General features: G+C 39.2%; 4 protein-coding genes across 6 annotated transcripts; 2 read left to right on the forward strand and 2 right to left on the reverse strand.

The window, feature by feature from the left end:
- Positions 1–20,921: 20,921 nt before the first annotated feature.
- On the forward strand, positions 20,922–29,215 carry PATL2 (PAT1 homolog 2; the record flags this gene model as incomplete). Its single annotated transcript, XM_081228938.1, has 14 exons — positions 20,922–20,960; positions 21,280–21,370; positions 21,976–22,196; positions 23,612–23,754; positions 24,228–24,326; positions 24,556–24,697; positions 25,959–26,079; positions 26,177–26,274; positions 26,488–26,541; positions 26,642–26,769; positions 26,909–27,068; positions 27,586–27,726; positions 28,398–28,495; positions 29,062–29,215. The coding sequence occupies 14 exons, from the start codon at positions 20,922–20,924 to the stop codon at positions 29,213–29,215; spliced, it is 1,689 nt and encodes a 562-aa protein (XP_081085064.1).
- A 3,452-nt stretch (positions 29,216–32,667) lies between these two features.
- On the forward strand, positions 32,668–108,179 carry SPG11 (SPG11 vesicle trafficking associated, spatacsin). The gene is made up of 40 exons (XM_081229614.1): positions 32,668–32,940; positions 35,292–35,476; positions 36,340–36,564; positions 38,001–38,202; positions 41,510–41,647; positions 41,833–42,281; positions 43,586–43,731; positions 48,627–48,759; positions 51,069–51,224; positions 51,636–51,811; positions 53,631–53,807; positions 54,681–54,752; positions 55,042–55,169; positions 55,489–55,670; positions 56,401–56,614; positions 60,274–60,477; positions 62,012–62,118; positions 63,921–64,066; positions 65,244–65,405; positions 67,726–67,792; positions 71,961–72,126; positions 73,301–73,506; positions 73,759–73,867; positions 74,788–74,947; positions 75,321–75,593; positions 76,229–76,429; positions 77,185–77,292; positions 89,962–90,124; positions 92,307–92,521; positions 92,974–93,724; positions 99,047–99,186; positions 99,925–100,123; positions 100,548–100,685; positions 102,614–102,747; positions 103,527–103,634; positions 105,212–105,380; positions 105,818–105,906; positions 106,056–106,211; positions 106,933–107,084; positions 107,554–108,179. The coding sequence occupies exons 1-40, from the start codon at positions 32,711–32,713 to the stop codon at positions 107,732–107,734; spliced, it is 7,317 nt and encodes a 2,438-aa protein (XP_081085740.1). The 5' UTR covers positions 32,668–32,710; the 3' UTR covers positions 107,735–108,179.
- A 636-nt stretch (positions 108,180–108,815) lies between these two features.
- On the reverse strand, positions 108,816–130,671 carry EIF3J (eukaryotic translation initiation factor 3 subunit J). Of its 2 annotated transcripts, none has more exons than XM_081229616.1 (8): positions 130,533–130,671; positions 130,343–130,446; positions 119,652–119,709; positions 119,055–119,143; positions 114,953–115,067; positions 111,996–112,157; positions 110,240–110,313; positions 108,816–109,896 (listed from the first exon to the last, which is right to left on the reverse strand). In XM_081229616.1, the coding sequence occupies exons 1-8, from the start codon at positions 130,567–130,569 to the stop codon at positions 109,765–109,767; spliced, it is 771 nt and encodes a 256-aa protein (XP_081085742.1). In that variant the 5' UTR covers positions 130,570–130,671; the 3' UTR covers positions 108,816–109,764. The 2 variants fall into 2 exon arrangements, with proteins under 2 accessions (XP_081085742.1, XP_081085741.1); XM_081229615.1 differs by having other exon boundaries at positions 119,055–119,146.
- Positions 130,672–142,587: 11,916 nt separating this feature from the next.
- CTDSPL2 (CTD small phosphatase like 2) lies at positions 142,588–214,051 on the reverse strand. 2 transcript variants are annotated; one of them, XM_081229618.1, is made up of 13 exons: positions 213,867–214,051; positions 195,204–195,413; positions 178,081–178,219; positions 176,402–176,548; positions 169,693–169,908; positions 165,582–165,660; positions 165,172–165,283; positions 162,086–162,172; positions 151,605–151,667; positions 151,421–151,500; positions 148,053–148,179; positions 146,475–146,570; positions 142,588–145,819 (listed from the first exon to the last, which is right to left on the reverse strand). In XM_081229618.1, the coding sequence occupies exons 2-13, from the start codon at positions 195,387–195,389 to the stop codon at positions 145,754–145,756; spliced, it is 1,398 nt and encodes a 465-aa protein (XP_081085744.1). In that variant the 5' UTR covers positions 195,390–195,413; positions 213,867–214,051; the 3' UTR covers positions 142,588–145,753. The 2 variants fall into 2 exon arrangements, with proteins under 2 accessions (XP_081085744.1, XP_081085743.1); XM_081229617.1 differs by having other exon boundaries at positions 176,402–176,551; positions 213,867–214,050.
- Between the last annotated feature and the right edge of the window lie 8,001 nt (positions 214,052–222,052).

Consider the following 222,052-nt stretch of genomic DNA (forward strand, 5'->3'; position numbering starts at 1 on the left):
TCAGAGAACCGTCCACAGTGAAGGAGGACCTTCTTGCTTCCTGAGTCCCTTCAGGGAAAACCCTGTGCGGAGAAAGTCTGGCCTGTATCTTGCCTCTGTAGTTTAGGTAATTTTCTTTGTTTTGTTGATTTGTGGGGAAATGACCCCTGATAGTAAAAGGTAAAAGCAGTAACTGCTTAGAGCGTTAGACTTTTGAAGAACATCATTCCCTTCGAATTACCACACTAGAATGGTGCTTGGCATGGAGTAAATACTTGGTAAACTGACTGAATGAGTGAATGGATGGATGGATGGAAGGATGGATGGATGAACCTACGAATGAAGGAACGAACGAACATGCGAGGGAATACGTGAGTAAACATTAGGATGTAGGAATTACCCCGTTACATTTTTATGGATAGGAAAACAAAGGCTAAGTGTTAGGTTTCAGCTGGGCCTGATTCATTTGTCATTCGTGCTTCAGACACTGGGAAGATAGAGGACTGGGCAATTTTAGTGAGAAATTGGGTTGCATCTGCTGTGGGCCCAGCCAAAGAAGTTAGGCCTACTGACTCTAAGAGCGTGTCAGTGTTAGACTCCTTAAGGAAACCTCCACTCCAGAGATACCATAAAAAGATGCTGACATCACCTGGTGGCTGAGTCCAGGGATCTTTTCTGAGTGGAACACTCAGAAGAGGGAGTGAACCATGGGACGGGGAGGGGCAGAGATCTTGGAAATCACCCTAGTTTGCACTTGAAGGGAGTTGGGTGGTGCTTCCCCAAAGAGCACAACAAATGTCATCTGGATTTCTTTTACATGTTTTTAGACGTTTCAGCTATCCCTGCTGTGGTGGTTGTGTCTAAACTAGAAAAAGGATATTCTCTGCAGACCTAATGAAAGGAGATAATGGCACAGAGAGAGCCCCAGGGAGCACAGAGGGAGTGTTCAGTAATGATTAAGAAGTGTATGATTATTGATGCTAGTTACCTATTTTTTCTACCAGCTCTCTATAACTCTCTTGAAATGAAAGAATAATGGTTAGGCATAAAGTTATGAGTAAAGACACTCCTGCCCCTCCCTTTTGTTTGTTTGTTGTTAACTCATTTAAGGGTCTTAACGCCTGGAATGTTAGTGTTGAATTGTTTTCTAGTGCCTTGGGAGTATAGGAAGAGACAGGGCTAGTGGTCACCTCTATATTCCTTGTTTACCACATCACAGACAAATACTGGAGTACTTAAAATTCTTTTTTTTTTTTTTTAAAGTTTATTTATTTATTTTTTTAATTAGTTTCTGCTTTATAACAAAGTGAATCAGTCATACATATACATCTGTTCCCACATCCCTTCCCTCATGCATCTCCCTCCCTCCCACCCTCCCCATCCCACCCCTCCAGGCGGTCACAAAGCACCGAGCTGATCTCCCTGTGCTTTGCGGCTGCTTCCCACTATCTATCTACCTTACGTTTGGTAGTGTATACACGTCCATGCCTCTCTTTCGCCTTGTCACAGCCCACCCTTCCCCCTCCCCATATCCTCAAGTCCATTCTCAAGTAGGTCTGCGTCTTCATTCCCGTTTTGCCCCTAGGTTCTTCATGACATTTTTTTTTTTAAATTCCGTATATATGTGTTAGCATACGGTATTTGTCTTTCTCTTTCTGACTAACTTCACTCTGTATGACAGACTCTAGGTCTATCCACCTCATTACAAATAGCTCAGTTTCGTTTCTTTTTATGGCTGAGTAATATTCCATTGTATATATGTGCCACATCTTCTTTATCCATTCATCCGATGATGGACACTTAGGTTGTTTCCAGCTCCGGGCTATTGTGAATAGAGCTGCAATGAACATTTTGGTACATGTCTCTTTTTGAATTATGGTTTTCTCAGGGTATATGCCCAGTAGTGGGATTGCTGGGTCATATGGTAGTTCTATTTGTAGTTTTTTAAGGAACCTCCATACCGTTCTCCATAGTGGCTGTACCAATTCACATTCCCACCAGCAGTGCAAGAGTGTTCCCTTTTCTCCACACCCTCTCCAGCATTTATTGTTTCTAGATTTCTTGATGATGGCCATTCTGACTGGTGTGAGATGATATCTCACTGTAGTTTTGATTTGCATTTCTCTAATGATTAATGATGTTGAGCATTCTTTCATGTGTTTGTTGGCAGTCTGTATATCTTCTTTGGAGAAATGCCTATTTAAGTCTTCTGTCCATTTTTGGATTGGGTTGTCTGTTTTTTTGCTATTGAGCTGCATGAGCTGTTTATAAATTTTGGAGATTAATCCTTTGTCAGTTGCTTCATTTGCAAATATTTTCTCCCATTCTGAGGGTTGTCTTTTGGTCTTCTTTATGGTTTCCTTTGCTGTGCAAAAGCTTTGAAGTTTCATTAGGTCCCATTTGTTTATCTTTGTTTTTATTTCCATTTCTCTAGGAGGTGGGTCCAAAAGGATCTTGCTGTGATTTATGTCATAGAGTGTTCTACCTATGTTTTCCTCTAAGAGTTTGATAGTTTCTGGCCTTACATTTAAGTCTTTAATCCATTTTGAGCTTATTTTTGTGTATGGTGCTAGGGAATGATCTAATCTCAAACTTTTACATGTCCCTGTCCAGTTTTCCCAGCACCACTTATTGAAGAGGCTGTCCTTTCTCCACTGTACATTCCTGCCTCCTTTATCAAAGATAAGTTGGCCATATGTGCGTGGGTTTATCTCTGGGCTTTCTATCCTGATCCACTGATCTATCTTTCTGTTTTTATGCCAGTACCAGACTGTCTTAATTACTGTAGCTTTGTAGTATAGTCTGAAGTCAGGGAGCCTGATTCCTCCAGCTCCGTTTTTCGTTCTCAAGATTGCTTTAGCTATTCGGGGCCTTTTGTTTTTCCAAACAAATTTTGAAATTTTTTGTTCTAGTTCTGTGAAAAATGCCATTGGTAGTTTGATAGGGATTGCATTGAATCTGTAGATTGCTTTCGGTAGTAGAGTCATTTTCACAATATTGATTCTTCCAATCCAGGAGCATGGTATATCTCTCCATCTATTTGTATCATCTTTAATTTCTTTCATCAGTGTCTTATAGTTTTCTGCATACAGGTCTTTTGTCTCCTTAGGTAGGTTTATTCCTAGATATTTTATTCTTTTTGTTGCGATGGTAAATGGGAGTGTTTTCTTGATTTCATTTTCAGATTTTTCATCATTAGTGTACAGGAATGCCAGAGATTTCTGTACATTAATTTTATATCCTGCTACTTTACCAAATTCATTGATTAGCTCTAGTAGTTTTTCGGTAGCATCTTTAGGATTCTCTATGTATAGTATCATGTCATCTGCAAACAGTGACAGCTTTACTTCTTCTTTTCCAATTTGGATTCCTTTTATTTCCTTTTCTTCTCTGATTGCTGTGGCTAAAACTTCCAAAACTATGTTGAATAAGAGTGGTGAGAGTGGGCAGCCTTGTCTTGTTCCTGATCTTAGTGGAAATGGTTTCAGTTTTTCACCATTGAGGACAATGTTGGCTGTGGGTTTGTCATATATGGCCTTTATTATGTTGAGGAAAGATCCCTCTATACCTACTTTCTGCAGGGTTTTTATCATAAATGGGTGTTGAATTTTGTCGAAAGCTTTCTCTGCATCTATTGAGATGATCATATGGTTTTTCTCCTTCAACTTGTTAATATGGTGTATTACATTGATTGATTTGCATATATTGAAGAATCCTTGCATTCCTGGGATAAACCCCACTTGATCATGGTGTATGATCCTTTTAATGTGCTCTTGGATTCTGTTTGCTAGTATTTTGTTGAGGATTTTTGCATCTATGTTCATCAGTGATATTGGCCTGTAGTTTTCTTTCTTTGTGACATCCTTGCCTGGTTTTGGTATCAAGGTGATGTCGGCCTCGTAGAATGAGTTTGGGAGTGTTCCTCCCTCTGCTATATTTTGGAAGAGTTTGAGAAGGATAGGTGTTAGCTCTTCTCTAAATGTTTGATAGAATTCACCTGTGAAGCCATCTGGTCCTGGGCTTTTGTTTGATGGAAGATTTTTAATCACAGTTTCAATTTCAGTGCTTGTGATTGGTCTATTCATATTTTCTATTTCTTCCTGAGTCAGTCTTGGCAGGTTGTGCATTTCTAAGAATGTGTCCATTTCTTCCAGGTTGTCCATTTTATTGGAATAGAGTTGCTTATAGTAATCTCTCATAATCTTTTGTATTTCTGCAGTGTCAGTTGTTACTTCTCCTTTTTCATTTCTAATTCTATTGATTTGAGTCTTCTCCCTTTTTTTCTTGATGAGTCTGGCTAATGGTTTGTCAATTTTGTTTATCTTCTCAAAGAACCAGCTTTTAGTTTGGTTGATCTTTGCTATCGTTTCCTTCATTTCTTTTTCATTTATTTCTGATCTGATCTTTATGATTTCTTTCCTTCTGCTAGCTTTGGGGTATTTTTGTTCTTCTTTCTCTAATTGCTTTAGGTGCAGGGTCAGGTTGTTTACTCGAAATGCTTCCTGTTTCTTAAGGTGGGATTGTATTGCTATAAACTTCCCCCTTAGAACTGCTTTTGCTGCGTCCCATAGGTTTTGGGTCGTCGTGTCTCCATTGTCATTTGTTTCTAGGTATTTTTTAATTTCCTCTTTGATTTCTTCAGTGATCACTTCGTTATTGAGTAGTGTATTGTTTAGCCTCCATGTGTTTGTATTTTTTACACATCTTTTCCTGTAATTGATGTCTAGTCTCATAGCATTGTGGTCGGAGAAGATACTTGATACAATTTCAATTTTCTTAAAATTACCGAGGCTTGATTTGTGACCCAAGATATGATCTATCCTGGAGAATGTTCCATGAGCACTTGAGAAAAATGTGTATTCTGTTGTTTTTGGATGGAATGTCCTATAAATATCAACTAAGTCCATCTCGTTTAATGTATCATTTAAAGCTTGTGTTTCCTTATTTATTTTCATTTTGGATGATCTGTCCATTGGTGAAAATGGGGTGTTAAAGTCCCCTACTATGATTGTGTTACTGTCGATTTCCCCTTTTATGGCTGTTAGTATTTGCCTTATGTATTGAGGTGCTCCTATGTTGGGTGCATAAATATTTACAATTGTTATATCTTCTTCTTGGATCGATCCCTTTATCGTTATGTAGTGTCCTTCCTTGTCTCTTCTAATAGTCTTTATTTTAAAGTCTATTTTGTCTGATATAAGAATTGCCACTCCAGCTTTCTTTTGATTTCCATTTGCATGGAATATCTTTTTCCATCCCTTTACTTTCAATCTGTATGTGTCTCTAGGTCTGAAGTGTGTCTCTTGTAGACAGCATATATATGGGTCTTGTTTTTGTATCCATTCAGCCACTCTGTGTCTTTTGGTGGGAGCATTTAGTCCATTTACATTTAAGGTAATTATTGATATGTATGTTCCTATTCCCATTTCCTTAATTGCTTTGGGTTCGTTATTGTAGGTATATTCCTTCTGTTGTGTTTCTTGCCTAGAGAAGTTCCTTTAGCATTTGTTGTAAAGCTGGTTTGGTGGTGCTGAACTCTCTCAGCTTTTGCTTGTCTGTAAAGGTTTTAATTTCTCCATCAAATCTGAATGAGATCCTTGCTGGGTAGAGTAATCTAGGTTGCAGGTTTCTCTCCTTCATCACTTTAATTATGTCCTGCCACTCCCTTCTGGCTTGTAGGGTTTCTGCTGAGAGATCAGCTGTTAACCTGATGGGGATTCCCTTGTGTGTTATTTGTTGTTTTTGCCTTGCTGCTTTTAATATGATTTCTTTGTGTTTAATTTTTGACAGTTTGATTAATATGTGTCTTGGTGTATTTCTCCTTGGATTTATTCTGTATGGGACTCTCTGTGCCTCCTGGACTTGATTAACTATTTCCTTTCCCATATTGGGGAAGTTTTCAACTATAATCTCTTCAAATATTTTCTCAGTCCCTTTCTTTTTCTCTTCTTCTTCTGGAACCCCTATAATTCGAATGTTGGTGCGTTTAATGTTGTCCCAGAGACCTCTGAGACTCTCCTCTGTTCTTTTCATTCTTTTTTCTTTATTTTGCTCTGCATCAGTTATTTCCACTATTTTATCTTCCACCTCACTTATCCGTTCTTCTGCCTCAGTTATTCTGCTATTGATCCCATCTAGAGTATTTTTCATTTCATTTATTGTGTTTTTAATCGATGCTTGATTCATCTTTAGTTCTTCTAGGTCCTTGTTAACTGTTTCTTGCATGTTGTCTATTCTATTTCCAAGATTATGGATCATGGAAATAGAATCTTGGATCAGCTTTACTATCATTATTCTGAATTCTTTTTCAGGTAGACTGCCTATTACCTCTTCATTTGTTAGGTCTGGTAGGTGTTTATCTTGCTCCTTCACCTGCTGTGTGTTTTTCTGCCTTCTCATTTTGCTTATGTTACTGTGTTTGGGGTCTCCTTTTTGCCGGCTGCAGATTCGTAGTTCCCGTTGTTTTTGGTGTCTGACCCCAGTGGCTAAGGTTGTTTCAGTAGGTTGGGTAGGCTTCCTGGTGGGGGGGACTAATTCCTGTGCTCTGGTGGTTGAGGCTCGATCTTGTCTTTCTGGTGGACAGGTCCACGTCTGGTGGTGTGTTTTGGGGTGCCTATGGCCTTATTATGTTTTTAGGTAGCCTCTCTGCTAATGGGTGGGGTTGTGTTCCTGCCTTGCTAGTTGCTTGGCATAGGGTGACCCGCACTGTAGCTTGCTGGTCGTTGACTGAAGCTGGGTGCTGGTGTTGGGATGGAGATCTCTGGGAGATTTTCGCTGCTTGATATTATGTGGAGCTGGGAGGTCTCTTGTGGACCCGTGTCCTGAAGTTGGCTCTCCCACTTCAGAGGCACAGCACTGGCTCCTGGCTGCAGCACCAAGAGCCTTTCATCCACCCGGCTCAGAGTAACAGGGAGAAAAAGTAGAAAGAAAGAATTGGTAGAAGAAAGAAAGAGAGAGGGAAAGAAAGGAAGAAGGGAAGAAAGGAAGGAAGGAAGGAAGGAAGAAAGAAAGGAGGGAGGGAGGGAGGAAGGATGGAAAGAAAGAAGGAAAGAAAGGAGGGAGGGAGGGAGGAAGGAAAGGAAGAAAGACAGGAGGGAGGGAGGAAGGAAAGAAAAAGAAAGTGGAAAGAAGAAGGGTGGGAGGGAGGAAAGAAAAAGAAAGAAGGAAAGGAGGAGCGGAGGGAGGGAGGGAGGAAGGGAGAGTAGGAAAAAAAGAAAGAGCAGGTAAAGTAAAATAGAATAAAGTATGAAATATAGTAGCGTTATTAAAATTAGAAAGTAATTATTGAAAAAAAAAAAAAAACCGGACCGATAGAACCCTGAGACATATGGTGGAAGCAAAGCTATACAGAGAGAATCTTACACAGAAGATTACACATACACATTCACAAAAAGAGAGCAGGGGGAAAAATCAAAAATCTTGCTCTCCAAGTCCACCTCCTCAATTTGGGATAATTCGTTGTAAAAAGAGGAAAAGGGCGAGAAGTCTGAAATCTTGCTCTCTAAGTCCACCTCCTTAATTTGGAATAATTCGTTGTAAAAAGAGGAAAAGGGGGGAAAGTCTTAAATCTTGTCCTCAAAGTCCACTTCCTCAATTTGGGATGATTCGCTGTCCATTCATGCACTCCACAGACGCAGGGCACATCAAATGGACCGTGGAGCTTTAATCCGCTGCCTCCGAGGCTGCACAGAGAGATTTCCCTGCCTCTGCTCTCACAGCTCCCGGGTCTCAGCCTTGGACCTGGCCCCGCCTCTGCGCGTAGGTCGCCGGAGGGCGTCCGTTCTTCGCTCAGACAGGACGGGTTTAAAGGAGCCGCTGATTCGGGGGCTCTGGCTCACTCAGGCAGAGGGGAGGGAGGGGCGCGCAGTGTGGGGCGGGCCTGCGGCGGCAGAGGCCGGCGTGACGTTGCAGCAGCCCGTGGCGCTCCGTGCGCTTTCCCGGGAAAGCCGTCCCCGGGTCTCGGGGACCCCGGCAGTGGCGGGGTGCACAGGCCCCCCGGAAGGCGGGGCGGACAGTGACCCGCGCTCGCACACAGGCCCCGCGGCGGCGGCAGCAGCGGCGGCGGCGGGCTGCGGCGGGCGGCGGCGGGCGGCGGCGGCCCACGCCCGTCTCCGAGGTCCGTGCCTCACCCAGGGCTCGTGCCTGTCTCCGGCGCTTCCCCGAGCAGCCCTCTTAATGCCCTCTCCTCGCGCACCAGGAAACAAAAGGGAAAAAAGTCTCTTGCCTCTTCAGCAGCTCCAGACCCTTTCCCCGGACTCCCTCCGGGCTAGCCGTGGTGCACTAACCCCTTCAGGCTCTCTTCCTGCCGCCAGCCCCAGTCCTCTCCCTGCGCTCCGACTGAAAGCCGATACCCGAGCCTCAGCTCCCAGCCCCGCCCGCCACGGCGGCCGAGCAGACAAGCCTCTCGGGCTGGTGTGTGCCTGAGGGCACCGGTCCTCTGTGCCAGAATCTCTCCGCTTTGCCCTCCGCACCCCTGTTGCTGTGCTCTCCTCCGCTACTCCGAAGCTTTCCCCCTCCGCCACCTACAGTCTCCGCCCGCGAAGGGGCTTGTAGTGTGTAGAAACCTTCCCCCCTTCACGGCTCCCTCCCACTGGTGCAGGTCCCGTCCCTATCCTATTGTCTCTGTTTATTCTTTTTTTCTTTTGCCCTACCCAGGTATGTGGGGAGCTTCTTGCCTTTTGGGGGGTCTGAGGTCTTCTGTCAGCGTTCAGTAGGTGTTCTGTAGGAGTTGTTCCACGTGTAGATGAATTTCTGATGTATCTGTGGGGAGGAAGGTGATCTCCGCGTCTTACTCTTCCGCCATCTTCCTCCGGGGTCCTTAAAATTCTTAAAAGATAGAATCTGATCTATTCACTTGGAAAACAAGTTTTAAAAACACTTAAAAAAAACAGTGAAGACAGAGAAAATTATATTTTTTCTTTTCTTTTTTTTTTTTTTTAAAGGAGACCACTGTTTGCCTACGAGGGCAAACTTCTGGAAATGTACAAACATGGCCTCTTAACAGTGTTATCTCCCATTAGTGGGATGAATGACAGAATTTTTTTTTTTTGCCTAATGACTTTTCTAAAAAAATTTTTTACAATAAATGTTATTCATAATAGTAAATATTTTCTGAATGTGGAAGAACTGGGACTTCATACACTCTTGTTGGGAATGGGAAATGGTACAACTACTTTGGATAACAGTTTCACAGTTTTTAAAAAAGTTAAACATATGCTGTCCATATGACCCAACCACTCCACTCTAGGTATTTACCCAAGAGAAAATGAAAGTGTATTTTCATGATGAGGACTTGTACAAAACTGTTCAAAGCAGCTTTATTGGTAACAGCCAGAAATTGGAAACAATCCAAACTTCCATCAACAGGCGAATGGATGAACAAACTGTGACAGCTATCCATACGATGGAATACTATCAGCAATAAACAAGGCATGGAGGCTTCCCTGGTGGCGCAGTGGTTGAGGATCTGCCTGCCAATGCAGGGGACACGGGTTCGAGCCCTGGTCTGGAAAGATCCCACATGCCGTGGAGCAACTAGGCCCGTGAGCCACAACTACTGAGCCTGCGCGTCTGGAGCCTGTGCTCTGCAACAAGAGAGGCTGCGACAGTGAGAGGCCCCCACACTGCGATGAAGAGTGGCCCCCGCGCACCGCAACTAGAGAAAGCCCTCGCACAGAAACAAAGACCCAACACAACCAAAAATAAATTAATAAATAAGAAAAAAATCATTGGATAGACAAGGCATGAACTATTGGTAAACAGAATAATGGATGAAATAATGAGGCTGAAGGAAAAAAGCAAGACAAAAAAAGAGTACGTGCTGTATGATTCTTTTTATTTAAAACTCTAGAAAAAGCAGGCTAATCTATGTAAAAGATGGTTGATTTCCAGAGGGTGGAGGGAGCATCAGGAGCCTAAGGACACTTTATCCATTATCTTGAGTATGATGATGGTTTCTCAAGTGTATACATGTAGTAGAACTTATTAAAGTGTATACTTTAAGTGTAATTTATCATATGTCAATTATACATCAGTAAAGCTCCTTTTATTATTATTTTTTTTTTGGAGGGGGGGTACGCGGGCCTCTCACTGTTATGGCCTCTCCCGTTGTGGCGCACAGGCTCCGGACGCTCAGGCTCAGCAGCCATGGCTCACGGGCCCAGCCGCTCCGCGGCATGTGGGATCTTCCCCAACCGGGGCATGAACCCATGTCCCCTGCATCAGCAGGTGGACTCTCAACCACCGCGCCACCAGGGAAGCCCAGTAAAGCTCCTTTAAAAAGAAAATAACCTAATAAGACTCTGCGCTTCCAGTGCAGGGGGCATGGGTTCAATCCCTGGGCAGGGAAGTTCCACATGCCGTGTGGTGCAGCCAAAAACAAAAACAAACAAACAAACAAACAAAACCTAAAAGCACAGGTACCTGTATCTTTGTTAGGCCAAGGAAGAATGAAGTCCTTTAACAGAAAGAAAAAGAAGGATATTGAAGTGGGGAGAAAATAGGAATAGGTTAAATCTCAAATGAGTTGGGTTGCACCTCAGTGAATCTCAGTCAGCACTTTTCTGAGGTGAATTCATCAAACAGCCAGAAAATCCAGGCCCCCTGGAAGGAGAGGAACAAGCACATGTAGGACATTTGTGCCTGAGTTCTTTTAAATGTTATGTCACTAATCAAAGTGTGGTACAGGCATCACAACATCAGCAACACCTAGAAGCTCTTAGAAATGGAGACACTCAGACCCATCCTAGACCTACTAAATCATAGCCTGCATTTTAACAACATCCCAGGTGATTTGTATACACATTAAAGTTTGTGAAGCTGCTGACCCAAACTACACAACAATCCAGAAGGTAGGTCTTACTTTCTTTTACAGATAAAGAGACAGTTTCAGAGAATTAAGATGCTTGTCCACGTTAGCTCTGAGCTATGATTCAAATGCTGGTCCATGGGATTCGAAAGGCCTCATAATGTCCACTTGACAACCACTTCTGAGAAAGGGTTCACGGGAAACCGTTCATTGGGTGGCTTGGATCAGGGCAATGATTAAAAGCATATGAGAAGGTGCAGAGAAGCAGGAACAAGTAACACAATGTATGGTAGTTTTTATTTAACTCACATTTGTTTTTGTCTGCCCACAAAAATAATATATGCATGTGGTAGAAAATTGGAACAATCAAAAAACTATAGGGAATTCCCTGATGGTCCAGTGGTTAGGACTCCAAGCTTCCACTGCAGGGGCCCTGGGGTTTGATCCCTGGTTGGGGAACTAAGATCCTACAAGCTGCACAGCGTGACCAAAATAAATAAATTAATTAAAAATAAATAAAAATAAATAAAAAATAAGAAAAACTATAGAGAGGAAAATTAAAACCACAGTGACCCTCCAACCCAGAGAGAACTATCATTAAATGGTTTAATTTAATGAGTCTGAAGGTGGTTGCCTGCTCAGAAGTCCATCCTGAAAGTATGTCTTTATGTGTGTAACTGAGTCACTTTGCTGTGCAGCTGAGATTGACACAGCGTTGTAAATCAGCTATACTTCAATTAGAAAAATAGCATTAACAAAAAAGTCAATCCTGGTTAGATCTGTTTTGGGGCTGGCAATCCTCAGTCTTCTGTGTTAAATCCCATTGAATACAGCCAATGTCAGTTGAGTGCAGGCTTTGTGGCAAATGGATATACTGTAAGGATAAATCAGAAGATGCCAGACTGCCAACCAGGAGAATCCAATCTAGAGTTCAAATCAGCCCAATAATTAATTTATTAGCAGCCACCTAAGGTGTTCATGCCGCCTGAATTCTCAGATTTGTGCTGTTACAAATCAGGCAACAGACCCAAAGGAAATGGGACACAGAGGGGAGCTGTTTTGTTTCCTGATAGTTACGAAGTCAGACGCCATACAAAGGAGGGAAAAAACCTCACAAGATCCCGGGAAGGCAAGTACTCTTCACACTAATTGAGGGAGAGTATGTGGGAAGCCTAAAGTTGAGACAGGTGAAGTATCTCGTTGGTGAGGGGTATCTCTGCTTCACAGGCTTGTGTGTAACCACCACGCTCTTTCAATTGCCAGGGTGATTTTATTGGGAAAACCACACAGACTTGGTATAAAATAAATCAAGCAGCACAGAACTATAAACAGTAGTAACTACAGTGTTTCAAACACTTTTTTTTTTTTTTTTTGCGGTATGCGGGCCTCTCACTGTTGTGGCCTCACCCGTTGGGGAGCACAGGCTCCGGATGCGCAGGCTCAGCGGCCATGGCTCACAGGCCCAGCCGCTTCGCGGCATGTGGGATCTTCCCAGACGGGGGCACGAACCTGTGTCCCCTGCAACGGCAGGCAGACTCTCAACCACTGCGCCACCAGGGAAGCCCAAGCACTTTTTATTTTTAATTACAATTCTGATAATGAATGTATGTCTGTTGCAAAAATACAAACAGTCAGGGGTCTACTGAGTGAAAGTGAAAGTTGCCTTCCTGTGTCTCTTCCCATCTCACTGTCCTCTCCTCAGGAAACGTTGTTAAGCTTTATATATTGTATATAGTTTAGAAGGTGAGGAATTTTAAAATTATAACTACAGAGACTGCTATTATTATGTGTTAAGAACTCAGTGCCCACTAAAAGCATAAAGGGAGTTAGAGGTAGCATCCGTCCTCAGCTTGGATGGAGAGAGGGTTAGGGAAATGCTGAAGCCAAGACCCCGTGACACTGTGGGGACAACAGGACAATCTCAGGAGCCACGGATTGGGCACGGTCCCTGGGGAATGCTACGCCCAGTGACTAAGTTACTGGCACAGCCTCCTTTCATGGGTGTTTTCCTCTCATAGGTCCTTGGGTTTGCATTTCAGAACCTACTTAAAACTGCAGAATTCCTACTTGGATTTTCTATCCTGCCTTGGATTCTATTCAGCACTATTAAAAATGAAGACTCTCCTTCAAATGCCCTTTTTCCCTTTTGGCAAATTCCTGTAAGCCTCGCCTTCTCACTTTCCACATTGCTTGGCTGACACTTGCCTCTGGCCAGTTACAGTGTGTGGTCCTTTCTGGCTGTCCCCTGCTATGTTGAGCCTGCATCAGATCCTTTCCTCTCTACTCTCTGGTGTCTTGGACCTTTCAAACTCTTCTTCTAAAAGAGGACTGTGAAGAAACCAGTGCCTTGAGAGTTGAGTCGGTGAGGTGGGCTCTACCATCTCCCCGAAGAAGCCAGGCTATGAATGGTGGGGTGCGGCTCAGAGAGAATTCATTCAGCATTTATTGGGGACAAGGGAGATTCCACAAAATTTGGATCATTCTATAAATACTTACTGAACTTGCTTATTTCCATTTCATAATATATCATCGATACTATCCATGTCGTTATGTACAGAGCTGCCTACTTATCGTTAACAATATTATACTTTTCTCCTTACCATACCTTGTGGTAGGGAGAGTAATGCCTCCCCCCCTCCCCACAAAAAAGATGTTCATAGCCTAATTCCTGGAACCTGTGAATATTGTACCTTATATGGCATAAAGGGCTTTGCAGGTGTGATTAAGGTTAGGGGCCTTGAGATGGGGAGATTATCAGAGATGATTGGGGTCAACCCAGTGTAACCACATCGGACTTAACAGCAGAGAACTTTGGGACTTCCCTGGTGGTCCAGTGGTTAGGACTCTGAGCTTCCACTGCAGGGAGCACCAGTTTGATCCATGGTTGGGGAACTAGGATCCTGCGTGCCCCGCTGAGTGGCAAAAAAAAAAAAAAAAAAAAAAAAAAGCTGGGAACTTTCCTGACTGTGGTCAGAGGAAGATGTGACTACAGAAGTACGATCAGAGAGATGCAGCATGCTGGTTTTGCAGATGAAGAAGGGACCATGAGTCAAGGAATGTAGGCAACTTCTAGAAGGTGGGAAAGGTAAGGACGTGGAATCTCCCATAGTCTGCAGAAAGGAAAGCAGCCCTGCCTTAACTTTAAGCCCAGGAGACTTGTGTTGGACTTCTGACTTACAGAACTGTAGGATGATAAATTGTGTTGTTTTAATCCATCAGGTTTGTGGTATTTATAACAGCAGCAAGAAAAAAAGAAACAAACCCCATTTTTACTGCTCCAGAATCATACAGTTTTAGGCCTTGGTTGCCAGGAGCCTAGCTCAGTGTAAATATTTGCCTTTTCAATGTTGTCTTTACCAGTCGGTTAACCAGATCTGGCCACACAGCTCATTTTGGGTACTCTCGTGTGAGGGAGGGCTATCATCAGCTCAACAGCTGAGGGGGAAGGAGTTCTGCTGTAGCCTGGCTTGGTCAGGAGCCTTGGTCCTCCCCCTCCTACCACTGCCCTGACTGAGCTGGGTCAGCCCCAGTGATGTGGGCCCAGCTGGCCCTGACCTTTCTGGACTATTTCTCCGACACCACACACCCAGTGGGCCAAACTACTCCTGCTGTACCTGCTGTTGCCAGTGCTGAGCAGGGAAGGAGAGTAAGAAGAGGAGCCCTCTAGTCGCCAGGACAAAAGTACCCCAGAGCTTTGGCTTCTTTCTTCTTAGCCTGGCCCCAGCCTATCCACCAGGCCTCAGTGTTCACAGCAATCATTCAGGTTCTGCAAACCTTTACTGTCACCTTGCTAGGTGCTGGGCACTGGGCTCATTTGGGGAAATTATTTTCTCAAGGAGGAAATGTTTAAGATGTTTCACATGTTTACTTGTTATTTGTTTTTCTTCTGTGAATTTCCTGTTCATAGTCTGTCAGCCAAAGTCCCTGATCACTCGGGACAGACACTGCCTGATGTAGCAGAGAAGGAGTTTATTTAAAGAATATTGTGGGACTTCCCTGGTGAATCAGGGGTTAAGAATCTGCCCACCCGTGCAAGGAACACGGGTCGGGAAGATCCCACATGCCGCGGAGCAACTAAGGCCGTGCACTGCAACTACTGAGCCTGCGCTCTAGAGCCCATGAGCCACAACTACTGAACCTGCATATCATCACTACTGAAGCCCGTGCTCTGCAACAAGAGAAGCTACCTCAATGAAAAGCCCACACACCGCAACAAAGAGTCGTCCCCGCTCTACGCAACTAGAGAAATCCCGCGGGCTGCAATGAAGACCCAACACAGCCAAAAATAAATTAATGAACTAATTTTAAAAAATAAAAAAATAAGAATATTGCTAAGCAAAATGTTATCAACTGCTAAGTAAAGGATACACAGAGGTTAATTTTATTATTCTCTCAACTTTTTGTAGGACTGAAAATTTTCAAAATAAAACACTAGGAGGAAGAGGGTACTGAGGACACAGAGGCCCACAAGTGTTCAGAAAGTGATTGCAGCCCAACCTGGATCTCTCCCGTTCTCTGACCATGTTCCCAGCTCTGAGGACCATTGACACCGCTATCTGGAGGTTCTCAGACAACTTGGATGAGTCCACCTCTTCCAACAGGATGGGTGACAAGAGCCAGCCTTCTCCTGAGCTAGCCTCAGCTCTTCTGTACAGTGACTTTCACCTCAATGGAGATCAACTACCACGTTTCAGATAAAGCAGGAAAAGATATTGATTTTCATCTTGCCTCTCCAGGAATGAAAACCTCAGTTTATGAACAGAGAAAATCAGGTAGAGTACACATGGTGGACACTAAGGTTGGTGACCCTACATTCAGCACCATTTCTGAAAGGTGACTTCCTCTGAGTTAATCCTGGATAATATGGGGGAACAGGACCAAGCATAGGAGGAAATATATTATAGGCACGGATGAGTTGGATATGAAACCAAAAGACATCCTGGAACCATCATCAGCATCAAATCAGGGGTAGGCAAATGTAGTCATATCCACATTCTGCTTAGAGCATTTAAAGCTCATGATCAAAATTTACAAGGAAGCAACTTTGGTAGAGTTGTATTCTGATCCATGAACAATTTAATGGTCATGGTAGTAGTGTCAGCCATTCAGGTTTTATGCTAATCCATCTTTTTGAAAGTAAGCAGGAAAGTTGAACTTAATACTCCCAACTATTTAACATGAAAAAAAAAAGATGCTGAAAAATGCAATGAACTGTCACTGTCACTGTCATTAACAGTCTCTTCCAACTTGTTTTCAGGCAGTCTTATGTGTAAAACAAATATAATTTAAATGTGAAAGGAAAATCTTCACTTTTGTCTGTTTATGTAATCTTATTTATTCAATTGTAATTCATTCAATTTTGTGTAACAGAAATATTTTAGAGCTTAGGTATAATTCAATGAAACCCTAAACTGCACTTTCCTAAGGTGAAAAAAATTTCCAGATATTATAGCTGATTTAAATGAATGAACATTGAGACTTCCCTGGTGACGTAGTGGATAAGTCTCCATGCTCCCGATGCAGGGGGCCTGGGTTCGATCCCTAGTCAGGGAACTAGATCCCACATGCATGCTGCAACTAAGAGTTTGCATGCCGCAACTAAGGAGCCCACCTGCCGCAATTAAGACCCAGCTCAACCAAATAAATATTTTTAAAAAATAAAATAAATGAATGAACATTGAAATGAAGAAAGTAAAAATTTTAATAAATAAACAAACAGACATTGAGACTAAATGCAGCACCCAACAATCTCTTTTTAAAAGTTTCTCTTAACCAGGAGTTTCTTTATAGATGTGACAATTACAGATTAATCACAGAAATTGAATTACCTGATTATAGATAGAATATAGGTTTGGAAAACAAAGTCTCAACTTTTCCTTGTGTACATATGCACCTGTCCTATAATGTAAATAGAAGCATAGTTTTGTGAAACAATATCATTTTTGAGATTTTTATAACCAAATATTGTAATTCAACTTAAAATATCGGTTAAAAACTAGTAGTTTTATATCCTTAGCCTATATTCCTCAAAGGTCATGGCTTTGGACTAAATATCTGTGTCCCCCCCGCAAATTCATATGTTGAAATCCTCTCCCCCAAGGTGATGGTATTAAGAGGAGGGGGCCTCTGGGAGGTGGTTATGTCATGAGGGTGGAGCCCTCATGAATCGGATCAGTACCCTTATAAAAGAAACCCCAGAGAGTTCCCTTGCCCGTCCCTCTTACCTTGTGTGGATACAGTGAGAAGGCACCATCTGTGAACCAGAAAGTGGGTTCTCACCAGACACCAAATCTGCTGGCACCTTGATCTTGAACTTCTAGCCTCCCAGAACTGTGAGAAATAAGTTTCTGTTGTTTATAAGCTACCCAGTCTCTGGTATTTGGTTATAGTGGCTCAAATGGATTAAGACACATTTCGATAATTAATTAAAATACAAAGTCATATTTATTTAAATCAGGACAAATTTTCCTTTTGAAGAAGTGAGGACATGGTAAAAGATTTCTCAGTCTCCACAGGATGCAATGTTCTGTTACAAGATATTCAGCACATAATTAAGGATAAGATTTTAAAAGTAAATGTGAGAGAAAATAGCTGTCTTATTTTTATATTATCCATCAACAGTGTTATGTTAATTTTGACATGGGTGCTGATAGGATAATATTGATTACCAGCAGTTGTGAAGGAAATATGGATAAAAGGATCTGGGTTTAACATAAATATCTCTTTTTCTGAGTCCTCAAAATTCAGAAACATTACAGAGAATCTTCACCTAGAAGTCCTTTTAAATAATTTTTAAAGGTAAATATAAGATTACCAGATCAGAATAAAGTTCTTTTGACTTTGTTTATGGCTCTTTGTTTATGGCTTTATTTTTTGACACTCAGAAGCTGGGCATTTTTATGTAGGCAAATTTATCAGTCACCCTTCATGGCTTATGGTTTGGGGTCATGGTTAGAAGGGCCTTCTCTACTCACTCCACATTTAAAAAGAAATTTTTACACTATTTTCTTTGTATATTTTTGAGGTTTAATTTTTTTTTAATATTTAAAACTTTGCTCCATAAGAATTTACTTTGGTCTTCAGGTTCTGGTAACCACTCCATTCTCTTGCCTAAAGTGATTACTACCAACTGTAACTAGTCCCAGGGGACTGTACTATTCCTTACGATTGGACTATATTTTTTCTATGTATTTATAAATATCCTTTTATTAACATTCTATCTTAATAAATTTAGTTTTATTAAAATTATCCAATTTCAGTGTCCTATTTATCCCTGCAGAAACCCTGACTTATGTGTGATGTTTTGAAAAGACTAATGAAATATATAGACTCTGGGAAGAAGATAAAAGGAGGGAATAATATATAAATAATGTTAGAAGTTAAAAGGGGGACAAAGTACAGGTATAGCATGGCTTTGAAAGATACTCTTATACTATGAACGACTTTATGCCAATAAATTTGAAAACTTATAAGGAATGGACAACTTCCTAGAAGATATATAATTGAACAAAATAGCTTCAAGAAGAAATTGAAAACCAGAATAGACTGACAACCATTAAAGAAACTGAAATAATGGATTAAAAATCTCCCCATAAAAGTGGAAGAGTTCTTAGGTGTTTTATTCAGCAAATGTAAACATTTCCTTTTTAAAATATTTATTTATTTAGTTAGTTGCGTGGGGTCTTAGTTGTGTCAAACGGGCTCAGTTGCGGCTCGCCAGCTCCTTAATTGCGGCATGCAGGCTCTTTAGTTGTGGCATGTGAACTCTCAGTTGCGGCATGCATGTGTGATCTAGTTCCCTGACCAGGAATTGAACCCAGGCCCCCTGCATTGGGAGCACAGGGTCTTACCCACTGTGCCACCAGGGAAGTCCCAACCTTTGTAATGTATCTTTTTTTTAAACTGAATTATAGTTGATTTATAATGTTGTGTTAATTTCTTCTGAACAGCAAAGGGATTCAGTTCTATACACACACACACACATTTTTTTAATATTATTTTCCATTATGGTTTATCACAGGATACTGCATATAGTTCCCTGTGCGATACAGTTCTAATATATCTTTTATCTGATCCAAAAGTCCTGTTAAGCTGTCTATACTTCTTATTCTATTATGGGAAGTTCTAAGAGTCCACGGGTAGCATTGCCTCATTCACTGCCTATGCCTCAAGGCTAGCACAGGTTTGGCTTAAACTTAACACAAACTATGGCAGAAAGCTACAAAATCTAAAGGATCAGTAGACATATAAGACTTCAAAAGGGGAAGGGACTTTTACAAAAGGCTCTAGGTCCCAAGTGAAACTTCAAACAGGCAAGAGGGGGCTGTAATCTTGCAGACTACCCCTAGTCCACATGCTCTGGTACTAGTTGGTACAAGGAAGTGCCTTCAGAATGAAGTTCTGGGGCTTCCCTGGTGGTGCAGTGGTTGAGAGTCCGCCTGCCAATGCAGGAGACACGGGTTCGTGCCCCGGTCCGGGAAGATCCCACATGCCACGGAGCGGCTGGGCCCGTGAGCCATGGCCGCTGAGCCTGCGCGTCCGGAGCCTGTGCTTCGCAGCAGGAGAGGCCACAGCAGTGAGAGGCCCATGTACCGCCAAAAAAAATAATAAAAAAATAAAAATAAAAAAAATTAAGTTCTGCATACAGCAAGTGAATCTCCCCCAACACCTGGTCTCTATAACAACCAGATAAATCACTTCTGGAACCCTGAAAGTCACCATTTGGCCCTTTAAAAAAAAATTAATTTATTAATTTATTTTTATTTTTGGCTGTTTTGGGTCTTCTTTGCTGCGCACAGGATTTCTCTAGTTGCGGCGAGCGGGGGCTACTCTTCGTTGCGGTGCCGCAGGCTTCTCACTGCAGTGGCTTCTATTGTTGCAGAGTACAGGCTCTAGGCACGCAGGCTTCAGTAGCTGTAGCATACGGGCACAGTAGTTGTGGCTCACAGGCTGTAAAGCGCAGGCTCAGTAGTTGTGGCGCACAGGCTTAGTTGCTCCCTGGCATGTAGGATCTTCTCAGACCAGGGCTCGAACCCGTGTCTCCTGCATTGGCAGACAGATTCTTAACCACTGTGCCACCAGGGAAGCCCACCATTTGGCCCTTTTGATAATACCAGGGTAAATGATTAGGGAGTTATTGAGAGGAACAGCTGAATAGCATTACCAAAAAGGCCTGAACCCAATTAGGTATTTGAAAATAATTTCAATAACTTTCAAGCTATTTAAATTTTTTCCCTCACCCATATGGTTCTACCTACAGCAAAACTTTTGAAAAGAATATTTTTCTTTAGAGGCACCAAGAATCATGGCCCTATAACCATGACAATAGGGCCCTAACTTGCATTTTTAATGTAGAGAATTAGCTTCATTTTTAATTTTATGCAGAAGTTCTGTAAAGCCTGTGTGCTTCAGCTGAACACAGGATGTGGGCACAGAACCCAGAATCACTGAGGCGCAGATGGGTCTCAGGTTTTGCTACCAGCAGTCCTGAGGTGCTTGTTTTTGTTGTTGTTTCCTTTTGTTTTTAGTCCTGAGCTTCTAAACCAGTTTTCCATTTACAGCAGCCAAGAAGATATGGGATTATCTGTGTAACTCATGCAAAAGTGTTTTTACCTCGAAGATCTGGCTTCTGTATTCACAGGGGTCCCTCCTCAGTAGGAGTGCTTAATAGACTCAAGCTCAAGCAGACTCAAGGACGCGGTGAAGGGCAAGCATCACCAGGTGGACAGTAGGGATCCATAAGCACCCTGCTGTGAAGCACTGAGAACTTGGCTGCTCAGTAATTGCCTCAAGATCCACCCAGGGATTTCCTATCCAATTTAATGGAGCAAAGCTTAGGGATTGAAGAGAACAGAACCTTACAAAATTCCTATTAAGGGTGTAGAAAACAGGGACCCTCTTTTTAAATATCTGCTCCCAAATAGCAATCCCAATAAACTGTACTCACAACCATGGATGGATAAAAAATGTACTTTAGTTCTCTTGCCCTTTCAAGGGTTTTCTTTCTCATGAGTTTGTGTTCTGACATTTCTACCAGGATGCAGTGGTTGGGGATGCTGGCCCTTTAACAGGGGAGCAGGGGAGGGGCTGGGAATCTTAAAGACAGGGGCAGTGAGCCTGCCTGGCCCAGGCCGCCATGGCTAAGCTAAGCAGAAAGAACAGCCACGGTCCTGGGGTGGGTGTCGCTACCCAGGCAGCTGTGAGCCCCCTCCCTGTGCACAGACCGAGGATGGTGGTGACTGTGTGGAAGTGCTTCTCCTCCAATTCCTAGCCCTGCTCCTCTTCTCTGTCCCTTTGCAGGACAGCTCCCTAGAGCTGGGCTAGTGAGGTCAGAGGGTGGAGGTTTAGGGCAGTCTGAGAGCCCAGGGTCCTCCTTCTTGAGATCTGGGTCAAAACTTTTCTGACAACCTTGCTGGGGGGGGGAGACCTTGGCTGTTTGGGTGCCACGCCATCCTTACCCAGGACAGGGTCTCTGGGTCTCTTCGTTTTCTCAGGTTTACCTTCCAGAGGCTGACAGTGCTCTCTTGCCAGAGGAAACAGCCATGGAGCAAGTCTGCCAGCCCAAAGAGATGAAATGCCTTCAAGGTAGTATTACCAAGTGGTCTGTGGTATCTGATAAAAGGCCCAGGAGTGCATCAGTTTGATGGTCTGGTTCAGTGGATAGACATGGGTTTGGATGTCCAGAATTGCTGGGAGTGATTCCCAGCGACATCATGACGGTGACTGAGATAACTTTTATGGGCCCTGTATTTTCCTCACCTCCAGAGAAAAATGATCAATACCGGCCTTGTATGGTTGTTGTGAGAATTCAGTGAACAGATAGATGTAAAATCCCTGGCCCACTGGGGTTAAATTGTCATGAGTCAGGGCAGCTGGAACTTGGTTGATTAAAGAGGCACAGAAAGGGCTGTTAGAGGGGGCGAGCAGGTGGAGAAGCCTGTGGTGGGACTAATGAGGCAATGGAAGAGGGGATGAAGGAAGTGAAAGTGATTGGCACCTGCCAGGTTCTGTTTGCTCTAGTGGGGATGGTTAGAGGCGCCCTGGGGTAGTGAGGCTGAGTTGAACTCCTAGAACAAGAGAAGATGTTTGAAGATGGTGCTGGAGATGGCTTGTGAACAGAAGTGCTACAGAGAAGCATCCTCTCTAGACCAGACCCTTCACAGCTGAACCCCTGTCTACTTCCTCCTCAGGCACCCACTTAAACCAAAGCCCAGGCAAGTCCTGTGACCCCTTGGCTCTTAAGGAAGCGCTGGTGTGTGCCTCCCAGTTGGAGGAAGAGGAACAAAATGAAGAAGAGAGGGAGGAGGAGCTGGACCCAGATTTAGCCCCTGACCTGGAGGAGGAGGAAGAGGAGGAGGAAGAAAATGATCTCGGGGATCCAGCTGTCCTCAGCGCTGTCCGTAACATCCAGGTACCATAGCAGGAAGACGTGGGGGAGGGTTGTCCTGAGCTGTCTGCATCTCACAGGCTGTTGCTACACATCTCTCTCCTCTTCTTCACCCCTTTCTAGGTGGGCTGACACTTTCTATTTCAGGCTTGAACCCCAGTAAAGACTGTCTCCTTCCTTCCCTCCTTCCTTCTGTCTCCTCCTTGGTTTCTGATGCTGCCCTCACCTGAATCCAGGTCCTAGCAGGGCTGTGCATCACCTAGAGATGCTGGCCCTGCTCCTGGTGGTGAAAGTGAGTCATCTTTGACCCTGGGCCCCTGTGTCTTTCCAGTCCCTCCCTGGTCTTTATTCCCTTGGATTCCCCCAGCAGGTGGAGAGACCCAAAGGAGTCCCATGTAGAAATGAAGTTACTCAGACCCTGCTTCAGCTTAACTCCTAAGATGCCAGTTTGGCTTCCCTTCAGTGGAAGGAGAGGGGTCCTGATCGTATTGACTCTGAAACTGAGGGAGAGCCAGGCTGCCACTGTCCTGGGTATTGGAAATGGTTGGTCCTGCTGCTCCCCTCCCCCCATTAACACAGGTGAATGTAGATGATGCCACAGGGGCTCACTCCAGCCTGGCGTTTCCTCCCTCTCATTCCAGAAGGGTCTTCTCAGCTCCCCTGGAATCAAGGCCCCTGGTGTGCTGGGGATGTCGCCTGCTTCCTTGCACTTTCTGTGGCAGGTGAGTCACTCCAGTCTCCCTCCTGTGAGAAATAGGCTGGGTGTTGAGAAGCAGGATGCCGCCTGTGCCTTATTTCCGTTATGTTCACTGTGCCCTTGACCTTGCTCTGGAGATGCAGCGCCCAAAGTGAAGTGTGGGTAGGAAGGGGGAAACGCCCCTTATGCGGGGTAGCTTGGTAAACAACAGAGGTGGTACTGGGACAACTGGCCTTCCTATGAAAAGGACAAACTATTCCATCTTACAGAATATAAGTAGCACTGAGCCTAGTGCTAGAAAGAGCATATGGTCTGGGGTAGAGCAATTGCCAGAAATCCAGCAGGGAGAAGAGAAGGGAATTGCAGACTGAGGAGGGCTTCAGAGGTGTCTGAAAAGAGCCAAGCATGGCCCCAATGGCTAAAGACAAGATCTGAGTGAACGCTCAGAGAGGAAAGGGCAGGGAGTTGACTCACACACAGTGGGGAAAGCACAGGCCTCCACATTGTCGGGGACCGTGGAGTTGCTCCCTAGGAGGCGACAAACCTGTTGGAAACAAGAACGGGATCCACAGTCTGGTGTCCTCACAACTGGCTCGAGGGGCCCCAAGATGGCAAAACGTTGAGTGAGGTTATTGAAGGAAAAGGCAGGTGAGACCATAGAGGCAGAAAGGCAGTCAACAGCAAAAGCAGGATTCTGTTGGTGGAGATGCCCTTCTCCCAGACCCTGAAATTCCTCTCCCAGACCCTGGACTACCTGGCACCACTTCCTTTCCGGCCTGCCTTTCCCAGCACCAGCACTGCAGCCCCGCACTTCGGACCTCGACTGCTCTCGCCAGACCCATCTGTCCTCTGCAGCCCGTCGACCTCGTGGCCCCTTAGGCTCAGGTACTGGTTCAGAGTGCCCAGTGTCCCAGGGTCCAGGACAGGCTGAGCTCTTCTCCAGAAGTCTCAGGAGGTAGTGGCTGAGGAGGCATGGCTGCCCTCTACACAGATAATACTTAGAGAAACTCACTAAGAGAAGGATGTGGTAGAGTGCAATTCCTTCCCCTCACAGGTAAGGAAATGGAGGCCCAGGGACTATCTGAGGTCAGCCAGCATAGCAGAACTGAGAGTAGGACTCAGAAGTCCTGACAACCAGGCCAAATGGTTTTATATTGTGTCAGGATTTCCTGTAGCCAAGTTTCAGGGAAAACCATATCCTGGAGGGGAGGTAAGCCCTGCTGAGCTAGGATAGTGAAGCTTCATGTGGCTGACACTTGGGCAGGGTCATAAGCAGGTAGGGTCCCTTAGATGTCTGGCTGAGGTTCCCAGAGGCTAAACAAATGGGGGCGGGGGGCTGAGAGCTTGCTCCCACCCAGCCCAACTTTCTTTCTACGTCTTCCCAGTCATCTGACCCAGCTCCACCCTCAGCACCAGCGGATCTTGAAGCAACAGCAGCAGCATGGTCGACCACCAAGGTAAAACCGAGAGGAGAAGCAGGATCAAGGGGGGCCCCCTGCATGCTGGGGTTTCCCTTGTGACAGGGCACCTCCCCCAAAGCCCCACCAGTTAAGCCTCTCACACCCCGGCCCAACTCTGCACTCTGCTGTGCTCCCCTGACATCCCGCTCTGAGCGCTCCACTCCTTGGGGGAGTTCTCTGCGGCAGGGGTGGGTAGGTCTAAAGGGACACTCCTCCTGGCTTGAAGTCCCCCAGCCAAGAAGCCTTGGTCTCAGCAGCCAGACCCCTATGCGAACCTCATGACCCGAAAAGAGAAGGACTGGGTGGTAAAAGTGCAGATGGTTCAGCTGCAGAGTGAGAACCCCCGCCTGGATGACTATTACTACCAGGTGAGCCCCAGGGGCTCTGCCCAGCCTCTGACCTTGGTGTCAAATGGGCCTGACTCCGTGGGTCCTCTGAGATTCTCCCTTCCCCTCACAGTGACCACGTCCCTTCAGGTGGGAGGAACGATTGCTAAAGGATGGGGGTCATATTTCTACACTTGACATCCAAACTCCTTCCCCTTCTCCTAAATTTCAGCCACATGGGATTAGTTATGATTCCCCAAACACACTCTGAGGTTTCTGTCTCTGTCCTTTGCCGAGAATTTCTCCTATTCAGTCGGTAAATGAGGACTCTTTCATCTTTGTACACTTTGGTTTCTCTCGGAAATGACTTGTTATAAACATTCATCTACTTTTTACTTTCTAAGATCTAGAACACAGGGAACTTTTATAAGTAATGGGATTCAATTTCTTGAACTGAACTGGCAGACTTTTGGACTCCTTTCTGTCTGATTCCTGTCTGCCCTTTGTCCATGAGTTTTGGGTTGTCTAAGTTGTATTTCAATTTCTCTTCACCCTCCATGAGACCCCTACTGAGGTTTCCACCTTTATCTCCTTCCTATGGACATTAATTTCTTCCTTTACTTCCCACCAGCTTCAAAACCCTCTGCCTTCTGCCAGGATTGCTTGAATGTGATCATCTTCCACTCTTGACTTTTAGACATTGCTCCTCAGTGAAGGAGCTGTATTTAAATCCTCATTTGTCTCTCAGTCAATGGCTTTATTTTATTTCTGGATTTCACAGTCTTCCTTAAGATATTAGAGCTGCTGCACAAATCCTCATAAGCGTAGAACTGGCCTAGAGGCCAACTGAAATAGTGTTCTCTCTGTACTTCAAGCTGCTGATTGTTCTTCGTACCATCAGATAACTCTGATTTTGGAGAGCACAGGTAGGATCATCAAATTAAAATGGGGAGGGGGAAGGATAGCGGTGTCCCATGTGTAACCTGGAATAAAGATTGCAGGAAGGTTGCAGACCCTGGGACACGTTTGCTTCCTGGCTCTCTGCTGCCTTGCTCTCTGCCTTTCTATCAGATCTGGTGGTGGTACTAGCTCTTCAAGTCCTTAGGATGGGACCCTAAAACAGGTGGCATGAGGCCTAGGGTGCTTTATGATGCATTATAGTGGCTACTATAAGGCCTTAAGGTGCCAGGAGCATTTCTGGAATGAATGCTGTAGGCAAGGGTATATTAAGAGGTTGCATTGCAGAGCCCTAACTCTAAGTTCAGCCAATGAGTATACATTTGACTAATCCATGGACTCTCAGGAATATTATCAGAAACTAGAGAAGAAGCAGGCAGATGAGGAGCTGCTTGGGCGAAGGAGCAGGTTTGAGTCCTTCAAGCTGGTCACGCCTTACATTCAGAAGGCGGAGGCTTATGAGTCAGGTAGGACCAGGGCTGACCTGCTGGGTTGGGGTGGACAGCCGGGTGGACACAGGTGGAAAGCAGAGGGGCACATGTCTGTCTGACTCCTTCCACGCAGTGGTTCGAATTGAGGGTTCCCTGGGCCAGGTAGCTGTATCAACGTGCTTTAGCCCTCGCCGAGCTATTGATGCTGTGCCCCATGGAACTCAAGAGCAGGTAGGAGCATTATCTTCCTACACCCTTTTTCTCTCCCCTGTTTTGAAGAAAGGTCTGGAACACTCTCATGCTTGAGTTCAGGTTGTGACCTAAGAATGAGGAACAAGAGTGATCGGACTTTGTGGTCTAGCCTTTCCAGATCACGTTCTAGCTCACCTAGGCTTGGGCTGCTGCTGTGGAGGTGTGGCTGACAGCCAGGGACTCTTTCTCTAGGAGACAGGAGCTGCAAGCAGTCAGAGGCTTCAGGTGTTGTACCGGATTGAGAAGGTGAGACATCAGCCTTAGCAGTGAATTCCTTACCTCCCTTGAGAACAGGATATACTCACATTGACCCCTTCTTCCTCTCTCCCCACCCTCACATTCCCAGCTGTTCCTTCAGCTACTAGAGATAGAGGAGGGCCAGAAGGATGGGCCCGCACAGCCCTGTGAGCAGCAGAGCAGCCAGCTTGAGAAGCTCTTCCAGGCCTTAAAGATCCAGGAACAGAATAATCTGGAGTGAGTGTGGGAGGGTCACACCTCAGCCCAGGAAGGGATGGCTCAGCAAAGACAGTGGCTTAGCTTCTGCCTCTCCTTTCTGGCCTGTGGCCCTTTGCTCTATGCAGATCCATGCAATGCTCTCCTATGTCACCTGTAGGGAGGCAGCGGATGGCTTCCTGCAGGTGCTCTCCGTGAGGAAGGGAAAAGCCCTAGTGGCCCGGCTGCTCCCCTTTCTGCCCCGAGATCGAACTGTCAGCCTTCTTCTGGCCATCACCCGCCATCTGCCCCTCCTTGTCAAGAGGGATGTGGCTGATCAGGTACTGTGGCATCGAGTGGAGGAGAGGACGGTTTTGTGGATGGGTTAGGAATGTTTATTCCTCCTCCTCTTCCCCTTCTTCCTCCACCTCTTCCTCCTTCAATCCCCTCCCCCAGAGAAGCCAGAGAAGGTGCTGGGCAGTGAGGAGTGTTGACCCTGCTACCCTCAGGTTGAGGGGGTTACAGAACAAACTACCACAGGAACAGCTGATCATCTTCAGGCAAATGAAGAAAGGAAGACCCACAGGCCTATGGTTACACAGGTGTGAATGTGCTCTGGAGGTTAAGAAGCTCAGGGCTCCCTGATAAGTGGTGAGCCCCATAGCTACTTTGCTTAGGGAAGGCATCCTAGACAAGTGGGTATTGAAGGACCAGTGTTATGGATGGAGACACCTGAGTGGTGATAGGCCTGGTAGGTCTGACCTGACCAGAAGGGGCCAGAGGCAGGTGAGCAAGGAAAGAGACCGGAGGTGAAGTTGTCGAGGAGTCAGAGAGAGGCCCTTACTGACCTTCTTGCAGGCCCTGCAAACGTTATTCGAACCTCTGGGCAAATGTATCAGCCACTTGACCTTCCATGAACTCCTCCAAGGACTTCAGGGACTCATGCTGCAACCACCTGGCTCCTCAGAGCGGCCAGTCACCGTGGTGCTGCAGAACCAGGTAACACGTGTGGGAGGCTTTTGTCTTTCCACAGGTGACTCCAGGTGCTATCTGGAATGGACCCAGGGTGGGGCTGCTTTTTTTTTTTTAACAAACTCCCTGATGGTGGTGCCGCTATCACCTCTAGATCAGAAGTCACCAAACATTTTTGATAGTGAATCCCTTTTACCAAAAAAATGCTGAACTATACCACGTGTGTGTTTATAAATCACGTACGTGGAACACTATACTTACCTTAGGTACATAATAAATACAAGATGAGACTCTAGATGTGAAAGATCTCATATCTTCTAATAACCTAGTGGATTACCTTGTGAACCCCTCTGAAGATCTTCGCCTAAAGGAATGCCTCTTAAAATGGGCTCCACAGCCTACCCGCGTCAGATTCCTGGGTCTGTTCCTGATCTACGGTCTCTGATTCTGGGGGTGGAGCCCACAAGTGTGCATTTAATCAACTCCCCAGAGGAATCTTTTGGAATATTCAGAGCAGTGGTTTCCTTGGAAAGGGCTCAGAGTTCTTGGCCAGCCAGTATAAAACTTAATGGGCTTATGGGTGTTGGACTCCATTTGTACCTGTGAACTTGCCCTTTTAGTTGGGAGATAGCAGAGCCAGGGAAGCACTGAATGCCTAGGGTAAACTCATTTTACTCTGGATATTTTATCACTTGCAGTTTGGAATATCTTTGCTCTATGCCCTGCTAAGTCATGGGGAACAGCTGATATCCCTGGATTCTTCCCTAGAGGAACCCAGCAGTGACCACACAGCTTGGTAAGATCATAAAAGCCTTGTAAATACTATTTCAGTACCCCTGGGATGTATAGGCTGAGCCAGATGAGATGTTTCCTGAGTGGTTTATTCAAGCACCAGGGAGGAGGTTGGACAGAGAAACAGAGGTGTAGCTGTTCTGCCCTTTTTTTTTTTCCTCTGTAGTGCCCTAGAGCATTGTCCCCCATGGAAGGCAGTGTAAGATAGACTCTAAAGCTTGTCCCTTTAATTACTCACAGACCTAGGTGTGAATTCTGCTTCTGTCACTTATCAGGAACATAACATTGGGGCACATTATTTTACTTTCCTTAGCCTGTTTCCTCATCTATAAACTAGGGATTTAAGGATAAGGGTACTAACCAGTTAGAGATCTAAAGATTAAATGAGATGGAAGATATGTAAAGCACTAAACGTTGCCTGGCACATACCAAATGTGCACATGTTCTCTCTTAGTTGCTGGAGGTACAGAGGGTGATAGTGGTGGTAGAAAGATAATAAAAAACCCGGACCCTGAGCCTATTTCCTGCATGCATACAAAGATGCTGATGTATTACTTCTCTGCCCTCCAGGACAGACATGGTAGTTCTCACTGCCTGGGAGATAGCTCAAATGCCCACAGCCTCTCTGGCAGAACCCCTGGCCTTCCCCAGCAACCTTCTTCCTCTGTTCTGTCACCATGTGGACAAACAATTGGTACAGCAGCTGGAGGCTAGGATGGAGTGACTGTGGAAACAAGGTAATAGCCCCCTGTTCAAGCCCAGACTAGGTTCTGTCACTTCTCTACTACATTTATTTGTTTATTTATTTACTTACTTACTTATTTATGGCTGTGTTGGGTCTTCGTTTCTGTGCAAGGGCTTTCTCTAGTTGCGGCGAGCAGGGGCCACTCTTCATCGCGGTACGCGGGCCTCTCAGTGTCGCGGCCTCTCTTGTTGCGGAGCACAGGCTCCAGAGGCGCAGGCTGAGTAGTTGTGGCTCACGGGCCTAGTTGTTCCGCGGCATGTGGGATCTTCCCAGACCAGGGCTCGAACCCATGTCCCCTGCATTGGCAGGCAGATTCTCAACCATTGCGCCACCAGGGAAGCCCTCTACTACTTTTAAACCAAGAGTATGGAAGATAACTTGCTTTTAGAAGTATTTCTAAACATTGGTACTTACTGAGTAACCAGTCTGCTCCAAGTTAGGGTCGTGGGGCCTGTTTCTTCAGCCAAACCTTTCCATTTATTCCCAGGAACTTTGATTATTTATCATGCTAAGCTATCTGAGAGTAAGAACTAGTTTAAGAAGATGAACTTTTCATTAAAGAAGTATTTGAGGGACAACTCAAATGTAAATAAGATGTAAACACACAAACAACATGTCGGTCATCTCTCAGAACTTACCATCTGCTGGAAAGAGACATATTAATCACATCACACAATATTTTAAAGGGAAGTTGTTTGGAGTTAACACCTCTTCTCTTTGTAGGTTTGCCTTGATCTACTGATCAGGTTGTTCCGGAATACGTATATGTGGGAAGAGTTTAATGATCAGACATTAGTTGTGTATGGGTTTTGCCTAAAGCGATCCAGAGAGTCTGAAGACAGTTGTATGCCTTGATATATTGGTGAACCCTGCCCAAAACCTTTTCTTATGCTTCAAAAACCATGAACTATGTGCCTAAAAAGGCATGGCAAAATGAGGTATAATTAAAAAGATAATAGAATGAAGTGTGGCAGTTTGTTTGTAAGTTAAGAAAATGGCTTTCATTGTACCTCCTATGTGTGAAGCTTCAAGTGTCCTTAATGTAAGGGACAAGCCCTTGTTATGTCTAACAATAGACTGACCTTGGAAACTGTTCCACTGTTGCCATTTTTTATAAGTAGTCCTAGCTGAGCTAAGAGCATTTTATATAAATATCTCCTTTGAGATATGGGATGTTTGGTTTACTTTGACAAACAAGGTCATGCACTCATCAAAAAACACAAGAGTCCCTTTTATGAACCAGGTACCATTTTAGGTGGTTGAGAAACAGTGGTGACCAAGGAAAAGCCCCTGCTCTTCTGAAGCTTACATTCTGATTGGACAGGGACTGACAGAAGACATCAAATGGTGATAAATACCATGGTGAAAACAAAATTGGGGGATGAGTGACTGGAGTGGAATGGAAGGCCTGTCAGTAGAGGTTACAATTAATCTGGAATCAATGACATGTATTCCATGCAGAGGCACTAGTGAGTACAAAGCCCCCAAAGTGAGAATGAACTTGGTGTGTTTCAGGAAAAGAAAGAAGGACAGTGTGGCTGAAGTATACAGGTAAGGGGGGGAGGGTGATAAGGTAGGAGAGAGGTAAGCAGAGTACACATCTGTAAGCCACGATTATTTTTTAAAGTCTGGATTTTTAACTGCTGGGAAGTCAGAATTTTAAACAACGAAGTGACATGACGTGATTTTGTTTTGGGAAGATCACTCTGACTGCTGATTGTTAGGGGAACAGGATAGAAAGCAGAGAAAAAAATGTTCAGAAGTTTTTTTTTCCAAAGCTGGGGCAAGAATTGAAGAGCTTTAGGGACAGAAAGAGAAGAAGTTTGGAAAAGGTTTTGGAGTTGACAGACATTGCTGATGGGCTGGATAAGGGTGGTGGTGAAGAATCCAGGATGACTCCCAGGCAGAGTGAATGGTGGGTGCCCTAGACTAATGTGGGGAAAACATGAGGAAAAATGCGTTGGGAAGGGTTATAATCAACATTTTAGACACTTTAATATGTTCTGCTAGAAATCCAAGTAGATACATCAAGTAGGTAAAGAGCAGTCTGGAGGTGAAGGAAAAGGTCAGGGATAAAGACACAAAAGTGGGAGTATCAGCACACAGATGTATTACAAGTTAGGAGTGAGGAAGAGATGATGTAGAAAGAAAAGCCAACATAGGGGACTGAGGAGGAGTTATCTGAAAAAAATAGGTTGAAAATTACAGAAGTGGTACTACCAAAGTTGGAAAGAAAGTACTTTAAGAAAGGAGTGTGTGGGCTTCCCTGGTGGCTCAGTGGTTAAGAATCCACCTGCTCAAGGCAGGGGACCTGGGTTCGAGCTCTGGTCCAGGAAGATCCCACACGCAGCAGAGCAGCTAAGCCCATGGGCCACAACTACGGAGCCTGCGCTCTAGAGCCCGCAAGCCACAGCTACTGAGCCCGTGTGCCACAACTACTGAAGCCCGCACGCCTACAGCCGGTGCTCCACAGCAAGAGAAGCCACTGCAGTTAGAAGACCCGGCTCACCGCAACTAACGAAAGCCCACGCGCGGCAACAAAGACCCATGCAACCAAAAATTTATTTTTTAAAAAAGAGTGTGGAATGAGGAGACGTGACGGAGGTGGGAGGCACTGACTGCAGAAAGAGTCAATTTGGAATCTTCTGAAAGGGGAGCAGAGCAATTGGACAGTAGATAGTAATCTGTGTAGGTTAAGGAACGATTTTCTTTTAAAGAGTGATATTACAGCATGCCTGCATGATAATGAAAGCACTGCAATAAAGTGGCGGGGGCGGGGAAGGGAAGTCCTACAACAGGAGGAGGATGGGAATCAAAGCACAGACAAAGGAGGTGACCTTTGATAGCTGTGTGACCCCATCTGATTGTGGAAAAGAATGTGTTAAGAAAGGCACTGCAGTCCTTTAGGAGACCATTCCAAAATGCGTACTCCCCACCTCTTCTCGCCCCGTCTGCTGCCGATCTTGGATTATACCTCTCAGAGGAAAGAGTAGTAGGAAACAGCAACTCTACCACTTCCACCCACCCTGTTCCCCTGGCTGTTACAATGGATATTATTTGATGTCAGCATCAAGTCAGCTCCCTCATCATGGATCGGTCAAATACCAAGGACGTTGCACCACTCAGGGCCTGTAAGCAAAAATAACAGCCCAATAAAAAACGAAGAGTGGCAGGCACAGGCCTCCAATAGATAGGAGGCAGCAAGGGTAAGAAAGCAAAGGGTAATGCCACAGAGTGAGAACAGCTGCTACAGCCACCTTAAGCCGCTAATGGAGGCCCTCAACTCTCAGCAAACAGTGGGCTCGAAACAAAGGCAGATGCGGCTTTGCTGGAGTGGGTGGTGCGGAGAACGTAACCGGGCAGTCTACGTCAGCGCATATCTCCCCGCGGGAGTCATCTGAGAGAGGGTCGGCTACACTGCGCACGCGCAGGACGCAGCGCGTCGCAGGGACCGGAAGGACCGGTGCGCGCGGGATGGCTGCAGACAAGGGGGCTGGAAGCGCTGAAGCTGTGGAGCGGGTTCTACCCGTGTTGTTGGTGCCGGTCCCCGCCGAGGCAACAGGGCGGCTGGGATCCCGGGCGCAGTTGCACAGGGAGCAGGAGGTTCTGGGGAGCCTGACGGCTGCAGGCAGCCTTCATGTGCTTCCCTTGGCGCCCGGCGGCCGGGGCGGGGGCGGCTGCCGCCTGGAAGGCCCTTTTCGGCAGTAAGTGCTGTGGCTGGGCCTGGCCTTGTGGAGGAGGTCCGCAGCCTTAGCTTGGCTGGCGCCTCTGCTCCCTTCCTACCTTGGAGGTAGCGGGAGAGGGATGACGGTGGAGGGCAACGCCTCAGAGGCAGGCCCGGTTCCTTCTCGGAACATTTTCCTCGGTTTGTCGCGTCCCTGCACCCATTCTTTCCCGTTCCGGGTTGGTGGAGACAGTATCCAGATCCTCTCCGGACGTGGACAACCTGTAATGAATCCCAGCTTGGACGCTTTTTAAATTCATTTAACACAGGTTGATTAATCGTCACTGTGCCGTGCCCCACGCCCATTTTCTTTAGTTAAATCTGTTAAAGACCAGCTGGGGGCATCATCTCTCATTTGAATCATCCTGTTACCTTTTACTTATCTCTGATACAAATAGCTGTTTCCTTCACATTTGGGCCTCCCCTCCCCTCCACCCCCCTTCAAGGACAGAGCCTGCGTTTTCTACTCACTCAACAAATACTTACGCGCTTTCTGTTCGTTACCTAGGAGCAGTGCCTAAAAGGTGTAATAAGACAGTTCTTACATGTGAGGTTGTATGGTTGGGAAGACAGAAAAGAAACAATTTCAATCATGTATTACTTTACACATATGTAACTCTTACAGCTTACATCATTAAGTTTGAGAGTGCCTTCCGACGCTTTGGACTCTTTAATAACAAAACATTTTAGAAATGTTAACGATTTTGAGTAGCCACAGAGGAGTTCTGGAATATCCAGGTCCTATAAAAGTGCCTCACAGTAGACATTCGTTTCTTCAGTCACTGAATGTTTTAACCTGTTTTATGTTTGTCGTCTTTATTCCTGATCTCTAGTTGCTAGGAAAAGGAATCCCTCCTTACCAAAAGTTAGTTGATTCAACAGTATTAAGTACCTATGAACATAGCCATATAAGGAAAGGAATGAGGCAGAGAGAGAACCTCACAAGATAGGCAAAACAGACATAAAATAATGGGGGCTTTTGTAAGCTATTGCATGAAATTAGTGGGGGAGGATCAAGAAGGACTACTTTTTAGTTTTTTTCGTTGAATTGAATTAATTCAGTTAAAATAATTAGTAGGGTAAAAATAAGGACAAGTTTATAGTGTACAGAATTTGCTTCCTCCTTTTCTCAAAGTATGTATGGTCCTTTGTATATTGTTGAAATCACTGTACATTTTGTATTATGTTCACTGAAAATTCTCTTTCCACGTGGCAGTATAGTCCCATGTGCTAATGATGTTACTGGTTTCACAGTATTCAGCCTTTTAAATATATCTTAATTTGTTTAACCTTTTCCATATTTGACATCAGATTTCAGTGTGAACAGTCAGGAGTTGGCTGTTTATGAAACATTATTCTAGGTATAAAGACAGAAATATAAAATGTCAGTGTTTTTTTCTAATAATAACATAGTAGCACCAAGTCCACTGTTTTTAGGTATAAAACTTACTACTTCTGTAGAAAAAAAGCTTTTTTTAAAAGATGAAACTTTATCAGCATGGTAACCTCGTCTCATTCCATTGCATTGTTTTCAGAATTGGGGCTCTTATTTTTCTCTTTTAATGTAACTTAATTTTATTATTTAATTTGAAGCTGTAGCATCATTAGCCTCTTTCCATCCTTGTTAATCATGTTGGTATGTTGACTTTACACTGCTTTAAATGTTCTATAACTGCACTTAAAATTGAAAATTTAGTTCCTCAGTTGCACTATCCACATTTCAAGTGCTCAGTAGCCACATGAGGTTGTTGGCTACTGTATTGGACTTTGCAGATGTGTAGAACACTTGCATCTCATGGAAAGTTTCGTTGGACAGAGCTATTGTATAATATGCCAGTTTAGAGTCTTCAAAGTCTATAAATGCAAATAATCACTTTCTTTTAAGTTATTGAAAGCATTTATGTTAGCCAAAACATATTTTGTTAATTGTGATATGTCTATTATAATATGTCTAGTATAAATAATAGACATATTTGGTTGTTGAAACATATCCTTGATCATGACAGTTCCTTTAAATATACCATCAGTCCAGATTTAGGATGAAGGAAAAAAGCAGCCACCATTTCTTGCTCTTTGCCCCCTTTTCACAAATGACTCCTATATTCTTGTGTTGCCCTGAAGGGGGCTGAGGGGAAAGAAGTGAGAAAGGGGAAGGAGATGGGGGAAGGGGCTGGAAGTTCTAGAGCAGTTTACATTCCCTTGGGTTGTATATAGACGTAATGCTATTAGGTGAACCAAAGAGTTGTTCTCTACTTCTTCTGTCGTACCTTCACCGTTGTGGGTATTATTATGGATATAGAATATAATAAATAGTCTAAACTTTTTCCTTAGGTTTGTATGGGAGGACTCTCATAACAGTGGGACACCAACAGACAAGCCCAGACTGCTTGCTCTTAGTGAAAATAATGAACTGCTCATCTGTGAATTTAATTTGAAAGATGGAAGATGTGATGCAACCATTTCATATAGCTATACTGAGGAGACATTGCAAAAGCTCGTTGAAGATCAAATTATCAGTAAGTATTTGCAGGTGGTCTTTTAGCATGTTTGAATTTGTGTATTACTATGTAATTTTATGTATTTCAGGAAAAGTTCTTATAGAGGTGAAGTCAGGGAGAGATATTTGCCCTGTCCAGTATAGTAGGCGCTAGCCACGTGAGGCTATAAGCCCTTAATGTGCTTAATATCAATTAATATGTCCTTTAAATGTCAAATATTGATACATTCCAGATTTGAAGACTTGGTACTAAAAAAGTAAAATATCTCACTAATAGTTTTTGTATTACATGTTGATAATGATATTTTAAATATGAGGTAAATAATAAATAATAAAATTAGTTTCACCTGTTTTCTTTTTTCAGTGCAGCTACTAGAAAATTTAAAATTACATGTGTGGCTCACTTTTGTGACTGACATTATATTTCTATTGGATAATGTGCTGATCTACACTGGTTACAGACCTGTTTGCTATGTCCCATCCTGAGGGCTGCAGGGAGCAGAAATCAAAGCCCTCAAGCTTCTATTTTTAAGGCAGTTACATTCTCGCTACCCTGATTATAAGGTTCCTTCTTTTCCTTTTAAAAAAAGAGTCTGTGATTGTTCTTATTTGGTCTCATGGGTAAGTAGGTTTTTTTGATCATCTTGTGTGTTGTCACACTCTGGCTGTAAACAGAAGGCACAGAGACGTTGTAGGCCATCTTTATTCAGTTCCTTACTTACCTTCCACTTGCTTAGGTGAGTTTGACCAATAATTGTCTGGAGTTGGACTAAGTTAAATGCTGATTCTTTTTTGTTTTACATGTTTGTGTTAACAGAATCAAATTTACCAGTTGTAAAATTGTGACCAGTGAGTTTGACGTAATATCCTTTTGTTTTATAGGTATTTCCTTATTATCTTTGAGAATTCTGTCATTTCACAGTAACACAGCATTATTGTTCATCAATGAATATATCATCCTGCACATTATATTTCCTGAAAGAGATGCTGAGATTAGGGTACTCAACTGTTTCACATTATCCTTGCCTGCACAGGCAGTGGACAGGATTATTGACACACAGCTCTGCAGAGGAATTCTTTTTGTTTTGAGTCGTTTAGGCTGGATCTGTATCCTTGTTGGTAAAGATGTTGATGTGTGGGGGAGGAGAATACCTTGAAAAATGAGCCTTCTTATAGGCTTTTAGTTTTAGGGACTGGGCTGTAGGTAAAAAGATTAATTTTTCAGTAAAACTTTCAGGGAAAAAGATCTTCATGAACTTAAAATACTCAACTACATTACTTTATATTCCATTCAAATATTTTTCAGTTTATAAATCATAATCATCCTGTCCAACTTATTTATGTTGTTTTAAAATTGTATATGTTCTGCATTACCCATTTATTTAAAATATACTTATTAAATATCTACTTTGTGCTTGTTCCAGGAGAGATTTAGATGACTGCTTATGATATGATACACACATTTTCATATATGAATATTACCTATCTCTTATCATCTCTGATGATGATTCCATCATATTAGGGAATCAAATGGTTTACATAACTGTTTGAAATTTGTTTTTGGAAAACTATCACAGATTTTTTGTCTTTAGCAGATTCATAGGTCACCAGCAAAATTATTTTGAAGATTATTTGAAGAACGACCCGTTATGTGTTTTTGGAACTTTCATTTTGCATTAAAGGAGTAATTTTTCTATTTTACATGTGTTAAAATTTATTTTGTAAAAAATGTTATAGAATATTGGATTAACTTCATTTTTGCTGCCAGGTTACAGAACTGAGCTGTCCAACGTGGTAGGCAGTAGGCATATGTGGCTGTTGAACACTTGAAATTTTTTGGCTAGTGTGACTGAGGAACTGAATTCTTAATTGTATTTAATTACTTTAGACTTAAAGTCTGATACTTGGTTCAGTTATTGGAGAACTTTTGAGTATGTTTGGAACAACTCAGGCTGTTCCAAGTTCTTAAATATAAATTTTTGAAGTCTAAATACAGACCAGATATTTCCAATGAAAATTTAATTGTCCAAATTGAGATGTGCTATAAGTATAAAATAACTAGGTTTGAACATTTATGTGAAAAAGATGTAAACTATCTCAATTTTTTTACATTGATTACATATAGAGATAATATTTTGGATATACTAGGTTAAATGAAATATATTCTTAAAATTAGGTTCACTGGTTTCTTTTTACTTTTTTAATAAGGCTGCTAGGAAATTTACAGTGACAAATGTGCCTCGCGTTCTTTCTTTTGGACAGCACTGTTGTAGAACACTAGTGGAAAATATTATTGTTGTCTCAGGGCCTGGCACAGAGTGGAGATTCAGCAAGTATTGTTGAGTGAACTCTCTATCAGGTTGTTTATTGGGTCCCCAACTTCATAGTCACCTGGTTAATATGATGGGATTTTTAGTGTCCATCTTCCTTCTATTATTATTCCTACAAGGTTGGAGCAGTGAAGTCTATAACTCTATTTCGTCCTGTGTTTTAAATGGTTAGGCATACTTAAGACTGACATTTTCTTTAACTCTAACTCAAAGACATTTTTGACACTGTGGATGGTAGACACGTAGCTCATGTGGATTTGGCACTCCCTCAAGAAGATACGTATAATGAGCAGCAACAAGAGCCAGCCAAGAGTTCTTCCTTTACTTCATTGAAAGTGTCTCAAGACCTAGATGTTGTAGTGATTGTCAGCTCCTCCAACACTGCAATTGCTCTTAACTTAAATTTGTATTTCAGGTATGTAGATTACTTCCTTCTCTGATTTCAGGTAAATAATTAGAGCCATAAGAGGTTAAAAATGTACTTGTTAGCTTCTTTTTTTTCTTTTAACCAGTTTTTTTCCTCCATTTGCTTGATCACGTTCTAGCTACTACCTAATGAGCTTGTTACTATATAAAAATATGTACAAGTGACCACTGGCTACCTTTTTATTTCTGGATACATATCCAAGTTTGATTTTGATTTATGTTTATTATTATATATGGCTTATATCATCATACATGAAAAGTAACCAAGCACAATTTTAAAAGCCCTTAGCTATTATACATTATCTACTCACTTCTTCTCAATACTAGAGTAGAAGAAAAATGGGATTTACCCTGTGTTAGAATTGTATCTTATGTGGGTTAGGGTCCTGGCTGCCTAGGGGATCACTTTTCACTTAAGGACTTTGACAAGATGTATTAACTGTGCTTTCTCCATTTTAGGATTTCCTCAGGTGTTTCCTTTTGAGGGCCCACACACTTCCTAAATATATTAGTGAAAATTGAGTATTTCTTTGCGTAGCTTTTTGATTGAGAAATTCTAATTGCTTCTGATTTTATAATGTTTGAAAGGAATATATGTGTGTATGTGAATGTGCATACACACACACACACACACCGCGCACCCTGTTTATTGAAACTTGCAAGTAGGGTAATCCACATTTATGACTTTCAGTATTAAGGGACATTTCAAACCATTAGGATTTTTGATCCTAACTTAATATGAATGAAATAAACATATCGTTGAGTAATTGGGAATGCACTTTGATGGGTTTATTGCTCATTGTCTGGATTACAAAAAAGGGTTAATTTCATCTTCACATATCAGCCAGAACTTCTTACTACTGTGATTTTTTCATTTGTTTTCAATGGCCTTTTAATACTTTTTTTTTTTTTAATCTTTGAGCAGGGATGATTATCACATTTTCAGACTGTGTGCTTGTGTATCAGTAGGCCATTTTCACTGACTAAAATATATCCTGTATGTGTAGAGTTACCTTCTAATCAGCTTCCTTGGAAAATAATTTGACAGGTGAGGGGGGAAGGAACGCCCACTCAGCTACTCTGATCCTTGAGTGTAGGGTTCTGTTCCTCTGGATGTTTTGGCAACACCCCAAGAGAAGAACACTGAAGTGGGCACCAGGCACATCCCTTTGAACAGATTTCATTGAACTCAGCCACTGTAACATCAGCCAGTGAAGAGCTGCTGTTCTGTTCCCTATAGTCAATTTAGGGATCTATCCTGTCCAACTAAATGAGTGATCTCTATTTGTTAATTATTTACATGAGTGCTCTTTAATTAGTATAATTTCTTGAGGAAGTTGACTGCATGTTTATTTTCTAAGTGTACTCTGAGATCTAACTGTTTTTTACCATTCCTGCCTCCTGACCCTAGTTGTTCTTTCCTGCCGTACAAAAAGTCAGCCACCCCTTTTCATTTTTTTTTTTTGTGGTACACGGGCCTCTCAACTGCCGTGGCCTCTCCCGTTGCAGAGCACAGGCTCCGGACACGCAGGCTCAGCGGCCATGGCTCACGGGCCCAGCCGCTCCGCGGCACGTGGGATCTTCCCGGACCGGGGCACGAACCCGTAGTCCCTGAATCGGCAGGCGGACTCTCAACCACTGCGCCACCAGGGAAGCGCCCCCTTTTCATTTTATCAAGTCCTGTTCGTGCTTTGAGATCCACCTCTTTAATGAAGTCATTCCTTACTAAAATCCCTTCCACTTGTAAATTTCTACTCATTTTATAATTTTTCTCTCCTTTGAACTTCTGTAGCACTTTTGCTTTGAACTACAGTTTAGCACTTAATTGTGTATAGTCTTGTATTATTTCTCTAATTTTTTGTGTTTCCTACAGAGTTTGTAAGCTCCATGTAAGCTCCTCATGGTTTGTTCATTCAACTCGCTGTCAATGACTTTTTCTTCCAGTTTACCTTAGCTGTCCATTCCCATAGTCATACCCTGGGCTTTGTCATTATATGAAACAGCTCCTCCCCCAAATCACTCTTCTACACATCCCACTCTGAGCACAACTTGCCAAACTGTACAGCTTGCTTACTCAAGTACCCCCACTTCTCTCGTCTGACCTCACTGGAATTTCTAATATGCTGACTTCCCAAGTGAAGACAGGGGCCCCCTCTGTCTTCACTGCCCTCCCTTTACAGCATAGATTCTGTGACCTGTCATTTCAGTCACTTTCTTGAATGAGCCCTTAACTCTTGCTCCTGCCCTGTGGTAGCACTTGATCTGACAAATCTTTTTTTTTAATTCTCTTCTCATTCCCTGCACTCAAGCAACTGAGCACTTGTGAGAAAACCACAGAGGAAAATTGATACCACTATAAGTTCACATTCACTGCCTTCTGTGGTCTCTCATGTTGCCTGGAAATTTTACAATGATTTTTTATGAGTCCATTCTTTTTTTTTTTTTTTTTTTGGCGGTATGCGGGCCTCTCACTGTTGTGGCCTCTCCCCTTGCGGAGCACAGGCTCCAGACGCACAGGCTCAGCGGCCATGGCTCACGGGCCCAGCCGCTCCGCGGCATGTGGGATCTTCCCAGACCAGGGCACAAACCCATGTCCCCTGCATTGGCAGGCGGACTCTCAACCACTGCGCCACCAGGGAAGCCCAAGGGTCAATTTTTTTTTTTAATTGACATTATATTAGTTTCATATACACAACATATATGTGTGTATATTGTGAAATGGTCACCACAGTCAATCTAGTTGACATCTATCTTCACACATAGTTACAGATGCGTCAACTTTTTAAGGTTGACTTTATCAATCTGCCTTAAGCAATGGAGGTGAGGAGTCTGGGTCAGGGAAACATTTTCTATACTGTTTCTACTCTGTAACACCTCCATCCCATACCCCCTTCCATTTAAAATATATATATATATATTTATTTTATTTTTGGCTGCGTTTGGGTCTTAGTTGCAGCGTGCAGGCTTCTCTCTAGTTGTGGCGCACAGGCTCCAGCACACGTAGGCTCTGTAGTTGTGGTGCGCAGGCTCCAGAGCGCATGGGCTCTGTAGTTGCAGCACGCAGCCTCTCTAGTTGTGGCGTGCGGGCTTAGTCGCCCCGCAATATGTGGGATCTTAGTTCCCTGACCAGGGATCAAACCCGCATCCCCTGCATTGGAAGGTGGATTCTTAACTACTGGACCACCAGGGAAGTTCCCCCCACCCCCACCGCCCTCCCATTTTTAACAGGAACAATAATAACACAGATTTTGTTTGATCATCATTTTTTTACTATGACTGTTGTTTTAAAAACATAGGCAATACCCAGGACACCTACTATGTGAAAGAACACTAGAAGACATTCCTATTGAAGGCCCTAAGGGGATAGATGAAGATGATCCTGTTAATTCTGACTACAACATGAAACTGACCAAGTTTTCCTTCCAAGTTGATCGGTACAGAAACCTCCTTTTTGGATTTACTTTATTATTTCCATTTTTTGTCATGCTGACACTGTACCTTTTCACTAAAAGTCTACAGAGGTAGACACTTTTATTTTCCTAAGTGCATCTTTGCTTGGTTTACTGCTTTACTTTGTGCCTTTCACTGTCACAGATGTAAGTTCTGCCCTATCTTCCAGGTCTTGGAAAGCCCAGCTGTCATCACTGAATGAAACAATAAAGAACTCCAAACTGGAAGGTACCTGTTGTGCTCCGTGGTTCCAGGATATTTTGCATTTGGAGCCCCCTGAATCTGGTAACCACAGTACCAGTGTGCCAAACTGGGCCTTCACTCCACAGGATGTAATGTGCAGCCAGTATAATTTTCCACAGAAAGGTCCTGCCAAGACCAGTGATTCAGGAAGATCATGGAAAAGAATACACATCAGTGAACAGGAGGAACCCCTTGAGCTCACATGTATGTCTGTGACAGGCTTCACTGTGCTGTTTACTTGGGCAGTTGAAAGGAGGGGCTGTACCATTGTCCTGTGGGATTTGGAGACCCAGAGCATGCAGTGTTTTTCGCTGGGCAAGAAGTGTATTCCTGTAGACAGTGGTGGACACCAGCAACTGTGCCTTGTTTTGACAGGTGAGAATGTCTTGTATCAGGTTGAAATCCATGCTGAGAGGTGCTCTCTTATCTATTTTACTTCTGCTGCCCGGGTGGTGGTGGTGCCTACTCCTCTAAGCCTAGGCCTTGATGGAGAAAATTTGGTTTTACTCTCAGTAATGTTGTCTCATGTGTTTGATTTTTAATTAAGGTTATTTCTGCTCAGCTAAATGCTAGGACTGAGTCAGGAAGAGTTTAAGAGTAAGAAAGGTTGGTTTTAACCCAGCGAGTCATTCATGGCACTTCAGTCTGTACAGGCAAAGGATGCAAGCTGTTAGCTCGTGGGCCATGCATGAACTCAGATTCATTTTGTTTGGCCTACACTACCTAGGCTTTTTTTTTTTTTTTTTTTTTTTTTTTTTTGTGGTACACGGGCCTCTCACTGTTGTGGCCTCTCCCATTGCGGAGCACAGGCTCCGGACACGCAGGCTCAGCGACCATGGCTCACGGGCCCAGCTGCTCTGCGGCATGTGGGATCTTCCCGGACCTGGGCACGAGCTCGTGTCCCCTGCATCTGCCGGCGGACTCTCAACCACTGTGCCACCAGGGAAGCCCTACCTAGGCTTTTTAAAAAAGATTTTATTTATTATAAACATGTAAAATTAGAGGGTTTCACACAAAATCTGGAATTTCAGTTGTTACTGAAAAATTAAAAGATCTGCCACACTGCCCCTCATCCCTCATAGTAATTTATGGATTGGAGCCAAATTTCAGTGCTCTTAGATGGGTTAGTTTCTTTCAGGTTAGGTTTTCTTGCACTTCTTCTCCCCACCTGTTTGGTCCCATAGGCATTTGGGTTTGGTGTGTCAGATACACATTGATTCAGCATTTATGCCATAACCTATAAAGCTACTGAGTGTTCTCATTGAACTAACCATGTGTTTCTTCTTCAGTATCTCAATTTTGGTAATCATGTATTTCTTTGTGTCAAGAGCATGCTATTAATTGTTTTATTTGAGTAAACCAGAAATGTGACATCTCGGTAAATAGTTAAAGGTTCCAGGTATTGATTGTGCAATACAGTACAATGTAGAAAAGAGAGGTTCAATGTTACTTCATAGGATGCATTGTTCTTATGAGCATTTGCCTTGCAGTTACTGTTGTAAAAAATAACATTCTTTGAAAAGTTATGATGAATTTATTACCTAAGGTCATTAGTTACTAGTACCCAATAAATCTATTTGTAATTACAGTGCTGAAGTATTGAGTAATTAGAAATTCCTGTCATAATCCTAAAACCTAACTCCTAATAATTTATTAAAGCTAACTTTTTTTTCTTATAGAAGATGGACTCTCTCTGATTTTGTTTGGTTTGACTCAAGAGGAAGTTTTAAATAGGCTAATGATCCATGGAAGTGCCAGCACTGTGGACTCTCTTTGCCATCTCAATGGCTGGGGGAGGTGCTCCATCCCCATACATGCGCTGGAGGTAACAGAATTAACTGTCTGTAGAACTTTGCTTGGTTATTTTCTGTTACCTACCCTTATTTGACTAACAATTTCGGAGATTCATTTAACCTAGCAGCAAAGGATCTGTAGCCTCTACCCATCCATTTGCTTAGTTTTGGCTGTTTTGTTACCCTTATTTTGCTTAGCAGTTTACCCTTTTTGGCTTTAAAAGATAAAAGATTATAATAAACACTATTTAAGAAAAAAAAGTTACAAGAGTTGGAGGCAACAATAAGCTGATGAGAATAAATGAAGTGGAAACAAGCTGTGGAAAGCTCGAGCAGGAGTGATCTCTTATTCCTACTCTATAGCCCCTAATCCTCTAATCCAGCTGTGGTAGTGACATACCTGAATTTATGTAGCATTTTATAGTTCACAAACACTCTTTTTTATGCATTCTCTAAATTGTGCTAAAATAACCACATGGGACGAGTTGGGTAGTTTTTATTCATTTCATTTTACAGATGAAAAATGTAAGGCTCAGAAGGGTTGAGTGAGTGGCCCATAGCCATACTAATAAGGCAGGGTCTAGGATCAAAATCAGGGCACTTTCTACTGTACCACACAGCCCAGCAAGGTCAAAAACTGGAAGTTAATAATGTTATGTACCGGACTGTTTTTTTAGTGGCAGCTTTATTGAGATATAATGTACATACCATAAAATTCACCTCTCTAATGTACAATTCAGTGGTTTTTAGTATATTCAGAGTTATACAACCATCCTGTCTAATTCCATAACATTTTCATCACCCCAAAGAGAAACAGCATACCCATTAGCAGTCACTCCCAATTCCTCACAAACCCTAATTTCCAAACACTTAAATCTCGTTTCTGTCTCTGGATTTGCCTATTCTGACAATTTCATATAAATGGAATTATAAAAAATGTGGCCTTTCATGACTGGCTTCTTTCATTTGGCATGTTTTCAAGGCTCATCCATGTAGCATGTGTCAATACTTCATTCGTTTTTATGGCTGAATAACATTCCATTATGTGGATAAAGCAGATATTTTTTATCCATTCATCAGTCGATGGACATTTAGGTGGTTTTTCCTTTTTGGCTGTTAGGAATTATCCTGCTATGAAAGGTGGTGTACTAGTTTTTGTGTCGTCATGTGTGTTTATTTCTCTTGGGTATACACCTGGCAGTGGAATTATGAAGTCATTTAACTTTCTGAAGAACCACCAAACTGTTTTCACAGTTTCACAGTGGTTACACTATTTTACATTCCCACCAGCAATGTATGGGAGTTCCTGTAGCTCTCCATTCTCACCAAAACTTGTTATTGTCCAATTTTTTAAAAAATAAATTTATTTATTTTATTTATGGCTATGTTGGGTCTTCGTTGTGGCACGCGGGCTTTTCGTTGTGGTGGCTTCTCTTGTTACGGAGCATGGGCTCTAGGCGTGCAGGCTTCAGTAGTTGTGGCTCACGGGCTCTAGAACGTAGGCTCAGTAGTGTGGCGCACGGGCTTAGTTGCTCTGCGGCATGTGGGATCCTCCCGGACCAGGGCTCGAACCTGTGTCCCTTGCATTGGCAGGCGGACTCTCAACCACTGAGCCACCAGGGAAGTCCCTATTGTCCAATTTTTTATTATCATAGCCATCCTACTAGCTGTGAAGTCAAAGTGAAGTGGTATCTTATTGTGGTTTTGACTTGCATTTCCTAATGACTGTGTGTTGAACATGTTTTCAAATGCTTATTGGCCATGTGTGTATCTCTTTGGAGAAATGTCTGCTTAAATCCTTTGTTCATTTTGTAATTGAGTTATTTGTTTTTATTTTTGAATTCTGAGAGTTCTTTCTGTATTCTAGACCTTTACGAGATATATGATTTGTAAATATTTTCTCCTGTTCTGTGGGTTGTCTTTTCACCTTCTTGATGGTGTCCTTTGAAACACAAAAGTTTTTAATTTGGGGTTTTTTGTTTTTTGTTTTTTTGGTCACCTGGGCTTTTGGTGTCATATCTAAGAAACGAGTGCCTATTCTGAGGTCATGAAGATTTACTCTTATAAGAGTTTTATAGGTTTAGCTCTTACGTTTAGGTCTTTGATGCATTTTGATTAATTTTTATGTATGGTCAGTGGAAGGCACCCAACCTCATTCTTTTGCATGTGGATATTCAGTAGTCCAGCACCATTTGTTGAAAAACTTACCTTTATATACTACAAAATATTTATTGTAGAAAATTTGAGAATGGGAGAAAAAAGAAAATTAGTCTCTTATAAATCTATTATTCAGAAGGAATAGTGTTTACTCTTAGGTTATTTCCTATAGTTATTTTTCCTAAATATTAATGTTAATAGTCAGATGCTAGCTCATTAATTTTCTTATCTATAGATAAATACTGTTTATTATTTCCATTTTATAGGTGAGGGAACACAGAGAGGTTGTGAATTCTAATACAGATATACTTGGACACTAAGCAGTAGCACCAGGGTTTAAACCCAGGCAGTGTGACTGTAAAGCCTCTGTCTTTATACATAGTGTGTCCATGTAGTGAGTTTAATTAGGATGATGTGGGATTACAGCATTGTTTTGGCCTTAGTCTCCCCCCACATACAGACGAGTGAATTTGTTGAGACTCAGGTATAGCCTAGTAAGTACTCAGTTTCATAAATGTTCCATGTGTGTGAAAATTGAATGTGCATTTTTCAGTTGTCACAATGGTACTTCAGTCAGAAGTAGTTAGAATTTTCATACTTTCCTCAGTTTCTCTTAGCCTCTCTTAACTCATGTCTTTGGATAGTTCCTTTATATCACTCTTTCAGCTCGTTACTTCTCTTTTCAGCTATATCTAATCTGGTATTAAATACATCCACTGAGTAGTTTCAATTTTTATTTTTTTAATTTCTAGAATTACTATTTGTTCATCATTTTTTAATGTGTTATTTTGAAATTTTTCAAATTTATAGAAAAATTATAAAAATCGTAAAATGAGCATCCATTTACCTCTTTCCCATTTACCGACTGTTAACATTTTGCCATTTGTTTTAACTGTATGTGTACTTATTTTTGCTGAACTATTTGAAAGTTGCAAACTTTGTAACTTTTCATTCTAAGTACTTTAACATATATCTCCTGAGAGCAATAATATTCTTATTTAACCATACATAATATAGTTTTTCCTTTCACTACCTAGTGCAAAGGCATGGCTTGTTTATGGTCTCCCTCTGGTGGAGTAATTTTTCTAGTTCATCTTCTTTTGGAGATTTTCACTGTGCATAGACCCTAGGTTTATCCTCTCTTTTCTTCCTTCACACATAACTTTCACCAATACCTCTCACCTAGCCTGCCTGGCCTAGCACCCAGAACTTCAGCCCATTGATTCTCAGTGTGGTCCCCAGACCAGCAGCATCACCATCTCCTGCAGATTTATTAGAAATGTAAATTTTCAGGCCCCACCCCAGACTTAGGGAATCAGAATCTCTGGGGAATGGGCTCAGCAATCCACATTTTAACAAGCTCTCCAGGTGATTCTTAGGCACAGTGCTTTAGGCTAGGCATGGGAAACTTATTTTGTCAAGGACCAGAGAATAAATAGTTTAGGCTTTCCAGGAAGATTTCTGTTACAAATACTCAGATATGCCATTATAGCCATTGACAATAGGTAAATGAACGGATGTGGCCGTGTTCCCATAAAACTTCATTTACAAAGACAGACAGGAATTGAATTTGGTTGGTGGGCCCTGTTTTTCAGCCCCTGCTTTATTTAGGTCATCAGAGATTTGTTTGTACTCTCTGAGGATTTTTCTCTTTCTTTCCAGTTCAACTGAGCCTTTAAAAGTATACTTTATAAACACACACATGTAATTGACCCTTGAACAACATGGGTTTGAGCTGCGCAGGTCCGCTTGTATGATGACTTTTTTCAATAGTGAGTGCTACAGTACTGCACAATCCAAGGCTGGTTGAATACATGGATGTGGAACCTCTGATTCAGAGTGATGACTGTAGAGTTATACATGGGTTTTCCACTGCATGGGAGCGTCAGCGTCCCTAACTCCTGAGTTGTTCAAGGGTCAACTGTATATATATTTTTAAATCTGTGATTTTTACGTGTTCTTTATAGAAAACTTTCCTCAGATGCCTACTTTAGAAATGGGAGTCTGTACTTAGCCTGCTTTTTCAGTTTAACTTTTTATCATACTGCTTTAACATTTTAATTCAAATAGACGATAACTGTGAGGGTGATCCCTGAGTACCTAGCTTTGAATGGTGTTAGAATTACAGAATTGTAGAACTAAAGCAGAACTGATGTTCAGAAAGGTTACAGAGACTTGCCCCAAGTCACATGGTCATTGTCAGAATCCTCACTAGAACTCAGGTACTCTTGCAAGATAAAGATAGCCTTGTGGGGACTTCCCTGGTGGTCCAGTGGTAAAGAACCTGGCTTCCAATGCAGAGGACGCGGATTCGATCCCTGGTCAGGGAACTAAGATCCCACATGCTGCGGGGCAACTAAGCCCGCACGCCACAACTACTGAACTCACGCGCCTCAACTAGAGAGCCTGCGTGCCACAAACTAGAGAGCCCACGTGCTCTGGAACCTGCACACCACAGCTACAGAGCCCACGTGCCCTGGAGCCTGCACATCACAACTAGAGAGAGAAAACCCGCATGCCCCAACTAGATGAAAGATCCTGCATGCCTCAACGAAGATCCCGCGTGCTGCAACTAAAGGCCTGACACAGCCATAAATAAATAAGTAAATAAGTAAATAAATAAATACATACATACATACATACATACATACATACATACATACATACATAAATAGCCTGTGTCTCTTTGTGTTAGTACATTAAGTTGTAAAGTTTAAAAAATCTGTATCCCAATTTTTTTTCCTATTGTAATTTTTTTCTCCCACCTCAGGCAGGAATAGAAAATCGTCAACTGGACACAGTAGATTTCTTTTTGAAGAGCAAGGAAAATCTTTTGAGTCCATCCTCAAAATCTTCTGTACCTGATCAGTTTGATCACTTTCCATCCCATTTATATTTAAAACGTAAGTAGAGTAGAGACTTCTACATTTGTATTTATCATTTTTCCTTTTTAATCACTTTCAAATTATTGTTTTGTTTTCTGATGACTTATTTATTTGCCAGGAGTCAGTCATAACATTTTATTTACTTTCTGGAATCTTGAGATAGTTGTGAGAATCTATAAATGTTCTTATCATATGTGTTGATTATTCATATCCTGTACTGTGCTTTGTATCTTTGGTATGCAAAGAAGAGATGATCTTTCAAATTCAGGAGAATTTTATTCAAAAGAGAATAAACTTCATTTGCAAAAATTTCCAGCGCTTGCAGTTGTCTGAGATATTGATGTATAGTGGCAGTGCAGCTGGCTGAGTTGGGGACTGGGACTTGTTATAAGACTTTTCAGCCTGACTCTTCTGGTTTTTTGCTACATTAGCAACACTTCATTTCAAGACTTTGGCTTTCATTTTTAATAAACGAGAGCTCTGCTTTTCTTCTTGGACCAGGTTGTCATGCAAATCCTCTCTTTAGAGGGACAGGGTAATAAAGTGTGTTTTCCCTTGTACATAAAGTTTTATAATCTGCTTTTTTTTTTCACTTGATAATATGTTACAGACATCTTTCTTGATAATGATAGATATACCTATTATTTATGGTGGCATAGAATTTCATTGTATGGGCTGTACCATAATTTACCCAACCAAACTCCTATTACACATTTAGGTTGATTCTAATTTTTACTATTATTGGCAATGTGCTATAAATGCTGTGTGTTTGTGTAATTTCACATATGTACAATTATTGGGATTAATTTCTAGATGTGGAATTCACAGGTCAAAGAGACACACAATTTACATTCTTAAATTTTTTTATAAATTATCCTCCAGAAAAGTTTCACCAATTTGTACTCTTAAGTGGAGAAAATGTCAACCTACTTTTTCTATCAGTTTAACGTTAGTCCTTACTGACAATGTGGATTAGAAATTTTCTTTTTTAAAAACATTCTCTTTTGTTTTGCGTGCAGAGTTTGGTCTCCTCCCTCTTGAATTGCTAACTTTTTTTTTTTTTTTTTTTTTTTTTTTTTTTTTTCTTTTTGCGGTATGCGGGCCTCTCACTGTTGTGGCCTCTCCCGTTGCGGAGCACAGGCTCCGGATGCGCAGGCCCAGCGGCCATGGCTCACGGGCCCAGCCGCTCCGCGGCATATGGGATCCTCCCAGACCGGGGCACGAACCCGTATCCCCTGCATCGGCAGGCGGACTCTCAACCACTGCGCCACCAGGGAGGCCCAAATTGCTAACTTTTTAATGCTCCATTGTTTTTTTTAAGTCTGCTTGAATTTATAGAGAAAGGCCTGGTTTGTGGTGTTGAGGGGGATTCCATCAATGATTATATGGTCATCACTCACTTCTGCTGTTGGGTGGTCAGTGATTACTCCTTACTCCACTCTCAGCTGCACTGCTTTTCCTTAAAGGGTGGGGATGGATCTGGAAACAAGAAGCATAGGACTAACTTTACCTGCTTTCTCAGGGTAAAATCCATGTTTCCCATCATTCTCACACAGGTACAATTCTAGAGGTGGGGCCAATGCTAAGATAGACAGGAATCATTTTATTTATTTGAAGCTGGCAAATAAGAGGATTCAGGGGCCTTGCTTTCACCTGTGTGTTTAAGAGAATGGTTTTGGAATCAGACATGCTTAAATTCAAATTCTCTCTGTGCCACTTACTTTCAAATTAGCTTGGACAAGTTATTTATCCTCTCTAAACCTCAGTTTCCTCATCTGTGGAAAGGGGGCTATAACACCTACCTCTCAGGTTGTTAAATGGAATAAATGAGATAACATTTATAAAACACCAAGTACAGTATTTAAAATACAGTAGTTGGTCAGCAAAATTGTAGTTACTAGTAGTACCAGTAAATGATGACTAGTAGTAAGTAGAGTAGCTAAAGTTTGCAAGTAATGAGTCTTCATGAAAGTTTTGTGAGCTTTTGGAGAATGACATTAGTCTTTGTCTTTTTTTTTTTTTTTTGTGGTACGCGGGCCTCCCACTGCTATGGCCTCTCCCGCCGCGGAGCACAGGCTCCGGACGCGCAGGCCCAGCGGCCACGGCCCACGGGCCCAGCTGCTCCGCGGCACGCGGGATCCTCCCGGACCGGGGCACGAACCCCCGTCCCCTGCATCGGCAGGCGGACCCTCAACCACTGAGCCACCAGGGAAGCCCTAGTCTTTGTCTTATGTTTTAAGTTATGGCAGCATGGTATTTCTGGATAGGTTAATTTTACTGGGAGTATCCTGGTGTTCTTCATGTTCCTTTCTTTGGTTTTTCCTCAGATGTGGAAGAGCTGACACCAGCATTGGATTTACTTTGCTCAGCAATTAGAGAAAATGATTCTGAAACTCAGAGCAAACACTTTTCGGAACAATTGCTTAATCTTACACTGTCTTTCCTTAACAAACAAATAAAGGAGCTTTTTATTCACAATGAAGGTAAGAACAGCAGCAAAGAAGGGGATAATTAGTCCATTCTTATGTCAGGACAGAGATATAAGTGGTCCTATTGCGTGAGAGAGCATAAGCCGGGGAGTGCCATTTGCTTAGGTTGGGTAAAGTCAGTGTGTAACTGAGTGAGTGAATGGGGTTTTAATACTGGGAAATTTGGCAGAAAGAACTAATCATTGTGAAGAGGGTGAAAAGGGTTATATTAAAACATGGACGTACTTGTAAATAGGAGAAAGCCCAGAGATTTTTTGTTTGACATGAAAACGCTGAGTTTGAATTTTGCCATTTTGTAAACTTCTTTATAATTATAATAGCTCATGGTTTATTCTGTCTGCGTGCACACGCACACACACACACACATTTATGTATATGAAATTGGCACATTGGTGTTTTCCATAGGGCTAGATGAACATCTACAGAAAGGAGTGAACATTTTGACCAGCTACATTAATGAACTTCGAACCTTCATGATAAAGTTTCCTTGGAAGCTAACAGATGCTATAGATGAATATGATGTAAATGAAAATGTCCCCAAAGTAAAGGAGAGCAATATATGGGAGAAGCTCAGCGTTGAGGTAAATATGAGTAATTATCACTTCTTTTATTTGCCAGATTTAGAGGATCTGAGAAAACGATAGAAGAAACAGAATTTAGAATCTGTACACTTGTGATTCAGAATCTTTGGCAAGGGTTTTAGGTTTTATAGATTTTTGGATCTCTGGGCACAACTTCAAATTTATGTCTACAAGTTTCATTTATTTAATTCAGAACACAGATAAGCTCCCTCTTTATGCCAGATCTGCCCATTTGGATCCAGGGACAAACATCCAACCCCCAACTCATTGTGAACTGTCACTCCTTCAATGTCTAGGGCCTGGCACTTTGGACTTATGCATTCTGCCTGACCCTTGAATAAATCAAATTGCTGCTGTTGATTCTATCTTAGGAAAATTTTGTTTTATGACATTATTGCTTAGAAGTATATTCGAGTCTTATCTCAGATTCTAGTTAAGATATTTTGTAAATTAAGTTTCCTGTATTTATCAACTTGCCTTTCCTTTTATAGTATAAGTTAATACAGCCAAACTCTGATTCTTTTTTCTGACTAGGGACTGGAAGAATTCCTCTAACCTCTTGGAGAGTGTTGGCATTGGAAAGACAAAGGCCAGAATAGCTTAACCCAGAGGATCAGAATTGATAGGGTTTGAAAGTTGATAAGGTTGAGATGCTGCCAGGTTCACAAGACTGCTCTTCTTGGGGTGGAAGGGTAGGGAAGTACCTGCTGTGACTGCATTTTCTGTCTCTTAATCATTCTCTAGCCAAAAATTACTTGATTTTCTTTCCACTCTTTTGGGCTTCCCTCTTCGCAGCTCCTTCGCAGGTTTCATGTACTGTTTTCCCCTCTTTTAATGTGCTCCATGGCTTCATCCATGGTCTTCTGCTCTTTTTACTCATAATCATTGATTTCTAATTTGAGGGGAGGGACCTCCCTGGCGGTCCAGTGAATAAGACTCTGCGCTTCCACTGCAGGGGGCACGGGTTCCATCCCTGGTAGGGGAGCTAAGATCCCACATGCCACAGGGTGCAGCCAAAAGATTAAAAAAATTAAATTAAAATCTAATTTTAGGGGAGGTTACAGTCCACTTTGATGAAAGCAGTGGACGCTGTCTCCAAAAACATGCATATGAATGCATGTTCTTTTTAAAATATATATATATCTTCCTAAAATATATATATGATTGTATCACCCTTGCTTTTAAGATCCTTCCGTGGCTCTGCATAAGTTTCAGGATAAAATCCATCTCACACACACAATGCCCTTTACGATGGAGCCTTTGCTTTTCTTTCAAGTCTTGCCTGCTACTCTCTTCAGCTTTTTGTCCAGTTATATTAAGTAATTTGGAGTTCTCTGAATGTTTGATACTGTTTCTTGCCTTTATGCCTCTGCATATAATATTCTCTCTTTTTGGAACACATGTTCTTTTTTCAATAAACGTGTGTAACACATACTTGTCTTTAAAACTTTTACTTCATCAGTCATCTCTACTAGGAAACCTTTTCTTTTTTTTTTTCATCTCTCTTATTTAGATGTTCCTTTTCTGGACCCTCCTCTCTGGAACCCTGGGATACCTATATCATCACCCTTATCATACAGTACTATAATCAGGGCTTTATTTGCATTTCTTCTACTAGTCTAAAACCTCCTAGAGAGCAGAGTCCATCTTTTGGTCAATTCATGTCCCGTGTGCAAAGCCCCAAATCTAGTAGAAGGTTTTCAGTAAAAGTCCCTTATTGAGGTACTCAGTAAATGTATAAGTCCCATGTTGATAATCATAATAAGGTAATAAAAAGGAACTCAAAAACAAATATTTTTCTTCCTTCCTTCTTTCCTAGGAAGTTATTGCCAATGCCATTTTAAACAACAAAATACCAGAGGCACAAACTTTCTTCAGGATTAACAGTCATTCTGCTCAAAGACTCGAGGAGTTGATTAGAATAGGCCTAGATTTGGTCTTTGACAATTTGAAAAAGAATAATATAAAGGAAGCCTCTGAGCTTTTGAAGAATATGGTAAGTGGCATAATCTGTTTGATCATAAAGTCTCTAATGTAAGAGAAGTTCTCTTATGTATTTAATATAATTTCTGGTTGATAGAAAAATTGATTTGTATTCATAGATGTGTCACAAACTAAGAAATTTGTGTAACTTTTACTAGGAAATTATGACAGTAATACTGGGAAACATTCTTTAGTACTAAGAACTTTCTTGAAGAAATTTTTGATTGGAATTTCCATCATTTGTTCTCTGTTAGATTTGGTACTTTGGTTAGAAGGAGACAGTGTTTCTCATAAAAGGTTTCACACATGTCAGAGCATGCACAGGACCTCATTATTTGTTGGGGGACATTCTTTATTGTCTGTGTGACCTCTTATATCTCCATTTGAACTTTCCAATGGCTTTTACCTTTACTTTGTGTTCCATGGTTTTACTTCATTTGAGAAGGGAATGTCCTAGAGGTGGGGTTCCTGGACAAAGCTGAGATCTGGGCCTCATCTGCGTGGTTGAGGTCTTGCCCATGGTAACTTTCTGGAAGTTCAGAGGAGTGAAATTATGTAAAGGTTGTTATTTACACAGACTTTTGTCTTCAAGTGAATCATCATAACAGATAACTGTAATTTTGGTACTATGGTAGCCTGGCATTACCCTAAATTGTTCTATGTGCTGCCTTTCTTCTGGCAAACAAAGTGCCTTAAGGACTTTAGGGATAGGAAGTAAATATGCATGATAAATGTAGAAGATGAATGTTTACAAGAGCTGAAAAGTTGTGGAATTCTAACAAGGCATATGTCTATAATAGAGTACTTCTGTATTTAACATATATTTATGTTCAAAATAGCTCCATTACAAATTGTAAGTTTTCTTGATTTTCTGTGTTTACTTCAGGGCTTTAATGTAAAAGACCAGTTGCTCAAGATATGCTTCTATACAAGTGATAAAAACGTACGGGACTTTTTGGTAGGTAAAGGTGAGACTAAGTAGTTTACATTTTCTAGTAAATGTTGGTGAAACTTCAAAACGAATTATTTTAATATTCAACTAATACCCAGTAAGTAAAAATATGACAACTCTTTTGTCTTTTTAAATGATCATTTTGCATTTGTGGTAAAGGAAAACTTGTGTGAATACATACATTGCCTCAAAAATTCAAAACACAATTCTTAAATGATATTTAATATCATGACATTTGTTTTGCAAATGTTCTTGATTTTTGTGAGGTCACTGCTTTAATTACTTTTTATTCAAGGTTGAAACTTTAAAAGAAAAAAATTATTTTTCTGAAAAAGAAAAAAGAACTATAGACTTCGTGCATCAAGTTGAGAAGTTTTATTCAGGACATTTCCAAGAAAATATGCAGATCCAGTCTTTTCCCAGGTAGTCTCATTAGCCCCCTTTTTATAACATGGGAAGAATATTGTAGACAAGACTTAGCTTATAACTGTTAGCATGGACTTTTTATGTGGAACTGAGCTTACATTCCTTATTAAGATAAAACTTGTATCATCTAGAAGGGACTTAGGAATTCCCTGTCATTTCAATATGTGCATAATCAGATATATATTTTTAAGATAATAAATACAAAATTAAGAGTATTGAATTTTGTTTTCCCCAAAAGAGTAGAACTTCTTGAGCAGAGAAGAAGGAATGATGCTTTTTCCTCCAAAATTAAAAAAATTTCATATTGCTCTTTTAGGTATTCAATAAAGGAACAGGATTTTTTCAAGCACAAGTCTGTTTTGGACTCATTCCTGAAATATGATCATAAAGATACAGATAAACTTAACAAGCAAGATCACAGAATTGTGTTAACTTGGGCTCAGTGGTGGAATCAACTAACACAAGAATCCATCCTTCTCCCCAGGATAAGTCCAGAAGGCAAGTGTGAAAGAGCCTAAAATCTGAACATAGTGAATGAGGATTAAATTAGGCATTGGTATTTGAATATTTTGGTGTGTCCTCATTTTAGAATTCCTTTTGGGGAAAAAATATATTCAGTTACTTTAAAATGCAAGTCATTACATTGAGCCCTTTTTCTTGAGGTTTTTGTAAGGGATTTATAATGTAATAGTGAAAGAGAAAAGTCACGTTGTTCAGTGAATTGAGATTTCAAGGCTAAGAGTTCTCTTCCCCGCCTCAGAGTGACATTCTTTGATTTTCCAAATAGTCTTTGGTTTCTTCTTATTTAAACTGAGGATCTGTATCATACCAGGGCTCTGGGGAATAACTAACACTGGCAAACAGTGGTAATTCATAGGGTGTCAAATTCGTGTTTATTATTATAGCCAGAGTTTTTATTTATATTAAGGAAAAGAAAAGGGAAAAAGAGGGCTGAAAAGGTAAATGAAACAGAAAATTCCCAAGTTTCATTTAACCACTGTAGTAATGAGAAGAAACATTTAGCTCTTCCTCCAGCTGATATATTGATTATAAAATGAACGACACCACAAAAGAGGAAAATAGTAAAAGAAGCAGAGGGCCTGAATAATTCATCTGTTATATAGATATTTGTCCAGATCATCATATTTATTCAATTAGTGTTGAGCTTTGTGTCAGTAATCATCATTCATTGCTATTTTAAAATGTATTTTTTTTGTTCTTAATGTAGAATATAAATCATATTCTCCCGAAGCCCTCTGGAGATACCTCACAGCTCGCCATGATTGGTTCAGCATTATCTTGTGGATTGGAGAATTTCAGACCCGGAATAGTCATGCCTCACTTCAGCAGAACAAATGGCCCCCTCTGACTGTTGACGTTGTTGATCAGAATACTCGCTGCAACAACTACATGAGGAATGAAATTTTAGATACGCTGGCCAGGTACTGTAAACTATGGGGATGTGTAAAAGGAAGAACAATAAAATACAGTGGTGCAACTTTTCCTCTGAACTGCCATAAATCTAATATGACATTGTTTCATAATATTGATATTTTAAAATTGAAAGGGCATTATTGTATATTGAGGTTTTAAAATCACATGCATTTAACATTAGGTAGTGAATAGGCTCTCAAATTCTAGATGAAGATTCTCCCCAAAACACTGTATATGCTTTGGGGTAGAAATGGTACGCTCTCCATGGGGGTACAAGGACCAAGTGACAAGAGCTTGAGATGAGGATACCTTAGTATCCTATAATGTTTCCCACTCTTCTCAGTACTGTCACTGCACCCGTGCGCCATGTATGGCCTTGAACTAAAGAGGACTGCTCAATTAAGAAAATAGTGAGGGGAAGTATCACTTGAAGTGATAACTGAAGACTTTAAACTTTTTTTAAAAAATTAATTTATTTATTTGTTTATTTTTGGCTGCGTTGGGTCTTAGTTTCTGTGCGAGGGCTCTCTCTAGTTGCAGCAAGCGGGGGCCACTCTTCGTTGCGGTGCACGGGCCTCTCACTATCGCGGCCTCTCCTGTTGTGGAGTACAGGCTCCAGACGTGCAGGCTCAGTAGTTGTGGCTCACGGGCCCAGTTGCTCCGCGGCATGTGGGATCTTCCCAGACCAGGGCTCGAACCCATGTCCCCTGCATCGGCAGGCAGATTCTCAGCCACTGCGCCACCAGGGATGCCCAAGAATTTAAACTTTTAATTCATTTCTAAAAATAATTGTTAGCTTGAACCATGTGAACTTGCCGTTTGTAGAGGTGAAAAATGGTTGAATATCAGCAATTTCATAGAGCTCAACCTATCTCCCTAAGCTGTCAAAATAATATGAGACTTAACATATTTGTTAATTTTTAAGTTTCTTAAAATTATTTCCCATGTATTCTTTTATATTTATACTTATTGGGGAAGTATAACTGTACTGTCCTACCCAACTTAAAGATGTGGAGAGGGAGATCTAAAGAAGTTAAGAGCTTTGCCTAATCCAGTTACTTACAGGCTTCAATCATTTTACCCCTGACTTTCTAGTCACTGTTCTTTTCATTGCACTAAATCCTTTTCTTCTTGTTTGCTGAAAGTAGACTTTTGTATAACTTGTATGCTTATCAAATATTTTGCTTCATACTTGGTTGTTTATAAAGATGATATATATGTGTTTTAACATGAATTATGACAATAATGAATTAGTGAGATCTACTATATTAACAGATGAAAGGGAAAAAATCATACCACCTGATAGATACAGAAAAGCATTTGATAAAATTCAACATCTATTTATAATAAAACCTATTAGCAAACTAGGAATAGCTGCAAACTTCCTTAACTTTAAAGAGGTGTTAACAAAAAATCTTCCAACTAATATTATACTTAATGGTGAAACATCACAAGCATTCTCTTTAGATTTGGAACAAGACAAACCTGCTATCAATTCTTCCCAAGTTGCTCTTTAGATATAGTGCAATCTCAATAAAAATCCCAGCAATGGATTTGACAAGCTGATTATAAATATTTATATGGAAATTCAGAGGGTCAAGAACAACCCTGAAAAAGAAGAACTTGCCTTACCAGATATTAAAACTTACTCTAAAGCTATAGCAATTAAGACAGAAGAGTGAGCATAGAAACAGACTTTTTTTAAAAAAATTATTTTTATTTATTTATTTTTGGCTGCATTGGGTCTTCGTTGCTGCGCACGGGCTTTCTCTAGTTGCAGTGAGCAGGGGCTGCTCTTCGTTGCAGTGTGCGGGCTTCTCATTGCGGTGGCTTGTCTTGTTGCAGAGCACAGGCTCTAGGTGTGCGAGCTTCAGTAGTTGTGGCATGTGGGCTCAGTAGTTGTGGCTCATGGGCTCTAGAGTGCAGGCTCAGTAGTTGTGGTGCATGGGCTTAGTTGCTCCGTGGCATGTGGGATCTTCCCAGACCGGGGATCGAACCCGTGTCCCCTGCATTGGCAGGCAGACTCTTAACCACTGTGCCACTGGGGAAGCCCTGAAACAGACTTATATATGTATGCTCACCTTATATATGACAGAGGTGGCACTGCAGAACAGTCTTTTTGGAGGAAAGAATAGTCTTTTCAACAAATGGGGTTGGGATAACTAGATAGCTATATGGGGGAAATGAAATTGGACCCTCTGCCTTATATCATGCATAAAATCAATTCCAGGTAGATTTTAAAACCTAAATGTAAAATGTACAAATTATAATGCTTTTAGAAGGTAGGGAAGAATATCTTCATGACCTTGGGAGTAGGGAGTGCTTTCTAAAAGGCCTGACGGGGCAAAGGAAGACAACAGTTACTGAGACCAAGGGAGCTGCCTGGCAGGAGTTGTGTCTCTTAGTGGAGAATGTCAGCCAGCCTGCTGCCACCTCACACAGAGAGCGCCAAGGTATCCCCATCCTCCCTTTTACTTTAGTTCTTATCTCCCGATGGGAGTCTCCCATAGGAGACGAAACCAAAACAGAAACCTGAGGGCACAGGAGTCTTCTAGAGCAACCCATACAGGTGAGCCTCCAGGGACGCAGAGCAGGAGAGTAGAGCTTGGATCTGGAGGGGAAAGATACCAGCACACATAGACATTTCACAAAAGAGGAAACACAAATGGCCAATAAACATATGAGAAGATGTTCTTCCTCATTTGTAATCATGGAAGTGGAAATTTATTTTACCAAAAATCTAGGAACAATGACCATCAAAGTTAGAGCAGATAAGTAAAATGTAGTATAATCATACAGTGGAACACTATACAACAATGAAAACTAAAAAACTATAGCCATAGGTATCAACATGGATAAATCACACAATGCTGAGCAGAAGAAACAAGACAACAATATATCTAAGATGTTCCCTTCTTACATAAAGTTTGAAATAGGCAAAACCAAACCTTATATTATTTGGGGTTACACACATGGGTGGTAAAACTATATGGGTGAATAAAAGTAAAGGAATAGTTATCATGAAAGTCAGGATAGTGGTTACCTCTGAGGGCAAAGCACATGTAAAGGGGGAGGAATACAGAAAGGACTTCTAGGTACAGTGTTCTGTAATCTGGGTGGTGGCTATGCAGTGCTTCTCTAAACTCCACATAATATGTTCTCTATACTCCTTTAATGGTATGTATGATGTATTTAACAGTAAACTTATAAAAAATATTTAAATGCAAATTTCTGTTCTTTAATGGTTGGTCTATTTAAATTATTCTGCTTTAATTTCTTAATGATTTTGTTTGGATATTTTGGTGAGTTCCTCAGTGTGTAAAGCATCTAGCTTCAAGAGTTAACCACTGTTGCCACACTGGGCTGTACAGTTTCAGTAAAAACAAAGTAATGAAGGTAGCTTAGTTTAGGTTTTTGAAATATTTATATTTAATATAACTCGAGACTGTCATTACTACATTAAAATACTACAGTGGTGCAGAAACCTTTATTGGAAACTAGCAAAATATGTGTGTCAGAACATATTTATGGGGTAAGAATTGGCAGTATTAATTTGTAAATACTTACTTTTAACTAGTTGAGACTATTTAACAATGGAAATGATTTGGTCTGCTCTGAATATAGCAACTTTTTAACTTGCCATCTTTTATTTAAACCTGCCCAATAGGAATGGAATTTTTCTTACATCTGAACTAGAAGACTTTGAACTCTTTCTCAAAAGACTGAACCGTATTGGGGGCGTGATGCAAGATACCCTCCCTGTTCAAAACTATAGGTCCAAAGATGGTTGGGATTTCCATTGTCACTTCATTCTCTATTGTTTGGAACACAGTCTGCAGTATCTTCTTTATGTCTTTCTTGACTATTACAAGTGAGTACTAAGAATTAACTTGTCCTTGAGCAGGCCTTCACGTTCCGTCTTTCCATACTACTTCTGAATGTAACTTTTAGGAAAATATTAAGCATTCTCGTGAGGAATACTGATCTTTTTTTTTTTTGCGGTACGTGGGCCTCTCACTGTTGTGGCCTCTCCCGTTGCAGAGCACAGGCTCTGGACGCGCAGGCTCAGCGGCCATGCCTCACGGGCCCAGCCGCTCCGCTGCATGTGGGATCCTCCCAGACTGGGGCACAAACCCGCGTCCCCTGCATCGGCAGGCAGACTCTCAACCACTGCGCCACCAGGGAAGCCCAATACTGATCTTTTTGAAGTAGTTCCTCCCACTCTAACATTTGGTACATCTTTTAGTTCAATACCACATTCAACTGAATGCTTATTATGTGTTTTTTGGTGATGTTAATTCTGTAACATCTCTGTTAACCTTTTAAATAACTAGAAATTAGAAAGAAATGCTTTACAAGTTTAAAAGAGGGAGGATTCTAAAGGTTAACTTGGACTTCTTTAATATTTTCATTAACAAACAAATGTTAAAAACTTTGAATTCATCGCCACTGCAAGGTATCTTAGAAATGCTCTGAAATTTATATTTAGATAGACAGATATCAATATATATTGATGTCTAAGGTCAACCTGCGGAATTTTATCTGTGGCCAGTGTTAATTGCTATTGGTCAGTAATAATAAAAATAGTAGTCTCTAACATATGAGTGCTTACAGTGTTCTTGACACTAGGCTTAGTACTTTACATGCATTATCTCATTTAATCTTCAGAAAACCCTGTGAGGTGGTTACTTACTCCTCCATTTCACAGATGAGGAAACTGAAGCTTTGAGAGAGACTAAGTGCCCTATTTAAGGTGTACAGCTAGTAATTGGTAAAGCTAGATTTAATTATACTTATGTTTGATTCCAGAACCCACATTCATGTGCTAAGGAGAACATTTTTATTTTATTTTGTGTAGTAAAGACTAGGAAGTCAAGCAAAGGGTATATTTCTTGTTCATATCATTAAGACTTACTTGAACACAGAAATGTTTTCCTCAAAGCTACTGGCAAGTGAAAGTTTAAAAGCTGTATTTTTAGAGGACCTGTTACGAGCCTTAACTGCTTAGTCCCAGCTTATCTTGTAGTTATGTAAAGGTTTTCAAAAACCTCTTAAGTTTGAAAAAGCTAAAGAGCTTTTGTTGTTAAAAAAAAAAAAAACCAATACAGCGTATCTTCAAGTGCAAAGATATCTGGTAATCTTATACAAAGTTGGTAAAATTTCATCACAATAGGAGATATGTTTTAAGTGATATTATCCCTGTCTCTAAAATTCTCTATTTCCAGATCATAAGGCATATGTAAAACACAACACAAGACTGGGATTATATTGTGTTATATTTACTTTTTAATTACAAAGTTCTTTTTTTTTTATGCTAGTTATCACCTGAGCAAACATGGTTGTAATTGCCTGTCTTATCCTCTATGTTAATCAGATAGTTTTTTTGTTTTTTGTTTTATATACAGACTTAGTCCTCCAAATTGTCCCTTCTTGGAAAAAAAAGAATTACATGAAGCTCACCCTTGGTTTGAATTTTTAGTTCAGTGTCGACAAGTTTCCAGTAATTTAACAGGTATGGGTGTATTGTATTAAATAACAAAACTTGCTTTGGATAAATAACTGGTCTGTTGAATGGAATTTAAATTGCGAACTCTTTGAATAAACTGTCTAGCTGTAGACAAATATTTGACCATAATCTAGACTCAAGCTTTATTTAAAAAGCAAAAGACCAAAAATGTTAGCCTCTTGACAGTGAAGAAAACCAGACTCGGAGCAGATAGCATGTGTAGTTATGTTGGATATCTCTTATCCTACCAGTTCATCACAGGTTCCTGCTCTTTGGTAGACTGAGACCCTGTTTCCATGAGGAGGTCTGTCTTCCAAATGGCTGCCCTGAATCTTTCAGTAAGGAACTCCAATTGGAGTGAAAGTAAATCCGTAGTATATGTGGGATTGTTGTGTCTTCTCTAGTGGAGCCAATGATGGAGAGCCTTGCTCTGGTTATAATCAGGTAGAAAAACCCTGTGACCCCTGAGGGCTTAGTGGGTGTTATTCTAGAGGTTCAGGAAAGGGGACAGGCCAAGCCACAACATAGGCAAGGAATGTCAACAGCCAATCTTTCACTTTTATGTAATGCCTGGTTTCTTTCCTAATGAATAATTTTTTTCATAATGTGGGTTGAGGTTTTTTTGGTTTTGTTTTATTTTTCTGGAGATCATAAAGTAACATGTTTCATTGTTAAAAAATAATAATAAAAAAAGGAAGCCACAGACAACTGTCAAGATAACACCTCAGTAGGTAGATAGCTTAAGTGAACAGGAAGATAACTATCCATAGGGAACTCTTGATATATTTTAATATATTTTGTTCTGGTTATTTTCTCTATACTTTTTTTAAACCTAGTCAATATTGTTTTTCATTCATCCAACAAATATTTATTTATCCCCTACCTTGTGACGGTGTGTAAGTGCTAGGGATATAACCAGAAACATCTATGTATTTGTATATTGTGTTTTTTCATATAGTAATTATAACATAAGAATTTTCCTATGTTCTTAGAGACAATGACCATTTTATGTCTACATAATATTTCATTGTATAGAAATACTCTTATTTAATTTACTATGCTCTCATTTTTTGACATTAAGGCTGTTTTCAATTTTTCCTATTATAAATAATAATCTTGAGTATATTTGAACATAAAATTTTTGTGCTTGTTTCAGATTATTTCCTTAGTACAGATAGGTTCCTGGATATAAAATTCCTGGGTCTGGGGTTATATGCATTTTGAAGGTTCTTGATATAAGGCTAGATTGCTTTCCAGGAGGGTTACACCATTCTTTTCTGTAAGTCCCAGCTTCTATGCACACTGACCAGCTCTGTGCTTGAGGATGAATCTTTTTAAAAATCATTGCTGATTTGATAGGTGATATATGGCATCTAATTACTATTTTAATTTGCATTTCTTTATTGCTAATGATTTATATATTTTTATGTGTCAGACATTTATATTTCCTTGTTTGTAAAATGGTTATTTCTTTTGTCCATTTATCTTTTACAGTCAGTATTTTGGGCTTTTGTATTGATATGAGCTCTTTGTTGAAGGCATTAATTGTTAGGTTGTCATCTGTTATTGATTTTTCCCCTTGTTCATTACTACCTTTCAATTTTCTTTGTTTGAATGGAAGTTTTTATTTTTATGTGGACCAATCTTTCTTTTTTTCCCTTTGTGACGTTTTCCCATTGCTCTTAAACTTAGAAAATCCTTCTTACTGTGGATAGAGTTAAAAATTAATTTTCTTTCTCAGAATTATGTAATCCTTAGTTTAGTATTTCTCTCTCTCAAGGAGAAAAATGTACTCTCTTATATTTCAGATCCCAAACTGATCTTCCAGGCTAGCCTTGCAAATGCTCAGATACTGATTCCCAGCAACCAGGCCAGTGTAAGCAGTATGCTATTAGAAGGACATACCCTCCTGGCCCTTGCTACCACAATGTATGCCCCTGGGGGCGTCAGCCAGGTATGGACAGCACTTTGACCTGTTATGGCAAAATAGGACTGATTTTAAATTTAGAAGAAATATTGGTGGATTTTCTAGGTCTCAGTTGATATTAAAATATAACCACTTACAAGTATTTCATTAGATTAAAGAGCATAAAACAAGGGTGAATTTTTAAACTTTATATCATATCCTCTTAAGTTGAAAGGAGACTGCTATAGTCAGCCCTCCATATTCGGGGGTTCTGCATCCACAGATATGGAGGGCTGACTGTACTACAGCATTTTATATGAGGGACTTGAACATCCTCGGATTTTGGCATCTGGGGGGGTCTTGGAACCAATCCCCTGTGGATACCAAGGGGCGACTGAATGTTGTATAGCGATTTTTTTCCCGTTTATTTGTTCTCTAATACTCCAGGTTTGTTTTCAGGATAGAATCAAGATCTAATTGCTCCTTGGAGTAAGTATACTTTAAATCTGTGACTTGGGAATTATTCTCTGTTATTTGACCTCTTTGGGAGTTAAAAAGGAAATCATAATTTTTAGCTACCCTTAAAAACTCTTTTGAGTAATCCAGTGAAAAGTTGCCCGTCTCTGCTTTTTTGAAAGTATAGTGTGGCTGGTTAGAGGGAACTTAAGAATTCTGTTAAACATCTAATCTGCAACAGTTTGTTACTGATGCTAGCTTAATTTAATACCACCTCTTTTAGATTGTTGCAGTATACCTTAACTTCATGGTTATTTATTCTTCCTGTTTTTGATCACCTGTCAGAAATCAGTCAGAATAACTTGAGACCTGAGAGGAAAGGACCTAAGAGTCATCTAGTCTAGTAGGTTTTTTTCTTGTAAAATATTCACTATTTAATATCTGAAATTTTTAAATATTGTAGTAGAGCCTTTTTTCAAACAGCTTTTCCTTATGCAGTTTGAAAACCACTGATCTAGCTGAACTTTCTAATTCTGTAGATGGGGAAACTGAAGCCTGCCTGATATTAAATATCTAGACCAAGGTCATACAGCTAGTTTGTCTTAAAACCAGAACTAGAACTATTGGCTACTGACTCCTTGTCCAGTGCTGTTTTCACTACCACCTATTATATCAAGCTAATCTTGTTTCACAGGCTACTTATGAAAAAAGGACTTAACTTTGGAGAAGAGAAAAACATTATTCTATACCATGTTATCTTTTTATTTAGGTTGTTCAGAAGGAAGAAAATGAGAACTGTGTGAAGAAAGTAGATCCCCAGCTACTGAAGATGGCATTAACTCCTTACCCCAAGCTTAAAACTGCTCTCTTCCCACAGTACACTGCCCCTAGTGTCCTGCCACCAGATATTACACTCTACCACCTGATTCAGGTACAGTATTTAGGAGTATCAGTCAGCGTTCAGCCAGGAAAACAGGAACCACTCTGGGTCTTCCAAATGGAGGACATTTAATATAGGGAATTACTTACACAGAATGATAGCAAAATGGAGAAACCAAATGTGTGATGATGAGACAACCCAAAAATTAACAAAGAAGGAAGCAGTCAACACCCCCTAAGGCTGCAAGAAAGTGGTGTTGTCTGAACCCAACAGCTGGAGCCTCTCTGGGAGCTAAAATCACAACCGGACTACCTACTGGGAGCTGGGACAAGAGGGTAGGGCTGGAACCATGCAGGAGATGCCCTAGAAAACAAAGAAGGGGAAAATATCTTGGTTTCTCCCCTCTTGCCACCTTTAATCTCCCATGTTTTCTCTCATGACTAAACCTATCTGGTAGCCAGAAGGCAAATGAGTTTGGGAAATGCACTTCTCTGCAATTCAGGGCAGAACATGGGAAAGGTAGAAATGGATCTGAGAGCAGACAGATAGTTGGCCAGCATACTTGTCTGCTACTTTCACTGAAAGCGGCTTCATTCTACCACTGATAATTTCTGTCTCTTCTCAGTGAATAGGGCTGTTTATTTAAGTCACCTTTAGGACAAAGACCTCTTTAAGAACGTGAGAGACTTCCCTGGTGGTCCAGTGGTTAAGAATCCGCCTTCCAATGCAGGAGATGCGGGTTTGATCCCTGGTCAGGGAACTAAGATCCCACATGCCACACGGTCAGCTAAGCCTGCGTCACGCAACTACAGAGCCCGTGCGCCTCAAGTAGAGAGAAGCCCCAACTAGAGAGCCCACGTGCCCAACCAAGACCTGATGCTGCCAAAAACAATAAATTAAAAAAAAAATGTGAGAGAGCTATGAACCCTCTATCCAGAAAAGTTGCACATAATTTTGCTTCTATTTCAGAGGAATTCACAGATTCCCTGAAACCTATCCAGGGATCCTCAATTAAGGACACCTTCTTTTGCTCATTTCTCATCTCAAAAGGCTTTTGCTTTTTTTTCCTGGGTACAAATATTCCTACAGTGTCTTCAGTTCAATCTAAACTCTATAATCCTATGAAGGTACAAAACCTCTCTTACTCTAATGTAAAATTTTATAGGGTACAGACTGGTGCTACTTAAAAATGTGGTCCCCAGGCAGGTGCCAGTCCATGAACTGCTTGTTGCTGGTATGTGTCAGCAGGGCTGGGTTTTTTTTTTTTTGGTTTGTTTGTTTGTTTTGTTTTTATGTAGCAAGACTTTCTCAAAGAAGGAAGCAGTAAGCTAGATTTATATTTATCACAAGCTTCTTATCTCATTGCAGATCAGCACTTTGAGTAACATTGGTATATAAACTAGATATAAGTAGATTATATAAAAACATAGTTTTACTACCTAAAGTGGATTCAATCAGCCTAAAACATAAGAGGTTTCAGGTTGTTCTTTGTTCTGTTTTCAGGTTGACTGATGCAATTATTTAGTCCTGTTATTTTAGGAAGAGTATTCCTTCCTTAATAGACCACAAGATTCTTCTCCCTTAATTTAAAATTAAAGCTGCTTTGGAATTCCATGGCAGTCCAGTGGTTAGGACTTGGCACTTTCACTGCCATGGCCCAGGTTCAATCCCTGGTCTGGGAACTAAGAATTAATAAGTCAATACATACATACATGCATACATAAATACATAAATAAAATTAAAGCTGCTCTTTTCTTAGCCATCCAGATCTTGGCCTAAGAGTTCTCTTGTCTCATATCCCTCCCACCATCTATTTACTGTCTTTGCTAAACCTTTGGCCTACAGATTTCAAAACACCCAGCGCTCCTTGCTCTCAAACCTTTTCTGACTGACCTGATCTTAGTTGGCTGTTTTTTCTTTGCTGTTGTTATTGATGGTTTGGTCATCACATTCCTTTAACCCTTGATCTAGTTGTCTCACTCTTTCCTGACCTGCCTCAGCACACCTTGTTGTATTTACGTGGTAACATTTTCTAACCTCTTAGTCCTCTTGCCTTTTGATTCCAAAGGACTTGTAAAGCCATTTTTACATTATAATTGATGCTGGTTCTACCAAAAGAGAGTATACTTTGCAGACATAGTTTGAAGTGCGTAGAGTCTTCAAAAGGAACCTAGCCAGTTCTATTTTTATTAATGTAGAAAAATGTCTCATATGCTTGTGTTCAAAGAATTTATGTCTAGAAAGATAAAAGTTTTTAATTGCCCTGAAGAAGGGAAGCAGACTGCCTGTGAAGCTCTTTCATATGATTTTGTTTACTTCACTTTAGAATCAATTAACTTTTAACTCTGATTTGACTCTTCCCCTTTTTCAGTCATTATTGCCCTTTGATCCTAGCAGATTGTTTGGCTGGCAGTCTGCCAACACACTGACTATAGGAGGTAAGTCATTATGGATTCTTCTTGCTTTAGAAGCATTTCAGCAGTGTTGACAGAAGTTCATTTATGTAAAGCCAACCTAGTTTCCCCCCTGCTTTCTATTTTAAAAATAAAGGCACATTCCACTGGAAAACATTTTCTTTTTTTTTAATCGAAATATCGTTGATTTACAGTATTATGTTAGTTTCAGGTGTACAGCACAGTGATTCAGTTGTATATATATTCTTTCTCTGATTCTTTTCCCTTATAGGTTATTACAAAACATTGAATATAGTGCCCTGTGCTATACAGTAGGTCATTGTTGGTTATCCGTTTTATATATAATAGTGTGTATATTGTTAATCCCAACCTCCTAACTTATCCCTCCCCACCCTTTCCCCTTTGATAACCATAAGTTTGTTTTCTGTGTCTGTGAGTCTCTTTCTGTCTTGTAAATAAGTTCATTTGTATCATTTGTTTAGATTCCACATATAAGCTATATCATATGATATTTGTCTTTGTCTGACTTATTTCACTTAGTATGATAATCCCTAGGTCCATCCCTGTTGCTGCAGATGGCATTATTTCATTCTTTTTTATGGCTCAATATATATATATATATATATATATCACATTTTCTTTATTCATTTATCTGCTGATGGACACCTAGGTTGCTTCCATGTCTTGGCTATTGTAAATAGTGATGCAGTGAACTTTGGGGTGCTTGTATCTTTTCTGATTATAGTTTTCTCCGGATATATGCCCAGGAGTGGGATTGCTGGATCTTTTTTTTTTCCCCACTTATATTTATCCTTTATTCTCATAAATAATATCAAGACACTCTCTATGTTGAATCAGCTATGGAGAATATTAAAAAACAAACACAAAGCTGTCACTGGATGTATGATGCCCTTCCTTAGATTGGCTTTTACATTCTGAAACATATATAGAAGAGTGTATATAATGTAAATGTATGGTAAAAATAATAAAATGAACAGCAGTATACCCTCCACCCGGCCTTTTTTTTTTTTTTTTTTTTTTAATTTGTGGTATAGTTGATTTACAATGTTGTGTTAGTTTTGGGTGTACAGCAAAGTAAATCTATTATACATATACATATATCCACTCTTCCTTAGATTATTTTCCCACATAGGCCATTACAGAGTATTGAGTGGAGTTCCCTGTGCTATACAGTAGGTCCTTATTAGTTATCTATTTTATATATAGTAGTGAGTATATGTCAATCCCAATCTTATGATTTATCCCTCCCCCCCTCCCCTGCCAGTTACCCCCTGGTAACCATAAGTTTGTTTTCTACATCTGTAACTCTATTTCTGTTTTGTAGATAAGTTCACTTTTACCCTTTTTTTAAGATTCTACATTTAAGCAATATCATATGATATTTGTCTTTCTCTGTCTGACTTACTTCACTCAGTATGACAATCTCTGGGTCCATCCATGTTGCTGCAAATGGCATTATTTCATTCTTTTTTATGGCTGAGTAATATTCCATTATATATATATGTACCACATCTTCTTTATCCAGTCCTCTGTTGATGGACATTTAGGTTGCTTCCATGTCCTGGCTATTGTAAATAGTGCTGCAGTGACCATTGGGGGTGCATGTATCTTTCTGAATTATGGCTTTCTCTGGATATATGCCCAGGAGTGGGATTGCTGGATCATATGGTAGCTCTATTTTTAGTTTTTTAAGGAACCTCCATACTGTTTTCCATAGTGGCTGTACTAATTTACATTCTCCCCAACAGTGTAGAAGGGTTCCTTTTTCTCCACACCCTCTCCAGCATTTATTATTTTTAGACTTTTTATGATGGCCATTCTGACCATAGTAAGGTGATACCTCATGGTAGTTTTGATGGAAAACATCTTCTAGGAAGCTGAATTGAAAACATACTGTGAGTTAAAAGTCATTGTATGAGGTCACTATTGCTTTACCTGCTGGGGAATGTAATATAGACCTTCTGCTTAAATTTCTCCCTTTCCAAAAATCCTTGTTCACTTGCACTATAGTATTATAAAGGTTAAGAGCATAGGTGTTGGCATTAGACAAAACCTGGCTCTACCATGTAATAGCTGTATGACCTTGGGCAACTGATTTAACTTCTCTTCAGTTTTCTATAAAATAAGGTAAGTGACAGTGTCCACCTCACATGTTACATGAGAATGAAAGGAGACAAGGCATTTAAAAAGCTCTTGCAGTTCCTAACACATGGTAAGCACCAGATGCGCACACACTGCCATCCTCTCTAGACCATAAAACTTCCCCTGATTTTTTTTTGTGCTGTTCTTAAACTCTGCTTTTTCTATTTCTTTTTTACTTATTCATTTTGAATTAGCCTTTAATATCATATTACCTGTGGTGCCTCTGCCTATATTACTCTAAAGGAGGCTTCAAATTAGTACTTTTCACATAATATATACCTTGTAATATATACCCTGTAAATATTTATTGACTTATGTAAAAGTGCATTTTCTAATGTGTCAGTTTTATAAGTTCAAATTTCAATATATTGAATTTACCTAGTGCCTAGTGCAGTGCCGGGCCTATAATAGATATTCAATCGATATTTGTTCAGTGCAGGATAAAGTAGTGCTTATTGCATTTTCAAGTGCAAATACTCATTCTAATCTCAGTGTGGTTACTGGAGAGTAGACAGAATCCCCTGTACTGTTCTAATGGCTCCAACTCCATCAGTTAGCCAGAGTCCTGAGGCCCTGGTGGAGATGGAGCACTCTCCTGGGTACACAGAGGAAGTTGAAGGCATGTTCCCTGCCTGATTTTTAGACGTTTAAAACATATTTGAGGAAATAAAGCACAAATTAAATGAAACAATTATCATGAAGACATAATATGGATTTTTAAAATTGGAGAGTTGTATTTAATTAGAATGTTGACTTCTTTTATCATATGGTTTTACCACTGAAAGTAGCCACAAGGCAACTGCGTGGTGATTTGGCTTCAGCAGGCCAGAGAAAAATTTCTCTTCAGGTAGAATTTTCTCTTATACAAAATCTCCATACTAGCCACCAAACCACTAAAAAATCAGGGTCTTATTTGAATAAAAACTCAAATTTGTTCATTCAGCTTTATATGAACTCAGCAAATATTGAATGAATGAATGGCTTTATATGTAATTGTAAGTTACCAGAGTCACTCTGATCTTACAAAGAATACGGATAAGGTGTGTGACAGTTTTTTAATCTCAAAGGAGGTATACTTTTAAGTAATAGCTTTGTAAGATGACAGACTCCTCTAAAGTCTTCAAGTCCTGTTGTTTTAATAAGAGCTAAGTCACAATATAAAAAGCCCTTGGAATTCCATGGGAGGGATACAACTTTATTTCAGAAATAAGCTTTGAACTTTGAAAATAAGAGCAGATGCACTGTTAACAGTTCAAAATGTTGTTTTGTCTCATTTTTTTAATAGGTAGTAAGCAGTTAAGAAGCAGTTAACTGTTCCTATCAAGCCCTAACTTTATTTCATACCAACTTTTCACATCCAAGTATCTTTTGACTTCATATTTTTCTAAAAAGATTAAAAAAAATTTTTTTCTGCTTTTTTCGTGGGCACAGAGGAACTTTGAACTACTCTGCTGGTCTTGGAAAGTTGGTACCATGATGTAGATAATAAGGTGCTCTATGAATCCAAAGTCAGAAATTACAGGTAGTGATAAGAAAAGTTTATTAGGAGGGTATTAATATGGAGAAAAGGATGTTCTTCTCAAAGTATTTGTTGGAGAAAGGTACAGTGAGTTGGCCTTGGTGCATAGAGGATTCGTATAAATATGAGCTGCATGAATGAATTAAAACGCTACACTTGCAAATCATTAGCAGAGATTTTGTAGTTAAAGGGTTATTGCCGCTGTGAACTTAATGGATCATCAGATACAAAATTAAAGCATCTAAAATAACAAGTTCAGTAGGGGAAAAGCATACTTTATAAGTTTTTATGCAGCTTCTCAGGTACACATTTTTGTATAAAATGAGGGCTACCTCCACACATTAAAATAAAATTATTACATCTTGGTGGTTCAAAGTGATACACAGTGGTACAAAATGATTATAGCAACCAGTTTTCTTTTACCATTGCAGAGTAAAGTTTTCCACATGCAGATCTCAAATTAATCATGGTGAGGTACAGAGGATTAATACTGCTTCACTTTCCCCCCAGATGCAGCGAGTCAGCTCCCACATTTCTCTAGCCCTGACCTGGTTAATAAATATGCTATAGTAGAACGTCTGAATTTTGCTTATTATTTATATCATGGACGACCGTCGTTTGCGTTTGGTACTTTTCTGGTTCAGGAATTAACGAAGAGCAAGACCCCCAAGCAGCTGTGAGTATTTAAAACATAATTTGTACTCTTAATAAAAGGCATATCTGTGTACTTTTACACATGCATATAAATGCATATAAAAAACCTATTGGAAACATACCACAGTTAGTAATTATATTTGACTGGGGAATTATGTATATATGTATTTTTTCATTTGTGCTTTTCTGTATATCCCAGGTTTTTGGCATTTTAGCTTGTCTTACTTTTGTGTTTTTTGTTTGTTTGTATTTCGGCCCGCGCCACGCAGCTTGCGGGATCTTAGTTCCCCCCACCAGGGATTGAACGCATGCCCCCTGCAGTGGAAGCATGGAGTCCTAACCACTGGACCGCCAGGGAATTCCCTTACTTCTGTTAATAGGAAAAAAGATTAAAATATATTTTAAATAAGATAATAAATATATCTGAAAACAATGTTTTTAAATAATGATCCAGGAGCTTGCCAAATGTTAGCAATTATTATAAAGAGGGAATTCTATAGTGAGATGTGAATTCTGTATTTAAGATCTTGGTCTTTTATAATTCACTTTTATAAAGCACAGAATTGGGAGGAGTATTTGATATAATCAGCAGCTAAATACAGATTTATTTTATTTATTGTTTTATAGTTAACAAAATAATGCATCTTTATGTTAAAATATTTAAGTAGGTCAGAAGGGTGAAAAATGAAAGAAGAAAGTCCCTCATTCTCTCATCTTCATTCTACATGGTATATAAACATGGTTAATTTCTTGTGCATCTTTCCTCGAAATTTTTCTATTCATGTAAAAGTACATATGTGAGTCGTTTAAAATAAAATGTATGTGCTTTATGATGTCAAATTTTAGGTGGCATTAATTTTCTTGGTAGTTTGTGTACATACTCAAAATTAATAAGATCATAAGGTGGCAGTCTTTCATAAGTTCTATTCCATGTTCCCTGAATAAAGTTGGAAGCAAAAATAATTTGGACTATGAGTAGGCATTTTAGGAGGAGGTAAAATATAAGGGGATAGGGGGCTATGGAGCCAGAAGGCGACTAAAATCTACCAAGAACCTAAATGAAAAAGGGAAGGGGGAGGAAGTCAAAAATCGCATGCATCTGATGCTCCAAGTATCACTGATGTAATTCAATCTGCTTTTCCTGGTGAGAAAAAATTTTCACGTGCTCATGTGATTTTGATTCCTTTCTTTTTCAGGATCCAGCAAGTAGGCAATGAAGCCTATGTTTTAGGGCTCTCCTCCTTCCACATACCTTCAATAGGAGCTGCCTGTGTTTGTTTCTTAGAACTGCTTGGCCTCGACAGCCTCAAGCTCAGAGTTGATATGAAAGTGGCCAATATAATTTTGAGCTACACGTGTAGAAATGAAGATGCTCAGTACAACTTTATCAGAGAGTCTCTAGGTACAGCACGTTTATGTCATTTGTTGAGAGGACAAGGGACTAATAGGTCTAAGGCATTGAATTGTGAGTGGTTGGGGAGGAAACAGTTATCTTCTGTTTCATCCTTTTTCTGCAGAATTTTTGCACTTTATGTCACTTTATTGGGCCCTTTAATGGGTTTCTGAAATGTCTCTGGGCCACACTCTTCAAACAGAACTGCCCAGTTCCCGACCTTTTCTCTTGACCATATTTTGTTGTTTATATTTCTTATAGCTGAAAAACTATCTAAACTGGCTATGGGTGAAAAGTCAACCATAGAAGAATTGCTTGTTCTCTTAGAAGAAGGTATATGGGACAGCATTCAGCAGCAGGAAATAAAGAGGTTTGTGAGTTGCGATCCCAGCCTCTTTTCTAGCAAGCTTTATTGTTCCAGTCTGTGTTTGCCTAGTCTTTCTTCCAACACATGTTTTCACCAGACCTTATCTTCTTACTAGACCTTATTATCTTCTTACTCATCGAGCACAAAACAGATTTCAATTGCATCTTGCCATCAGTAAAAGAAGGGTGAAGATAATGATTCCCTCTTTACAGGTAGAGTTTCCAAGAGGTGGAGAAGAGCTTTGTCTCCTCTACTGTGCTGCTGGTCTGAGAAGTCTCTTAAGTGTTACATGTTGAAATCATTTCAGAAAGAGCGGGATAGATCTCACAAAATTTGACTCTAAGTGATGTCCTTGAGTTTTTTCTTGCTAATATATGTGAGTTGATAATGGAAGGTGAGGTGACCGTCTGTCCACAAAAGCCCCTCTCCTTATACATTTATGTCATCTTTCCTCTGTGCTATTCTCCACTGGGGCTGACCCGCTACCCTGACCCTGGGAATGCACCATTCTCATGTACCTCCTGTCACTGACTGTTCTCAGCAGGTACCCTCCCCTTAGCAAGAAAGCCCAGGCACCTGTCAGGGCTCTGATACTCTAAAGTGAATCATGCAAGAGAATTAAGCACTCAGACAATTTCTTGAGTGACTATTTTTCTCAATTCTCCTAAAGATGGTGCATAGCTGGTTTGATTGATACTTGGTTGATAAAAAAGAGGAATGAATTTTGCCAGTATGCTAAGAAAGTTATTGTACATTATGGGTGAAAGAGTCCTTTTTTTCCCAAAGCAGTCTAATAAGTATTTGGTATTTGTTGAAAGGCTTTTTAGAGAATATACTGTAGTTTATTTTTTACTAAGTTTCCAGTTTAAAGCTACATTTAACAAGTTTTTCCTCTTACCCCCCACCCCCACTCCCAATTATAGGTTATCCAGTGAATCCAGCAGCCAGTGGGCATTAGTGGTACAATTCTGCAGGCTCCACAATCTGAAACTGAGCACATCTTACCTTAGAGAATGTGCCAAAGCAAATGATTGGTTACAGTTTATTATTCACAGCCAACTCCATAATTACCACCCAGAGGAGGTAAGCCACCGATTGTTGCCAGTTATTCAAGAAGAGAAATTGGAACACTTCTCAGAAGACAGTGTTCTTTCTGTTGTATATACATAGGCTTTTGTTTGCTATGATACTATTATTTTTACTAAGATTTCAGTGGGTTGGCTTCAGAGCACTAGTCATTACTACTAAAGAGCTGAAGGAAGAGTTTTTGTGACTCCAGATTGAATATGGAAACTCACTCAAACAACAATTATATAAAATTATATGGTCACCTCTGACGCAGTTCAGGGTGAGAAAGAAAAATTTTGCCTATGCTTTTCTCCAACATTTTCAGCTCCAGCTGAAATTGGAAGTTGGTTGTCTTTTTTGATCATCAATCATCTAATATGTTTTCTAGGTGAAATCTCTTCTCCAGTATTTCAGCCCTGTTCTTCAAGACCACTTAAGACTGGCTTTTGAGAACTTGCCCTCAGTGTCCAAGTCTAGAATGGACAGTGATCAAGTCTGCAACAAGTCCCCGCAGGAACTCCAAAGAAACAAAGTAGAGACGACTGATTTCTTTGAAATTCTGCTTCAGTGCTCAGAGGTGCCAAACTCCTGGTGCTGGCTCCTGGCAGAAGCAGTGAAACAACAGGCCCCAATCCTTAGTGTCCTGGCCTCATGTGTCCAGGTGAGAATCTTGAGAAGCCTACATTAGGGGCTCAGAGGGCAGTAGAAAAAGTGGGAAGAGACAGGGAAGGCTGATAATCAGAGAGAATATGAGGTGATGACAGTGAGGCCCTAGCATGTGTTTCCAAGGTAACTGCCACTTTTTGTGCTTCCCCAGCTTAGGCTTCAGGCCATCTAGTGCATTTCCTTGTGCCTTAATGTTCAGTAACTTAAGTGATCAGAGCCTTGGCTTCCGGTTGGCAGTCATAGAGAAGGATGCTTTGGTGGACCGACCACCTCTGTGTCTTGAGCAGGGAAGGAGGGATGCTCCGAACAGTCCCTTGATCAGCAGTTCTGTAGAGGACAGTCTTGTTTTCTTATACTTAGTACTTCCCTGACCTCCACATATATCCCCTCGGTTTCTTGGCCTTTTGACCTACTATACTCTGCAGGACAGTTTATAACAGTCCCTTGGTTGTTCACTAGAGTTTGTTTCATGTTTGAAGGATTTTCAAGTCATTTTAACCAATTTAGTGAGGTGACTTGTTCTAAACAGGAAATATCCATCTGTAGTTGTAGCATTGCTGGAAGCTTCTGCAGTCAAGTAATCCATGTGCAGTCATTATCTTATTTTGAAAAGTTCTTATCCACTGGCAGGACGCCAGTGCTGTTCCTTGCCTCTGTGTTTGGATCATCACTTCTGTGGAGCACAGTGTTGCAGCTGAAGCAATGGGACACATTCAGGGCTCAATAGAGGGCCATACCTGGGACCTTGAGGACCTCTCAGTCATCTGGAGGACATTATTAACACGGCAGAAGAGCAAAACTCTCATCAGAGGTTTCCAGCTTTTCTTTAAGGTAGTGTTAGTTCATTTCTTTCCTCAGTTTAAAAGGGTTACTTCAGAATATCCCCCGTTGGCTTTTAAAGTTATTCCTATTTCTGGGATTTTTTTTTTAAGCCAACAACAGATAACGATATTAGATCTATCATTTATTTAGCAAAGTGCTTTATATATATTATTTTAGTCGATTCTAACAATAATCCTATAGAAAGTAATATTTTAGAAGAATGTTATGAAGTGATATTATCCTCATTTTACAGAGTGAGATACTAAGGCTCACAGAACTTAAGTAAGATGGCCAGGGTCTCAGAGTACTTTAGTAAGTGGTTTACTTACGGTTCAGACCCATAATCTCTAATTCTAGAACTCCTATCCTCTGACCAAAAAGCTCCCATCAGGGTGATGGAAATGTATGGATTAATGCCACAAACAAGCAGTAGGTTAACAGATCAGTGGAGTCCATTACCCAGGAGTGTATGTAGAGGTGTCTTAGCAGCATCTAATGGAACATCTGCTCATGTGTAGTGGACCAAGTATAGACTGGAGTATGGACTGTTGAGTAGGTGTACCTGGCCTGAGTATCTTTTTTCCAAAAGGAAATATAAATTTAATTTCCTTTCTTTTTAATATATATGATTTCATTCTACTACAAAGCTGTTATTAATAGTTTTGTTTTTTACTTTAACCTCTCTTATATTGGCATTACTCATTGAGAATATAGTATTGATTAAGTTTCAGGATTTTTAACTTCATTCAAACTCTTCTTCAAAGGAGTCCCCATTACTCTTTATGATGGAGATGTATGAACTGTGTATGTTCTTCAAGAATTATGAGGACGCCAAAGCTAAACTTCTGGAGTTCCAGAAGAGCCTTGAAACTGTAAGTTGGAATTATAGTGCTCTTTCTCGCTGATCTGAAATTGGCTAAAGTGGCCTCTTGTCTGCTCGTAGTCAGGATGCGGCAGCAGTTGAATAGCTGTTACCTGGCATAATGCAAACTGAATCATTTGTACTGTTCCAGAGATGGAGAGGCAGGACAGGAGTTGCAGGGACCTTGCTTACAGCACATCAGTTGCCATGGATGACAGAGAGGTTTCATCCAGTGTGCTAATGAACTCTGATCAGTATCCTGATGCTGCAGCCAAGCTCAGTGGGAAAGGGAATAATGGTATCCACTGTGGATGCTACAGAGGAGTGTGGTGGTACATGGGCCATGTTTCGCCAATCCAAATAACTCCAAGAGCATTGAGAGTGAAGGGTGTTTAATACTGCTTTATTCACTGTGACAAAAAATAATGGTTTTTTTCATCAACACTCCTTATGGTTTCTGTCCAAATGATTCTGAGCCTTATGGTCAATTTCAGGCTTTACCTGTTCTGATGCTTGTTTCAGACCTATTTACATGTGGAGCTAATTAACCCTATGGAAGAAAGAGGAAGCTGTAAAAAAGGAAAATATGCCTTAGTCCTGCTTGGGGTTTCAGCACTTTTGCCCTCTCTATCCCAAAAAAGCTTTATGATAAATGAGACAAAACCATATACTGATTTTACCCAACAAATACATCACAGTGGAACCTGTGTATATGATTTTCCTCTCAATCACATTCATCTTAACTGTAATGAAGATTTTAAAGTTTTATTGTTTGAAAATACTGAATCAGTTATTCAAATATGCCTGAAGTTCCTAAATCACAGAAAATAGGGAGATTCATTTCCTTCATCTGTCACTCTCCATGGTAGAGCCATACAGTATCTTCTTTTTTTTAATTATTTTAAAAAATTGTGATAAAATACATATAACATTTACCATCTTAACCTATTTATTTTCTTAAAGAAGCAGGCGTCTTTTTAAATTTTAATTTATTTTATTTATTTATTTTTGGCTGCATTGGGTCTTCGTTGCTGCACACGGGCTTTCTCTAGGTGCGGCGAGTGGGGGCTACTCTTCCTTGTGGTGCACAGGCTTCTCATTGCGGTGGCTTCTCTTGTTGCAGAGCATGGGCTGTAGGCTCGTGGGCTTCAGAAGTTGTGGCATGTGGGCTCAGTAGTTGTGGCTCGTGGGCTCTAGAGCGCAGGCTCAGTAGTTGTGGCACACGGGCTTAGTTGCTCAGCAGCATGTGGGATCTTCCTGGGCCAGGGCTCAAACCCGTTTTCCCTTGCATTGGCAGGCAGATTCTTAATCACTGCACCACCAGGGAAGCCCTATACCATCTTAACCATTTTTAAGTACATAGTTCAGTGGTATTAACTACATTCACATTGTTGTGCAACCATCAGCAGCACCATCCATCCCCATAGCTCTCTTTTCTTTTTTTTCCCCCATAACTCTCTTTTCATCTTGTAAAGCTGAAATTCTATAGCCATTAAACAATAATTCTCCACTCTCCCCTCCCACTAGCCCCTGTCAATCACCATTCTACTTTCTGTCTTTATGATTTTGACTAAATACCTCACAGAAGTGGAATCATACGTATTTTTCTTCTTGTGACTGGTTTATTTCACTTAACATAATGTCCTCAAGATTCGTCCATGTTGTAACATGTGTCAGAATTTCCTCCCTTTTTAGTGCTGAATAATATTCCATTGTATTTATATATCACATTTTGCCTATCCATTCATCCATCAATGGACATTTGGGTTGCTTCTATTTTTTAGTTTTTGCAAATAATACTGCTATGAACATTGTGTACGAATATATATAGACCTTGCTTTCAGTTTGTTTGGGTATCTACCTAGAAGTGAAATTGCTGGATGACATGGTAATTCTATTTCTGATATTTTGAGGAACTGCCATACTGTTTTCCTTAGCAGCTATACTATTCCCACTAACAGTACACAGGCTTCCAGTTTTCCACATCCTCTTCAACACTTGTTTTCTGTTTTTTTTTTTTTTGCGGTACGCGGGCCTCTCACTGTTGTGGCCTCTCCCATTGCGGAGCACAGACTCCAGAGGCGCAGGCTCAGCGGCCATGGCTCACGGGCCCAGCCGCTCCGTGGCATGTGGGATCTTCCTGGACTGGGGCACGAACCCGTGTCCCCTGCATCGGCAGGCGGACTCTCAACCACTGCGCCACCAGGGAAGCCCTGTTTTCTGTATTTTTGATAGTAGTCATCCTAATGGGTGTGAGATGGTATCTAATTGTATTTTTGATTTGCATTTCCCTAATGATTAGTGATGTTGAGCATCTTTTCATGTGCTTATTGGCCATTTGTATATCTTTTTTGGAGAAATGTCTATTCAAGTCCTTTGCCCATTTTTGAATTGAGTTGCTTGTTTTTTTGTTGTTGAATTTTAGGAATTCTCTATATATTCTGGATATTAATCCCATGTCATACATATGATTTGTAAATATTTTCTCCCATTCTGTGGGTTGCCTTTTTACTCTGTTGATGGTGTCCTTTGATGCACAAAATTGTTTAAATTTTCATGAAGTCCAATTTGCTTTTTTTTTTTTTTTTTTTTGCTACCTGTGCCTGTGGTATCCTAGCCAAGAAATCATTGCCAAATCCAGTGTTGTGAAGCCCTTGTCCTATGTTTTCTTCTAAGAGTTATATTGTTTTAGGTCTTACATATTTAGGTCCTTGGTCCATTTTGAGTTAATTTTTGTGTAGGTTGTTAGGTAAGGGTCCAACTTCATTTTTTTGCATGTGGATATTCAGTTTTCCCAGCACCATTTGTTGAAAAGACTGTTGTTTCCTTATTGAATGGTCTTGGCACCCTTGTCAAATATCATTTGACCATGTATATGAGGGTTTATTTCTGGGCTTTCTTTTCTTAGCCATTGGTCTATATGTCTGTCTTCATTGGCTATTTTGATTACTGTAGTAGCTTTGTAGTAAGTTTTGAAATAAGGAAGAGTGAGTCCTCTAGTTTTTTTAGTTTTTTTCAAGATTGTTTTGGCTATTTGGGGTCCCTTGAGATTCCATATGATTTTAGAATTTTCTGTAAAAACAAAATGTCATGGGGATTTTGATAGGAATTGCACTGAATCTGTAGATTTTGGGGATAGTAATGAGATTTTAACTATAGTAAGACTTCCTATTCATAAACATGGAATGTGTTTCCATTTACTTATGTCTTTAGTTTCTTTCAGCGGTGTTTTGTAGTTTTCATTGTACAAGTCTTTTACTTCATTGGTTAATTCCTAAGTACTTTATTCTTTTTTTTTTTTTTTTTTTGCCTGCACCATGTGGCATGTGGCATCCTAGCTCCCTGACCAGGGATTGAACCCCCATCCCCTGCAGTGGAAGCACAGAGTCTTAAACGCTGTACTTCCAGGGAAGTCCTATTCTTTTTGATGCTATTGGAAATGGAAACATTTTATAATTTCCTTTTCAGATTGCTCATTGTTTGTGTATAGAAATGCAACTGATTTTTGTGTGTTGACTTTGTATCCTGCTACTTTGCTCAATTAATTTACCCTTAAGTTTTATGTTGGAATCTTTAGGGTTTTCTATATAAGATCATATCTGCAAACAGAGATCATTTTATTTCTTCCTTTCCAACTTGGATGCGTTTTATTTCTTTTTCTTACCTAAACACTCTGGCTAGAACTTAAAGAACTGTGTTGAATAGAAGTGGTGAAAGCAGGCATCTTTGCCTTGTTCCTGATCTTAGAGGAATGCTCTCAGTCTTGCACCATTGAGTATGATGTTTGTTGTGGGTTTTTCACATAAGGCTTTTATTATGTGGAGGTAGTTTCCTTCTATTCCTAGTTTGTTGAGTGAGTTTTTTATCATGCGGTGGTGTTTAATTTTGTCACATACTTTTTCTGCATCAATTAAGATGATCATGTGGTTTTTTTTTCTTCATTCTGTTGAAGAAAACTGTGACGTATACATTGAATTTTGTATGTTGAACCATTCTTGCATTCCAGGAATAAATCCCATTTGATTATGGTATATAATCCTTTTAATATGCTGCTGAATTCAGATTGCCAGTCTTGTGTTGAGGATTTTTGCATCAGTGTTCATAAGGGATATTGGTCTGTAGTTTTCTTGTAGTGTCTTTATCTGTCTTTGGTATCAAGATTATGCTGGTTTCATAGAATAAGTAGGGAAGTGTTCTCTCCTCTCCAGTTTTTTGGAAAAGTTTGAGAAAGATTGGTATTAGTTCTTTAAATTTTGGTAGATTTCATCAGTAAACCCATCAGGTCCATGGCTTTTCTTTGTTAGGAATTGGTTTTGGTTTTGTTTTGCTTTTTTGGTTGGGAGATTTTTGACTACTGATTAAATCTCCTTACTAGGAAATTTGGTCTATTCAGATTATCTATTTCTTTGTAATTTAGTCTTGGTAGGTTTTGTGTTTCAAGGGATCTGTCCATTTCATCTAGGTCATCCAACTTTTTGGCATACAGTTGTTCATAGTACTCTCTTATAATCCTTTTTATTTCTGTAGAATAGGTAGTAATGTCCCCACTTTGATTTCTGATTTAGTAATTTGAGTCTTCTTTCTTTAAAAATGTGTTGTTTAATTTCCACAGTTTTGTCAGTTTTCCAGTTTTCCTTTTGTTATTGACTTCTAACATCATCCCATTGTAGTCAGAGAAGATACTTAATATGTTATCTGTCTTTTAAAATGTGTGAGATTTAATTGCAGTTAGCATATGTTCTCTCCTGGAAAATACGCCATGTGAACTCGAGAAGAATGTGTTTTTATTGTTGTTGGGTAGAGTGTTCTGTGTATGTCTGTTAGATCTAGTTGGTTTATTGTGTGAAGTCCTCTATTTCCTTACTTGTCTCCTGTCAGGTTATTCTGTCCATTATTGTAAGCAGAGTACCGGCATACCTTTGAGATATTGCAGGTTCAGTTCCAGACAACTGCACTAAAGTGAATATCGCAATAAAGTGAGTCACATGGATTTTTTGGTTTCCCAGTGCATGTAAAAGTTATGTTTACACTACACTGTAGTCTGTTAAGGGTGCAATAGTATTATGTCTAAATATATATATATATACATACCTTAATTTAAGAACACTTTATTGCTAAAAAACGGTAGTTCTAATTTCAGTTTTTTAAGGAAACTCCATACTGTTCTCCATAGTGGCTGTATCAATTTACATTCCCACCAGCAGTGCAGGAGGGTTCCCTTTTCTCCACACCATCTCCAACATTTATTGTTTGTAGATTTTTTGATGATGGCCATTCTGATTGGGAGGTGATACCTCATTGTAGTTTTGATTTGCATTTCTCTAATAATTAGTGATGTTGAGCATCTTTTCATGTGCCTCTTGACCATCTATGTGTTCTTTGAAGAAATGTCTGTTTAGGTCTTCTGCCCATTTTTTGATTGGGTTTGTTGTTTTGATATTGAGCTGCATGAGCTGTTTGTATATTTTGGAGATTAATCCTTTGTCAGTTGCTTCATTTGCAAATATTTTCTCCCATTTTGAGGGTTGTCTTTTCGTCTTGTTTATGGTTTCCTTTGTTGTGCAGAAGCTTTTAAGTTTCATTAGGTCCCATTTGTTTATTTTTGTTTTTATTTCCATTTCTCTAGGAGGTGAGTCAAAAAAGATCTTGCTGTGATTTATGCCAAAAAGTGTTTTTCCTATGTTATCCTCTAAGAGTTTTATAATGTCCAGTATTACATTTAGGCCTTTAATCCATTTTGAGTTTATTTTTGTATATGGTGTTAGGTAGTGTTCTAATTTCATTCTTTTACATGTAGCTGTCCAGTTTTCCCAGCACCACTTATTGAAGAAACTGTCATTTCTCCACTGTATATTCTTGCCTCCTTTGTCATAGATTAGGTGACCAGAGGTACGTGGGTTAATCTCTGGGCTTTCTGTCCTGTACCATTGATCTATATTTCTGTTTTTGTGCCAGTATCATAGTGTCTTGATTACTGTAGTTTTGTAGTATAGTCTGAAGTCAGGGAGCCTGACTTCTCCAGCTCCGTTTTTTTCCCTCAAGACCACTTTGGCTATTCGGGGTCTTTTGTGTCTCCATACAAATTTTAAGATTTTTTGTTCTAGTTCCATAAAAAAAAGCCATTGGTAATTTGATAGGGATTGCATTGAATCTGTAGATTGCTTTGGGTAGTATAGTCATTTTCACAATATTGATTCTTCCAATCCAAGAACATGGTATATCTCTCTATCTGTTGGTATCATCTTTAATTTCTTTCATCAGTGTCTTATAGTTTTCTGCAGACAGGTCTTTTGTCTCCCTAGGTAGCTTTATTCCTAGGTATTTTATTCTTTTTGTTGCAATGGTAAATGGGAGTGTTTCCTTAATTTCTCTTTCAGAGTTTTTTCATCATTAGCATACAGGAATGCAAGAGATTTCCGTGCATTAATTTTGTATCCTGAAACTTTACCAAATTCATTGATTAGCTCTAGTAGTTTTCTGGTGGCATCTTTAGGATTCTCTATGTATAGTATCATGTCATCTGCAAACAGTGACAGTTTTACTTCTTTTCCAATTTGTATTCCTTTTTCTTCTCTGATTGCTGTGGCTAGGACTTCCAAAACTATGTTGTATAATAGTGGTGAGAGTGGACATCCTTATGTTGTTCCTGATCTTAGAGAAAATGCTTTCAGTTTTTCACCATTGAGAATGATGTTCGCTGTGGGTTCGTCGTATATGGCCTTTATTATGTTAAGGTAGGTTCCCTCTATGCCCACTTTCTGGAGAGTTTTTATCATAAATGGGTGTTGAATTTTGTCAAAAGCTTTTTCTGCATCTATTGAGTTGATCATATGGTTTTTATTCTTCAATTTCTTAGTATGGTTTATCACATTGATTGATTTACATATATTAAAGAATGCTTGCATCCCTGGGATAAATCCCACTTGATCATGGTGTATGATCCTTTTAATGTGTTGTTGGATTCTGTTTGCTAGTATTTTATTGAGGATTTTTGCATCTATATTCATCAGTGATATTGGTCTGTAATTTTCTTTTTTTGTGGTATCTTTGTCTGGTTTTGGTATCAGGGTGATGGTGGTCTCATAGAATGAGTTTGGGAGTGTTCCTTCCTCCGCAAATTTTTGGAAGAGTTTGAGAAGGATGGGTGTTAGCTCTTCTCTAAATGTTTGACCGAATTCACATGTGAAGTCATCTGGTCCTGGACTTTTGTTTGTTGGAAGAGTTTAAATCACAGTTTCAATTTCATTACCTGTGATTGGTCTGTTCATATTTCTATTTCTTCCTGGTTCAGTCTTGGAAGGTTATACCTTTCTAAGAATTTGTCCATTTCTTCCAGGTTGTCCATTTTATTGGCATAGAGTTGCTTGTAGTAAGTAGTCTCTTAGGATCCTTTGTACTTCTGTCGTGTCAGTTGTAATTTCTCCTTTTTTCATTTCTAATTTTACTGATTTGAATTCTCTCCCTTTTTAAAATTATTTATTTATTTGGTTGCACTGGGTCTTAGTTGCAGCTGATGGGCTCCTTAGTTGCAGCATGTGGGCTCCTTAGTTGCTGCTTGAGGGCTCCTTAGTTATGGCTCACCAGCTCCATGGTTGCAGCACATGGGCTCCTTTGTTGCAGCTCATGGGCTCCTTAGTTGCAGGTCGCCGGCTCCTTAGTTGTGGCATGCAAACTTTTGGTTGCAGCATGCATGTGGGATCTAGTTCCCTGACCAGGGATCGAAGCTGGGCCCCCTGCATTGGGAACGTGGAGTCTTAACCACTGCACCACCAGGGAAGTCCCTCCCTTTTTTTCTTGATGAGTCTGGCTTAAGGTTTATCAATTTTGTTTATTTTCTCAAAGAACCAACTTTTAGTTTTATTGATCTTTGCTATTGTTTTCTTTGTTTCTGTTGCATTTATTTCTGCTCTGATCTTTATGATTTCTTTCCTTCTACTAACTCTAGGGGGTTTTTTGTTCTTCTTTCTGCAGTTGCTTTAGGTGTAAGGTTAAATTGTTTATTTGAGATTTTTCGTGTTTCTTGAGGTGAGATTGAATTGCTATAAACTTCCCTTTTAGAACTGCTTTTGCTGCGTCCCATAGGTTTTGGGTTGTTCTGTTTTCATTGTCATTTGTTTCTATGTATTTTTTTATTTCCTCTTCGATTTCTTCAGTGATCTCTTGGTTATTTAGTAGTGTATTGTTTAGCCTCCATGTGTTTGTGTGTTTGTGTTTTTTATAGTTTTTTTCCTGTAATTTATTTCTTTTTAAAAAATATTTATTTATTTATTTGGCTGCGTCAGGTCTTAGGTGCAACGTGCGGGCTCTTTATTGCAGTGTGTGGGCTCTCTAGTTGTGGCGTGAAGGCTCTCTAGTTGTGGCACATGGGCTCCAGAGCACGCAGGCCCAGTAGTTGTGGTGCACGGGCTCTCTAGTTGTGTTGTGCTGGCTCCAGAGCACACAGGCTCTGTAATTGTGGTGTGCAGGATCCAGAGCACATGGGCTCAGTAGTTGTGACATGTGGGGTCTCTAGTTGTGGCACAGGGGCTCTAGAGTACACGGGCTTAGTAGTTGTGGTGCACTGGCTTAGTTGCCCTGTGGCATATGGGATCTTAGTTCCCTGACCAGGGCTCGAACTTGCGTCCTCTGCATTGGAAGACACATTATTAACCGCTGGACCACCAGGGAAGTCCTGCCTGTAATTGATTTGTAATCTCATAGTGTTGTGGTTGAAAAAGATGCTTGATATGATTTCAGCTTTCTTAAATTTACTGAGGCTTGATTTGTGACCCAAGATGTGCTCTATCCTAGAAAATGTTCCATGTGCTCTTGAGAAGAAAGTGTATTCTGCCACTTTCTAGTGGAATGTCCTATAAATATCAATTAAGTCTGTCTGGTCTACTGTGTCATTTAAAGCTGTGTTTCCTTATTTATTTTCTACCTGGATGATATGTCCATTGGTGTATGTGGAATGTTAAAGTCCCCCACTATTATTGTGTTACTGTGGATTTCCCCTTTTATGGTTGTTAGCATTTGCTTTATGTATTGAGGTGCTCCTATGTTGGGTGCATAACTATTTATAATTGTTGTATCTTCTTCTTGGACTGATCCCTTGATCATTATGTAGTGACCTTCCTTGTCTCTTGTAACAGTCTTTAAAGTCTATTTTATCTGATATGAGCATTGCTACTCCAGCTTTCTTTTGATTTCCATTTGCATGGAATATCTTTTTCCATCCCCTCACATTCAGTCTGTATGGGTCTCTAGGTCTGAAGTGGTCTCTTGTAGACAGCATATATATGGGTCTTGTGTTAGTATCCATTCAGCCAGTTTGTGTCTTTTGGTTGGAGCATTTAATCCATTTACATTCAAGGTAATTATCAATATTTATGTTCCTGTTACTGTTTTCTTAATTGTTTTGGGTTTGTTTTTGTGGATCTTTTTTCTCTTGTGTTTCCCACCTAGAGAAGTTCCTTTAGCATTTGTTGTAAAGGTGGTTTGGTGGAGCTGAATTCTCTTAGCTTTTGCTTGTCTGTAAAGCTTTTGATTTCTCTGTTGAATCTGAATGAGATCCTTGCTGGGTAGAGTAATCTTGGTTATAGGTTTTTCCCTTTCATCACTTTAAATATCCTGCCACTCCCTTCTGGCCTGCAGAGTTTCTGCTGAAAAATTAGCTGATAACCTTATGGGTATTCCCTTGTAGGTTATTTGTTGCTTTTAATATTTTTTCTTTGAATTTAATTTTTATTAGTTTGATTAATGTGTGTCTCAGCATGTTTCTCCTTGGATTTATCCTGTATGGGACTCTCTGTGCTTCCTGGACTTGATTTACTATTTCCTTTCCCATGTTAGGGGATTTTTTGACTATAATCTCTTCAAATATTTTCTCAGACCCTTTCTCTTTCTCTTCTTCTTCTGGGACCCCCATAATTCAAATGTTGGTGCATTTAATGTTGTCCCAGAGGTCTCTGAGACTGTCCTTATTTCTTTTCATTCTTTTTTCTTTATTCTGCTCCTTGGCTGTTATTTCTACTATTCTGTCTTCCAGCTCACTCATTTGTTCTTCTCCTTCAGTTGTTCTGTTATTGATTCCTCCTAGTGTATTTTTCATTTCAATTATTGTGTTGTTCATCACTGTTTGTTCTTTAGTTCTTCTAGGTCCTTGTTAAACATTTCTTGTATTTTTTCGATCTGTGCCTCCATTCTATTTACGAGATTTTGGATCATCTTTACTGTCAGTACTCTGAATTCTTTTTCAGGTAGGTTGCCGATTTCCTTTTCATTTATTTGATCTTACAGGTTTTTGCCTTGCTTCTTCGTCTGTACCATATTTTTTTGTCATCGCATTTTTTTTGATGGGTGTGGCCATGTTCCTGTCTTGCTGGTTGTTTGGCCTGAGGCGTCCAGCACTGGAGTTTGCAGGCAGTTGGGTGGAGCCAGGTCTTGGTGCTGAGATGAGGACCAATGGGAGAGTTCACACCGATTAATATTCCCTGTGGTCTGAGGTTCTCTGTTAGTCCAGTGGTTTGGACTCAGCACTCCCACCACAGGAGCTCAGGCCTGACCCCTGGCCTGGGAACCAAGACCCTGGTCACACAGGGATTCCTCCCATCCCCTAGGTGTCCAAGGTCCCTCACCAGCGCCTGGTTGGTGCCTGAGATATGAGGAGACATGAACTCTACGTCCTCCTACTCCACCATCTTGACTCCACACCCTGCATTTAAGTTTCTTTCATGTCTTTTTCATGGCTTGATAGCTCATTTTTTTTTAGTGCTGAATAATACTACATTGTCTGGATATACCAGTCTGTTTATCCATTCACCTACTGCAGGACATCTTGGTTGCTTCCAAGTTTTGGCAATTACGAATAAAGCTGCTCTAAACATCTGTGTGCAGGTTTTTCTGTGGACGGTAAGTTTTCAACTCATTTGGGTAAATATCAATACCAAGGAGTACTCAGTCATATGGTGAGAGTATGTTAGTTTTGGAGGAGACCACCAAACTGTCTGCCAAAATGGCTGTACTGTTTTGCATTCCCACCAGCAATGAATGAGAGTTCCTGTGTCTCCATATCCTTGCTAACCTTTGGTGTTGTCAGGATTCCAGATTTTGGCCATTCTAATAGGTATGTTGTGATATGTCATTGTCTTCATTTGCATTTCCCTGATGACATATGATATGGACCTTTTTCTCATAGGCTTATTTGCCATCTGTGTATGTTCTTTGGTCAGGTATCTATTAAGTTCTTTGGCCTAATTTTTTAATAGTGCTGTTTGTCTTCTTATTGTTTAGTTTTAAGAGTTCTTTGTATATTTTGGATAACAGTCCTTTATCAGATGTATATTTTGCAAATATTTTCTCCCAGTCTGTGGCTTGTCATCTGATTCTCTTGACATTGTCTTTTGTATGGCAGTTTTTAATTTTAATGAAGTCCAGCTTATCAGTTATTTCCTTCATGAATTCTTTCTTTGGTATTTTATCTAAAAAAGGCATCACCATACCCAAGGTCACCTAAGTTTCCCCCCATGTTATCTCCTAGGAGTTTTATAGTTTTGCATTTTACATTTAGGTCCTTCCAGGTCTCTTCTTATTCTTGCTTGTCTGCCCCTGCTCCAGCCCCCAACCAAGGGGCACTGCAGCTGCTCCATCGTTACCTGAGCTCTTTACTTCCGTATATTTTTTACTTTAACCAGTTCCATCATCTGTCTGCCATAGACCCTCTTCTTAGAGCAGTAGAGGTAGGGAAACAAGTAAATAAAGACTAAGAACTAATGCTCTGGAGGCTTCCCTGGTGGTGCAGTGGTTAGGAATCCACCTGCCAATGCAGGGGGCCGGGTTCGAGCCCTGGTCCAGGAAGATCCCACATGCCATGTGCCACAACTACTGAGCTTGCACTCTAGAGCCCATGCTCCGCAATAAGAGAAGCCACCGCAATGAGAAGCCCGCGCACCACAATGAAGAGTAGGCCCCGCTCGCCGCAACTAGAGAAAGCCTGCGTGTAGCAACAAAGCCTCAACACAGCCAAAAATAAATTAATTAAATAATTTTTTTAAAAAAAGAACTAATGCTCTGATTCAAGCTTAATATGGCTGCTTCTTGGGGTCATCTTCCTATTAATATTTTTAGCATTTGATTGAAGTGACAAAAGTTCAGGCTTACTAATTGAGATCCTTCTCTAATGATAGTATAAACTACAAGCAAACTAATAGAACCAGCTCAGCAATGTTAAGCAAGTCTTTTTAAGAGGTCTTCATATGTGAATTTCAAATCTTCTGGACTCAGGGCAGGACTAGACCCCTCTCTAAAGAGGCTGCTAAGTGAATCATGTCTGGTTAATTTCACAGCCACTCACAGGACTGTTACTTTGGCAGTCACTAACTTGGCAGTATTTGCATTGCTTCACTCCATTCAGTCTTTAGGTCTCTTTCCCATTTTTGACTTTCACACACACAGCTCTCTACAACAGGATGTCCCACAAAGAGACAAACTACAAAGCTGCCAGAGAGGGCTTATTTTTGCTACTCCTCTGAGCTGCACTGTGAATTACTGCTGTTTGAAAAGGACCTGAATAAGCATCCTCCTTTGTGATAGGAGATGCCTTTGATGGTACCTTGGCTTTCTTAGACATTCCCAAGTTCAGAGGTTTTGATTTGCTGTTCCTGAGAAACCACTTTCCCTGACGCTTTCTTTTTTTTCATAGCTTGAAACAGCAGCCACAAGGGTCGACGCTATCATTCCTGCCCCATGGCTGAAGGAGCATGTGTATTTTCTTTTGAAGCTTATGCTGCAGCAGTGTAGGACCCAGTATGAGCTGGGGAAGCTTTTACAGCTGTTTGTTGGAATAGAGCATCTCTTCTCTGATGGTAAGACAATACTTACAGGTAAGTTGTTGGTAGGAAGTTAGCTTACTTTATCCTGAAAATATTTTAGAAGGGCATTCAGAAAATTAAAATGCATAGGATATAAGACATTGCAGTCCAGAACGGGGTGTGAAGAAGAGGTTACAGGAAACTTCAGTCATGGTTAAAGCATTTAAAACAGCACAACAGGATATAACACAAGTAATATAACTATCTACTAATTCTAAGCAAATAGCCAAATTTCCCCTGGCTAGCCTCTATACTACCCTGTCACTATTATTGTTTTCTTTGACAAGTAACCTTAACATGTCATCATTGCTCAAGGTCACAGACTTGTTTCAGGAATGCCTAATTCATTTTGAAGGTTTTAAGAGGCAAATTGTGTCTATTTTTTGCAGATTCCTCCAGACATTGGCAGTCTCTAAGCTTGTTGCTGATTGAATGAAACCAATATTGCCTTACCCTCTTTTCTACTTGTTTGATAATTTCAAGTTTTTGTTGAGTGATAATGTTGTTCTTTTATGCTAGATTCTGGTATTTTTCACTACCAGGGTTATTTTATCACATTTAAACTCACAGATGTTCAACTGGAAAGCTCACATTTGCACAGAACAGGCGCAGAATGCCTGGGCTTCATGCCCATGTTGTGGGCTGTGGGGCTGATGACTAGAAGGGAAGGGGGCGTGTTTCCAAAATGCGGTGTATATAAGCTACTGTCAGTTATTACGTAGGCCAAACAGTAGTAGGTCCTTTTAATATAAGATACTTTCATTGCTCTTTAATAACTTTAATTTTCTTAAGAAATAAATTTCCTGTTTTCTTGCCAGAGTTAACCCTATCCTTAAAAAATTACAAGGATTGTCTACATTGTTAACCATTACTATAATGCTTTTATTCACATAATTAAATTATTTCTGTTTTTATAGAATATTTGTATGTGTATATCATGTATGTGCTTAGAGAAAAGAAAAGTTTTTTAAAAGACTTATGTTTTATATTATGCCTGCAAAGAAACCCAGCATGCTCATACTGGTGGTTATTGTGCAAGGTGTCTCACTGTCCCTGGAACTACCTAAATCAGACCACAGCTCAGCAGGTGGCATTGGGAGCAGGCTCCTATAGAATGTTTTTCATGCCCCTCCTTTATGGTAGGGCACACATAGGCTCTATGCATACTATATTTGGGAGTAGGAGCAAACCCGGCCACATAAATTATTGGCAGAGAATTCCTAATGTTACTAAGGATAAGAATTTGTTTGATTTCACTTATATGTGGAATCTAAAGAGCGAATGAACAAACAGAAACAAACTCATAGATACCAGGAACAAACTGGTGGTTGCCAGAGAGGAGGAGGTGAGGGGATGGGCAACATAAGTGAAGGGGATTAAGAGGTACAAACTCCCAGTTATAAAATAAGTAAGTCACAAGGATGTAATGTACAGCATAATGAATATAGTCAATAAAATTGTAATAACTTTGTATGGTGACAGTAACTAGATGTATCATGGTAATCATTTTGTAATGTTCAAAAATATCAAATCACTATGTTGTACACCTGAAACTGATATAATATTGTAAGTCACTTATACTTTGATTAAAAAAAGAGAGAGAGACTTTCCTGGGGACATCAGGAAGTGCTTAGCTGGGTCTCCCTGGGTTAAGTTAGATAGATATCTGGAGGAGCAAGTGGTGCTCCATTCTGAAGACAGTGTACCACGTTAGAGCTTTGGCTGTTGACCACCTGCAGTTTCAACTGTCCTAGAAGTTCTGTGTCTTGATCCACATGATGCCTGCAGTGAATGAATGAGTGAACAATCGTAAAAACAAATTTGTTCAAGGTAGGAGAAAAATCTGGAAAAAGATGGAACTAACCTGAATGAATGGCCAAATCTTCCCAAGGTTAACTGAGTTGCTACTACATAGCAGGCCACCAACTTCTGCCTGGTATATAAAGCCAGATTTGTAGATGGAGTCCATGTGCTAATCTTAATAGTTCTTACTATATAGGAGCTGCCTTTGGCTTCCTCTGCCAGCCAACCAGAGTAGAAAAATAGGTTTTTATTTTCCCTTTAACTACATTATTATGTTAAATATAAATATTCTCCCCTCATATTTAGTTACTCTTGAAATGCCATAGCAGTATTTTACTGATTAAATGCTTATATCTGCTTCTCTTTGGCACAGGTCCAGATGTGAAGAAGCTGTGTGCCCTTAGCCAAATTTTGAAGGATACGTCCATAGCCATTAATCGTGTAATTATTACCAGCTACAGCCTTGAGAATTTTCAGCATGAATGTAGATCAATTTTAGAAAAACTGGAGACAGATGGATACTTTGCTTTGGCCAGGAGGGTAGCAGAACTAGCTGAGCTACCTGTGGACAACTTGGTTATTGAAGAGGTATCATTAGTCTTTTAAGTTATTTAAACTCTTAGCTTTTTGAACCAGCATTAAACAGAGAACTAAATGAAGTATGTGATTTACCAGTGATGATACTTTTTCACTTTTGACACAGACATTACTTTCAGAAATGGATGAGCCTAGAATGCCCATTTTTGAGGAATGTTTGCTTTAATATAAGGTTAGCTTACAGGACATGGTACAACTATTTTACTTTGAGTAAAATTAAATATAAGGTGCCTTCCTCTTGAACCTCATTCAATTAGATAAATTTAGAGTTGTTTTTCATACCTTAACTTTCCAGATAAAATATCCAGGATCATCTGTAGCCAAGTCCCATGTTCTCTAACTTGATTTGGGTTTTAACAAGTATGGTATACCGAGGGAGCATTAGCATTTATGATATTTTTTTATCCAGGAAAGGCTAAAAATTGCTGTGTTCAATTTCACAGATAACACAGGAAATGCAGACCTTAAAACACATTGACCAGTGGTCCCTGAAACAAGCAAGAATTGACTTCTGGAAAAAATGTCACGAGAATTTTAAGAAAAATTCCATTTCAAGCAAAGCAGCTTCTTCCTTTTTCTCAGCCCAGGCTCTTACGGCATGTGAGTGCCCAGCTGAAGAGGGACCAAGCAGCACTGAGGAGCGCCATCTGCTGCTCACTCTGGCAGGACACTGGCTTGCCCAGGAGGACCTGGTGCCTTTGGAAGAGTTGGAGGAGCTAGAGAAGCAGATCTGGCTCTGCCGCATCACCCAGCACACCCTCAGGGGAAGCCAGGAGGAAATAGCCCCCAGATGTTCTCAACAGATTTCAACTAGTGGTGAACTTTCCTTTGAAAGCTTAGCCAGTGAGTTTTCATTCTCTAAGTTGGCTGCTCTGAACACATCAAAATACTTAGAATTTAATGGCCTTCCATCCAAAGACACTTGTGAGAACAAACTGAATTGGAAGGAGCAGGAGTCCCTCAACTTTTTGATTGGGCGCCTATTGGATGATGGCTGTGTGCATGAAGCAAGTAGAGTATGCCGATATTTTCATTTCTATAACCAAGATGTTGCCTTGGTGTTGCATTGCAGAGCACTAGCTTCAGGGGAAGCTAGTGTGGGTGACCTGCACCCGGAGGTCCACGCTCTCTTACAAAGTGCTGAGCTGCTTGAGGAAGAAGAACCTGGCACTCCTCTAAGAAAAGTCCAAAGCAGTAAGTGAAGGAGATCAAACTGCCCTGAGTCCTGTGAGGTGCTGTTGGCATTCTCTCCAGTAAGAAAGGGTCCCTTTTGGCACACCAGTTACACTAAGTTAAGGGTAATTCATAAACTAGGTAATTAACTAGTCAATGAAGTAGAAACACCTATGTCTTTTTTTTTTTTAACCTAGAGCTCCAGTTTATCGCACTTATTTATCTATTTACTTACTTACTTACTTATTTATTTATTTATTTATTTGGCTGCGTTTGGTCTTAGTTGTGGCACGCGGAATCTTCATTGCAGCATGAGAGATCTTTAATTGTGGCATGTGGGATCTTTAGTTGCAGCATGCGGGATCTTTTAGATGTGGCATGCGAACTCTTAGTTGCAGCATGTGGGATCTCGTTCCCTGACCAGGGATCGAACCCGGGCCCTCTGCATTGGGAGTGCAGAGTCTTAGCCACTGGACCACCAGGGAAGTCCCACCTAGGTCTTTTAACTAGCTAAGTAGCAAAGTTAGAGGGATTCTGTCTGACTTGTGGCTAGTTCACTGAAGTTTATCCTATGTAAATAATCATGTTTCCAATTGTACATGATGACATATAGAAATATAATTGATTTTTTTATGTTAACCTTTAATCCTGTGATCTTGCTAAACTCACTTATCCTAGGAGTTTTCTTATAGATTCCTTGGGATTTTCTATGGAGATAATCATATCTGTGAATAGAGGCAGTTCTTTTTCCTCCTTTCCAATATATTTGCCTTATTTATTTTTCTTGCTTTACTGCTCTAGCAAGGACTTCTGGCATGATGTTGGATAGGGGTGGTGAGAGTGGACATCCTTGCCTTGTTACTGATCTTAGGGAGGAAGCATTCAGTCTTTCATCATTAAGTGTGATATTAGCTGTAGGTTTTTTTGAAGACACCCTTTGTCATGTTGAGGAAGTTCCCTATTTGCTGAGAGTTTTTATCATGGATCAATGTTGAATTTTTTCCTGTTTTTTCTGCATCCATTGATATGATCGTGCTTTTTTTTTTTTTCTTGTTTAGACTAGTAATGCAGTAGATTACATTAATTGATCTTTTAAAATATTGAACCCAGCTTTTGTATTCCCAGGAAAAACCTCACTTTGTTATGGTGCATTATTCTTTTTGATATATTACTGGAATCAACTTGGTATTTTGTTGAGAATTCTTAATGTATGTTCATGAAGAATATTGATCTGTACTTTATTTTTTTAATACCGTCTTTGGTTTTTGCATCAGGGTAATGCTAGTTTAATGCGTTTCTGGAAAACATTACATGGAATTGGTGTTATTTCTTCTTTAAATGTTCAGTAGAATTTACCAGTAAAACCATCTAAACCTGGAGATTTTTGTTTTGGAAGATTTTTTTTTAATTTATTTTATTTATTTACTTTTGGCTGTGTTGGGTCTTCGTTGCTGCACGCGGACTTTCTCTAGTTGGGGTGAGTGGGGTCTACTCTTCATTGCAGTGTGCAGGCTTCTCATTGTGGTGGCTTCTCTTGTTGCGGAGCACAGGCTGTAGGCACACGGGCTTCAGTAGTTGTGGCACGCGGGCTCTAGAGCGCAGGCTCGGTAGTTGTGGCACACTGGCTTAGTTGCTCCGCGGCATGTGGGATCTTCCCGGACCAGGGCTCGAACCCATGTCCCCTGCATTGGCAGGCAGATTCTTAACCACTGCACCACCAGGGAAGCCCTGGAAGATTTTTAACTACAAATTTATTTCATAGTTATATGACTAATCAGGTTATCTTTTTCACCTCAGGTGAGTTTTGGTAGTTTGTGGTTTTTGAGGAAACCTTTTCTTACCTTTGGGTTATTTGCACATTTTTTAGTCATCCATTTTAATTTGTGATTTTGACTGTATAGCTTTGCATAGCTTTTTAAATTGGTTGTTTTATGGGTTATATTATACATTTGTAACTTTTCACAGTCTACTTAAAATTATATTTTAAAGGTAGAAACCTTACCATCATGTAGGTTACTTTACTTCTCTCCCTTTATGTCTTAGTTGCCTTATTATATTACATACACTGAAAATCTCATCAAACAATGCTAGATTTTTTGTTTTCAACCGAAAAATATATTTTAACAAACTCAAGAGGAGAGTAGTTTATTATATTTACTCAGATATTTACAATTTTTGTTGCTCTTCCTTCTTTCCTGATGTTCCAAGTTTCCTTCTAGTTTCTTTTTCCTTCTGTGTGAAGGACTTCCTTTAGTAATTCTTTCAGAGTTGTCTGCTGGAAACAGATTGTCTTAGTTTTACTTCATCTGAGAATGTCTCTATTTCACCTTCATTCCTGAAGGATGATTTTTGCTGATATAGAACATTTATTATTTTCTTTCCACACTTAAAAATGTTCTGCCACTTCCTTTTGACTTCCATGGTATTTGATGAATAATCTGCAGTCATTTGAATCATTGTTCTCCTGTAGATAATGCATTTTTCTCTTGTTGCTTTCAGATTTTTTCCTGTCTTTTGTCTTCAGCAATTTGGTTATAGCATGACTGGACATGTATTTTGGGGGGCTTATGCTATTTGGAGTTCACTGAGTTTCTTAAATATGTAGCTTTATCAAATTTAGGTAGTTTTCAGACATCATCTTTTTTTCAAATATTTTTCCAGCACCATACTCTTACTCCTCTCCTTATGGGACTCCAATGACTCCAATGAAACAAAAACAAAAGTTATTGTTTCACAAGTCCCTGAAGCTTTGTTCAGTCTTTTTCAGTCTTTCTCTTTTGTTCAGATTGGATAATTTCTATTTATCTATCTTCAATTTCACTGATTCTTTCCTCTGGCATTTCCATTCCGCTATTAAGATTTTTTTTTTTAATTTCTGTGATTTTTAAATTTCAGTTCTAAAACTTCCATTTTATTCTTCTTTATACCTTTTATTTCTTTGCTAAGACTTTCTGTTTTTCTGTTTATTTTAAGAGCGTTCATAATTGCTTGTTGGAACATTTGTAATAGCTGCTTTAAAGTCTTTTTCAGATAATTTCAACATTTATGTGATTTTAGTGCTGGGTTTCATCGTTTGTCTTTTCTTTGTCTTATATGAGTTGAGATCTTCCTGTATTTTTGTATGCTGAATAACTTCATGTTGTATCTTGGACATTTCGAATAGTGTGTTACGGGATGCTGCGTCTTGTTTAAATCCTATGAAGAATGTTGATATGTTTTTAGCAGGCAATTGACCTGGCTATGTTCAGACTACACATTCCAGTGTACTTTCTGTGGGCTGTGGTTCTAACATCAGTTCAGTTTTCAAATTCTTTGTGGTGCTGTTCAGATCCATCCTGTATGTGCCATCCTGTGGTCAGTCTGCAACCTGGGTAGTGGTCTGTCTGTTGACTTAGTTTTCAAAGTCTTTGATTTGTTGGTCAGGATCAGATCCATACATGCAAAGCCTAGGAATGAGCCCTAATGTTTATAAACAACCTTATTGTGTTGCTTTCCTGAATCTCTCTTCCAAGTACTTTCTGGTTGCCCGAGGCTTCCCTTTTCAGTCTTCTGGCCAAAGCTGGAGGTTTAGTTACCCCATCCTGTCATGTACTTTCCTGACTGCCCGCATCTAGGGCCAGCTGACAGAAGGATAATACAAAAAGGAACAGGGATTCACTCTGCCCCCTTAGAACCAGAGCACCTGTGATCCGAAAAGAAGGTCCCTCTCTGAGTTTTGGCTCTTGCCAACTGCTGCTGCAGCCCCTCCCACCACAGCCTAGTGGTTGCTTAGGAGCTAGGACCAGAGAGAATGGGCTGTGGGAGTTCCCTTTCTGCTCCTTGAGCCTGTTCTGGAGGACGTCTCCTGGAGCCCACTCTCTTTGTGAGCTGTAGTGCTTGGTTCTGGGTTTCGGGCAGCGCTGCATTCAATCTGTAGATTCCTAGAGGGGAGAAAATGGTAATGCAGGTTGTCTTCGATCCATCTGCTACTCCTTGCTCTTCAGAGTCCTCATATAGCACTGCATGCACTGTGTCCAGGTTTTATATTGAGGTCAGTGGGAGAGACCTAGAACTGAAAACTCTAATGAAGGATTTTAAGCAGGGGAATAACATGGTCTGAGTTGCTTTTTATATTTTTCTGTTTAAATTTAAATTTTTGTGTTTAAATATTTTTAAAAGAGTAATATCTTAAAAGCAAAAGTATTACATGCTTAATGTAATAAATCACACAATACAGAAGTGCATAAAGTAAAAAGTGAAAGTTATTTATCCGTTCAACACCACACCCACCAAATTCCCCAGAATAACATCTTTTATTTGCTTGGCGTGCATTATTTTCTACATGTGGGCTCGCACATGTGTGCGGGTGTGTGCGTGTGTGCACACACACACAAATATTTATTTATTTTCTACAAAAATACGGTTATATTGTTCTGCAACATTTTTCCCTGTCAGTACAGATAGATTGACCTCATTCTTTTAATAACTGCAGGGTATTCTACTATATGAATGTACTATGATTTTTTTTTAATTGGAGTATGGTTGCTTTACAATATTGTTTTAGCTGATTCACTTTTCTGTACAGTATAAACTATATGTATACATATATCCCCCCTTTTTTGGGTTTCCTTCTCAGGTCATGTACTATGATTTTTTTAACAATGATTTACTGATACACATTTAAAATTTTTCAATTTTGTTTTTGCTGTTAGAAACAGTGTTATATAAATATTCTTTTCTACCTTTTCCCACTAACAGAAACCCTTTCTCAAATTAAGAAAGTTTTATTTTAGGCTAAGAGCTTTTTTTAAAAAAGCAGGAATGGATTCTAATTTTACTGAGCCTTTAAGGTATCTGTCAGATGATCCTTGATTTTTGTGATTTGCATTTTAGAATGTGAAGAATGCTGAGTGTGTGGAAGTGGAGTTGGGGAAGAAGGGAGGCTGGCGGCAGGAGACAGTAACACCTCTTAGATGCAGGGTGATGAAGGCTGGAACTAAGGTGGTGACTGGAGAGAAGTTTTGGAGATACAGTCAGGTAGACCTGGTGATTATTTGACATAAGGGGAAATTGGGAGGCAGTGTATGTGGAGGAGAGTCTGGCAGCCATCTTTGGTGATGATCTCTAGAGTGTTCATTAGGTGGCTTCGAGTCTTTGAAGTATCCTGGGCTGGGGATTTCCTAGAAGAAGGCAATGAAAGAAGTTTAAGTGGGGTGTGAGCCCTGTTAGAAGTGGTCCCAGACCCAGGGAGAGTCAACAGGGTGCAGTGAAGGAAGCTGTGAGCAGAGAGGTAGAGTCATAGGGGGCTGAGGAGAGACCTTAAAAGCCCCTTAAAGCCCCCCTCAGACCTGTATTTGCTTCCAGCTTCAAGTTTGGATAGTCAGTCATTTGGGATGCTGCCCCCCAGTGATGAAGCGGTGACTACTCTGGAAACTCTGACAAGCAAATGCCTCCATGGGAAGAGTTATTGCCGGCAGGTCCTCTGTCTCTATGCACTTGCCAAGGTACGTGCCAAAGGGCTGGGTCTCCACAGGAGCTTCCTCTGAGAGGGAGGGAAGGGAGAAGGTGAAGGTGAATTTTGGACGTTGCCCTCAGTCAGCCCTTCAGGTTATAATCATGACCTGGGAGTGGAGCTCTTGTCGGGATGAATCCATCCCTGGGGAATGGTGGTGAGCTTTCCATATGGGAAAGAGCCCAAAATAAGTTTTTAAATAAAATTAAATGGAATGGAATGACTATAAAACAGGAGCCAGAGCAGCCAGGAATTGTTCTGGCTTTGTGCTGATTGAGGGAGAAAAAGAGTAGATTCTAAGTGCAGTGGAAGAGCACGAGAGAAAGCAAGCCGAGCACTAAAAGCCCTTCCTTGGACAACAAGGCTCAGAGACTTCTTTGGAAATTGAGGGTTTCCTGCTGCCATGGGAACAATAAAGAAGGGGCTCTGCCTTTTATTTAACTTCCTTAGGTTTCATAACATTTGAGAAGCTCAGTGTTCAGTGAGAGATCAGTCACCTGATGTTTTCTGAAACAAGCCTTTCTCTTGCTTGGATTCACCTCATTGGCAAAGCAGTAGAAAGGGCTAGGAAACAGTGTTTGCTTCTTCTAAGGTTCCTGCTCAGGATGAGGGATCTTTAAGCTCAGAAAACCATGGCATCTGTCCACATCAGATTTCAGGAAAGGCTGTCTTCTGCTAGCTTTTTCCTGGTTCCAAATGATGGCTTGGATTGGCTCTGCCTTCCTCTCAGGAGTTGGGCTGTTCCTACACCGATGTCGCTGCCCAGGATGGTGAGGCCATTCTCCGGGTAATCTTGGCCTCTCAGCAGCCTGACCGATGCAAGCGAGCTCAAGCCTTCATCAGCACCCAGGGCCTCGAGCCAGACACAGTGGCTGAACTTGTGGCTGAAGAGGTGACCCGGGAGCTGCTGACCCCATCAGAGGGAACAGGTGCCCTACCTTTCAGGCCTCCCCAGCCTTTCAGATCACATTCTCAAGTTTCCAGCATTAAGGATTTGATGTTATGCTCATATATATCTTGTATGCTGTACTTTCAAGTTGCCAGGTTCCACTTGTAAGAGGAGAACACATTGCATTTATTTTGTTATGATTGCTTTTTGTTTACTGTTTTATGATTATATTTAGAGTAACTGTGCCTTTCTCTGAGCTAATGAGCTCCTGCTGTCCTGTAAGATGGCATCTCACCTGAGATATTTGACCCCAGCAAGAGGAGAGCTGCCCGGGAGCACCTTCATCATTACCTCCTGGTGCCCAGGCCTGGGCAGAGTGGGCCTCCTACCACCCTGGGGCTCTTGTCTTCCTTTCATCTCTCTCAAGGTAAAACCAGCACCTTTCTCCACATCTTTCTGTATAGGACATAAGCAAACGTTCACCCCAGCAGAGGAAAGCCAGACGTTTCTTCAGCTGACCGCTCTGTGTCAAGACCGCACCTTGGTAGGCATGAAGCTGTTGGATAAGATTTCCTCCGTTCCCCATGGAGACTTGTCTTGCAGTAAGTTCTTGGCCACTTTCTTACATGTTCTGGGCCCAAGCACGTCTCTAAGAAGTCTTCTGAGGTTAAGTCTGTTCAAAACTCAATTTGGATCCTTGTTCCTTCTCTGGATCCCTACTCCTCCAGGATTGTTGATAAGTTCTTAGTAGAAAGCCATAAGTTCATTGAAGAAAAGTTAGAAAATATATATGGCAAAGCAGCCCCAAATTTAAAATCATACAAAAAGGTAACCTTTTAACATTTGCATATTTAGCTTATTTTATTCTTACATTACCCTGAAAAATGGCTATTATTGTCCCCATTTTAGAAGAAGGAAACTGAAGCTTTAGAAAAGTTGATTAATTTATAACTATTAAGTGGCAGAGCTGGCATGTGAACCCTGTCTGTGTGATTTCAAAGCCTGCTCACTTTTCACAGTGCTGTTGTATGCATTCAGTAGTATGTGTCCCTCTCATCTTTTTCTATGCAAGTCCATAGGTTTTTATTTTTCAAGAATAGCATTATACCGTGTATACTGTTTATAATTACCAATATGCTGTCATTAATGTCTTTCCATGACACTATTCTACATAATTTTTTATAATTTTTAGTCATTACATAATATTTCTCTTATATGTAATTTAAAAATGTATACCCTATTGTAGGACCTATAGATTGCTTCCAATTTTCTGCTGTTTTAAACATTGTGATAGACATGCTTATAGGCCAATCTGTGTGCACATCCATGGTTATTTCCCTAAGACAAATTCCTGATTCAGGAGTATGCCCATTTTTAAGGCTTTATATATATATTGCCAAATTTACTTCAGGAAAAAAAAATTCACTTTCACTCCCTCTTAAGCAGTGTGTGAGAGTTTCATTTCCTGGAGCCCATTATACTCTGCAAATTTGATTGACGCGTAAAAGGCATTTTACTGATGTTTAGTGAACACGTGAGATTTTAAGAGGTTGAATAGATTTATTTTGAAAACAGCCTTTTGGGAATTCCCTGGCGGTCCAGTGGTTAGGACTCGGCAATTTCACTGCTGTGTGCCCGGGTTCGATCCCTGGTCAGGGAACTAAGATCCCGCAAGCCGTGCAGCACGGCCAAAATATAAATAAATAAAATAGCCTTCTGTATCTCTTCTCAGTCCAGTTCAGCAACATCTACTGAGTACTGTGTGCCAGGCACTCTAAAAACAGGGGTACGGTGAACAAGTTAAGCAGCAGTCCTGGAGCTCACAGACTAGGGGTGTCATTCACAGTAAGCATACTGATGGGGCCAACAACGGTTTGGGGAGGAAATGTGCAAACCAAGACCAGAAGCATTAGCAGCCAGTAGGTTTGGGGAGGGCCCCACAGGTGCAAAGGCCCAGAGGGCACAGCATGTATTAAGGCTGAGAACCCCTCTTCTGTCTTCCAGCATTCCAAATATTTTTCCCAGTTTGCCTTTTAATTGTGCTCATAGTGATAGTGTATAGTAGTTTTAAATTTGTGTGCGTCACATCTCAATCTAGAAAGCCTATAGAAGTGCAGAGCATCAAATAGCACTTGATTAGGCCCTAAGACTCTCCACTCAGCTACAGAGAATGCCCTCGGACTGGTATTGGCAGGTACTCCATCAGGTTGTCTGCAGAAAGTTTCTCCATCTTTAGAAAGCTAGCGTTCTTCTCATTTTTTGAGCCTTTTGGAAATGCTGTCACTATATGCAGACTGTCTTTGAGAAGAGAGTTACTCCCTGTGCTGTCACTGAGAGAACAACTGACTTCATCAGGGGGCCGTCCCAGAGCTAGAACTGGTGAGGTCAGGGATCTCAGAGGACTGGTGAGGGAGCCTTCTCCAGACAGGCCCAGCTGTACCAGGCCCCTTGACCCTCCTGCCAGGCACAGAGCTAGACAGGGGTTAACCAGGGTTGACAGTCCTGTCTTACCAGTGCCCAACCCACCCAGCCACAGAGCTGCTGATCCTGGCTCATCACTGCTTCACACTGACATGCCACATGGAGGGCATCATCCGAGTCCTGCAGGCTGCCCGGCTGCTCACAGACAACCACTTGGCCCCCAGTGAGGAGTATGGACTGGTGGTAAGTCACCCCCTCACCGTCACCCTCCATCCTGAGGAAACCTTTGATAGAACAGATAGGCTGGAGACTATCAGCTCAGAGCTGATGTGGTCTTACAGAATTTTCCTATCTGGATACCACTACCTACTTGGTAGCTGGCTGGGCAGTTCAACCCTCTGCTCCAGGTTATGATTTCTGTCCAAATCAGAGACTGCTCCAAAGGAATAGAAATCAAAGAGGATCCCTGCCATGCTCCAGGACTGTCATACCCCCTTACCAAGCAGTTAGCTTTTCTAGAGGGCTAAGATGGCAGTTACTTCCCCCCCAAAACAAGGTCCAGACCTGCCTCTTGTATCTGAATTGAACATTGAAATGAGCTGACAACTCAAGCTTCCTGTACCTCCCCCCAAATTCTCTAGGCTTGAAACTGACCCAAGTGTCTGAGCAAGCCATTGGGTGCTGTAATAAGGAGTGGTGGGAAGAGGGAAGAGTGCCCGCCCGGGAGGAGGGCACTTCAGCACTTGATAGTCATGTTTAGAGACAACAGAGGAGGGGACAGCCAGCCAGTGGTTTCCCAATGACTAGCATTTCTGAATCCTCCACAGAAGGCCCCTGTTGGGTACATGGGATGGGAAGTGGGGGAGACAGGCAAGGAGGAAAGGAGTTAAGCGTGGCAGCCTGGCCATTAACCCTTCTTCCCGCCAGAGTTGGTATTTGAAAGCAACCAAAGTGTTGGGGGTAGTGGTCTGGCTCAGAGAACTCCAAGCAATGCTGATGCAAGCTGCCCTCTGCCTTTGTAGGTGCGTCTCCTCACTGGCATTGGAAGGTACAATGAGATGACATACATATTTGATTTGCTGCATAAAAAACACTACTTTGAAGTGCTGATGAGGAAGAAATTGGACCCGGTAGGTGTACAGTATTTTTGAGCTGCAGTATGACATGTACTACTGACACTTGGGAGTCTGTTTTCTCAGGATTAATCCCAATCAGGATGGACTCCTGGGATATAGAGGGAGGGAATTAAGGACCTCCCTAAGACATATACTGTAACCAGTAGCTTAAGGTTACAGAGCTCAGACCAGTTTAGAGTGGAGAGTTTTCAGGGGACCATGAAAAAGTGTATTGTCGAGAGCTATTCAGAAGTGAATGCCAAGGTCTGGGTCTAGAAAGCTGTGGAGCTATTTATGATGATGACCAGGAAGGAGGCTGGGAAGCAAAAGCCTGACTTGCCAGGCCTTTGGTCTCCGGGCGCTTGTCTGTCCTCAGCATACTATGTGACACCAGGCATGCACTCACAGAGCCTCTGTTTTCAAGTTATTCATTGGCTGATTCATTGTTTTCACCCATTTCACCTCTAAATATTTAAAAACCTATGGGACTTCCCTGGTGGTCCAGTGGTTAACTCTGCACTTTGAGGAACTAAGATCCCACATGCTGCGTGGCGCGGCCAATAAATAAATAAATAAATAAAAACCTAGGTGCACTTTTGACATCTGGGAACTTGGGCCCAGCCAAGCAGGATTAAGAGACAAAGCAGAAAAACTCTCCTCAATGCTGGGCTAGTTTCAGGACAGACCAGTCCAGTTGTAAGGAAAGGAGCAAGTCCTGGACATAGGGACACCTTCAGGATTTTAATCGTTTTTGAGGCATTTTTGTTCCTGCATTTAAATATTCTTTTAATAACTTTGTTTCTGATTACAAAAGTATTGAATATTCAACGTTAAGACACTTAACGGGTGCTCGTTTCGGCAGCATATATACTAAAAATTGGAACGATACAGAGAAGACTAGCATGGCCCCTGCGCAAGGATGACACGCAAATTCGTGAAGCGTTCCATAGTTAAAAAAAAAAACACCTGGAAAACAGAACATGAAAAAAAGCCCCGTGTGTCTAGCTACTGTCTGCAGACAGCCACTGCTAACAATTTGGTATAGGCCCTTTCTTTGCACATATACCCACAAACATATATACATACATATTCACATATTTTTATCAAACTTGTCATGCTGTGCAGATAAGAAATAGCCTGCTTTTCTCAGTTAATAATAAGCATGAATAATTTTCAAGTCAACATCGGTTTTAATGGCTACATGGTGTTCTCTTAGATCTTATTCTGGACATCTGGAATATTTCTAATTGTTTGCTATTAAATATCCTTGTTACATCCATCTTAGCACTTTTCTCTGCTTGCTTCTTTAGGGATAGAGTCCTAGAAGTGGAGTCGTTAGACTAATGCACGTGTGTACATTTTTAAGGCTTCTCGCCTCTGACAGGTCTTACCATTTACACTCCCACCAGCAGAGAGGATGTGCCTGTTTCCTATACTCAGGATAGTATAAACTTCTGTAGTCATTTTTGCTTATCTTTTCCTTTTCCTTGGGAGTTTCTGAGGAACTTTCAGAATCAAAGGACTAGGCCAGTCCTGCCTACCTTGCAATACATGGCTGAGACCTTGGTACTCCCCCCCTTTTTTCTGGGCAGAGTGGTACCCTGAAGACGGCCCTACTGGACTACATCAAACGCTGCCGCCCTGGGGACAGTGAGAAGCACAACATGATTGCCCTGTGTTTCAGCATGTGTCGGGAGATTGGGGAGAACCATGAGGCAGCTGCCTGCATCCAACTGAAATTGATTGAGTCTCAGCCCTGGGGTGAGCAGAGCTCACAGCAGCACCTCCAGGGCAGTGCTGCCGGCCAGGGAAGGTTCTCAGGGCTAAGCAGGGCAAGAGTCCATGAGACTAATACCCACCTCAGCTTCTAACATATTTAGTGGGGCCCCAGGGGGGCAGAAAGGAGACAGAAGGGGGGTTGGAAGGCATTTTACCCCTCTTGTAGCCAGTGCATCCAGGGGTGTCACCTGTCAAGAACCAATGTATGTTGATGATGCCGTGTAAGCCCGCCTTGCTGTTTCAGAGAGAAATTGAACTAGATGGGGCAGTGGCCCAATAGCCTTTACCTGAGTGAGACATACCTGCCTCCCTGTGAACATGAGCTGGGTTGTTTCTCTAGTCCACCCTACTACTGAGTGGGATGAGAGTAGCCAGCCTTGGGAGTCAGACACACCCAAGTTTCCTTTACTCCCTTGCAGAGGACAGCCTCAAGGATGGGCACCAACTGAAGCAGCTGCTGCTGAAGGCCCTAACTCTGATGGTGGATGCAGCAGAGAGTTATGCCAAGGTAACCATGGGAGTCTTACTCCAGACTGGACTTGCGGCTTGGTGTCTGCAGTAGGAGTAATTTTATTTTGTTCCATTGCTGGAGGGTTCACGGGGGAGATGACGGCAACAAAGTCTTTATCTGTGCCTACTGCCACCCTCATCCCTCAGGACTCCTGCGTGCGACAGGCCCTGCACTGTCACCGGCTCACCAAGTTGATAACACTGCAGATTCACTTTCTGAACACCGGCCAGAACACAATGCTCATCAACCTGGGCCGCCACAGGCTGATGGACTGTATCATGGCCCTACCTCGGTTCTACCAGGTGAGCAAGGAAGAAAAACCTAGCCTGTGCTGCCAGCATCCTCTCTCCTGCTGTCCCTGTCATGGGACCCAGAAGCTGAGTGGTTTACCTAAGGTCTCAGGGCTAGTGACAGACCCAGGACAGTCCAGCTCTCCAACTTCCTTTCCATAGTAGTATTTCTTACCAGCATATTGTCTGGGCAGAGGTTGGAGAACAGTGAGACATACTGTCTCCTTTCCCCACACTATTAAGCCAGCAGAGAGGCAGACATCTTTGCACTTAAGATAGTTGAGGTTCAGGGGAACATCCCTGCTAGTGGTCCTGTGTGCATCTTCTTAGCCCCAGCATTTCCAGACCAGTGCACTTGTGTTAGCATAAAAAGTCAGGGCTTCTGGGAGGGAGGCTGGTTCTAGCCCTTTAACAAGGAGGGATGGTTATCAGGGAATCAGCCCTCCCACTGTTCCTTAGAGAGTTGAGTTAGTGAGAAAAATATTCATCAGCAGTTCTTTTAACCCACTGTGAGGAAGATTAAAAACACTGAAGGAAGGTGTTTGGGGTGTCAGGGAAGGGGAAGTAGCAAACTTTTCACCAACCCTGATACATAGAGCCTTCTAACATTATTGGTGCTGATAATACTGTACACTCATAGAGTGAATATGAAGTCATTTTCTAGAGCAGTTTGCCTTCAGTTTTACATCAAATAGGCTCTAATGGTGTCCTCCTACCCCTCCATCCTTTTAAGGCTTCTATTGTGGCTGAGGCCTATGACTTTGTTCCTGATTGGGCTGAAATTCTATACCAACAAGTGATTCTTAAAGGAGACTTTAATTACTTGGAAGAATTTAAGCAGCAAAGGTTATTAAGATCCAGTATATTTGAAGAAATTTCAATAAAGTAAGTATTAAAATGCCTCTGCTTTGAGATCAGGCACGGGTAAGAATTTTATGACTACGTATAACATGCCTATAGGCTACCCACTCTTCTTGAGATGGCAAAGAGGTGTCAAGAACACCCAGAAGGACGATCTTTTAACAAATTTATGCAAACGGATGAATGAGAATAGTTTGCTTATGGCGCTCCGTACTTAAAATGGGAGGAGAGCTACTCAGCTTGTCTGAAGTGCCAAAAACACTAAACATCAGAGGTCCCCTTTGGAGTACTGAAATTATTCTAATTAAGGCCAGCATTAAGATACTCATTTTTAATGAAATAATGTCATTGTGTATCAAGCACTCCCTAATAGTCTGAATGATTTCTCAGATTCAAGCACCTTCGCCTCTTTAGACAGTGGTAAGTATCAGAGCTGAGAGCCCTCGTTCCAGATGCAGCATCTTAACCTGTGCGTTCTTGTTTCTTTGTCTAGATGTAAACATCATCAGCCTACAGACTTAGCTGTGAAAAACCTGAAGAAGTTACTCACATATTGTGAAGATGTCTACTCGTATTACAAGCTGGCATACGAACACAAATTTTATGACGTTGTAAATGTGCTTCTGAAGGACCCTCAGACAGGCTGCTGTCTAAAGGACATGCTAGCAGGTTAGCTGGATTCAGATGACATGAGGATGGTTACTGCCAAAAATGCATACCTGCCTGTCTTCTTACACTGAAATGAGGTACTGACAGATGTTTGTGGTCAGACTAGAGAAATGCCATGGGGATCTTTGATGTCTGATTGTAAAACCCCAGGACTGACCATACCAGTCCTTTGTGAATAGTGGGTGAAGAAGGAGAATTTTCACAAGGAAATTCCTATTTGAAAATAATTATTCATATATACCATTTTATATAGATATTGGTATTAAGATCAAAAGCTCCATCTTCCTCAGGATAGCTTCTACTTTAGGAGATGATACAGTATTTAGTAAAGAATACCTGTGCCTGCAGATTCCAGTTTCAAAGGAATTTAATATTATTTACACAGTTAAGGAACAGATGATACATTTCCATTTATTAGAAACTGATCTCTATAATAAAATAGATTTTAAATTCAGTGTATGTCATTATTACTGCTAAGGAAATCTTAGCCCTTGTCTGCCTTAAAACAATCTTTATTGGCTGTAATTATTGCTGTGTAGTCACTACTTTCTGTTAATTCCTCAAATCATTTAGATGGTCCTGTCTTCCACTTAGTGGTCTGTAGAGCTCTGACTGAGGATCCTACTTCCTGTGTAAGAGAAATTTAAAATATTTTTTGCTCTGTCCCTACTTTTGATTCTGTGGCAGTTTCAAAAAAAGACTCCAACCACAGATTTGGTTAAATTGCTTAAAAGAAAATATATAATAGAGACGATCACCCTATCTCTGCTTACAGCCACAACCTGAGTTATAAGTTCAGTTACTCCAAATAAATAGTTCTTCTAGGTTCTTCTAGGTACTCAATTAGGCCTTAGTATCTAAACAACCAACCAACCAATTTCCCCAAATAAATAAGAAGAGGAAGGCAGCTCTATGCCTTTGTTGCTCTAGGGTGACACTATTAAGGACCTCACAAATCATTTTTGTTTTAAAACTGCATCTACTCATCAAACACTTATTAACAGCTTTATAAGTATACAGAGAACTCTAGTCCCAAGAGCTTTTTTCTTTACTCTCCAAAAATATCTCTTGGGAGGTAACACAAAATTTAAGTCCTCACAATAGTGACTTTATTAAATTAGTTGCTTTATAAAACATTGCAGATGTCATAATTGTTAACATAACAATTTACCAAACTGTAGTTAAGTGGCGCAGTTTGCTGAACACGTTTTATAAAGGAAAGGAAATGCCAAAACCCTGTTAAAGCTGATCCACTGCAGCCTCAGAGAACAAAGGAGATTTGTTTCTCAGACACTTAAATCAGACAAATAAAATAGGTAAGGAGTTTCCCTCCCCCATCTGAAGCACTCCATCAGTAGAATAGTCTGATAAATAGAAACTAGACAGTCTATGCATTCAAGAGATTCCACAACTTGGTAATGCAATAATGGAGAGGTTTACCTTCTTCAGCTTCCAAGTTGGAGGGTTTTGGTCATTTAATTTTTAAGTATCAAACTAGTGCTTTTCAGCCGCCGTATCTTCACTCTGAGATAAGCAGTCTTCTTCACAATGTATTTTTAATATCCTCACGCTCAATTTTAAGACAAAGCAACTTTAATACTAGGTGCACACCACATGCCCTTGCAGCAGACTGCTTTTCTTGACAAGTTATGAAGTAGTTCAAGGAGGTATGGTTAAGGCTGTATTACTGAATGGTGCTGGTAAAAACTACACAATTTTTTGTCATGTTGCAACCTTTGTTTCCAATTTAGTGACTGCTGCTATAGAATCAGATAGCAACAACAACCTTAATAGGTCTGTTTTTTTAAACTATGATTTAGTAGCAATGGAGGTTCCCAATTTTAACCCCTTGGCAGCAAGATCCAAGTTCCCTCATTTGCACATTAGCACCTAAGTGTCAAGGGGTTAATAACCAGCACAAAAGATACTGCACTTCTGATTGTAGCATTTGGCAGAACTGAAAGGAAAGGAAGTTGTGCTACATGTTGAAGGGATTGTGGGCAACAGAAAGAAGACACCAGGAGAAGATAAAACGTCACATGAAGTCTTCAAAATCTTGTACATATCCTCCATCATAACCACCATAATCTGCCAGATCATCTTTCATGGTAGCCTTTAATCCCCCTCCGGGAACCACACCTTTCTTCTTCTTTTTGGCTTTGCTTTGCTGAAGATAAAAAGAATTAATTCATGAGATTTTATCTACTATGGGCATCTTATATGGTACAGCAACCCTCACAGAGTCAACAAAGCTCTGCTTCCAGAAAAACCTTAGTTCTCTAAGGGAGATCCCACACCTGACCCAGAGAAATTTCTATTATTAATTCAGAAGAACATGAACATGTCTGTAAATAAAAGGATGGTAATGGCACTCATACTCCTGGTCTATTCCAATATAAATGGTATTGGTGAATTGCTTGACTTCTCAGGCTCCTACTACACTTGTTGAGAATATTATGCCTATACCCCATCCTTGTGTAATACACATTTCCCACACAGCTAGCTCTTACCTTTTCTTGCTTCTGTTTTTCACTGCAAAGTACAGTCAATGAATTGGTAATCTTTTTCAAGTCATCAATTTCCACTTAAAAAAAAAAAATACCAGTAATTTTTAAGCATTTTGGAGAATAAGTAAAAGCAAAATATACATTTTTCCAGTGTTATGAGAAATCTAATTTGTCCATCATTAACTTCAGTAACTTGGAAAGGCTATTAATTTCTCCTGTTTAACATAACACAATGGAGAATCATTCAGTCTATGGCTAGCCTCACAGATCAGAACCGTTTAAAGTAAAATGGCAAACTCAGCAACAAAAAGTTATAATGAACTGTAATTATAATGACACTGCTCAACCAGAGAGAAACTAGAAATGTCTTTATAAGCTCACAGTGCTCCCTACCATTTTTCCTTATCTGGTCTAAATACGCAGAGAATAACCATGACTTATGGAAATAAACATCCTTGATGCTCAGCGAGGAGTATCTGAATGAATATGTAATGACAATTCTTAAACCTACAGATGATAACTCCCCACCCCTTGGGGTCTCCATTTTCTATCATAGGAACGAGAATGAAAATGGTAGTTATCTCAGAAATCTAAGTGCCCCACCAGGAAATAAGCCTATTTAGTGGACAACACATCCTTCCATCCTTATAAAAATATAAAGCTGGAAACAGACATGAGTTTTCAGCTACCCAAAAAAGTGTTCAGTCTGGTTAGAGAGCACCTTCAAAAACAGTAAAAATATATATGGAAAATAAAGTACCAACTATGGGTATATCACTAATCAAATTCAGAACCTTCAGCTTAGTAATAATTTCCCAAAGAAAACCTAACTTAAAATTCATTGTGTAGGGACTTCCCTGGTGGCACAGTGGTTAAGAATCTGCCTGCCAATGCAGGGGACACAGGTTCAAGCCCTGGTCCGGGAAGATCCCACATGCCGTGGAGCAACTGAGCCGGTGCACCACAACTGCTGAGCCCATGTGCCACAACGACTGAAGTCCGTGCACCTAAAGCCTGAGCTCCGCAACAAGAGAAACCACCACAATGAGAAGCCCGTGCACCACAAGGAAGAGTAGCCCCCGCTTGAGGCAACTAGAGAAAGCCCGCGTGCAGCAACGAAGACCCAACGCAACCAGATTAATTATTAAAAAAAAAAAACTCATTGTGTAGAATTTATTTTTCTCAATCTTAAAAACAGCGGACACTAGCAAAAGCAGTTCTTCCCACCTTAGTGCTATATCACCCCGGGTTGTCACTCCCATATCCCCTGCCCCTGAAATATATGACTCAGCATGAAACCAAATCCATGGACCCAGAGAATGGGTGCCAGCTCTGCTGAGCAACTTGTACCTGGCCATGGGCTTCCTCATTTATAAAGTGAACAGACACTCGCTGTGGTCTCACTCTGCTCTAAAATTCTGTATGGTTTTCCCCAAAAGACACTTCACTAGCCGCCGCCTCCAATATATATTAGATAAAATAAGAAACTAGTGTTTTATTAGCTGTTGTACCAACAAGCACAGATGTCTCTTTGGGAAGCCACTGTAAAAACACTCAGAAGGCACCCTCAAAAAACAAAAACAAAACCACTCAAACTCAATGTATGTCTGCAGAACAACACTCCCAAGCTAACTGCCAAAAAGCAAATCTTAAATATATTAGAGCATCCCCTCCCGTCAAAAGTCAATCTCCATTCTCCTAAGTATGATGTGCCCCTACTTAAATCCATTCACAGAGGCCAGAGATTAGAATTACTTACATGAAATACACACATCTCGAACTAAGGCTTCCAAAAAACTGGCATAATATAGTGATTTTTCATATTGTGTAATTTTATCTTTTAGTAACTTTCCAAACTCTGTGAAGTCATCCCTTGAAGATGGGTTCATAGCATCTATTCCATAAACTGTATTATTAACACCTGTAGGAGAAAGGGGACAGAAAATATCAGAAAGATATTTTTAAAGTTTAGAAACTAATTGGATACCTGAATAACCCTGTTATTTCATTCTAAAACAGAGGTTCTTAACCTGAGTCTACTGAAATCCTTGGACAGAATTCAAATGGTCTGTACATAATTACTGTATCACAGGTTATTTCAATATTTTGATACCTATTTCATTATAACAGGTTTCCTTTGTAAGTAAAATCCTGTGTATTTTATGCATTTAAAAACAGTATATAAAATTAAAAAAAACAAACAGTATATTAAGAAGGGGCCCAAAGGCTTCACCAGACTGCCAAAGGAGTCCCTGGCACAAAAGCGATGCTCTTAAAGCATCTGTCCAAGAACAGCCCACAGAAAAGTTGGGAGAGAAAGAAAAAAGCAAAGCAAACAAAGATGGTTCCTGTGAAAGTATCCAGCTAACTACAGAAGCTAAATAAGAGCAAACCATGTGTTAAATCCCAATAGAAAAATTAATCTGGCCTAAAAGGATTCTAGGCGATTAGACACTATGCTTCTGTATACTCCTCAATTATCAAGTAAATGAGTTGTTAACAATAACACTGATCCAGTATTTTACTATGAGAAACACAACATTAAAATCCTATTAACCAAATGATCACCGTATGAATACATGTTTTTGTCTTTTAATCTATAATTGGTGTCCCATCTTAGAATTTATTACCACATAAACCCTTCTCTTTAATAAACACATGGGTGGCTTTTACAAAACATTCTACAAAGACAGGATAGTGGCCAAGTGCTCTCTGTAATGAGATGAGTGTGGTTAAGACATGCCAAGCACTCGCCAGTGGAGCATCCATAGCAACTCTTGAGATTGCTAAAGACCCACTGAGAGATAAGGTCATACTTCCAGTGAAAAGGAGAATGATCACTACAGTCAGCCTGCTTGATCCATTTTAAAGAAGAGGAAGGGTAGTGGAGGAAAAAATCAAAATAACTAGATCCTTCTTGGCTCTAGGTTTCATTTAAAAGTTATTTAACTGTTTCAGGACTTCCCTGGTGGCGCAGTGGTTGAGACTCTGCACTCCCAATGCAGGGAGCCCGGGTTCAATCCCTGGTCAGGGAACTAGATCTCAAACACATGCCGCAACTAACAGTTTGCATGCCGCAACTAAGGAGCCCGTGTGCCGCAACTACGACCCAGCACAAGCAAATAAATATTAAAAAAAAAAAAAAGTTATTTAACTGTTTCAACACAACATTCTACTCTGAAAAGCACTCAATAGAGACAACAACAAACTTGGTTAAATGAAGTGAGAACTTTTAATTATTTCTCTGACCGTGTTTCTTACATTACCCTCTGTGCCATGTAACTATCCTCCTGGAACACTCTGAACTTATTATCTATTTACAGAATCCTGAACATATCTTTTATCTTACACACTAACCACAGCTGCAGGCATGGCACACAGAAATGGAAGTCCTCTAAAGATAGGGCATGGTGAAGGCCAAGAAGGGATACAGAAAGAAAGGACCCTGAGCATTAAGAAGGCACAACCAAAGCTGAATGCCCCATCGGGACCAGCATACTATTGTCTAAATCTTATCCAGACTTAAGACAACAGGACAGTCCTACAGTCAGTTCAATATTTAAGTCTCAAAGCTACAGACTTCACATTTCACCCAAATTTCATCCAGCTGATACATACATTTAAAGCAGCAGTATACTTTATTTGGGTCCAATGACTTTTTTTTTTTTTTTTTTTTGCGGTACGCGGGCCTCTCACTATTGTGGCCTCTCCCATTGCGGAGCACAGGCTCCGGACACGCAGACGCAGCGGCCATGGCTCACAGGCCCAGCCGCTCCGCGGCATGTGGGATCCTCCCGGATCGGGGCACGAACCCGTGTCCTCTGCATCGGCAGGCGGACTCTCAACCACTGCGCCACCAGGGAAGCCCGGGTCCAATGACTTTTTATCTTTTTTTTTTTTTAATCTTTATTGGAGTATAATTGCTTCACAATGGTGTGCTAGTTTTTGCTCTATAACAAAGTGAATCAGCTATACATACACATATATCCCCATATCTCCTCCCTCTTGCGTCTCCCTCCCACCCTTCCTATCCCACCCCTCTAGGTGGTCACAAAGCACCAAGCTGATCTCCCTGTGCTATGCGGCTGCTTTCCACTAGCTATCTATTTTACATTTGGTAGTGTATACGTGATGCCACTCTCTCATTTCATCCCATCTTACCCTTCCCCATTCCCGTGTCCTCAAGTCCATTCTCTACGTCTGCGACTTTATTCCTGTCCTGCCCCTAGGTTCTTCAGAACCATGGTTTTTTTTTTTAGATTCCATATATATGTGTTAGCATACGGTATTTGTTCTTCTCTTTCTGACTTACTTCACTCTGTATGACAGACTCTAGGTCCATCCAACTCACTACAAATAATTCAATTTCATTTCTTTTTATGGTTGAGTAATATTCCATTGTATATATGTGCCACATCTTTATCCATTCATCTGTCAATGGACACTTAGATTGCTTCCACAATGACTTTTTATCTTAATCATCTTTTATACGATACTCAAAATAAATTATTCAAAAATCTGAACATGTATCTCACTCTGCCTTAAGTAATGAAATCTCAAATATAAACCAGAGATTAAAAACTGCTTTCTACTATCTAAATTAGCCAGTATCATGTTTCTTCAAAAAAGGTGTTTTCTGAATTTTCGTAACTAGTAAGACTTCCATAGTATTCACTTGGAACTTCAATACTGCACTGTTATCACACCCCCACTTACCAAAAGTTTCTTTCGCTAATTCGAGGTCTGCCTCTTCCTGTAATTTCTTTAGCCGCAGTTTATCTGCTAATTGTTCGTCTGGTGTTAGCACTTTAGGTTCTTCAGGTTCTTCTAACTAAAATGAGACAGCAATGAAGTTTTAAAAGGGCTGGGATTGTAATGGACCCAGAACATTTCTGTATTGTATGAATTTTTTTTCTAGACACATTAAATAATAGCAAACACTTATAAAGTGTTCACTGTATTTCAGGCATTCTTTTAGATATTCTTATCCCAATTTTACAGGAAAAAAACCTGAGGCACAGAGAGGGTAAGCAACCTGCCCATGGTAACAGAAGGTTAACTCTGGTGGTCATGTGACAAGAGTTCAGATTTGAAGACTGGGTTTATTTTATGGTAATTTTTTTTAATTAAGGAATTGAGATTGCAGGCAAGTCGAAAATGGCACTCTCACATACTTTGGCTAAGACTGTATATCGAAACAACCTTTCTAGGATAACTTGGTAATATTTATCAAGTCTTAAAAATATTCTTATATGCTTTAATCAAATAATTCCACTTGTAGGTATTCATCTTAAGAAACCAAAGCTGCATACAAATATTTAACCAAAAGGAGGTCAAATGGGGTATTATTCATAATATCAAATAAATTTAGAGATGACCTAAATGTTCCAGAATAGAATGGTTAAATAAAGTATATGGCACATCCATATGACAATACAATGTAGACAGAAAAAAATTTTTTTTCAAAGAATTAGAAAAACATTTCCCCCCATTTATCTTTTTGTTCCACTTCTCTGAGATGACAGTTAACAGTTTAGTTTATATCCTTTCTATATACTGTGATATAATTTTCTACAATATGTTACTACAAGGGGCTATCTTTGGTAATATTTATCAAAGTGGGAAAAAGATGAAGGAAATTTGTGCCATTCATGGTTATCCATGCCTGTGCAGTTCGACGAGTTTGATTCAGAAGTCCACTTCTGAAATAGGTCACATTTTATTTCTCATGGAGAAGATGAAATAAGAAAGGTCATGATACCAAGTTAGGAAATCTCAGAACACTTTCTCGAAAGAAAAAGGGAAATATCTCAATTGCCTTAGTAGACCTGAACATCATTAAGTATTTCCTGCATCAAAATTGAATGTATCTTAACTCAGTACTTGACCTAAGATAAAATTAATTTACACAAACTAAGGTTTCTTTATGTTGGAGACTAATAACAAGATACAACAAAGTAAGTATAATTCTAACTTCAATGACCAAGAAAGATCAAATCAATACAACTTCTTAGACTGAGCTATAAGAATCCATTGCTTGTTCTGATCATATAAACACACATGTAGGGACTTCCCTGGTGGCGCAGTGGTTAAGAATCTGCCTGCCAATGCAGGAGACACGGGTTCAATCCCTGGTCTGGCAAGATCCCACATGCTGCGGAGCAATTAAGCCCGTGTGCCACAACTACTGAGCCTGCGCTCTAGAGCCTGCAAGCCACAACTACTGAAGCCTGCATGCCTAGAGACCATGCTCCGCAACAAGAGAAGCCACTGCAATGAGAAGCTTGCACACTGCAGTGAAGAGTAGCCCCCACTCGCCGCAACTAGAGAAAGCCCTCGCGCAGCAACAAAGACGCAACGCAGCCAAAAATTAATTAATTAATTTAAAAACACACATGTAGGTATTTTTAGATATACAAATTATTAAAAAGCATCTAAAATGTTCCTGACTTGGGGGAAACAGACATTCTCACACATTGTTGGCCATGATAATTTGCTACTAAAAAGGAAATTTACTAGCTGATTCCAGGCCTAAGGGAGTTTACCAGATAAGCCGGGCATTACTTTTTTTTTTTTTTTAATTTTTATTTATTTTTGGCTGCATTGGGTCTTTGTTGCTGCGCGAGGGCTTTCTCTAGTTGCGGCGAGTGGGGGCTACTCTTCATTGCAGTGCGCGGGCTCTCATTGTGGTGGCTTCTCTTGTTGCAGAGCACGGACTCTAGGCACGCGGGCTTCAGCAGTTGTGGCTCATGGGCTCTAGAGCGCAGGCTCAGTAGTTGTGGCGCATGGGCTTAGCTGCTCCGCAGCATGTGGGATCTTCCCAGACCAGGGCTCGAACCCATGTCCCTGCATTGGCAGGCAGATTCTCAACCACTGTGCCACCAGGGAAGCCCCAGGCATTACTTATTGTGCCAGAAAACAAGGAACCTTTCAAAGACTAATGGAGTTCTGTCAAAAGGATGAAGATAGGAACAGCTTAGAGGGACCCCTACTGTCCAATGTTGGGACAATTTAAGCATCAAAAAAATAATAACTGTATCCGAATGAAATGTATAAAAACCTGTAAGTCCATAAATTTACTCAAAAAGAAAAAATTAAAACCCATAAAATCCCTCATTTTTCACTACTTAAAAGTTATTACACCTCCTCCCTACTCTGAAAATTGGCAATTAAAAGAAAAGAAGCTTTTACATTTTCTACTACAAACCATATCCAAAGTAACCAAATAGCAAAAAAGAAAAAAAAGCCAGCCAATAAAAAAATGGAAGAAAAATCATAGAATGAAAAACCACCATTCTGCAATCCCTTAAGAAATAATTAGGCAATGATCGACAATGACACTAAAACTATTGGGTGACAAGTTGATGTGAAACTGGATTACCTGTAAGAAGAAATATGTAATTAATTTTACAATAGAAGGATCAGACTGTCACCAACTTAACCCAGTAATCAATTTTAGCATCACTAATAACAGGACAGACATTACATGACTCCTGATGTGTGTGATGCAATATAAAGCATACAGCATTACCTCTGAAGTATTCCAACCAAAAATGTTTAATCTGAATCCAATCAAACTTTCAGACTTCACCGCCAAGTTACAGGAAATTGTAACTACAAGGAAGCAATAAGACAAATCTAGAAGGTGGGGTGTTCTTCAAGACAACTGCCCTGCTCTCTTCAATAAGTCAATGTCATTTTAAAGAGAAAGACAGACACTCTAGGAGACTTAGGATACAAAGTACATGCAAGGTCCTTGTCTGAACAAACCATATGTAAAGACATTTTGGGACAATTAAAGAAATGTATATAAACTGAGTATTAGATGATCTTAAAAAATTACTGTTCATTACATTAGGAATGTAATCATGTGAGAAATATTCTTGCTTTTTCAGAGATGTATACTGAAGTATTTAAAGGTAAAATGCATAATGTTTGTTATTTGATATATTTTAGCAAAAAAAGAACAGATGAAGTATGGTAAAATATTAACAACTGTTAAATTTAGGTAATTTATATGATTATCCATTATGCTATTTGCTTGAAATTTTTCTTAATGAAAAGTCAAGGGAATTCCCTGGTGGTCCAGTGGTTAGGACTGGGCATTTTCACTGCAGGGGCCCGGGTTAAAAATAAAATAAGAAAGCTCGCCATGATCTATGGCAAGATTTCCATGATATATGAAATAAAGCAAGATGAAAACTATAAAATTGGGAGGAATATGACTATACAGTCGTATACGAATGTACAAAGTCACCTTGGAGACATCATAAACCAATATTTACTTATGGGATAGAGGGAGGGAAACAGGACAATGAGTGAAGAGTTGGGAGAGCTTCTTAATACCGTTCTGATTTTTGAATCATGTAAATGTGTTTTCTATTCAAAAAGCAAGTAAATTAACACAAAATTCCTGATCTTGCTCCGAATAATCAAGAACAAAAACATTTATACAGCACATGGCAGAGAAATGGACACTTTCTGTATTCACTCAAAATGTACACTGCAAAAAAAAAAAAAAAGACTAATCACAGCTAGAGAGAACTGCAGGCACTGACAAAAATCACTGACTATGGTCACAACACAGTCATGTTCCCAAATGTCTGTGAAAACTTAAAAAGGCATTCTAATACATAAAGCTTCTGGGTTTGGTTTTTGCAAAAACCACAAATTCAGTTTGTTTAGGATCATCTTATCTGACGGTATCCATTTATAGTCCTTACAAAGCCCTTCAAATGATTAGGTAATATTGCCTATTAAGATACTGCACCACTACTGATGTGAGAATTCTGTATTTTAGAAAATAAATAGTACTTACCCTCTTTTTAATTTCTTCTTGCCTTTTCTTCTGCTGCCGTTCTTTCTCTTTTATCTTCTCTGCTGTTTTTTTCTTTTCTGAAATTTTTACTTCTGAAAGTAATGTTTTAATCACAGTTATCTTGAATACTTTTCAGTTTATGAATGAGACAGACATGATACTTATATACTTCAAGAGACCAAACCTCACCCGGCTCCAATTTCATATGGTGATTTCCTGGCAAATAAGAATAGGAAAGTTCTGGGACTCTTCCTTTCTCCTCTCTAGTCTGACCCCTAAGATCCAAACATCTCCCTTCTTATTTCCCTACAGTCCTTTAGGCAAGACTTAGATCATTCAACTATGATGACTCATCTTTTACTCTCTCCTTTAACAAAAGCACTCAAACAGAAATTTGGCAGGTATCTAATCTGATTAGGTTTTGAGGAGAGAGAAGAGATACAGGGAGAAGAGAATGAAGTGGGAACGGAAGAGTGTTTGGTTTCTAAAAATAACCAAAATTTCCGATTTTGTAGGCATTTTCTCATTTGTCTTAACATAAGCATCAGATGTTCACTAAGATATAAAACCAAAAATGGAAGAACCCCAATGGCTCACCTGGTTTTACTTCTGCTTCTTCTTTTTTTTCATCATCATCATCATCATCCCAGTTATCCTAAAGAAAAGGACCTCCGTTAATAATTCTTGCATGTTTACTTTCCATGTGATCTTTATTATCAGCTTGTCTAACTCCACAGAAACAAGTTTGTTGGGGTTCTTTTTTGGTGTTGCATTAAATTTATAAATTAATTTTGGGAGAACTGACATCTTATAATGTTGAACTGCCCTAGCCAAGAAAAAGGGCTATCTTTCCATCTGTTCAAGGCTACCTCTGTATCTTTCAAGGAGTGTTTTAAAATTTCTCTTAGAGGTTTTGCACATTTCTCTTTAGGTTTATTCCGAAGTATTTCATCATCTCTGTTGCCATTGTAAATAGGTTTTTTTTTTTCCTTTTATGTCCTCTAACCAGTTAGTATTTTAGTATAGAAAAGCTATTGGTTTTTGTATATTAATTTTTTATCTTGCTACCTTACTAAATTCATTTCTCTTAAGTTAGTTCCATCATTGATTTTCTAGGGTTTCCCCAGGTACACTACCATATCATCTGCAAACAAGAGATAGCTTTATTCCTTCTTTAACAATTCGTGTGCCTCCACAATTGATTTCTCTTATCTAACTGCACTGGCAAAACCTCTAGTACAGCGTGAATGAACAGTGGCAGAGAAAATGGGCATCACTGCTCTGTTCTTCTCTTAACGGAAATGCCTCTAGTGTTTTCCCCATTAAGTGCTATGCACCCCACCACATTTATGCAGTAAAATTTAAACTTTCCTTTTATTCCCTCTGGATTCCAAGTCAATCAGAAAGTCTTTTTTTTTAAATTTTATTTATTTACTTATTTTTGGCTGTGTTAGGTCTTCGTTGCTGCACGCCGGCTTTCTCTAGTTGTGGCAAGCGGGGGCTACTCTACATTGAGGTATGCAGGCTTCTCACTGTGGCGGCTTGTCTTGTTGCGGAGCACGGGCTCTAGACGCGTGGGCTTCAGTAGTTGTGGCTCGCGGGCTCTAGAGCGCAGGCTCAGTAGTTGTGGCGCACAGCCTTAGTTGCTCCGCGGCATGTGGGATCTTCCCGGACCAGGGCTTGAACCCGTGTCCCCTGCATTGGCAGGTGGATTCTTAACCACAACGCCACCAGGGAAGCCCAGAAAGTCTTTTCTTAAAGCAAGGAATTTTCTTCTAGAACATGTATGCTTTCACTGTTTCTTCATTTAGATCTCTGATCCACTGGAGGTTTTTCTTTTGTATGGTGTGAAGTATGGATCTAAATTTATCTTTTTCCAAATGGTTACCCACTGTCACAGCACCATCTATTGAAAAGTCCACCTTTCCAATATTTTCTAACTATAAATAGAGTATAATCTCTAAAAATTGTGAACCACTATGTTGTATACCTGAAACTTAAAATATTGTAAATCAGCTATATCTCAATTTTTAAAAAAGTCCATCTTTGCCCTGTGATTTACCATATATTAAATTTTCTTAGGTACCTACTCTATTTCTGTTTTCTATTCTATCCCACTGGTCTGTTGTCTCTTCACATACCAGTACCTACTGTTTTGATTAGAGGCTTTATTGTATGTAAGCTGGGGCTAGTCACCCCTTGCAGGCTTTCAGGGATTTTTACTGTTTTCCTGGCCATTCTTGCACATTTGTTTGTCCACATGAACTTTTATATCAACTTGTCTAACTCCACAAAAAAGCTTCTCCATTAACAATTAAAACACAAGACAACCAAGCCAAAACTAATAGCCTCTCTTAAATAATTCAGTTGTTTTAAATGAAAAATTGAGCAGTCTTTATACTTCTTACTTCCCCAAATGTAAAAGCATCCAACATTCTAGCTAATGGCTTGATTATTTCAAGCAATATTCCATACAACACAACCCTGGTTAATGAATTAAATCTTTATAAAAATTTAAGCCCAACACTATAAATCAACTATACTTCAATTTTAAAAAATTAAATTAAAAAAAAAGTTAATCCCAGTATTAGAAAAGTCAAGAGCTGATCAACAGCTTCCTGGAACCCACTCCCTAACTTGGGCGGGGCACTTTAAGGTGGATCTATATATACTGTCTTTTCTATGCCCAGCACAGTCACTGGGCAAAATATAAACCAATTATCAAACAATCTTCTAAAGGCTCCACAGAAGTTAGAAAGTTTAGTAGAGAAAGACACAGCCCTGTGTTTAAACAGGCTTTAATCTATAGGTAGCCTGACCACTGTCTCAACAACCGCCAGGCACACCAGGACACACCCACTGGAAGCTGAGCCACAGCATGGCAGGTGTAAAGCAGGAGGCCCTGATGCTACTGGAAGAGGCAGAGGCTGACTAATGTGCCATAACTATGACACCAAGCTTCTGGTTTTTAACAAGACAGGTCATAAATCTGAATCAGTCTAGGTATATAAACTAACCAAGCCTTGATTCTTAATAAAAATCTGTAAATCCAAAGAAATAAAAAATCCTGATTAAGGCTGCCATTGGGTCTGCAAGCAGTGGGAAGAACTTTGTACAAAAGCATTTTTATAATAACTTTACCTTCACAATTTAACCCTTAGTTCATAGTTAACAAACAGAATGAAAGCAAACCAGCTAGTCACTGTTTGAACATCTAAGATACTAGATTAGAAATTAGATAGCAAATGTTTATATTACCCTGATGGTTTGCTTAAGTGCTTGTATCAATACACCATAGTACAAAAGGAACCAGAGAGCTAAATACAAAAGTTAACTACTACCAAGAGTTTTTTGTCATTTTAATCTTCACAGAACACAGGAAAGCTGGGTCTGTGAGTGATATGCTGCTTAAGATGGTGCTTCAGATAAAAGGACCATCTGCTTACTTCCAGGGGATGTTTATTTATAACTCCCTACTAATAACAGTGATGAGGATAATAATAATAGACAGCATTTACTGAGGGTTTACTTTGCACCAAGCACTGTGCAACATACTTTATGTTTTATTTTTACTTTTTAAATTTTGGCTGCACAGAGAGGCTTGTGGGATTTTAGTTCCCCAGCCAGGGATTGAACCTGGGCCCTTGGCAGTGAGAGCACGGAGTCCTAACCATTGGACAGCCAGGGAATTCCCCAAAGGACTTACATATAGTAACAGTTAACCCTCACAAAAGTTCTGTAAGTAAGGTGGTGTTATCCCTACTTTACATATAAGTACACTAAGGCCCAGAGATAGTTATCCCACAATCTGAATGGAAAAATAATGAAGGAACCTGTTTTGAACAGGCCAAAGTTCCTTTAAAGCGTCATATTAAACATGACTTCTTACCTGAGTGCTGAAGTATAAAACAAATGTCTGGGAACTAGGTCCCTCCACGCCAAAATTTGTTCTTTCAATTAGTTCTGGAATGAGGTCCCCTGGAATTTCAAGGAACCCCATATCAAAGAGAAGGGTTACAGTACATACTAAGATATGCCCAGCTACAACTATGTCAATTATTCATCTCAAATTGCCTGTGCTAGATTTCCACTAATTTTTTTTTTTTTTTTTTTTTTTTTTTTTTTTTTTTTTTTTTTCTTTTTGCAGTATGCGGGCCTCTCACTGTTGTGGCCTCTCCCGTTGCGGAGCACAGGCTCCGGACGCGCAGGCTCAGCGGCCATGGCTCACGGGCCCAGCCGCTCCGCTGCATATGGGATCCTCCCAGACCGGGGCACGAACCCGTATCCCCTGCATCCGCAGGCGGACTCTCAACCACTGCGCCACCAGGGAGGCCCGATTTCCACTAATTTTAACAAATGAGTCTAGCAGCCTCTGGTACTAGGAGGCCAAGAAGGGAGAGGTATAGCTGAAAATGAGCAGCTCCATCCCAGTAACTCCAACATACAGAAACGGCACAACAGAGTAACATTTCTGTTCAGTGCTGATGTGCCTCAGTTCCCTTTACCAGTAAAACATCACCCCACCCATATCACTGCTCCTTCAGTATCTCATTCGCACTAACTCTATTCCCCACCTCTACCCTGCCCTGGTTTCCCTATCAAAGAATAAACCTTATTCCAGACAGTCATTACATTGTCCCATCAGTGCAAGCATAACAAGGCTACCTAGAATTCCACCACAGAATGGATTTTAGTAGCAAAAACAGTGGTTCCTATCAATAAGTCTTGGAAACAACCATGACATCTGCTCCTCAGTTCATAAAAGGACCATGAAAGGCACCCTCACCCCAGACTGCTTGAAACAGTAATAACTGCCCTGAAGTTATTCCTATACTGGGGACAAGTTCCTAAAGAAGGGAGCATAGTGATGTCAGCAAAAGGAGACTGGCCATACTTCCAAACAGATGCAATCCCCAAAGCAGAAGGCCAGGTAGCTTTCCCCCAGAACTTAAAGAGTTTTTGCATCCTTAGTTATAAAAGTAAATGTATAAAAGTAGAATGTCTACATTTGCCTAATTTTCCATAAACATCAGGACTTTGTAAATACTGACAATAAATTCAGATAAAATGTAAGAAGGGTTCCAAGAGAAACACCTAAGATGAACACTTAAAATAGGGAGTTAAGTCTATAATTTAGTAAGTCCTAAATGGTTGTTTTTGGTTCAAGAGATTACTTATAAATATCCAGTTAAATTCTTTACCCAATTATCATTGGTAACCAATAACTCTTCCAACTATAATATCCCATCTATCTCCAGAAGTATTAACCAGGCTGCTCTCCTAAAATGGCCGGCTTCCTTAGAAGAGAGGCTGTTGATAAACTACTCGCTTATCTATACTCATGTTCTACACACACCCAGCATCATTTGAGCCATTTCTCTGAAAGAGATGGCTGCTTTTCAAGTTTAAAACCTGCTTCCCAATCAAATATGACTAAGAATTGAAAATATAACATAAAAAATTTAAACCCTGCTTTATTCCTAATAATGCAGCCAGTAGTTGGCCAGTCTGTCATTTTTATAATGTACAACTACAGAATGTCACATGCAATGAGAGAACACATTTAGGGCTGAAAATGTTTTCCAACTTAAGCAAGATATATTTATAGATTGTCAAATAGAAGTAGCTTCAAATGAGCAGTAAATTTCTTCTGTCCCATAGCAATAGCCCATTAACTAACATATACTCCTCCCCCTTTCTTCTTTAGTTTGGTTTAGATAAAGCATAATCTCTTGCAGTAAGAGTCATTTACTGGTGTTCTGTAAGCTGTACCAACCTGCTCTGAGAAGCCTCAGAACTCTGTAGTGAGCTCCTGCCATGGCTAGACCTGCCAGGAAAGTTTAGTTTTTAAAAGCCCAAATATTCTTCCATCACCTCAGAACTATGATGGTCTCTGGAAGCCAAGGTACCTGCCTCAATAAATTCTACTTCACTTAAGTCAGTTCATTAAGTTTTTAACACCCTACTATGGCTCAGCACTCTGCTGAATTCCATCTTAATGCCGACCTGTCTCATATTTGGAACTGTTATCAATTCTACTTTAAATTCCTGGCTAAGCTAGATCAAGAACAAGACACTGAACTCTAAACAAGTGCCTTATTTATTTTCAATGGTCCAGCATGACAAATATATTAGGTAAATATTTTTCAGTATTTTTTTTGCCTTTTAAATTCTTAAGATGTCATTTATTGTGTGTTTTTCTTTAAAAAAGGAAAAGACAAAAACAAAAAATGTAAAAGGAGATTCAAATTGCAAAACAAAGGAGAATACAGAGGCACAAGTGGAGGAGGAGTTTACTCGATAGAAACAAGGTAGCCAAGTCTAATTATGGCGAACTGGGTGGGGGGCCAGGAGGGGGTAATGGATGCCTTATTGTAAAAATAACCATCCTAACTAAACATGCTTCCTAACTAAAAACTTATTCGTTTATAAAAAAAACTGTCAGGGTATTGAAATGATACAACTGGTATTTTCTTCAAAATAATCTGGTTGGGGGAGGAGAGCAGTAAGTGGGGATACAGAAGATATAAGATTGGTCATGGTTTTTAAAAGTTTTATTTTTCTTTATTTTATTTTTTATTTTTTGGCTGTGTTGGGTCTTAGTTGTGGCACGCAGGCTTCTCTCTAGCTGTGGTGTGCAGGTTCTCTCTCTAGTTGTGGCGCGCAGGCTCCAGAGTCAGTGAGCCCTGTAATTTGCAGCACATGGGCTCTCTAGTTGAGGCATGTGGGCTCAGTAGTTGCAGCACGCAGGCTTAGTTGCCCCATGGCATGTGGGATCTTAGTTCCCTGACCAGGGATCAAACCTGCATCCCCTGCATTGGAAGGCAGATTCTTTACCACTGGACCACCACGTAAGCCCCTGGTCATGGGTTTATTAAACTTTTCTTTCCACTTCTTTATATGTTTAGAACCTCTCGTAAGTTACACACACACACTTCCAGATACCCATATCCTAGCAAAATGCCACCTTCTGAGAATTTCCCAGCAATCTCCAATTTCTTTGAAATACAGATGCCCTACTTCAGAAGTACTGTTTCCAATGCTTAAAAATGTCCTTACTCTGGTAGATATAAACTATTAAACAGGATAGGATCCTAACACACAGTTGAATGGGCACGATGAGGCAGGCAGTTTTCAACTAAGTCAGCTCGCTAGGATCTTTTAAAGAAATTCTGTAATAACATTACAGAAGCAAATGTCTGAGATGATTGATCACAGCCAGAAGTTTTCTCATAACAAACTCCACACCCTTTGAATAAATCTAGCTTCTAATCTGTTTTACTGAAATGATGGGATACCAGTAAAATGGAGTAAAAGTTGTATTGTTCCTGCGTGCAGTGAGTAGGTACTCACTGCCCTCCTTCCTTCCTTCCTTTCTTTCTATTTGGCTGCGTTGGGTCTTCGCTGCTGCACGTGGGTTTTTCTCTAGCTGTGGCGAGCGGGGGCTACTCTTTGTTGCAGTGTGCGGGCTCCAGACGCACAGGCTTCAGTAGTTGTGGCACGTGGGCTCTAGAGCGCAGGCTCAGTAGTTGTGGCACACGAGCTTAGTTGCTCCGCGGCATGTGGGATCTTACCGGACCAGGATCGAACCTGTGTCCCCTGCACTGGCAGGCAGACTCTTAACCACTGCACCACCAGGGAAGTCTGTGCCTTCTTAATCAACATAGCCTACACATCATTCCAGCAATGGGGAAGGAGTCCAGAGATATATGCCAAGCAAACAATTCCTCCCACTGCCTCTGCATAACATCAGGATAGTACAGAAAGGGAATATAAAGCTAATGTGACAGGAAAGTACACTCCCTAGTTCTCACCTTTTCACTGGGAAGAAGCATAGACTCCCCCTCACCATGAATATTAAAAATTCTACAGTTTCACCTAAACGCACTACCACTTTCAGACAGCTATCTGAAAAGTCAAGGGCAGCAAAATGTTTTATCTACTGAAAGACAGTAAACTACTGAAGCAAGTTACTGTAACGAAGACCTCAATTTTCCTTTCATTTCTCAGGACACCACAAATGACGTTAAACCTGTACTCTTAAAGGTTAAACACTAGATGCTGACATAAACTGAAGAACTTACTGTTTCTACATACCTTACTTTTGAAGGACTTTTCAAAAGTTCACATACTGTATTATTTAAGGACTATGATTATTCGATCTCATGGAAACTAAACCTTGTTAGCATCTCCTTACAAAAGGATTAAATGCTAAAACATTAGAATTCAGAAATTTGGTATTACAGGTATCCCTCACTTTTTAAAGTTCACTTTATGCCACTTCGCTTTTTCGAATGACCTTCATTAATAACTGTGCTCGCTAAGTGAAAGAAATCCAAAGAGGATTTTCGCTTTTATTACAAGTGAAAATAGCATTTGTTTTTGCACTGAGCCATCATAGAGGCAGCGTGCACCCAAGCAGCAAGAGTGGCACCGCCAAGGCCAAGCTCCTTCTCCACCAAGCTACTCAGCATCTCAGCATCAAGATGCCATAGCTTAGAACTGTGTCTGCAAGCATCTGTGCTTTACCTTGTTTCATCTTGTGCATTTGTTAGCAAGATGTGTCCTAAGGCAATTGCTTCTTTCAGCTTAGGGAAGGTTTCATAGGAATGCTCTACTTTTGGATAGCAGGGAAAACCTGTACTCACTACCATTCAAGGTGACAAATTTTAACTCTAGATTGGTAACCTCTGAGCAAGCAAAAGCTTGCTTGATAACCATGGTCATTCAGTTCAAAACAAAAAATTCACAGTAAACAGCCACCGTGGAGAGAACTTACTCCTACTGAGCTTAAGAAAGCACAAAAAAATGTGGCACAAAAATAACCCCAGCTACTCGATCTAAACAGCCTAAAGATATTTTCCATTAGCTAGAAAAATATTCTCTCTTGCAGAGAGAGAATTAACATTTACTGAGTGCCTACCAAGTGCCAGGCAACTCTGCTTAATGCTTGACATATTATCTCATTTAAAGTGCAAAATAATCCTCTGAGGTAGCTTCTGTAATGACAAGATTGGGAAATGGGGGGCTTCCCTGGTGGCGCAGTGGTTGAGAGTCCGCCTGCCAATGCAGGGGACACGGGTTCGTGCCCCGGTCTGGGAGGATCCCACATGCCGCGGAGCGGCTGGGCCCGTGAGGCTGGGCCCGTGAGCCATGGCCGCTGAGCCTGCGCGTCCGGAGCCTGTGCTCCGCAATGGGAGAGGCCACAACAGTGAGAGGCCCGCATACCGCAAAAACAAAACAAAACAAAACAAAACAAAGATTGGGAAATGGAAGAGAAAAAAAAAGGATTAAAAAACTGGTTCATGACAACAAACAGAAAATATCAAGGCAAAAATATAGATCCAGGTCTGTCTATTCCAAACTACTAGGAATCAAACTACTCCATGAACACCTTATCTTGGAAATCTTGGAGAAACTCAGAAATAAACCAGCATTTCAACATAGAAATAAAATGGACAAGTTCAGCTTTCTACTCCAATATCAACTTCAAAGTTTATGTAAAAGAAATAAGCTACTTGTATAAAAGAAAGAAATTCTGCACTAAAAGAGTGCAAAGAGGCGAGATGACCTTTAGGGTACGTAAGATTTACCTTTTTGTAAATAAGATTTACAACTTATAAATCTCCAAAATTAGTTCCAAGTGGTCAGAATTATATTTATCAGGATTGACACCATTTAGATACAATAATTTCAGTCAGGCTTCTTCATGATATCAGTCTAGACTACTTCATTCAAACTTCATTTTCTGGTAATTCTTTTCTGATTTCTCTAGTCGTTTCTTCTCACTTATTCCCAATTTTCATAACAGATGTCTTAACTCCTACATCCACTCTGCACAGAAAAAGTGAAAGGACAAATCTGAACTAAAGGCTCAAAACAGAAAATCTGCTACAATGTAGGGAGGTAACTAATATCTCGCAATGAGGCTGATAACACAATCCATTCCCATGTCTATACAACGTTTAAATGAAGCATTTAAGTATCTTCACAATAGTATTGCTCATTTATTAACCCCAAGATTTGCAAAGCTCGCGTCATCCCTGAACCTCAGGCTGTTCAATGAATTGGACATCCACCTCAACAGACTCAGGTAAAAATGTAACAAAAGCAGTATTAACACAAAATTCAGAGTGATTACCTAGCTTAAATTTTTTTCAACCCAAGCAGAAGGATTTGTAGGGTTGTTAGCATGAGCTGAAGGGTAGAAGTTAGAAGAGTAAAACATTCACTAAACGAATCGAAACCATAAAAAACCATTTTCCAACTCATACTAAACTTTATCTTCACAAAAATAAAAAGATTTTGATAAGTTTGTTAATAAGAGTCTTAACATTCTGTGCTTGAGACTTTTGTAGCTACCTGAAAAACAAAAACGAACGCAGTAGTCATAATGTCATCTGAAGCCGCATCTGAAGCCCCCAGGAGTTCTCAAAAACAAACGAAGACGGTAAATCGGGTTCAAATCTACAAGGCATAGGAAAAACAAACAACCACCAAACAAACACAAAACACTGACTCCCTCGTCTTCTCCAACCACCAAATCTTCACTATTCCCTTACGCGTTCGTGTGTAGATGAATAATAGGTCGCTGTGTGGACTACCCAGCTTTCTCATCACTAACTGCTAGCTCTCTCAGTACACAGTTCATCCTTTTACCACAGGATGGGAGAAGGGAGGCTAAAAATTATTGCCTTTGTGTGGGGAAAAAAAGGGGGGGGCTGAAATTAAACCACAATATTTCACTCATCTAACACCTCGAACAAACTCTACAAATGGGCCTTCGGGGATATAAATGAGTTACTGGCCCTGGGGAGACCTGAGCTTGAAAGGGCAGGTGGGTTGCAAGACTTTCCATATGGGATAAGCCAGGGGCTCCATTCTCAGCTTCCCAGTCTCATCCCCGCGAGCAACTCCGGACCGCGAAGTTTGCACGTGGGCCGGTCCAGCAGCTGCTGTCACCTCCCGTCGCCAGTTGGCGGGTGGGATCCAGGCCGGAGCGCAGACCTTCAATGAAGGGCTGGGGCTAGGGCTGAGGCTAGGGCTGGGGCCGGCAACTCGCCAGGGAAGTTCAACAGACCACGCTGCCCGCCTCCGGCCCATATGGCCGGCGAAAGTGGGGGGTACAGGGCACCGCCAGGCCCTACGCTCGAGCCTAGACCCACGGCCCGCAGGCCCGGGCGGCGCCCCTGGGCCCACAGTCCGTCCGCCCGCCCGTCGGCGGGCAACTCTGCCCGCGACGGCGCCAGCCCGCTCCAACACTGCTCGGAGCCCCGGCCCGCACCCACCTTGACGTCCTCGTCCTCGTCCTCGCCTTCCCAGCGGTCCCCGCCGGCGGTGCCGCCGCCCCCCACCTTCCGCACCGGGTCTTCCACGGAGAACGTGTCAGCGTCTACGGAAGAGAGCGAGCCACGTTAATGCCTGCCTGGGTGTGGGGCCAGCGCCGACCCGGGCCCTGCTCCCGGAACTTCTCCTCACCCCAGGAGTCGGAGTCCCCCGCCGCTGCCGCCGCCATCTCGAGCCGGGTGTAAGCGTGTGCGAGTAGAGAATGAGCAAAGAGTTAGCGCGGCGGATGTGAGTCACTGGATCTGCTCTCGTTGGCCGGCGCAGGGCACGCTGGGACCTTGGCTGACTGAACGCCAGGGCCCAGGCCCCGCCCCTTCTGGCGGCGGCTGGGGCGACGTGCGCGCGGGCCAGAAGGGGACGCGGAATGCGGCGGGCGAGGCGGAGCGTCCTGTACTCCACGCCCCGGGGAGGTCCTGTGGGCTAGTGGGGTGGGGAGAGAGGAAGGGGCTGAGGGAAGGCACCCAATCCTGGGCCCTGGGAAGGAAATGTAAGTGCGGGAAAGTTCGCAGGGCGGTACCTTGCCTGGCGCTAGGCTCTCGCCTGCCCTCTCCACCCCTCCCCTGCCAACCCCATCCGCGCCCCAACCAGTCGGATGCGCCCTTCCTCTGGTCACACGGATCGCCACTCGCTGCCGCTGGCTGATACCTAGGAGACCCACAGCCTCTCCACGCCTCACTCAGAAGCGGGCTCTGAACTCCACGCCCACCTGTGGGGGCGGTGGATTGGCCTCCCCGATCACTGGAGGGCGCGGTTGCACTGGGCGAGGTGGGGTCCCTCTGGAAGCCGGGGTACGCAGGGCTCCCGGGAAGAAGCGAGCGGAGAGGGCCGAGCTCCTGTCAGCCTTCCCAGCCAGGGTGCTCAGAGTCAGCTCCTGGCACACTTGCCTCCAGTTCGTCACGAAGGGATCGAAGGCAGCCCCAGTGCTCAAGGATTTTCCCTTCCTTTGAGCTCCTTGAAGCCAATACATGATTCATTCTTTCGCAGAATAATTTCGGAACTCGATCTGCGCTAAGCATAAACTCTAGCCTTGCCCTAAAGGAGCGCACAATCAAGTAGCAAAAATAGACATGTAAACACATTTCGACACAGTGCGATGACCGCAACAAAAAGAAGCATTGCGAGGTTAAATGTAAATGGGTAACTTTAACCGCGGGGGGCAGGCGGGGAGCGGTAGGCTACATGAAAAGCTTCGGGAGGGTAAGCACTGCAGTAACGAGTTTTAAAGACCAGGTGAAATTTGCTCCAGTGCATTTCCAGTAGAAAGATTGCATGTGGTCCCTGCTCTGACTGCATGGCGCAATTGGAGATAAGCTGAAAAGGTAAACTGATCGTAATAAAGGGTTTAAGATGGGTTAACTTGCACTCTGTCCTTTGGGCCATTGGGCTCCACTGCAGGATTTTCAGAGGCGTGCAGTTTCAGTTATTTTTATTTTGTTTTTGTTGTTTTCTTAATTTATTTTTGAATATGTAACACACGTACTTGGTACAACGTTCAAGTTATAAAAGGGTATACACAGTGATCAGCCATTCTGTTTTTTCTGGTGGCAACTATTGTTTCCCATTTCTTGTGTACCTTTTCAGAGTCTACAAATAGTACACATTTTATAAAAGATGGTCTTCCAAAAGATATCCTACAGCCCACTTACTCAAAGTTTGTTCCTGATCAGCAACACCTGGGAGCTTGTCAGAAATGTAGAATCTCAGACCCCATCCCAGAATCAGAAGCTGCCTTTTAACAAGATCCTCAGATGATTTGTATGTTAAAGTGTGAGAGGCAATGCTATACAGCCATCCATTGATAAAGAGGGATTGGAAGGAGGCAAGACAAAAGGCAAGGAAAGACTAGAATGTAAGGTCCCTAGGGCACAATCTGTCTTTTATTAACAGTTATATCTCCAGCATTTGGCACAGTATCCAATACCTAAGTAAATATTTTATGAATTAATAGAGAAGAACACCATCCTAAAGCAAGGCAGTGGCAAAAGAGGAAGGAACCAATCAGATAAATAGTTAAGGGTCAGAATCAACGAATTTAGTGACTGTGATGATTAATTTTATGTGTCATCTTGGCTAGGCCATGGTACCCAGTTTTGGGTTAATCACTAGTCTAGTTGTTGCTGTGAATGTATTTTTTGTTTATGATTAACCTTTAAGACGCAGATTTTGAGTAAAACAGATTACCCTCCATAATGTGGATGGGTCTTATCCAGTGAATTGAAGGCATTAAGAAAACACACCAAGGGCTTTCCTGGTGGCTCAGTGGTTAAGAATCCACCTGGCAATGAGGGGACACGGTTTCGAGCCCTGGTCTGGGAAGATCCCACATGCCGTGGAGCAACTAAGCCCGTGTGCCACAACTACTGAGCTTGTGCTCTACAGCCCGCGAGCCACAACTACTGAGCCCGCGTGCCACAACTACTGAAGCCCCCGTGCCTAGAGCCCGTGCTCCGCAACAAGAGAAGCCACCGCAATGAGAAGCCCGCACGCCGCAAAGAAGAGTAGCCCCTGCTCGCCGCAACCAGAGAAAGCTCACACGCAGCAACGAAGACCCAACACCACCAAAAATTAATTAATTAATTAATTAATATTTTTTTTAAATGGGGGGCTTCCCTGGTGGCGCAGTGGTTGAGAGTCCGCCTGCCGATGCAGGGGACACGGGTTCGTGCCCTGGTCCGGGAGGATCCCACATGCCGTGGAGCGGCTGGGCCCGTGAGCCATGGCTGCTGAGCCTGCGCGTCCGGAGCCTGTGCTCCGCAACGGGAGAGGCCACAACAGTGAGAGGCCCGCCTACAGCAAAAAAAAAAAGAAAAGAAAAGAAAAGAAAACACACTGAGGACTTCCCTGGTGGCACCGTGGTTGGGAATCCACCTGCCAATGCAGGGGACGCGGGTTCGAGCCATGAAGATCCCACATGCCGCAGAGCAACTAAGCCCAATGCACCACAACTACTGAGCCTGCGCTCTAGAGCCTGTGAGCCACAGCTGCTGAGCCTGTAAGCCACAGCTGCTGAGCCGTGTGCCACAACTGCTGAAGCCCCTGCGCCTAGAGCCCGCGCTCCGCAACAAGAAAAGCCACTGCAATGAGAAGCCCGTACACCGCGATGAAGAGTAGCCCCCGCTCTCCACTAGAGAAAGCCCACGCCCAGCAACGAAAACCAAAAATTAATTAATTAATTAATTTTTTTAAAAAAGAAAAGAAAAGAAAACACACTGAGGAAAAAGGGATTCTGCCTACAGACTGCCTTTGGACTCTGCAGCATCAGCTCTTCTAGGGGTCTCCAGCCTGCTGACCTGCCCTGCAGATTTGAGACTTGCCAGCTCCCACAATTACGTGAGCCAATTTCTTTTTCTTTCTTTCCTTCTTTCTTCCTTCCTTCCCTCCTTCCTTCCTTTCTTTCTTTCTTTTGCCGTGCTGCACAGCTTGTGGGATCTTAGTTCCTCAACCAAGGATTGAACCCGGGCCCTCAGCAGTGAAAGTGCCAAGTCCTAACCACTGGACAGCCAGGGAATTCCCTGTGAGCCATTTCTTAAAATAAATCTTTCTCTCTATATATACACATGCTACTGGTTCTGTTTCTCTGAATAACCCTGACTAACACAGTGACTGACTGGATATGGAGGAGGAGGGGAAGGGAGCAGTAGAGGATGATGCCTTTGGAGATTGAGTGGAAGTAACATCCATCTATAGGTGCTCAAGTCCAAAACCTGGGAGCTATCCTTGCTTTCTTCCTCTCACTTACCCCTTAAATTCAGTCCATCACCAATGTCTGTGAATTACTTCCAATATTAATCTCGAATCCATGTCTCTTGCTACCACCTTAATCCAAGCTTTCTCTAGGCTGTTCTACTATAATATGCTTTCAATTGGTTTTCCTTCTTCTATTCTTCCCTCTCCACAGTCCATTCACTATACACCAGACAGTTTATTTAAAAAATGTAAATTAGATCATCACACCCCTTCCTCCTAGTTGAAATCCCTTTAGTGGCTTCTTGGTGTTTGTTTGTTTGTTTGTTTTGGATTTAAATTCAACTCCTTATGATGGCCTACAAGGCTCTGCATAATCTGACTCCTACCTCCCACCAACCCCCTTATGATGCCATTCCCTCTCATTAACATCATTGTAACTGGCCCTCTGAGGCTACTAAGCCTTTTCCTATTTTTGGACTTTGTGCTTGCTATTCTTTCTGTCTACAGTGCTCTTTCCACACCTTTACATGGTTGGCTTTTCTTCCTCCAAAATTCAGATGTTACCTTTGTAGAAAGTTCTTCCCTGATCTCCCTCCAGCAAGGGGCCTTGCCCAGTTACTCATCTTGTCACTCTGGTTTTGTCATAGCACTTATCACAATTTCTAATGACCTTGTTTCCTTATTTAATATCTGTTTGGAGCACAGGTATCTTGTCTGTGCTCTTTGCTACTGTATTCCCAGTGCCTGGCATGTAGTAAATGCTCCGTAAATGTCTCTGAAGATGCCTGAATGGTGTTTCTCATCATAATAAGGAATGAGGATAGGTTAAGTCTTGGCCACACAGATCTTGACATTCCTCTGAGGCATCCAAATAGAAATGTCTAGTATACATTTGGAACTAGAGAGGTCTGAGCCACAGATAGAGGATTAGGAGTTATCTGATGATGGGGGTGGATGGAATCAAGTGAAGTAGAGGCCATCTGAAGATAGGATAGAATGAGAAACCTTGAAGGACATCAACATTTAAAAGTAGCCAGGAGAAAAAGGTATATAAAGGATAGTAAGTTAAAAAAAATTTTGTATCCTTCCAATTCTACTACATTTTTTAAATACAAATTTTAAAATACTATGGAATATAGTATATTTGAAAATTCACTGTTGTAAGTCAGGAGACCTGAGTTCTAAACATTCAAATGATCAGATTATATTGAACTGAACACTGGACACTTATGGTGAGGAGTGGGGAAAGCTCACAATGATTTCTCCTTTTCTGGAAATAGTCCTAGTGTACAAGAGTAGGTGGGCTCCCCAAGCCATTCTACTCCCTTACCATAGCTGATTTGCGAAGGGGGGATCAGAAGCAGATTATCTATGAATCTAATGAAGCTGTAGCTTCAGGGCCCCTCATTGCACAGGCCCCTTCCATTCTTCAAGAAAGCCCTCCAAATTGTATATGCTTCAAACTGTATAAAATCTGAATCTGCCCCTAGGTGGGATATAAATAACCCAGTGGAACCATCAAATTATCTGGTAGCTAGTCTCCGAAGATGGCCCTTTAATGAATAGTATCCAAGCCCTTATGTAATTTTTGAGTCTGGGGTAGCCCTATGATTCATATTTAACCAGTAGAATAGGACAGAAGTGACACCCAAGGCTAGGCTATAACAAGCCTTGCAGCTTCCACCTGTGCCTTTTGGAATGCTCACTCTGGTAGAAGCCAGCCGCCATTTAAGAAGTCTTACTACCCTAAGATTGCCATGCTGTTTCAAGATAACCTTACAGAGAGCCTGTTTAGGGAGAGAGAAGTATTCAGCCAGCCCCTGGCTGTTCCAGATTATCCCAGCAGAGATGCCAGACACGGGAGCAAAGAAGTCATCTTGGACATCCAGTCTAGTTGAACCGTCAGATGATTCCATCCACAGCTACTTTTTTTTTTTTTTTTTTTTTTGCTGTGCAGCTTGTGGCATCCTAGTTCCCCGGCCAGGGATCGAACCCAGGCCCCCTGCAGTAGAAGCTTGGAGTCCTAACCACTGGACCACCAGGGAATTTGCAATCCACAACTACCATTTGATTGCAACCACAGAAGACCCCAAGCAAGAGCTGTCCAGTTGAGCCCAGTCAGCCCACAGATCTGTGAGAGATAACTTATCTTAAGCCTCTTAAATCTTGAGGTGAATTGTTATACAGTGATAATGGAAAGATTCTCTTTCCCAGGACTTTAGAATTTGGAACTCAAGACTCTCAGGACCTGGGAGTTGGTGGCAGATGACAGCAGCCTGAAGGAAAGACCTCCTGATGAAGTGATGATTTCCCAAGCCACCTTAGTTCCTCTTGCCTTCCCTTGAGGTCCAGTTGTCCAGCTCTTCCTTAAATGCCATGAGGTACCCCAGTATCTTTCCAGTAAATTCCATTATTGGCCTCAGCTAAAATTTTTAACAAATACATCTTAGTAGTCTTATCTGCAGATAAGAAATCTTGAGAGGCTAAGCTCTGCTATACTTAAGTCTGTTTGGCACATAGTGGGCACTTAATAACTGTTGAATGACTGCATGAATAAATTTCTAGGCAAAACTGGGTTTTTTTCTCAAAGAAAAACTCGCCCATCAGGCCATTGTTTCTCCTCATGAAAGGTAGTCTCAAAAGAAAATTAATACAGCTGCACCCCAAAGAAAGCTGCTTTTTTAATATATTACTAGTAAGCCCACAGCATTATAGCAATGAACTAGGAAATAGTAAATAATTGGCTAAGAAGGCGCCAGATTCAATCAAATATCCCAAGGTGAAGACTCAGGAAAGCAAGACTGTGTATTTCTGAAGTGGTAATACAGTCATCTGTATTTACTTGCCTGAAGATGTTCTAAGACAATGTATCTTCAAACAAACAAAAAATGTTAACAGAAAGAAGGTGAAATATAGGGGAGGTGAGGCCAAAGAACAAGATTTTGACAGTCCCCAGAGAAAAGGCTAAGCTGACCTGCAGACTTCTGGCAGATACCTAGTAGAGATGAAGATGAGGGCATCCTGTTGACTTGATATTAGACGTTATGATTCTCTTTCAGTAGACCTTCTCTCTGGTTCTACCCTTACCAAGCTGGCATCGGATTGTGATTTAGTTTCATAAGGAGGTAAATGAATGGAATTGATATTTGGCCTAAAAATTAGTGTTTTGTGAGTTTAGTTAGTGTGAACCAATTCCTCTGCATTTCATCAATTCTGAGTTGCACATTCAGAATCAATTTTCTGGACTTATAAATTGAAGTCCAAACTTTGAAATATGAGCTCATTCATTATGTCATGTATGTATTCAACAAATAATTATTGACGGCCTACCCTGTACCAAGTACTATTCTAGGTTCTGGGGTATTAACTTCAAGGTATTAAACCACATGCAATTGAAACTAGGGTGTGAGAGTTGGAGGTGCTATGGAAAAAATACATGGGCTATATATATGCTTCATTGCTAAATTTTTGAAGCAGAAATTTAGAATAGAATTTATTCACAGAATTGTGCATGCTGCTTTTTGAAATAAAGAAGCCGGGAGACAACTGTCAAGAACTCTGTGCTGGAGACTTCGATTATTCCTTAAAACTAATCTGTGATCCACACACTAATCTCTAGGGAAACCCTATAATCACACATAACACTATTCCCATCTTACAGATGAGCAGAGTAACTGATCAGTGTTTGTTGAACAAATTAACATTAAAACCTCTGCCTTCAAGAAGCTTCATCATTAAAGCCATAGGAGAGTAAACACCAGCAGAAAAGAAGCAGGGCTGCTTATGGCTTATTTTTAAGTGAAGTGCCTTAAAGCACCAGACTCAAAATCTCATAAAGATGAAATTAGGCCAGGCTGAGGAGGCGGTTTTAATTGCAAATAGCACCAGATTAAAACTCATTTATAGGGACTTCCCTGGCGGTCCAGTGGTTAAGACTCCGCACTTCCAGTGCAGGGGGCACAGGTTCCATCCCTGGTTGGGGAACTAAGATCTCACATGCTGCCCCGCTTGACCAACCCCCCCCCCCCGCCAAACACTCATCTTTAAAATACCAAAATCACTGATTTGATTTACGTGATTTGATGTAGAAACAACTAATGAGTTTTTTCAATTTTAACCCTCCTTCCCTAAAGAGCCTACCCAAGACGTGAAATGACAGCACCTGTTTCCTTTCAACCCCCGTACATTTTCCCGTACTTAACCTTTATATGGTGCCATAAAATCCTAAAGTACCTTCCCATTTCTATCATTAAGCTGGGCAAGCCATACTTTCCCTAGAACTTTACCAATCTCCGACCTCAGATTGCCCATTACGATGCTAGCACCCAATACGTTAACCATATTATCGTGGAGAAAGGAAATTCTTTGCGTGGAACGAGTTAGGTCAACATCTGTATTTCTTCAAACTGGTCTCCCACTCAATCTATTCCCTATTCAGCAATCAAAGTGATATTTTTAAAACAAATCTGATTATTTACCCCCTTGCTTAACTTTACCCCCTCCCCCAACCAAGCCTGGCTTAATATTCTTTCAATAAATGTTCTACAGATCTCAACTTAATACTTCTTCAGCCAATCCAAGCCTGACTTCAGATTAGATTGTGTTATTAGCCCTCAAAGCCAGTCTTTTCTTCATGTTCCTTTTCCCAGCAAATGTCAGTCTCCACTGCTAGCCTGTTAGCTTGAGAGCAGTGTCAGGTTTGCTTTCTTCAGCCATCCACAGAGCCTAGCATAGTAAGGCAGTGTTTTTAAACGACTTTTACTGTCATCAGGAAGGCTACCTACAGCTACCTTCAACAATTGTCATACATCAAATAGAACATTAAAGCTCAGTATATGGGAGCCACTAAAAGCTCTAGTTCATCTGGTTCACTGATTACTAAGAGACTTCTAACTCGTCAAGTCCATTTACATGAGTCTGCTACCCCAACTACTTACTTCTCAAGCCATTTAATACTCACTCTTTAATTTCCTCATCCTCCATTTCTTCCTTCACAGTTAGCATTATTTTCATCCAAAATGTTCTTAACCAGGGGTCCCCAACCCCCGGGCTGCGGACGGGTACTGGTCGGTGGCCTGTTAGGAACCAAGCCGCACAGCAGGAGGTGAGCAGCCGGTGAGCAAACGAAGCTTCATCTGTATTAACAAGCTACTTCCCGTCGTCGCTCGCATTACCGCCAGAGCTCCTCCTCCGGTCAGCATTACGGTGAGTTGTGTAACTATTTCATTATATATTACAAATGTAATAATAATAGAAATAAAGTGCACAATAAATGTAATGCGCTTTAATCATCCCGAAACCATCCCTCCCGCCGCCACCAGGCCGTGTTAAAATCGTCTTCCACAAAACTGGTCTCTGGTGCCGAAAAGGTTGGAGACCGCTGTTCTTAACAATCAATCATAGGTGACCGCTCCATTACCACTTCTCCAGTCTTTCTTTCCAGACTGCTTGCTGCTCATGTCTTTCTTAAAAAAATCTCCCTGACATCTGTGGTATTAAAATAATCTGATTCTACTGCTCATTTCTGCCCCCTCTAGCTTCAGACATCTCCCAACCCCCTGTATATATCTCACACACCCTCAAGAAAATTAGCTGCTTCAACATTTCAGTTCTGGTAGTTATTTGTGTACACGTTTCACCACCCATTTTACAGATGAACAAATTAAGGATCAGAGAACTCCTTTGTCTAGTAAGTGGATGAGTTCTTAAGTTCTTGAATTCAGGTCCTTTGACTCTGAACTTTCCTTTTTATTACCCATACTCCTAAATCAACTATTCCCAACTCCAGTCATTTATTTCTAAAGGCCTACTGCAGTGGCATTCAAACCAGTCTGTGCGCATTACACTCCTTTGAAGCTCAGGGAAAATAGTTATCAAGTCTCATCCCAGCCAGGAACTGGGGGTGGGGGTAAGGAAAATGAAGAGATGTTGGTCAAAGGGTACAGACTTCTAGTGGTTTGAGGATCTAATGTTCCAAGGATCTAACGTATAGTATGGTGACTATAGTTAGCAATACTGTATTTAAGTCTCATCACAGAGACTGGGGTGGGACCAGCTTGCTATTTTGTTGTTATACTGGTTCAAGTTACTTAGCCCATTACATCAAGTATAATTTCATTTTAGCTCACCATAATCTGGTTCTTTCTTGCCATTTTATCTCTACTTTTTAAAGCTAACCACTTCATTATTCAGGTTTTATGCAACTTCTGCACTTCTGGTAGTTCCAGAAATTAAGAATGTTATTCCTCCTAAAGTCATTACTTTGAGTAATGGTAATTAAGAGAGCTAGATTCTAATCCCAACTTTGCGATCTTGGGAAGACACTTTTCTAGACATATTTTACATCTGTAAAATAAAGATGTACACTTAGAAGACGGAATTTCCTTCTAGTTTAAAACTTGGATTGTTAAACTCTAGGGCCTAGTTTGTACCACAAGCTTTTGCACTGAGTTAATATATTCTTTTGTAAGAACATTTTGTTGGCTACATTCATTTTATAAACTAGGGAAAGCTTTGTATTTATGTACAAACATGATTATACAAAAATGCCAACGCCTTGGGAAATAGCCTGTTGTAATGATACTTGAATTCAAGTCTCCTAGAACAGCTGTGAGGTCTTGGGTCACAGCCCTCTCTGAGCTTGTTTCCTTATCTGTTCTTTCCATATCTGTAACCTGCTCTACGTTCCTTAACAGATCATCAAAAGAGAAAGCAATGTGAAAAAATTGTGTGCTTCTAACAAAGCACTATACAAATATAAGTTGTTAGATATTATATTGTTTCTAATGGCTGATAAAATATCACCAAAGAAAAGTGCTTCCATAAAAGTTTTATTTATCCCCACAACAACCCTGTGAGGTAGGGTGATCAGGGCATTTGAAGATGAGAAAACTAAATCTACATTACTTGTTCACGGCTATACTGCATAGTAAATATGTTGAAATTAAATTGAATATTTTAAATGTCCATGACTTTATATTGATTCATGTGGAAAAAGGCAGAGAGAATATTAACTCCCCCCTACCTTAATGCCAAAAGGACACTGCCTTGAAAAATCCCATTTCAAAAGATGAAAGTAGTATTTCATTGCTTATTTCTACAAAGATTTATAAAATAAAAAAATAGTGAAATATTTTAGTTAATATATATAATGGTCTCATTCAGGGATATGTCCTTCAGCTGTGTATATGATCAACTATTCCAAGTGCTAGAAAATGCAAACTCTTAAAAAGTATGAAAGACATGAATGATAATAAGCAGTAACCTCAATCTTCTTTATTATTCCTCCATGCATCTTGAATAAGTTCTGTGAAATCTGGTCCCAGTTAAAAAAAGAAAAAAGAAAACTCTACCACAAAGAGATGTCTGGTAAACTTAATTTTGTTGCCTATTCTCAAGTCCCAAACCACTGTCACATTAAGTAAAGTAGTGATTTCCCAAATCTATGAGAATCACTTGGAGAGCTTTTAAAAAATACAGAACTCTCAGGCCCCACTCTAGACCCAGTGAGACAATTTGGCAGAGGTCAGGCCTCAAGAATCTGTATTTCTAAAGCTCCACAGAGTAATTCTAATGAAGAGTCAGGTTTGGGAACCAGTGATATATTTTAAAATACTAATAACTAATATAAAAACCATAAAGTAAGTATAAACTTGTTGCTCTCATCTCCCCTTTTAAAAATTCCTCAAAACACATAACCCCGGAACTCTTGCCTCCGGGCAAGTAATTTCAATTCAAGATACAGAGAAACATTTTATAAAAATGTATCCTAGTGAATGAGACTTGGATTCCAATAATAATTTAAGTAGCATTTAAATATAAGATACTGAGTTCTGTGGTTCTTATTCTGAAATTTTAAAATGTATTTTATACAGGTTCCTAGCAGGCTTTTAACTCAGGGGACGACATGAAAAGTAATGACATAATCAAGCACATAAGCACTGAAAAAATACTATACTCAAAAACAGCTCATGAGAGGAATAAGAAAGTGAATGAATGACAACCTAAGGCCTTTTGGCCCATACATTTTTGTTCCCAGTCCACTCTTCCCCTATAAGGGGAAATAAAATAAACATTCTTTCCTAGTTACTTGGCATAGTTACTTGGTGGGTGACTATTAACACTAAGTTAATTTAGATACACAAGATTAAAAGAGATAACAAATAAATACCTAGGAAGACAAAGAGAAGTCAGGTCAGAAAACCTTAACTAGCTAATGATGTAGTATATAACACCATCATGTTAGGACAATTAAATGAAGGCTTCAGTGTCCTTTACATTTCAGCTTTATGTGATTGACACAAGACGTGGAAAAGATCTGGTCCTTGTGAAGAAGTCTGTGCTCGCTGCAAAGATTTGTAGGGATAATGAAATGCTTTCTTCATTGATGAGATGAAGTCTCTGTTTTTCAGTAAGTTGACTGAACAAAACAGTGAAAAACAAACTTCTTTAGATGGTTGAATGAAAGTAATATCTAGTTGAAAAAGTCATTGGCCAAAGATAACTTTAAAAAAATGACTCTATGTTTAACCATCCCCCCCAAAACCCAAAAAACAAACAAACCAGGAAAACCAAAGTAATATAAAAACACAACGTACACATCCATTTTCACTGACAGTTACAAGAAAATAGCCATTTATAGAAGTTACAATGCTTTCAACAAATCCCCCCAAAATTTTGGGAAACCAGATAAAGCCATCGGGTAAATAAATATACACACTAGCTAATATAAAACAATTTATGCTTTGAAATTGTTGTCAACTCTCTTTTAAGACCCAAGGAGAAATATGGTGCTATAAACCTGATTAGGGCTCCATATATTACACGGAATTAATAAACACAACTGATCAAAACATCCTAACAATAATACAAATATTTAAAAGAATGTCTTTAAAAGTCAGACATTTACCACCGGAAATATCACAATTATAATATGTACTTCAGAGTCGTAATGTGTATATAGGTCACTTTTGCTGTGTCCTATCAGGTATCCATCTCTCCTGCATTTACTAGTCAGTTTTTAAGAGTTCATGTTTTCTGTGTGAACTGAAGGGGCTGGGCACATCTCAACTGATAAACACCTCCATTTAACTAATGGAAATGTTTAAGGTAATATCTACCAACAGATAAAGGAAAGAAGGGGTAATAAGAGAACACATTTCAAAGTGGAGGAAGCTGGATAACTGTCTCTATAACTTATTTTAAATTTTGTATTAATAACAAATTTAAAATGACTCAAATCAAGTAATGAAGAAAAATAGACTGAATTGATCTCAAGAAATTTTCTCAGGCCATATAAAATTCTTCCTTAGTTTATTTCTTTACAGAATCTTGTTAGGCTCGATTCATTTGTCAGTCAACTTAAAGGAGCTCTCCTAGGAGGGGATCAAAAACAGCTTTACCAATAAAAGATGATTAAAAGTTGTTTTTAAAGTGCCTATAGGCACAGTGGTATATATAGGTGCTTACATTTCCCTTTTACTTGTGGGAAAGCCTGTTGAGACTGTATTTACTTAATCAGAAAAGCTTTCAGCAATTATAACGCAAGCTGAAAGTTTAGATCCTGTATAGGTTTTGGGGTTTGCTGTTTGAACATAAAAAGGAAGCAAGGAGAAATGTAACCAGGTTCACAATTTTGAGCAAGAGCATATGTAAAGGTAACATATGTACATTTTATTTCAAGAAAGACAGAAGACAAACAGCATAAAGATGCCCAGATGCCCTAAAGATAAATACATTTCAAAGATTCTCATTAAAATGAATCTGTAGTATTTTTTTCCTGCAAGCAAAATACCTTTCTTTAAATTAAAAACAAACAAACAAAAAAACCCCAGTATTCTGAATTGCAAATGCTTTTGCTTTTTTTTTTTTGCAGAAAATCTGCCATGATTATTTTTTTAATGAATAAGGATTTTCCACAAAACAGGCTTGCTCTACATGCTAGATTTTTAAACAGTTCAGTGACACAATTTGCTAACTACATACACAACAGATAATATAGTAAGAAAACACTCAACCTGATGAAAAGTTAAAATCTTCATTAATACACTGAAAATTGACATAACTCATGCCTTTAAAATCAAAAATACAAAAATTAAATGTTTTCCTAAAAAGATTTCCTTATTTTAAGGATTCATTTGAAAATGAAGCTGCATGTAATTTGTACAATAAGTTGTACAAGTAAACAGGTAATATACATAAAAAATTAAGTGACATACTCCTCAATTATCAGTTGTCCACCTTTAATTTCCAATACTGTACTTTCTTAACAAGCATACAAAATATCAAACTTCTCTTTAGAAAAAGTGCCGTTCTTTGACATCCTTTACACAAAAACAGTCTGAGCCTGTGGCATGATAATGCAGTTGAGAGGCAAAGCATACTAACTTTTACAAATTCTACCTTCCATAAAAAGCCTCCCGAAAGAGATTACACGCCACTATAAAAATATCAACCTCTTGTGGTAGCTGCATTAGAGAACCAAGGCTTGAAGACTATTTTCATATAGCATAGAAAACCACTATGAGAACATATTCACTGCATTGGTGGCTTGGGAGTTTACTGTGCCACAGGATTATGCATAGCTACTGTAAGGTACCAAGACTGTTACACAGAGTTTTAACTGATTGTAACTGAGAGCATAACAGAGGTACTACCAGCCCATGCAAAATAACTAAAAATACTGAATCACTGTGCTGAATACTTCATTCCTGGAGAAAACCAAAGGCATCAGTAACCAAATCAAGCCCAACAGGTGACCAAACTTATTCTCCTCAAAGATTGGTGAGCACAGTGAAGTCTGAGGTATACCTTTTATCCATCAAATCTGTGTGCCACTGCAAGATATTACCACTTGGGAACACATGCCATCACAATGGTTTAAATCTTTTGAATATTAGTCATTCATATATTCTTATCTACCCAGTCTCTTGATTTTTGAAAAGATTTCACCTACAGTAGAATATTACAGAAACAAAATATAAATGCATGTTCTAAATGAAACTTACATGGACTAAAAGTAGAGAATATTTTTAAACAAATATACAATATGCAGGCAGACAAAGCAGGAAAACGGCCATTCAAATGTATAATAAAAAACTAAAAACTGACTATTTCCAGAGAACTATGAAGCGCCTCAACTAAAAGGAATGCATAATGAAATTCTAATCTAATACAGGTCAAAAATGTAAAAAGGTTATAAACCTTAACAGGAAAAATAAAACAACTTTTACTGGCCATTCCTGTTGAAATGAGAATTTTAAAGTAACAGAAAAGTGGCTACAAACCCACTTAGAGCACCAAACAGAGAGAAAATAAAAGTCCATTTTCATCTCTGTTATTATCATAAAATCCTGTGTGACTACAGGTCAAACTGCTGGTGGCAGAAACAGAATTCTTTATAAACTGCAGATGTCCTGTACATAAAAAAATTTCACTGGAAGTTGCACTAGTTCTAAAGACTCTTCTGTTTTAGCCTACCTACTGTATGTATTCAATCTGAGATAAAGTCTCTTTCTGTAACCCTTGATTATTATTGGGCACCAAGATAAGAAAAGCAAGACGGGGTACAAAAATGCAAAATTTCAACAGTAATGGCAATGTTTTTGTCTTAGTCCAAAAGGGTCCTGCATTCTCTCCCCCTTCAGTGATTTGACAAGTCTTTGTACTTAATCTGGGGGCAGCAAATCATGCAAGCGAAATCGGTCTCTGATGTGAGGTCGAACATCTTCATTCTGTGTGGAGAAATAGACATTTTAAAAGCCACGTAATTTCAAAGACGTGATCCTCATAACATTATGAACATTATTACTTTGCAAAGAAACTATACCACCATTTATCAATATTTTATAACTTACATTATTTTGTTTGCCAAATAAAAAGATACTACACAGAAGCAGTTAAATTTAGATTAAAAAAAAAAGCCTGTCATTAATGTATTAATTTTGTAAGAACAATTATGCAATAAGAGGTCAAACCAAAAGACAGGTAAAGCATTAAGCCAATGAATTCTACTTTATATAGTAGTTTTAAAATTAATCCATGGACATAGAGGAAAAAATTCCCAGAATAAAGTTTCAGTGCCATAAGCATTAATTCTAGACCTGAACTACAAAATCAATTCAACACAACTAGTTAATGACAACTAGTTAGCAAGAGGAAGTCTGGTAAAATAAAACATTCGATATATAGATTTTTAAATACTGATAAACATAATTTTAATATAATTTATAAGTTTCAAAAATGCTTGTAATCTTTTTTCGATCTCTGCCCTAATGTCCCACCATGTTGACTTAAAGTTAGTATACATAAAGCAACTGAAAAGATTTATTTCAATAGAGTTAAAGCAACAAAAACCTAACCAAAAGATAAATGATAAGATATACTTACCAGTTCTACTAGCTTCTCCAGAAATGGAATCAATTTTAGAAGTTCATTGTCATTTTTATCCATAAACCAGCTTTCTATAGGGATTCCATTAGATAGCTAAAGTGAAAAATAAGTAATTAACTCTTTTCATTTACATTTTGCCTACTTTGGAAAAGCTTAAAAAAAAAGAAGTAACAGATTTTAGTAAACATTAATCAGTAACTTCCTTTGAAAAAGGAATGCCATCAGAGTTTATGTCTGTCATATTCTTTGACAACTTAATAGTGCAAGAGACAGATGTTAAGGAATGAACTGAAACATAACTGGTTTTTCAGAGTAATTTATTCTTAGTGTATATAAAACTTAATAAGAAATATTCATTAAAACAACTTTTGCATTAACATAACTAAAAACATTATTCATTCAAGAAATATTATTAGTCAATGCTAGGCATTTTGAATAAAGGAATTTTACCAATCTCAACAGAGAATACTATTAGAAAGCATACACTCTTACACAGGGACTGTGTCCCATTATTTTATTCCCAGCAACTAGCAAGATAACCTGAAACATAGTTGGAACATAACAAATTGACTCAATGGTATTTCATTGGTCTAAAAACAAAAATACAAACCATATTTGTTTTATAATAAATATTCTCTAGGATAAAATATCTTTTAACATTTACGCAGAACACTGTGTTTGAGATGGAGGATAACTGAAATTATTTACAAACCAATTCTTAAAAACATTATTTCAAAATGCAAGTGAATAAAAGTAGTGACCTAAACTGAACATACTTCAATACCACATGCAATTTTTCCCCTTGTATTCTTTTTTACGTTTTATTATGGACATTTTTGAAACAGAAAAGTTAAGGGCAAATCTTGTTTCATCTACACCCAACCCATTTTCCACCATTCCAATTCTGCAATGATTTATTCTGAAGAAAATCTCAGCCATATCACATAAACATACTCATAATGTAAAATATATCTTGCAAAGATGGCTCATCTCTTGTCTGTCTGTCTTCTATCTATCTATCTATCTATCTATCTATCTATCTATCTATCTATCATATGCTGTGCTGTGTGGCCTACGGGATCCTAGTTCCCTGACCAGGGATGGAACTTGGGCCCTCAGCAGGTGTAGGTGCTGAGTCCTAACCACTGGACTGCCAGGCAATTCCCTCCAGTTGAATTTATATTTCTAAGAATCATTGACAAAGGGTACAAACACATTGACAAAATAGTCTAAGAAAATATTTTGAAATGCCAAATCAAACAGACCAGAAGAACATGGTTAAGCTATTCGTAATTCTGAAACATGTTTACAATTAAATTACTGATTTAACAAGAGATAAGAATGCTATTAAATGATATATATCTTATAGTCCCTTCTTAGGGATTCACTACTTCAGATTTACATGTATGTTGTACTTCATTTAAAAGAAAAATTTCCACAAGGAATATACTAATTTGGCATTCCTAATTCTGAAAGATGACACTAAACAGGGAAATTCCACCAGTGAAAATTCTGTTGTCCCATCATATCTTTTGGCAGCATTTGTCTGAGTTTGTTTAGCAACCCTCTTCCTACCTGATATGCAAAGGCTTGTGGTGAGTTGTCAATTATTATAGTTTTTGAAAGATCTCTTCCAAGGATATTTAAGTCCTTTATATAGTTTCCTTGTACACAAACACAATGTTCGCGGAAAAGCCGGTGCCTAAACATAAGAGTAAAAACAAATTAACTAAAAAAAAATATATATATATATATATATATATATATATCTGTAAAAAGCACAACATATACTGAAACATATATACAATACACATACCATAGGCTTTACAAGTTAAGCCTTATCATTTTCTCTCACAAAGGAAATTCAAATACAAGTGTGGGCCTACGCTTTGGGCTACAGTTCTATTATAAAAATTCTTAGCAATTATTGAAACCTTACAACCAAATATTACCATGCCTTAAAGAACTCTGTTTTATCCCAAAATGTTATATTAAATGATAAAGAGGGATTAAAAACTCTGTAAATTGTTTTTGTAATTTATTTACCCAGGAAAGCTCAGCTCAGATGCAGCATCTGGTTGTCATCGAGGTCCTGCTTTTTAACCAATTTTCCAGATGGTTGACTGAGGCACAAGGAGGTCAAGTGACTTGCCCAAGGTCACACAGTAAGTCAGTGGTTAGCCCCGCATTGGAACCCAGGATCCTCCTGGCTCCCAGTCCTTTGCTCTAACCAGAAGACCACACAGCCTCCCTATCCCTGCACATGCCAGAACAGAAAATATAAGAAGGAATGTATCCGTGTTGGCATTTTAAAAAAATGTTTTTAGTTTCTCTTACAGTTTTTGAGGAAAGGTGCAGAGGCCAAAACATTCCATCATTTCAACTTTTCCCAAACACCATCTTTAATTGCATGCGTGCGTGCGTGCGTGTGTGTGTGTGTGTGTGTGTGCAGGGGTGAGAGATCATTTGAAAAAACAAGGATTGAATGAAAAGATGAATTCAGATTTAAGTATTACAAATGTAAACTGATCTTTCACCAATGAAACTGAAAAATGCTGTATCATTTTAAAAAGCTATTAAGGGTTTATAATAATATTTATATACTTGTAATAATTAATCTCCATTTAGCACTCAGAATATTAGTTTCTGAATGTTACTAATAACTGATACAGATTACCTTGAAATACTCCACTTGCATACATTAATTAATTTGGTTGTTTGGCTTCCTTGTGTCTTAATCCCAGTATACAACTTTTCAGGAGCTAGGGCTTACACATACCTATATTTTGAATTATCCAATTTCAAGAAAGGGGCATTTTCTACCAACAAAATCTGTCATAGATCTAACAACAACAAAACTGATATTTTAATCAGGGCCAATGTTGATGGAAAAGCAGAAGAATTTTAAAACCAGACAAAATGTAGTATAAACAGTTCTTTTTCCCTTATTGCACAGGCTCCGGATGCTCAGGCTCAGTGGCCATGGCTCACGGGCCCAGCCGCTCCGCCGCATGTGGGATCTTCCCGGACCGGGGCACGAACCGGTGTCCCCTGCATCGGCAGGCGGACTCTCAACCACTGCGCCACCCGGGAAGCCCACAAAGAATGCTTTTAATTAAATGTTCATGAGTTAAATGATCACCTACCTCTGGAAGGTTTAAAGACAGTCCTACTTTGAAAAAAATAAGACTAGGCAAAAGAATTTAAGTCCTGGTTGGACCTAAATAAGATTCCATATTTTATTTGTATAAACATTTAGATATGAGGAAATTGAAGAGTCAGGTACAGCACATAACTGCAAATCACTATTGATAACTCTTCTCCAATAGCAGCAAATTCACCAGACACAGGAGACAGCTGAATATATATATATGGATACTAACGATTATTTTAATTAAATTATACTAAACCTCTTCCAGTTATTCAGGAATCTGAGGGTCAATAGAATGTATTTGCAGTTTTAGAAAGAAACTACTTTTGCTAGTCATCAAATTTGCATTTGGACTCAAGGGATTTAGAGATCATAGGAATTTCTGAGTCTACCTTGTCACCAACATAGATGATTCCCTAAAGCACTCTAACGCATTCAATATACTGTTCAAAAAGTTTTTCCTGTTTTAACTTTTTCAAAATACAACTGGATAAAACAAGTTTAAACTCCCAAACGTGTACATTTTACAAAACTAGTTTAAAAGAGGGGTTTTAATTTGTAACATAATGGTGTGACTATGATTTGTCCCCTAGTAAAAATGAAAGCTCCAAGAGGGAAGGGCTTGTGTTGCTCACCACTGTTCCCTGGAACATTGGAGGTGCTGAATAGAAATCTTCAGAATGAATGAAGTCATCAGAGCAAAATCACTTGTATACTTTTATTAAAGTTAGGTAAAATGAGCATAAATTATAATATACTTTTATGAAAAGAAAATACCATTTTCGTTTGTGTGTATGAAGCTTGCTGATATGGAAGATAAAATGGAAACTGACTACAGGACACATTTTGATCTTTTAGATTAAAAAAAAAAAATCACATTCTATTTACAAGGGAAAAATCTCCTAAATGTGGACATTAGGAAAAGCCTTTCATCATAGCGGAAACCACTCAATAATACAGGTACTATTAACAGTAGAAATTAAGTTTAGGATTTTCCACTAAGACAATATGGGAGAAAGTATTCAAGACAATGAATACCCAGCTATTAAAGCTTTTAGGAGCCTTTTGTGGCATCTCTCTCAGCTCTTGATCAAAACTCAAACATTAACTCCTATACCTTAGAGGATGCAGCAAGATTGCTGAGTCTTGGTGTCTCACTTCAGTTGACAAAAATAATGAAACTAATTTTCAAACTGTTTTAAATTACCCAAGGCACTCCCACCTAACCAGGAACACACTGCATCTGCTGGATCAGGACACACACAAGGAACTGAGTCCAGATCAGGATAACCTGAGTGACTAAACCAATTGCAATTTCCAATTAGATTTCATGTAACATTTTCTTTCCATGGAAGATAAATTTGCTCTTGAAAAAAGCAAAAGAGTTTAATTTGATCCTTTTTGTTAAAATTAACTTTTATTTCTCTAAGCCATTAAAAAGATGACAACACATGCATTATCTGAGACAGAAGTGAAAACATCATGCACACAGTGAAAAATTCCACATACCCCCAATCTCCCCCCAATCCCAAAAGAAGTGAGGATACAGATGTACAAGTGAATAAATACATTTGATCTTTGTATCCTTTAAAGAATGTCTGTCTGGAGTTAAATAATTAGGAACTGTTAAAGACTTTTGGGGTTTAAAAAAAAGTTCACTTATTTTCCCTATTTAACACACAAATCTCTCTATATGCAGCCAACTGAAAATGGCTATCAAAATTAAGTAGAAGCATAGTAATTTCATAGATCAGTGTGACAGACATTTCCACTATTTCTTAATTAAATTTACCTGACCAGTTGCTTTTTAGGGTCTAGTATGTTCAGTAACTTGTCTGCATACACCTTCTTAGAAGCAGTAAAAAGAATGATCTACAAATTCAGGGGAAAAGAAGTAATCGTTATACATGATCTAAATATGGGTACTATATTGAATAAAATAAAAATACTTATATAATTAGCTTAAGTATATTTACCTCATACATCTGAGACATTCGTTCCAGGAATTCCCTGAAGAATGGTCTTAATCTCACGTAAACCTGAAAAAATACAAAGATAGGCTTCAGCAAACAAACATATAAAACAGAAACAACTTTTTTATAAGATATGTTCTAACTTTGGATATAATCTAAAAGTTCATATGTTAAAGTAATACAAAAGTTTACTAAGTACCACTCAACCAAATATATTTCACATATACCAAAAGTTACTTAAAACAATCTTTTGGTAGGGTAATAATAATCGTTGGTAATCATTTCACTTTTTAATAGTTAAATAGCAGCATATAATATAATAGTACTTCATGGAATATAATTTTAATAAACATTTAAACTAAAAATGGCAGGTTTCCTTCTGAGATTTTGATCCACCAATTAGCTCCATCTTCCAGCCAGGTAGCATCCATCCAATTATTAGGCAGGCTGTATATCCACCTCTAGCTGACCTGTCTCAATGACCTTCCTCAATAATTACTCAGAATTTCTTCTTAACAATCACCTGCTAAGAGTACCTTATTTTAAATTTCTATTAAGGTAAATAATGTTCAAGAAAGAGATGTCTGGATTGGTGGGTTTAAATAACTGGAATTTTTCAGAAATCAATCTTGTTCTATACTTACTGATTCAGATGTGATATCTAAATTAGCACTACTGGGCTACTTGAGATAGAAAATATAAGTCAAACACACCAGTTATCAAAATCAACTGACAATATCAGGAAAGACTACAGTACCCAAATAACTGACTTAAATACATTCTTTTCTTATTTCTGTCTTCTTTTTGCCTAAATTTAATGTAGCTCTTGTAATATACTCAATATTCAAAAGGCACAGAAATATATGCCATGAGCAACCACTAAAACTAATTTAAAAAAGAATCCGACTCCTTTAAATTGTATTTATTTTGTGACAAAAATTTATAAAAAGAAAAGTTTGTACTCTACTCAAAGGTGATTATTAACATCAAAAAACATGAACAACAAATACTTATAGAATGCCTATGCACCAGATTCACTTGATTCAGATTTTTTTTAAAAAGCTGTGGTGGCAACAAATTCAAAATTTAGGCTTCATGGAATTTAATTTTGTTGTCAATACACATCTAAACCAAAATGCCCTTATGATAAAAATCTAGTTCTAGGAATGTTTTAGGGCAGAACAGGGAAATCAGGCAAAGGATTTTAGGAGGTAGGGACTATGTACTACCAGTCTTTGTAAGTTCTAAAGCCCAAAGGGCATAAGACAATGCCAAATATATAGTAAGTACATGATAAAAATCTGTTAAGTAAATTAAATATAATTGCCTGAAGTTAAGCAATATAAACAAAATAGAGAAAGAGAGGCAAGACTACATACTACACAGGGACAACTACTGAATTTCCTTAAGAACTGATCACTTGTGGAACACAAATTTCAAACATTAATATGCTAATAATATCACTCTATCCCTGCCTACAGGCTAGAATAATAAAGGTTTACTCATTTTTAAGCCTATTAGGCAGTTTATCTCAGAATCTTGACTAATCAAAAACCAAGTAAGCCACACACCCCCACCCCTAGCAAATAAATATGATGAAATCCTTAGTATCCAATCCCTATCACTTAGGATGAGGTACAAAATTTTTAACTAGAGTTGTGCTTCTAATTAATTTTAACATTTACATTGTGAAATATTTGGTATAGTTTGGTTTAGTTTTCAACACACCTTATTTGTTTGGTAATCCAAGTAACCTGATAGATTTACATATATTACTACCTTAACTGACAAAAACCCACAATTCGGTCAATACTTTTTTTCAATTACCTTATCTCATGGAGGATGATAAACCATAAACCATCAGAACCTTCTGTTTATTGCTAAGAAGGCTTATCAGTTAAATGCATTTAATAACCAAAATTACTTCATTTTTGCATATGTATAAATGTTTTCATTTGCTTTCAATATCCCTGCTATCACTTGCCCCATATTGTAAAGTAAAATAAGCAGGGCCTCTACAATTTGGGATTTGTCTCCTTTGAACACTAAAACACTTCCACTGTAAAGGAATATTTCTATTTAAACAATATTATCTAAGCATAATAAGTGGAGCACTGTACAAAGGTGACATTTTCCAACTTCTTACACAGTGACTTCCAGATTATGTCAAAACTATAACTTCATTATGCATTCTACTACTTTGACTATACTTAAATATAAAACACATCTTAAAATTTGATATTACTTTCGTAATATACCTGTTCACTGGGGATGAAAGGTGGCACTGAGATAGGGGAATATAATGCTAGAGTGTTTCCTTACCATGAGAATAGAATAACTGTTGACTGTAAATGTTCCTATTTCAGAACAGATTCACCATTTGAAACACAGGAAGGTGTTTCAGGATTAAAAGACACAGGCAGAAACTGAGATGGTTAGCGGGGAAAAAAAAAAGGAATGTAGAAAGGTACAAAGTAACAGCAAGCCAGGATGTGGTTGGGACCACAGGAGGTTCTGCCATGTGCTGAAAAGGCAAAATCTCAGAAAGAAAAATAGAAATAGAGACATAGGGCTTCCCTGGTGACGCAGCGGTTAAGAATCCGCCTGCCAATGCAGGGGACATGGGTTCAAGCCCTGGTCCGAGATCACCACACATGCTGCGGAGCAACTAAGCCCGCGAGCCACAACTACTGAGCTTGTGCTCTAGGGCCCGTATGCCACAACTACTGAGCCCGCGTGCCGCAGCTACTGAAGCCCGCGTGCCTAGAGCCCGTGCTCTGCAACAAGAGAAGCCACCACGATGAGAAGCCCATGCACCGCAACAGAGTAGCCCCCACTTGCTGCAACTAGAGAAAGCCCGCACGCAGCAACAAAGACACAACACAGCCAAAATAAATAAATAGATAAATAAATAAAATAAAAAATTTATAATAAAAAAAGAAATAGAGACATAAGGCCAACAGGGTCTAACTCATTTGGATGGATATATTAAAGCAGAAATATATAGAAGTTAAGAAGCACTAAGCACTGTCCAGTAGGAAATAAGTAAGAACAATTTTAAGGTATGTATAATACAGTGAGACTACAATCACTTATTGTATTAGGTCAGAGATACACATACAGATACATACATATACATGCCTCCAAATGCTTCAAAATCTATTCCACAGATGCTCTTAACTCCATCTTTCTTCTCCTAACCTTCTCGTAACTAAGATTCCTGTCCCAAGCTGCCTACTTCCTATTTTCTACATTCTTCCACTACTTAGTACTTCAGAAACCATCCTTCTTCAAACCTGCAATTCTTCAAAATGATGTAGTCTCTCAAATGTAAGTCTAGGCCATAAGTTTCATTTCAGGCTGGTATACATATATTCCTCCAAATATACAGCAATTATTCTATCTACACAACAAATAGTTTTAATCTATCACTAAACCAAATATATTTTGAAAAAGTCAAAGTTTTAAAATAATGCATAATACTATAATAATGAACAATTGTTATACAAGAATACCATAGCCAAAACATGTCTTAAATAAGACTGCCTACTACCCAAAGATGTTCATGTTATGAAATGTTTATTATGTAAAATTTCTGTACATTTCATGCTCGTGACTCCATTTTGTAACTGGAAGTTTGTACCTCTTAATCTCCCTCACTTACTTCATTATATGTTCATGATGTAAACTTTTAAAACAAAATCTACTAGAATAATGTCTGCATAATAGTGATAATGGAACTAATCTTGTATAATATATTGTGGGCTGATTTTACCAAAACTTAAATTTTATATAGAAAAATGATAAATATATTATAGAAGAATAACATTACATTAACAGTACACTAACACTACTTGATTTGAACAATATCTGACAGTCAGCCTGTACTTTCTTTAGTACAAGAGAATGTCCTATAACTGTGCATGTAAGATGATCCTAACAGGCAATAAATGGTTAATGGAACTAGATTTAATAAAAATAGTCATTAAAATAGCAAGCCAGTTATAAATTAATTATAAATATTTTCTGACAGTCTGCCTAAATTCAAATTCATGTCTAAGTATGCAATGTCAAGTTATATACACTAATTTCTGACTATTAGTTTACCAAACCATTATCTAAGTTATCTAGATAACTTTATGAGCATGACCAAAAAAAGGGGGTGGGGGAGAAAACATCCAAAAGATAAGCAATTTCAATTTGTGGGCAAAACTGAAAAAAAAATTTCTTACATGTGGATCTTTTTAGGAAAAATATTTCTAAATAGTTTTAAGCACAGATAATATGACCCTAACATATTCAAAAAGTATCTTTAATAGTTTTTCCATGAAATCCTTTGAACTTATTGCTACACTGTTGTAGGAAGAAAAGAAAAGATAAATTTGGTGGTATTCACCTACTTAAGAGTAGGCACCATGGGCTTCCCTGGTGGCGCAGTGGTTGAGAGTCCGCCTGCCGACGCAGGGGACACGGGTTCATGCCCCGGTCCGGGAAGATCCCACATGCCGCGGAGTGGCTGGGCCTGTGAGCCATGGCTGCTGAGCCTGCACGTCCGGAGCCTATGCTCCGCAACGGGAGAGGCCACAACAGTGAGAGGCCCGCATATCACAAAAAAAAAAAAAAAAAAAAAAAAAAAGAGCAGGCACCTTTAAATAAAAAGATGATTGGTGGATGCTATCTATTTAATCAGCAGTAAGAAGTTAAAACTGTAGAAAACTAACAACACTGAACAATGTGAAGAGATGCTACAGGTATTAGCAGATACCACAGATATACAAGGGGCTGTACCATTTTTTTTAACCCTTCTGTACACTTCAGTTTCTTTATCTATAAAATGGGTATAATAACAGTACCTATATAGAGTTGTTTATTAAATAAGTTAATATATATAAAGCACCTAGAACAGTGCCAGCACACTGAGACTCCTAATAGCTATTATTACTATCCACTTTATTATTTAAAAGTAATCAGCCATAAGGAGAATAGCTGGAATGAGCAGGATTTTATGGGGGCAGAACTGGGCAACCTCAACTCAAAGAGAAAGCCATATCTATACTTTTAGAAGACGTAAAGTAAGTCAACTGATTACTTAACTATTTAACTTAGTTAACATTGTCTTAGCATCAATACCAGATCATAGAGACAAAACCCAAACCTTCTCCATAGAAAGAGGGTTGCTCAGATAGGCCTTGTGGAGGCCTCAACTTCATAACCCACTGGGTGATTTTACAAGTCACCTTTTGCTTCACACAGTTCCAATAAGAGGCTGCTGGGGATAGTATTTGTAGGTGGATCAATCTGAGGATGAATAGGTAAATACTAAAACATCAGAACCAATAAAAATAAAAACAAACAAAACCCCCAAACTAAAACCTTCTGCAAAACCTTACAATGTATTAAATAGAAATAAATTTGAAAAGATATTTTCTTATGGAGTCCAAATGGGATAAAGTGTTTAATGTATTCATACAGAAGGTATATTAAAAATTAGCAATGAAGCATACTTTTCAAGTCATGGCCATTTACATACATATATAATATATATAAATATACATATATAATTTTTGAATTTAAATATGTATGTACACATATTTGTGTATATATAAAATATTAATGTGTTTATCTTAAAGTCAAGTTTACTCATTTTAAAAGCAACCCCCCCCCACAAATGTTGCCTTTAAAAACAAATTCTAAATTTTGAAGCCTCCAATTTAATACGCTTAGTAATCAACTGTCACATTTCCTATATTTGAAGAATATTTGTAGTTACTGAACAAGAATTTTCTGTATTTTTAAATGAACTTCTAATTTTAAGATACATTTATAAAGAATACAAACCATGATGATAAAATTAGTGCCAATGACTAGCTATAAGGATGGAAAAATTACTTTAAAATTATTTAAAATATTGACTTACAATTAGTTATCAAAATATTCTTCCCTACCAGATATAAAATATTACTTGTATCCTCAATACTGTGTCCATGACCCCAGATGTTTTAATGAACAAAATACATACTACTTTTGTACAGTAAAATTATGCTTTATGAATGTCAGAACAAAATGCCTCTGGTTTAGTATCAATTTAAGTCAGAGCTTGAGGGGAGGAAAAACTTGATTAGGTGTTTACTAACAAAACTCTTCATTTAAACGATTGCTTTTTTCTTTGTGAAGCAAAAATAATGCTGACATTTCTTCCTAGACTGTGGAAAAGAGATAGATGTCACTGACCCTCTACTTCTATTTTTCTGTGGTATAAAATATTTGAGATCCTTATGAAAATTATCCTAGGTTGTAAGTTTCCCAAGAAAACAAACTATAATAATAAGGAAGAGGCTGAGCTTTGCTAAACATGGGGTTTCCCACCCACCTCTCCCCCCAACTTTTCCCATAAAAGCAACCTCTACTATTAAAACAAAGCATCCTTTAGCAAGTAGCTCCCTACAGGATCCTCTCTCTCCTTGAGTGCTTACCACAATCTGATTTCTGGACAGCTGACCCAAAGTTTGTTGATTTTACTGATCTTCAGAAAGCCACTGACTGGCTAAAGTCTTATTGGTGAACAGAGTCAAAAATCAGATGCCCCTGCCATACTTTACAGAATGAGGAGTTGGACAACACAGTTACGTTTGGTTGCACTGTAGTGAAACATATGAGGCATCTTCTTTTTGTCTTCAATTAGCCACGTTTGGGCTGAGTAGCTCTATTACATCTTCAAAAAACTGAGCTCCAGTTCTTGATGGAGACAGAGGAAGGTCATTGAGGAGGTGGTTCAGCTCAAGAGCTAAGTGAAAAATCTGTCTTTTGATTCAGTCCTGCTTGTGGATAGAAGTCATCTTCTGGATGGAAGAGGGAGTGAGATGACCTAGAGTCTTGAATTGGTGGATCTGCAGGAACAGAAACTAAATACAGTGGAGACCTCTTAACTGAGTAACACCACGAGATGGATTTCCTGACAATGTGTCAATATAAGCTAAATATAAAAATTAAAACATGTGCATTGGAACTGATCACGCACTTGTTTTTCCAGATATCAAATGCATTTGTACGATTCTATGAATAAATACGTTTCCCAATATCTAACTGTAAAACAATTCATGGAAAAACTACCAATTAAGGGAGAGGAAAAGACCCATTCAAACAAAAATCCATATACTTTGCCTTTGTGAATGCCACACCCTCACTTTAAAAACTCAGTTCTTCTTTCAAATGACTTTTTCTCCATATACACAAACTATGATCTGTCTATCTGTATAGTGTCAGTGGTAACATATATCAAAATTTTAATTTGAGTTGGATCTTTTAGGTTTATCTCCTAGAGAAATGGAAATTCAAATACATTCAAGGTACTAATTGAGGCTTGAATAATCTACCTCCTCATATATTCTAAGTCTTGCATTAACTAGGTTGAGTCCTACTTATCAATCAAAAGAAGAGTGTATATCATGAAGTAAGGCAATCTTTAAACGTGAGTAGTGACCACCTTAAATTTCCCTCAAACTTTCATCTGAAAAAACCTAAGAAAGCCCATAACCAGGTTACAGTGGATCTAATTTTAAATCTCTCTATATATTAACAAGAATTTTGATGAACATTTGATTACTTACTTCCACTTAGAATTTGAATATGTAAATTTACTGCATATACTCTCATAATTATTAGACCAAGGGTCAGCAAACTATGGCCTTTTGGCCAAATCCAGATCATCACTTATTTCTGTAAATAAAGTTTTAATGGGACGCAGTCATGCTTATTCATTACGTATTGTTTAGGACTACTTTCATGCTACAATGGCAGAAAAAGTAGTTGTAACACAGACTGCAAAACCTAAAATATTAACAACTGGCCCTTTAAAGGAAAAAGTTTGCCAACCCCTGATACAGACCATTATCAAAACATACATACGACAATTTATATTTTAAATTGTTTTGAAAGAAAGAGAATAACAAATAGAATTAACATTAGATATGGTTCTACTATAACAAACTTACCATAAACAAAAAGCAAAAGTAACAAAAGTCCCAAGAGGAAACTTTATCTAGCTTTGATTCAGATGAAGAATTTGATCCTATCTTAACATTACCATTTTAAGAGTATATACATAAATATTATGGAATTGACATATTCAAGAGTATATAAATGCCATGAAACTGTTCCCTTAAAAATGGTTAATTTTATGTTGTGAATTTCATCTCAACAAACTATTTTTTAAGAGTATATACAGTATTTTACAGGTTTCTACCTTTAAGTGGGCCACATTATACTGTAGTGGTTAAACATGTAAGTTACATCTTACCTAATAATGTGGTTTCTCCAAAATCTCTTAGATCATCCCAGACCCTTGTGTATATTTCTTCTTTGCCAGTAGATGGAGACAACACCACTGAAAGTTTAAAAGACATCATTCCCTGTTTAAAGGGAGCTTGCTGGTCTGAAAACTGGGGGAACCCTAACCCAAGATTTCTTCAAAGTTATTTTTTAAAAAGCAGACAGAATGGCTATGCACAGAATGGCTATGCCAAAACTAGAAATCCAATATTAACTATGGACACCCTCAAAACTTACTGAAAGGGAACTAAACTCTGTACATGATGTAGTACAACTAAATCATTTTAAAATACAATCATCTCTATAATTTTTAAGATTCAAACTTCCTGCTCATTGCTCCTGATTTAGGTTAGCTCATTTAATTTTCCTGTTTCAGAAAGTGTACCTCAGATATATAAGAAAAAGAGTTCTTTGAATTCCACAGATGCAGTACATATGAAGTTTTTTTTATATTAGTCATATGCACTGCTAGGAGCCTTTTATTCAAAATAAGACAACTGTCCGGATCCATAGGAAACAGTAAGAATTTTATAAAGAAGAGAACTAAAGAAGAAATGGTGGAAGCAATAAGAAAAAAATTCAATTTTATGGTCACACTGAAAAGAAATACTCATGAGAGGGAAATCAAACTCATCTACTCTCCAAGTTTCTTATTTCACTACTAAAAATTATGTAAACAGACCAAAACCATCTATCAGAAATAAATTTCAAATCTGGAAGCTTAAGAAATCACATCAAAATAATTATTTATAGTTTTAGTAACAGTTTTCTTTTCCAAATTCAAAAGCCTGAAAGCCATTGTTCTTAAGGGCAATTCTGAACATAAAAACAAGGTTATCAAGCTAAAAAGAGAGAACATATTGCCATGCTATTTATATTTGCCACAAGACTCCTGTCCTTGAATTACACTAAACAAGAACAACCTATTTGGCAGAAAATGTCTTAAGAAAAAAATTTACCTTAAACAAGTAATATACAGTTAAAAAGGAATTCAAAAACCTAAAATCCCTCATTTTTATGTATATTTTGCTCATCCTCTGATCTATATCAGAACTAAAATCAGTTTACATAAAAGGGAAATAAATATATTGATAGTATCCAGATATTACCATACCTACAGTACCTTTCTAGGTTAAACCAGAACTGACAATAACTGCTTAAATCCTCTTATGACTGATTACAAGATAAGGTAGGTAAAGTAGCTCCTGAACCACAAACTATTTAACTCTAAAATTTTATGATTTCCAAGCTCTAATAACTATCATGTGCCAAGAAAACTATACACATATTCTAACTGCCTATTAAGAGCACATAAACAACCATGAACACCTTTTCATTGCTCACATGGTAAATGTTCTGTGACTTTATTTAGTTAATCCTTGGGTTGGCTTCCACCTGACAAACAACAAAGTTTTTGACCCTTTCCCAATCCTTCAACAACTGGTATATAAGAAGGTAATGCTAGTTCAATAACAATCTCCATGACAGAAAGGCACTTTGTAGTTTTTGAAGTGTATTCACATATATTAATTCAAATTATATGATAGGAAAATCTGAAACATAAAGTAAAACCTATGGTCAACACACGTAATTTGCAGTGAAATGTAAATGGTATTTGTATTTTGCACTGTTACCTGTCCATCAACACAGAGGAGGAAGAAATACTCTAATTTTTTAAGTAAAGCAGTAACTAGAAGAGTGTCAAGGAATTCTGTGATTAAAATAAAGTAGATCTACTACACTGCAACCTACACACCATATTACTAGAAAAGGCAATAAAAATGACCAACAAGGAATAAGGCTTCTTCCTATTAATTGGGTTTTGGAAAAACAACAACAACAACGCCAAGTGTTAACCTGGCAAGCTCTCGGGGACCTAAGATGTCAGTGTTCCTGCCTCCACCTGCTGGCAAACAGGTTATGAAACTAGCAGAGAGCAATGGGTAAAAAAAGTTCACATTTTTTTGGTAACATTAATGTTGTTTTATGTAGTTATTTATTTAGCATGATGCTACTTTGTGTTACTAAATCATTAAAATACAGATGAAATCCATTAGGAATAAACACATTAAATTTCACCAAAAAAAAATTTACAAAAGATTTCTTGGTTCAAAATATCTAACAGGCCAAAACTCAAGTTAAAAAATTTTAATTACCTGATAAATGACATCTTGGAAAAGGACTGGAAAAGTAAGTGCTGCATCTTCTAGCTCATTTAAACTACAGTGTACTAGTGTTTCATCCTTAAAATAAAAAGGACATATTGAATGAACCAAGATATTAAGACATTTCAATTGATAATTTTATGTATTCATGATCACCAAAAACATTTATTAAAGCACCCATTCATACGTGGAATTTTATATTTATAATACATTATTGTGTGTGGCATAGCAAACTGGGATAGAATTTTCTAAGTCACTGGTTCTCACGTGTGGCTGCTAGAACAGCAAGCAGCATCAGCATCATCTGGGAACTACTAGTTAGAAATGCAAAACCTCCAGCTCCATTTCTTATCATTCAAACTCAGCAAGGAGTAGAGAGGAGCTCAGCAATCTATGTTTCAATAAGCCTTTTAGGTGATTAGGATGCATACGCATGTTTGGCAACCAGTGTTCTGAGTCCTGCAGTTGCCAATTTTCTGTTAAGCAAACCACATATATACTTTCTTAATTTTTTTTTTTTTACAATTTGCCAATGGAAGTTTAGTATCTATTAAAATATATATCTTCTATTTATATATAGCTCCTTATTCTTAAACCTTTTATAAAGAATTTTATTTTAGAAAATGGATATTTCAGTATCTGTTGAATATGTTTCATAGACATAAACATTGTTTAACTAAATTAGCAGTCAATCAAGACTTCTTTCTCATCTTTGATTACCAAGCCCTGTTTTCTTATGAGGAAAAGAAGGTAAGGATCATTCAATGTAAGGTATGTGCAAATATGTATATTTCTCAAATCCTGAAGGATTAAAAAAAAGGCTTCCATTTGTAGAAAGTGACAACACTTAAAAAAAATAAAGCTGCTAGTAACTACCCCCCAAATTTTTCAATGTGTTTTAAGATGAATTAAAATGAAACACAAATGCTCATACCTTGTGATTCCACCTCTTATTAGCTGGAGTGTTTCTTTTAACCTAAAGTTAAACTCTGGGGAGGCAAAGAGCAAAAAATACTCTAGATATGCCTCATTTTCTTTTTCTTTTTCTTTTTTTAAACATCTTATTGGAGTATAATTGCTTTACAATGTTGTGTTAGTTTCTGCGGTATAACAAAGTGAATCAGCTATATGTATACATATATCCCCATATCCCCTCCCTCTTGAGTCTCCCTCCCACCCTCCCTATCCCACCCTTCTAGGTGGTCACAAAGCACTGAGCTGATCTCCCTGTGCTATGCAGCTGCTTCCCACTAGCTATCTATTTTACATTTGGTAGTGTATATATGTCAAAGCTCACTTCGTCCCAGCTTCCCCACCCCGCCACGTCCTCAAGTCCATTCTCTACGTCTGCGTCTTTATACCTGTCCTGCCACTAGGTTCATCGGAACCATTTTTTTTTTCAATTCCATATATATGTGTTAGCATATGGTATTTGTTTTTCTCTTTCTGACTTACTTCACTCTGTATGACAGACTCTAGGTCCACCCACATTTTCTTTTAATAGCATATCAGAGTACACAATTCAAGGTATTCCCTTAGTATCTTTAAAAAAGGTATTCTATGGGCCTCCCTGGTGGCGCAGTGGTTGGGAGTCCGCCTGCCGATGCAGGGGATACGGGTTCGTGCCCCGGTCCGGGAGGATCCCATATGCCGCGGAGCAGCTGGGCCCGTGAGCCATGGCCGCTGAGCCTGCGCATCCGGAGCCTGTGCTCCGCAACGGGAGAGGCCACAACAGTGAGAGGCCCACGTACCGCAAAAAAAAAAAAAAAAAAAAAAAAAAGGTATTCTCTTTCTTATAATTGAATCATAACTAATTCTACTTTCTTCATCTACAGCCTATCTAAATTTTGATCATTCTTCTTTACCCAGTTCTGTAAAATTACTCACTTATGCTCACCAATTCTTATCTTCCCCTCTCTATTTACCTCCACATTGGATTAAAAATTATATGGCCAAACTTGCTATCATGACATCAACTGCTAACATAAAAATCTAGCAAAATCTTTTTCAGTTTCTGTACATCAAATCTAAACTACTCATAATCAGTTTCAAAATTTTTCTTTTTTTCCCCACTTATCCTCTAATAAACACCTTAAATACTTAGGCCTTCTGGATACCTATCTTATATCTCTTTGGCTAGGCAAAGGCTAAGGTGCTGAACTCTCAAAACAACTACACATGCTAGTTAAGATTTTAAAAATATGCTTTTCCTCAAGATAAAAAAACATTTTTTAATAAGAACTAAACCACATTTCCAATTATAGGTTACTAGTAACAAAGGCTTTTAAATAGCAAAATGTTTTCCAGTATTATATAATAGATACATATTTTTGCTAATATCAAGAAATTGCCGGCAGATGGTAAACAATGGTGACCATATATTAAACTTGGTTAGGAAAAGATAAGAGATATTCAGTTTTCAAAGCTCTTCTGGTACCCTAAAAAAATATAAATTTAAAAATTCACACCAGGAGAGCATATTAAAGGTTTTATTAGTCAGCATTAAGAAGTCATGCTTTTGAGAGTCTTTTAATAAAGTTATTAGTATTAGATAATACTAATACTTAGTATTAAGTATTACATAGATTGCCCCTCCCCCCAAAAAAGGAACAAGAAAAGGAGTATGGTCTTGCATGAGGTTAACTCATTAAGACTTAGGTCCTTCAGGGGAACATGACTGTGACCCCCCCACCCCCCAAAAAGGTTGAAATCTAGCCATGAAATCAGAATTTATTGGGAGATTAAAGAACAAAACAAAGGGTATAGGAGTATGGGGGCAATAATTAATTTAATTTAAATAGAAAAATAGTGAAATGGGGGGGTTGGTGGGGGGAGAAAAAGAAAAAGAAAGCCTAATTTATTTTCAAAGGGTACTGGAAACCAACAAATTGGGGAGGCCCTGGCATTAGACTGTGCTTAAAATAAAAACATTTCAGAACACCTAGGACATGTTTTTATAGTAAATGTATGTGTAAGGCTATTCATTCACTTGTATTCTTTTAGGTATTTTGGGCTAGTATTTTTAAAAAAGAATTTAACGCCTTTACTTTCCCTAACTCTACAGATAATATACTTACCAAGTCTAAAACTAGGGAGAATTCTGGTGTGCTTCTTGTCTTCAATGGAAGGGCAGGTTTCCTATTTAGTTGTTCTTCTGTCAGTGGTGGAACATGTTTGATGAAATAATAGCTATAAATCAAATTTTAAGAAAATGTCAACATTTCTACTTTTTTGTAAATATAAAACATATTACTAAATTCAGCCCATCTTTAAGTTTTTAATTAAATAATGCATATTTAACCTAGTAAACCAAACTTATAAAACACATAAGTAAAACTGAAAATACACAAATTAGTATTTCAGTAACTCAGCAAAGTATTAATACCTACAGGTCAAATGCTCTTCGTAATATACCATTTAGCCACCCCTCTACACATGTACTTTCATTCCGTTCAAAGAGAGAAAGGGAAAAAAAAAAAAAACTCACGGGTCAAATACTTCCCAGTCTTCTTCATAGGTGGCCTCTGCATGGGCTGATGAATAACCACTATCTGGAGTTACTGGTGCTATTTAAAAAAGTGAAATACAAAATGTTGCTTTTACTCACTTAATGCTCCCATGAAGTATACATTTTTACTGCTTTTATTAAGATCTTCCTGAAGCCCTATGTATTTTAGGTTAAAGATAAGACAGAAATAATTTGTAAACAGTATTTAAAAGTAAATTTATAAACACATAGATCTAAGTCTGGATCCAAAGGAAAAATTTACCATAACAGACAAAGTGGCAAGCTATATCATGGCTAGCAAAATTTAAATCCCTAACAGCTAAGAGAAAATTTACTACTTACACTATTTCCTACTATTTACTACTTACACTGTGGAGTGTATTATTAGGAAAATACACTCCACAAAATTTCCATTTCTAACTGGATGATGTTTGTATGTATAACCATAAAAATTTCATGGTGCTCATAGCAGTAATACTTCACAAAGTGCACAGTACATACAGTCAGTCAATATATGTGTGCTGACAACAGATCCCGAAGGTAGTTTTAAACCTAAGATCTATGAACAGGCTTTAAGAGGTCTACAAACCCCTAAAGACATATGAAAAAATGTTTTATGTACATTTTTACAGGCATCTCAAGGTTGTCTATGATCTTAAAAGTTAAGAAATTATGCTGTATATAGAAATCAGTGCTTTAGAAGAACCATTATTTTACTTCTCATTTACAAGCAACTTAAAAATAATCAAGCAACAATTCTGTATTCCACGACACATAGTCCATTCTAAGTTTGAATTAAAATTTGATCAATTGATAAAGCTTTAGAAATTATGTTGAGAATTTTCTAAGACAATATTTACAACTTAAATTCAATGAGACAACGATAACTTACAAGCTAAACAGGTAATGTCTTGGAGATGAAAGTTTAAGGTGGATGCTAGAGACTGAATGTTTGTGTTGCCCCAAAATTCATATATTGAAACCTAATCCCCAATGTGATGGTGTCTGGAGATGGAGTCTTTGGGAGGTCATGAGGTCATTAGGTCAAGAGGGTGGAGCCCTCATGAATGAGATTAATGCTCTTAAAAAAAGACCCCCAAAGAGCTTGCATAGCTTCTGGCATATGAGGACACAGTAAGAAGACAGCTATCTATGAACCAGAGAGCAGATCTTCACCAGACACTGAATCTGTTGGGGCTTTGATCTCAGATTTCCTAGACTCCTGAACTATGAGAAATAAATTTCTATTGTTTATATGTCACCTAGTCTAATGGTAGTTTTTTACAGTAGCCTGAAAGGACTAAGACAGTGGACCTCAATAAAAATTGCTGTGATCTGTCTATAGGAATGGAATACTGGTGGACACTAGTCTTTCAGGATAAAAACTTACATTTTTTGCTATTACCATGTATTGATACCTTCTGAGACAGAGCCAATACAGTGTGTATGTTCAATAAATGACAACAGATGTAAAGCAGAATGTTTGTTCATTTCTAACAACTTTATGCCAGTAACGGTTCATTAGCACAAGGGGACAAATGGAAAAATATATCTTCCTACTACTTTACTATTTCAAATTCCTATTAATCTCAGAGAAAGGGGGACAGGAAGTAATTAGTATTCGAGCACCTCCATGCTAAGCATTTTTCGTATTTCATCTCATTTAGTCTTCAAAGCTCTAAATTATTATTACCATTTTAAAGCTAAGAAAACTGTCTCAGAGTGCTTAAATAAGTTATCTAAAGTCACACAGATAAGTAAATGGTAGAGCCAGCCTCCTTCCTTCTTGTTCTCTTTGGCTACATTCTTGAAGTTGGGGAAAAGTACCACTTTTGTCACTCATACTCATATTTTAAGATCAGCAAAACTTTTACTTCTTCCTTTCATGATCCTCCCAGAGTAACTGCAATGTGCCACCTCAATATTTTGCTCATTTATTTCTAACAGCACTCACCACACTGTACAGTAATTTTTGTGTACACTTGGCTCATCAATTAGATCATATACTCTTCAGGGTCCATGAGCACATCTTAGTCATCTTTATAAATAGTGCCCATCACAAAAAGTAGGTGTTCAATTAAATGTTAGAAAAACGAATGTATGAGACAAATGGAGTAAATCTTACTATTCCCCTCTAGAAACTAAAGTTATAGAAACCCCTTCCTGGTAGGCACAGTTGTCAGAAAAAATGAGTACAAAGGTTTATATAGAAACACAAAAACAGAAAAAACATCAAAGAAGTCAAAAGCCCTGGCTTCGGGGCTTCCCTGGTGGCGCAGTAGTTGAGAGTCCGTCTGCCGATGCAGGGGACACGGGTTCGTGCCCCAGTCTGGGAGGATCCCACATGCCGCAGAGCAGCTGGGCCCGTGAGCCATGGCTGCTGAGCCTGCACGTCCAGAGCCTGTGCTCCGCAACGGGAGAGAGGCCACGACAGTGAGAGGCCCGCGTACCGCCAAAAAAAAAAAGCCCTGGCTTCAGTCTATACCTTATCATTCACTAGCCTGTAACACCAGGCAAAGTAATCAGCATTAGATTTGCTTGTTAGGTTCAGTATTATTCCTAAATTATAACATTATAATTTAACATTATCAATATTAACATTTTATTTGTTATTGATTGATTGAGTGCCGCACCACACGGCTTGTGGGATTTTATTGGGTTGGCCAAAAAGTTTGTTCGAGTTTTTCCCTTACGATCTTCCAGAAAAACCCAAACAAACTTTCTGGCCAACCCAACAGTTCCCCGACCAGGGACTGAACCCGGGTCCTCGGCAGTGAGAGCACAGGGAATTCCTTATTTGACAAATTTAAAATAAACCTTGGACTTCCCTGGTGGCACAGTGGTTAAGAATCTGCCTGCCAATGCAGGGGACATGGGTTCAAGACCTGGTCCGGGAAGAGCCCACATGCCTCGGAGTAACTAAGCCCATGCGCCACAACTACTGAGCCCATGTGACACAACTGTTGAAGCCCACGCACCCTAGAGCCCACACGCCACAACTACTGAAGCGTGCACACTCTAGGGCCTGTGCTCCCCAACAAGAGAAGCCACCACAATGAGAAGCCTGCGCACCGCAACGAAGAGTAGCTCCCACTCACTGCAACTAGAGAAAGCCCGCACACAGCAACGAAGACCCAATACAGCCAAAACTAAAAATAAATAAAATAAAATAAACCTTAACTCTATTATGCTGCTTTTCTCTTCATACTGATACAGGGTTGCACTGTATACAAGTTTCATAATTGTATGCATTTTTTCTTTAAATGTATCATGCTGTTTCAATGATTTTTTTTCAAGTTTCCCCTTTATATCAGAGAGATCATCATTTTGCATCCTTATGCCAAACTTACTTCTCAACCAATATATATGTACTAGGCTCTCTCAAATATCTGGCATCACAAGGAAAAACAAACAAATCTAAAATAAAAGTCTAAGATCTTCTCCTTCTGGGAAAAGATGTCCATCCTCAGTTTTATTTCTGCTTTTAATCATAATGGAATACAATTTCATCTTTTAGCCTTATATGTCTATCTACCACAACCCTCAGAAGTTACAAATGCTGATCTCACATGTTTCTACATTTCCATAACAACTGGCTCAGGGACCTAACAATTATGTTAGGCCTTTAAAAGCATCCAGGATTAGGCTGCAAAGTTTGTGTATAGGAGAGACCCAAAAACAGAAGCTTCTTCTTTGGGAATGTCATCTGTATATGAAACAAATCTGAAGGTATGAGACTACCTCTATGTAGGGACTTCAGACCTTAAGGATCTAAGACTCGTGCAATTATAATAAATATATTCATAAATGTAAGCATATTATTTTGTTAGCTGTGTTAAGTTTCTCTAAGTGGTAAGATTGGTACACATAATTAAACTGTAAAGTAACTAATATGCAGTCAAAATAACCTTAAAAAATTCAATTTCAAAGTGACTGGATTTGGGGGGAAAAGTGTTATTTCCAGTTTTAATTTTATTAACTTCAAGGAAGAAAAATTTATGCATTTAATCTGCCTATTTAAGAAAAAATACAGTAGTATTTTTACAAACTATTCATGAAAATGTATAAGAAAAAAAGGAATCTTTTTTACCTGTGAGGGGTGGGATATCACGATTAACTGTTTCTTCTGCTTCTTCTAAACCATTATTTATTGATGACCTCACTTGAACTGCTTGATTTGAGTAAGCTGCTCCATTAGTTGATGTAGTAGTACTGGTAGTGATCTCATCCACCTGTTCCATATCAAGCTGTTTTACTATCTCTTCAGCTTCCACAGCCTGTCCTGGGGAATCGGATCCTGATGTTCCTGAAATCATGATTAATTGTACATTAATCGTCACTTAAAAGCTCATAGTGAGTGGGGAAAGATGGGAACAAACTTAAAACAAGTAATAAATAAGCCTTAGAGATCTAATGCACAGTATAGTGAATACAGACAACATTGTATTATAATCATCAAACCTGCTAAAAGACTAGTACTTAATTACTCCAACCACTAAAAAGAAAGAATAATTATGTAACATTGGAGAGAACACATGCTAATTATCACTACGATGATGATCATATTACAATATATAAATTATCAAATCAACATGTTGTACACTTTAAATTTATACAATGTTATATGTCAAATATATTCAATAAAAATTCATAAATATTTAGAAAAACTAAATGGAACAGAAACAAAGCTGAGGATACCATTATTTAGTGACTGTTTACTAGACATTTCAAAAATAAGGAGTAAAGACTATAAGCTAGAGCAATATTTGTGAGCAAAGTTTTTCTTAAGAGTGTTCAAATAGCTTAGAAACACCCATTTACAGTCAAATAATTTAGAACTTTAAAAATTTTTTATTGAGATATAATTAACATAACATTTTGTAAGTTCCAGGTGTACGTATTGATTTAATACTTTATATACTGCAATATGATTACCAACTGAGCGTTAGCTAACACCTCTATCCTGCCACATAATTATTTCTTTTTTGTGGTGAGAACATTTAAGATCCAGTCTCTTAGGAACTCTGAAGTATATACAGTTGACCCTTGAACAACACAGGGGTTAGGGACACTGACCCCCATGCAGTCAGAAATCTGAGAATAACTTTACAGTCAGCCCTCCGTATCCACAGTTCCACATCCTCAGATTCAACCAACCACAGATTGTATACTATAGTATTTATTGAAAAAAATCCTTGTATTAAGTGGACCTGTGCAGTTCAAACCCATGTTGTTGTCATTCAGTATTTTTGACCACAGAACTTCTCTTCATTAAAGCAAATATCATTTATTAAGTGCTTACTATGTGCTGGGCAATACACACACACACACACACACACACACACACAATTTTCCATTATCCTCAAACAGCTCCTGATCTTTCCAGTACTAAGCATCCTAGCCATTTTGAGCAGTTGTAATTTTTTTTTTTTTTTTTTTTCTTTTTGCGGTATGCGGGCCTCTCACTGTTGTGGCCTCTCCCGTTGCGGAGCACAGGCTCCGGAAGCGCAGGCCCAGAGGCCATGGCTCACGGGCCCAGCCGCTCTGCGGCATGTGGGATCTTCCCGGACCGGGGCACGAACCCGTGTCCCCTGCATCGGCAGGCAGACTCTCAACCGCTGCACCACCAGGGAAGCCCCTCAGTTGTAATTTTTAAACCAGAGACAGTTCTCGAAAAATGAGCTAACTAGGCTTCCCTGGTGCAGTGGTTGAGAGTCCATCCGCCTGCCAATGCAGGGGACACGGGTTCGTGCCCTGGTCCGGGAAGATCCCACATGCCGCAGAGCGGCTGGGCCCGTGAGCCGTGGCCGCTGAGCCTGCGCATCCGGAGCCTGTGCTCCGCAACGGGAGAGGCCACAACAGTGAGAGGCCCGCGTACCGCAAAAAAAAAAAAAAAAAAAAAAAATGAGCTAACTGTTCCCCTAACCATGAGAACCTTTTTATTCAAAGACACAAGAACAATTTCTCAACAAGATTCCGTCTCAATAACAAAGATAGAAGCTAGTTTCCTCATTATATTCAACCATCCCCTAGATGAACCCGCTGCCCAATTTTTCTTCCACTATGGACTGACCCCAAGTCTCCATTTCCTTATGAAATCCTCCAAATGTCATTGTCAACAACAAAATCAACCTCCAATAACTCTCAATTTCCTCACAGAATATTCTTTCTCCCTCATTGCCTTACATTTAACCTCTTTCCAAAAGACATCTCTTTTCCTGATACCCTTCCCTCAAAGCTGTTTATTCTCCCATACTTGTTACTCAATCAGAATTCATTTACCTCCATTGCCGCCACCAGATCATTGGTTTTCCGCCAATGTGTAAAAATGTTTGCTCCTTTGAGATTGCTGTCACCTGGCTATACAATTCTTCACTTATGCCCTCTGCTGTCACCTACCATCTATTGCCAGCATCCTCTCTCAATCTCAGAGGAATTTAACACCTAGATACCAGTTTACTGCTCTATTAAATGCCTATATAGTTATTACAGGTGGTGTCAATGCCTCATCCAATAACTAATCCTCAAAGGTCTTGCCCTCTTTAGCTCCTTCTACATTCGTAATGCTCTGTAGTAGTTATTACCATGGCTACAACCTGGACACTATCACAGAGAATCTGTTCACCTCTGAAACCTAAAATTCAAATAATTAATCTCCTACCACAACCTCCTAATCTTCTAATTAGCTATCTATCTATCTAGCTAGCTAATATTTCTATTACATGTGATCTTCACGTTTGATAAAAGCCAATCTCTTTTATCCAAACACATCCCTCAGTGGCTTCTTCTCCACCCTCCTCATCTAGTTAGACTTCATGGTGTATTATTTAAACCACTCTCAAGCCAGCAGCCTCACTGTCCTCGCTTCCTTGTCTTTCCACTGTCATTCATCATAGAAATCCCTCTTGAATCAATCTAACTAACAGGCTTCTCAGGCACTAGACCCAGGTAATAAAGAAAACAATACAATTATAAAGACTGGTTGTACTCCAAATAAAATCCTCTAATCTTAGCTACGCCTATAGCATGCTGCTCAGTATTTCTGTGTGTGAGTCATTCAGCTTCTTTTACTTATACCCAATAGCAAATATTCTAAACCTTCATTCTCTTCAGTCCCTGCCACCAGGACCATCTCAGCAAAATGATACCATGTCCTCCTTTAAAGAAAAAATTCTATCAAGCATGAACTACTGCTGCCTAAACGTTCTTTCCTCCAGCATCAGAGAAAAATGTCTATTCTCCTTGTTTCAATTCTAATCCTTCTACCTGTTCTCTTGATCCCATCCCTATCAGTAGATCCTAGAAACTTTCTTCGTTAGTTTTTCTTTTCCCTTATGTTCAACCTATTAGACCCTTCCCTGAGGCTTAACAACATGCTTGCTTCTCACAAATACAAAATATCCCTTGAGGCTTCATGACCTCTCTAGTTTTTTTCATATTCAAGTTCCTCATAACAGTAATCTATATGTGCTGATCCCTTTCTTACTCTCCATTTCACTCTTTTTTTTTTTTTTTTTTTGCGGTATGTGGGCCTCTCACTGTTGTGGCCTCTCCCATTGCGGAGCACAGGCTCCAGACGCGCAGGCTCAGCGGCCATGGCTCACGGGCCCAGCCGCTCCGTGGCATGTGGGATCTTCCCGGACCGGGGCATGAACCCGTGTCCCCTGCATCGGTAGGCGGACTCTCAACCACTGCGCCACCAGGGAAGCCCTCCATTTCACTCTTTTAACCCATGGATTAGGCTGCCAACTCCAATCACTCCTCTGAAACTCTTCTGGCAAACGAAACCAATGACCAGTTAATTACCAAGTTTAATGATACCTTTTCAATGCTCATTTCTTTTCCTTCTATCTTTACAATTGTTTGACCCTGGGTTTGACAGTCTCTTGTTCTGGCTTCTATGACTCAGTTTCTCCTGGTTTCCTCCATTTCTCCTTTGTTGGCTTCTTTAGCTTTGTCCAGTCCTTAAATGTCTTCCCCCAAGATTCTGGTCTTAGTTTGATGAACCAAATGGACCATTTACTCCACTGGTTTCAATTAATATCTATAAGCTGATAATACCATGCTCTACTGCTTAACCAGATTTCTAAGCCCCATACCTGAATGACAAATTGTTAGTAGACATTTTTATTTGGTTGTTTCAAGGCCTCTCAGGCTCAGCATGGCCCAAATTAAATTCAATTATCTATCTCCCAGGAACTTACTTTTCTCTCTTGAAAATCTAATGTGTACATCTTACTCTCTCTCTTCTTTCACCTCCAATCTGTTCCCCAAATTTGTCCATTCTGTATCTTTGATCCTTCTTTTCTTCTCTAATACCACAAGTAAGGTTGTATGAAGTCTCACATGGACTACAAGTCTACTAATGTTCTCCCTGCACCCAGCCTCTTTAGAATTTAGCCTACATGCTACTGCCAAATAGGTCTTTAGAAAAGCACCACAAATACTGAGCCTGCACTCTAGAGCCCATGAGCCACAACTACTGAGCCTACGAGCCACAACTACTGAAGCCCGCACGCCTAGAACCCCGGCTCCGCAACAAGAGAAGCCACCGCAATGAGAAGCCCGCACACTGCAACAAACAGCAGCCCCCGCTCGCTGCAACTAGAGAAAGCCCATGTGCAGCAACGAAGACCCAACACAGCCAAAAATAAATAAATTAAAAAAAAATAAAATCTGTAAACTTAAAAAAAAAAACCCCCACAAATCTGTTCATATTACTCACAGTTTAAAACCTTTCGCCCATCCCCCCATGACTAAGGATAAAGTTCAAAAAACCTACAAAATTGGCTCTATAATCTGACTTCTTTATAATTCTCCCAACTTATCCCTTCCTGTGCACTCCTCAAATCTGATGCCCCATCTGTGACAAACTAATTTGTTTCTGAAATACACTGTACCTTTGCTTACACTGCTCCTTCTACATGGAATGCCCTTTACCATCTTTCAAGATTCAGCTTTTCTATGAAGCCTTTTGTGAGCCACCACCCACAATACAGGACCATTCCATTCTTTGAATATACTCTACTGTTCCATACCTCTCTCAAGGCACCTATAAAAATTTATTATACTTATCACAATGGCTGGAACATAGCAGATGCTCAATATTTGTTGAGTGAACTAGAATCTTCACTCCTCACATTTAAGTATAATTACCCTTTCTCATGGATAAGAGACTCAAGAGTTTAAAGAACTGGTCCAGCGTAACATAAGTAAACAGTGGCAGCTGGGAACAAATTTAAAACAAGTTTATCTAACACCAAAGCCTGTTCTTTTCCCACTACACCAGCATTTCCAAAGATGTTTTAGGAGGCACTAGTTCTAAAAGATGTTAAGATGTTAACAGATGTTCCATAGAAGAGTACTTGGTCAGATATGTCTAGGGAATACTGGGTTAAACAAAGTTAAAGGTAGTTTTTTGTTTCTATTCTAGGACTTCACAGTCCTTTAATGTGCTAATATACATTATTTCTGCCCTTACATCATCTTGATTTTACAGTGCACCATTCTGCCTTTTAAAAATTACTTTATCATCCAGAAATCAGGCAACAGGTATTTAATGGCTATTTCCCATGTGCCCAATACTGTATCAAACAACATGGTAGATGCAAAAATAAAGACATGACCTCTTGCCCTCAAATAATCTAGAGACTAAATTATCATGTATGAAATTAGACATTATCAGAAAAAATAGGATACCAGCTAATTAAAAAAAAATATGTTGAGAAAGAGGCCATTTTAAATTTTTTTTGCAAAGGCATACAACGGAACCTTCAACTCATGTGAATTAGGGTAGTTTTACTATTTATCTAAACTAAGATTCCCTACAGGGGGAAAAAAACAAGCAAATAATAATAAAAATAAATTGTATTACAAAAAAAAAATCTGGTTTCAACTCACTCAAAATATTCAACAAATTCTACTTTACTGATCTAGAATATTGAAAATGCTTCTCAACTCTCTCCTGTACACACTCTAAAGATGCAGAAGTCATCCCAACACAGAAAAAATAATACTTTCCCTCCAGCCCAAAGTTTATCATCTAGGTTTTCAGATAGCTAATTAAACATAACCTACATTTATTTCAGTCACTAAAAAAAAAAAAAAAAAAAAAAAAAGCCTTTTAGAAACTGTGTATTTTTGGGACTTCCCTGGTGGTCCAGTGGTTAAGAATCCACCTTCCAATGCAGGGGACTTGGGTTCAATCTCTGGTCAGGGAACTAATAAGATCCCACCTGCCGCGAGGCAACTAAGCCCGTGTGCTACAACTACAGAGACCACATGCCACAACTGGAGAGAAGCCCACGTGCCGTAATGAGGAGCCCACACACCGCAACGAAAGATCCCGTGTGCCGCAACTAAGACACGATGCAGTCATAAATAAATAAATAAATTTAAAAGAAAGAAAATATATTCTTTTTTTTTTTTTTTTTTTTTTTTTGCTGTACGCGGGCCTCTCACTGCTGTGGCCTCTCCCGTTGCGGAGCACAGGCTCCGGACACACAGGCTCCGCGGCCATGGCTCGCGGGCCCAGCCGCTGCGCGGCATGTGGGATCTTCCGGGATAGGGGCACGAACCCGTGTCCCCTGCATCGGCAGGCGGACTCTCAACCACTGCGCCACCAGGGAAGCCCAGAAAATATATTCTTAAAAAAAAAAGGCTGTGTATTTTTAACGAGGCTGAAAACAAACATAAGATGCTAACAAAAATATGCCCCCAAAAATCAAGCAGATCTTTTAAAAAGCCAGGAAAATGATTAATCTTTTAAACCCAAATTATGGTTAATGACTTATATTTACCATTTTTATTTGCTGGTGAAAAAAAGTTGAAGACAGGAGAAAATATGGTCCCCAACAATGTAGTCCTTGGAGGACTGCCAGAGGAAGGATTATCTTCTAATTTTCCATTTTGTTTTACATGTTGATTTGTCATTTCATAACTACCAGCTTCTAAGAAAGAAACAACAAAAATAGTTGCAATCTAGAAAATATGACGTTCATAAATGTGTTCTAAACCATTCATTATAAAAATAACTTTTTCCCTCAAAATACATAAGGAAAACTGATGAACATTAATGTTAAAAAGCTTATTATTTCAAGAAATCCTGAGGTAAATCACTTGTAAATCAAATGATCTTTAAAACAAATTTATTTATAATGGTTTATAAATGCTAAAATTTACTGAGTTTTTACAAAGTAGATTTATACGTGGAATTACACAGACCTAAGTCTTCAAATCAACACAGTGTAACAGAAAATGAAATAAACTCTTTGTAAGTAAAGCAAGCAAGTTACAATATGAAAAACACAAATGCAAGATTTTGTCTTTGTTTATTTACATTTTGGGATGCTGCCTACTTCACAAAACTTACCCCCCAATCTATTTCTAATGAGTAACAGCTAAATAAATAGAGGCAACTAGTTCTACTGAAGCAGAAGACTATATATACAGCAGTATCAAAAACTACTTATGGATATTGTGAGGCACCATTTCAGAGTAGTTAGGAAGAATAACCAGTTTTTTTTTTTAAGTTTCTTATAAATAAAAAAAATTTAATGGGTTTTGGGAAAATATAAAATACAAATGTCTTAATAAATCATCCTTGACCCTCCACAACTTTAGCACATTTCTTTCCTTCTTTGTTAGAGCCTTTTAACTTGTTTATCCCTTTTCTCCCTTATGGTCAATTCTAACAATGGAGATACATCACTGCATTAAGAGGAAAGAGGTAGGGAATTATTATCACTGCTGTGTTTAAAATAGTATTGGTTAAAAGGTAGCACTCCATGCTCTAAAGTGCTATTCTGTATAGGTTTCTCTGCTTGTCCATCTTTTTTTTCCTCCTTTTTGACTCTGAGGTGCTTGTCAGCAATACAATAAGGTACTGATCTACAACAGGATTTATAAACAGCAACACTATTGGCTTTTGGGCTGGATAATTCTTTGTTATGGGAGGATGTCCTGTGCATTGTAGGATGTTTAGCAGTGCCCCTGACCTTCACCTGCTAGATGCAAGCAGCAATCCCTCCACAGGTTGTGACAAACCAAAAAGGTCTCCATACACTGAAAAGTGTCCGCTAGGGGACAGAAACACCCCTAGTTGAGAACCGCGGACCTGAGAGCTCCAAGCCCCCCCTAGCTCTGAAATCCCATAATCCAGAAACAAATTCTTTGTACATATTTCAAATAAATTAAGTCACAATTATTACCGCTTTAAGAAATGAGTTTCATATACATTTTCATGCTAAACAGTATAAAGCTAGTTGCTCTGCCTTTAACTGTCACTTTAATTCATCAAAGTAGATTTACATTAGGAAGGTAAATTTTTATTTACTTCATGCCACTAATATTTAATACAAAGGAGATTACAAAAATAAGGTAGAAATTGCTCAAAGTAGATTTTTAAAAACAGAACACAAACATGTCAAGTGAGAACTCTGCTTACACCTAATAAAGCAATATGTAAACATTAACAAACCTCCATTTACTTGACTTTTCCGTCTTACTCGAGATATCTGTTTGTTAGGCTTTTCTCCTGTTCTTGGTGTTGATGTGATCAAATTATTATCTATATCACGTTCAATTCTACTCCGTTTTGAAGGATTTTCTCTCTCTTCCTTAAGATATAAGAGGGAAAAACATACATTGAACAGAGTCATTCTGCTTTACAGGTTACCCTTTTTTTCTTTTTTGCCACACCACGCAGCTTGTGAGATCTTAGTTCCCCGACCAGGGACTGAACCAGGGCCCATGGCAGTGAAAGCACCGAGTCCTAACCACTGAACCGCCAGGGAATTCCCTATAGGTTACACTTTTAAAATGATAAAATATGATATGCACCCCCATGTTCACTGCATTATTTACAATAGCCAATTTTATCCATTATCAATTGATGGACACTTAGATATGGTTGTTTCCATATCTTGGCTACTGTAAATAATGCAGTGAATATATATATATATATGCATATAACACACACATATACATACATACATAAACAATGGAATATTATTCAGCCATAAAAAAGAATCAACTCTTGCCACTTGAAACAACATGGATGAACCTAAAGGGCATTACACTAAGTGAAAAAAGTCAGAGAAAGACAAATACCATATGATCTCACTTACATGTGGAATTAAAACACAAAAAACAAACAAAAAACAAAAACAGCAAGTTCACAGATACAGAGAACAGACTGGTGGTTGCCAGAGGCAGGGAGGTGGGGATGAGTGAAATGGGTGATAGGCGTCAAAAGGTGCAAAAGGTTATAAAATAAATAAGTTGCAGTGATATAACGTACAGCACGGTGAGTATAGTTAATAATACTGTATTGCATATATGAAAATTGCTGTGAGAGTAAATCTTAAAAGTTGTCAGAGAAAAAAACTCTGTAACTATGTATGCTGACAGATTTTAACTAGACTTATTGTGGTAATCATTTTGCAATATATAAAAATACTGAATCAGACTTCCCCGGCAGTCCAGTGGTTAAGATTCCACGTTTCCACTGCAGGGGTGCAGGTTCGATCCCCGGACAGGGAGCTAAGATTCCACATACCGTGTGGCGCAACCAAAAAACAAATTGAATCATGCTATATATCTGAACCTAATATAATGTTGTATGTCAACTATGCTCAGATTTTTAAAAAGATAAAATATGTTGTAATATGCTTTCTCCTCTTTTTTCATATCCAGAAGAAACAAACAGAATTAACACCTAACAGTAGAAAAAAACACAGAAAAAATCTGACAGAGTCGTAAGAGTATTTATTAACATTATTACAATACACAAATATAATTACAGCATCCTCACAATTCAGACCCTTTCCCCAGGGTCCATTAAATTTTCATGCTACTGAAATACTGAATCTCACAATGTGGTCTAAGTTTCCAGCAATTTTCCTTACTTTTAGAATTACTCAAAAGAACAGGGGTCATTTCCTTGAGCAAACCCCACTGGAATTTGCTGGCATTATCACAGAGTACCAAAAATGACACAAAATTAATAGGGCCTGCCACTGCCGCACACCTAATGTCAATTCTCAAAATGTCCACATCAACACTAAGGAGTCTACTCCTTAACAAAGCTCTCTATTCATTTCCTTATATGGGGCAAATCCACATGACCAGTTTACACTATTTTTGCAATACAGACTTATTATAGTTTGACTTAAAGATTTTTTTGACTTTAAATGATGTGAAAGCAATACGTATTCAGTAGAAACTGTACTTAGAATTTTGAATTTTGGTCTTTTCTCGGGCTAGCCATTTCCAGGTACTATACTCTCTTGTGATGCTGGGCAGCGGCAGCAGTGAGCCACAGTGAGCCACAGCTCCAAGTCAGCCACTTGATCATGAGGGTAAGTAACTGACACACTTAATAACCATTCTGTATCCATGCAACTATTGTTTTTCAGTATTCAATCAATTACATAAGACATTCAACACTTGTGATTTTGCCCAACTGTAAGCTAATGTAAGTGTTCTGAGCATGTTTAAGGTAGGCTGGGCTAAGCTATGATGTCCATCCAGTAGGTTAAGTGTCGTAAGTGCATTTTCAGCTTACAACATTTTCAACTTACAATGGGTTTATCAGGACTTAACTAAAATATTATACTCTATGCAATAAGCTGATTTTTCTCCATTTATACATCCATCTTCCTCATCTATACAATTTTTCTAGAGTCATCCAACACATGAGCAATCTTCTTCCATTACTGTAATACTGGCCTATAATTCCTTGCTGTTTTAACGAAAGTACCTGAAATCTTTTGATAAGGATTAGATTTTTCCACAACAAATAATAATACAGTATACTACTATGCATTTTCTGTAAGTTGAATATTATTATTTCTGAAACAAACCTTGGTATTGTAAATGACCAAAATTACAATTCCCTACCAGGATCAAAATAGAAAAAAGGTAATACTGTAAGTATCATCCAATACAGAATTTTACATTTACTCACCAGTTTCTCTAATTTTAGGTAGGTTTATCAAAACAATCTCATTAGCACAAAATGAAGCCTCAGTGATCCACAACATAATTCCTCAAATTTTTACTGTTTATTATTCCCCTGCATTTAAAAATGATGAATAGGAAGCCTCAAATCCCAAACACTGGATCTTTATTACAGGAGAATTATAGGGGCTCTTTTTATAAAGTCCTTCAAGAACAGAAACAGTGCTGTAAAGCCTCACTACACTAAGCTCCAGCATTTTCTTGAAGTCTCTTAGTATAATGTAAATACATACATACATTCCTGGAAACTCTGCACTCTGCAACCCTAAAAATAACAAGGCTTATGGGGAAAAAAATAGGTCCAGAAGGGTGGAGAGGGGTACATTGGGGCAGATCAGCCAATGCCCCTGTAACTCTGTAACCACAGCACTAAGAAAACCAATGATTGGGACCTCCACAGATAACTTGCACACCCCAGTTAAGCAGCTAAGAGCAGGTGAAATGCTTCCTCAGAGCTTAATAAAAGGTATTAGAAACAAAGAAGTAGAGGGCTTCTCTGGTGGCGCAGTGGTTGGGAGTCCGCCTGCTGATGCAGGGGACACAGGTTCGTGCCCCAGTCTGGGAAGATCCCACATGCCGCAGAGCGGCTGGGCCCTGTGCGTGCGTCCCGGGCCTGTGCTCCGCAGCGGGAGAGGCCGCAGTGGTGGGAGGCCGGCGTACCGCAAAAAAAAAAAAAACAAACAAAGAAGTAGAAACAAGGGTTTATGGGAGCTGAGAAGTGGAGCTTTAAGCCAGGAAGACTGCTAAAATGGACACAAAAGGAAATGCAAACTGCCATATGAAAAGAAGAGTCCCTGCTAGACCAGGGTGTACCTCTCTGAGAGGGAACCCCTGACACAGCTTACCACTTTTAATTAAAAACTCTGTGTGCGGTATAAAATTCTACCCCCATTATTCAGGATCCCCCTGTCCAGTTTAGAAAAAATCATGTATAAACCAAACCCACCAATGTTATACTGAAACTACTTCCCTATCTACCAATAGTATAGAAGCTAACTGATAATATGGAGGTACCACATATAACAGAAAAGGTTATACTGTGGTCAATTGAGAATATACTCAAATACTTGAGCTTACATCTCTAAAGAGAAAGAGGAAGCTGTTAAGATCAGGATTAAATGTCTGCAGTCACTGACAGTAAAATTCTATCCTTCAGAATAATGCATTCAAATGTCTGCTGATGCTCCAATTCTGAAACGTGTCACCAAATCCTACTCTTCCTTAAACATTCAAGTATATAATTTGGGGACATTTTTGGATATAGTATGATTTTTAGAAGAGGAACTAGGAAAAACCAGATTTCTACATTACTGTACAGGTTATTTTAAAAAATTTAATAACCCTACAATGTCTTGTCTGGAATTTGTATTTTTCAAAGTTGTCTCTAAGATGGGCTTTTAAAGGGAAAATCTTGGGAAGGTCGTATTCTTAAATCTCTGAATCTCCAAGGAAAAATACAGAGAACTAAAGAGGCAACAAAACCCCAAAAGCCAATTTACAACAAAAGCAGGAAACAAGGTTTCTCCCCCAAACTCCAAGCACATGAGAACAAACCAACAGCTGTAACACTGGAGTAGCCATCTGTACCAGTGCAGAAGAAAGCAAAGGAATGCAACATGGCATGTGACACATCTGAGAACAGGAGAAGCCCCAAATAGCTAACAGGTAGATATTCAATTGAAAGCATGGCAGGCCAATTTAATGACAGCAGATGAAATAAGAGGGACTTTCCTGGTGGTCCAGTGGTTAAGACTCTGCGTTTCCACTGCAGGGGGTGTGGATTCAATCAGGGAACTAAGATACCACGTGCTGCGCAGTGTGGCCAAAAAAAAAAAAAAAATGCACAAGAGAACAGACAAAAATTATACCTTTATTTAAAAAAAGACAAAAAAAGTTAAAAAAGTGATATGACATATACATCAGAGTTAGAAAAAACTCAGTAACAGAACAAAATGATTAGAAATAAGAGAAAAAAATTTTTGGAAATAAAGACTAAACTAGAACAGACATAAAAGTGAGTAAATAGAATAGATTATGCCTTTAAGAGAAAGAGAAGGTAAAATGGGGGAGGGGGGCTGGATTTTAAGACATCAAAATGTGACAAGCACTGAATATGGACAAAGAAGATCCAACAGGCAGAAAACAGTAGGCCCTGAGACAGAAGCCAAAACAAGAGCATATCAGAAAGTTTTCCTCAAATAAAATATCTGAAATTACATACTGAAAGAGTACACTAGTTTATTTATTTATTTATTTTGGCTGCAACCACTGCGCAGCTTGTGCAATCTTAGTTCCCCAACAAGAAACTGAACCCGGGCCCTCGGCAGTGAAAGTTTGGAGTCCTAACCACTGGACCACCAGGAAATTCCCAGAGTATACTGTTTAACTAAAACTATCAACCCAGAAAAACAACTACCAAGACCCTAAACTTAACAGAATTTAAAGAAAAAAAATCCTTTGGAGAACAAGGCAAAATCCATTTATCTACATAGGGAAAATTAGAGTACCATCAGACTTTGAAAGCAATGTTTTTTATGCTGGAAGAAAATGGAATAACATTTTAAAAAATCAAGAAGAGAAACTGTGAGACAAGGATTTCATATTCAGTAAAACTGATTTTTAAGCATAGAACTCAGATAATAGTGCCCATGACTGCTTTGTGTGGCATCTACCAGAAAATGAGCTTTCGACAACAAAAATGACTACAGACCATAACTAGAGGACTGAGGATAAGCATTAAACATACAGAACACATGTAGAACCTGTGTAAGACAAAGGTTAAAAGATAGTATGTAGGGCTTCCCTGGTGGTGCAGTGGTTAGGAATCTGCCTGCCAATGCAGGGAACACAGGTTCGAGCCCTGGTCTGGGAGGATCTCACATGCTGTGGAGCAACTAAGCCCGTGAGCCACAACTACTGAGCCTGCGCATCTAGAGCCTGTGCTCCGTAACGGGAGAGGCCGTGAGAGTAAGAGGCCCGTGCACCGCGATGAAGAGTGGCCCACAGTTGCCGCAACTGGCGAAAGCCCTCGCACAGAAACGAAGACCCAACACAGCAAAAATAAATAAATAAATACTTTATCAGACCACGTGTTGTAATTTAAAAAAAAAAAAGATAGTATGTAATGGCTACAGGCTCAGAATATATAAACTGTAAGAAAAATTGGCAAGAGATAGTCAATATATAAATTTTTTTAATTGTTCACTTTAAAAACATTCTGAGACAGAAAAGCTGACAGAATTCATTTCCAGCTGATCTCCACAAGAAATAACAAATGAAGTTCTTTAGGCATAAAATAAATAATACCAGACGGGATCCTAAATCTGCAATAAGGAATGAATACCACTAAGGCAAATCTATGAGTAAATACAAAAGATCTTTGTGTTCAATATTTCTACTGTGCCTTTACTGTCTTCAACACTAATACCTGCTATAATCTCTGTAGTCTCATTATGATCCAATAAATTATTCTGAAGTCTCAAAGTTTTACTTTTTTTCTCTCTATGTATATACGGAAACATAGTAAGAGTACTCTTGTTTTGCTTTGCAATATTATTAAATTTGGTTTTTAAAATTTCACCTAAAACAGTTATTTTAGAATTTAGTAACTCTTTTTAAATAAAAGAAAATTTATAATTTATAACTAAGAATGGATTGTTGGATTGAAAAAGGGAGCTGGGCGACTTGTGAATTCAATCCATTACTGCAAGTGATGAAAAGAAACCGACATAGAATTCTCTAACTCATGAAAGGGGGGAATGTACTCCAAGGAAACTGAACGGAACTGTAAATCACAAATGAAAATATGATAAAACTAATATCCCTTTGGCTGTAAAATTAAGTTGTCTTATGCAATAGAACATATTCAAATAGAATTATGGTGCCAATTCAGTTGCATTTGAGAACAATCATTCCGTTTTTAAAAAAGAAACTCAATATTTTAAATGTACACATGATGAGATCTTTAAAAGCCAAAAAGTTATAGCTTTTCAAACTTAAATGACAAAACCCAATGAGATATCTTAAAAAGTTATCATATTGCATTGGTCGAAGAAGTGTACATAACTTATGAGAGACTTATAAACTCTTGCACAGTAGTTTGTGCTGAAGCCTGCTCAATAAAAGTCGATTAAAGAGGGACTTCCCTGGTGGTGAGGTGATTAAGAATCCGCCTGCCAATGCAGGGGACACAGGTTCAAGACCTGGTCCGGGAAGATCCCACGTGCTGCAGAACAACTCAGCTTGTGCACCATGAGCCTGCGCTCTAGAGCCCACGAGCCACACCTACTGAGCCCGCAAGCCACAACTGAGCCCACGTGCCACAACTACTGAAGCCCACGTGACTAGAGCCTGTGCTCCATAACAAGAGAAGCCACCGCAATGAGAAGCCCCCATGCTGCAACAAAGAGTAGCCCCCACTTGCCACAACTAGAGAGAACCCACGCGCAGCAACAAAGACCCAACACAGCCATAAATAAATAAATATATAAATTATGAATCTGGAAGGTCTTACCTTCCAGATGAGTGTGTGTATGTTTAAAAAAAAAAGTCAATAAAAGAAACAAGCACTTCCACTTTCTAATGATAAAGTAAATCACTGAATTAAAGACTTAACTGTAAATACAGAAAATAAGTTAAAATCTGGTGTGTTGAATTGTACTTTAGCCTTACTAATGTGGTTGGACTTTCTGTTTTGACTGTACTTGTCTGATATTAGTATCAACTAATCATCAAAAGTCTTCTTTACTGTGAATGCATGGTAACAAACACAAGTGGTGAATTATTTTTTTACATCTCAACTTATCCTAGAATAACTTGTGCCAAAATTTGCAATGACTATGCAAAAAAAAAAATGACTGCCACCTTAGCACAAATCAAGGCACTGACACCCAACAGTTATTTTATTTTTCACTGCCATGCACTTGCATGGGGGAAAAAAAGCCAGCTCTACTTAGGAAGGTCCTTGATGAAGCTGTAAAATTAATTAAATCTCAACCCTTAAATATGTGTTCAATTCTATATGACAAGATGGGAAGTACACACAAAGCGTTTCTGCTGCAAACTGTGTTTCCACAACTGTCTTGAGAAAAAGCATTTGCGTGACTGAGTTGTAAGCTGAATTAGACCACTTTTTCTGATAGAACGCTATCTTTACTTGAAGTAGATTATTTTCTGAAAAGTGAACAAAGCAAGTCTGTCACTTCAAGAAAAACTGATACTTTTTGCTGCCAAGAATAAAATTTGAGCATTCAAGCAAAAACTAAGATTTTAGAAAACGTGGACAAAGCACCATGAGACTGACAGCTTCCCAATACTTAAAGATTGTTCTGTTGAGATCAGTGGGGTTGTTCAGAAATGTGATTTTTAAATATTAAATAATGAACTACGTCAATGTGGGTACATATGTGGAAGATCTACATAATTCGGTGAACCAGTATTTTCCAAATAACCTGTGCATGATGTTACAAAATCATATATAGGTAAGATTCATTCCAAGCGCAAGACAGACCAATGAAAAGATCATTGTAGTGCTCTCAAATTCAATCTTGGAACAAGAACTTAAGATACTACACAATTTGTCAAGTTTTGGTATGATATCTGCAATTATCTACAAAGAATATTAAAATACTCTTCCCTTTTCTAAATACATGTATGATTTTCTTTATATGCTTCAATGACAACAAACTACCTTCTATGAAGTTTTGATTAAAGAGGTTTATAAAACTGTAAGGTCATGTTTCCCACTAATTTCCTTTTTGTCTTTAGAAAATAGTTAAAATATTATTTGTATCAACATATAATGGGTTTAGAATTATAATTTTGGTATTTTCAAAATTCCTCAGTTTTAATATCTAATGAGATATACTGACAGATATAACCCACATAAACAAATGTTCTTTAGGGTTTCAAATCATTTATAAGAAGGTAAAGGATCCGAAGTTCAAAAGGTTTAAGAACCACTTGCTCAAGAGGGACTACTAATGAAATCACAAGAGAAAATTTTAAAGGTCACCCCCAAAAAATGGGAAAAAAATTTGAGCTGGAAGGTGGAGCTGACAAGTGATAGCCAAAGGGTCCAGAGTTTCTTGGGGAATGATAAAAGTGGTCTAAAATTGACTGTGGTAATGTCTGTGTAACTTTGTGCATATACTAAAAGCAACTGAATTTATACCTTAAATGGGTGAGTTTTATGGTATGTGAATTTTTTTTTTTTTTTTTTTTCTTTTTGCGGTACGCGGGCCTCTCACTGCCGTGGCCTCTCCCGTTGCGGAGCACAGGCTCCGGACGCGCAGGCCCAGCGGCCATGGCTCACGGGCCCAGCCGCTCCGCGGCATATGGGATCCTCCCAGACCGGGGCACGAACCCGTATCCCCTGCATCGGCAGGCGGACTCTCAACCACTGCGCCACCAGGGAGGCCCTGGTATGTGAATTTTATCTCAATAAAGCTACCATAAAAAAACACACATATATCATATAATCCAGTGATGCCAATCTTAGCTATTTACCCACGTTTAACCTAAATATATGCCCACACATGGATTCAAGACCGAAATATTCATAGCAACTTCATTCATGATAGCCAAAACCCCAGAAATAATCCAAGTGGATAACAAATTATGACATGTGGTATACTCATACAACAGAATACTACTTGGGGTACAGGAGAGGGAGGGGATAAATTACGGATACATGCAATAACATAGATGAATCCAAAAACTTTATGTTGAGTGAAGGAAGCAAGACATGTTATATTCATAGGTCACTCTAGAAAAGATTTATACAATCTATAATGACAGAAAGCAGATCAAAGCTTGTTTAGGGTGATGCTGTGAGACTGTCTGCAAAAACTCCAAGGGTACTTTTTGGTCATGGGTGTATAATTCTGTTAAAATTCATGAAAACATACACTTTAAATCAGTGTGTCTTATTGTGTTTCATTATACCCCATAAAGTTAATTTTTAAAAAGTCAACATAGGGCTTCCTTGGTGGCGCAGTGGTTGAGAGTCCGCCTGCTGATGCAGGGGACACGGGTTCGTGCCCCGGTCCGGGAAGATCCCACATGCTGCAGAGCGGCTGGGCCCGTGAGCCATGGCCGCTGAGCCTGCGCATCCGGAGCCTGTGCTCCGTAATGGGAGAGGCCACAACAGTGAGAAGCCCGCGTACCGCCAAAAAAAAAAAGTCAACATAGGAGAAAAAGTAGAATTCTAAAAGATAACTAGTTCATCAAAAAGAAGGCAGGATGGGCTTCCCTGGTGGCGCAGTGGTTGAGAGTCCGCCTGCCGATGCAGGAGACACGGGTTCATACCCTGGTCCAGGAAGATCCCACATGCCACGGAGCGGCTGGGCCCATGAGCCATGGCCGCTGAGCCTGCGCGTCCGGAGCCTGTGCTCCGCAACGGGAGGGGCCACAACAGTGAGAGGCCCGCGTACAGCAAAAAAAAAAAAAAAAAAGAAGGCAGGATGAGAACAGAGTAACAAATGGGATAAATACAGAATAAATAACAAGATGGGAGACTTTAAACTCAACCATATTAATAACTACATTAAATGTAAATAGACTAACCATGCCAATTTAAATATAAATACACAGGGTGGAAAAAGGTGTATCATGCAAATGGTAAGCAAGAAAACTGTGTGGCTTTATTAATATCAGGCCAAGTAAACCTCAAGGCAAATAATCTTACTAGAGATAATGAGGGACATTTCACAGTGGTAACAAGAACAATTTACACCCAACAATCATAAATGTGTATGCACCTAACAGAGCTTTGAAACACATGTAGCAAAACTGACAGAACTGAAAGGTAGACAAATTCACAATTAAGAGTTGGAGATTTAAAATAAGACACAGAAAACTGGAATATTATCAACTAACTTGACCTGATATTTATAGAACTGCACTAACCAATTCCAGAATATGCATATTTTTTCAAATACATAAAACATTCACCAAAATAGTCTATATGCTACAAAATATCAAGACACCAAAGAAATGAAATCATACAGAGTATATTCTTGGATAACAATAATATTAGATTAGAAATAAGCAATTAGAAGATATCTAAGAAATGCCCAAATATCTGATCTGGAAATTAAATAACACATTTCTACATAATCTATGGGTCAAAGAATAAATCACAAATAAGGTAATAAAAATATAGTCAGAGGACTTCCCTGGCGGTCCAGTGGTTAGGATTCCGTGTTCCCAATGCAGGGGGCTCGGGTTTGAACCCTGGTTGGGGAACTAAGATCCACCGCATGACACGGCTCCCCACCCCAAAAAAATACACACACACACACATATACATATATATAAAATCAGAATGCGTGGGAAAGCAGTACTTTGAAAATCATAGCTTTAAATACTTGACTTAGAAAAAAATTAAAGTGTAGTATTAATGACCTAAGCAAGGGGCTGGCAAACTACAGTCCAAATGCGAAGTCCAGCACATTGTTTTTGTATGGCCAGCATGCCAAGAGTGGTTTTTATATTTTTAAATGGTTGGGGGGGGGTGAAAAGAACAATAATATTTTATGACTCATGAAAATTATGATGAAAATCAAATATCAGTATACAAAGTCATGCTCATTCATTTATGTATTGTCTACAATGGAAGAGTTGAGTAGTAACTGCAATTACAGATAATATAGTCTGCAAAGCCTTAAATATCACTTATCTGAAATATTCACAGGAGAAGTTTACTAATTCCTATTCTAAGCTCCCACTTCTATGAGTTAGAAAAGTAGAAGTAAACCAGATAGAAAGTAGAAGAAAATATTAAAAATAAAAAGTAGAAATCAATTAAACAGACACTGGAAAGAAAAGAGAAAATGAACAAAGACAGATGTTGGTTCTTTGAAAAAGTAATGAAACTGATAAAGCTCTAGGAGCAAGAAGGATCAAAACAAAGATAAATCATAAATTACTCACATCAGGAGTGAAAAGAGGAATATATCATTACAGATCCCACAGACATTATTAGGTTAATGCAGAAATACTGCAAAGACTTTACACCTAAAAATTTGACAACTTTGATGAACAGACAAATTCCTTGGAAAACATGACCAAAACTGAAAAAGAAATAGAAAAGCTAAACAACCCCATATATATTAAAGAAATCAAATTTATAATAAAAGCTATTCCAAAAAGAAATCCCACATTCCAGAAATCCCTCTCCAGAATTCATCAGTGCATTCTACTCATAATTTAAGGATGAGATAATACTTATTAGTCAACACAAGTTCTTTTAGGAAAAAAAAGCAGCAGAGGAACAGTTCTTGACTTGTTTTATGATACCAGAATAATCCTGATCCCAAAATCTTAAAGTATTACAAATCAAAACTACAGACCAAAACCCTCATGAACACAGATGTAAAAATCCTTAAAAACAAACCCAGCAGCAAATCAAATCCAGCCATACAAGTTTGGTTTTCCATTCAAAAAAATTTATGTTCGACTCCACATTAAAAGAGGAAAGTCTGAAGAATATCTCAATAGATACAGAAAAGTCTTTGATAAAACTCAACAACATAATAAAATCTTATAGCAAACTAGGAACAGAAGGGAATTTCCTCAAACTGATAAAAGATAACTATGGAAAACATTTAGCTAACATCATACCTAATGTAAACAAACTCTCTTCCCCTAAGATCAGTAACAAGTATTTGCTCCCACCACTTCTACTACACAATGTACTAGAGGTCCTAACCAATGCAATAAATGAAGAAAAAAAAATAAAAGGCCTAGAAATCAGAAAAGAACAAGAAAATTATAGTTATCTGGTATATGATTATGTATGTATAAAACCCTATGAAATCTTAAAGAATAGAATGATTAAGTGAATCTAGCAATTTCACATAGTACCTGGTCAATATAGAAAAATAAATTATATTTATATATACTAGCAACAACCAGAAAGTAAAAACTTTAATGTATTACATCATTTAAAACAGCATTGTAAAACATCAAATGTCTAAGAATAAAACTAATGAAAGGTGTGTAAGACCTTGATATTAGCAGGAAAAAAATTAAGAACACCTATATTAACATAGACATATATCACGATCATGAAGGGGCAGACTCAATATTGTTAAGATGTCCAGTCTCACTAAATGATCTACATATGTGATACAATCTCTATTATAATTCCAGTAGGCTTTTTTGGAGAAATAGACAAGCTAATTCTAAAATTTACATGCAAGGGGACTTCCCTGGTGGTGCAGTGGTTGGGAATCCGCCTGCCAATGCAGGAGACACAGGTTCGAGCCCTGGTCTGGGAGGATCCCACATGCAGCGGAGCAGCTAGGCCCGTGCGCCACAACTACTAAGCCTGCGCTCTAGAGCCCATGAGCCACAACTACTGAAGCCCACATGCCTAGAGCCTGTGCTCTACAACAAGAGAAGCCACCACAATGAGAAGCCTGCGCACCACAATGAAGAGTAGCCTCTGCTCGCTTCAAGTAGAGAAAGTCCTTGTGCAGCAACGAAGACCCAACGTGGCCAAAAATAAATAAGTTAATTAAAAATAAAAATAAACGGTAAATTAATCTAGTTGTTAAAGAACTCATCTAGAAAGACGTTCTTTTATACAAACAAATGAGATTTAACTTTGGAAGGAAGAAAATTCCCAAATATAACTATGAAGCTTAATAATACAAAGGTTAAAGAGAACAAAGTTTTCATCTAATCATGTTTTTCACACTAAGGAGCACAACCCATCAGTGGATCATAAAATAAATTTAAAACATGAAAATCACCTTTAAAAGGAGGATAAGAAACAACAGAATAGAAAAGAAAAATCAGAACACATCAAGTATGGTAAGGGTCAGTTTTGTGTCATATGTATGAATGTAGTATATAAGATGTTATTTCTTTCTGTGGATCATAGTTAAAAGATCTAAAAACACTGATTTAATGTAACAGGAAACTGATGACCCCTAACTATGACAGTGTAACAGTATTTAGGTAACAGAGAAAAAGACCATTTTGTTATGGGAAAACTCTAGAAACCACCTATTTAGAAAGGAATACAGAGATCACTGGTATAAAGCAAATACATTTTAGTTGTGAGGTCTTCTTTCACTTCAAATATATATTAGGAATCTCATCATGCTAAAAGCAGAAAGACTGAGTATGAACACTTCCTGAGTACTCTTACTGACAATGACATAATTCTGAAATGAGAGAAGTGGTAGATCCTTGAATCATAAAATCTAGATCTGAAAGAGATGAGAGATTTCATTCATTCTGTTACAGTCTGAGTTGTGTCCCCTAAAATTCCTATGTTGGAGCTCTAACCCCAAAAGCCTGAGAATGTAGTCATACTTGGAGATAGGGCCTTTAAAGAAGTAATTAAAGTGGGATCTTTAGGATGGGCCCTAATCCAAATATGACTAGTGTCCTTACAAGAAGAGGAGATTACAAAACAGACAACACATACACCAAGTGGCAACCATATGATGACACGGCAAGAAGGTGACCATCTGAAGTCAAGGAGTGAAGCCTCAGAAAAAACCAACCTGGCAACACCTCATCTTAGACTTCAAACTGCCAGAACTGTGAGAAAATAAATTTCTGTTGTTTAAGCTACCCAATCTGTGATATTTTGTTATGGCAGACTATTATGTACCCTAGTAAACTAATACACACCTCTTAGATCAACAACATATGTTTAAATTATCAAAATACTCTCATGGCTAATTTATGCCAAGTTGGGACTAGAATACAGATCAAAACTTATTAGGAAAATAAAAATGGGTCAGTGATAGTAAACTGGCAAGAATACCAGCAGCCATTCAAACTGGAAATCATACAGTAAAGAAGAGCAAAAAAGTTGGCCCATATGCAGAGACCAAGTTTCAAAAAGCCAGACTCATAAGACAGGCATGAGAGCAATGTCAGACGCCTTAGAAGAAAGACAACTCAAAAGAGAAAGCAAGAAGACTTGTCTATAAAGTTCAATTCTAACCACATAACTTTAAAAGTCCAAAAGAAGAGGGCTTCCCTGGTGGCACAGTGGTTGAGAGTCTGCCTGATGATGCAGGGGACACGGGTTCGCGCCCCGGTCCGGGAAGATCCCACATGCCGCGGAGCGGCTAGGCCCGTGAGCCATGGCTGCTGAGCCTGCGCGTCTGGAGCCTGTGCTCCGCAACGGGAGAGGCCACAACAGTGAGAGGCCCGCGTACCACACACACACAAAAAAAAGTCCAGAAGAAGAGAAAGGATAGGTACCAAAGAAACCAGTGGCTGCATAGGGAGTTATCTAACTAACTTGGATTTTAAAAGGACACTTGTAGAAATAAGAGAAGCAGTCTATCATCCAGTCAGAAAGACTGAAGACAGAGGATGATGATACATGCAAAAAATACTAGGGAAAAAAAAACTTCCTAGAAGAATAAGCTTCAAGCTTTGAGCTGATGATAGAATATAAATAAATGACAAAATCAGCAGCATAGAAAGACTCAATTCTTTTTTTTTTTTTTTTTTTTTTGCTGTATGCGGGCCTCTCACTGTTGTGGCCTCTCCCGTTGCGGAGCACAGGCTCCGGACGCGCAGGCCCAACGGCCATGGCTCACGGGCCCAACCGCTCCGCGGCATGTGGGATCCTCCCAGACCGGGGCACGAACCCGTGTCCCCTGCATCGGCAGGCGGACTCTCAACCACTGCGCCACCAGGGAAGCCCAAGACTCAATTCTTATTTACTTTCATCAAGAAAATTTTCAATCCTTACACAAGACAGGTAATGCTATAAAGATATTATCTAGCTACTTTGAGACAGAATGGTATAGGAAAAAGAGCACAGATATCAGAGTCAAATTGTACCTGGGTTAAATCCCAGTATTGTCACTTATTGGAAAGGCAGTAGTGCATATTGTTAAATAATTGATAACCATTACTACAGAAAAACCCTGAGTGTTTTAATTGACATGGGCAAAAATTTGCTGACCAACAAAGAAGATCTAAAACTACTAAAGGAGAAAAAAGAAAGCATGACATGATATATAATATAATGCCACATTAGCAGAAGAATGTCCAAATCAACAGAAATAAATATGAACAGAAGTCAGAAGACATAGGAAAAACCTATGTTTGCTTCTGGTTGTTACCTTTCATGAACAGCAGAAAAGGGTGACCAAGATGGTGATCTATATCATATATGTCATATAATGAAAACTAGAAATATTTAGCCAGGACAGTGACTGAGGGTTTGTACTTTCACATGAAGAAAAAGAACCTATGAAAAAGTAAAGGGTAGGTATATTTTCTTCAAGATGAGGAAGAACTTTACAACATTTTGAACTGTTCAGAGAATGAACTGACATACAGTGATGTTCTCATCAACAGGGGCTAATGATAACCCATATGGAATTTAAAGATTCAGGAATTCATGTTTCTGGAAGGAATTTTATCATTGTTATACAATAATACTACAATACTTCTAGGCTCATGTAAATTAACTCAAAGAAACTTTTAAAAATTACATTTAAAATTAACAAAAGAAAATTTACTTATATTATTAGAAAAACAAAACAAAATAAAACCACCAAAACAAAAAGGAAAATTCTAACACAGAATACTTCTAAATCCTGGCCAATGGTTCACAGTAACTAGGCTTTGTTAGTTCTATGATGACAAAAATCTATCACTATGTATAAACCGTCACATTGATTTATTTTTCTACTTATCAAAGTGACAAACTTACATTATAATAAGAAATTTATCATATATATAATAATCCCAAGAAAGAACATAAGAGTAGGCAACAGTGATAACAAAATCTACATACAATGAATGATAATAACATTATCATTAATGTATTAAAATTTCTCAAAATGCTTTTCCACCTGTTTGCCATCTAATCTGAAAACAACTCTGAGGCAGACAAAGCAGTTAGTATTAGTCCCATTTTACTGTCTTCCTGAGGCTAAGAGGGGCAAATGACTTTCCTCAGATCATTCAAGTTGGTCCAGAGTATGAAGTATGAATCTGGAGCATATGACTCCTGGTCAGTGTCCATTCTTTCTTTTTTTTTTTGGCTGTGCCACATGGCTTGCGGGATCTTAGTACCCCGACCAGGGATTGAACCCGGGCCCATGGCAGTGAAAGTGCCAAGTCCTAACCACTGGACCGCCAGGGAATTCTCCATTCTTTCTTTAATAACTTTTGTTTTTTCTTCAATGAATAATACATTTTCATTGTACAAATGTTAGAATTCAGATAGATAAATCATCTCCCTAATTAGACAATGTATTAATATTAACAAGAAACTTTAACTTATCTTTGAAATGAAAAAAAATGGAAGTAAAAGAAATAATTCAAGTAAATGATAAGAAAAAATTTCTTTTACTTCCCATAATTCTAAGCTGAGAAAACAGAAGGCTAAGTGGATCAGTTAAGTAGAATAAATAATGTTTTCTTGACCGACCATTATATATTTTACATTTCAATACTCTTAACACCAAAATGTAGACACATTCCCTTAAAGAGGGCTCTAGCAATATTAGATTTCTCATCTTTACATGCTTAAACAACCTAAACTTCATTTTTAATGATATAATTAAAAGGTAAAACCATTACTTTGGGTGTGCTTCCTTTAATGAATTTTTTAATTGAAGACAACAAGCCGGTTTCATTCTTCGGTGGTTTTTCTCCTCCTGAAGGCAGGCTATCATCAACCTCTGAATATTTCCTCTTTGCTCTGGCAGTGCGTTGTGTTTGGATTTGATTTGATTGCTGAGAAGCTTTCCGTGTTCTCAGCCTCATCTTTTATGGGTGCCACATGTAAAACTATAAGAGAAAAATCATACAGTTTATTAAAATTAAACCTAGCATACCCATATATGCCCAGCTTATATAATAAAAATATCTTGATTAAAAAGAGGTCTATAAGGGATTGAAATAAGAAACTGACATTTATTTATTTATTTATTTTGGCCATACCACACATGACTTGCAGGATCTTAGTTCCCCAACCAGGGGTTAAACCTGGGCCCTCAGCAGTGAGAGCGCGGAGTCCTAACCATTGGGCCACCAGGGAATTCCCAAGAAACTAACCTTTTAACTGAAATGTGTAGTGCTTTGAATTTTATTACATTCTCCCAAATAACCTTCCCACAACTTCTGAAATATATCCTATGATCTAATAGAGCATGCATGTTCCTTCCAGAGCACTATGCTGCCTCCACCCATGCTGACATTATCATTCACTTAATCACTCACTCATTCATTCAACAAGTATTTATTGGGCACTTACCACATTCTAGGCACTGGGCTAGGTAAGTGCCTAGTAAAACAAGATAGAGAAGGTTTTTACCCTCTGGAGCTTACAATGTAGTGGAAAAAACCCTTAGTCAATGAATGAATTAATTCCATGAGCACAATTCTAAATATCAACAAGTATACAAGTATCAATATAACAAGAATGACTGAATCATTTTGTGGTATTTGATGTTACCATATGTAATGATCTTTTTTTTTAAGTGTTCAATTCAGTGACATTTATTACATTTGTGGTGTTGTCCAACCATCACCATTATCTATTTTCAGAACATTTTCAATCACCCCCAGAGGAGACCCCATACCTATTGGCAGTCACTCCCCATTTCCCCCTGCCCTTAGCCGTAAGCAACCACTAATCTCTTTTCTGTCTCTATGGATTTCCCAATTCTGGACACTTCATGTAAGTGGAATCACACAATATATGGTCCTGTATAACTGTTTCTTTCACTTAGGATAATGTTTTCAAGGTTCATCCATGTTGTAGCATGTATCAGTACATTATTCCCATTTACGGCTGAGTAATGTTCCACTGAATGGGTAAGACTACATTTTGTTTATCCATTCATCTACTGATGGACATCTATGTTGTTTCTACCTTTTGGTTAAGTGTGAATAGTGCTGGAGTGAACATTCATGTACAAGTTTCTTTTTGACCACCTGTTTTGAGTTCTATTGGGTAGGTAACCAGGAGTGGAATTGCTGGTTCATGTGGTGATTTAATGTTTAACATACTGAGGAACTGCTGTTTTCCACAGCAGCGGCACCATTTTATATTCCCACCAGCAATGTACAAGGTTTTCACTTTTTCCATATCCTCACCAACACTTGTTACTTGTTTATTTTTTTATTATAGCCATTTTAGTGGGGGTGAAGTGGTATCTCATTGTGGCTTTGATTTGCATTTCCTAATGGCTAATGATGTTGAGCATCTTTTCCTGTGCCTGTTGGCCATTTGTTTGTAATGATCCTTTAAATGCCAAATTCACATCAGAAAGAAAATATGAGGCCATCGATTTGAACTCTCTCATTTCACTGATGAGAAAATTAATGGCTGGCAAAAATTGTCCCAAGACTTAGAAGTAGCTGAGAACATTCCCTGAATTATAATCTGTGAAATAGAATACAAAAACTACTACACTAATAATTAAGAGATGTTAATTAGGTCTAATCCTACTTCAATCATAGCTAAGCTATAGCCACTTAACTATTTTTTCACCTGTATAATGAATACATTATTCATCTTACCATCTTGACGCTCAAAATGAAAAAGGAATTAGAAAAGCTATAAAGTTCAGAGAAGAGTAAAACAACTCACAACAGTGAATGCATTAGCAAAAAAGTCTAACCAGTTAAGCACTCTAAACCCCTAAAGGTGAAGAAATTCTTGGCAGAGAGCAGGGTCTTCACAGACAAATTAGGAAGCTTAAGAAGTCGTGTCTTGGGCTTCCCTGGTGGCACAGTGGTTAAGAATCTGCCTGCCAATTCAGGGGACATGGGTTCGAGCCTTGGTCCAGGAAGATCTCACATGCCATGGAGCAACTAAGCCTGTCACCCCAACTACTGAGCCTGCGCTCTAGAGCCTGTGTGCCTAGAGCCCATGCTCCGCAACAAGAGAAGCCACCGTGAGAAGCCTGCGCACCTCAACGAAGAGTAGCCCCTGCTCGCCGCAACTAGAGAAAGCCCACGTGCAGCAATGAAGACCCAACAGAGCCAAAAACAAAAAACAAACATACAAAAAGTTGTGTCTTTAGTAATGCAACACAACCGTCACAGAAAAAAAGTTAGGACCCCTCCCCCACCTCTTTTTTTTTTTTTTTTGAGGTACGCGGGCCTCTCACCGTTGTGGCCTCTCCTGTTGCAGAGCGCAGGCTCCGGATGTGCAGGCTCAGCGGCCATGGCTCACAGGCCCAGCCGCTCTGCGGCATGTGGGATCTTCCTGGACCGGGGCACGAACCCGTGTCCCCTGCACTGGCAGGCGGACTCTCAATAACTGCACCACCAGGGAAGCCCCCTCCCTTTTTTTAACATATAGAAACTAAACACACACACACACACACACACACACACACACACACACACAACACACACACACACACACACACACACACTCTACTCCAACAAAAAAGTCCCAACCTCAAAGGCTTCACCAGAGGAGTCCTAAAATATCTTTCCAAACAACCATTTGGTTTTGTTTGTTTGGTTGTTTGTTTGTTTGTTTGCGGTACGCGGGCCTCTCACTGTTGTGGCCTCTCCCGCCGCGGAGCACAGGCTCCAGACACGCAGGCTCAGCGGCCATGGCTCACAGGCCCAGCCGCTCCGCGGCATGCGGGATCCTCCCGGACTGGGGCACGAACCCGTGTCCCCTGCATTGGCAGGCCGACTCTCAATCACTGCGCCACCAAGGAAGCCCAACCATTTGTTTTTCATCACCAAATAGTGCTCAGTTTTGTCATCCCAAATAAAACAAATACTGCCTTTTCTCCTAAAGAGTCAATGTTAATTCCTAAAGGGATTTACTCAAGGCATGTATTATTTACTTAAATAACTCTATTTACAGTGTATAAATTTTGTCTTAATTCCTTTGTTCTTCAGCACAGCACTCCTTAAAAAGGAAAATTCCCATAAAGCAAATGCATGGGGGAATTTTTCAAAAAGAAAGTTATTTGTATTTGATTTCTGTAAAAATCTGTAAAAATTTTTTAAAAATATTTTCAAAAATACCTATGGGTGAACCTATCTTAAACCCAGAATCTTTACTGGAAATTTAAAAATTTTATGAAATAATATCTTCATATAAAGTAGGTCTTAAAAGACTAAACACATATAGCTAGTTCAGTCCAAGGGGTTCAGCTCATTAAAATTTAAATATTTACTGGTCACCTGCTACCAGTATGGTAATAAAAGGATAAAAATGATACCTCTTCCCATGAGAATCAAAAAGTCTAACAGGTTAAGGATAGATACACATCATAGTGTATATATAAAATGCTAGATCACTCTTCATGGAGAGTGAAGATTTTAGGAAAGCTTAGGAGAAAGGTCCTTTGAACTTAAAAATAACCAGTCACTGGAAAGAAAGACAAGAGCATTTAAAGAAGGAGGCTGAAATGTAGAGGGTTTTAGTCCATTCCAATAATGAGTTGTAAAAGGTATACTTAATAGTTCTAAAAGGGCTGGAGCAGTCAAGCCCTCATGAACTTTTGAAACTGACCATCAAGACTAAAATCTTACAAAGTATGTTCTTTGACCACAATTATAAATCAAAAACAAAAGAAATCTTAAATAGTACCATATACTTGAAATTTTTTAAATTTATAAGTAAATCATGAGTCAAAAAAGAATTCACAAGGGAAATACAAAATATTTTGAAATGAAAATTAACAAAAACAGAGCACATCAAAATTTCTGGGATGCAATAAGCAGCACTTAGAGGGAAATTATAAACATACACGTACCTAACAATAGAGTCCCCAAATATATAAAGTTAAAATTGTCAATCTAGGGCTTCCCTGGTGGCGCACTGGTTGAGAGTCCACCTGCCGATGCAGGGGACGCGGGTTCGTGCTCCGGTCCGGGAAGATCCCACATGACGCGCTCGGAGCGGCTGGGCCCGTGAGCCATGGCCGCTGAGCCTGCACGTCCGGAGCCTGTGCTCTGCAATGGGAGAGGCCACAACAGTGAGAGGCCCGCGTACCGCAAAAAAAAAAAAAAAAAAAAAAAAAAAAAAAAAAATTGTCAATCTAAGTGAAAAACAGGCAATTCAACAAGAGTTAGAGGCTTTAATACTCTACTTTCAAAAATGGATAGAATAGGGCCTCCCTGGTGGCGCAGTGGTTGAGAGTCCGCCTGCCGATGCAGGGGATACGGGTTCGTGCCCCGGTCTGGGAGGATCCCATATGCCGCGGAGCGGCTGGGCCCGTGAGCCATGGCCGCTGGGCCTGCGCATCCGGAGCCTGTGCTCCGCAACGGGAGAGGCCACAACAGTGAGAGGCCCAAATACCGCAAAAAGAAAAAAAAAAAAAAAAAAAAAAAAAAAAATGGATAGAATAACTAGACAAAAGATCAATAAGGAAACAGAAGACCTGAACAATTCTCGAGACCTGAGAGTCATATACATAGAACACTCCATCCAACAACAGAATACACATTCTTCTCAACTTACAAATGGAATATTCTCCATGAAAGACTACATGTTAAGACACAAAACAAGTCTCACCTTTAAAAGAACTGAAATCGGTCCTCCCTGGTGGCACAGTGGTTAAGAATCCGCCTGCCAATGCAGGGGATGTGGGTTCAAGCCTCGGTCCGGGAAGATCCCACATGCTGCAGAGCAACTAAGCCCATGTGCCACAACTACTGAGCCTGCACTCTAGAGCCCACGTGCTACAACTACTGAAGACTGTGCGCCTAGAGCCCGTGCTCTGCAACAAGAGAAGCCACCAGGATGAGAAGCCCACACACAACGAAGAGTAGCCCCCAGTCGCTGCAACTAGGGAAAGCCTGCACACAGCAATGAAGACCCAACACAGCCAAAAATAAAATAAATAAATTTATAAAATAAATAAAATAACTGAAATCATACAAGTATATGATCTCCAACCACACTGGAATTAAATTAGAAATCACAAGAAAAGGAAGTTGAGAAATTAACAAATGTGCAAAAATTAAACAACAAACTCCTAAATAAACACTGTGTCAAAGAAGAAATCACAAGGGGAACTAGAAAATACTTCACAATGAATGAAAACAAAAACACAACACACCAAAACTCATAGCATGCCCCTAAAAGCAGTGCTCAGAGGACAACTTATAGCTGTGAATGTTAATATTTTTAAAAAGACCTCAAATCAATAAAAAAGCCTTCTAGCTTAAAAAACTAGAAAGAGAAAAGCAAACTAAATCTAAAGCAAGCAGAAGAAAATAATAAAGAAATAGAACAGAAATAAATCAAACAGATACTTTTTTAAAAAACAATGAAGCCTAAAGTTGGTTCTTTGAAAAGAGCAACAAAATTGACAAATCTTTAGAACTAGACAAGAAAAAAAGAGAAGACTCAACCTACTAAAATCATCAATGAAAGGAGTGACATTAATACCAACTTCACAGAAATAAAATGGATTATGAGAAAATACTATGAAAAACTATACCCCAACAAATTAGATAACCTAGATTCAATGGACACATTTTTAAGAAGACACAACTAAAATGACTCAAGAAAAAACATAAAGACTCCTAACAAGTAAAGAGATTTAATTAATAATAAAAATTACTTGCCACAAAGAAAAGTCCAGGACCAGGTGGCTTCACTGGTAAATTTTACATAATGTTTAAAGAAGAAGTAACACCAATCTTTCTCAAATTCTTCCAAAAAATTGAGGAACACCTCCCAACTCAATTTATAAGACCAGCATTACCCTGATACCAAAGTCAAACAAAGACACTACAAGAAAACTACACATCAATATCCCTTAGGAACATAGACAGAAATATCCTCAACAAAATACTAGCAAACCAAACCCAGCAGCTTAATAGAAGGATTACACACCATGACCAAGTGGTATTTCTCTCAGGAATACAAGGGTGGTTTAATACGAAAACTAATCAATCTAATACACCATATTAAAAGAATAAAGGAAAAACTCCACACAATCATCTCAGTTGATACAGAAAAAGTATCTGACCAAACCCAACATCCTTTTACAATAAAAATACTCAACAAGGGGCTTCCCTGGTGGCGCAGCGGTTGAGAGTCCGCCTGCCGATGCAGGGGACACGGGTTCGTGCCCCAGTCCAGGGGGATCCCACATGCCGCAGAGCGGCTGGGCCCATGAGCCATGGCCGCTGAGCCTGCGTGTCCGGAGACTGTGCTCCGCAGCAGGAGAGGCCGCAACAGTGAGAGGCCCGCGTACTGCAAAAAAAAAAAACACAAAAACTCAACAAACCAGTAGAAGGGAATTCTTACCCAATAAAAGACATCTACAAAAGCCCCAGAGCTAACATCATACTTCATAGTGAAAAGCTAAATGCCTTCCTCCTACAATCAAAAATAAGACAAGGATGTCTACACTCACTACTTCTACTCAACATTTTACTGGAGGTTCTAGTCAATTAAGCAAGAAAAAGAAATAAAAGAAACCCATGTCAGAAAGGAAAAATAAAACTATTTCCTTGTAGATGACATGCTCTTATACAAAGAATAACTATAAAAGCAATAACCATAAAAGGAAAAACTGAATAAATTTGGCTTCATAAAAATTAAAAATTTTCTGTTCACCAAAAGACATCAGTAAAAAAAAATCAAAAGGCAAGCAACAAACTGATGCAATATTCATAAAACATGTATCTTGTAAAGCACTTGTATGCAGAATACAAAGAAATCCTAAAACATAACGAAGACAAACCAATAGAAAAAAGTGAGCAAAAGATGTGAGAAGATACTTCATAACAGCTAGTAACTTGCCACAAGCATATGAAATGATACTCAATATTATTTATCATCAGAAGTGTAAGTTAGAAACATAATAGCATACTAATCCGCATGTACTTGAATCGTAAAAAGTATTGTAAAAAGACTGACAACAATAAATGGTAACAAGGATGTAGAACAATGAGGACTCTCATATTTTGCTGATGGGAATGTAATTTTGGTAAAAGTTGAGCTATTTCTAATAAACAACACATAGCCCTCTGATCCAATAATTTCACTTCTAAGTTTTTAAGCAAGAGAAATATAAACATGCCCACAAGGTACTTTTACCAAAACGTTCCTGGTAGCTTTGTTTACAATAGCCCCAAACTGGGGGCAACGAAAATGCTCAGCAACAGAAAGATGAATATTGTGGGTTTTGCTTTGTTTTTTACAGTGGAATAATAATCAGAAACAGAAAGCAACAATTACTAATATCATCAACAACAATAAAGAATCTCACAGACACTGAGCAATGGCAGACACAAAAGAGTATGTATTTGGTGATGCCATTAAAAAGGCAGAGGTAAAAATAATCTAAGGAGAAAAAAAAATCAGAATAAAAGTTGCCTTGAGGAAAGGAAATGTCCTATATTGTGATACGGGTGTAGATTTGTCAAAACTTACAGCTAAGATCTATGTATTTCAAAGTATATAAAATTTACCTAAATAAACACCTGTAAAAAGTTCTTATGAATAACAACCAACCAGGTAGGAGTGGGTGGAGGTATAGATCAAAGAAGAGACAAAATGTTAATAACTACTAAAACTGAGTGATGGTTATATGGAGATTCATGGTACCATTGTTTACTTTGTGCATATGTTTGATATTTTCCATTAAAAAATAAGAACAAAAATCCTGACTATGACAGCTACTGACAGGGTTCAATGAGGAAACTGCCGAATAAAGTCAAAACAGAGTAGGACAGAATCAAATGAGAAAAGCAAAAAGAATACTAGAAAAAGAGGGAAAGAAGAACATAAACTAAGCAATCTCAGAGAGCAGTCCTCCATATTTTCAAACACTGTAAGCAAACAACAGAAAGTTCCACTTAAGCCAAAACCTATCTTTAACCAAAGCTCCTTCTAAAAGTTTAGGAAAACAAATTTCACATTAAACAGTAACAGAAATCAGACCAGAGCCCATATAGCTATCATAAGAAGAAGAAAAAAAAAGAGAAGCAGAATAAAATCCCTAATTTCCTACAAACAATAAAATTACAAAAAGTAACCCCATAAAAACAGATCACAACTATAAACCACTTCCAAGGAAAGGTTAAAACCACTAATATAAGAACAAATTTAACTGGAATTCAGGGGGGTGGGGATGAAGTGACAGAAGTCAGAAAAAAATTAAAAAGTAAAAAAAAAAATTATCTCAAAAATGAAGACTAAAGAAAAAAGAACAAAGAAGTAAATGAACACAACAGATAGAAAAAAGAAGACATATTTCTAAACATTAAAAAAATGCAGATTCAAGAAAAACTGATCAAATATTGAAGAGAGGCAAAGATTAGACACTCAAAAGTACAAGAAAACTTTCCACAAACAGAAGTTTGAAACCATGTATTGAAAGACACAGACATGACAATAGCAACCCAGAAAGACAAATACCAAGACAGTCTAGTATGAGCTACTAGAACTTTAAATTACTGAATTTTAAGAAATGGGGGGAAAATTCTTCAGACATATAGGCAAGATAGACATAGGCAAACTTTTTCTTACAGAATCAGAGAGTAAATATTTTAGGCTTACAAACCATAGGGTGAAAGTTATATGAAATTCAAATATCAATGTCCAGTGTCCACAGCCATGCTCACTGGCTTCCATATTGTCTACGGCACTGCACAGCATAAGCAGCCAAAGACAATATGTAAATGAACAGACATAGCTGTGTACAAAAACAAAAACGAAAAACAAAAAAAGGTTTATAAGCACAGGCAGTCAGCCCATGGGCAGTAGTTTGCAGACCCCTGATTTAGGCATGCACTAAGTGACTTTATAATGGACAGAAACATATTTAAAATAAAATAATCAAGGAAAGAACATGTAAACCGGCCTTCCCTGGTGGCGCACTGGTTAAGAATCTGCCTGCCAATGCAGGGGACATGGGTTCGATCCCTGGTCCGGGAAGATCCCACATGCTGTGGAGCAACTAAGCCCGTGAGCCACAACTACTGAGCCTGAGCCCTAGAGCCTGTGAGCCACAAGTACTGAGCCCACGTGCCACAAGTACTGAAGCCCATGCGCCTAGAGCCCACAATAAGAGAAGTCACCGCAATGAGAAGCCCACGCACAGCCCCCCTCGCCACAACTAGAGAAAGGCTACGTGCAGCAACGAAGACCCAATGCAGCCAAAAATAAATAAATAAATTTATAACAGCAACAAAAAAGATAACCTGATCAGCCTCATATTTTAAAAAATTTAAGTTGCAGGAAAAGTCTCCAACATAGACAATTCCAGACCCAGATGACTTCACTGGAGAATCCTACCAAACATCTTAATAAAAAACAAAACAAACAACAAACTCTTCCAGAAAACAGAAGGGAACACTTCCCAACTTATTTTATGAGGCCAGCATTACCTGACCAAAACCAAAAACAATACATATCAATTGGGCCAAGTACTGATCAGAAATTGCCTACATAATATCTGCAAGTCTAATTTTATTACTTAAACATAAAATATAAAAGGAAGAGTTTTACACATACATATACAGCCTCATCTTGGTAACTCTACTATTTATGTTAGAAATTAACCATCCTCTAATTTCTTTAGAGCTCCATTACTAGATAAATTCTTTTCTATTACCAGTAAAAATAGAATAATACAAGTAAAGATTGGGAAATGAGTACATTAGGGAAATAAATCTACTACTAATGAATGAAGTAGATACAATTTAAGTAGATTACATCACAAAACAAACATAGCAATGGGCAACAACATTTTAAGCTTAAGAACTCATGACATTGGGGGGAGAGTATATAATGTAAACCATTTCCACTTTTTCAACATTTGAACCAGATCTCATCTCAGGAATAGAAAAAGCTGATTGTTCAGCAATCTAAAACCAAGCAATTAAGTTTGCTTTCTATGTATCTGCAGCCCAGCTAAAAAGATTGGAGGTGGGGGCCTCTTCCAAATTGCAACATTAATTCTTCTAGCTTCTGTATCATCTATAAATTTCAGACTCTCATCCAACAGCTTTCTCAACACTTTCACTCTGCACCTCAAATTCAACTTACCAAAGGCTGAATTCACCTTTCCTATCCCACCCCTATTCCCAAACCTGCTCTTCCTTTTGTATATTTCCTGCTGTATTCTTTTTTAGTTCCCTGAGCAGGGATGGAACCCGAGCCTCCTGCATTGGAATTGTGGAGTCTTAACCACTGGACCGCCAGGGTAATCCCCCTACTATATTCTTTTTTTTTTTTTTTGGTTGCCCTGGGTCTTCGTTGCTGCACGCAGGCTTTCTGTAGCTGCGGTGAACGGGGGGCTACTCTTCGTTGCGGTGTGCGGGTTTCTCATTGCGGGGGCTTCTCTCTGTGGCTCTAGGTGTGTGGGCTTCAGTAGTTGTGGCACGCAGGCTCAGTAGTTGAGGCTCATGGGCTCTAGAGTGCAGGCTCAGCAGCTGTGGCACACAGGCTTAGTTGCTCTGCGGCATGTGGGATTTTCCCGGACGAGGGCTCGAACTCATGTCCCCTGCATTGGCAGGCGGATTCTTAACCACTGTACCACCAGGGAAGCCACCCCCCTACTATATTCTTAATCACAAGTAATCTGCCTAATCAATGAAGCCAGAAACCATCCTAAACACCTAGTCATTCTTCCCCTCCCTTGTCCCCTACAGTCAATCACCAAATCCTCATGATTCTACCTCTAAAATATTTCTCAGTCTGCCCCCTTTAAATCCATCCTCTGCACTCTACAAATCTGCCTGTTCCATCCCACGAACTTCCTTCAAAATAAAGACTAAACTCTAGCAATATATATAAAACCCTCCAAGATCTACCTCTCCAAGTCTTTTTTCACTGCTATTTGCTGCCTCACTCTTTGCACTCCAGTAATAATAGTTTCTTGCCCACACTGTGCTGTATCATGCTTCTGCTTTTCTCTATACCTCAAACATTCCTTCCTTTCAACTAATTCTTATCCTCATCATTTAAAGCTCAGCCTAAATATCATGCACCCCAATAAGTAACCACCCCCACATGCCCATGCCTGTGTAAACTGGTGATTATCTCTCCTTAGCTCTTAACAAATCGTACTGAAATAATCTATTTATATATCTTTAACTGCACTAAACTGAAAGAGTGTTGAAGGCAGAGAACTTATCTGTAACTCCAACAACCCGGTACACATGAAAGCTCAACCTCTGTTGAACCGAACTATAATTTTTCTCATATCCCTCAAAGAGACAAGAGAATAGGGAAAAAAATATGTCACTGAAACACAAAATCCTCACTGCAGTAATCAATTCTTGCTCACAAAAAGAGCAAGAATAAAACTAAAAATATTCCTTCCTCATAAGATTTCCTTCCTTTTCACAAAATCCCTGACCCCAAGCAATATTTGATGCCAACAATTACGGCTGCAAATTGTCTTGTGCTAACAAGATTATAATAATGATACAAGCAGAAACTCAGTTGATAATTCGCTGTTGAGGTCTTGAGTACACAATTTTCTATCAAAACAACAAAACAGCACATTATATATGAAGGATTCTTAACAAATTATCTAGGACTAATCTAATGTGCATTCTTTCAAACAAATTTTTGCTGAATAAAAGAGAGAAAAGGGAAACAAAAGTGGCAAAAAGATATAAGAAAATTGTAAAAAGATCACAAATCAAACTTTAAAGGCAACAAAGTCTGGGTTTCCCCATAAAATTTAGGTATATATAAGTTATAAATTGCCTATATAAAGAAAATATGCATGCAAAGTTCTGGAGTAGGCTCCTGAGGGAGTTACTAGAGGAAGAGCCCCTGGACTGGGAGGTATCAGTCCTGAATCTATCACTAGTTAGCTGTAACACTGATTAGACACTAATTAAGTCATGCAATCATTCTAGCATTTCATTTCCTCAACAGCAAAAGAAGTTATTGGACATCAGATCTATGCATTTTACTACATGTAAATTTTACCTAAAAAAAGAGCTGTCAAAACAGGAGATGAGTCATTAATTAATCTGAGCTGTTTTCATCCTTCTATCACATACAACTTACCTAGAAGCACCCTAATTAAAACCAACACTTACTACATGTTAAAAAGTCTTCAGATGGTTCATCATTAAGGAAACAAAGACTAGACGACCCTTTTAGTCTCCTCTAGCTCTAAATTTCTGAGTTTGTTAATTTATACTCTATTACAAATGGTATCACTACTCAATTTACACTCATGAAAGAAAAAGCTAAAAATCACTGCCTTAGTTGACACCAAATGACAAAAGTATCAGTATCTGTTTCACTATCTATATTTCCAGTTGAATAATCTGAAATCAACAGCTTCAGATACTACAACTGTCCACTTTTACTCCCTTCCTTTACTACCTTCCCAAGCCCTTCATTAAATGACTTTACAGAAAGAAGAGATTTCTTGGTCCCTCCCACTTATCACCTAATAAAAGTCAAAAGTCAACTAGGGCAGGAGGATTAAGTAGAGGAGGATTATATAAAGCATCAACTCCAAGACAGGGAGATTCTTTTCCTTGAACCCTGCCCAACAAAGTACCTGATAAAGTGGTCTTTTTAGGTTATTATTATGTGATACATAACTTTCTCTCCTTTTTTAAACTAGATAATGGAATTCTTCAAAAACTACCAAATATAAACATAATCAAAAATATTTGAAAAAAAAACAGCTGCTGAGTTGGGTTGATAAAATTATGGCTCTTTTTCCTCTTAAAGTTTTCTTCAATGAACAACAATCAAAAAAGTTTTTTCTAAAACCATGATCAATTAATTTTCTCTGGGTTTTTAGATTATTGATGACTAAATGCTCAATGAAAATATGAAATGATTTTTTAAAGATGGCATTATTCAGTTTGTTGATCACTGAAAATACAGCCACTCACATACATGTTTTAAAATACTATTATCAGGACCCCAACTTATACATGTACTCAGCAGAAATACCATTAGGGCAAAATCAATACTTGTTATGTACCAAATGAGACAGTATGTACTTCTGCTGAGGACAGACTTGTATTTCTCTCACCTAAGCTTTAAGGCAACAGTAATTTGGAGATTGTTCTAATTTTAACTAACTGCAGTAAGTATAATTTACACATCTTGTAAAAAGAAGCATTCTATTACACAGCATGAAAGAAATTCATACGAATAAAACTTTATAACAAAATGTACTATTTTAGAAAAAATATAGTTATGAATTCATAAGAACTGAGTACTATAATATTCATTAGAAACTTGTCAAAAGCACATGGGAGGGCTTCCCTGGTGGCGCAGTGGTTAAGAATCCACCTGCCAATGCAGGAGACACGGGTTCGAGCCCTGGTCCAGCAAGATCCCACACGCCGCGGAGCAACTCAGCCTGTTCGCCACAACTACTGAGCCTGCGCTCTAGAGCCCGAGAGCCACAACTACTGAAGCCCGTGAGCCTACAGCCCGTGCTCCACAACAAGAGAAGCCACCGCGATGAGAAGCCCACGCACCACAGTGAAGGGTAGCCCCCGCTCGCCGCAACTAGAGAAAGCCCACGCAATGCAACAAAGACCCAATGCAACCAAAAAGAAATAATAAATAAAATTTTAAAAATCATATTAAAATGTTATTAATGAGATTAAAAAAAAGCACATGGGAAACCTGTCACTCCAGTGTATCACTTTTCATCATATTACTATCCTTTCTATGGAATATATTCCAATATATGCAATTTTTAAAATTTACAGGAGTTACCTGTATACATGCAAGTTACAATGTACTTATTGGATACATTAAAGAAATTTTGAATAATAAAAAAGTGAAGTTAATTTTGGCAGAATTTTCCTAAGAATGCTTTTTATTTAAGTAGTTCTCACCAAAATTGGGCAAGTGGAGAGATATAACTACTCCTTCAGTAAAAGCTTCTATTTAAAGAAAATTAATTTTATATTCAACTTACTCTCAGGCCAGTAGAAATATGAAACTCTCAGAACACATTAATTTGATAATAAGAAAAGAATCAATGAGATGTTGGCAAAAATAGTTATTGATTAAAAATCTTTGAGTACCTGAAATAATTTCCTACTATTCTTATTAATACTACCTACCAAAGAAAAACTAATCACTATGATTGAGATAAACCAAAGACAAAAAGTTTTAAGAAGAGTTTTAAGAATTTTTATCTAAATTACTAGTCAAAGATGAGGTAAGATCATAATTCTCTAACAGAAGTGCCCTCTTGTTTGCTACTACTAAAAAAGTAAAATAAAATAAAGTAAAATGGTATATTATCAATGAGGGAAAAATGCATGATTGTTTGAAATGTGATTGTATTTTTCAAATAATTTTTATCAGTACATCAGAAAATTAAAGGATTTTACTGTATAATTATCTTATTTAACAAAATACACTAAAGCAGGTACTTGTAAAGTCAGTGAGAAGTTAATCAATTTCAACTCAATAGAATAATCATATATATTGGGGGAATATCAGGAAGAAAGCAATTATTACTGAAACAAATAATCATAGTTGTTCTCAACTGAAAAGATAATTATTGGTTCTGTATATTTTTCTTTAACAAATAATATACTCTTCTTTTAATAAAATATATTTTGAATTCCTACTTAAACATTATTTTAACTGGTCAACATGAGAAACTTAAAATATCATGTCATGATGCTAACAGATTCTTAATATCCCTTTCTTTTTTATTTTTAGCAATGACTCTGCCTTTTTAGTTTCCAATTTCTCCATATAGAAGTATTTAGTCCAAAGAAAGAAAACATTCTTCCTAAACTATATATAAGCCACTATTACTAAGTATAATCCCAATTATTTCTGAAGTATTCAAGTGCCTTCTAGTAGTACAATTTTATGTTTCTTTAATCAAAGTAATAAACACATTTCCTTGTCCTAAAATTATTATAGCTATTATGGAAACCTGACTGCTAGAACCCCAAGTCAAAGCACAGTTGATGATTCATGTTTAATCTAGCTAAACTTCCTTTTCTATAATTTCTCTAAATGAACACAGGAGAGCCTATGATTACCATAAAACCTGGGGTCCCTAATATAGTTAACTGGCCTACTGTGACCTTATATTAAAGTTAAAAGACTTTTTATGTCAATATTTTACAACACTTTTTTTTTCAATGGCATTTTAGTGTTTTCCTTTACTCTTTTCTAAAAATACCATACTAAATGGGGACCTGCAGATGAGGTAAATAAACAAAAGGGCAGGCCAAAGCTATAAACCACGTTTGTCCTTAAGGTCCTACAATTCTTTTTGGGACCACACTTAGCCTCACTCCTCATTACTGTCAGTCAGAGTCACAAGATTCCCAAAGGACCCCAAGAGGCCCAAGCTTCTCACTATAACTCTACTCCCACCATGCCTGTGTCCTTCAGACAATGTTCCTACATGCCACACCTCTCCTGATCACAGCCAATGCAAAGAAGCTTACTTCTGTTGTTCCACTGTCTCTGAACCCTCACCTGTTTGTGGTATCAGCAAATTTATTTGATAAACTAATCTGTGCTAATATTGCCAATAAAAGGCAATAGTTTAAAGCTTTTCTTCCAGAGAATTTGTAATTTTAAACGAAACATTTTAGAAAGAATTCCATAACACAAAGCAGAGACACAAATAAAGTTTGGCATTGGCAATTCTCAGATTATACCACACAGTCAACCACTTAGTCCACCTATTTGTAATGTAGATCCAATTATAATTTAATACAATTTAAATTAAAAATTAATGTAGTCATAAACCAGTAGTGAATATATGTCTGGTTTAGATATATGTCTCATTGCAAATGTAAAGTGGAAACTAAAAGTTGTATGGTTTTATCTTAAGTCTCATCTCTGTTAAATCTTCTCATCTTCAAAGTAGAGCAAATGACCCCTGTAGCCAATCCAGTTAAAATGGTCAGGTAACCTACCCAGAAGAATTACTTAGAGAATATCATATATGAGGTCTTCTTAGAACATTTGGTATTTATGACTTAGTGTCTTTTCTACTTTATGCTTTCACAACAACTCGGTAAATTACAAACTTAGATATTGTTTATTCAGACAAACCACTTTTTCTTTATCGCATTAATCCAAAAATCCCCTATGAATGAGATAAATTTATACCATTTTATTCAATCTGCAATTAATCCTATAGTTACAAGTCTAGAGTCTAGAACATCCTTTCTGAACAACAGAGCCAAGGTTTTTTTAAAATCAGAATTGGATGGATTCTGCTATATAATAATCTTGTGAAGAATCCTCTTGACCAGAAATCTCAAACATCGGATCAGCTAGATGAATTTCGGAAAGATAAAACACCCCTAATTCTTAATTTCTTAACAGTGAGAAAAGAATAACCTTACTAGCTCAACTGAAATGTCCAAGAGCCACTACGTAGAATATTATAAAACCCACTAATTCTATTTGGTTTTTCTATGCAATCTATTTAGAACTTCTGTACAGCTACAAGTCCACAAAGGTTAAGGACTATACCACTTAGAGCTTTCACAGCCTTTCAACGTATACTGGGAGGAATATTAAAAGAATCAAATGAATGAGGAATTAAAACGATTCGGAAGAGTTCTTGAAGACAAAGTCTACAAACAGTGCTCACTCAGCTATCCGTAAAACAAATTTTATTTAAAACATTAATGCTTCATAAACTACCCAAAAAGATCATTAAAGTATAGATAAAACCTACACTAGACCAATAATTTATTTTACATCCTTTTAAGTCACATATTTGGCCCTATTTTTTAAACAAACTGACTCAGCAAGTATCTAGTATGCCCTCACCTCCACTTCCTACCCCCTGTTCTTTTGGTTTTGAAGATAAGTATGAAGTTCAACTCAATCCTAAAAGACTGCTTCACCTAAGAGCTACACTTTGCCTTGACTTTCTTTATGACCTTGGGGGGGGGGAAATCTACTAAATGACAATTGTAATAATGTTTGTGTGTTCCTGTTTATTAGTGACATTTAATCCTAATATGCAAACAATAGTGAAGTCTTTTAAACTGAACCTAGAGAGCTGAAAGCCTTTGAGTTACAAACATCAAATGACGTGTAATGTGAACCACATTTTCAAAACTTAATTTGACTAGTTTAAAAGAAAAAACAACTACAAAGGCCCCAAATTCAACAAGATTGAAAAACAAATTCTGAAAAACACCAACAGTCTCCCTATTACTTCTCTTTATGGACAACTGGTCTGCAATGTGGAAAAGAACAAGGAGGAATAAAAGTAGCTTTAGCCATTTCCTTGCTTTTATAAGGATAACAGCTGGACAACAAACGAAAACTTAAAACTTGGCAAAGAATGGGGAGACAGTATATAAAGAAATCTACAACCTGAAAATTACGAAGATAAATCTATCTTTTAAGTCACTAATTGTATACCTATGTTAGGCAGTAGTCTTGGTATTGTCTTATTAGCATTGGAAAGGTAAATCCCTGCCTTGGAGGAACATCTACTAAGTACATTTCATTTCAGGATCTTAGTGCAGTTTACGAGCAGTATCTCTGTAGGTTTCCCTAAGGTACTCTGAAGTGCTTAACATCCTTCACACCTCCAGCCCCCACTAAAGTGAGAAGTAAATAAAGACGATTTACTTATACAATTATTTACCATGGAATTCTAGTAAAGAATACAAAAATAAGCATCTATACAGGCATTTGATACCCAAAGAAAGTGTAGAATACGAAGTACAGTAAGATTCACCCTTAACTGACCACTACAGAAACCAGAGGCCTTCCACATGGGCTGTTCTTTACCACCACTCTTAATTTGAAAAAGTTAACAATGTCAACTCAACATTTTAACAGTAGACAAACAGAACTTAGTGAAATCTCTTCTTCCAGGTCCTCAAAAGGTATTTATAAAAACTGAGATAGAGCAACGCCCTCCCCCCGCAAAAGCACCCTACTAGAAAGAATGAAATACCTAAAACGTCAGACGGGTCAAGGTTAGAAAAGCTGATCTAACCCAATTACCGGGAGGGACCACAGGTTTTGGGACTACGGACGTGAGATCGGGATGGGGGTGGGTAGCAAAGTGAAATCTAACCCCAGAAATCACAACACAGGCCGCAGCCTGAGAGCCGAAGCTGGCGGGAAGTGAGCTCCCTTTCTGTTCCCAGGGGAAAGTCCAGAGAAGAGCGGCTCCACACAGCGGACGTACGAGGCGCCAACACTGAATGCCTACCAAGGCGCCGCAGCCGCTGGAGAACCCGGTTAAGAAGGGGAGGAGATCCCAGCAGACGGCCCTGGAAGAGGAGGACTAAGACTGGGAGCAGCGGCAGCGTCTGGACGAGTGGGATTACCTAATTGTGACGACAGAGAAGTCTCCTCAGGCTCCGGCGATGGTCCCGACTGCGCAACGCGTGGTGTCTTTCCCGCTTAGCCCGCAGCAGCAACAGAACCAGCTCCTTCAGCCAGTCGCCATTTCCCGCCTACCGACCTGCTGCACCGCACGGACGGAGACCCGGATGGAAAGCGGCCTCTCCGCGCAGGCGCTTTGACTTTCTCCTCCCCCTCCCGCCACAATTCCGCGAGGTGGGAGGGAAGGAATGCGGGCAGCCCCAGCGGCCAAAAAAAAAAAAAAAAGCCACCTCCCCCCGCAAAAAAAAGCCAAAAAAACAACTTTACTTCCGTGAAAAGCGTTAGAGTTCCTGCCGCCGGAAGAAACTCAGGAGCTCGAATTCCTGACAAAAGCAGAACACAGGGCCCTGGGACGGGATGGAGTAACAAGGACAAAATCTATCAGGCTATGGCAGTGCCTGGGGATGTTTGTACTTTAGGGGCCTCCGTAGCTCTGTGTAGTGGTCGCAAGGGGAGTAGGGAGTAAAGTGTTGGGAGTGGAGAGGCGGGGACCTGAAGGATGGTTTTTTCCTCCCGCTGCTAACGGAACTGTTTAGGCAGAGCTGGGAGGGGGAGCGCGCCCTCGCCCCGGAGGCGGGGCTTAGGAACGCCTCGCGCAACCTGGCGGCCAGGGTTTAGTAACCCGGGCTCGCCAAGTGGGTGGAGCCGAGTGGGACCGGGTGGTACTAATGGCTTGGCGCGCAGGAGGAGGTAGTGTGTAGACAGTGCTGCCAGAGGCCAGGTTAAGACGAATCTTTCGTCTTTCCTGGGATCCTGGTGGCCCCTGAAGATCCTCTTTCCACCTCGCTACCTAGAGGGCATAGCAGTTGCTCGTGGGTCATAGAGACCCACGCCACGCGTGTCGGCGGTGGTTCTGCTAAGTCAGATCATTCAGATAAATGGGTTCCTACCTGCAGGCCTGGTCTAAGGGCTGCCAACCTCACGAGGTGAAAATGTATCAATCCGGAGCGTCCAGTCCTAGCTGAATGGCAGAAAACCAAGCGTAGTGATTGGAAGAGCATTATTTGTCTACTAAAACTCCGGACCACTCTGGTTATTCAATCAAGAAATATTTATTGTAAAACCATAATGTGTTAGAACCATACTACATGCAAGGGATATAACAGTGAACAAGGCAGACACAGACACTGCCTTCCCAGAGTTCACAGTTTATTGAAGAAGACAGACAAGTAAACAGGATTTAAATACCGTGTGATAAAATGACTACAAGGAGTTCTTGACAGGCCTTTGTAAGAGCACAGGAGGTCTGGAAAGGCTTTCATGAGATGACATCTAAGTGAGACAAAGAGTTGGTGTTACAAAGGAAGAGTGTCTAGGTAAAGGAAACAGATGGAAAAGTCCAAATATGAGATTGCGTTGAGCATTTGGGGAAGTTGTTCTGCGCACCGGGGTTGGAGAAGTTGAGGGGAAGACAGTGGAGAGAGATGAGGCTGAGAGGTAGGCAGAGAACCTTGTGAATCTGGTTGTTGCTGTTTGAAAGTGTGGAGCAGGTGGGTTGTCTTCTGAAAGCCTTATATTCTGCAGATCCTGTCTGTCAGAGCTCAGAATTCATTTGGATCCTAAATCTTCTTGCTACAAGAATGCTCTGAATGTGACATTTATTGAAAGCCCGTGGTATATACAGCGTGCAGAACTGGCAACAGTCCACAAAATAATAGGTTACTGTAAAACTAATTGAAAATCAACAGATAATTACTAATTATCCAGTGTGTATTATGGAAAGCAATAGAATATAAAGTAAACAATTACCCCAATTGATTACTAAAATAATTATTAAATCAGGTTAAAATTGGAAATATTTCTGAAGAAAAAATTCAAGTAGTAATTGTTTCAAACCTTCATTCCTAAAACTTAAGTAAAACATGCTATTTACAAAGCGCTTTTATATGCATTTTGATTCTTCCAACAACTCTGAGAGATAAGTAGGTGATATTAGTCCCCCCATTCTTTAGTTGAAGACACTGAAAATTTTTTTAAAGGGGGGAAGAAAAAGGGAAAAACAGATACCTTATCCAAAGACAAGTGCAGTCAGCTAGTAAGAAATACAATCAGGATTCAAGTCCTCCTCCTGCTCATTACATCACATCCTACTGTGTCCTATGACAGTGTTACTATTGTTAGATGTTAAGATTAGAAAGGTTACTGGTAGTAAGCCTAAATGCTTTTGCAATTTAGTTAACATTTTAACACCGTTTACATCCAGCGGTCACTTTCTGCTAGCCTTTTTTTCTGCAGCATTTAAAGATCAAATGAGATTATTTATGGTGTTTTCCTTTCTCCTTAAATGGTAGTTGTTAATGTCATTAAGCTTCAATAACCCTGTCCAAGATTTTAGAATAAAGGTTTAAAAATATGGACTTTAAAAAAAGTGTGAAGTATATTTAGATGCAAAGCATTAACCATAGGAAAAAAAATAATGCAAAAAACTAGTGGCATGTATCTGTTTTTTGGGGTTTTTAATAGATTTATTTATTTATTTATTTTTGGCTGCGTTGGGTCTTCGTTGCTGCGCGTGGGCTTTTCTCTAGTTGTGGCGAGTGGGGGCTACTCTTTGTTGCGGTGTGCAGTGCAGGCTTCTCATTGCAGTGGCTTCTCGTTGCAGAGCACAGGCTCTAGGTACATGGGCTTCAGTAGTTGCGGCACACAGGCTTCAGTAGTTGTGGCTCATGGGCTCTAGAGCACAGGCTCAGTAGTTGTGGCACATGGGCTTAGTTGCTCCGCGGCATGTGGGTTCTTCCCGGACCAGGGCTCGAACCCGTGTCCCCTGCATTGGCAGGCGGATTTTCAACCAATGTGCCACCAGGAAAGCTCATGGTTTTTTTTTAATTTAATTTATTTCTTTATACAGCAGGTTCTTGTTAGTCATCCATTTTATACACATCAGTGTATACATGTCAATCCCAATGTCCCAGTTCATCCCACCCCACCCTCCACTTTCCCCCCTTGGTGTCCATACGTTTGTTCTCTACATCTGTGTCTCTATTTCTGCCTTGCAAACCAGTTCATCTGTACCATTTTTCTAGATTCCACATATATGCGTTAATATACAATATTTGTTTTTCTCTTTCTGACTTACTTCAGTCTGTATGACAGTCTCTAGGTCCATCCATGTCTCTACAAATGACCCAATTTTGTTCCTTTTTATGGCCAATATTCCATTGTATATATGTACCACAACTTCTTTATCCATTCATCTGTCGATGGGCATTTAGGTTGCTTCCATGACCTGGCTATTGTAAACAGTGCTGCAATGAACATTGGGGTGCATGAGTCTTTTTGAATTATGGTTTTCTCTGGGTATTTGCCCAGTAGTGAGGTTGCTGGGTCATATGGTAATTCTATTTTTAGTTCTTTAAGGAACCTCCATACTGTTCTCCATAGCAGCTGTATCAATTTACATTCCCACCAACAGTGCAAGAGGGTTCCCTTTTCTCCACACCCTCTCCAGCATTTGTTGTTTGTAGATTTTCTGATGATGCCCATTCTAGCTGGTGTGAGGTGATACCTCATTGTAGTTTTGATTTGCATTTCTCTAATAATTAGTGATGTTGAGCAGCTTTTCACGTGCCTCTTGGCCATCTGTATGTGTTCTTTGGGCGTGTATCTGTTTAAACTGTTCAAAACTATGTTATATGAAAACATTAAAAATAATTCTATTTATCATTTAATCACTAAGTAATGTAATACAAGTATCTTGAATCTTCAACAGTCTTTCAGTAGATCCCTTATTCCAGAATATATGGAATATATATTTACCTTTTACCTGATCTATAAGGCATGTGCACTTCAGAATCCATTCTAATTAATTCTATCTCTATGAGTTATATGTTTTTTATCACTCTTATAGCAACTCACCAAGAAAGTAATATTTATAATAAATATTAAAATATCAGAGCTGTCATCTAGCTCCAAATTTGCAATCACTTGATGGCAATGACCATCTAAAACATAACATGGTCAAAACTAAATTCAATTTTCTCTCAAACTTGTTTCTCTCTCAGTGTTCTATAATTTACAGAATAGTTTTTCTTTCTTATGTCTAACATCCAATCCATTGTAAATGCAATAATCTAAATCTTTGAAATATATCCTGAATCTAAACACTTTGCATCACCTCAGCTACCTCCCTAGTTCAAGAACCATCATTGCTCACCTGGAATACTGTAACATCGCTCACCTGTAACAGTCTTTTAAGTCTTCCTGCTTCATTCTTTAACCTCCTTCAATCTTTCCAACACAGTAGTCAGAGTGATCATTTTAAACGTCTTTATAAATTTTCCATCACCCTTAAAATAAAATCTAATGTCTTTACTATGACATGAAAAACCATTAGCTGACTCTTGGCTACCTCATTGACTACATTCCCTACCTCTTGCTCTTTGTACTCCAGTCATATTGGCCAACTAACTGTTCTTTGAAAAAGTGTATTCTTGCATAAAGGGCTTTGCATTTGTTGTTTCCTCTGCCTCTAATTCTCTTCCCCCAGACCTGTGCTATTCAATAGCCACTAACCACATGTGGCTACTGAGCACTTGAAATGTGGCTAGTGTGGTAGAGGAAGTTAATTTTTATTTAATTTTAATTAACTTAAATTTTAAAATTAATACTTGAGTGACTGCTTAACAGTGTTTACACTTAGGGTGATGAAAAAGTTCTGGAACTAGATAGTGGTGATGGCTGCACAACACTGTGAATTTACTTAATGCCACTAAATTGTACATTTTAAATGTAAATGTGCAACAGTAAACTTTATGTGTTTTTTACTACAAGGAGCTGAAAACTTAGGTCCACACAAAACCTGCACACAAATGTTTACAGTAGCTTTATTCATAATTGCCAAAACTTGGAGCAACCAAGATGTCCTTCAGTAGGTGACTGTGTAAAAAAAACGGTGGTACATCCATACTATGGAATATTATTCAGCTAAAAAGAAATGAGCTATCAAGCCATGAAAGGACATGGATGAATCTTAAATGCATATTACTAAGTGAAAGAAGCCAATCTGAAAAGGCTATATACTGTATGACTCCAATTATATATACTGTATGACTCCAATTATATGACTTTATGGAAAACTCAAAAGACAGTAAAAAGATAAGTGGTTTCCAGGGGTTTAGGGGTAAGGGAGGAGGAATAAGTGGAACATAAGGGATTTTTAGGGCAGTGAAACGATTATACTATAATGATGGATACATGTCACTATACATTTGTCCAAATCCATAGAATGTACAAGTGTTAATCCTAACATAAACTAAGGACTTTGGCTGATAATGATGTGTCAGTGTTGGACTTTGGCTGATAATGATGTGTCAGTGTTGGTTTATGAATTGTAACAATTTTACACTGGTGCAGGATGTTGGTGGGGAAAGCTGTGTGTGTGTCTGCGCACGCAGGAATAGGGTATGTGGTGACTCTGCTTTCTATTCCATTTTGCTGTCAAGCTAAAACTGCCCTAAAAAGTAAAGTCTATTTTAAGTATGCTTGGAACCTGAGTATGTAAATATACTTATTCAACTATAAGTTTAATGAACTCTAAATACCAATCAAATATTTTCAGTGGCAATTTAGTGTCCAAAATGAGATGTACTGTAAGTACAAAATATACACTAGATTTCAGATTTAGTACAAAAGAATGTAAAATATCTCAGTAGTATTCTCTATTGATTACACGTTGAAATGGTAATATTTTTGGTTAAATGTCAGAATTTCACCTGTTTTTTAAAGGTGGAGAAAATTTTAAATTACATAGGTGACTTGCATTATTTCTATTAAGTAGTTTTGCACAGGTTATTCAAATGGCTTGTTCTCACACCATCTCTTCAGAAAGGCCCTCTCTGATTATCCTATCTAAAATAGCACTCTTCCATCACTATTTATTCAGATCTATTTTTCTCATAGCATTTATCACTGTGAGTATAGAAAATAATTATCTATCTCTCCCTCTGGCATATAAGCTCCATGAAGGCAGTGACTTTCTCAGTGTTGTATCCCCAGTACTCAGAACAGTTCTCTACTTAATAAGTAATTGAAAATATGATCCATGTTCTTTCATGATGGATTCTTTAGGCTTATGTGTTAGGGAATGGAGTGGACAGCATCTTGAGTACTTAATAAATATTTGAAGAATGAATCCCAAATCCACATTTCGGGGTCTCTCAGCATTTCAGCCCTCCATTTCCAAACACTCACAGAACAACTACATTTGTATTTCTTTAAGTTCATTCTATTGCCATCTCTAATCTACTATTAAACCCATCCAATGAATTTTTCATTTCAGTTATAGTACTTTGCAGTTCTAGAATTCCCATTAAGGTCGGGGAACTCCTGTAAGCTGAGCGGCCAAAAAAAAAAAAAAAAAAAAAAACAGATAAAACACACACACACACAATAGAATTCCCATTACATTTTTTGTAACTTTTGTTTCTGTGCTGAGATTCTCTATCTGTTCACTCATATTTTCATTTAATCTTTGAACATGTTTTTAATACCAAGGCCATCTCAATTTTTTAAAATATGGATCACAATTTCTTGTGTCTTTGTACTTCTAGTAGTTTCCCATTGAATACCAGATATTGTGTATATCTTGTAGAAATTCTGAATTGTTATCTTCTTCTGAAAAGTGATGATTCTTGGTACTTCAGTTACTGAGTGGTCACCTTAAACTAGTGTAGACTTGGTTTTATGCTTTGTTAGTTCATATATGTGGAAAGGAGTTTCATAAGTTCTAACTTGGCAGGACTCAAATCTCCATACTCTGTCTCCCATGTCAATGGTGTCAGAGCATGTTAGGGCAGTCTACAGTAGGTCTTACTCTAGGGCATGGTCTTTACTCCTAAGGTGCAACCTTTCTAGTGTTTCAGCTGGATGCCACAGTTGTTAAGGAGATTTCCATCTTGGCAGGCCCAGACATTCAATGTCCCTTAGCACTGTTTTTTATGCCAACCCTGCTTGACCTCTGGTATCTGTTCCATTCTCAAGTTTGTCGCAACTGCTATTCGGTACGCATCAGGTGGTTTTGCTATGGTTATATACAGGCTGTCCTCAGCCATGGACTTGTGGGGACCCCTATATGGATTTCTGGGGCTACCTCTCTGAATTGCTTTCTTCTCTGATGCCCCATCCCATAATTTTCAATATTTCAGCTGCTCCCCACTGTGATCTCTATCTTCCTGGCTTAGCACTCCAGCCTCTTTACAGCACAGGAAGCAGGGTGATTGTGGGGCTCAACTACTTAAGTTTCCCTTATCTCAGAAATTTCAGTTTTGTGCTACCTGAAAACAGTTGCTTAATATATCTTGTCCAGTTTTACAGTTGCTCCTAATCCAGGAGGGCTAGGTAAGTTACTAAGTCATAGCCAGAAGCACAAGTCTCCCTTCCTTCAGATTTTCTGAAGTGGAACTAAGGAAAGAGGAGCAGCCCCTCTAAGGTGGCAAAACTAGGAAAACATGACCTGCTAGAAATCTTGGTTAGAGTTTTGAGCAGGGGAGCTGGTTTGAGAGAATGAAGAACAAGTAGAGGGAAGCAGAAATGGGAGTTGGTGAAACAAGTTGGCAGCATTCAAGTCCTTGTTTCAATCGTCTTCAAGTCCAGGAGACACCTGCCTTATATGCAGTTTGCTTACATGGACCATTAAATTCCCCCTTTTTTTCTGGGATAGTTGGTTTAATTTTCATTTGGAACCCTTAGCGAGGAGAATCTTTTAAAAGGAACTAGATGTAGTCCAATTAGAACTGAATGTTGATGGCCCACATGTGATGTTAAGACTCAGTAACCTAAACTTTGGAAATGCATTTGTGTCACACTGTTTGTCTTATTAAAACCATACGGTAAGACGTGAAAGAACGGAAGTTACCAAGGTCAGCCATTATGGGAAGTGACTACCTCCCTCATGTTTTTGTTTTTATTTTTATTTTTTAACATTCTCTGCCCTCATATTCTAGCAAATTTTGTTGTTACAGGATGATACAAATGAGAAGTCAAAAAGTCATACAATCTTATTTTTTTAAATAAAGGTATATGTTTGAGCAATGACTTTGAAGTCATATTTACATTTTCCCTGGAACCATCTTCCCATGTGTATTTTATATTCTGCATATTCTCTTTATGGGTCAGTAACAAATAACCTAAA

Source organism: Mesoplodon bidens, assembly GCF_964165515.1.
Source record: "Mesoplodon bidens genome assembly, chromosome: 3".
NCBI classification, from domain to species: Eukaryota; Metazoa; Chordata; class Mammalia; order Artiodactyla; family Ziphiidae; genus Mesoplodon; species Mesoplodon bidens.

Bases quoted from the DNA above. Each gene is read 5' to 3' on its own strand.
- SPG11 (XM_081229614.1), top strand. From the start codon at position 32,711: ATGGCTGCAGACAAGGGGGCTGGAAGCGCTGAAGCTGTGGAGCGGGTT. The intron at 60,478-62,011 runs GTGAGTACTAAG...TTTTATATACAG, and splicing joins GTCTTTCTTGACTATTACAA to ACTTAGTCCTCCAAATTGTC. The intron at 62,119-63,920 runs GTATGGGTGTAT...CTTATATTTCAG, and splicing joins AGTTTCCAGTAATTTAACAG to ATCCCAAACTGATCTTCCAG.
- EIF3J (XM_081229615.1), bottom strand. From the start codon at position 130,569: ATGGCGGCGGCAGCGGCGGGGGACTCCGACTCCTGGG. The intron at 115,068-119,054 runs GTAAGTACTATT...GTCTCATTTTAG, and splicing joins AAGAAGAAATTAAAAAGAGG to TTAGAAGAACCTGAAGAACC. The intron at 112,158-114,952 runs GTAAGTGGGGGT...TTTCTCCTACAG, and splicing joins ATTAGCGAAAGAAACTTTTG to GTGTTAATAATACAGTTTAT.
- CTDSPL2 (XM_081229617.1), bottom strand. From the start codon at position 195,389: ATGAGGCTGAGAACACGGAAAGCTTCTCAGCAATCAAATCAAATCCAA. The intron at 165,284-165,581 runs GTGAGTTTTTTT...TTTGATTTATAG, and splicing joins GACTGGGAAGTATTTGACCC to CTATTATTTCATCAAACATG. The intron at 151,501-151,604 runs GTAAATATACTT...CTGAATTTGTAG, and splicing joins GAATGTCTCAGATGTATGAG to ATCATTCTTTTTACTGCTTC.